Consider the following 288,358-nt stretch of genomic DNA (forward strand, 5'->3'; position numbering starts at 1 on the left):
AGGCAGATTCACCCCCCTTTTGTATGGGACTGAAACAAACATTTTAACAAACAAATGAACCAGAACCCAAATAACATTTCTGTGGTCTTCTCTAGTTAGCATCTATGAAAAATAATTGTGACATTTTAAAATTTTACAGTTTTATTTTATGAGATTTCATAGGCTTTATTAGCAAGGTGGGAAAACTCCAGAACTCCAGTAGTGTGATGAGGAAATTTCTAGCATGCCAGAATATAAACTGCTTTGCGATGCCATCTATTATTTCAGTTGGGGATTTGTGTGTGCGTGTGTGCATTTGTTGGTTGTATTTAGAGTGTGACTGCTGAAGTTTTCTCTTCCTTTTCTCTAGTCTTAACTGGCTTCAGCTTGATCATTGCTGGCTGCCATGTTTTCTATTTGAGCAATACAGTATAAATGAATACAGATATTCATCTTGGTATTTTATGTTTCTAAAGGAGTTGTTTGTACTTTCATTCACTTTTCCCAGTGTATACTGCTCCAACTTTCACTCAGTGATGCCACTTCTAACTATCAGAAACATCTGTTATTTGAACATTTTGCTCTGAAAATTCTCTATTCTTTTTCCTCCCTATTTGTGTCAGAGTTTTTGTATGAGAGAGACACATACCAACAAGTAGAATGCCATTGCTTCACTCAAAATCCATGGCACAGTGGTCTCGCAAGACGTTTGCCAAGAGTTCTTGAGTCGTGGTAAAAGACAGATTGTTCCAGTCAGCTCCGCTAAAACAGAGGCAATCCTGTGGAACATGTGACTTCTTAAAAAACTCCAAACCATCCCTTACTGTATATTTGTTATATACAAAACCTATGCATATGTCTGCAGTTTGAAAATGATGTTTAAAATAAATGAAAATGGTTTTTTTTAATAGAATAGAATGAAAACTCAGAATGAAAACATTCAAAGTCTATGGTCTACATTTTAACAAAGTGGATGTGTTCCTACCTTTTCATACACAACCACTCCCTTTTCTAATCTTTAACTTCATGTCTGAAGCAGTTGCATAGCTTCCACGGGTTGGGGGGTGCTGCACCCTGGGCGTGTGCCGTTGGGGTCACGTGGGGGGTTGAAAATCATCTCCACACCCCTTCCCCCTCACCCTGCCTTGCCAGGCCCTGCAGAAGCCGCTGCTGGGCTGGCCTTGCCAGGCCAGGCCTGGCAGAGGCAGCAGCTGGGCTCTCCTGCCCGGCTCTGCCCCACCAGCCAGGCCCTCCGCCTAAAAATATTCACCTTTTTTTTAAGTGAAAAAGCACACTAATACTTCATTTGCTTTTTAGTGATAGACTCAAACACAGATACGAAGCATGAAAATTATGACTCCACATTTATTGAGGATATGTACATAAAAAGTACAACACTTAGTGAAATATTGTCTTTGCTGATTATTTCCAGTATAGAAAGAATATCCAGTTTTATTTTATACATAAGTTACAGAAATCAATTCACACAGTAAGAAAGAATTAAAAGAATACACTAAAGATACAGAGAAATAGATTGGAAGGAGAATTACAACTACCAAGTAAGCTTAATAAATCAGGCATTTCTAGTATAGAGCACAAGAAGATAACCAGAGTGAATAGAAAGTTTTATCACCTGCATTCATTAGTCTTAGTGGTACAGTACTGTACAATACAACATTTCAAGTCCCAGATGAGTATTTTCAGTTAAAGTTGAAGACCAAGCTTCCTTCATTTCCGTAAAATATCTTATAAGAATCCATCTAATGAATGGATCTGTCTTGACAGAAACCATTTGATGCCTAAGGCTGGGCAATAATTGCAAGGATGACGGTACAGCGATGCAGGCTAAGGGGACATATTTACTTTGGCCACCAGCATAAGATTTTCCTGTGGTGAGATACAGAAACAGACATATATGCATTCCTTGGAATTATGTGGATCTTCCCCTTCCTGTTTCCAGAGTTGTGACTGCAGTCATCAAGATCACTGAGATCTGCAAAACTTCTGCTTTGCAACAGTTAGAGGAAATTCATAAAAGAAAAGCCAGAACTGACCATAGGAAAAATTGTAGCCTAGGATAGAGTATAGTTATCCAAGAGAAAAAGAACAGTGACCCATAAGAATAGTTACCCAAGAGAAAAAAACTATTATATTGCTCGAGCAAAAGCAATAAATAATTTCTCAGGCAACTGTATGTTCCTGCAATGTTAATGCCAATAATGGTAGAGGGTTGTACATTGAATGTAAAATGAATAAACTTTATTAATCCAGGTGACTTGCAAGTTTGTACAAAATCTCCACAAACTAATTTGAGAATTTCTTCTCTGTGTAACCTGATGTTCATAGGGTTGTTCACTTTAGCTATTTTTCAACTAGTAGCCTAAGGGGAATTAAAAAAAACACATATTTCTTAATACATGGTAAATGAGTAATAGAAAATGAAAATTATTTGACAAATCAGTGTATTTTAAAAAAGAAAGGTATAAAGTACACCTCAAAAACACTATACTTTTTGTTTTTTCTACAGGTATGAATGGATTTATAGTTATACTTTCAATATTTTATAATATACAAAAAGGACACCATACTAGTTTGTGTGCTTCTGGTTAGCTGACTCTGTAACATAAATAATTCCACTTAAGATGCCTGTGTAGACTTTGATTTAAACATGAAGAGCATGCTCAGTCTTTGCAGTGCTGCAGCCAGTGAACAACGGAGAATGACTGAACATCACAGGAATCTTGAAATTCTGCTGGGTGACTGTGGATTCCATGTTGCAAAGCAAAAATTCAAATTGCAATTGCAAAAGATAAATATGGCATCCAAGGCAGAGTACAGTAAGGCTGGTTTTTCCTTATGACCAATGTGCTAATCAATGCAGTGACTTACTGATGTTATGTCACTACCAGTCCCATCCTGTCCAGAGCTACACTCTTCTAAGTCCATTGGAGGGACTTAGAAGGGTATGATTCTGCTTAAGGATGACACTGTACATTTCCAATCATTCAAATGTACAGAAGAAGCTACACTGATAGTATAAACTCAAAATAATAGTAATCTATATTAATTCATTAACATAGTAGTGATATTGCATCCACAGTGCAACAAATCAACCAGTCACATTCACAAAATGCCAGGGATTTACACACACTTGCACACACTCTCACATATGCTACTGTTTATATATATGAAAACAAAGACTACAATATTTACAGTGAATTGGCTGCATTGTCAAACTCTGATAATTATTCAAACATAACATGCATCAACCTGTTCATATTACCAACATATAAAAATGGTTATCCAACTATGGAGATTATTCCATTAATATTTGGGTATGGAGACAACAAAGCAACTAACCAACCCAACAAAAAATCATTTCAAAACACGAATGATAAAGAATCCACTCCAACTCAATTGATGTTAAATTATATTAAAATCAACCAACCATTAATACTATATTCACAAATTCACTGAAATTACACAAAGATAAGCTACATTATCTACACAAAGTGCAGAGAGGCACTGTTCTTCACATAGAAAACAACGCATTAAACTGGGTATAAGAGGGTCATGATTTCACAGCTATTATTAGAATCTTGGCTTGAAACTTGAGTACGTTTGTTCTAATTACAAAACTCTGCTTTAAAATATAGGATGATTACAAAATAAGGATACACCAATACACTTCCTATATCTGCTGTACATTTCGTTAACCCAAGTACAAAGCATGTACAACAGGTTTCACTATTAAATCCACCTGTTTTGTAGAACAGTAATGGTTTTGGTACATATTCTCTGTTGTGTGCAATACAGCTGATGACTGAAAGGGACAACATCTGTAGCGTACCTCACTTGTTACTTGTGCTATAAAACTTTTATTTGCTTCTTCAGTGTAGGACTACATTATGCTGTAGGACTACATTATTTTGTTACAGTTATTAAAAAGAGGTCATACTCATTCTAATTAAAAGTGCAGTTAGTTTTCTTAAACATGTCTTAAAAATCAGAAGGTATTTCTCAGTGTATTATTCAATTTGCATTGGATACACAGTTTGGTCCTTTTGTACAGGAGAGCAAATTCTGTAGCTCTTTGTAATGTCTGAACATGAATAACTTTCATTCATTTTGCTTGATTAACTTAAATTGTGTGCTTGACTGAGTATCCTATGTTCCAGTCAAAGTGAACTGGTGTAACAATTATGCAAGATCAGACTGTGAAGACACTGCAGACCGCACCCCAGAAGCCTTCTGCCCTGATTCATAAATATATATCCAAACGTGTAAGCAGCTTTTATGTGTGTTGCTGATGTGGATACATATCTGGATATCTCTACTATCATGATACTTACCAGAGTCTTTTTGAACTAGCTAGATGTGTTCTTAGATAAGAATTCAGGGTCATGAGTCGTTATATTTGACTAGCTGCCCTTGACTACAAATAAGTGCTATTTTTGTTAAGAAAGGTGCCAATACTCATATTCAATGTTGAACTGATTTACATCAATTCTCTCCTCACCCTTCAAATCCCCACTAAAGTGTTACTGAGTGTCTACTCTCTCTTTCTCTGACTGAGCATGGCAGGTTAGCACATAAGGATCAGGAATAAAAGTATTCAGTACTGGTGAGAATTGTCACAAACAGGGAAGCTCTGCTATAGATGAATTGTGATTATTTTCAGAAACTGTAAGCCTAAATTACATTGAATGTTATTCTATTCAGCACAATGGGATGCCACAGTTAGGACTAAGATACTGGGAACAAGAGAAATAGTCGAATCAATTATTCTGAATCAGACCCTGTTGATTTTGCAGGCTGGATCCTTCAACATTCTCCTGGTGAACCAGGTCATATATAAAAAATAATGGATCAGTTGTCCATTCATTTGATCAGTCTAAAAGATTGCTGTAACAATATGGTGTTCCATAATGAACTGCAGCATTTCGAGACAGCTTTAATTCCTATTTGTGCTTTACTTATAAGTTATTTTTCCAGGATTAAGTTAATTAAGCATAACAAATTATTATTATTTATTTATCTATATAAATAAGAAAATCTATTGCTTTTTCTTTAATATGGATTTCCTGTAAGGATGTTTAACCCCTTCTTCTCTGTCTTATATGTTTACATAGAAAATAGTATAAGAAAATATCTGTATTTCTGTAAATTACAGATACTAAATATGTTAATTCAGTCTACATTGTAGTTTGTGGTACAGGTATTAATGCACAAAGCTGTGACAAAATGGATGCATGAGTACAGAACTTAAGAAGCAGATGTATGTTATTTTTCTCAAGAATTCTATAAATTACAGTTCACACAAAAAGGGGGCAAATGTTGCAGTACTCATCAGAAAGCTTTAAGAAGAAAGTTGGAAGAAGTCAAAAATGAAATGTTCAAATCTGCAGTACAGATTGAAAAAATTCTTCCATTATCAAGCTTTGGAAAAGTGCTTGAAAAACCACAGAGAGCAAAGTCCTTGTGGATTATTCTAAATTGTGTGCAAAATACTATTGGCTAATTGATGTAAAAGATTGACAACATTAAATTGTGCTGGTTTTCTTGACTTAAATATGTATTTTTGTAAAATCATCATATGACAGTGAATATGTTCGTTTTCATAATACCGGTACTGTTCCTAAAGACATTACTTGAGCATGTAGAGCATGGAACTTAATTCCAAATCATCTTGATCTAGCAGTTAGGAAGTTACCAGTCTATCTGTGTGTTCCTCTAAACATATAGATCACTCCCTCTGCTCAAAGGAACAGGGATCTCTGCAATGTACAGAAGGACAATTGTGAGCTAAAGAGCACACAAGAAGCTCCAGATAGCAGTGAACATATTCACAATTGCAATATTTGTCTTTTCTCTTTTATATCACAATATAAGCATTACTTAAACAGCCATAGGGAGGGAAGAATTCTAGTATAAATCTATATCAGGTTGCAAATTATATGCGAGAAACAACTTTCAAAAAGCGGTGTTTTAAATAATGAAGTATCTCCCCACTTTATTGTGGCACTCTAAAAAAAATGTGTGTGTGTGTAGCTTCCTAGCAAGGATTCATGTGCTCAGCTGGAATGTGAATAAAATAATGATAGCACAGAATAAAATAATGATAGCACATTCTTGGTGTGACAGTAAAACTTGCAGCACCACAGAAATGGGTCTAGTTATGGATTCAGCTTAGACAAACACACAGTCAAAATTGAACCAATAATGTGCCATATGAAACTGGATCACCCCACATTTGATTCCAGGCTGGGGCACAATCAGACAGGTAACACCACTCAAATTGGTAATAATAGCAACAAGCTATGCATTCCCCAGTGGAATCAAAGGCCTCCAAAAGACAGCAATTTCCAATGACTTTATTGCATCTGATGGTCAGGAACACAAGCAGCAACTAAATTTGAAAAAGAACAAGCAGCCTGTGGAAAATTAGGTGATGCTATATATTATTTGATTTTTAAAAATGTATTTAATTCATGTATAGCCTTGGCTTTCTTCCCAATGGTGACCCAAGGTAGCATATTTTGAACTTGTTGCCTTTTCTGGGACGCAAAGGATATGTAGTGTTTTCCTTTAAAACCATTCCCAAAACTATTTACAGTACATTAGTACAATGCAGGAATAGTAGGATAAGAAATAAATGCAATTTATAGTTCCAAAAGTTGATCCACAACTGTGAAAGATGTCAAATGTTCCACTACAATTACTGCCATGCTATGTTGCATCCATCATATATTGAGTAGAGTGGGACAATTGCTTGTGCTCCCTGCCTTTGAGCTGCCTTTATTGCTGGAACTTCTTCCCACCTTCCCTCAAATTTGCTGTACAATTGTGATCATAGTCATTATCTAGATCTGAGGCAATAGATAAGCTAAGAGCAGGCAAGGAGGATGAGAGAGGCATGTGGAACAGTTAAAAAATAACTAGGAAAACAGTGGTCAGAAAGTTAACAAGGACAGGAAGATGGGGATAGCAGAAGTAGAATAGCTGGCGATAACGGCCAATTCAGCCCCGCTCTCATGAGACTTTAACTAGCTCTAAGAGTTACCGTATATATATTTTGTATATAACCAGCTTACAAAATTCTTCGAGATTAAGGTACTGTGTCCTCAATTTCCATTGCCTTCAGTGCAAGATAGATAGCCTACATTTTGAAAATTTAGATTGTTTTTGAATAAATAGTTTTAAAAGGAATAACAAGGTCCTTTCCATTGTACAAAAACTCTCATAGCTGTATCAAGCAAACATCTCTTTCACCCAAAATGCTGGTGCAAAGTTTCCTTTTCAAGAGTAGGATCTGCATTGGTAAATTTATTACATTGACTAGCTACAGCATTTGACTTCAAGGAAAGGAATGAAACAGAAATTGGCTTATGAGCATAATAGGAAAAGCAACAGAATAAGGACATCTTCTAACTGGAAAACAGGCTAAACCAGCACTAAAATGTCACAGTCTTCAATTTAACATGCTCCAAGTAATAATCCTAATTGTTTCCTGTTGCTCATTCTCCATATAGTTATTACAAGTATAAACAGGATGGATAGAAAAAAGGACACATTCAGTTATATATATTATTGTTGACTTATCTGTGCAGCTTGGTAAATGAAGTTTCGTGATGATGGAGATATTTAATATGGGAGGCATAATTCAAGCAAATACAAAAAGGGTAATATTTATATGAAGGTAAGAAAGTATTTTCCAGTAAGCTCTGTCCACTCACATTTGAAATTAAGAAAAAAGGCCACTTTTTTGATGCCCAAAATAACCAGCTAAGACTGCAAAACTGTATGGCAGAACTGATCTGGCAGATTTGAGCAAGCACCAAATGAAATTGTTGGTCCCCCCCTGTTTTTAAATTTTAAGAAAAGGAATGTCTTAAGTTTAAACTTCCCTGAGTTTCTAAAAATACAAAACTGTTTCCACTAAGTCTTTTAATTCTTTTTACCTCTATCAGTTCCAAGACTCTAATTCTTTACTACCACATGCGAAATGTCTCCCCATTTCAGCTGAGGTCAAGACCTTTGACCTATACCTTCCTTCTAAGTTTGAACACTGATTCAAAACAGACAGTAATGGTTTGTCTAAAAATGTCAGCATGAAACATGGTTTGGGGATCATGTTCTCTTATTATTTTGTCTCAATTCTGTATTTAATACCATTCAAAAATGGGGTGGAATATGTTTGTGTAAGCAATCTCAAACACATGTAAACAATCTCTATTATGTTTGCTTACATTTATTTATTTGTGGGTAAATATAGAGGATAGGTAAATAATTCAACTAAGATTTATGGAAAACATTATCAAGGCAATCTGAAATAGACATACCCTTTTAAGACCGTTGAAATCAATGGGTTTAGAAAGGAGTAAGTCTGTTTAAGATTACACCATATGTCAGAGTACAAAATCTCTGACAATGCTTGCTTGCAGAGAGAATTCCTTAGAGCTCAATGTAACTCTGTCTTATTCCTGGTCCTAGGTAGACAAGCATGCAATGTGGCCAATTAGACAGGAAAAGGAAGCCAGTCAGCACCTCCTATTACCCAGCCTTCCTCCTATAGCCAGTCAAATTATAGAAATTCCACAGCTTATTAAACTTGACCAAGCAAAAGAGAATGGTGGTTGTGGGTTTTCCAGGCTATGTGGTCCTGGTCTGGTAATGTTTCACCCGTATGCACATCTGGCATCTTCAATCACATTCAAAACTACATGTCCAAAGATGTGATTGCAAATGAACTCCATTCAGACACATGCAAATATGCCTCACTTCCCTGTGTGGTGTACAAAATATATACCCCACCATACAATCGCTTCTCACTGTGTCACGGAGAGAAACACACCTCATCTTGACATATCTCTGAAGATGCTAGCCATAGATGTAGATGAAAAGTTAGGAACAAAAACTACCGGATGACGGCCACACAGCCCAGAAAACCCACAACAGCCAGTTGATTCCATCCTGGAAAATATTCAACAATACATCAAAAGAGAATGGTTAGACTGAGATGTAGGAGGCATGAGTGAACTTCAGTCTTTGTGGTGGTCTGTCACAGTGTCTGCATAGAATCACACAGTTGAAAAGAGCTATCGACTTCAGCCCCCTGCTCAATGCTGGAACAGCTTACAGCATCCCTAACAAGCGTTTCTTCAACTGCTGCTTAAAGACTGCTTGCTTATGATAACAAATGGAGGAAGACATAAAGGGGCGTAAGAAGATCCTTTCTCATGGAGAATGTTAGTACATATAAGATTTTGCAGGAAAACACACCAGCAAAAGATTCATAGGTCCCATTCCTGTTTCTAGATTTTTCCTAATGGCTTACATTTGTGGCACACTGTTTGGTGTTACTGCAAATTAAACTTGGTATTCTACAACTTTCCGTTCTCGTGATGACTGGGCCCCCAAATCATTTGGCATAATGTGGCCTTTTGTGCTTGTGCTGCAGGACAATTTACAGGATGATCAGTTTATAGAACCAGATGTGAAAGAAGAAAATGACTAGTATACCAAATAAAGCATCTTAACCAGTAAATAAATAACTGCTAGATATTAAATGACATAGTTGAAATTAAATATAATAACCTGTTCTTGACAAAATAATGTCAACTAAGTATCTGTAGACAGAGTTTTTCCAGAAAAACCTTACCCCCTTCCAAATCTCAGCACATGAGTAATAAGATAGTCACAGAGGGTTGTCCTGCTCAGCTAGGTTGACTAGGATGTTAACAGTATTGCTGTCACCTTGGATGCCACTAAATTCAAACACAGGCAAAGTTTCCAGTTCTATATGACATTGTGCCAACTGGTGTGAATGGCATATTTCTTGGAATCAGTTATTGCTCTGAAAGCTGAATGGTCAGATACCATTCATCTAGCTTCACAATCATAAATATCATGAGATGAATTAATTTCCGTAATTTCCATGAATGAAACCAGTTACACACAGAGTCTCAGGAAGTTAATTCATTTCTGGGAACAGTGCATACATGCACCATGAAACTAGAAGCAGCTTTCTTCCCTCTTTCAAGAAGAGGTTTATGGGCCACAGAACTGGGATGGGGTCTGCTGTGCCCAAACTAATAATCCCTGATTGTATGCATATATCAGACATGCATGACGGTCTATGTTATGATGACTACACTTAGAAATGCAGTATAAAACAATCCATTGGAAGTTGGCTTAGATAACATAGAATCCAAAATGCCACATGCTATTAACAAAGCACATGTAAAACATTTACAGTGCTATATACCATACTGCCACAATGATAACTGTATTCAGTATGCACTGAAGTGCTCATTCATATATGTACAGCAGGTTAAGAGGAATGCAAACACTGAATAGGTTACACAGTACTTAATGCTTGTTAGCCCAAGTCCCTGGAGCAAGACAGCCATTTTGGCTTTATGATTTTTCCATATTGCAGAATCTACATTCTCTGTGTCTTGAATGAGAAAGGGGTAGCCCAGCAAAAATGCATTTCTAAAACCAAGATAGTATCTTTCAGCTGCATTCGTTCAAGTTCTAACACAAGTGAGACAGATGGCAATACAGCATTATTTGGCAAAGACACTAAAGGAACAATGATTTTATAAGACCTTTTCTAAGTTAACAGTACTAAATAAAAGCAAATATTTGTTGATGCAAAAAGAAAAAAGAAAAAATCATGAATCTTAATGTCAGCTTTTATCATCAGAGAACTTTCAGCAATTATTAAAGATGAACACTGACTGTTCCTCTCTTATTTCTCATGTTTCCTGGGTTCTTCTTCAACAGCATTGAAGTCAGCAGATTTGCCATTGGTTGCCAAGGTTACCTGCAAGGAATTACCATCAAGATCTAACTTAAAGGTCAAGGCACTTTGGTAGAAACCCCCCACCCCCATGAATTAAACAGCAAATCAGAATATTTACAAGATTTACATTAAATTGATATGAGAATCTAACTATACACATAAACCTGTTTTTATTTTGCACTGAACCAATTCTGCCTTTTCAATTTTTTTGTGATTCTTAGAAAGAACACAGTAGTACAAAGCAGCAAAGCATACAGAAATTAGGCTTGTAGTTACATTGAGCATATGTATATGTGCAGTGGTGGGATTCAAATAATTTAACTATCAGTTACGGTGGTGGGATTCAAATAATTTAACAACTGGTTGTTTACAAGCACCATTTTAACAACCGGTTCTGCTGAAATAGAGCGAACCTACTGAATCCCACCACTGCATGTGTGTGTGTGTTTCACATTTTGAAGTTAATAATAGTGAAAGACCAAGAATGGTCAATCATTCCATGAGAAATACTGGTTAGTAAGCAATATCTCAGCAGTCGATATTTTAAAAAACCAGGTACATATAACAGCTATCCATTGAAGATGCACTATACATGACTGGGTAAGCCAAATGGCTATGGTATTTGTCTGATTGGGCAGGAATGAACTGGACCTTTACATAGTAAGGAGGCCTTTCTTCTAATCCTAAATGAATTCCCATAATCACCTAGCTTACCTTCCATGTTCTGGCCTCACTTCACATGAAAACTTAAAGACAGGACTGATATTCCACATGATGTATGCATGGAAGCATTGGGACATGAAGACATGACAAAATGCATCTAAATCTGAAAACAAAGCCAGCCTTTTTTCTTAATTAAAAAGGGAAACACATGCATTATAAAGAACAATTCACACATCTGGACTGAAATTATAGGTTAATTTACAAAAGAAATAATGTGCAGTAAGATTTTTTAAAATACAGAAAAAAACATGCAATAACAAGTCAACATTGTTTCTTATACATTATGTATTAGTGAAGTGCAAACTAGGAAGCCATGCAGAATATATTACAGGAAATGAAATGTTACCATATTAGTAACTGGATAAAAAAACCCAAGCCTATCCTGAGTTGCAGCAAACGACTCCTCCCCCATGGACATTTTTGCATTCATACATACTTTTAAATGCTACTTTGCATGTCCAAAATAAATGAGAACTATTTAAAATGTTATACATTCTATTTATTTCGCTGGAAAAGATGGAACAGTTCTAAACCTCACTCTGGCAAGCACGTAATTTGGACTGGATCCTGGCAATTATTTTTAAATTATGGAACTACTTCCATATGGCCATACTTCAGTAAAGAAACACCTACTCACAGGACCGCAATAGTGATGTATCTTGATAAATGTATACAATGACCTGTATAAGAGAGCACTCCTGCAACTCAGAAACCTAATATGGGACAGAGCTATTAAGATTAATCTCCTCTGGTTACCAACTGGTATTTAGAAATATCAATTTTAGGAAGGAGCTCAATGGCCACCCAGCTGAAATGTGAATCAAATTGCAAATGGTCATCTCAAGCCTCTGGCAGGCAGCTCATTATGTTAACTTGTGTCTGTATTTTAGTTTTATAAAAGCTCCGATTCTCAAAAGACAATACATTCTGCTAATTTCTCCAGTCAGGCCCAGGCAAGTCATTATTAACAGGACAGGTCTGGATTTCATTCAGCTGCAACGGTTTCCTGAAGCTTACTCCACTCTTGGTCAGGAAAATTCTGACCAAGTTATTTGCACAGAGGATTATATAGAAACAATAGCATTGGCATAGAAATGATCCAATATGAAAATGAAAACAAAGCAGATACACGCTAGGTGAGCCTCCAGGTTGGGAGGTGGTAGACAACACTTGTGTGTCTGTACAGTGTGCCATAGAAAGTCATAATCTATGAAAATATTGGATTGACATTTACTCAGAAACAGAGATGGTAGTGAAGCAAAGGAAAGTACTTCCTTTGTTTCCCCTAACTTTATATAAATTGGAAATGTCTCCTAGTGCCCTTTATGCTTTCTGACATCCCAATCATAACTACTGTTTGCTTTTAAATAAATGCGGCTGGGTTGGATCCTACCATTTTTTTACTGGTAAAAGAGAGAGGTACCCTTTTTAAACACACACAAAAAATAGGCTATGGTAAGTGGATGAACAAATATCATGGGGGCTGGGTTGGGGGCTGCAGTGAGGAGGAAACTCAGGCAATATTGAGCAGAAGAGCTTGGCAGGATCCAACCCAAAGATTCCATTGTGTCTGGATACCTAATAAGCCTGCACAGGATTTCAGCCTTTCTCTGACATTTGCACAAATGAGCAGAACACAATGCACTGGGAAGTTCTGCTGAGCAAGCCACATTGAAATGCATAAATCCTATGAAGCCCCCTGCTTATTTTAGTTAGAACTGCACATGAAAACTGGATGGTGGATTGTGCATTTTGTGTTTCAAAATCCTTTTCTGAATTGATTGCTATACCCAGTCCTTTTCCTAAGCAGAAAGCTGACTGAGAAGGAACAGCACTAGTTCGCTACAGGGAAAGAATGTCTAGCGATTGTGGGTTCCATACCATTTGAAATCATATCTATGGGGAAGAAAATTCAACCTTTACAGAGACCACTCCCCTCTATGTTGGCTGAATAACTGCAGGTTATTAAGGTGGAGCTTAGCACTCCAGGACTTTAACATTGTTCATCTGAAAGGACATGAACAGTGGTTGCAGATGCTTGATTATTTATTTATTTATTTATTTATTTATTATTTTATTAGATTTAATACCCCCCTTTCCCCTAACCTAATAGCCAAGGAAGGCTTAGGAACCCTCATAGGCTTAGGAAGGTTTCCAACATATAAAACAATACAAATCTTTGTCTTGATAATGCTGAAGCAAGGTCCAAAAACAAAAGGAACTGTGGCATTTTCAAAAGTGGAAATAGTAATGGTGCTATAGAAGAAAATCATCTTCTCTATATCTTGCTCTGGTGAGATCTGTCTAAACAACCCCCAAGGAATATCTTCTACACATCTGGCAATGTCCTCTAGACATCTATAGGTACATACCTATAGAGGTTTGGAGGTACATGAAAAAAATTATGTAATGGGCTTGCTAATGGGGGGGGGGTTTCAGTTTTTGGGAAATGGGTTGCCAAGGGGTACACAAGTGAAAAAGGTTGACAAATGCTGCTCTAGAGGATGGACTTGTTCTTCACTTCAGGCATCACAGCAAATCCTGGCATACAAGGTCACAATGCAAAATACTCAGTGGCGTTAACTAATGGGAAGCTGTGGAACCTCCAATGTGGGAAAAACAAGTAGGTTATTATCTCAGAAAGGGCTTGAGGAAGCCTCAGAGAAAATACCAGGAGATGATTTAGGTAGTGAGGCTCTTCCTGGTGAAGAAAAAGAACTCAGATATCTAAAGTGTAGGTACACAATTTTCAGGGACTGATAAAAAGGCAGGAAGGATAGAGCAAGTATCCTGTTGTCTTAGGGTAATAGCTAGTTAGTGATCTGTGAGGGGACTGAGACCAGCAAAACTTGTTTCAATATACAGACATGTCAGATTTAAAAGACACCTGCTTTACATCTGCTATTTTTTACCATTAAGGAGCTTCAAAGCAGCTTACAATCAATTGACTTCCCTTCCTCCCCCACAACAGGCACCTTGTGAGGTAGGTGGAATGGAGAGAGTTCAGATATCTGTGACGAACTCAAGGCCATACTGCAGGATTCATGTGGAAGAATCAAACCTAGTTGTCCAGATTAGAGTCTGCCACTTTTAACAACTACACCATGCTGGTTTTAGGGAGAAGTTCCAACTGAAATAACTCTCTTTCTCTTTTTACAGTTAAACTGTGAGTCAGTTAAACTGTGAGTGTGTGAAATTGTAACTGTCCTAAAGCAAAGCTTCTGCTATCCTTCACTATAAATACCCAATAACTTGTTCAATTCCTCGCCTAATCCACCAAACTACTAAGCAATGAGCCTTCTAAGAAAGAGACAGTAAATTTATTGCTTTGGTTGTAAAACAAAAATGTTGGTGTGAATTACTCTGGGAGAAGGGAGGTGGAGGAAGGGAAGTAATACAAATTACTTGTAATTCTGTTCTGTTCTGCCTTTCCAGGTCTCCTTTGTAAATAGCTGTGTGTAATCCAGCACAATAATTTGTTGACATTGCCTCACTACCCACATCATAACTAAAATCAACTCAATGACTTCTACTGGGAACATTTGGAGCCGGGAGGAGGGAGCCTTCTCATTGAGATTTTTTTCAGGAGACAAGTATACCGAGGCCTGTCGACATAGGATCTGTTTTACATCCTTGCTGATAACTCTACCTTTCCTCAGGAACTACTTGTTTGCTTTTAGGAAGTCAATGAATGCCCAAACAGATGATGACACTATATTTTCTCTTTTCACCTGCTCTAATGTACGATGCAACAGTATGTTATTTGTAAACATCATGCACAAATGCAGTTTAAACAATGTTGAAAAAAACTTTAAATTAAGTCAATGTGCACAGCATCTAGTGTCCAGTGAAGTCACATTATTAGTGATAAATTAAAAAATAATTACATGCAGGTAAAAAAAAAGGAATATGAAGTGTTACTGGCTAGATGCAAGTCTCAATATCCATAAATGTGAAAGGTACCTTGCATTCATCTATTATGACAGAGTTGTGAGCTGTATAAACACATTGATTTGAACTGTTTCCCTTGTGATTTTTCAGGTCATCATAAATTGACTGAGTCTTCGTCATTTCAATATCTTCATGAACTCTGTGATGGGAATCTATATTATCCAACTCTGCCTTAGAAAGATGGTAGACAATGCCAGCTCCAAATGAGTCTCCTACAACATTGACTGATGTTCTCATTCGGTCCCTGCAAGAAATGGGGGGACACACAACATATGAAAGCTCTGAAGCAAAGAAAAGTCAGATTATACTATGGGTGAAAAACTGTGGGAAAAATGGAAGGATAAGAATTTAATAGTAATTTCATGTCAGTGATTTTTGCTGTTATTTATATTTTGTTCAAAATGTTAATAGTCACAAGATCTAGCAATCTGCATGGCTGTGATTCTAATAAATTGAAATCCAACTGATCCAGCTACTCTTTACAATCCTTGATAAAGTTTACCATTCTCTTTTTATGAAGAAATTCCAATACAATGCAATTTTAAAAATCTGCAATGCTCAATGTTATTCTATTCAGGCAACAAAGCTTGTGAAAAAAGTAGCAGGTTTGATCCTAAAAAAAAATCCAGAAACAAAGAGTAACACTTTTTATTAAGATCAACTAGCCATCATAATATTGATGATTGAAGGTGCAATTCTATAAACATTTCCTGTGGAGTAAACCCCATTGAATAAAATGGCACTTGCTTCCAAGTAGATCTTTTTAGGATGGTTTCCTGAAAATATCATCCATGTGACTCTGAACAGTATTCTCAATGGAGCTCTTTGTCTATTATGCAGGATCATCTGTTAGTCAGAAGGGCATCAAAGATGAGTCCACATGATTCCACCCCCCCCCCCAAGCCCTCCTAGAGTTGGCTGGTTATGTCATGCATGATTTTTGAATCCTTTCCTTTTTTGTGTGCATAGATCACTTTTATCAAAGCAGCACATCATGTCCAAACAGCTTATTTAATAAAGTTAACAAAGAAAGGAAACAATTACAAACTGGTCCACAGAATCCCACTCAAATCTTTCCTGTGAACTTTACTACCAAGAAAGTGTTCTTTTGGTTGCACTTTTAGGCTACCATTTCATGCACAGTATGGTAAGATATAACTGGGATTTACTTTCAAGTAAATATGTGCAGTGTAGAGTTGCATAATCCTGAATGGCATAATCAATCTGGTCAACTAATTCATCAAACCAGGCTCATAATCTGATTATGTGTCTGGATAGAAAAAAATAACAGGTTGAACCCCCACACAAGCAATGTGTTTCATTTAACCAAGCTGTTTAAGAAACAGGGTCTTGGAGTCAGTGACTATTGCTGCCCCAGCTAATTCATGAGACCCACCATCAGAGCAGCATTTTAAATACAGATAAGATTAGAATGCCTTCCTGAGATAAAGGAATGGGAAACTGAAGGTCAATAATAGATGACCCTTAAAAACACTAATGTAAATGCCTTTTTAAAATCTTTAATTTCTTTTCTGAATCTATTGGGCTCAAAAATCGATACCTAGGTTGCCTGTTATTCATAATGATGTACAATTGTTTTAAATCTTTCTTCTTTATGTCTCTGCTTGTTGTATCTCTGCGACGGAGGATAAACACACAGAACTGACAGTATGATAGTTTGTATTATGTTTGTACAGAAATTTCTAAATGCCAGTAGATTTCCTTCGTCCTAACATGTATATCCTGTATTGTATATGCTTTTTAATCTGTTTTTTATTATTGTTGTACTGCTGTCTATGCCAAAAAAGGCTTGCTTCTGCTTCTGTATTATGTTTGTATTCTGTGAATGTATACCTGATGGAAATAAGTAGTGGGGCAGTTAAGCTGCATATATTTAGATTTCTGAGGGAAAACGAGCTGGGGGAAAATGATTTTTCATGCAGACTTCTAAAAGTCAGGTTTTCCAGTTCTCCTGAAGGAAATGACGGTTTCAGAAGGCAAATTCTATGGTACACCACAGATTCTAGGAGAAATCCCTCCACAAACTCCCCCCCCCGGTACCACCCCGAAATCTCCAGGAGTTTCTTAAGTTGGCAACCCTACTTTTCACTATTGCCTATACCTCATCAGAGTGGGCAACCCTACTTTTCACCATAAAAAGGCTATCATCTGGGATCGTGGGACTTATACGTTATAAAAAGCCGTGAGAGCTATAATAAGGAATAGAACTGGATAAGACCGAGGCCCATAACACATGTTCCACTTCCGCCATGGCTGCTCACTTCGCCATGAGGTTACCCCATAGCTTTTTGTCCTTTCCTGATCACCTGCTGCAAAACGAGCTAAGCTGAGTTGAACCACTATTTCACCTGTCTGCTACTGATTTCCTTGTCCCCTTCAAAACCACTTTTGGCTCCATCCCGCCTTTCCCGCTCTGCTTCTGCCTTTGCAGATGATTGGGAGGTTTTTAATAAAACTTTAAGCACATGGACCATATTAGATCTATTGAACTAATTGTTTCCCTTATCATATCTAGGATTATTTCAATAGATCTAATACAGTCAAAGGGTCTTAAAGTTTTTTTTTAAAGTCCTCCCAGTCATCAGCAAAGGTGGAAGCAGAACAGGGGAGGCAGGGTGGAGCCAAAAAGCCTGAGGACAGACTAACACAGGACCATCTGTTTCTTTTTTCTCTGTGAAGGCAGAGAAAAGGTTGCTCTTTGCCTATTCTCACAAACCGCAGAAATTATTGGAACTGCAGCATTGTGAGTGTGAGAAGAGGGATAAGGCATCCATAACAAATTCTGCCCACAGAGAATCTACCTTCACAACAAGACAGAGCATCAGTGTATAATTGGCCTGAGTAATCAGGCTGGATCCAAGGCTTCATTTCTCCAGTGTTACTGAACTTGCAAGAATGACTGTATTTCAGCAAGTACTTTAGGAGATGACTCTGAACCAGTTACACAAGTCTGTTAATTGTAATGCATGTTTCTCAAGGCATAAAATCTCTGTATTGGAGACCTTTCTGTGACATTTGCTAAGCTTGTCAGTTTTATCCTTTGAAAGTCTACAATTCTTGGCTACCTCTAATGACACTGGATTAATTCCAGCTGTTGGCAAATAGCACAGTTCTTTAAAATGCCACTTCACATTTTGTTCACTTTGGAAGAACCACAAGACATTAAAAAACTTCCAAAGACTTCCTAGTAAAAAACCTTTCTATATTTTTCCTCTAAAGAGATCATAAGATAAAATATATTTAACATGTTCTCTCGTATGGACTTTAAGTTAAATATTTGTAACCCAGGGCTCCAGCAAGTTTGAACCAAGATCTAAGAACTGTATAAAATGGAAGAAAATAACTCATAATAATCTTTTGTTAAGCACCATGATGCTATTCATTCTTTCTAAATTGCTTGTAGCTTAAGCTACTTAGTCTATCCATAGCACAAAATCTAAGGGTTTGTAAACTGGATCTTTAAACTGAGTTTCATCTTAGTTACAAAATAAAATAACTTTCTGTGTACTAACAACATTATCAGGGTGACAATCTACGTTTATATCATTGTAAAATGCGGTTCACATGGCTATTGGGAGAAGCTCCCCCCCCCTCAATAAAGCAAGCTGAGTTTCCTTAAATCTATTTTGAATCAACAAAGAAACTGTGTGTTCTTTTAATGCTGTATCATTATCCCCAAACTAATCTAAGAAAATAACAAAGTTATTCACATGACAAGTCAGTGTGTGTGTGATTCAAATTAGTTAGACAGATTATGAGACTAGAATATGGGCTTCTTGTCATACATCATCTATTCATTTGGGAACATAGTATAATCCTAAAACCTTCAAGGACTGCAGCAGACTTAGGATAATTCTATTTAGGATCCCACTGTAATTATTACTTTCAGGGGTTTTAGTTGATTTTTTTGCCTATAAAATGGGTGTTGATGAGAAAGTCCAGTAGCACCTAAAAAACTAAAAGCATTTATTCCAGCATGATATAAATTGTTAAAGTGTCCCTGGACTTCTGTTTTATTTTGCTACAGAATGCAGCCCTGGACTTACCCAGGGCTGCTGTTGCGGGAGGAGATGGGGCAAAGTGGATCACGTGATGGGGACCACATCATGTGTTCATAAGGGGTGGGCACACCTATATAAGGTGGCGTGTGGATTGCCTCAGCCTCTTTCTAAGCAGCCAAGCGAGCAGAGAGGTGCTCGCTCATCACTACCGGAGGCCACATCCTTCGTCTTAGCCGTTGGGCCCGAGTTGCAGCCATTCACGGAGAAAGCTTGGGCAGTAAAAGGTGCTCTGTAGTGAGCTGGAGCACCGTAGAAAGCATTCAGGAGTGGGAGGGGTGCAGCACCTGGGGGCTTTGGGAGGGTGCCCCCCCCAAAATTAAGAGCTAAGGGTTAAAGAGGCCCAGGCTGGGCTGGTGTGGCACTACCTGCCCAGCTAGTCAGGAGGGGAGTCCTCTCCCCACCCCTCCCTCTTTGCTTTAGTTTTTTGCCTGTCCTGCCCAGCAACAGGGCATGGGCAGGCTTAGAAGAACAGATAGCAGGCCTGGCCAGGGGTATTAGTGGGTATAGCAAAGGAGAATACCAATTCCTTGCCTCCTCTTGTTCCCTTGCCCCACCAAAAAGGAAAAAAGTTAAAATAATAGTTAGGTTGTTAGGGTTAAGTTAGTAGTAGAATAGGATAATTAGTATTAAGTTTAGGTGTTGCTAAAGTTAGTGTTAAGGTTATAAGACTGCTTTGTTTATTAGTGGAGCATAGGGAATTGCGTTAATAACTGGGCACTGCAGGATAGCTCCTAAGAAAAGTAACTGCTCTGAGCAGGAGCGCAGGGTGGCCCAGGCTAGGACTCAGTCACCAGCAGTAGCTGTGGTAGTGCAGAGGGGCAGCACAGTGCGGCTTCAAACCTGACAGTCAACATCGGATTGAGTAGGTTAGTCCTCCCATGCACAATCATCAGATTTGCCAGCTGCCATGGGCCAGCTAGTGCTGGGCCAATCCTTGGGACCAGGGGACGTGGACGACCAGCCACTGGTGGTTTATTCAACTATGGCACATTAATTACCCACATACGGGGTGCACCGGTGGCAGTGGGTTGGCCAGGGTTTAGGACACCCACCCCAACTGATGCACAGTTCTTTGTGGGGCCGGGTTTAGGCTACACAGGTTAGTCAGGGCTGGAAGGGAGCCCGCTATCATATTTTGCCCTTGTGACCAGCCCAGACTCGTTGTGGGGGGGGGGGGTCAGCCTCAGCTGGCTCAGCTCCAGCAAGTACCTCATCTGGGGTCCCCGGGAATGAAACCTTTTTGCAGGGGCTGTTTAATACGCTGATGCAGTTCTCGCACTGCATTGTGGGCAGGGCCACTCCAGGGCTGATTTCCTTGCTGGTTGCCCCCTCTCCTGTTGGAGTTGTGGGAACCCCAGCAGCTGGGTGCCTGGTGACGCCAGAAGCGCCAACACGTCCGGACCTATGGGTCACTCAGTTGAAGTGACCAGAGGGTGAGGCCAGGGGGAGACGGAGGTCCTCCCGGCACTCTAGATCATTCAGGCAGTCACCCAGCATGTCCTCCTTCAGTGGAATGTTTGCACTCCCTCGCACCTGGGGCCAACCAGCAGCCAGATGCCTTTCCAGAGCAGTTGTGGAGCTTTGGCAGCAAATGATCGCAGACGGTGTCCTTCAGTCTTTAGCACCAGCCACTCGCCACTCCTATGAGGGGGCAGTGGGCGCTTTCCTGGACGTTGCCATACCCAAAGGCCTGGCAGTGGATCAAGGGATCCCTGAAGGTTTTCTTCTTCAGTACTTGGACTATTTGAGGGTTCAGGACTCTGCACTAAGGACCATGCACGTTCACTTGGCAGCCCTTGCCTTTTATTGTAGAACCCTGGGGATACTTGATCCCACTACATTGTTTCTGGCATGCAGGGCTGTAGCAGGTTGGCACTGCTTGGCTCCGCAGCCTCATGACAGCCGTCGACCCATTCCCAGGGAGCTACTGCAATCCTTATTGGCTGTGTCTCATACGATCTGCTCGTCCCCGTTTGAAGGGATGGTTTTCTGAGCAGCATTTGCCCTGGCCTTTTTTGGCGCTGTCTGGTGCAGTGAACTGGTAGTGCCTTCCATGATGTCCACGGGGTCAAGGGCCATACAATTTGCTGACATATCGGTAGGGGATGGTGGCTTGTATATTTGGCTGGCCTCTTCAAAAACAGCGAGGAACCCAAATTTATTTGGCAGCAACTCCTGCATGGTCCCCATGCCTGGTTGCCACAACCCTGGCATATATGGCCCTTCAGCTGGCTATCCCTGGTCCCCTCCTTCTTCATCAAGACAGAGGCCAATTGTCCCGGTTCCAATTTGCCCCTGTGCTGTGGCAGCGCGTGGGGGCATTGAGTTTGCCCACTGGGGAAATTGGACCTCATTCCTTATGGATAGGAGCAGCCATGTCAGCAGCACAGGAGAGTTTCTCCCTGGACTAGATTTGGTGCCATTTGTCAATGGCGTTCACTAGCATACAGGGCATACACCTTATGCTTAGATCTGTTCCTTTTAGTTTCACTGGGCCGTCAGACCTGTGTTTGGATTGCTGGACACAGCATTGTACACTGGGCCACTTGGTATGCTGCAAGGTCAGTTGGGGCTTGGACCTTGGTCTGGAGGACATTGTTGAAATTTGCTGGCTTGGCCATCGGGGTATGAGATGGGACGCCTTGCTGCCCATGATCCAGATGGCTTTGCTTCAGTTTGGCTGTCCAGGGCATTGTCATCCAGCTGGGAGAGAACGATATCGTGGTGCAAAAGAGTGCGGAGCTGTCTCACTAGATGGCTGCAGACTTGCGGAAGCTTCATCAGCGGCTGTTGAGGCCAAAATGTTTTTGGTCCTGCCTGCTGAGGAGGCAGATGTGGAGGGATGTGAGGGACCCAGGGAAGGTTGACCGGGCAAGGAGGAAGGTTTGCAAGGCTGTAGCCCAGGTTGTTTGGGAGTTATGCAATGAGGTGATCCCGCAAAAGGAAATCTCCCATTGCCAACTGGCTTATTATTGATGTTGGGGGCCTCAATAAGAGGTCTGGGGGTGGGGCGGGCTTGAGACCGCAAGCTGTGGAGGCTCTGCTAGGGAGCACCCTGCCCCTGGCAGGAAGAGGTGTCACATAATGGGCATACGTTCAAGTGGCACCTAGTAACTTTCTGTACTAATTCTCCAATGTGGATTGGGGACGATGCCGGGTTCAGCAAGGGTGCTGCCCAGCTGCTAGGATGTGCCCCTTATGCTAGCCCAGCTTTCTGTGTTAGGTTAATAAAATGGGCTCCGGCCCAATTTTATTCCTGGGGCAAGCGAGACTCCACATATCTGCAGGCAACAGACTACCACAGCTACCCCTCTGGATTTATCACAGGAAGCTCTGCTGATAAAATCCTTTCATTAAAAAAATCACACACAAAGTCTAAAGAGTATAGTAACTTTCACAAGTAAAAAAGATAAGAAACTCATAGTATGTCTACCTTAAATACACCACGTAACTTATTTTGTTATCTGCTTAAATGCAGTAAGGGTCAAACTAGTTTGAAATCAGCTTCGAGAAAAGTTGTGTGACTCAACTTGAAATAACTTCTTAATTAATGTTTAAGATATGGATTTATTATTTTTCCACAGTGCCTAATTAGGTCCTCCTCAGGCTTAAACTGCTCCCCCCCCGCCCCCCGCAGTGCTGCCTTGAGATCCTGGTGCTCTATTCATGAATTTTTAATAGAGGCAAATGTCATCACCTAAATTCGCCACAGGAACTGTTTTAGAGGACATATTTTGTACCATAACGTTACCAAGTGTTACACTGAGCAGGACTGGATAACATAACGGTAAACCCTTTGACTTGTCCTCTTTGCTTCATCTGGAAAATTATGATACAGGCAGGGCTTCTCTGTCAAGCAATATTTTTAAAGATGCCATTTCCTTGAAACAACAAACAACCACATACAATAATTTAACATGCTCCAAGATAAACATGTATTCAAAATAGAAATATGGGCCCATGCTTTGGGTTCCTATGTTTTCCGCCAATTTTGAGTCATCATCATTTTATAAATATTGTTGCAACATGGAATATGGTTTTTTTTCCCTTGCTAGCTGGTGAGTCACATTCTGGTTTCCATATACAGTTGTGGTCTCTACATGCCTAACAAAGAAGAAGAGGAGGAGGAGGAGGAGTTTGGATTTATATCCTGCCTTTCTCTCCTGTAAGGAGTCTCAAAGCAGCTTACAAACTCCTTCCCTTCCTCTCTCCACAACAAACATCTTTGAGGTAAAGTTTCCTTTTCAGTCGTGTCCAACCCTGGGGTACCACTGCAAGCAGTGATTTCATAGGCAAGCTGTTTTTGTGGGGTAGTTTGCCATTGCTTTCCCCGGCTATTCTTTACTCCCTAGCTATGTGTTAGGTACTCATTTACCGACCAAGGAATGGATGGATGGCTGAGTTGACCGTGAGTCAGCTGCCAGGATATCTGACCCACAGGGGGCTCGAACTCCTGACTGTGCGAGTGGCAGTGCAAGCACTTAACCACTACACCACGCGGCTCCTATCTTTGAGGTAGGTGGGACTGAGAGAGTTCTCAGAGAACTGTAACAAGCACAAGGTCACTCAGCAGGCTTCATGTGTAGGAGTGAGGAAACAAATCCAGTTCATCAAATTAGAATTCACCACTCAAATGGAGGACCAGGGACTTAAACCTAGTTCTCCAGAATAGAGTCTACTGCTCTTAACCACTACACCATGTGAGCAATGACCTACAGAATTGTAGGCTAGCTATAACAACTGATAATCCATCACATTGGAATTATTTAATATGCTAGTTTATTTAATAAACTAGCTCTTTTAAGTATACAGCTGTTTAGAAACTTGACAAAGAAGTGCAGACCAAAGAATGAAGTGCCAGGTCAAATATGTAGCTGTTCTGCAGAATCTGCATTAGATCCCACTCCATGGGACAAAAAAGAAGAAGACATATACAGACATCTGTAACAGCTAAAAAGACCAGATTATATAGATAAGGCAACCTACAGACTAGACTGTATGTGCAAGCACATGATTACAGCCAGACCTGTGAAATGCATCCTTGGCACTCCTGTAGTCAGGATTATAGTATACTTTCTTATTCCAGTGGGGTAAAGATGTAGTTCTACAAATGATGTTCTCATCTGGCTGTCTTGGAGATAACTGATATCTATATCTACAAACACGAAATACCACTCACTGACTCACTGACTGACTATTATTATTATTATTATTATTATTATTATTATTATTATTATTAGTAGTAGTAGTAGTAGTAGTAGTAGTAGTAGCAGCAGCAGCAGCAGCAGCAGCAGCAGCAGCAGCAGTAGTAATTTTGTATACCGCCCTCTCCCAAAGGGCTCTGGGCGGTTAACATCAAGTAAGAAGACATGTATAACATGTATAAACATACGGCTCTATTGGTATTAAAACAACTAAAAACCCCTATAAAACACAGCATTCCTTGCTTCCAGTCACTAAACCCTCCCCACACAGAGAGGGACGGTAGGTCCCTCAGATGTTATGGGGACCACCAAAAAGGGGACTACCGAAGGGCGCCACATCAGCAGCTGGTTTCACTAAAAGCCTGGTAAAACTCGGTTTTACAGAGCCTGCGGAACTCACCAAGGTCCCGCAGGGCCCGGACAGCTGGAGGAAGAGAGTTCCACTAGGCCGGGGCCAGAGCCATAAAGGCTCTGGCCCTAGTGGAGGCCAGCCACATCATTGAGGGGCCGGGGACCACCAGCAAATTGGCCTCTGCTGAGCGCAGAGGGCGAACTGGGACATGTGGGGTAAGACGGTCCCGAAGATACGAGGGCTGCGTAAAGCCTTAAAGGTTAACACCAACACCTTGAAAGTGATTCAGAACTCAACCGGAAGCCAATGCAGGCAGTGCAACACAGGCCATATGTGATCTCTAAAGGCATCCCCTGTGAGCAAATGGGCCGCAGCATGTTGGACCAGCTTCAATTTCCGGATCAGGTGCAAGGGAAGGCCTGCACAGAGCGAGTTACAACAGTCTAACCTGGAGGTGACTGTTGCATGGATCACAGTGGCTAGATCCATCTGAGAGAGGAAGGGGGCCAGCCGCTGGGCCCGCTGAAGATGGAAAAATGCAGACCAAAGGCTAATTTACATGTTACAAAGTCTTCGTGGCCGCCACAAGGACTTTGAATTGCACATTCACTGAGAGTTCTGTACTTTCCAGGAATAAGTAAGCCTAATTTGGATGACCATGGTGCAAGAGGAGCTGGCAGCCCAATCCATGGAAATGGGGGTGGGGTCAGTGGAGACAGCAAAATTTGGCAAATGCTCTGGTGAGGTGGGCAAATTGGTAGGTGGGCAGGCACTGCAGACCACAGTGGCACCTAATCTGGAAGGCTGATGTTCTGAGCTGTGTAGCATCTGCTTGGATGCCAATTCAGGAACAGGGCAAGTCAGGGCATTTCCAAAGGTGGAGCCAAATAGTTGGCTCCCACCTGGGGTTTTCGCACTGCAGGCACCGTGGTCAGCATCCTGAACTTACACCACCTATGGAGGGCTTTCCAGCAGCTGGGGAAGTTCTTTGTTTTTTTTCCCCTCCCTGCAGCACCTGAAAGCCTTCTGGAGGAGGCACAGTGGCAAAGCAGCACAGGAGCGGTGCCATCCATGGCTGCCTGGGGCTACTTTATTGGGTTATTAGTGTCCTCTCCCATTCTTTTTTTCCTGATATAAAATGGCCTCAGAGAATGTTATTTGCCCTGTGGGGAAAATTTCCATGTAGCTCTCATTACCCGTACATTTCCCAGTAGGGCAAATAGTAACTTCCTGAGGCTTTTTCAGGTGAGGACAATGGTATGGTGGGAAAGGTTGAATGCACATGACCCAAACGGGCCCACACAGATCTAGGAAGCACTTGCAATATGTGAATTGGCCTTAAAGCGGGATATAAGAATTGTCAGCAGAATTCGTTTGCATCCTTTCACTCTAGTCTTGCAAACTTAAACCAGAAACAGATCACCTGCATTTCCCAGAATGCAGTGCTGTATAGATATTGGTCAGTAGTAAAAATCATGGTGCTGGCTTAAGTGTGCTTGTCAAGGGGCTTCATTGTGAGGAAACTGCAACATGAACAGGTAGGCATGCCACATGATTGAAGAAACAATATTGTCAATAATACTTACAAGAGCCAATCTACAGCAACAAGTAAGCTGATGTCCTGAGTGGGAAGACCCACTGCAGTGAGGATGAGAAGCATGGTAACCAGTCCTGCACTTGGTATACTGGCAGCACCGACACTTGCAAGGGTGGCCGTCAGACTGAAATAGTAAGGACATTTGTTTATTAACACAAATATTTCTGTTAGTATTTCTTGTATCAGTACTGGAACTGCACACCCATGGCTTCTTGGCTGTGACTCATTTTGAAATCTATAGAAATACTGTATTTAATATAGTATGTTACACAGCCTTCTGGCAGAGTACTAGATATGGTTCTTGATTAACACACAGGTTATTTAAATAGCAAAATAATATTAATTATTGCAAATATCTGTGCTCCCAGTAGGTTTTTAAAGATTTTATTTCTATTTTTGATCAATACAAGAGCAAAGTGTGATTCATTTTAATTAAAACTAGCTTAATGAAAGTGCTTTCCATTTGCCTGCATTATAACAAATGATAACTCACTAATATTTACTATTTCCCATCATAGGGCAAGAAACTCACCTGACAGTGACTATCTGTCCACTATCCAAGACAACTCCATTCATTTGTGCAATGAAGATGGCAGCCACTGCTTCATAAAGGGCAGTCCCATCCATGTTAATAGTGGCTCCCACAGGTAAGACAAATCTTGTCACACGCTTATCAATGCCCAAGTTTTCTTCTAGGCAGCGGAAGGTAACTGGTAATGTACCAGCACTGATGATTCAAGAAAAAGGAAAGGGGAGGGGATGGAGGGAAGTTACCTATTAGATTCTTAATTTGTGACAAGATATTACATAGGGTGCTTCCACATGGGTGACTGGCACTGAGTCTGAGTATATACATGTACAGAGGAGTTGTCAGGCTACGATCATCATATAACATTAAGTATTCACAGAACTTACCTATGGAATATGTAAGTCTTCTTCATTTCCAGAACAAAATATTTATTATATATTTTAATATTATTAACTTTAATTATTCCTAATGCTTTTTGCCTCCTTTTTTTTGGCTACTGGCTCATTATATAGGTTGGGTTTCAATTTCCCTTCTGTTTTTTGTGTGCTAGCTGTAATGACTATACAGGTGCACAGAAGATGGGAGTTCCTTAATGCCCTTATTGCACAACTCTGGAAACACAAGAAAATTTCATGTATACAATAGGATAGACTTCTACAAAAATAGGTTTGCTCTGTTTCTGCTAAACAGAGCCTTGCCACACAGTCACTGACTTATCAGCATTTAACAATAATAAAATAAATCATGATATTTTCCCCCAAGATCCTTGGAGCACATGGAGAGGAGCAGAAGGAAATGGTGGATGAATTTTACTTAGGTCTTTATGTGGAACAGGTTATAACACCAAATTCCTACAAGAATTGTGATTTATGTGGATACACAGATCATCAGCCAAATACAAACTCTTTCTAGTACCATTTATTTCAGTGGAGGAAGTATTTATATGCTTTACACTTTACTTCTGAAATCAATTGATTTTTAAAATTTTACATTTTGATAGATCACATCAAAAATTATTGAAAAAATATCAAAATTTCCCTCGTCCATAGACTCAACTTTTCATTTGCAATTATCCTAATTTTTAAAAGAAGAAAGTAGAATTTGAAATTGGCTTGTATTCTTCAGAGGGTGGAAGAACCAGTCCCTAAACCCCCGAAGAGAGGACCCTGCCAGGTTCCTCAAATATAGAAAATGAAGATCACTCAAAAAAGTGTCTGAAATTTAAACTTTAATGTGTATCCTGTGGCAGAAGGAAAGGCAGCATAGTTTAGCCCAGTTTCACCAGATCTTGGAAGCTATGCAGGTTTGGTACTTGAAAGGGAGACCATCAAGGAAGACTCTGAAGAGGAAGGCAGTGACATAACACCTCTATTTCCCATTTGCCTTGAAAACTCCATGCTGGGGTCACTGAGCATTGGCTATGACTTGATGGCACTTTTCACCTACTCATGTATCCTATCTACCATTATGTATTCCCACTCCCAGATAGGGTTGACTGCAGCTAGAGATTTCCTGCTATTACAACTGATCTCCAGGTTTTGGACATCAGTTCACCTGGAGAAAATGGCCACTTTTGTGAACTGTATGGCATTATACCCAACGGACGTTCCTCCTCTCTTCAAACTATGCCTTACTCAGTCTCCAAATCTCCAGGTATTTTCCAACCTGGAACTGGTAAGCCTAATTCCAGCTCATACAAGTTGCTAGGAGGAGTTCTGATGTCACCACTCTGGCAGGCAAAAAAGAACTGGGAAGTGTGGACCCACCCTGAGCAAGTACATGGCTACATTATGCTCTCAATGGTTTGATCCAGAGCTGAACAAATATTTTTATGTTTGGTTCTAGATGTTTCTCTGATTTGAATCTGCACGTGCTGAATTACCCCTCAGTATGATCCATAGAGAGTAAGAAGAAGAATGCATAATTTATTAAACTTGTTGCCACAACATGCAGTCATGACAACATTAGATGACTTTAAAAGGGAATTAGAAAAAAAAACCTATGGTGGACCAGTCTGTACAGAGCTGATCAGCATGGAGCCTCCATGATCAAAAGCAGTATGCCAGTGAATTCCAATTGTTGGGACAACAATAGGGGAGAACAACTTGTTCTCTTGCCCTGCTTAAGGTTTCCCAGGGACCATTGGTTAGCCCACAGTAGGAAAACTGCTGCTAGATTTACATAGACCTTTAGTCCAAAAATATAGTTTCTTAAGCCAATGGAAATGGGCAGGTTATGCTCAGCCTTTTTGTTTTTTGAAACAGCATTCCTGAACTGAGAAGCTTCTCACTCAGATGTGCTGTTGTTCTTTGACTTAAAGCAAACTTGAACCCCATAAAGCTGTAGAAAACAGGCTGGCTAGATATTAGATAGTAACATGCCAAACAAAACAACAGCTATTCAGAGGTGTTGTGAAACTTGTGCGAGAAAAACTCAAGGAAAAACAGACTGCTAACTAGTTCCAGTTGCCATAGGAACCAGCTAACTCAAAGGAGAGGTCAATTAGGACAGACCCCAGTTAAAAGAGAAGTAAAAACTGGATGCTGGGGAAGAAATCTGAAACATAATAGGGCTCTATGCTGCTACTAGATTCTGTTGGAAAAGCTGAAAGAAATCTTGCCTAAAAGTTAGGATACTGGCCTTCCTTGCAAGTCTTTAGGAAATGGAGGCCAGGAAAAGCCAGAAGCTGCAGTAGCACTGAAGAGAAAGCTTAAGGAGATTGGCAAGGCTACCAGCTCAGTGCACAAGAAGTTATTTGCTTCACAGAGGAAGGCTGCCAGATGAGATCAAACATTGCAATGGCAATGATCAAAAAGAACCAGGTATATTCATACATGCATGCACACTGCGCAAACGAAGTTGGGAAGCAATGGGACAATAGACTCTATTGTTTGATTTTTACCCTATTTACCTGAAAGCAAGATGACACTCACGGTAAGCAACCTTCCATAAAAAAAGTTATACACAAAAAGGTTTTGATGGCTCATCTGGAAAAAAATCATCTTTTAAGTAAATACAGTACATTGGTAGATACACTGATTAGCTAATAACAACTATTAAAATATTATATAATGAGATATTTGCTGAGGAAGCAATCCTAAGCCATGCTATGTACTCAGGATCTATGTAGTTTTATTCAATGGGGGTCCTAGAGAAGTGTTCTTAGAAATGTACTGTGAAGCTGTATATTAGTGCTTGCTCATCCAAACTGATTTGTTAAAAACCCCAAATAAAATAATTGATATTTCTGAAAATATCCAGTAACTTAATGCTTTCTGGTTAAAATCCATGCAGTGAGATTTTGAACAGCCACCTGGGGTACATATTGTAAACAAAGCATTACTGTGAAACTGAATCCCTTGTTAACTACACTAATATATGGCATTTTATATTGAATACCTTGAAGCAGTGCCCAGAGCAGTAATCCATGCTTGGAAGATGCCAGCAAAGAATGAGAAGGGATTTTTCCTTGTTACAACAAAGTACAATAAAGGTAAGAATATCCCTCCATGGATGACAAGGCCTATGATCACAGTTACCATGTACATGCCTAGTTGCCTAGCAACTACTTCCAAGTCCTTGATTGCAATGATTTTCCCGCAGATGAGACAGGCAATGCCCAATGGAGAATACCTAAAAGACAAAAATAGAAAAGGTAACCAATTTCAAAGATGCAGGAATGCCACCGCAGAGTTATATCTGGCTCAAAACAAAACATGACCCCAATTATCTACTCGAATGTTACAACAAACATGAATACACTAAAAATTTAGTTGAGCTTCTGGATTATCTGATTTAAGGTTATTACCTTCAACTACCCCTACATTTCTCTATCATTTATAAGTTTGTAAGCACAGAAGGAAAAAGAGTGAAAGAAAGGAAGAAACAGCAAGTGATAGAAAGTGAGAGCAATAAAGAAAATATAAGAGAAAGGGAAAAGGATTTTGGATTCATAAAGGAAAGATAAACTTTTCTTTCCCTCCATTATTTTTTCCTTATAATGGAGAGCTGGCAACCATAAAAAGCTGCTGACCAAAGAAATCATGCAGGCCTTAAACCTTTACTAATAATGCTAATTCAGCTAAATAACTCCAAAGGTGCCTCTTTGTTCACAGTTATACAAAATGTGCATACGAAACTGTTTCTGAGACCCTGTTGTACCCAGAAGATACTTTAAAAGTTGCCCCCTTCCTAAAACAATAGAAAGGCCTATGGGAATGTTCAAACTCCTTGTTTAAGGAACAGGGCAACAAGAAACATTAGTGATAAGAGGAAACAAAGGTTCTTGGTTCACTATACGTCAAAAGATGAAATGCTGACATCTTCCAATAGAAACTTTGGTCAACCCCAAAATATTGTGGGAACAGGGAAAATCTCCACCTTTTGTATGATTGATTGATGATGTAGGTACTGTGGGAACGGATCAGAATGTGTATAAAAATTGTATTTAATCAAGTGCCTGAACCAAGGATTGATGAATCAAAATGGGAGCTTCTGTGTAAGTGACCCAAAAGCCTGCATGTTACCAGCAGCTTGTCAATGACTATGCTGGCAAGCAAGATAACATCTTTAGGATCTTGTAACTACAGGCTACTACGTGACAGAAGACAAGATGCATTTTATTACTCTGTTTTTGGGTTAGAAATGAATGTGATTAGTTAAATAAGGAAAAAGTGGTTTTTCTATATAGTTAAATGAGCACAGAGAAATGATAATGAGAGTAATTCACATGTATTAGTATTTTACTATAATTCTATTGTCTTAGAATCATTGTATAATTGTTAGAATCATGTTTTAACATTTCAAGCTGGGAAGAGAAGTTTTATGATCTAAAAGTATGTAGAGTCAGAACTAGGGACATATCTCTCTGGGAGAAACTTAGCAAAACGGGTTTTTCTTGGAGACAGCAAGCAAACTTTATTACTGTCCTTTGCATATGCGTAGAGGGCATAAGCTAACAGCAAGCAGCGTTTGAATTACAGAAGGAATGTGAATACGTAGAAATATAGGCTGTCTTACTGTGACCAGGAGACAGATTCTGACCAATTAGATTTTTAAGGTACATGCTTGTAGCACGTGAGAGGTATGGATTATAATATGTGGAACGTAAGGGTTGAACTATGTGACGTCTGTATTCTGTAACTTTAAAGACTGGGGGGTCTTTTCGTAGATAGAGGGCGTGTCATTCTGCTTTCTGAGAGCAATTCAGGGCCTCCTCCCTCCGAGGAGAGGAGTCCAAACCTCCTCTGTAATCCTTATCTGTATTCTGGTGAATAAGTTCCTTAAATTCCGATTACGCCTTCTTTTGAGAGCCACCCGGGAGAGTCAACCTCCTGTAACTGATCTAAATTCTGCTAAGTAAAACTGTTTGTTTGTTTTCTAATGTCAGATGTCTTTTGCTCTTATTTCTAACTTAGTTTTTCTTAAAACTAACTCAGCTGTGTAGGACCAGAGAGCAGCCCTGGCCCCACAGTACTTTGGGGTGTATTCCTTGCTGCCATTTTGTTGTAACTTGTCATTAATACTATAAAAGTGAAAACCCACTGCCATTTTGCATGGCTCCCCTGACCCTGTCTCTGCCCGAAGTTGGCTAAATAAAGTTGTTCAGAACTTTATTTCTTTTCGACTTGAGCTTTGAGCTTTTATTATTTAAACCGTTACCCCTAGTAACAAGTTCATAATTGTTGCTTAAAAGACTATGCAATCATGGTGATGTTGTTGCCAAAAACGCTGCCCAAATATTCATATAATGGGATGCTTTTGAGTCCCTGTATGAGTTTTCACAAATTCTATTAGCATTTAAATGGTTTCTGACCAGCTACAATCTTCACTGTCAAAATGAGAGTTTTATCAAATTAGGCCTGATAACTACCTGGTTGTAGGAATTTTCCATGATTTTCTCCATTAATAAGAAGAACTGGTTCTGAATGCAAGTAACAATCTCAAGACAATGGCAAAATACCCTGATCATATAGTGCAGAATATAGTTTGAATTAACAGAGCCCGATATATAATATTAAGTAGAATTTAAATACAATCCATGATTCTAAAGATAATCGGAGCAGAAGAGAAAAAAGTGACTTCCTGAGGATACACTTAAAAAAAACAACAAAAAACACTATAAATGTCGTATATATGAAGTAAAATATCTGAGTAGTTCTATAGAGAAGCAAACATTGTATAAAGTAGATTACTCTTTCTTCCCATTCCTAGCCTATTATTTTTACAAAGGATTTGTTAAGTAGGAGGATAACATGGAAAAGAGACAAATCATGTTGTGGACTGCTTTGGATCCCCATTAGGGAGAAAACAGAGGCCTAAATAAAAAGGAAGAAATAAATATGCTTAAAATACAAAATGAGACTCAGTACAACAGGATTTAGTGTGTCTCTAAAGATGAGAACTGAGACTTACCACATGATCATGGTCACCAATTTCATTACAATCTCATTCAAGATATTGAAGAAATCCACCATCATCTTGGCTTGTTCTCCCATTTTGCCCATTGCAATGCCAAAAGCAATGAAGAACCCAATGAGACCTATTGAAAGAATGCTAGAATTGAAAGAGACTATCAAAGTGTAGAATCCTATTAACCTCATGAACTCACTCCTGTATTGTTAGTATCTAATCTTAACAGCAATATCATTGTATTCTGTAACTGAAATGCAATGTATATTATTACTACCTTGCTGGAACCCCAGAGACATCATCCCTTCCTATACAAAAATAATAATTTAAATAAATAATAAATCAATATTTTGTAGGATTTTTCATATAAGATACATAGATTGGTGTTAAATTATATCAGAAATGCATGGGAATTCATTAATGGTTTTTGTGTATAACTTGGAGCTGAGCTTCCACTGAATGATTAGATGAACACAGTTTTGACAAACTGGCATGCTTTTCCACAAACAGGAATGTATTTGCCTCACATTCACAGATGTATGAATGCACATAAAAAGGATGTATTTTGCTGCTGTTGAAAAAACATCTCTCCTCCATACTTGCCCGCTGTTGAGGGAGGCAGTGGCTGCCCTCCAATAGATTTACCCCTCACTGGGGTAAGTATTCCAATCTGTCAGCGCAGCCCCATGCTGCCTCCATCGGTAGTTTCAGCTCCCCCTCTAGATTGGGCTAGTAAGTGTAATTAATTGATCTTGAAAATGAGTAGCCAGTTACCATCCCCATGTCAAGTGAAAATGTGGGAGAACTGTGCATTAAATATATGTTTCCAAGGATTTGTAACTCCATATATCTTCCATAAAGAAAAAAACAAATATCTTTGATTTATCATCCAGTAAATCTCCAAGAAAAGTAAAAGGGAGTTAGAACAGTTGATAATGTTAATATTTAATTCTCAAAATGAGAACAACGAAGAAGTAAAACACAGAAATATATGCTTGCACACTTTGGAGCACAAAAATGTTTTCTGTCACATGAAATTAGTTACATTTTCCATGTAACATTTTCCATGTAACAAAATTCACAGAAACACACCTCCCCCTTTCTGATTTATTTTAAGGAGATGAAACCAAAGGTTAAGCTAAAAAATTGGGGGATCGTGTTCATTATATACTGGTAAAATACTATTTTCTTACCTAAAACATTCATTCCATCCTTAAACTCAAGGCCCTTCTTAATAACCATTTCGGGTTCTGGAGTTACTTCTGTCTCATTCATCATAGCAAATATGGATTCTGTAACATTGGCTGGTTCTTCAGTGTCTTGAGGGACAAGTACTTTCTTGGTGACCGTTTGAATCTGACAAAGTGAAAAGACAATACAAAATGTCTTTGTTATGTAATAAAGAAATTTACCCTTTTTTCACATGAAGCCTACTGCTTTGTGCAAAGGTTATGGACTGGGCCACTAGTATACTAGCATTAGAAATAGGGTATAATGTGGACGAAATGGGGACACAGAGTGGGACAAAGACAAAGAGTTGGCTTTTATATGCTGTATTTCTCTACCAAAAGGACTCATAAAGAAGTTTACAATTGCCTTTTTAGTTTACTTCCACTAAAAAGGGGAATTTTGACTTGATAAGACAAAAACTTCTGAATATACTAATATAGAATCTACCTGCAAGGGGTTAGATAAACATACAAAGTTCATTGTGTCAATACAGGGTGTATCTGGTGATAGAACTAAGACACAGTTCTAAACACAGTGGGTATTCTGAAACATTAGTTCACCAGTCCTAAGAAACACATTGTGCCCTGCTGATAACAGTGAACAATGCAAGAGGGTTCAATTATTCAACCGGTAAAACCTGAGTTACGTAATTTGGAAAAAGATTTCTTTAAGCTCTGTACAAAGTGGATTTAGCTTTCATCATAGGCTTATATTCAATAAAAATGAGAGAGAAATTAGTTTCTATACACAGTTCTGCTAAACTGGCACTGCTAGTGGAATCATGACAGAGCAAATCATACAATTACACCAGCTGTTTTGTTCGATGCTGTTTTACAGTGTTTGCCACTTTAATTATTATTATTTTAATTATTTGTTAAATTTGTTATACCGAAGGGCTCTGTGCGGTGTACAGGTACACATAAAATAGCATTAAAACATAATTTACAGATTAAAAATTTAAAACCATAAACCAGAACAGCAGACACAACAAACAAATCAAGATGGCAACTTGATATATAGCCTACCCCTCTACCCTAGGGGAATTGGACAAAAGAGTATTTCACAGCCCACTATAACAATATATAGGGGGTGGCATCTAAACAACCGGCCTCCACAAAGGCCTGGCAGAACAATTCTGTTTAGTAGGCTCTGCGGAACTACTCTAGGTCCCGCAGGGCCCTGATGGTAGGAGGCAGAGTGTTCCACAGGGCAGAGGCCACGGCAGAGAAAACCCTGGCTTGGGTAGAGGCCAGTTGTATTATCAAGGGGCCAGGAGCCTCCAACAAGTTGGCCTCTGCAAAGCGCAGAGGCCGAGTGGGGACATAAGAGGAGAGACGGTCCCTAAGGTATGGGGGTCTCAGGCCATGGATAGTTCGCATGGATGGTCCCAGTAGGGGTGGGGAAGTCTGCGCCAAGGCTGCGCTGTCCCCCAAATGCCTTACCGTTCCTCTGACCTTCCGGCGTGTTGCCCAGGACAGGGGACACCCCGCCCTGCCCTGCGCGACAGCTCTGGAGTTGTAGGGCGGGGGGTGTCCCCTGGCCTGGGCGACACGCTGGAAGGTCGCAGGGACGGTAAGGCATTCGGGAAAGGGGGGAATGGCGCCTTCCAGCCGCTGCCAAGGGAGCCGCTGTTTCTGAAAAACCTCGCTTGGGATGCAGCGGCAGTGGCCGTGCGAACCCCTCCCCAGGGACGCTGTTTTTAGCGTTCCTGGTACGCTGTATTCCGCCCGTGCAGGAACAGCCTAAGTTTCTATTCCAGTTCCCGTTTCAGTTTTGTTTTCCCCTGATTCCCGCCACTCCAAAGGACCACCCACACACCCTATATATACTGGAACTGAGGGCAAGAACCCTCAGTTCCAGCACCCTGTAACTAGGGTGATATGAATCAATAAAGTTTGTTCCTTTCCATAAAGTCGGCTTTACTTGAGTATGTCCAGCCTTACACAGAATGAGCTTTAAAAGTTCCATTTGTACTCCTTTTCATTAAAAATGTTCAGTTTTACAATACAGTGATCATGAGAATCATGTCAGAAGCTCTGATCCAACATTCCAGCTTATTTTTAAAACTCAGATTTGGTTATTACCTAAGGGTTTTTTCCCCATTTCATTTTGCGAGTCCCTGACAAAATCAGCATTGAATCTAATTGGGCAAAGGACAACCTTGACAGTCTTGATGAAGGCAAAAAGATATGGTATACATTTTGTAAATAAGCAATAGATTAAAAAAATTGTTGTGGTCCTTGTCAAAAACTAAGCAAAATTATGAGGCTTGTAAATATTACTGATGATAAGCATTTTCTCAAAGCCAGTTCAAGATATGGCAGCTATATGAAAAACTCAGAACATGCTGACTTCCATTCATGGCAGGATATGTTGATCCTACCATGTATCATCAGCATTATATACTGAATATTTCTTAATATACTATCATACTTTACAGTAAAACTGTATTCCTGTGGTCATCTATGCTGGCCCAGCATGTACAGGACTGACTGGAAAGGAACACTAAAAAAAATAAGAAAATACATACCGGTATCTGTGTACAACTTTAAAAGCTTAATGAAACTATGATGAGAGAAAAATGTGACCTTGCAATTCTAAAGGACTTTTTCTCAAAAGTCATCCAAGCTAAGGTATTCTCCGACAAGATTCTACAAAAAATTTTTTTGGCAAAAATTCCTTTGAGAGGCCAGAGTACCAATCCAACTACACCCTTTGGATGTAGAGTTCAGTGTGTTTTCTTTTTAAAAGCTGACTCTGGTTAGGCTTCAAAACTAATAATAATATAGGCGCTGTAAAAATAATTAGAACATGGGGGTTACTTTAAAAAATTAAGCTTACTTGGGCTTCAAAACAATTGAAACTAGGTGGTTAGGCTAACATGGTAGTTTTATTTTTTAAAAACTGCAGTCGGGTTTTCAGAAAAACTAGGGATTAGTTTGATTTTTAGATAAAAAGAGGCTGTCCTTATAGGCTTGAAAAACTTAGATGAAGTAAAATGAAATAAAATAAGCTATTTTTTAAAAAAAGAAGCAGGCTTTAAAAAACAATTTTAACTGAACCAAGCTTAGGTATAGTTTTACCAAAAAAAGTTAGGTTGTATAAAAAACAGTTTTAACTGAACCAAGCTTAGGTATAGTTTTACCAAAAAAAAGTTAGGTTGTATAGGTTTTGGGGGAAGGTAAATTGCAGGTTAGTGCTAAGGCAGGGGTCCCCAAACTACGGCCCGGGGGCCAAATGTGGCCCCCTGAAGGCATTTATCCGGCCCGCCAGGCATGGCAGCGATGGCTCCATTCATGTGCAGTGGGGGCTCGAGGGAGAGGAGGAACTGGCCCCAACGGCTGTTGATTGCAGTTACATGATGGCACCCCCAAATCTCCATGCATTTTCTGACCCAGAGTTGGAAACCTTACATGTGGCAATGCCTGCTCCGCCCTTCCCTCTCGGCTACTCCATGTGTTGCTCTCAGGCTTTCTGTTCCGTCTCACTCCCATTGGCACTCCCACTGGTGAATCGCTCGCTGGCTGCTAGGGAGGAAAGAACCCAGGAAGATACCTGATCCTGGGTTAGATGGAATGCTTCATTGGGAAAGTTCTGCTTTTTTTTTTTTTTACAGGGGAAGGTATTCCACAGCCTCCCCCACAATATTTGGAGCCCACCCTGTACTTGACATACTTTGGTCACTGTTCTAAAAATAGACCATGACAGAAAGGCTGAAAGGTGAAATCAAACATTTTACAATCATTTGTGCATAGGAATTTGTTCATAGTTTTTTTTAGTCCGGCCCTCCAACAGTCTGAGGGACAGTGAACTGGCCCCCTGTTTAAAAAGTTTGGGGACCCCTGTGCTAAGGCAACAGAAAAAAGTAAATGACAGCAAGTGAGTCAAGTTCAAGAGGAGGTTAGTTAGTGCTCAGGCTTACAGTGCAATATAGCCTAGTCCAGCAGCTAATATATTTTGGTGAAGTAGTCCAGGGTGACAGAATGAATTATAAAAGGTGACTACAGTGGTGTGTTCAACTGCTAGTCAGCGTAGATGCCCTATTCCTCCATGGTCTGGTAGCACTTTGAGAGAATGGAGGATCCCCATTTTGCACAGTGCCAGTTGTGAAAGGTTAGGATCAGTTGAGAAAAAGACATGGGTCGTCTTTTTGACTACTGGACTCAGGAACCATTGAAAGAAGCACTACCAGACAGTGCTTCTTCAAGCAGACAGGCTGGTAGGGTGGCCATGAAAAGCGATCAGTCAACTAAGAGGACAGTTATTTCACAACCCCTTCTGGCCTTCAAGGTCTCCTGTAGAGGTTTGCTCCAAAACTGATAGAATTTCACAAGTTGCTTCTCATGTAGTGTGAAGGATACCATCTATGTAATCTGCCTTGAGTCCCAGTGAGAATGGTTGACTATAAATAGATAGCATACATAAAATAAAAAAAAACCTTATTAGAGGTTGTGCAAGGCTAACAGCAGAAGTGTATGGACTTTTTTCTGAATATACTGAGATCTTTTCTTCACCGGATATTAATTCCACACTGTTGTTGCACAACTCAAGAACACTTGGTTGTAACATTTCAGAAGCATATAAGACCTTACAAAATAAGATCAGCAACAAATACATAAAATTAACAGTAAAAGTCTACAGCAGAAGATACTATAAAACCCCTTTTAACCATAAAAGCAGAAAGAGTGATAAGTACTGCAACATATAACCTGGGCGAGGAAAGAATACAAAGCTTGTCATCACTTTATATGGTATTTTTTATCTAATTTTTAAAGAGAGATCCCATAGAATGTTATGCATTGTGACAGATTTTTAAAAACATTTTCAATCAGTAAAATGGTAGGGTTTAGAAGAGATCAGGAGGCAGCTTTTAGTTGCCAGAAATGTCAGCTACTTCAGTGTTGCCAGAAGTTTGAATTCACTTACATGAAAACAAAGGGTCTTTTTTCAGATGTTGACAGTATAAAAAACTGTGGTACTAGTATATCGGTTCTAAAACAGGCACTCAAAATACACAATCATACATGATCAGAAACAAGGTAGTGGGGAAACATTCTCATCATCATCATACGGCACCCTTGGATGAAACTCAGAGCTACAATAAAAGCTTATAATGGGAAACAGAAAGCTAAAAAAAATGCTGAGGCTACTGAAGCAAACTGAATTTTGCCAAGAGACATCAACATTATAGCCACCAGGAGAACTGTAAGAGGAATGAGAACATTAGTATAAGATAATAGCTGAACTCCCATTCAGCCCATTTTCCCCATCTTCAGCTTTGTGCCAGTAAAGGGGCCATGATTCCCATATCCTGTTAAGAACAAATAACTGGAATTCAAGTAAACAGTTCAATGTTTAACACACACTGTTCTAATTTTTGGAAATTACTGACTCCCTCTTTTGATGGCAGTATGAACAAGTGTGGTCTTCTAAAACCACTGAGATTTTGCTACAGTTGTAGGCATGCTCACTTGGGATAAACCCCCACACAAATCAACTTGTTGCAGAGAAAGCCTAATTAAGATCAGGATGAAAATATGTGTTTGGCTGAAATATGAAAGAAGGAAAGATACAGCAAACTTAGGCGGATTCCACATATGCCAAAAACAACGGTGTGAAAACGTTGTAAAATAGGTTAAAACTATGTAAAAGGATTTACACCTTTTCCACACCATTTTCACACTGCTGTTTTTGGCCCATGTGGAATCCGCCCCAGTTTGGTGGGTGCTGGCATTTTCCTATCTATGAGGTCCCACCCTACCTTGACTTCCCTCTGGGTGGGAATAAATTAAACAATCTGAGGCAACAACACTAGCTAAGGTGACTTTCAGTTCACATTAATCCAGTGGTGGGATCCAAAACTTTTAATAACAGTTTCCGATGGTGGTGGGATTCAAACAGTGGCGCCGCCGCACACACGCACCTCCAGACCCTATTGGGCAGGGAGGTTGCTTTAGTAACCCCTTCTCGGCACTCAGGAAAAATGAGTAACCACTTCTAGAGAAGTGGTGAGAACTGGTTCGATCCCACCTCTGCATTAATCCATTTTCTTACTCCTTTACATCTCTGAGACCATAGTAGGATTTGATTCCATTTCCAGACCCTGTCTCATTGAAAGATGACTACGTGGTTGTGCGTTATGCAGTGGGAATGAAAGGTTCCTGTTTACGCCAGGGGAAATAGTGCAGATTCTCTTTTAAACAAAGGCCGTTTCCTCACGGAGGCGGAAGGGGTCGGGTCGGTGCAATCCACGCCAACCCGACCCCTCTGGGACCGTTCATCAGAGCGACTTACCGGTTCTGTGGCCCTCCGGCACGTCGCCGAGGCCAGGGGACACGCCCCCCTGCCCTGTGCGACCGCTCCAGGGTTGCAGGGCAAAGGGGGCGTGTCCCCAGGCCTCGGCAACGTGCTGGAGGGCCGCAGGACAGGTGAGTCGCCCGGTCGGGGGGGGGAGGGAAGGCGCCTGGAAGCCGTTTCCCAACAAGCCGCCGTTTCCCAACAACCTCGCTTGCCAAGGGGACTGCGTTTTTGCTGTCCCCAGGCTGCCATAAACCACCCGTGCGGAAAGGGCCTAAGAGAATCTTATTTAAGTGGCACTTTCGTCAAAACCATTATTGTCTGTGTTGTTAAACATCAGACTTTGAAAAAAGAGCATTTATATTGCTCAGGACAGCTATTAGCAAGATTTGCTTTTATGTAGAGTTATGTCTGCCATTTTCTTTCCTTTCCTGGGGTGGGGTGGGGTGGGAAAGAGGCAGTCACTTGGATCCTGCAGAGCACTTAAACAAAACGAAGGTCCAGGAAGAAGTGGTGGTTTAATTCACACATCTCCTGAATCTTTCCTTGAGACAGAGTATAGTCTTTCAATGTTTCTACCTATTTCGTTCAGCAGTTCTACATTTCATTATACCACTAGGCTGTTAACATCATCAAGCCCTCTTCTCACTATATCTTTAGCACAGGCAGCCTCTCTCTCTCTCTCTCTCTCTCTCTCTCTCTCTCTCTCTCTCAGTTCAGCACAGTCTCTTCATAGTTACTCTCCAGTGACAACCAATCACCTACTCTCTCATCCCGCTTTCACGCCCCCCTCTGTCTACAACTTACTTCTCATTCTAAAGAAATACATACAATAACATTTTAAATCGCTACACATTTTTTAAAAGTTCCCTTCCATAATGTCTTTGATCCTCTGCACATTTTCTCAGTAAAAATGATTGTCATCTTAGATTTTGTACTTTGGTATAGACACTGAACTGTTACTGATGAGGAGCCAGGAAGCAGTCAAATATCTCTCAGTCATAGCTGGTTTCAGTTCCATTCAAGAATCCCCTCCAAAAACCATTGGTAATATTATTTGCATTTTTCCCCACTGGAGTGAGCCATTTTAGGAATCACTTCTGTCTTAAAAAGTAGAATAAAAATGTAATTTTGAAACAACAAAATAGTCATCCATTCAATAAATATGAAGGACATACAACTTTATACCCAGTTACCATTTATAAAATAAGTGTCAGCCAAATTTGTTTCCAAATTTCTGAATATGATTGTGATTATGGAGCTTGCCACCCAGAGAATACTTACTTACTTACTTACTTACTTACTTGCTTGTTTGTTTGTTCGTTTATTAATTATCGTATTTATATACTGCCCCATCCCCTGAGGGCTCTGTTAGTTTATGATACTATATTTAGTAGTAGTGCTGCTGCTGCTGCTGCTGCTGCTGGTGGTAAAATGTACTACATTTAGCCAAAAGCCATTAAACATGAAATGGAAACTATAGAAAAAGCATTTACAAATGTTAACATATTTCAAAAATGCATCTTTACTATTCCCAGAGAAGCTGGATCTCGCAGCATTGTAGAAAAGTCAGACACAGCAGTAGCAAAGCTATTTAGTACTATGACAGATTATTCAGATTCAAGATGATCAAAAGGTAGTACTTCTTTACTCACAAACAATTCGACTCTAAAATTCAACGCAAGTGGATGCAGTGACAGGACTAGCTTAGGTGGTTTTAGAAGGAGTTTAGGCAGTCTCATGGAGAATAGGTCTATCAACTCGTACTAGTCAAGGGACCTTCCTTATCAAGAGGCCGTAAACTTCTAAATACCAGTGATAGGTAACAGGTGAGAACTTGGCCTTTATGCCCTGTTTGTTAGCTTTCCAAGGCAACTACTTGGCTTCTGTATGAAGCAGGCTGCTAATTTAGATGGACCACTGGTCTGATCCAGCAGAGTCTTATGTTTTTATTTTCTTTAAACATCAACAACACATAAACTATAGCATCACATACTAATACAGTCTAAAGTTTTCTTTTACTTCTATTGTCAAAGTCAAGTTGCAGTAGAAGATCAAACATCCTTATAAATTACTAGCGGGGCCCGGCCACGCGTTGCTGTGGCTTATTGTGGTGAAATGGGAAAGGAACAGTAGCACCAAATCAATTGCAGAGGCCAGCAGTACGTGCTCATGCAAACACACAGCCTGATACTGTGCGATGTCATTGATGTGTGTGCCCGCATTCCTGGGGGGGGGGGGAGATGGAAAGGCACCCCTCCCACACATCTAGGCTGGCTGGTCATGATCCTTTACCTGGAAGTAAGTTTGGTTGGTGGCAATGGGTGGCGCTTCTGAGGAAACCCTCTGAGGGGCGCGATGCAGCCATTCAAAGTATGTCACGGTTGCTGTACCGAGCTTACTCCTGAGTAATGCGTGCCTGGTTTTCTTAACTGTAACCGCAGTATTCAGGGAATCTCCTGAGTAATGCATGCCTGGCCCCTCCCTCCCGTCCCTTGCATGTCACCCCTCACTCTCTTCCCTCCCTCACTTCTCTTCCCTTTCATGCCACCCCTCCTCCTCCTTCCCTTCCCTTTTCCTCCATTAGGGTGGTGGGTCATATCAAGATACTGGGCCCTCTGCCTCCCCTCCCTTGCATGCCACCTCTCACTGTCTCTCCACTCTCACTTCTCTTCCCTTGCATGCCACCCCTCCCCCTCCCTCTCCCTCCCTTCCCTCTCCCTCGTGTGTATGTGTGTGTATGTGTTTCACTTCCACTCGAGTTACTGCCTATGTACTGTTTTCACTGCTCATATCTGGCCATCTGAGTGAACATTCTAAGCAGCATGAACATTCTAAGGGTGACAGTTACACACAGGCAGCTGCATGTCCTTCACCATGGAGCGCCAGGAAAAAGGTGTTTTACCTGGGCCAGGTGTGAAATTTCATGTATGTGAACATCTAAAAACACTCTCACCTGACTGACTATAGTGGCTGGGAATTTTCAGAGGAATTGGCCCAGCAGTTACATGGCACAGTTACTGGGGTATACTATCATCAACCAATACACAGTTAGCTTTTTATATATATAGAAGAACATTGTTATGTACCTGCTGGAAGCATGCTTGGACGAGGTTTTCAGGAAACAGATTTCGGATGAGATCCAAGAAAGCATCCAGACTGGAGACTTCATCGTTCTTCTTTCCTTCTCCCAGCTGTTTCTTGAGTTTGGGGTTTCCTGGATGAATGGCTAAGACCAGAATGACCCCCAATACAGCAGCAATGATAGTAGTAGACATATAGTAAACCATGGCTCTTGTACCTAGTCGTCCACTAGCTTTAGCATCCAAACCAGAGAGACCTGCATTATTAAAAATACATTGAGAGTCATTACTATGCAAATGATTACCTCAAGGGACTTGCAGAATCTTCAAAAAGTAGTTATGATTATTTTATTCTATTTCTATTCTATTTACATTTATTACCTTCATCACAGTCTCAGGATGGGCTACAATTAAAAACATACAACACTAAAACCATGACAGTAAAAACTCAATAAAACCTTATTCTAAAAACTCAAACTGAATCTAAAATCTTCCTCACCAACTCCATCCACCCAGAAAAAAGGAAGGGGTGTACGGATATCTCGGGGGGCCCTCCCAGCAGGGGGAGACAGCCAAATGCCCAGATGAAAAAGACGGCCTTCATCAGGCACCAAAGCTCCGAAAGAGTAAGTGCCTGGCAATCCTCTGATGGAGGGGATACCACAGTGGAAAAGCCCTTCAGGCTGCCCCCACTTCCCCTTACCTCTGAATGGGATGGGACAACCTGGCATGCCTCTACCTCTTCTCAATGCACAGGCAGGAATATATGGGTGGATGCACTCTCTCAGGTACCCACAACAAAAGCCATCTAGGGCTCTTTATAGGCTAGCACTGGTACTTTAAATTGAGCCTTGTAAGGCATCAAGAGCCGGTGCAGACTCCTCAGAATAGGGGAGCTGTGATCCCAGTATGAAGCTCTGGTCAGCAGATGAGCTGCCATATTCTTCACCAGCTCGAGCTTCCAGACAGTCCTCAAAAGCAGCCATGCATATAGCACATTACAATAATCCAGTCTGGCAGTTACCAGAGCATGGGTAACTGTGACCAAGTCATCCCAGTCCAGAAACAAACAAAAATCCTTTCCTTCCCAGTGCTGCTGGACTTGATGTTCTTGTTATCAGATCTAGGCTGTTGAACTTTGTAGTTCATTTTGTCTTTTCTGTGCAGCACTATAAGTTCCACATAGAAATATGATTAGTAACCTTTTTAAAAATACATATTTTTGTTTCTTTTCCATGATATAGTTGTACAAGAATCTTTAAAATAGAATTCTTGGAATCTTCACTGAATGTCTATCCCCAAGATTCCTCATGGGAAGCAATGACAGTCAAGCACATTGAACTGTACATTTCCCCAAAGATTTTATTGAGCCAAGCACTGATTCTGAGCTGAGAGAAATGGAATTTTCATGAATGCAGTGAAAGTTTCATTATAGAAGTAAGTAATGTACCACATTACTTTATTGGCCACATGCAAGGACCCTTTTCTTTACATTGCTGTGGTGGTTGGCTAGATTTGTCCTTGGGTCTTACTCTGCTGCATGTAACCAAGCTGCAAAATGCCTTGGCAAATCTTTAAAATGTAGAACCAGAGATACTGAACTGCAGTCGAGTTCCACAAAGCTTTCACAAGGATCATAATGGATCAGATATATCTTTTTCAAAAGTGGAAAATGTTGCAGAAACATTGCAGGCTGAAGAGAAAAATATGCAATACTTGTGGGGTGCAATATGCAATATTTGCAAGCCAGTGGGGTGAAGCAGTTAAAAATTAGGAGCTAGGATACCCAGATTCAAACGATGCCCTGGAAACTTGCTGGGTGAACTTGGGTCAGTCACTCACTCTCAGCCCTGACCCAAACTTGTATTTGGATGGGAAACCTTCAAGGAATACCAGAGGCAGGCAATGGCAAATGATCTGCAAACATCACTTGCCTTGAAAACTCTACAGAACTGCCATAAGTCAGCTGCAACTTGATGGCAACCCCCACTCCCCCCCCCCATTTACAATACCATCTCAACTCAATGGAAATTTATACAAAAATAAAGTGTGTGGATTCCAACCAGAAAGAGTTTGTAATTCAACATATTTCTTAAAGGAAGGAAGCATAAACAGCCATCTTCTGAATTGCTCTACCCTTAGTAATAGGCATGAGGTCCATGCCCTGACACATTCAGTTTTTGTGGGGACTGTTAAATGACATCTCCATTTAGCTCCACCAGTGCCACCCCAGCTAAACTACAAAAGGGTAGCAAAGTCTGTCTCTTGCAGCAACGCAAAGGTTTTTTGTTCCCATAATGACCTTTGTTATAGTGAAGAATGTTAACATGCAAGTTTGTTATCAGATATATTACACAGCTAGGACTCTCATAATTTAAGAGACAAAGGAGCCTTAGGAAAGGGTAAACTCCAAAGCAATGATTGAAATTTTTAACATCTGAAAGTAAAATATTGGTTATCACTATCAGTCTATGGAAGTGAATAATGAGAGTATGTCTCAATGCTTAAAGGGATGTGTTAGGCCTTGGAAGATCATTTTAGGAATGCCCGGTTCTCCCTGATCACTGTGGAGGAAGAGATGGAGGGTTGCCTGATTCAGGTTGGGAAACTCTTGGAGAATTAGTGATAGAGCCTGAGGAGGACAGGGACCTCAGTGCATGCAATGCCAAGGGATCTGATCTCTGCAGTCTGGAGATGAACTGTAATTCTAGGGAATCCTCAAATCTGGAGGCTGACATCTTTACCTTGGGCCAGTCTTCTCTCTCAGCATAATGCATGCAACCCGTATACATGGTAATGAATCAGGCCATCACAAGAATAATGCTGATTTATGAGACTGAAAAAACCCAGATAACTACATTTTGAAGAGATACCAACTCCAAGATTTTTCTTTCTTATAAATGACTAGCCTTCTAATCTTTATGATAGATCTCACCTGTGATTAAACTTGAAATAATTAATGGGAGAATCAACATTTTTAGCATTCGCATGAGGATGTCTCCCGGGAAGGCTATCAACATGACAATATCAGGATTAATAGGTGTTGCCATTCGAAGGAGAGCACCACATACAGCACCCATGATGACACCTGAAGGGACAAAAAACAAAGGTGAAATGAAAAAGAAGAGACAGGAAGGAATATTAAGTCACTGCTCAAACATTTATTCACTGTAAAGAAGAACCCCAAGGACACACAGATTTGGCAAACCACATGGACCTGTGATAAACTAGAGCAGTGATGGCGGACCTTTTCGAGACCGAGTGCCCAAATTGCAACCCAAAACCAATTTATCACAAAGTGCCAACACGGCAATTTAACCTGAATACTGAGGTTTTAGTTTAGAAAAACGGTTGGCTCCGAGGCATGCGTTACTTGGGAGTAAGCTTGGTGGTAGTCGGCGGCTTTGCTTTGAAGCAACCGTGCAACTCTTCCAACTGGTGAATTATGACCCTAGGAGGGTTTACTCAGAAGCAAGCCCCATTGCCAGCAACCGAGCTTACTACCAGGTAAAGGATTGCGCTTTAGTTCTTCGCATGAAAATCAGTGGGGTTTAACAGCGCTTAACAGGGTTACCTACACTGTCTCCCCAAAACTAGGTCTTAGGTTTAATGCTAATAATCGAGCCCAGCTGCCCAGGCCAGCCTAGATGTGTGTGTGTGTGGGGGGTGGACTCTGTTTGCGCGTGCCCATAGAGAGGGCTCTGAATGCCACCTCTGGCACCCGTGCCATAGGTTCGCCACCACTGAACTAGAGGCAAGTAGTGTTCTCAACCATTGTGAGCTGTAGTTTGGTTAAGTTCGAGTTTTTTTTTTTACCAACTTTCATGTCTTCCCCTTGTTTAACATTCAAAGAATAATAAAAACTCTAAAATGGCATTTATCCTTTGCCACAAATCAAATGGCTTTCCATCTAGCTTTCTATGCAATCTGGAATACCTCCTTTTTTTTTAACAACCAAAATCTTTTTACCAGTATGGCATAATATAACAATGTGTAGAGGACAGAGAAGGTTAAATTCACAAAGACATTATACAGTATATATTTGTTTCAAAATTACAAAATAATTGTTACACATTGAAACACAGAAGAATGTATATCTGTCTAAAAAAGCTGCTCTTCTTGTCCAGAAACACAATTCAATTCAACCTTGTCCAGAAACACAAGGCCTCAAATTGCTTCAATCTTACTTTCCAGTGTTAGGGATAGATTTTAGAATTAGGAAAAAAGGAAATAAATTTGTTACCGTGTCTATTTTTCTTTTACTTAGCTGTTATTAATAGACAATTTTGTCTTCAATTATTTCCTTTTCTTTACAGTAACTTCTAATTACAAGTAAATCTAATTTTTTAATGAAACATTTGTCAAATTGAGGTAATTCAGGGTCACTATCCACTCACCATAAGCCGCGGGGTCACCTCTGTAAAAGACACGGGGATCCCGGACGCTCCCCACATCACCGGCGCTCACTGCGCAGATGCCCGGGATTTGCCGCTCTCCCACCTCCTTGCCGCGCGGCAAATTAGGTCCTCTACGAAGAGGAACATTTTCAAAAACCCCGCGGCAAGGAGGTGGAAGAGCGGCAAAGACTCCTCCAGTGAACTGACAGGAGCGCTCGGAGGGGCTGAATGGCGAAACAGTCTAAAATCCCCAAACTCGGCCCGGGAGTTGGCAACGGAGGGGATTTTCACGGAAAGCGAAAGCAAGCAGCCACGAAGACGGAGAAGGGAGGGGGAAGAGCGAGAAGGAGGGGGGAGGAGTAGAGCGAGAGGCCGAAAGCGAAACCGGCCAGCAACAGCAGAAACCACAAGAGCAACAGCAACAGCAGGGAGAGATCCCCGTTGCTGTAGCACCCGCCGAGAGACAAATGACAGAGACGCCACCAGTGTCCAGGGAGCGAGTGGGAAACAAATGTCTCCGTGGTCAAAAGCCACGGAGGCTTTTCCAGGCGGGGGCGCTGCGGGGTTGCACAATAAGAGGTGAGTGGATAGTGACCCTCAGTTTCCATGTAAGAGCTGGAACTGGGTGCTTGGCATTAGGTAAACATGGACAGGGAGAGATGGCTGAAGCAGCCATTTCACCACATCAACTGTTATGTGGGAAAATGTAAAGAGACTAAAGGGATCTAATCATTTCAAACACATGTCCATTTGGCCTTTAGAAATCATAGCAAATGTTGAACACACTCACTTATTTTTAAGTTTATCATCGGTATATATAGAAATCTATAGAAAACTGTAATGTGTGTTTCATCCATCTGCCTTCTTCTCTAAAGGACTTTTCTGCTGTGTGGAGAAATGGTTCCATTTGAAGAAGAGCGGGTATTCCAAAGCAGAGATATTCTAAAGTAGAAGGAAGTGGCTGGGATATACATTCCCTGCATGCTAAAAATGTTTTTAAGGCGGGAAATGTGATTACAATATTTTATTATAATGTTTTATTCATTTATTAAAATCTTTTTATTCTGCCCTTCCGTGAATGGAGCCCAAGACTGCCTTTTGTGGGGTAATATTTTCAAATTATTTTCACAGAAGAGTGTTTCTGCTGACTCGCACAGATAGTGTACAGCAATAGGCTGGATATGAGCATTTTGTGATTTACCACTTCAAATAAATGACAGTGACAGTTCCCCCTGGAAATAGATATAAAAGCATCAGTAAATCTGGCTGTGTATTCATGCTTCAGTATCTTTACAGCATCTTCTATGCAGCAAAAGAAATTTTCATAGGTATGCTGAACTACTGCTGGGATGCTCAACTAAATGATTGCAGAGACACTGGGGAAGCAGGAATACATTCTCAGTGAGGATTTCACAAAGCATCAAGAAAACATTGTCTCAACAAAATAGAATTCTGGTCACTATGCAATAACTCATCCATAGTTGGTTTTGTTCTCTACTTCCAGGTGGAGCCCAGGTGTTGTTGTCAACTTCCAGGTGGAGCCTGGATATCACCTGGAATCACAAAAATCCTCACAACTACAAATCTCACAACTACAAGGATCAGTTCCTGATAGGTTTGCCAGCTCCAGGTTGTGAAATTTCTGGAGATTTGGGAATGGAGCCTTGGGAGGCTGAGATTAGCAGGTGGAGCCTTGGGAGGCTGAGGGGGCATATGACCTCAGCATGGTGTAATGCTATATAGCCTACCCTCCAAACCAGCCATTTTTCCCAGGTAACTAAATCTCCGTCAGCTGAAGATCAGTTGTAATGCTAGGTGATCTCCAGCCACCACCTGGAGGTTGGCAATACTAGTTTCACTGGAAGCACTAGCTGCTTTAGAGGATGGTGTCTGTGGCACTGTCCTCTTCTGAGATTTCTCCCCTTTTCAAACACCATCCTCCCAGGCTAAACCCCCCACCCAAATATCCAGGAATTTCTAACCTGGAGTTGGCAACCTTATCTCCTTCCCACTCAACAGCCAGCCTACCTTTGTCTGCCCCTTTGTCTTACATTCTACCTCCCCCTTCCAAGTAGCCTCTCTATCTACGAAAACCATGGCCCAGTTATATGGTGCCAGCCACTGGGTTAGGCACACTTGCATGGTAAGGAACCCTCAAGGACTTGTGGGGGGCACCTCACTTTTCCCTGTATCCTCTTCCCCACACTATTTCTTCTTTCCTTACTGTACAAGTCCTGGGAAGGAGGCTGCCTTCCCTGGCCTCGGAGCACTGAGGCCGGGGTGGAGCTTGGGGAGGTGTGGCCACGCCCCCAGGGGTGGCTGAGGAGGTGGCCATGCCCACAAACCCACCCCATAAAAAATCTATAGCTATGTCAGTTACCAACCATCAGGTGGTAGCTGGAGATCACCCACTATTACAGCTGATCTCCAGGCGACAGAGATGAGTTCACCAGGAGAAAAAGGCTGGTTTGGAAGGTGGACTTTATGGCATTATACCCCACTAAATATCCCCTGTTCCTCAAATCCCCCTCAAGTGCCACCCCTAAATCTTCAGGTATGTTCCAACCCAGAGCTGGCAATAATAGCCATTGACCATCCTCCCATATTTAGCTATATTAATTATTTATTTACTTCATTTATACTAAGGATGTGCGCCATATTTTTTGGGCCCAGCATTCAGCTCTGCTCTTGTCCCACCATCTCTGAAGTCTAAGCAGTCTTTGGAGACAGCGGGGGAGAGCTGAATATCATGGACTTTAGAGGCAGCATTTACTAAGTGAAAGGGACTGGGGTTACCAACAAGGTTGTGGGGCTAAAGCCAGAAAAATGCCAGAAAACATTCACATTTTTCGGGATCTTCTTTTTAACTCCCTTAAAATACCACCTCTTCCAGCCTAAAATAACCCGCCCCAAAAGCTGGAACGTTTTTTCTTTATTTTTGGTTAGGCTTTATCTGAATATAGAGACCTAGGCCCATTATACATGGAATGCTTATCTCAGGGCTTTTCACTGCACAGTGGGCTTGTATACCCTTTTCAACTGCCACAAGCTGGACCATCTTTGTTTTAGAATGCTCCACTTGGATCCTAGTGCCTACCTAAATTGTTATACTTAAGTCATAAATATTTTGTAACAAGTGTAACGTAATAGAAAGAAAACACCAGGACTGGCAACAGCTTCCTTTAAAACATACACAGTCAAGGCCCTTGTTTGGGGTCATAATCTGAAATGAGGGGCTCAGTCTTTCCTCCCCAACGCAGTTTTACTCATGCAAAATAACCTCCTCCCTTACTATTACTGGTCTTAGGTGAGAAAAAGACAGGCACCATGTTCCGGGACTCTTTTGTGTCTGTGTCCTCAAGTTACAGTTGATTTTTCAAGGAAATAGACATTCAGAGGAGGTTCACCATTGCCTGCCTCTGCATGGGCTAAGAGAGTTCTGAGAGAATTCTTACTGGCTCAAGGTACCAGAAGGCTTCAGGTGGAGGCCTGGGGAATTGAACCAGGTTCTCCAGGTTAGAGTCTGCTGCTCTCAGGTCCTTTCTGCATGGGTCAAGAAAAGCGAGGGAAGGACTGGTTGCATGAACCTGCCCTGGCCCTGGCCCCTTCGCACAGCTGGGTGTCCTGTAGTCAGCCAGTGTGTTGGCTGGGGCCTGTGCCTTCGCACGGAGGCGCATTTTTTTATTTTTCTTTGTTGTTTTCTTGTTTCTCTGAATGCCTGTGAAGAACAGCTTGGCAGGCAGGCAGGCAGGCAGGCAGGCAGGCAGGCAGGCAGGCAGGCAGGCAGGCAGCCCCCCCCCCCCCCGGCCATGATTCAGCCCGTTTCCCCTGTGTGGCTCTGCAAATGAGAGCCGGGGAAGGGTTTTTTTGAGAATTGCATTATGTGCAACTCTTGTGTTTTTACGCAGCTCACAGCCATGAGTGTTCACTTGGGCACGGCTGTCAAGCGTGTTAAAACAAAAGAATCGCACATAACGCAATTCTCATTTAACCCGCCCTGCAGCCAATAGCGCAGGTGAGGGGCAGGTTAGACCTGTGTTGGGGGTGGGAACCTTGCGAAGTTGCCATCCAGCACTGGTTTTTTCCCGTGGTTATCCCAAGTTTATTAACCCATGCGGAAAGGGCCTTAGCCATTACACCACACTGGCTCTTAGGGGCTATTACAGTAGGGGATAGATTTCAAGGTTTTGTTGTCAAGTCTGTGCCAAGAAAAAATTTAAATCCCATTTCCCCTGCATATCTGTCCCAGTCTGAACAGGGATCTTTTGTAAAGATTTAGCCATGTAATGCATTGAAAAAAACTGAAAAGTTATGTTGGAAAAAAGAATGAGCCTGTTCTGAAAGCTCACCAGTCAAAAAATGGATTTATGTATTTGTTGCTGCTGTTTCTCCTCCACAAGTTTAAAATGCAATATCTTTGCCAAAGAGGCACAACTCAAGCACATGATACTACCATTAAGACAATGTGCTGATCTTCAGAGTACTATCAAATTGAAATAAATAACCTTAAAAAATTTCATTCTCCTGGGTAAGGTTCTAAGACATCTTCTACCAGAGCCAAAACCGAAAATATCTCCACACTTTCAAAAATCTCTGTTGGGATTGAATTATTACTGAATTAGGGCAATCTGTATGAATGGTCCAGCTGTCCATTCAAGCTCTGTCAAATGCAGACAGGTCCATGAAAACCAAGCATTCGGCTGTTAAGATCAAAGTACTGCTTGTAAGTTTGAATATGAAGCCAATGAACCACACTAAAATGTCAAACTGCTCCATATTTGGAAGCTGTTATAACCAGAAGGCAACTCAGAAATCTAGATCATTGGCCTAGTCTTCTATGACAGCAAAAGAAAGAGCTAAGTAGCTGCAGGTTGTAAGGAAACTCTGAGGTACAAATCTTTCTCTCTGCTCCTCACAAGAGACACAAGAAAAAGAACCAGTACAAATTTCTTGATTCAAAGGGAGGATACATGGCACAGACTGTTGTATTGTAGGATTCCTTTGATCTAGAAACAGCAAATACTACAGCTTTACAACTGCTCATCTATTTCAGATGTTACAGAATTTGTCCATGAGCAGGGGAAAGTAGTGAAGTACCAGTCTCCACTCCTGTCATGACTTCATACATTTCTCATTATGTGATTGTTAAGCGTTATCATTTAGAAAGGATATCCTATATTTCAGACCATTTGTGATTATTTCTATACCCGTAGTTATTGTGTGAGGTATTAAAAATACACTTGGGAGAACACCACTGTGCTCAGTCCTAAACTATTTCTGCATACATCTCTTTTCATCATCAAGAACTCATTTGTGAAAGGTTCAGTCTGCTTCAGAACTGTCCCTACCTGCAGTACTGGTAAATATAATTACAGAAATGGTGACTTATGTTAAACAGCTGGTCATAAGACTCACAGATGAAGCTTCTTTTGAAGAATAGATCCCAGAAAAGAATCATCAGGAAACCTAGTTGATCCCAAAAATCAACTATCTAGAAGATAGCAGGAAAACTTATCCGGGGCTGCCATTACGACCAGAGAGGAGAGAGCGGATAAGAACATAAGAACATATAAGAACAAGCCAGCTGGATCAGACCAGAGTCCATCTAGTCCAGCTCTCTGCTACTCGCAGTGGCCCACCAGGTGCCTTTGGGAGCTCACATGCAGGAGGGGAAAGCAATGGCCTTCTGCGGCTGTTGCTCCCGAGCACCTGGACTGTTAAGGCATTTGCAATCTCAGATCAAAGAGGATCAAGATTGGTAGCCATAAATCGACTTCTCCTCCATAAATCTGTCCAAGCCCCTTTTAAAGCTATCCAGGTTAGTGGCCATCACCACCTCCTGTGGTAGCATATTCCAAACACCAATCACACGTGGCGTGAAGAAGTGTTTCCTTTTATTAGTCCTAATTCTTCCCCCCAGCATTTTCAATGTATGCCCCTGGTTCTAGTATTGTGAGAAAGAGAGAAAAATTTCTCTCTGTCAACATTTTCTACCCCATGCATAATTTTATAGACTTCAATCATATCTCCCCTCAGACGTCTCCTCTCCAAGCTAAAGAGTCCCAAACTCTGCAGCCTCGCCTCATAAGGAAGGTGCTCCAGTCCCTCAATCATCCTCGTTGCCCTTCTCTGCACTTTTTCTATCTCTTCAATATCCTTTTTGAGATGTGGCGACCAGAACTGAACACAGTACTCCAAGTGCGGTCGCACCACGGCTTTATATAAGGGCATGACAATCCTTGCAGTTTTATTATCAATTCCTTTTCTAATGATCCCCAGCATAGAGTTTGCCTTTTTCACAGCTGCCATGCATTGAGTTGACATTCCCATGGAACTATCCACTAAGACCCCCAAATCCCTTTCCTGGTCTGTGACTGATAGCACTGACCCCTGTAGCGTGTATGTGAAGTTTGGATTTTTTGCCCCTATGTGCATCACTTTACATTTTGCTACATTGAACTGCATTTGCCATTTATGAGCCCACTCACCTAATTTATCAAGGTCCGCTTAGAGCTCTTCGCAATCCTTTGCGGTTCTCACCACCCTACATAATTAGGTATCATCTGCAAACTTGGCCACCACGCTACCCACCCCTACTTCCAGGTCATTTATGAATAGGTTAAAGAGCACTGGTCCCAAAACGGATCCTTGGGGGACACCACTCCTTACATCTCTCCATTGTGAGAATTTCCCATTTACACCCACTCTTTGCTTCCTGTTTCTCAACCAGTTTTTAATCCATAGGAGGACTTCCTCTCTTATTCCTTTGATTGCTGGAAGGTTTTCTCCAATCGGCGAGTCTCCTGGTGAGGAACTCTTTGGTCAAAAGCGCTTTAAGGAAATCCAAGTAGACAATGTCCACTGGTTCCCCCCCCCTTATCCACATGCCTGTTTACACCCTCGAAAGGAATTCTAGTAAGTTTGTAAGACAGGATTTGCCTCCTGCCAAAAGCCATGCTGACTTTTCTCAGCAGGAATCTTGCTTTTCTACATGTTTTATAATTTTATCTTTTGAAATGAATAGAATTCTACTAATTTGCCAGGAACAGATGTCAAACTGAGCTGGCCTGTAATTTCCGGGTCCCCCCCTAGATCCCGCTTTCTTAAAGATTGTAGTTGCTGACATTGGCCATCTTCCAGTCTTCAAGGGATGGAGCCTGATTTCAGGGATAAGTTGCATATTAAAAAGTGAAGAAGATGAGCAAATTTCATGGCTTTGAGCTCTTTTAAGAACTCTTGGAGTGGCGAATGCAATCTGGGCCAGGGGATTTGGTAGCATTTAGTTTATCAATGGAAAACTGCCAGAACTTCTTCCTTGTCTACCACTATCAATACAAGCTAGTTCCTCAGAATTAAGCCCTCCTAAAGCTTGGTTTCAGGGTGCAAGGAATGTTTCTCCCTCACACTCCTCTTGGAGTGAAGACAGATGCCAAAAAGAATTCATTCAGCTTCTCTGCAAATCTCCTCTGTCATCTTTTAGCACACCCTTTGTTCCTTTTGTCATCCTAATGGCTGCAGCTACCCTTGCTGGCTTCCTAAGCTTTGAGTGTACTTGAAGAACTTTGTTTGCCCATTGCTGGTTTTGATGTTCGCGGCCCCATGCGTTCCTCATAATCTCTTTTTTGCCCTCCCTTACAAGCTAACTTAGCTTCTCCTGTATGCCACCATTTTGTGGTTCCCTCTCATACATTCTTCATCAGTCCAAAAACTGGACTTCCATTTTTCTAAAAGACGACAGCGCGATTTTCTTTTTTTTCTGATAATTTCCTCAACCTCTTTCTTGTTAACCATGAGTGGCTTTCTTTTTTGGACTGGGTGCTGCCTTTCTAACCTCGCGGAACACATTCCAGCTGAGCTTTGATGACACAATGTGTTTTTAAATAACCTCCGAAAGCACATCCCTGGACAGTTTTGACTCTCCTGATTTTCCACTTTCAAGCTTCCTCGCACCTATCCCCTCATCTTTGAGAAATTTCCCTTTCTGAGAGGCGGAATGTAACTACATTAGTGAGTTGTCACTTGATTTAGCATGCAAAGATACTGAAACTGACAGCATTGTGGTTTTGCTTTGTTCCCTATCGGCTCAAGCAACACTGACTTCCCTGCACCAGGTCCTGGGTCCCCACATAGAATTTAGATCTAGGATCACCTCTCTCCCTGGTTGGTTCCACAACCATCTGCTCTAAGCCACAGTCATTTTACTTGCATATCCAAGAGATATGCTCTGCTCTCCTTACTATGACCTGAACATGCATTTTTCCAGTTTATATGGGGATAGTTAAAATCACCCATTACCACTACATACCGCGTTTTGTTTTTGTTGGCCTCTCTGAATTTCTTTTTTTCCATCTCAGAATCCTCTTGTTGCACTTTGGTCCAGGGGGGCGATAAATATATTCCTAATCATTAAGAAACTGTCCTTCACCCCTGGTATTGATATCCACAGTGATTCTGTAGAGGAAACCAGCTCCCCTTGCATTGTCTATTTTATGTGACACTATGTCTCGCTCTTTATGTAAGGGCAACTCCACCCCCAATGCTCCCTGTCCACTATCCTTCCCTATAGAGCCTAGTAGCGCAATGGTATACAGCAGCATCCCACTGAGTTCTCCTCATTTCCACCATGTCTCTGTAATGCCCACTTTATATCAAAGTCCTCCTTCAAAAGCTCATACTCCAGCTCCCCGATTTTAGGTCAGGAAGGCTTCTACTATTAGCATAGAGACACCTGTATACCCTGTGCTTTGTCCTGTAACCTATAGGATTGTATAGTATGCTTTACCCTCAAGTGATCTTTTGTATGGAACCCACTATCCCTTGTCCACATGCATTGCTATGTTCCTTGCTTGCATGTGGTTGATTTAGAAAAACTTCTCCCTCTCTGTCTGCATCCCCATAGATACTGTATTCCGAACCGAAGTCTACCTCAGCTCACTATCGGCTTTCCCCCAGTGGGCTCCAGTTTAAAAGCTTTGTTCTGCCACCTTTTTTTAATGTTTGGCGCCAACAACCTATGGTTTCCTCTTTGGTTCAAGATGAAGCCCATCCCGTTTGTACAGGCCTGAACACCTTGTCCCAAAGGTTCCCCAGTTCCTGACGAATCAGATCACCAGGAAACCCTCCTGCCTTACACCACTTTCTCATCCACACATTGTTGGAGACCACTGTATCTATCCGGCTTGCGCTAGCTCGCCCTGCGCAATGGTGGAGCGGGTAGCATTTCACCGAGAATGCCACCTTGGAGAGTCCTGGACTTCCAACCTGTTACCCTGGCAGCCTAAATTTAGCTTCCAGAACCTCCCGGCTACATTTCCAATGTCAGGTGTGGTGCCCGTATGTGGACTACAACTGCTTGACTCCACCCCAGCACTGTCTAAAGAAAGCCTATCTAGGCGAAGCATGACATCCGCAACCTTCGCACCAGGCGAGGCAGAATCACCATCGCCGGTCATCCGCCTCTACGGATAAACCCAACTCTCTGTATTTCTAATGATCCGAGATCACCCACTACAAGGAGACCCCACCTCCCGAGGGGGTATCACTCAGTCTTGAAGGATATCTGATCACCCAGCTAAGGAAGGGGTCCATCTAAGGGAGCATCTTCACCTCTCCAGACCTGGCACCCTCCGTCCCCAAGACCTTCATTCTCCATGACATCCTGAATGGAGGCGTCCACCTTGCCGGAGGTTGGGATCCGGCTGTTGGGTCCCTGAAAGCCCCTCGTCTGTCACCCTCTCTACCTCTTTCAGCTTCTCCAGGTCCTGCCACCTTGGCTTCAAAGAGAGCGCTACCGTTCCTTGGGGAGTGCCAAGGAGCTTCATTGCAGCGAGGAGCACACCCGCGACTTCTGTCACACAAAGTGGCGAATGAGTCATACATGTGAGTGATACACTCAGTGCAAAACACTGGAAGAAGCCCCATCCTTCCCCTGCTGGCTTCCTGCTTGCTTCATATCTGTTTTGTTTAAGATATTTAAATATTAAACTTTTTTAGTCAGGTGCCCCCCAGAGCTATCTGTACTTGCGTTACTATATCCTCAAAGAAATGCCCTTATTAATTAAAACAAAAAGAAAAACAAGCAAAAAAATGAAATTGCGTGCGCCGCTAGGTGCGTGCCGCTGGTTTCAGAGACTGAACTAAAGAGTGACTCACCTCAGGAGCCCCACCTCTGAGCAGCCCAGGACAAAGAGGAACCTCTGTTAACCCCTGTTAAGCCCCACCTCCCGCAGTTTCAGCTCCTAGTAGCCTTAAGGAGAAACAGAGATAACCCCTGCAAACCCCTGTTAAAATACACTGTTTTAAAAGATGTGGCTATGAGAAAAGCCCTCCAAAATGAACACCAGAGCTGACTCTGCTCTTCTGGCCCAGTCCTCTTCTTCACTGCTTCTCCTCTCTGCTGGTTCCAGAGACTGAACTCTGGACTCTGGTTTCAGAGACTGAACTGATAAGGATAAGGCCTGGCTGCGAAGGGACGTGTTTGCGCTGGGCTTGAGTCACATGACGGGGGCCCATCACGTGACAGGGGAGCTGGGGTGCGCCTATATAAGGCAGCACCCGGCTGGCCCCGGCCTCTTGAGATCACCAGAACAAGCAGAGCACTCGCTCTCTTGGCTTTGTGCAGAGGCCTGTTGGGCCTTGCAGCCAAGGCCAATCAAATGAGCAGGGGGGCTAGTTTCCCTTCTGTGGCTTGTTTGCTGGGAGCCACTGGGTTCTGACTTCATGACATTTAGGGAGTGGTTGTCCTCCCCCCAAGGGCTAGCTGGTGTGGCACCGATTGCATGGCTCTCTTGCATCTCCCCCCCCCCCCATGGTTACTGCAGTTGTGGGGGCCCTTGGGCCACATTAAAGCATGGTGGGGGAATGGTGGAGGGACATTGGCAGTGCTACACAGCTGCAGGCCTACTTGGCCTAGGAGAGGGTCCTTTTCCCATTAGTGAGTGCAAGGGAGGTTCGGGGTCAGCGTAGTGCAGACTGCCCGGCCTATTCATCATCAGGAAAACTAGCTGATTGCCTCCCCTCCCCTACTTCCCTTGCTTCTCTTTGCAGGAGTGGGATGTATGGTATTTCGGTGGCAGGGCCTGGAGGCCCAGGCTGCCTGAGCAGGGGTATTTGACTCAGGGTTATAAGAACATGTGGACTCTGACCTTGAGTACCAGATTTGATCCCCCACTCTGCCATATAAGCAGCAAACTCTAATCTCGTAAAGTGGGTTTGTTCCTTACTCCTCCACAAACAAAGGGTACACCCGTATCACCCATATCCATTTACCAATAGGGGCAGCCGTCCTTTTTGACTCCTGCAAAGTTAATTTCCAGGAGGCAGGACTCATACGGGCAAAGCAATGCAGTTTGGATGGGGAAAGTGAAGAAAGGGGTGTCAAATACCAGAAAGTTGGATTTAATATCCGATATGCAGGTAGGCAAGGGACACACCACCTCTGAATATCCCTGCCTTGCAAATCTTGTATGGTTTCCATGAGTTGGTTGCAATGCTGCAAGTTTAGTAGAACATCATATTTCGTCAAAATGAGAGCAGTGATTAGGCGTTGAATAATAGCCCCTCAGAATATTCTTTGATAGCTACACATGATAGGCATTTGCTGAGGGTGCCACAATGTGCTAATGGGTAGTGCATATAGTTCATATTATAAGATCACTCAGTTGACTTCATAACTTAACCTCTGGAATAATACTAGAACCAAGGTTAGTCAGTACATTTAGAGTAAAGCCTGAATCTCTGCAGGTTTCAGCACAACCCATTTGTCAGGTATGCACTTGAAGAACGGACATACCTTGAGAAATATTTCCAGAGGGGAATTACATGGGAAATCACAAGGTGTCTAACATTTGTTAACTGTCATTGGAGGTCACTGAAGCAAGTTCAGATATGATAAATGCTGGCACCTTGACATGTTCTGTATGAAAAAAGCCTATTCTTGCTACAGAGGTAAGAGGTTTGGAAACTATATGAATGACAAAGATATGGTTCAGTTTTTTCTGTAGATCCAGTTACTTAGAAGATTCCAGGCTGAGATAATGCCCAGAAAGGGCTCTGAGCATAGCAAAGGGCTTTGCTGTTACTATTCTCAGCAGGGCTTGAAAAGTTATTGGGAGTTTTACACAAATGCTGATTGTACTGGCACATTTCAAAAAAGGAAAATCCAGTGAGCATGTGGTTTCCTTGGTAAGTACAGGTTTCAAATCAGCATTATGGAAAAATAGGATATTTAATCATTAGCATAATAAGTGGAAGAATTTTATTTTGTTAATCTATGATTAAATGCTGTGATTAAAGCCACTGTCTGCCCCCTGAGACTAATGTACCTGAACACCTTATTATATACTTCGATAGCTTTAGAAGGGAATAGGGTGGGTTATTCTGATACTACTTTGATGAGATTGGGGGTAGACTTTTTGTTCTTAGCAATCAATGTAACAGAACTACAGCTGCATCCCCTGACTACTGAATGCCCAGGTGTAGCACCAAGGGAGCGGTGGGGTAGGGGGCATGATGCATGCTGGTGCGGGGGTGTTCCAGGGCATGGCAGGGGTGTGGCCGGGATGCAAGGCGCAGTGTGCCCTGGGAGCAGTCCCCCCTTGCTTCAGCCCTGGTAGGAGGTCTTATTTTTCCTGCCTGACCATTTTGCTTTCTGGTCAGTTTCACTCTCAGCTTGCACCCAACATTTGTTGTGCAGCTCAAAGATTGCTCCCTCCTGCCATTTGCTGAAGGTTTCCCCAGGATGGTTGCTCTCCAGACTCCAATTCAGCCACAAAAGTAAATAGTTATACTCAGTTGGTCCTGCTGGTTTTGGCAATATATAGTTTCCTTAAAAAAGAGAGCTATCTTTGAAAATATGCAGACATGCATAAGAGAGTCATAGCTGCTCGGAGGACTTCCATTGAAAAGCACTGGGACAGCAATGTTCATGCCCATCAACAGACCCAACATCTGACAGACAGGAGGAAAGACGACGACCTGCCCCCACACCCCAACAGGGGAAGGGAAGGAACAAACTTGCTACAGGCTGCCACCTGGGACCAGGGGTGCCACTTGCCACCAGAAACCCAGCACTGACAGCAGGCAGGAGGGTGATAGCATTGGTTTCAGTGCCCCTCTATCTCCAACACCCAGGTAACTGCCCAGATGAACCTACTGGACTGGTCAGCTCTGACACTTCCTCTCAGTTTCACCAGAATATGATCCCACAACTGCTAACTGTGTGTTTGAAAAGGGAACTTTGACTTTATTATTCTTTTAGACTTCTTTAAGCATTCAGGATAAAAAGCAACTTTGTAAAAAAACCTGCATCACTGAGGGCTGGTTGATTTAATAATTAGTTATACAGTAGTTTATAGAATTTGGCATCAGTTAGAAATATCCTACTGCCAAAAATGGCAGGCATAAAAGAAGTATAAAACAACAGACTAGAGCACTCAGACTTGAATTTCAAAAGAAACAACTAAGGGGAGGAATGAAGCAGGTTTATTGAACATTAAATGGTCACAAAAGGACTGAAAATTGACAGGTTCATGTATCTTTACTTACCAAATATAGTAAGTGAAAGGAGCAGATTTTTTCGAAATGAATAGCATAGTTGTGCACACAGATGTCTTGGACGAGGTTCCACTGGGCTCAGGTGGCCTTCATGCATCCGCACTTCTACCTGCTTTGGCATGTTGTTGGCACTAGAAAAGAAACCAACTGTTGTAAATTGAGAGAGTGCATGAACAGAGAAAGAAAAAAAGACATGTCTTTTCAAAAATATTGATTTATTTTTAACGCAGGTTGCTTCCATATGGAAATTTTGCACTGATTTGGCAATCAAACCTGGGGGTGGGAGTTGGAGCATATTCACAGTGCTTCCCTCAATTGTCCACTTTCCAGGTTTTTCTCTACTTCGATACAATTTTTCCTAAACCTGATTGCATACAATCTTTTTGGAATGTCCCATGGACTGGAAGATGTGCATTTTGGAAGCCTTTGTGAAAGGCTGGATCTACAGCTGGATCACTACAGTGCAGTAGAATTACAACAGGCTATTGTTATTATCTACTAACTTCTCAAATTCTCAGCTTTCATTTTTTAAAAAACATCATTAGCCATTTTTATTGTGGAGATGTAACTGCCTATTGACATTGTGCTGTTGCTGTGAAAACCCCTGCATTTGCAGCAGTAATTACAGCTACTTGAAATATTATCATTGTGTGGAAGCAGCCACTGACAAAAAAGCAAGGAGCCATGCAAAGCCTGAGGCTAACAAAAACTGTATGTGTTTTCAGTTGACATTTTACAGCAGGAGACTCGTGTCTGTCTCTCCTTTGCTCAAGCCCTCATGAGCCCAAATATGAATATGAACTTTAGTCAAGAACAATTCCGAACTGAACCTGAAACGGAAGATGTAAGAAATGAAAAGGAACTAGTGTGCTCCCATTTTACGTAGAACAGAAACAAAAACAGAGGAATAAAAAACTGGGGGGGGGGGGACTTCAAATAAGAGAATATTGATAAGCAAATAATTGATTCATTTCTCAGAAGAAAACCTATAAAATAGGTGGTGTCAACAGCAAGACAAGAATGAATCCAATAAATGTTCTGAAGATGAATCCAAATAAATGTTGGTGCAAACTTGAATAGTAATTGCTAGAAATATGCAGATACTGCTTTTTTTCCTGCTTCTCCATCTTATTCATTTTAATGTAACTAGCACTTTGAAGCCCAGTGTTTTCTGCATGAATGATGTGGAGACAGCCTGGCTCACTTCAAAGCATTTCTTTTACCACTTTCTTAACAGACTGAGGCACAATCTCTTCTTTCTACTGCAAGGGCCATCTGTCTCATCACAGCTGCTACCCCAATGTTAACTTTTTAATGAAACCAAAATATGTGCTTTAATTAGACAAAAAACTTTTTAATGAGTTTCAAAATAGAGACAGTAAGAGGCATGCCAAATCCAAACATGCCACTTCACGTGATAGCCTTAGTATTAATTTCTGAGGCTATTTGCTGCTCAAGCTTACATTATTATTAGTAATAAAAATAGATGTGCTGCATGGGGGTGGCTGAATTGGAACACACACACATTCACACACACAAGCATGGTTCCTCTGGGTGGTCAGCTGGAGGAAGAAGAAGAAGAAGAAGAAGAAGAAGAAGAAGAAGAAGAAGAAGAAGAAGAAGAAGAAGAAGAAGAAGAAGAAGAAGAAGAAGAAGAAGAAGAAGAAGAAGAAGAAGAAGAAGAAGAAGAAGAAGAAGAAGACCCTTTCTGCACAGCAAATGTAAAGTGGGTTGCAGCTGCAATAAATGAATCTGGCATGGCCTCAGGCTAGTCACATGGCTGGCCGTTCCAGGGCCCTGCGGGACTTATTGAGCTTACGCAGGGCCTGCAAAACGGACCTGTTCCACCAGGTATTTAGCCAGCCGGGCTGAGTGTGGGCTTGGGGGTGGGATTTTGTCGCCACCAAACTGCTTTGGTTTTTACTCTGGCTTTTTAGATTGTATATTGTGCTGATTTTAAATAATTTATATTTTATGTAATGTATGGATTGTTGTGTTTTATTGTGTTGTAAGCCACTCTGAGCCCTTTGGGGGAGGGCGGCCAATAAATCGAAAGTATAAATAAATACATAAACAAACAAATAAATAAATACTCGTGTATAAGTCGACTTTTTCTGCACGTTTTGTGCCGAAAAAACCCTCCTTGACTTATACACGAGCCACCCACTGCAGCCACTGCCGCCCGCCATTCCCTCACTCACTCATCTTTTCCTTTCCCCGCAGGCTCTGAGGCTCGGCTTCAGGGAAGCTGCCGCTCGGGCAGGGTGACTGTATGATTCAGGGATGTAGGTATAGATTTTTTAATGGGGGGTTCGGGGTGAGGCCACACCCCCACCTGCCCCTAGGGCATGACCACACCTCCCCAAGCCCCGCCCCCAGCCTAGTGCTTATAAAAACAGCTCTCCAAGGCCAGGGACAGCAGACTCCCCCACCCTGCCCCCCACCAGCTGGTCTCCCAGCCGGCAGCTGGCAGTTCCTTCTGCCCTCCCTTCTGGGCAGAGGCATAGAGGGAAAATGGAGCCCGGTGCAAAATCTGAGTTTTGCCCCCCACCCCCCCCGGCAGTTGCTGTGATGCTGGAATCCACCCCCAAACAGCATCACTTTCAATGGTATTTAAACTAGAGAGCACAAATTCTCCTTTTAAATCCACCTTAAAGGGAGAATCTGGGGTCCTCAGTTAAACAACATTGAAAGTGATGCTGTTTTGGGGTGGATTATCCCCCACCCTGAAACAGCATCACTTTCAATGTGGCGTAGTGGTTAAGAGCAAGTGCATTCTAATCTGGAGGAACCGGGTTTGATTTCCTGCTCTGCTGCTTGATCTGTGGAGGTTTATCTGGGGAATTCAGATTAGCCTGTGCACTCCCACACATGCCAGCTGGGTGACCTTGAGCTAGTCACAACTTTTCGGAGCTCTCTCAGCCCCACCCACCTCACAGGGTGTTTGTTGTGAGGGGGGAAGGTCAAGGAGATTGTAAGATCCTTTGAGTCTCCTGCAGGAGAGAAAGGGAGGATATAAATCCAAACTCTTCTTCTTCTTCTAAACTGAGGACCTCAGATTCTCCCTTTAAATCCATGCCAAAGGGGGTGGATTTAAAAGGAGAATCTGGGAAAATTTGGGGGGTGCCTGCTGTCAGGCGTCCAATTGTTAATCTAGCATCACCAAACTTTTAGGGTATCTTTAGGAGACTCTCCTGATGATACCACCCAGGTTTGGTGAAGTTTGGTTCAAAGTGTCCAAAGTTATGGACCCTCAAAGGTGTAGCCCCATCTCCTATTACCTTCCATTGGAAACAATGGGGGATGGGGCACCCCCTTTGGAAGTCCATAGCTTTGGACCCCCTAGACCAAACTTCACAAAACCTGGGTGGTATCAGTAAGAGACTCTCCTCAAAGGTGTAGTCCCCATCTTCTATTAACTCCTATTGGAAACAATGGAGGATGGGGGCACACCATTTGGGAGTTCATAACTTTGGACCCCCTGAACCAAACCTCACCAAACCTGGGTAATATCATCAGGAGATTCCCCCAAACAATCCCTGGAAGTTTGGTGCTGCTAGCCTAAACAATGCGGCCCCTGCAGGCCAAAAACCAAAAAACACAAAAAATGTTTTTAAAACCCACAAACGGGTGGGCGGAGCTTCGGACATGAATGGAGGGGTTTGAACCTGAGAACCCCCCCTTACCTACATCCTTGGTATGATTTTCTTAAAAGTGCAATGCTCCAAAGATTGTTTAAGCAATCAAATCTATTATGTCTCCCAACAAATCCCTGCAATTTTGGTGCTGCTAGCCTAAAAACTGCACCCCTTGCAGGTCAAAACCCGAAAAAACTAAAAATGCCCCCAAAAAATCACAAATGGAGGACAGAGCTTTGGACATGTAATGGGGGGTTTTGAACCCGGGAACCTCCCCCTTACCTTGGAGAGTGGGTAGATGTGGTTTCCTCCTTCTGCACCAACAACAACAGTAGGTGAAGGCTGTGTTTCAGCCCAAGATTGCTGGGGCACTGACTGAATATGCACCCCATAAACACTGGCTATCCTTGAGTTGCAGGCAGCAGGCATCACATATGCATTTGCACACACTCAGGTGGTTGAGTAGACTGAAGAAATAAAGAGCTGGCAACACAAGGCAAGTGTGTGTGGTGTGGGGCGGGAGTCCATGCTAGCAACTGTGCAAAACTACTAAACCAGCTTCTCTTCCTGCGGAACTTCAAGAAACATGTGAGTGTCAGCTTTTTAGCTAGATGAAGCAGGTGATGCTCTATGATTTTCCCTCTTCATCTCTATCATTCCCATAAAGACTAATCGTAGAACATTGCTATCTTCCCCCCTACCCCACTCTTGATACATTACTTTTCAGGTAGAGGGGACTTTTGGCAGGAGACCTCACACCACAAGCAGGCAACTTGGCAACTCTAATCATAGTATAAGCATAACATTTTCCAAATGCACTAATAGTCTAATTCACCTTAGTAATGAGCCATACAAAATGATTCCTTACAGTTTAAGAACATGGAATGTTTCTATCTTCTATCAAAGGTTTATTGCAGGTTTTTCCCCTATTTCTGCATACACACACACACACACACACACACCCCATATATATATATATATATATATATATATACACACACACACACACACACACACACACACACACACACACACACACACACACACACACACCATATATATATTTATATATATATACACACATACATACCAAATATATATATATTTCACCCAAGCACTTTGAAAGAATATTCTTTCATCTTGGAACAGCAACATCAAAATGCATTTGTGCAAAATATTACATTATTTGCCACTGCACTCCAATGACCTACTTTTCATTAAGGTTTCAGTTTCCAGCTATCCACTGAGAATCTATATTAAGACCATGACCTGCAGGGTATCTGATTCAAAAAGACCCTGGTTGATTTTTTGGAATACTTAAGCTGAAATAATATGGCCCATGGGATTAAAAAGTCTTCTTCCAACCAAAATAACTTAAAAAAAAGATTGGACAGCAGTACTAAAATAGTCTTAATTAGGTTGTTTCAATGCAAATCTTCATACTTTCTGATGTTACTTTTTTCAGAGCTGTTTTTTTTTAAAGCAGATTGTTTCTCTTTAGAAGGTGGCTTCCAGAGGTGGGATTCAGCCAGTTCGGACTGGTTCGGCAGAACTGATTCCTAATTTTTCGTTGAGTTCACCAAACCGGTTGTTAAATGGTGAATTCCACCACTGCAAGTCCCCCATAAACTAAGACGTCCCCGCCAATCCCCTGGGTTGCCATGCCTCCCTTGGCTCTGCTCCTACGCTTTTGCAATATGTTATCCTTTTTTTTTTTTGATGATGATAGCCTTTATTGGCATTCCAAAATACAATAAATACAATAAAACAATAAATACAATAAAACAATAAAACCATAAAACAATTGTCCATGAAAGACAGATAGTTACAGCAGCCATTCAGAGTCTCATCAAAAGTTTAGTCCAAATGGACTCATCAAAAGTGCCATTCCTATACACCTCTCCACAGACCTGACTAAAAACCCACCAACAGAGCCCAGGCATCACAACAGCATACAGTGTCAACACTTGCTCCGCACTATAAAACTTACAGAGTTTGTTAGAGTGGCACCTAAATCCTAACACAGAACAAAGGGATAGGGGAAATGGGCAAACCAATTGATTTGGCTCCCATAGGTTGCCACAGCCTTCAGTTGTCACTCACTCCATCCTAGCAATCAATAACCAAAACTCTGACATCCCTCAATGAATCCTTACGTTTTGACTTTGGGTGACCATGACTGTAGAACCCAAAGGTTGCTGGCAAGAGGTAGGCACAATGTGTGCCAATAGCAGAAGTAGTTAATGTGAGAATCAGCATTGTTGTTGTTATGATGATAGCAATCCCTAAGGTGCTTAGTGTCGCATCTAGCGTTGCGTCTATAATCTTTAAAAGATATTTTTGCTCACGGCTTTTCGCCAGAAATGAGGATCAAGATTATCTAAAGTGATTAGCGGAATCCTAAGAGCATCAGTTAAATGATTGTATAGAAGTGAAGCAATGATGGGCTGGGTCTCATTCTGATGCTTAAGCAAATCTTGCACAATGTGAAACAGAGTGTGCTCCAGTGTCTCTACTTGGCCTGAGTTGCATGGGCATAGCCTCTTTTGTTTATCTATGCGTTGGTATCTGCCTTTTAAAGGAGCATAGAGGGCATTAAATTGAAACGGGCCAAGGATATTGCTCTTCACCTGTGCCTTGGATTGAAGTAAAGCCAGAAAAGGTAGTTGGCTGTATGTCCTTGTTCAAAAGGGAAAAGCAAATTTAGAGGAGAGCATGTTTCCCTCCGCTTCAGCTATCATGTTGCAGTACTCATGTTCCCAGCAGCCTGATTTTCCAGGCAGTGCATCAGGCCTCTGGTAGAAGCGAAAGAGGCCAGAAGTGACTCCCTGAGTGGGAGCCCGATAGAGCTAATTTTTTCTTCCACCAACATCGTCCATCTGGGAACTACCGAGTCGGAGAGCATCGAGTGGATTAAGCTAGCATGATCTTGTGAAAAATGGATGTGCGAAGCCAATATTTGATGGTCCTCAGCCATAGCCATTTGTGACATGGGATATTTGCCCAAGTTCTAAGCTTATAGGGCTGCGTATGGAGCACAGTTGGGTAGTCCCATGATTTTATAAAAAAGCGGGATTAGAGGATATATTTAAGATTTTTTTTTGTTCGCCGCTTCAATCCAGATAAGTGCTCCATAACGGAGCTTGGTTCCACATTTGGCATTGAAAACTTTCAATGCTGATGGTATATATTGATGGCCCGATTTGTGGAAAAAGCGCAGGATTGCTGAAGCGCTGTTATTGGCTGCATCAAGTGCTAGTGTCCTGTGTACTGCCCAATTAAGATTGCTCGTAAGAGTAATGCCCAGATATTTAAACTGTTTGACTTGCTCTATAGGTTTCTTGTTGATAGTCCATACCTGTCTAGAGAATCGTCTGGCGAATACCAATATTTTGGATTTCTCATAGTTGATTTCCAGTTCATTTGACTTACAGTATTCCGCACAGCGATTCAGAAGGCGGGTGAGGCCAACCTTTGTGCATGTTATCCTTTTGCTCTACTGCCCGCCCCCCGTCACCCAGCTCCTCCCCCCACTCTCTGCTTAGCTAGGATGCTTTATGGGCAAAGAGACTGGAACCCTCATGAAACTCAGGGCAAAAGGCAAAGGCTAGGTGAGGACAAGGGCTTCACACAAGCTTCACTTTCTTGCAGGGCATGCACGTAGGTTTGGCACCTGCTCATCTGGGCTGCACAAGAGTCTCTGTGCATGGGAAGCTGACAGGCTGTCTCATAGCAGGGTAACCTTTTGGGGCAGGGAAGCCTCCCAACAGACCGGCAGCCCAGCAAAGCAGCTCCCAGGCGCAAGAAGAGGAAGATCCAGGAACCTCACCACGCCGCGCATCCAGCTCACTCTGGAGGTCTGGAAACAGCTGCAGAGCCTGCTGACAGTCATCTTCGGCAGACGGACCCTCACTTGCTTTCTCCAACAGACAAGAATCTATTCGACCCGCGTTGGGAGGGAGCGGGGAAAACTGTTGCATGTCTTCCCAGCCTCCCTTACTTGCAAGTAATCTCGCTACCTCCCAAAGTGTCTCCTCTGCCGATCTTGTAGAGCTGTTGAGGAAGGCGTTGAGGGAGGAGATTCATAACTACCATTTGGGCATGGAGTGTTCAGCTGTCCCCCCATCCCCCCAGATCCCGACCCTCCCAGGCTTTCTAGAGATCATTACAGGGATCATGTCTCTCTGAGGAGGAGGAATGCAGTCCGGGGGGAAAGGGAGTTCCAAGACCTCACCCAGCAACCCACAGAGCTTTTCTGGAGGTAGCAGTTCATTCATTCCTTCATTCATCTGGTCCCACATCTCCCTCCCCCCTTTATTCTTTTACTCCATTTACCCGACAAAAAGTTTTGCCAAGGATGCTGGTCTCCATTGTGGATTGCTTTCTTCTGCAAAGAGTGTGTAATTGGGGGGACAGTGGTGGGATTCAGCAAGCTCGCACCACTTCAGCAGAACCGATTGTTAAAATGGTGCTTGTAAACAACCAGTTGTTAAATCGTTTGAATCCCACCACAGGCGGCGGGGGGGGGGGGGGGGTCTGCATCAGCCCACCAGAATATTACATAGTGAGCGTGGGGCAGAAACAACACTGTAATTGCTGTGCATGTTTTGAGTGTCTAGTGTGTGGTGTGTGTGTGCACGCCTCCTTTCTCTTCTCCCCACCACATGCAGCAATAGTGTCCTGCCTTCCTCCTCCTCCTCGCATACACAGCCAGAACCAGCAGAATGGCCTTTGAAAGCTTGTTCTTCAAGTCCCCCAAGCCAATAATAGATTTGAATTAGCCTTGGGTTTCAAGTAATAGCCAGGAACATTTTTGTGCAGGATTTACCAGTAGAACTACATCCTATATAATTTGTCTGCACATCAATAATTGTGTTATTGGCACATAGTGCAGTGTGACATGGTAGTTACTTTAAGAAACTCAAGATTCAATAGTGAATGGACTATAAATCAGGGGTCCCCAAACTTTTTGAATTCATGGTAATGTTGTTGGGACCCAGCCCAGCATGTCAGAAGATGCCTTGGATGGGGAACTGGATGGGAAAGAGCTGTGCACAAGTACAGAGAGGAAGCCTAAGTGCTTTGTACAAGAGAAGTAAATTTTAAAAATATATTGGGAAAGAGGAATGAGAGAGTAAAACCATCACTGATGGCAGCTGCTGCTTAATCAACATTATTTTAATCTGCACAGCCCATTAGATCTCCAATAGCCAATCAGAAGATCTGCTCGTTCACTAAAAACACTTGGGACTCAGGAAGGGTGTTAATGGGTGTAATGGGCATCACATTGGGACTCCTGGTCTAGATCCATTAGGCAGAATTTTTACAGATCCCTTGAGTACAAAATGTAATACTCAGCATTCTTTGTTCAGTAACATGGCCAAGGAACCATTATGGAAATGCAAAAATTAGGAAGGCAATTATATTTCCTCTCAGATGAGGATTTCCTCTGTACTTGTCTCAGAAACTTTTACTTCTCACTCTACAACATACAGGCTAGACTGGTCACCGTGAAAGGAAAGGCTTCACTGGAGGTTGGCAACCCCACCCATTAATTACATTATTTTAATCTTACCACCAGAACCGGTTGTTAAATTATTTGAATCCCACCACTGGCAGCTTCTCACATATTGTTCAGAGAACATCAAATTATCACTTACTGTATATACTCAAATATAAGTCAACTTTTCCAGCACATTTTTGTGCTGAAAAAGACCTCCTCAACTTATACTCGAGTCAAGGCTTTGACAGTCCTGACAGCCCCCTCTCTTTCCACCATGGCAGCAAGAGAGGGAAGGCTTTGAAGGACCCTAACATGGCCACAAACCCCTGCCAGGCTAAGGATGAGTGAAAGTGCTTCAGAAGCCCTGGCTACACAGAGGCATACTGGCTCTATATGTTAATAAAGGTGGGTTTTTCACACCTTTCACCTTTTTCACACCTTTCACACGGGACAAAGGTCCTGCCTTTGGGCTATCTTTAAAGTTATGGTGAGTATTTTTAAAATTATAATTTTTACCTGTAATGTAGGTTTAACATGTTGTTGCCCTGAGCCCTTTTGGGATGGGCAAGGTATAAAACTAAAATTAAAAAATGAATTTTTAAATTTTTTACAGCATACCCATGAGCCTTTGCTGAATATGCAAATTATTAATTTGCATAGTTATTGAACAATGTCCCCAGCCAAGGGTGTCGCTTTATAAAATGGTGCCTGGGGCTTACCCTGGATGCCATGCCCGCCCCTCACAGCTGTACCACAGCCTGGAGTTAGAAGAGGGGTGAAGTTGATCAAGCTACTGAATAGGCCTCGTCCTACACACATGGAGGTTGGGCATGAGGCCAGCTGTCTGTCCTCTCACTCTTGTTCTTTAAGAGGCAGCTGAAGACATGTATTTATGGTGGCATTTGGTTAGTTATACTGTCTACGAACAGTTTCAAACTGTTGATTTTAACTACTGTTTTTGTATATTTTATATGTTTTATTGTACTTTATTATTATTTATACTGTAAGCCTTCCTATATTCCTGTAAGGGAGAAAGGTAACTAATAAATGTTTAAAATAAATACTATATAATCCCAAATACAGCTAACAATGTAAGCAAAATGTCACTGGGAAGAGAACCTAAAATAGAAAACTACTAATCAAGTCAAGTTTTACATCATCTCCTTTGTAACCAGCATAAACCAAGTACTCAGTCCAAGTATGCCACGGAAAAGGAACATGAACTGACAAGATGCACCAGTCAGCTGCTACATTAGATGACACCAGTAGGCTCAAACAAAAAAGGTCTGCCTCATCCTTCCAAAGGTCCTGAGAGACAAATATAAGAATGGATAGGGGCAGGGCCCAATGCAACCCCATCAATACAAGACCTCTCAAAAGACTGTTGAAGCTTGGATGCCCAGTGAATTTTACATTTTGTCTACAACAAAGACAGAAACAAATAAAGAATGAGTGTGTGTGTTTTACATGATTGGCTAATATCAATGCACTCCCAGTAGAAATCTTGGAATCAGCATGATGCTGAGACTGCTTCAGCATTTTTCTAGCACATCTGCATTTTATTACTCAAGACCTAAATATGTTCCCACTGGTTTTTACTTTTTTGACTGAGCGTATTAGAAATGTTGCCAGGGTATTGTTAGCTGCTTGTTGGAAACCCATCCAAATGCACCCTTCTAATAAGCTCAACTGAAGCCAATGCGATTACTGTGCTGATGTCTTTGGCCTACTGCCTTACTCTCTGTGTTACAGATGACATATGCAGATAATAAGTACATTGGTCCAAGGGCTGGACTTTGTAGAACTGCACCCAGTGAGCGTGTATAGGTACAAGCTTTAACAGGCTGTTGGGCACCAAGACAAATTGCTTTTCTTCTTTCTTGATTTTCTTGCAGACCTACAGAGGTCTAGCAACACACTGGTAGCTCAGTATAACCTTTTTAAAGCCCAGATGGAATCTGGATGCTGGGGCGGGTGTGTGTGTGTTGGTTTGATGATTGTATGAACTAGGTTAGGTTAATTGATTTGGATGCTGTATACACTTTTAAATGTTTATATTAATGAAGATTTCACACACATTTTTGTTCTTTCAAACTTTTAAACCAAACAAATAATGTGAGAAATATCTTGGAAATCATCCCTGTCTTATATTTTAAAAAGTTTATTACTTGTGTCTTAGATTTATTCAGCCAGTTTTGCTGGTTGATGCACAATGGAAGGCAGACGTTCCCTCTTCCAGATACTTTTGAATAGTGGAAAAGCAACAGACTGTAGTTTGCAAAGTAAACCTAAGACACCACAGTACTGGTATCTACGTTATGATTACCTTCAAAGTCAGAATGTTATATTCAGCATATGGCTGCTGATTTTTCTTCATAGTATAACAGCAGCATGTAAATAAGGTAAAGGGTAAAGATTTGATTATTTGATATTCTAGTGTCCACTAGCTGGAGACTGACTTCAAAATATAAACTAAGGGGAGAAAGGTAGAATCGATTTCACAAAATGGCAGCTCAGGCAAGAAGTAGAGCCAGTAAAATTACTTGATGCATCCCTTATTCTAAATACTAACATACACAACAATAAAAAAAGGAATGTAATACAGCTGACTTACATCAAATGCCTCTGACATAGTTGTATTATGTGTGAATGAGGTGTTAATAGTTCTCAGAGTTATGGAAATGGGTGTTAAAGGGAACTTGATAGCAGCTGCTTGGGCACTGCAGTGTGGAACTTCATGGAAGATGTGAAAAAGTCACCACCATCTCCCTCAACCTTCATGTATAATAGCCCAATTAGATCCTAAAACTGTGATAATGAAAGACTGTTACTATTGGTGAACATGGCCAATGAAAATCTGAAAGAATATGGTGCACAGATGAGTGCCTTCCCTTTGCCACCTCAGAAAACCAGAGTCTTTTTCTCTTGTACACATTTTTAAATCATAACCAATTACAACCAACGTTCATTAAAATAAGGAAGTTAAGTTCTATCATCAATAAATTTAACTCTCAACTCGACCCCATCCAGATAATGGAACCATGGTAGACAGGACAGATCTTTCCACAAACTGGAGAAAAAAACCAGGTTTGCGAAAAACGTATGAAATAAAAACAAAATTTCAACATTAAAAATTCAGCTTCCTTTTAGGGTTTTCTAAAAGCAATACAAGTCATCAGTGAATGCCCTTAATTTATAAGATTCTTCCTTAATTTTTATACCCATAATCCTCTCATTGAGTTTTACATCTCTATTCAGTACTTCAACAAATAGTGTAAATTAGTGGGCAACCTTGTCTTATCCCTTTGTGTATCTCACAGGTGTTTTGCAAATCTCCACTAACAATTATTTAAGCTGACTGCAAGGTATAAATCAATTTCACCCACTTTAAAAAATTCTATCCAAAATTCCATATTTTCTAAGATTTTGAACAAAACCAGTTCAAACTATTAAACACTTTCTCTGCGTCTAGAAAGATCAAAGTTTGTTTTTCATTATGTTCCTCCAAATATTCCAAAATATCCAATACCATTCTAACATAGTTATTTAATGACCCAAGCCAAATGGGAGGGGGGCGCTAAATCATCCTGTGGAGGCACCATCACCAGTGGATTTGCCCTCCCTGAGTCACTTACCCCAGTGGAGGAACAAATGCCTGCTGGTGTGGTCATTGATACCTGAAGTGGGTAGATGCATCTTAGTCTTGTGTTTCAGATGTAATCATTCCACCTTGAATAACCGTTCTGAATGTTTAGCTTCTTAACAGAGTGTAAACTCCTTACAGTGTTGCTGTCAGCTTAGTTGACACCCACAGACCCTCCCATTAAGTTAAGGTATGCATCCAAGAGTGAGATATCTCCCAATACTCAAACTAATATCCAAGCTATTAGAGAGCCAACATGAATGACAAAGGAGAACAGCAATAATTACTAATCACTAAAGATAGTTCATGAGGGTTTTTAAAACCTTGAGCATGCATCTGTGTGTTGTGACAAATTTTGTGCCAATATACAAACAATATATCACTGTACTTCAATATTTGCTTAATCTGTATTTCTTTGAAAAAACAAATATGTTTTTTCCCCACGGTATGTTACATCGCTGGGCCATAAAAGCACCGCAACAGCAAGATCAGTTTATTTTTATGTGATTGTTATATTTCTTTTTAGTGGATTTTTCCTCTGCGCAAAGGAAAGTAGAAGGGGTAAGTGACTGGACTTTGAGGACATGTGCTGGTCACAATGTCCTCAAAGTACAGTAATAGGACATAGTTGTTGTGTCATCTCTATATGTATTCTGCTAAGTGCATGCAATCAGGATTACTTTTGTCCTAGTGCCAAATAATGTTTCCAGAAAATCTGAAACAATGAGAATAAATGGAAATTTTGGGAAAATTGAAATATATACAATACTTACTTTCCTAACAAACCTGCTTTTACTGATTTAACAGCATAAAATGCATAATTTATAACTTAATTAGAATATAAATTTGTATTGTAGTGTCAAATAATACAATAATACAATAATTGTAATAAATTTGTATTATTTGGAATATTTGTGGAATTTAAAAGTATAAATGTCTTTTTTTTGTAAGAAAAACTGAAGTATATTTAAATTAAACCTTTCAGTCATTTCTCAGATCCAACTTTTTCATTTTACAATACCTGCTTTTTCCAATCTTCTTTTATCTAGGTATTGTTTCTCCCCTCCAAATGTATGGAATATAATTTTCACAATGATTTCTCCCAATGGTAATGGCTTCATCATAGACTCATTATGGCCATCCTGTTTGTATTATTTACAAGAAGCAATCCCATTCACCAGCTATTTGAATACAAGTATATGAAAGGGAACATACTCTCCTCATTTTCAGGATGTGCCACATTTTGTGAGACATTAAAAAGGATTACAGAAGTAAATTGTAATGTAATAGAATCTCTTAACGACAAATTATTTTAGGTCCTAAAGCTTAGCACATGTGGTTTTATCCTTTTTGACAGCTGTTTCCTGGAGCTGTATATATGATCATAGTATAGCCTGATTTGATGAGTACATGCCATCTGGTGGAAGTAAATAGGCTTTGTACAGAGGGAAGCTTTAAAAAAATTCAAAGATGTGTTCCCCTCTCCATGAATCATTCTATATTGGCAACCTTCTTTAGAAAGGGCTCCTGCCTTTTACCACTCATTGACTCAGCTGTTATAAGGGAGGAGAAAGGAAACATCAAAGTCCCACAGCATGTACATGAAAGGAATTGAGCAACAAACAGAAAACAGTAATGCAGTTGAGTTATGTTTATACTTACATTAACTGGATGACTGTACACTAAAATACCATATTTTGGAAGGAGTTTACACAAGAATAGTATAACTTGTGTAGCTATTTGTATACAAGGAGTCCATACCAAATTATAATGTGTTTATAGAGGGATGTTATGTAATATAGAATGCATAGTATACAATGAATGTCCTAATAGATCTCTCAAGTGTCTTAGGTCTTTTACATTACCAGATCCTTTTAACTGGATATGCTGGGGGTTGAACCTGTGACCTTCTGCACACAAAGGAGATGCCCTACCACTGAAACATAGCCCCTCACCAAAACATGGACCATGAAATTGGGGTTTATGTAGAAAAGATTAGCAATTTCCTCTGATAACATCATCTCCTTTGAGACATTTCAATGTTTTCCAGTGTAGCTAAATGTAAATAATGCCATAGACTTGTCATCTGTTCCACTGGATGAAGTGGTAGAGCACATGCTCTGAATGCAGTTGGTCTAGGACAGTGATGGCGAACCTTTTTGAGACCAAGTGCCCGAATTGCAACCCAAAACCCACTTATTTATCACAGAGTGCCAACACGGCAATTTAACCTGAATACTGAGGTTTTAGTTTAGAAAAAACAGTTGGCTCCAAGGTGACGTTACTTGGAGTAAGCTTGGTGAAGCAACTGTGCAACACTTCGAATGAGTGAATCACAACCCTAGGAGGGTTTACTCAAAAGCAAGCCCCATTGCCAGCAACCAAGCTTACTCCTAGGTAAAGGATCTGCTTTAGTTCTTCCCATGAAAATCAGTGGGGTTTAACAGTGCTTAACAGGGTTACCTACACTGTCTCCCCAAAACTAGGTCTTAGGCTTAATTCTAATAATCTTCCAGAAATAATTACACTATTATCACACTGGGGGCCTGGCGGAGGAAGGGGGATGGATGTGGGGGGAGAGGGAAGTAAAGCTTTCGCTCTCCAAAACCCAATAACACCCCCCCACACACACACACACAAAATAGAAGTAAAAAGGCAGTCAAGGAAGGCAATCCTAAGCAAGAATGCTGTGCAAGAGGTGGGATAACTTCAGGAAAGCTAAATTGATGGAGCAGCCATCTGATCTGCGGTTTTTCCTTCACATGTCTTCACAGCACTTGACTTCCCACAAAAATGCAACAGGAACAGAAAAATAAAAACAGTTAAGAGCATAAGAAAGAGCCTGCTAGATCAGACCAGAGTCCAGCTAGTCCAGCACTCTGCTACTTGCAGTGGCCCACCAGATACCTTTGGGAGCTCACATGAAGGATGTGAAAGCAATGGCCTTCTGCTGCAGCTGCTCCTGAGCACCTGGTCTGCTAAGGCATTTGCAATCTCAGATCAAGGAGGATCAAGATTGGGAGCCATACATAGACTTTTCTTCCATAAATCTGTCCAAGCCCCTTTTAAAGCTATCCAGGTTAGTGACCATCACCACCTCCTGTGGCAGCATATTCCAAACACCAATCACGCGTTTTTGCGTGAAGAAATGTTTCCTTTTATTAGTCCTAATTCTTCCCCCCAGCATTTTCAATGTATGCCCCCTGGTTTTAGTATTGTGGGAAAGAGAGAAAATTTTCTCTTTGTCGACATTTTCTATCCCATGCATAATTGTATAGACTTCAATCATATCTGCCCTCAGATGTCTTCTCTCCAAACTAAAGAGTCCCAAACGCTGCAGCCTCTCTTCATAAGGAAGGTGCTGCAATCCCTCAATCATCCTCATTGCCCTTCTCTGCACTTTTTATATCTCTTCGATATCCTTTTTGAGATGTGGTGACCAGAACTGAACACAATGCTCCAAGTGCGGTTGTACCACTGCTTTATATAAGAGCATGACAATCTTTGCAGTTTTATTATCAATTCCTTTCCTAATTATCCCCAGCTTAGAGTTTGCCTTTTTCACAGCTGCCATACACTGAGTTGACATTCCCACTATCAACTAAGACGCCCAAATCCCTTTTCTGGGCTGTGACTGATAGCACTGACCCCTGTAATGTGTATGTGAAGTTTGGATTTTTTGCCCCTATGTGCATCACTTTACATTTTGCTACATTGAACTGCATTTGCCATTTGTATGTATGTGTTTTTACCCCCAGTAATTGAGTGATTGTGAGTGAGATTTTATTTTATTCTATTTTCTTATTTTCTCAATAAAACCATTAAAAATAATTTATTTTCTGTGCTGGTTTCTTATGATGAGCTGAAACCCATATACACAGGCAATATATCGATCAACACTCCTTAAGCCACTTTAAGCGACCTTTTGCTCTACAGTCAACTTCTGCAACCAAAGAGAGCCCTTGCGTCCCACTATTTTGGGTGGCAGCACCTCCTAAGTCTCTTCTTCCTTCACCTCAAGCTAGAATTCAGAGGTCACTTCAGTGATGGGATGCAGTAGTGGGGACAGTTCCCAAGCTTCCTGCTCCTCCTCCCCTTGCCTTGGCCTTGGCTACAGGACAGTGGCAATGTCTCTCACTTGTCCCTTGAACTGCTCATTCCCTGATGCTGTAGTCATTTGTTATCTGTTAAGCATAGGTGGGTAGTCATTTGTTGTCTGTTAAGGACGTGTGAGTTGTAACCACCACAGTTTTTGAAAGGCTAGGCATTTTGTTGGTTCCCTAGATTTGCAGAAAAATAGCCCCAATCTGTAGATTTAAGTATCCACAGATGTGGTTAAGAATTACATATATTTAATCTAGGAAGAAGTAGAGAGATAGAATTCAGAGGTCACTCTTTAAAACTTATCAGTGAATTATTAATAACTTTGTTGGGAAAAGATGGCTTGATTTTTAAAAAGGCCTGGAAGAAAGGTAGGGATTTCCCCCTCAAACAATGAACCCAGTATTTTTTTGGTACTACAGGCTATATTCAAATAATTTTAAATTACAGTTAGCTGGAATGAATATTCAGAATGTTATAATGAAAACCTTGAATGTCATCTGCACTATTAAATTCAATAACAATTTGCTTTTAAAAACCTAATGTTTTTTATTTTGCTTACAAAAAAAGCTATTAGATGAAAGACATTTTTAGAGTTTCAAAGTATTTTGTTAAACAAGGAGTAGATCATTTCTTAATGTGATCCAAAGCACCTGATTATTTTAAAATGTGTAGCAAAAGAGACCATTTAAAACACCAGGCCAGGGACTTTAGTGTCTACTAAAAGGTTAAAAATCATCATTACTGGAACTGTTGCATTTATCCAGCACCTCCGTGACAAAACCTGCATTCTTTTCAAGGACATTCAGAAGTCAGATACATATCAGTCAAAGTCAGAAGATATTTCACTCTTAGTTATTCATGTCAGCAATTTCAGGAGCAAAATGTGTCTTGTCAAAAATTGTGGTTCATGGGTAAGGCAATGATAGACAGAACAGAAATGTGATAGATTAGATCACTGTAATAACAATACTCAAAGACAAAATTTTATTCAAATCAGAATATGATGAACTGTTGTTCCTAATGGCAATGATAATAGAATGGGAGATATTATAGAGATACTAGCAGGGCCCGGCCACGCGTTGCTGTGGCTTATTGTGGTTAAATGGAAAAGGAACAGTAGCAGCAAATCAATTGTAGAGGCCAGCAGTACGTGCTCATGCAAACACGCAGCCTGATACTGTGCGATGTCATTGATGTGTGTGCCCGCATTCCTTGGGGGGGGGGGGGAGATGGAAAGGCACCCCTCCCACACATCTAGGCTGGCTGGTCATGATCCTTTACCTGGGAGTAAGTTTGGTTGGTGACAATGGGTGTCGCTTCTGAGGGGCGCGACGCAGCCATTCAAAGTATATCATGGTTGCTGTACCGAGCTTACTCCTGAGTAATACATGCCTGGTTTTCTTAACTGTAACCACAGTATTCAGGGAATCTAGGGTGCCTGGCCCCTCCCTCCCGTCCCTCGCATGTCGCCCCTCACTCTCTTCCCTCCCTCACTTCTCTTCCCTTGCATGCCAGCCCTTCCCCTCCTTCCCTTCCCTTTTCCTCCGCTAGGGTGGGTGGTTCATATCAAGATGCTGGACCCCCTGCCTCCCCTCCCTTGCATGCCACCCCTCACTCTCTTCCCTCCCTCACTTCTCTTCCCTTGCATGCCTCCCCCTCCGTCCCTTTCCTCTCCTGCCCTCTCTTCCCTTGCATGTCACCCCTCCCCCTCCCTCCCTTCCCTCTCCCTCATGTGTATGTGTTTATGTGTTTCACTTCCACTCGAGTTACTGCCTATGTGCTGTTTTCACTGCTCCTATCTGGCCATCTGAGTGAACATTCTAAGCAGCACGAACATTCTAAGGGTGACAGTTACACACAGGCAGCTACATGTCCTTCACCAGGGAGCGCCAGGAAAAAGGCGTTTTACCTGGGCCAGGTGTGAAATTTCAGGTATGTGAACATCTAAAAACACTCTCGCCTGGGAATTTTCAGAGGAATTGGCCCAGCAGTTATTGAGGTATACTGTCATCAACAAAAACACTGTTAGCTTTTTATATATATAGATTGGTAATAATTCTGTTGGCGTGTTGTGTGGTTTCGCCTGCATCATGGCTGGCATTGTGATGTTTCGCCTGCATCATGGCTGGCATCTTCAGAGGATGCCAGCCACAGACGCAGGGAAAATGTCAGGAGAAAATGCTACTAGAACACGGCATACATCCCGGAAACCACACAACATCCCAGTGATTCCGGCCATGAAAACCTTCGACAATAATTCTGTTGTTTTGTAATGCAATTTAAGTATTTTTTCCCCAAACATTTTAAACTAATGTCTCATTTATTCTTGCCCAAATATATCCTCTGGTCATTACTGATGAGAAGAAGTTATGGTGGCCAATCATCTATTATTGCATGGCTTAATCGGATGAACCTTTGTTATCACGAGTAACCAGTACTTGAGTCAGTCTGAAAAGTCAGGATATGTCATATTTACCCTATCAATGATTTATCCCATGGACCATCACTTGTCCAGGCTCTGTACAGGAGTGTGAGCCAAGCCTAATCTGTTGAACCTAGGGTTGCCAGACCGCTGCCAGAGGTGGGTAATTACTTGCTTTAGGACCCCTCCCCTGTTTTGGGTTTAAAATGCTGTGGTCTTGATATTGCCAGCATGATGATGTCACTTCCAGAAGTTACATCACCACATCAACAGGCCTAGGCCTCATTTTAAGCCTGGTAAGATTCACTTGGGTACTTGGCAGCCCTAGTTGAACCCCAGTCAAAATAAGTCAAAGCAGCAGAGTAGTGCACATATGTATGAACAGCATCATTAATTCACAAACTAAGTCAGATGAATGAGTAAATGGGAAAAATACTGAGCTTTTGAAAATAATTCATTTGTAATTACAGAGTTTGTATTTTGCTGGCTATAATATTTGGGGCACTTGCTTCCAACTTTCCCACACATTTTGGGTTCAAGTATAAATCTGCTTTGAAAACAGTTTTGCCTCAGTTAAAAGAGTCAGATCATAAACCAACCAGATGAATCTCTTATTCTGATTAAGCTCTTGCATCTTGGCAAGCTTCGCTGGCAGAATCATGGTTACTGCAATGCCCAAACACTGCATCTCCCTGAGGACAACTGAATAAGTCAAACAACTGTCTCCTAAAGCAGCTTGCAATGATACAGAAACTAGACTGAAATATGAAATTTAGCAACTCCACAGCAAAGCAGTGAAATGTACACTAGTCATTGCCGGTCATGCCAGCATAGGTTTGGCAGAGAGTTCACATACTGGGAATGCAACCCTTTCTGGCCCCCATCTTATTAGATAGCTGCCAGCACAGAGTCCAAACAGCTAGCCCAGTTGCCTGAAATGTCACATAGAATCGCAATACAGCTCAGGAAGGGGAGAGGAAGGGTCTTGCCAGGTGTGGGGGATGTCACCATAGCATATCCAAGAGGTTTTAGCCACTATGGTTTTCCTCTGGATAGTGACAGAGTATAACAACAAGCTTGAGCATTAGGCAAATCTCATTGTTGAACCCCTTTGCCCATGAATGCTAGATAACAAAGCTTGCACTGTACTAGAGATTTTTAAAAAATTATCCAAGCAAAAACAATCAATAAAAAATGTTGAAGAGAATGACATTTTATACGAAGTTTTTAACATTTCTTGCCGAGTTACTTGGCCTAAGAAAGAACAGTTTGTTTCAATTTGAAAGAGTATGACGGTCACAGTGATTACTGCTCTCGAGACATTTTTAAAATTCTGATAATTTTGTTTAGTAATTAAGAAATGGATGTAAATCTGGTTTGAAAACAGTTTTGCCTCTGTTAAAAGATTCAGACCATAAAACAACCAACATCTTTTTTTGTTTGAGGAATGCAGTCCACCTTGAAGAGTTATTTTGTTCTGAAAACAAATGGGCAGTCAAATCCAGAAGATCATACCAAAGGTGGTTTCTGGAACACATGGAAGGGAGAGTGAGCATTTCTGTGCCTCCCTGCCAAATCTTGAGCCACATCTATGATTCCCCTCCTATCTGTCCTCTTAACCACTGGCAGTCTTTTTTTTAAAAATCGCTATGGTAATATCCTGATTACCAATAATTAAACATTCCAAATTATGTGCACACATACACATAAGAGGACAAGAATGGCATTCACAGCAAAAATCAGAGCCGAACAAGGAAATGTATTTATTGGACATACTGGCACCCAATGTGGCTGTTTTAAAATGTGCAACATATGAACACTGCAGTTAACCCCTGTAAATGGCTGGGCTGCTGCATTCTGGACAAGTTGTATCCAAGTTGAGTTCAAGGGCAGTACCACCCAGAGCATATTGCGGTAATCTACCATGAAGTTACAGAAGCATGGATCAGCATTAGGATTGCCAGACCCTGCCAGGGGCAGGGGATTCCCTGCTTCGGGGCCCCTCCCACTGGCATCCTCTAACTGGCTTGTGGCAGTCTTGCCAGGTTTAAAATGAGGTCTAAGCAGTGGTGGGATTCAAATAATTTAACAACCGGTTCTGGTGGTGGGATTCAAATAATTTAACAATCGGTTGTTTACAAGCACCATTTTAAGAACCGGTTCTGCCAAAGTAGTGCGAATCTGCTGAATCCCACCACTGGGCCTAAGCCTTAATGTTGCTGGCACAATGACACAACTACCAGAAGTGACAACATCACATCAGCAATGTCAAGGGAGATGCTGTGGTATTTGGGCAAAACTTTGTGGTAAAAACAGTTTCTACCATCTTCCTTGATGTAACCAACATGATGTGATCACTTCTAGGACAACACTTTAATCCCCCTACCCACTCCTCTGCAGGCTGCAGGGGTACGTGGAAATCTGAATGAGCGTACCCAGGTTGGCTAAGTCTAGGACTAGAGCTAGATTCTTTTTCTCCTTACATTAGTGTTAGAAGTAAGCTCCAACTTTATTTTCCCAACAAAATGGAGGTGCTACTGGTGTGGGAGTGGGTGGAAGGTCTCACCCAGGGAATGAATTATCCCCTGCTCTGGATGATGTTGCACACCCTGAAAGAAACAGGTTTGTAGCTTAGGGTGCTCCTGGACCCAGACCTCCTGTTGGATAAATAGGTAGCAACATTAGTCAGGGGTGCCTTTCACTAGCTTCAGCTTCCTGGATAGAAAAAAATCTTGCCACTGTGGCACATAACCTGGTAACATCTAGATTAGATTACTGCAATATACTGAGTGTGGGGCTGCCCTTGACACTACACTTGGTACAGAATGTTGTAGCTAGAGAAATGACTCCACTCTTGTTCCATCTCTATTCGCTTCTAATTTGCTTCCAGGCTTTATTGAAGGGGTTGCTGTTGACCTTGGAAGCTTTATATGGCCAGGGAACAACACACTTTAAGGACCACCAGTGGTAATTCTGGAGGCCTGTTTGGTTGCCCCACATCATATGAGGCTAGACAGGTAGCATCCCAAGAAAGGGCTTTCTCAGTTGTGGCACTAAAAGTTTGGAACTCCCTCCAACAGAATATTTTCTGTTTCCCTCTATCGGTGTCTTCCACCAGCTTTTTCTTTTGTTTGGCACACCCCCAATAATGGTTACAAACCCTCCTCCCTGATTTGGTGGTTTGTTTATGCATTTTATTGGTTGTTTTATAATTTTAATGTTTTTAATTGTTTAAATGTTTTTAATGTTTTTGCGTTTGTCACCTTGGGGACCCTGATCAAGCAAAAGGCAGCATAACATCTTATAAACAAATACATAATAATTAATGTAGGTAATTCTGGCTAACAAAAATTAATCCTTTGTGCTGCATAGGATAAAAAGTCTTCTCTTTCAATATACAGAAGATAAGTTATCACAATATGTGTAAAAGATAAGTTATCACAAACAGTACCACAGAGCTATCATCATGGTAAACACAGTTATTTTTGGTCCAATCATGATCTTGGGTTCAGATCAGATCTTCAAGTTTTGTAGTGCTTGAAGTCAAAAAAGGAAAAGAACCCAAGTGGTGCATGTACGTGCCTTCTTGCTGTCTCAGGGGTCTATGAGATAACGTCCATAACAAACAATACATTTCTTGTCATCCACATGAAGCACTTTTAGAAATAGTTTTAAATTGAATTTAATATTTATCAAAACAAATATGGTGCACATATTCTTGTTGCTTTTAAAGAGAAAAACAATGTTGGGATGGTATTTCCATTCAGGATTGAAGCTAAGCAGATCAGTAATAGTTTGCAATGATATCTAGTTAATTGCACAAGTTCATTTGAAAACCAACCCTGCATTACTTGAACCATCTTCCTGCATTTTTGAGCTATTGCTCTACTTTAACTAGGCCTACAATGTGTAGCCATTTTTAAATCCTCTGGGTCTCTCTCTTTCTAAGAAGCACAAAGCCTGCTTATTTTTACTTTCTTGCACAATGATAGTCAGAAGACTGGTTTATTGCCCCTGAAGGTAACTTCTTTGTTTCAGAGATCGAAGACCCCCTCTCCACAAAGGCATGCTATATGCGAACATAAAAGTACTAACGACCAGATAAGCCTTGAAGGAGGGTCAGTTCTGTCCTATCCATCAGGGACTCCTGCAATGTGTACAGAGCATGTAGCTATGCATGTTCATGGTGACATGTGATAACACCACAGGATCACTGATGTGGACATAGTATAAGAAAGAGATTCACAAGCACAGCAAATAGTCTCATCCTGAGGTGATTCTGCTGGCCAGAATATCTGACCTCAGACTACACTGTGAGGAACATAAGGTATACTTTGTCTGTGTCTGGGAGTCTGTTGCTTTGTTCTCTTTTCTTTGGGAGGCTAGGTGTTTTGCTGTTGCTTGGTATCTGTCTGATGCTGAAAAAATGTGCTTCAGTCGTGTTACTACTACATTTAGTTATCTAAAATCTTTGTGCAGTTCAGAAATCAGTGTAACTATATACAATTTTAAAAGATAGATTTAAGTTAAATACAAATCCATAAAGCATAGTGATTTCAGTTCACACACTGCAGTACACATATATGAATGTAGCATTCACCTGTCCTGACCATTTTAAATATTATCTTCCTGAGTGCCAGCATGCACAAGCAAATGTTTCTGTTTTTCTACCCAAGTGGTAACAAAGCTTAGTAAAGAAGTAAAGCATTTACTGTATTCTTTACAATATGCAGTTTTATGCCAGTTTATGCAAGGCAAATATTTGTCCTTGAACCTAGTAAGTACAGTACCACACAGAACAGAACAGAATAACAAGCAAGCTTTGCTTATATTGAATCAAGTCCTGCCCACTGAGCCACCTATGACAGAGTGCCCAGGAAAATGTGTTTTAAAACTGCAGGTCTGTAAGTAGCCATTATTGTTTATGTTCAGAATGAGGAAAAAGCCTTTAGGAACAAGGAAGCCACCTGATTGGACACCTAACTCTGCACTCTGATTAGTTAAACTTGATAACATAGAGAGGGAGGAGGATAACTTTCTGACAAGAACAGTTTGAGAGGCTTTTTTCATTTTGTTGTCTTGGAGTGAATAGGTAACTGCCTTAACTGCGCAAAACATAATCTCTGAGAGGGAGTAGTTCAGTGAGTATGCAGCCTAGGCTGGGCTGTGTGAAAGCAAATTACTATCCAGACTGAAAGAACTGGTGGTGGGTTTACTGAGGGCCAAGCTGAGGGTAGACGAGTATCTTTCCACAGGGGTTATATATATAAACCGGAGATGGAATAGATCTTTCAGAATGAGGGGAAATAATTATTTATTCTTTCAATTTATTAGCAGCTCTCCCCCGAAAGGCTTAGGGCAGCGTACAACATCAATATAAAATAGAATAATGACAATATTAAAACCTATACTATAATAATGTTAACCATAAAACCAATACAAACCAACAGGATACAGATAGCAATAAAAAGCCCACCCCACCCCCTGAGCCCACTGGATGCTAGGATGATGGAACATACTTTAGTTCAGCTGGTCAAATGGCTGGCGGAACAGATCTGTTTTGCAGGTCCTGTGGAAACTCGACAAATCCCGCAGGGCCCTGGTCTCTCTAGGGAGCCTGTTCCACCAGAGGGGGGCCAGGACCATAAAGGCTCTGGCCCTAGTAGAGGCCAACTGGACATGTTTTGGGCCAGGGACCTCCAATAGGTACTCCTCTGATGATCGGACGGTCCTAACGGGGCAATATGGGGAGATGTTGTTCGTCAAGTATGCAGGTCCAAGGCCACTAATAGCCTTAAAAGTTAGAACCAGCACCTTGAACATGACATGGAACTCAATAGGCAGCCAATGAATGTGGTACAGGACCGGAGTGATCCGGTCCAGGCTAGATGTCCCTGTAAGGAGTCTGGTTGCCGCATGTTGGATGAGTTTTAGCTTCTGGATCACTGTCAAAGGCAGGCCAATGTACAGCGAGTTACAGTAGTCAAGACTCAAGGTGACCGTTGCATGGATGACTGTGGCTAAGTCTGTATGGGAAAGATACATGGCCAGTTGCTGTGCCTGCCACAGATGGTGAAACGCTACCCAGGTTGTTTGCACCACCTGGGCCTCGAGCGATAATGGCAGGATGACACCCGGGCTTTTGATGGCCGAGGCCAAGTGCAATGTCTTGCCATCCAGTGTAGACAAGCAAAAGTCCACTGGTCGCTCCCCGCTGCCCAGCCATAGCACCTCCGTCTTTGTAGGGTTTAACTTCAACTGACTTGCTCTCAACCAACCAGCAACGGCCTCCAAACAACGCTGGAGAGTTCCAGGGGTCAAAGACAGGCTGCCCTCCATCGTGAAGATGAGCTGGGTGTCATCCGCATATTGGTGGCACCGCAATCCAAAACTTTTGACCAAACATGCCAGGGGGTGCATTGAAAAACATCGGGGACAGGATCGCCTTCTGCAGCACCCCACATTCCATGGGGCGATGCCGGGAGTTGTCTCCTCTCAATGTCACCTGCTACCCCTGGTTTCGGAGGAGTGAGGTCAGCCAACATAAGACTGACCCCTGAACCTCGAAATCAGCGAGGCGGTGGACCAAAAGATTGTGATCTACTGCAACTACATCGAATGCTTCAGTGAGTTCTAACAACACCAGCAGCGCCAAACAGCCTCTATCCAAGTGGAGCCGGAGCTTGTCCATGACAGCGACCAGTACTGTCTCAGTCCCATGGCCAGTGTGGAAACCGGACTGGAAGGGATCCAATGAAATATTTACAAGGCACTAAAGATTTATTTGTTAACAAGTTTATTCAGCAGTTCTGATACATGATAACATTATTCTCACAAAGGAACATTCTGATCTTAATGGCTATAAATAAGCACAGACCCTTATAAATATATGAAGCATGCAGTTTTGTGAACTGCTGAGGTTAACAAAATTAGCTTTAACAGTTACACATAGCAATTTGGGGTTGAAACACTTCCTATTACACATTTAGCAGCTACTCTGTGACAGCTGCCCAGGATAAATCTTGGCAGACAGCAAGTTGCTTGCGATAATTGCTGTAACCTCTTCTAATTTGCCTTCTGCATAGGCATTTTGTTTCAATTGGTATATTGCAGGATTATTCTAAACTCTAAGATGTGGAACTGGGTATGTGTGGCATTATATTTGATTCGGCATTTCTACTCTGCCTCTAACTTCATTCAGCACTTTTCAAGTTGGCTTGGTCCTGCTGCTGTTAGAAAATAAGATGGAGGAACCCCTCCCCCCTACCTGCTGACCACTATAGTCTACATAGGTTCGAAGGCTGCAGGTGGCAGAGAGCTGAATGCTGAATGCTGGGCTTGGTGTGGCCAGGCTAGATTTAAACTTTGCACTGCTGTCTCTAAAGTCCACATAGACTTCAGAGGCGACTTAGAATTTTTGGAGATCAGCTTTAACAGACCTGATTCTGTGTTTTTTAAACCTGAACCCAAAAAATACTGGAAAAAATGGTGTTGACCCTTAGGGTGTAATTGCACAGAATGGAACTACTAGTCTGGCTAGTATCTCTGATTTTTTTCCAGTTACTCCACCCCCGTTCAGAATCTACATAATCTCCCCCACCATTTCTGACTCCAGCTATTAGCAGCAGCTGGGGAGAAGGTTTTTCTTCCTCTACCAGCTGTTGTGGGCTCAAAACTGGAATCCTACTACCAATACAGGCAAAATCTGGGTCTCATCTACATAATTAGTTGGAAAATTGTTATTTATTCTTAAAACTTGTTTACATGTTTTAAGATCTCTATATTGGATTAGACTAGATCGTACCAATCTACTGCTTTTAGAACAGTCTTGGCGAACCTATGGCACGGGCGCCAGAGGTGGCACTCAGAGCCCTCTCTGTGGGCACATGCAAACAGAGTTCGTCATGTGGGGGGGAATCCCCCCCTACACACACACATCTAGGCTGGCCTGGGACGCTGGGCTTGATTGTTAGCATTAAACCTAAGACCTAGTTTTTGGGAAGCAGTGTAGGTAACCCTGTTAAGCCCCACTGATTTTCATGTGAAGAACTGAAGCGCGATCCTGTACCTGGGCGTAAGCTTGGTTGCTCGCAATGCGGCTTGCTTCTGCGTAAACCCTCCTAGGGTCATGATTCACCTGTTCTAAGAGTTGCACGGTTGCTTCGAAGCAAAGCCACCAAGCTTACTCTCGAGTAACACACATCTCTGAGCCAACCATTTTTTCTAAACTAAAACCTCAGTATTCAGGTTAAATTGCCATGTGGCACTTTGCGATAAATAAGTGGGGTTTGGGTTGCAATTTGGGCACTTGGTCTCGAAAAGGTTTGCTATCACTGCTTTAGAATCTAACTTTGGAGGAGGGTTGCCAACTCCAGGTTGTGGAAGATGTGGGGTTGAAGTCTGGAGAGGGGAGGGTTTGGGGAGGGGAGGGGAGGGACCTCAGCAGGGTACAATGCCATAGACTCCACCCTCCGAAGCAGCCATTTTCTCCAGGGGAACTAATCTCTTTATTTTGGAGATCAATGTAATTTTGAAAGCTCTCAAAGCCCCATTTAGCAGTTTCTGCTACCAACATGAAAATCAGGTGCTGATGAAAATGCAAAATAGAACATACTTTAGAGAAGAACAAAGTTAAATTCTGTCCTCATTTCCTTCGAGGTTTTTCAAAGGACCAAAGATATATACCTCTTAATCCATTTCTGACTTCTGCAGCAGAACATAAATCAAACTGCATATCTACTATTTTGGTATCAGCACTGAGAATACTTATAGCTGAATCTGTGACCATGCACTAACAATAGTTACAAGAAAGAAACGCATGATACATTTCTGTGAATGCATCGTTATCCTATGAATATGCAGTATTATCATGATTATGTCAACATAACAATAAAAATATAGCTTTTAGTACATTAGATTTCATTATTCAATAATAGTCTTGGCTAGAGTGCTCTGTTTTGAAGATCTGCAGGTTGGGTGACCTTGTGAATGTCCTTGCTTCTACCAAGACACACCCAGAAATGCTTTACCATAAATTACACAGTTATTTCAGCCATAATATGATTATAGCTAAAGCCTACATGGCTATATAACCTACTTTACAGCTACTGCCAATGCTAGTTTTTGTATCACAGTTCAAGCAGACTCCAATGATGGCAAGACCTAGAAACACAATCCATCCAATATTAAGTTAAGCAAAGTTTATATCAATGGGAGAGTTTTAATCTATCTCATTGCATTCAAAGGAACTTGAAAGTTCTCAACTTCAGTCAGATTGTGTCTTAGGTATTTTATTTCTTAAAAGGAAAGGGTTGATAATGCTAATGACAGCAATTCTGAAGGGAAAATTAAAAAACATTCAGTCACAACTGCTGGTGGATTTAAATAGCTGTGACTGTTGTTCTTGCTTAGCAATAGTGAATGAATATTAAGGTCTATGAAAGAAGATATAATTGACACTGCAGTCCTAAGCACAGTTACACTCTTCATAGTCTCAGAAAGGTGTTTCTCTGCTTAGAATTGCACTGAGAATTTGAAATAATTACAGTAAGAGTAAGTTATTTGGAATCAAAGGATGGAAAGAATGAATGCTTACTAAATGTAACACCAACCAGTGCTAGTGTAGTGGTTAAGAGTGGCAGACTCTAATTTAGAGAATTGGGTTTGATTTCCAACTCCTCAGCATGAAGCCTGCTGGGTGACTTTGGGGTAGTCACAGTTCTCTCAGCTCCACCTACCTCACAAGGTGCCTGTTGTGGGGAGCAGAAGGTGATTGTAAGGTGCTTTGAGACTCCTTATGCATGGAACACTCCTTATGCATGGAACACTTACCTCGGGGCTCTCAGAGGGATTGTAGTGGTGTCTCCTAGTATTTCTCTGTTTACATGTGAGGAGGCACCCCACTGCCCACTACAGGTCCGCTTTTCCTGGTTCCCCTGGTCTGTTTTTCTTGGTTCTCTTAACTCTACCATCAACTCACTTTCAAAGGCACACAGTTGCAAGATTGTTGATTCTGTTAAAGCCCTTTAAATTACTGTTATATTGATATTGCTGTTATTATATTATCATTGTAGCCTCTTTCCAAAGTTAAAATCCCTCCCCCTCCCCCATGAAAGTGGCAAAGCAATTCCCTGGATCACACTCTGTTGATGACAGGGACCATGTCCTACACACACATCTCTTCTTCTGTTGGGGAATAAGGCTGAATGTATGGTAAAGTCAGTCGTTAAAAGTGCAACAGATTTCAAGATGGACAGCTGAACTCTTCTGACCTGAATCTGACCAACCACAATCTGACCAGGACTACAACTGCCACCCAAATTTTACTCACTGTAAATTTCAACTGCAAATGGAAAATCAACATTGAGTAGACATTTCTTTAACTCCATACTTGCAGCTTATTCTTTTTCCTTGGGCAAATCAGTAGATCTTTGTGTTCTCATTGCCTCTTTTTAAATCAGAGCAGCCTCTCCTATAGTTTATATGTAGGATTTATTTTTAACTGTAGCAGGTTGTTAGGAAAGTATTGTTTTATTAGATTTCAACACTGTAAAAATAACGAGGAGCTGGAAATATAAGTACAATACACTTTACTGAACTCCAGGGTAACCCATAAATACAATTATCAAGGCTGTCTTGCAAATTACATATATCCACAACAGATCTCTGACTGCTGAGCCTACAGGCTCAGGCTATTCCTGGAATGCCTCTTGAGTACAGAAATCATACAAATAATGGTTGCATTGCAGAATGAAAAGCCATGAAGGGGAAACGTTACGACTCCCATGGCATCTTTTTCATTCTTTATCACGCCATTTCTCCTTATTTGTGACTAGCCCTAAAGCTTTGTTACTATTTTAAAATACAGGCCAGATTAGAGAGTATTGCATTGAATGTGACGTGAATAGGACTCTGCATTTATGCTCTCAAATTTCTTCCCATCATCCTGACAGCTGTTCAAGACAACCTCATTCATTTGACATATTGCTAAAATAGGCATAATTTTACTTAGTGCAGTTTCAGTGCCTTTCAGTGATGCAACAGGACTGGATACTTTAATGCTGGTATTTTACTTCTCCTGTCTCCCAGAAATCTCTGGGTAAGCATGCTGTATTTCATGTTCCTTGTTACAAGCTCAGCTCCAGACACAGGAAACAATAACAATGTCAGCTTAATTCATCTTTTGCCTTGACAATGGGTTTTGGATGTAAGGGAGATAGTAGAAAACAGTCAGCCCCGTAACTGTGCCTTGTACTACAGAATTGCTCCTTTCATTTATATATCGAATTGGAATGTTATTTGTGTGGACCCATTACAATTTAACACAGACCATTATTTCCTATTCATATTTTTTTACTATTTTTTCAAATAAAAGCACAATTTTGACTTGCTTACATTCCAATGCAACTTGAAGTAAATTCACATATCTAATTTATAGCAAAGACACAGATTAATGGATCAAAAGTTATAGGGGATTATGTGGTAGAGAATTCAGCTACTGTTTTTACAACAGTATTCCATAATGGGATTTGCCATTGTAATTTTTTTCTCATTTCAAGTCCAGGGAGCAACAAAACAACAAACAATATGTCTTAGAACATGTTTGAAAAGTGCATTGAAACAAGATGTGGTGAGTCATTTATCTTGGTGGATTTAGTACATGCAGATCCATGGACAAATCCACTTTGGTTCATGTACATAATTATTAGATTTATGCTCTCTTGCCATACTAATTTATTCAGACATACAACAAGGAGCAGGATTCCTATCTCTGGTTTGGTGGGCGGGGGCAGGGGTGGGGGTGGGTGGGAGAGATGTTCACCTAAGGCAGCAGAAGTGTTAAAAGGTTAACTCTTCCTTTGTTCTGAGCTCAAAAAGTTCATCAGGATGCAGTGACTGGGGATGTGTTTACTCCATCTGAATCTAATTATGTAACTCATTAAGCAAATCAGTTAGGTATATATTTTCCTTTAATTTCTGTAGATTTGTATTCATTTACTATGATGACTATTTTCCATATATTGTTCTAGTTTTATCTTCAGTAATAAAGCTTTTTTCCCTTTTAAGAAGGCAGACAGTGTCTGAAATCCACCCACATGCTAAGATTGCTTTTACATGCTAAGGACATGTTCCTCAGGGGAAGCTAAAGTGATTGGAAACGCTGCCCTTTGTACTTGCTCAGAGGTAGCCTTACCAGTGTGCCCTGAGGCACTGATTGTGGAGATAATGATCGTTTTATTTTATTTTATTGAGTTTTTTATACCGCCCTACCCCCGATGGGCTCTGGTGGCAAGAAGAGAAAAATACCATTTTATAAACAATCAAATCCACAGCACACATATGAGAAATGCCTCACTAAGCATATGCCTCAAATCTCACAACTAAAAATAAAAGCATTGTAACTTGAATATGTTAGAAGCAAGTTGAACAATCTAGAAACGTTCTGTACTATTATCAGGCAATTATACTACAGTTGTGCCCAGCGGTGGATTCTAATTTTTTAACAACAGGTTCAGGGGGGCCCCTTGCCACACCCCTCCCCCACCACCACACACTTACCTAGCTGCTGCACCGCCTTTTCCATGTTGGGCTGGGGGGAGGTGAGGGAAGGCGGTGGCTGCGGCTTGGTGTGAAGGGGCCGCATGCCTGGGGCCGCATGCCTGCTGGAGGTTGCCCAGGCCTCCCGGCTGCTGCCCTAGTCCAAGAAGGCCACAGTGGCACATGGTCTGATTCAGATGAGGCAGCCACCAGCAGGGCTCCAGCCTCCAGCCAGCAGGCAGCCTTTGAGAGCAGGAAAGAAGCTCCAGACACCTGCCCTTGGCTGGGGGCTGGCAGGGGCTTGCTCCCCATGCAGAGGCCACATGGCTGGCTGGGGAACGAGACAAGGATCCTTGCCTCCCAGCCAGTCAGGCAACCTCCATGGAAAGGACTGGCTGGGGCCCCAGCCAGCTTCAGCCAATTCAGCAAACTAGCTATAAATTTAGCTAGCAGGTCTAGAGAACCGGTCCAAACTGGCTGAATCTCACCTTTGGTAGTGCCCTAGCTGGGTTGACAATTTATTCTACAGTATGTTTAGCCACATAGTTAACCTGTACTAGAATTATTCCTACAGTGCAATAATAAAAGTCAATGCAGACTCATTTCTCATTCCCATGTCCTGCTGTTTCTAGTTTCAAAATTACTTTTAATTCTAGCTCTGTTAACTTAAATGGAGTTGCACCAAATGTCAGTCAAAAGATTACTAAGTTTATTTAGAAATCAGAAGGGAATTCCCTAATAATTTCCTGTCAGCTTTTATGGCACAGCCTCGCACAAATGTTTGTGCTATTATTACCAAAGCTCTGGTAAATTAATTTTTAAAACTGTGCAGTTTGCACTTAGATGATGTATTAAACAGTACCTGGGTCTCGTTATGCTTCTCAACTGAGCACTTTAGAAAGAAAAAAAATGTGACAATGTTTCCTAGCAAATTCATTCCATGTTGAAATGAAACAGCAGGGAGGCCTATTTTGTCAACCCTGCTGCCACCACCCAGTTTCATCATTTTCAAGCAGATGGGGAAGTGTTTAACTACAGTTATTTGGAAGCTATAGCTCTACCTCCTAAATAGTTTTCTAAATAAAAAGTTAGATCCCAAATGAGCACATTGGTGATTTCTATATAGCAGAAATAAAATGTCTTGGGGACATTTTAAAAAGTGTTTTGAGAAAACATTTCACACAGCTTTCTTCTTCAAAACGTCTTCAAAACATTTTATTTCTCTCAACCAATTTTTTTAAAAAAATATCTAAAACTAGTTATTTCACCCCCTAACCCAGGTTGAAGATGTTTCCTGCCTGATGAGCAAACAAAAACAGGCAGGAAATGCTTTATTTCTTTTGCCTTTATTTATTTTCGCTGCGTGTGCCTGCCATTTTGTATCCTGCAGCAGAGATTCTCTGAAGGTTCCCCATAGAGGCTTCTTCTGCTTGCAGCTCACCCCTGTGTGATTTCTATGTAAAAAGTAATTGAATAGTTTGTTTTCCCTAGCAATCCCATTCACATGTTGTTTTTAATTTTTTTGTTTTGAAAGGGATGTCTGCAAAGCTATGGCCCCTTCTGCACATGCAGAATAATGCACTTTCAACACACTTTGTAGCTGTGCAGAATAGCAAAATCCACTTGCAAACAATTGTGAAAACCTATTGAAAGTGTAATATTCTGCATGTATGGAAGGGCCCTATAACACAATTAGAAAAGCTGCAATATGTGTGTATTTGTGTCACTGTTGCAGTTAATTGTTGCCCCCTGAATGCATGTATCTGCATATACATTCTTTTCCTTCATTCACACTTTGCATTTTTAGGTATGTTCACAAAACCTTTAAAAGTAATATAACAGTATATAAAATATACATAAAACTAAAATAATATTAAGAAGCTCTTGTAAATCTGAACAAGTAATAAGAAGGGTGCAGGGGGAACAACATACTGCATTCCTTCTTAGAGATGATGTGATGGACTGCTGATTAAGGGTTAATTTTAAAATGCAGTTCTGTCAGAGCAAAAGACATTTAAGGAGTTAACTTGGAGCTCCACCTGATTGGCAGGCTGATATTGCAGCTGTTTAAAAAAACAGAGGGTGGGTGTTCGTGAGGAGGAAATAAAAAAAGAGAGGGAAAAAGCTTTGGTTCTCAAGAGGATGAATAGCCAGGTTTTGGTACAAAACCAGGAAGGCCAGGCTTAATGTGAAACCTGTGCCGTCTTAAGGAAACATCATCACAAGGGCAACACTTAAATCACATGGGGGTTCGTTTGTAGGTCTCTGAGGAGAAAGCACCTAGATATGGCACAGTGAAGTCTCTGAGGGTGTGGATTATTTAGTTAACAAAGTAAGGAGTGGATCTAGGTGGAATACCCCAGAACCTGCTCTGGCAAGCCCAGTGTGCCACTCTTTTGGTGAAAGGAATTGGATATTTAAGTATCTGTCAAGTTCTGTGAAGGAAATGTTTCCCTGTGTAGGAAGTTTAGTAGGATTGTTAAAACTGACCCAGAGAACTAGTTGGAAACTATAATATAATATCTGAAACAACTAAAGTGTTTAGTAAAATATTCCTGCCAGAGAAAAAGAAAAGTTTAATTATTTTTGTAACTTATTTTCTTGAAATTCTATAAATAAATTTTTCATCTTTGTTTGCCTGTTAATAAGTCTCAAGAGTAATTTAAGTGATGGTCAGTTTTGAAGGGAAAAGAAAAAAAATCCCCTCACAGAGCTATGAGTATACCCAACTGGTGGCAGTAGAAGTAAGGCTGATAGGAATTCCTGAGGATCCTTAGGTGTGTGCTTGCTCGGTCTGCTCTAGCCACCGTTACAGTGGCGATCACAAATATTCTGCTCATGAGACAGTTATTTGTGCTTAACCTGATAGAGCTTTCTTTTAAAGCTCAGCTAATCTTTGCTCCTCCATGAACACGGTTGATCTCTTGATAAATCATAGCCCTGCTCTGTGGCAAGCTGCAAGAAGTCAACAAATGCCTTTTCAAATAATCCTCTTTCATAGCTGCTGGTAGGCAGAAAAAAACTTGCCATAAATCCATTACTAAAAGGGCAGAGAAACTGATATGACACATCTATTATTTGAGATTTCCTGGAGTGTCCCCAAGAGCATACAAGTCAAACATGCACCTTTACTTTGCTGAGCTGTTTTCATTTTCTGTTAAATATAGTTTTAGAATCATGATAGACAAACCAATTCCCACTAAATACTTTTCAAGGAAGCACATTTCCCCCCCTAAAGTGGTTGAATTTGAAAATAGAACTGGATGTTTTTCTTTGACTGCACGTGGGATTTTTTCCTTACAGTAGAAGGTTTTTTTTTTCTTACATCATATTGTAACCGACCTGAACAGACATGTTTCTTGATCCCAAACAATCAGTGAAGTCTTTCTTTGACTTGTACAAATAGACTTAAGCTATAATGCTAAGAACACGTTCCTGGATAATAAGCCCCATTAAATAAAACATACTTCTAAGGAGAACTGCTTAGGATTGCTTTTATACTGTTCAACTCCTAAGACATATAGGTCCTATGTATTACCAGTATGCAGTCATATTGGAGTGTAGTGGATACAGTGGATTGAACATCAGAGCCTCCCAGAGACTCAGTCTTTCAATGAGCTGAACTCTAGGGGGCTGAATTTGCAATCTTCCTTAGCAGTTTCCCCAGAGATTTAGGGTATGGGAGCTGTCATTATGCTAATGACATCAGTTCTCTTCATTTTTCCTCAATGGTTTGTTAAATATCCCCATAAAATGAATGGGAATACACTAAAATGAATGACAGAAATGGCCTTTGGAAACAATGAGAGAGGCCTAAGAGCCCATTGGATGCAATGAGAGCCAGGAATGCCAATTGACTTGCATGGACTCCACTGAAATGCATCACAGCACACAAAAGTTGCAACAAAAACATGGAAACCTGCATTATGCCTGGAATATCATCCACCAGAGTATCAGTTTCTGAGCCTAGATAGGCAACTCTGGGCTAAAAATGAACGTTCTAAGAGTACAGTGATGATCCCTTGGGGTAGCATAAGTGTTGTAGGTCTGAAATAACACCCCCTACCAAGCAGAATGACAGTTCCTGGAAATGGCAGAAGGGTTTGGTGACAGCCCCCATTGTAGAATGATGATCCCTGGAAACAGATAAACTGCTCTGAGACTGGAATGACAACACCCAAAATAGACTAACAGAGAATTTTGGGAATGGATTCATAGAACACTTCTTCTATGCCCAGCAACCATCTGGGGGCTGTCATTCCACTTGAGGGAATGTCATCCTTGGATCAGAGCAGTTTATCTGGATCCAGAGACTATCATTCCACTCTAGGGGCTGTCATTCTAAGCCTAAGGCAGGCCTCTCTCAATCCATTTCATATTTGTTGCAACGTTTGTTTGCTGAAAGATATTTCAGTGGTTCCCACAAAAGTCCACTGGCATTCCTACCTCTCATTATTTCCAATAGTCCTTTAGACATCTCCCGCTGTTCCTAATAGGAATTTGGGACATTTGTTTTGCTATATCCCAGCAGTTTGGACCCACTTCCCCATCTGAGTAGGCCGGTTTCGCTAATGCTATAAAGCCCCTCCCTGATCTTCCCATGGGAGACTGCTTTTCCATGCCCTTCTGAATAGCTTTGGAGATGATACTAATACCCCATTTCATTTTTAAAAGATAATTAAGAGAATCTGCTTGTAGGAGGAGTGTGTGGCAGCACCAGCAGATTCGCCCCCAGGGCACTTGCCCCAGTGCAGGGATGATTTTGTTGGTGTGCAGCCACTGCCCCCCCCCCAAAGAAGGGATGCAGCACTGAATCTGCACCAGTGTCCAGGGTCCCTGCTGCCACCTGTAGTAATGCACCGCTGACCCAGCAGCACCGTGGTCGAGCGCTGGAACACCTACGCTCCTACGGCCTTCTGGTCGCACCGCACCCCCACTCCTCATCCCCCTATGAGTCACGGGTCATGAACTGTCTGGCTCAGTCACCGGGCGCAGGGACAATGGTCTTGCCCCCAGGTGAGGATTAGGCTCAGACGCTTACGCTCCTCTCCGCACGTAGCCAGGTGAGATCATGCATCACATGATGATCTCCCGACCTCCCGCTCTCCCGGAACTCCCTCCGTTCCTCCCTTCTACACGCCCCCGATAGAATCACAATAAAGGGTGCCAGGAACCAGCACGCGGGAGACTCGCTAGGAACACGGACCTCCGCGCTCCCGCTGCTGGCGATCTCCACCAGATGTTATCTCCGCGTCTCGTCTCGTTCTTGCGCTGACCACGTGGGTCGACTACAGCCACCAGCGTAGTGGGGGTGGCCTGAAGGCATGGCCAGGGGAGGATCCAACATTAGTCAGCTTCCTCCTGGCCTTTGCTGGCATTATGCTGGCTGGCCACACTTCAGACTTAAGGCACCAAAAAGACCGTGTAAGTTTATTGTGGCCCACAGAGATTTCTCAGCGGTGGCTTTTTTGCTTTGTGAGCCTCCCCACACTGCCAGAAAGTGGTGGGAGTGGCAAAGTAGAGCCTCATGGTCTGATTCAGATGAGGCAGTAAGTCTGCTCTGTTGATTCCTGACTTACTGATTAGCAATAATACAGGGACTTGGCTAGGGAAAATGGAGCCTGGAGCAACATTTCAGTTTTCCGCCCCCCCCCCCCTTTATGGGCGGCCGCCCCGCTCTCACAACTAAAGAATGATTTTTTTGCTCCAGGTCATCTCATCGTCACAATCACATTATAGAACATGTCCCAGCTCACAAATCTGAACAAACCCAGGGCTCCCTAGTTTAAACAACATTGAAAGTGATGCTGTTTCAGGGTGGGGTGGGGGAATCCACTCTGAAAAAGTTCCTTTCATATGAGTCCAGATTCTCCTTTTAAATCCACCTTAAAGGGACTATCTGGGCTTCCTATTTTAAACCACATTGAAAATGATACTGTTTCAGTGTGGACCCCCCCCCCCTTCCAACAGCATAACTTTCAATGTTGTTTAAACTAGGGAGCCCAGATTCTCCTTTTAAATCCACCTTAAAGGGAGATTCTGGGCTCCCTAGTTTAAACAACATTGAAAATTATGCTGTTTCAGGGTGGATTCCCCCTCCTTTTAAATCCATCTTAAAGGGAAATTCTGGGCTCCCTAGTGGATTCCCCCCCCCAAAAAAAAACAGCATCACTTTTAATGTCGGTTAGACTAAGGAGCCAGATTCTCCTTTTAAATCCACCTTAAAGGGAGATTCTGGGCGCCCTAATGGATCCCCTACCCCCCAAACAGCATCACTTTCAATGTTGTTTAGACTAAGGAGCCAGATTCTCCTTTTAACTCTACCTTAAAGGGATACCACTCTGTGATATCAGAAAGAGTGTACTTTGAAGATAGCCTAAAGATAGCCTGAAATTTTGGTGCCACTAGCCTACGAATTGCACCCCCTGCTGGCCAAAAACTTTAAAAAACACTTAAAATGTTTTAAAAATTTCCGGGAGGGCCCCACATGCTCAAATGGTGAGCACCCGGAACATATGCTACACCCCTGCAATAATAGTTGTTAAGGGACCATTAAACTGGTGCCATTAAAGGTGCTATTAAACTGGTCTGAGATAATGACCAGAAGAAATAAAAGGTGTTTGATATTTACAAACAGATGTGTTTCCAAAAAGGAGAAATGTGCCACTGAAGCTAAATAGAATATTAGGGGAAAGTAGGTGGAGATACCTTAGTTTTAAAATCTATACCTATAAATGTGAAATACCACTGACTGACTGACTGACTGACTCACTGACTCACCAAAAGAACTCAAAAACCACTGAAGCCACACACATGAAATTTGGCACACCTGTTCCTTACGTACCCCAGGTGCTCACTAAGAAAGGATTTTTCAAAATATTCAGTTTTACTCAAGTTATTAGACATTTACTGTTTTCACTGCTCATCTCTGGCCATCTGAGTGAACATTCTAAGGGCAAACCAACCGCTCAGTCCACAGACATGCTGCACGAACATTCTAAGGGTGGTCATTATCTCAGACCAGTACATCCTGTCCATATTCCCAGACATATTCTTTTTCTGTCAATGGCTGGTATGAGGGAGTGAATGAAACTAGCATTTTAACCTTGTGAGATTTAAGCTTAGTGAACGCATCAGGTAGATCCTTCTTGGACTGAAAATAATATATACTCATATGAAAGGAACATATGAGAAGATCATTCTGTTCCTTTATCAGTGCTACCACACTCATCCAGTTTACACTACCAGCTTCATGTCTTTCACTAAGGTGCGCCAAATGCACTCTAACACTGCCTCCACAACGCATGCGAACCTATCCCTTCTGCTGAAACCGCTACAGGGAGAAGAGGAATTAAACACAGAAAGCGCTTTACACACTGCATTATAAAAAGACAACTACAGGAAGCTGCTGCAAAATATGCAAAAACAAACCCATCAGTCCACAGACAGGCTGTGAGGAAATATGCTGCATGTCACCCCAACGTTCACAAACAGGCTGCAAAAAGTATGCCGAATGTTACCCCAATGTTAACAGACAGGCTGTGAAAAAGTTCTCCTCCACCCACCCTCACGTTAACAACACCGATACAGCCAAATATTAACAACATACATTACAAACCACACTATCACCTTGGACTACTAAACATTTGTTGGGTTTTGCATATGGACATCAGATTTATTACTGTGGAGACAAGTTTACTGCTCTCGGCCTTTGATCACCCGGTGCTTGGTTTCGTGCTCTGAAGTGGCGGGATGAGTCCCTGGGAATGTGATGCAGTGGGCAGTGGCGGTACAGTCCAGCTCCCTGCCCTGAACCTCTTCACAGCCTTCTCACTCATCAGCATCCAATGACAGAACACTTCCTTTCTGCATCCCGAAAATACAATGGCTGCTTCTACATGACGTCTTTTGGAGCCCACCAGGTGAAAGAGAGCTATAACACATTGCATTAGAAAAAGACAACTACAGGAAACTGCTGCAAAATATGTAAAAACAAACCCATCTGTCCACAGACAGGCTGTGAGGAAATATGCTGCATGTCACCCCAAAGTTCACAAACAGGCTGTAAAGAAGTATATTGAATGTCACCCCAACATTCATAGAGAGCCTGTGGTGAAGTATGCGTAACGAAGCACGGGTGCCCTGCAAGTAGTATTATAAGAGAAAAGAGCCCTGGATTTGGAATCTGACGTTTTCATCTAGTTAGGGAACAACTTGAGTAAATGCTAATCTTTTTTCCATGTTTTGTTTCTTAGCCTCCACTTTAGGAAAGTGGCAGTGGCTGAGATATGGCTTCGTATGCCCAGGTGAGAAACCTCTCTCCCCGCCCCATTTCTATTTGCATCCTCTGAAGCATATCCTATTTGATTCAATTGGGCTTACATACAAGGCAATACTATGCCCACTTACCCAGGAGTAAGTCTTGTTGAATATAGTGACTTACTTCAGAGTAGATATTCTAGGATTGTGAATTCTGACAGGTGTGGAAAAGATCAATTAATTCTTACTGCTTTTTAGAAATTTTAAAAGGCCAACGAATAAATAGATCTGGTAGCCTTCAAGGTTCAACAAGATCCTTTTCCTGTTTCTATGTTTTTGTAGTTCATGTAGTTATAATCTGCAATCAGATAGATGTGCTCTTGCATTGATGTAAAAAAAAATCTGAGAAGAACTTAAGTGCAATAAATATTTCAACAAATTTTGTTTGGATAAATTAAGCAACAGTTATAAGATATGTAAACTTGCAGTTCAAATGCAGAAAATAGTGGCTATCAAAAACCTATTGTCCAACATTCATGTAACATTAAAATAGAGGGTCACTGCACCAAGTAAACACCATACCAAAGAGAAGATCCAATGGGCTAGTCAATCTCTTTCATTTCATGAAATTATAGTGATGACAAAAATGAGAAGGTATGAACATATCCTGAACTCCTTGGAGGAAAGAATGTATAAAAATTAAACTGATAACCTCTTTCCATATTGTTAATCCTATTTTTCTTCCTGTCTGGACAGTGGATTTCATAATGAGGGAGCTACATTGTATAAGACAGCAATGAAGCAATTATTTTTTTAACATGACATAAATCTGCCACACTTAGTACAAGCTTCACTGGATTCCAGAGCAACAAAACATCTTGTAAATGTATGCAAACACTATAAATGAGATCATAGTCACACTCTTTTCACCTATTATGGGCACACAGTCCAAACGTACATCTCTTGCAGTTCTTTGTACTGTCTCTTCAGGAGAAATTAAATATTGAATTTATACTTTCTTGCGAACTTGTACAAAGAATATCATGGGCAATGGCAGATGGTTAGCTGGCAGATAAATGGAAACATAGCAACAGCAGAGAAAAGGGAAATACTCGCTGACTTCGGTCTTGGAAAGTGACATGATGCTTGTAATAACAAACTATTTTTATCTCATTCATAAAGCACTGGATACATGTGAGGGGAACATTAATAGCGTTAGCTGAAATACTTGATTATTTCCAATTCAGCAACTATAAATTACAAATACTTTTCCAGAGAACACATTCTTGCTGAGACTTGAATAGAGTAAAACCAGAACACAGTACGCCTAAAAGAGAAGCTAACTGAAAAAGTTTTTCCACCTCACCCTAACACCATAAATCCTATGAGTGGGAAGCACCAGTCGGGGATATGGCAATGAACCATCGTTCCTGTTGCCATGGGAAAAGCAGTCTTGTCTTTATTCTGTTGCTGAAATTTCCAAACTTTCTTGCAATTCCAAGTTAATTCCTAGTAGAGAGAAGATGGTTTTCTGTAGTAAGACTTCAGGAACATAAACTGCTCTCTCTTAGGATGTCCTGCTGGGAACAATTTTATTTAGGTGGAATTATATGAATCACACCAACTGATTATGTCAGGAAACAGCCATAATTTAGTTCATGATTTCAATGCAATATTGAAATACAAGTTCTTGGACTTAACAGGAACTTGGTCTTGAATCCTGCTTAAAGTTACTAAGTCAAACACAACTTGCAGAAAAGTTTCATGGACATTATGCTGAAATTTTACTACTGGGGCAGCAAGGACAAGGGCTCTTCCTCTTGTAGCTGACAAGAGAATAGCATAATTGCTTCCATTTTAAAGTCACTAAACATGGCAAAAAGATAGTGTGGTGCTCTTGTTCACCCCACACATATCTTTTTGAGTACCCAAACAGTTAAAGGTTTGTGTGTGCAGCTGCTTTAGCACATGATAAGGTGCAGGGACAACAACAAGAGCCCATCAGCCTGCCGTGCCAAGTCATAATTGGGCCCTCACAGCATTTTAAAATGACTTTTAAATGGCATGCTCCTGCTGGCCACAAGGATGTCATCATGTCCAGTTTGGTCCTAATCTGGAAAAATGATTCATTCCCTTGCCAGGAACATAAATTTCTCACTGTTAAAGCTGCAATGATGCGTGGTCTGATTTGAAGAGCTAGGAGCAAGCTAGGTGTCTTTCAGCTGTATTGTTGTTGTTTTTTCCCTTGGATGAGTGATGTTCTGGCATGAGGCCCTACAAAACAAGACATGCTGCCACTCTGCTGCCCACATTTCATTTTTTGTATTCTGTGTTTGTGAGAGCATTCATTCATTAAAACCTAGTGAAAGACAGCTTTGGCTGATGTGGATAAAACAGTAGTTGACGGTGGGAGGATCTGGAACAGGCACTACAAATAGGGGGAGAAATTCCCACCATACTTACTGGATGAAACAATGCCTTTTTTTCAGTGGATTTTAACTCCAGTAAATTGAAAATAAAAACACATCATTTCTGATATAACTCAATTTACCTTTAGACCAAGCATTTTCAATAATGATATAAACATACACAAAATTAAAGGCCAGAAACTTTAAAACAGTTGATACTTCTAAAAGATACAGCAACAACAGCTTTATTTCATTTTTTAAAATTGTGGCTAAGATTCAGGAGAATGAATGCCTGCCTTAAAGCTGCCTTGGCTCATTGCCATTGCAATTATGTCTGCAAATCTGTCTCCTGAGATGTAAATGAATTTAGAATATAAACTTGAAAAACAATGGAGGGAAATTATGTTTATCAATTGAAGAAAGGACGAGTAAAGGGAAATTATAAGTGCATGATAACAGAAATGACTAGGCTAGGGGAAAAGAAAGTGAGTTTTCCATATCTGAGTCCTGTTTTTTTAAAAAAACTGAATTTAAAAAATCTAATTTCACATCTGACCTTAGCGAGATAAAGCAAATGACTGTTTATCTGTATATATCAGTGATTAATGTACCTGTAGAAAAGAACACATAAGGGGGAAGAAACATTACTGATGAACAAAAGGACTTGTAAATGAATGCATGTGTCAGTGGGGAAAATAAAGTAGAATAGAGAAGGGAGAAGGGGGAAGAGAGGAAAGAGTTAAAACAATAGAGAAGCTCCCTGAATGGACTTTTGGGTCAATGTACTTCCTCTTCCATTGGTTAATATGAAGAAAAGATGAGAGCATAGAGAAACAACGTTGCAGAGTGGTCATTTGGTAAAGGAAATAGAAAGAGAATAGACAGAAGAAAGATAATTGGGACTTTTACAGTATAAGAGAAAATAAAGAAATATGGCTACAAGGGCAAAGAACACCTGAAAAAAATAATGCGGAGTTAAATCTCAAAATAGAACAACTTATTGATATGACAGTTTCCTTTCAAGAAGATACCAAAGAAAGACGGGGAAAATTAGATGAGAGGTTTGGTATTTTTGAAAAGGAGTTACAGGAAGTGAAAAGAGATCTGATACAACTGAAGAAGACATTGTTGAACAAAAAATAAACAGTGCATGCAGTGAGTACTGGATATGCTAGTAGCAAAAGTACACCAAGAGATATATTAATAACATTTGGAAGAAAGATGATTTGAGATGAGATGTTGATAAAACACTCAAAGGAAACATTTAAAATTAGAGATCAAGAAGTAGTGGTGTTAAAAGAAATTCCGATTCATATATTATGAAAAAAGGAAAGATTACAACCCTTTGATAATGTGGCAGAGAAAGCAAAGTGACTTTTAGATGTGGGCAGCTAGAAGGTGTCAGTTTTGTGTAAACACAAAAAGGATAGTGATTGACTCTGTTATAAAAGCTCAAGAATTTCTGTCTGAAAAATCAAGATCAAAGAAGAAGGAAAAGACAATGGTTGTAAGTGCTTAAATTTAGCTCCATAAATTTTCTTTTTAACTTTTTTATTATTTTTGTCTTTCTTTTTTAGTATGCATATCTACCGTATGAATAAATTTAATAGACCACTTTGTAAATATAATGATAAAAGACATGGTTTACAAGGCATTAACAATCAATGTGAATGGATTAAGTAGTCACAACAAAAGGAGGAACGTTTATAATTATCTGAATCAATTTAATAATGATTTTACATGTATACAGAAAACCCACATAAGGAAGAAAGACCATAAATATTTGGAATGTAAAAAATTAGGATCGCTTTTCCACGCTGGTATTGGTAAAAAGAAAAGGGGGGTGGCAATATGTGTCAAAGAGAGTTTAAGACCAAAATAGAAAGGGCTATTAATTCTAGGGAGATAAACAAAGCATCAGATCCAGATGGGATTATTTATGTATTTATTTGTTCCACTTTTATACCGTCCTCCCCGAAGGGCTCAGGGCGGTTTACAACATAAATACAGACAAGTGGATAAACAGAATAAAATGCTAAATATTGGTACCAGTTAAAATGCAGCGCTCAATTTTCATAACCATTTAAAATGCAGATGGCGTTCAACCATTAAAACTCCTCTAAACTCCTCTAAGAGGGGAACAGCGGGTCTCAGCTGTTAGCGGGCACGTATCAGCAGCCGGCCTCCCCAAAAGCCAGGCGGAATAACTCGGTCTTACTGGCCCTGCGGAACTCATTTAGGTCCCGCAGGGCCCGGACAGCTAGAGGGAGAGCATTCCACCAGGCAGGGGCCAGGGCCATAAAAGCCCTGGCTCTCGTGGAGGCCAGCCACATCATGGAGGGGGCGGGGATCTCCAGCAAATTGGCCTATGCTGAGCGCAGAGACCGATGTGGGACATATGGGGCCAGACGGTCCCTGAGGTACGAGGGTCTCAGACCGCATAAGGCCTACAGTTAAATATTATAAAGTTAAATATTATAAAGTAATGAAAACAACACTGATACCTAAATTGGAAAGACTGTTCAACTTGGTCATAGAAGGGAAAGGGATACTGAGGTCAAGGGAAGGAGCATATATATATCTCATTCCAAAAAATCAACAAGAATATACATATCTCATACCAAAAAATCAACAAGAATTATAGGCCAATTTCACTCCTGAACGTAGATTATAAGATTTTCACTAAGATACTACCAGAAAGATTAAAAGGATTCTTGAAATACTGTATAGGGGAAGACTGAACAGGATTCCTACCAGACAGAAACATTAAAGAAAATATCAGAACATCATTTGATATGATAGAATATCTAGAAATAAACCAGGGAAAAAAGTCTGTGATAATATTCTTAGATGCAGAAAAGGTATTTGACAATGTTAATTGGCAATTTATAGATTATGTTTTTAAGAAAATAGGTTTGGAAGGAAACTTTGAGAGGGCTGTGAATATATAAGAATCAAAATGCCATGATACGTATAAATAATAACCAAATAACTTTAAAATCAGTAAAGGTACCAGACAAGGGTGTACTTTGTCTCTCTTATTGTTTATATTGCAATTGGAAATGCTATGTAAAAGAATAGAGCAAGATAAGAATTGGCCACAGGTTAAAATTAAAAATTACAATATGAAGTTTAAAGCCTATGCGGATGATATAGTTCTATTTATAGAAAACCCAATAGAAAACCTAAAGGAAGTACCAAAAAAATTAGAAGAATATGGTAGTGTGGCAGGAATGAAATAAACAATAGAAAAACCAAGATACTAGTAAAAAAAACTTGACACAGAGAGAAACGAGTGCATTACAAGAAATTTCTGGGTATAAAGTAGAAAAAAGGTAAAGTATTTAGGAACAACAATGAGAATAATAACAACTCACCATATGAAAATAATTATAAGAAAGTTTGGAAAGATATTAGGAATGATATAGATAGATGGGAAAAGATACAACTTCCATATATAGAAAGAGTAACAATAATTAAAAACACTATAATGCCGAAATTAATGTATCTCCTTCAAAATGTTCCAATTCCAATGAAAATCTTAAACCAATGGAAAAAAATTACAAAATTTTATATGGAAAACAAAAAAAATCTAGTTTTGGCTCAACCCAAAGATATATAAATAAGATATATAAATATGATAGATGACAAGAATAGAGGCGGACTAAACATTCCAGATATTCCATTATTTCATGAGGGCAACAAATTGGTCTGGCTAAAGGAATGGATAATGTTAAGGAATTGACAACTGCTTGCGTTAGAGGGATATGATATACCAAAGGGTTGGCATGGGTGTCTATGGCCTACAGGACAAGAAAAAAGCTGTAAATTTTTTTAAAAAAACATACCGTCCAGGGCGGATGGCAAAATCCCCCCCCAGGAGACCCTTGGCCAGGGACTCCCCTCGCAACACCAGAGGCCTACGGACGAGCCATCTCGACCCCCTCCCAGGGAAAATGGGGACAGAACGGCCGAGGAGGCCACCACCCCCAGACTTACCAGCTGGCAGGCTCATCTGGGAACAGCAGGACAAGCCTCAGTCGGCTGGCCCAGTCCATACCAAAGAGGAAGGGGCTGAGAATGGTCCACCCAGTGTTGGGTTGGCTTAAATATTGGGGGATGGGAACTCTGGTCTATGTGAATCTGCTGTGTGAAAGTATTGTTCTGTTGCTTCTTGGCTCCTTTTCTTTATGCTAATGAAGGCCACATACTTCAGTCTGTAGTGCAGTTGTGGAATTGTACTGTGGGTGGGGGGATGGGTTTGCTGGTTGCTTTAAAACATCAAAGTCTCTGCTGGGTCAGCAGAGACATCTTGGCACTGTATGGGACTTATCTTATCTGCAATTAAGAAATCTTTGTTCATCAACAAGCGTTTCAGTTGTTTGGTTAAAGGAGGTTCTGACACCCAGCTCCACCATGGCGGCGGCTCTGCCCCTTGCTTAAAGAGGGTGAGGAAGGCCAGTTGAGATTGGCTGGCTGGGCTCAGCACGATGCTGGGGATGGTGCCTGATTGAGGCAGAGCCAGGGAGGGGGTGGGAGAGTGAGGAAAGGGGGGGATAAAAGGAGGGAAAGGGAGGGGAACAGGGGAGAAAGAGGGAGAGAGAGAGAGAGAGAGAGACATGTGGTGAGAGATGAGTGAGGAGTGGGACAGAAAAAGACAAGAGGGAGAGAAGGAGAAGGAAAAACAAAAGTGGGAAGGGAAAACACCCCCCCCCCCAGCTGAGTAGGGTCAGGTTAGGGACAGCTGACTGAGTGGAAGAGGAGGCGAGGAGATCCCAGGGATAGGGACAGCCCCTCTTTAGGACAGCCCTGTGGCTCCAGAGGCTCCAGAACTTAACCTGCCCTGCTAACACCTAGGGCGAGGACAGGCATAAGACCTCCCATGATCTAGCCCTAGCCGCAAACCCCAGTGAGGCTGAGGCTCACACAAACGATTAGGAAAAGTTTACTGAAAGTATGGTGTGGTTGTTTTCAATAGTTGTAAATTTATGTAAAATGAATGTAATTGTATGTTTTATGTCATCTTTTTTGTTTTGAATAAACTAATTTTTAAAAAGAAAAAAAGAATACATAAGCACATCAGCCATATGCAGCATAAATTGTTTCAGAAAAGAAATATGTTTAAATTCAGGACCAATCAGGGTTTTTGTGTGAAAAAAAATCCAGTATTACCTAATCATTTCTTACTGCTTTTGGAATACTTGGGTTCCTTTATCAGATTTTTTTTTTGCATCAGTGTACAAACAAAATGTCTACTTGCCATCTGTTAGATATCTCCTCACAGCTTTACACAGCCAAGGTCTCTTTGGTGGACTTTTAGTTACCTAGTTCATCTTTTTAAGTGTCAGTGATTCCCCTCACAGACAGTTTCCATATGCTGCAAACCTGGTGTATTTTCAGAAGGTCAACTTATGGCAGATTGGAGGGGCACCTATCCCAGCCAGATGATATTCATGACACACTCAAAATGTTCACCAAAAACTCAAATTCTGGTATTAATGAGAGGGCAGTAGTAGATGTAATGGTTAATTATAAAAGTGAACCATGCTATCCATGCTATTTAAAATGGCACACAAACTAATTAGGTACCAAGTATAGTAATTTCTCCCATATACATTTTACTCTTGCTTTATGGAACTGAGTGGTGGGGGGAACATATATGGGGCTTATCTCACTTTATGCTTAAAACAGCCGCTTAAGGTAAATGGGACTCCCACAGACTGGCAGCTAAGAATATGGCAAATATTATAAATGAAAACAAGAATTACACTTAACATATATTGTCTTTTAGTAATCTTATAAAATCAGGAAAGCATGGGTTACATAAATTGGGTCACTGTTCAGGTTTAGAAGACTGAACATTTTTCTGTTCGTTGCACCTGCATCTTTCTCCATTTAATTCATGTTTTTCAAGCCAACTTCCATCACACTTTTAAAGGTCAATCTAAAAGGAAGCTGTGGCAATCCTGGACAAATAATGAACCCATGCTGATTTTCAGCACATCAGACTCTAGTCAGGCAGTTTTGAGACACTATTGGCACATGAAGGATTCAAACTGGAATTCAGTTTTTGACATTCATGTTCTAACCCCATTCCCTGCTTTTTTTGCACATTACAAAAGGCTGCTGTGGAGAAGAGAAAATGAGGAAAGATGTCCTTCCATGAGTTCCCAGTGCTTATGGTTTGTAGGATGAAACAATCGTTAATATTAACCAAACTTGTTTGCAACTTTACATGTCAAATAGATACAAGACTAAAATCCCCTCCTCCATCTTATTTATAGCCCTAAAAACAAGCAAAAGTTCTCAAAGGAACTCCAACATGTAGAGGGCATGCAACAGAACACAAAACTTTCCCTTCACAACTTTTGCACCCAAGTACTTTTCTCTTCAACTAAGGTGGTATATCAGAAGTTACTTTGGCTGGCAGAGAAGATTTGATGAGAAGACTTATTTTATCTATCTATCTATCTATCTATCTATCTATCTATCTATCTATCTATCTATCTATCTATCTATCTATCTATCTATCTATCTATCTATCTATTTTTCATTCTTATATACCGCCCCTCCCCCAAAGGACTCTGGGAGGTGAAACATGAACTACTGCCATGTTATAGGAAACATGAGCTACTGCCACCATGGCCTTCAAGAGTTTTCAGGAGAAAATACCTTGATACTAAAGTTCACCTACCTCTCTGTGCTTCATTGTTGTTTAGATGACACACAGATAATTTGGTCAGAGAACTTTCAATGGTGATTTTCACTCATTATGTTTATTACACATATAGGGAAGAGTCATTGTACGTAATCATCCCAATATGTGCAATTGACATTTTGCTCAATAGGGCAATGCTTGTATTTTCAACCTGGTTCATATGCATGGATACTAAAAAATATATGGGGATTGTTTAAGAGAACGGTGTCTACTGAACTGTGCTGTTGGTTAGCTTTTAAATGCTGCAACATCTTTTAAGGAATAATGGGACCAATACTAGAGGTTATGTGGACACAAATCATAGGAAATGTTTGTTTTGATTACGTAGGGCTCAGAAATATGGTACAACATTTCCAATTGTGATAACAGTTCAATAAAAACATCTATTATTCTATGGAGCCTTCCTTATGAGATATTTTAAAATAAATGGAAATCTCATGTTTGATATCCCATTCTCTGGGGCTACAATAAAAATATGTATGCTTACACTAATATTTAAAATGTTTCAAACTAAATATAGAGAAAAAGCTATTTCAGGAGCAGTGATTTGACAAAGAAAATGTAAAACTGAAGTTTGGCTATGTCAGACAGTGGGAAAAGTCTTGACATGTACTGCCACCTGTTGGAAGTCATTTAAAATTTCTTTCAACTGTGAAAGAGGTATTCTTAACATATGTCTTTGCCAACTGTATAAATCTTAGTAATGTTCTGACTATAGCACTCCTTTTGGTGAAATAGATAGTTCATATTATTACCAGAGAAACATATTTTTAACCAACAGAGATAATTTTGATAATATTTGTATAATAAGATAATAGTATTATTTTTGCTAAAATATATACATGAATAAGCAATAACTTGTAAATAAAACTTAGGAAAGTTTTTATACATAATTTACATCAAATACATAGCATGAAGTTCATTATTAAAGAAAAATTCAGTCTCAATAGACAATGTTAAACTACATGAAACCACATAGATGATTTAGTAAAAGGCAATTTCATATTTCATATAACTGATGACAAATTTGTAAACCAGAATACCTACTATTAAACAAATAGTCTTTGAACAATGATGAAATTGAAAATTACATTTCCTTATGCAATGTCAGTTATATGTAATATCATCTAAATTTCAACATCAATAACCATTTTGTGTTGTTGTTGATGAATTATGAGAAGTCTACTAATGGAAATGGATTTTCCTTCTTCTTCCTTTTCATTGAAGCCAACAGTATCTCACAACAGTCAAAGGAATACAGCTGGAAGAGGGAATTGGTATAAATTATACCCTTATTCATGGATGGAAATCTCCTCACATAGGTGCAATATGGCTATTGGATGTAACCCTGTGAGATATTTGCCAGCGAGAGTTATCCTGCTGAAAACAGTACAAAATATTTCCTATTATTTATTTATTGCCAAAATCAGTATCATCAAATAAAGCCGGGGGAGGTATCTGCATATGCCACTTATGCCATTTCTAATGCCCATACCACACGGGTCAGATAGACCAGCGTGGGGCCAGTAAAAATGCTGTTGTGGGGGAGGACTTCGCACCACTGCCGCTGCTGGAGCACAGCAGCAGAGGTGCATTCCTCCCACAACAGTGTTTTTCATTGAGCGAGTCTTTTGGAAAACAGCAGCATCCATCTGGTGCCGAGTGAATGGCACCAGGTGGATGATGGTGTTTTCCTCATTCTGGTGCAGATCCCTCTTACCTTGTCCCCCAGCCATCGTCGCTCTGGAGAGGCCAGGGGACATGCCTTCTGGCCTCTGGCCCTGAAGGCGTGACCATGGCCATGGGGACATGTCCCCTGGCCTCTCCTGTGCAACAGCGGCCAGGAGACAAGGTAAGAGGGATCTGTGCTGGTGCGCCCATGAGAACGCACCCCCGTGCAATGGTGGGACACTGGGGTCGTTTGCAGAGCACCATGCAAATGGCCCCAGGGGTGCTCCAGCGGCAAGTATGCCTGTGCACCCCCACTTGCGAGGCCTGTGCAAAACAGGCCTGTGACATTTTCAATCCCAATGTTTACAGCAAACTTTGTCTGCAGTCACCTTCTCAAAATGTTGTTTCCTTGATACCAGTTTTTTCTCCATGCACGTGATGTAGCGATGTTTCATAGCATTACTTGTTAGTTGATATTAAAAACCAAGGTGGGAAGAAAAAATGCCAGAAATAAATTTTAAGAGACAAAGCTATGAGCTAGGGGACCAAAAATATATATATTGCAGACTAAGTGCCAAAATTGAGGTTCGGTGACTGCACAGGGGGCAGAGAAAATGGCCTAAGGTTTTGGTGGGAAAAATAAAACATTTCAGTATGATTCCACTGTGAGGGAAGCCAGCTTTAAAACATTTCAGCAAACAGAAACACTGTAAAAGTGTTTTCAGATACAATGGCAAAAAAAAATGTTTTGGGAACATTTTATAACCAAAGAGGTCAAAATCAATGTGGAACTCCACAGAGAAAACATTTTATTTCCAGTCTGAAAGCACTGTAAATGGCTCATACCAGGATTGGAACCCCAGTTGGAACCCTCAGTTGGAACCCCCAGAGTTTGAAGATCGCCCCCCCAAAATCCCTGACCTATCAAAAAAATGACATCGTAAGCAGAATTATATCCATCTAAATTTGTTGAAGTCAGTGGACTTAGACACTGCAACTCTGTTGCAGTTCCACTGCAAACTTCCCAAAATTGGCAAGGACTGAGAGCTGTTCATTACACCAATATGATGCTGCTAAAGAATGTCGGCATCACAAAACAGTGTGCAGATATGAGTCAAAGTGGGTAAGGACAGGAGGGAAATAGCTTCCAATAGCTTTAAGCATAAAAACTAAGTAGCCTAGCATCAAAGGATCACAGCCCAATCCAGAGGGGAGCAGAATGACCATAGGAAGTGGCATAGTGTTGCACCAACGTATTTGCCCTCCTGGCCAGCCATGTGCCACTTATGCCAGCCAAGAGGGCTAATAGGGAAGAGGGCAGACTCTCCTCCAGCTGCCACTTCCAGAGTTGTGTTGGCCTAACTTGTAGGGGAATCTCAGGGGCACAGCCAACATTAGTCAGCTCCCACCAGGCTTTCACCACAGAAACACTGGTGGTGCAGAGGATGGACTCTGTTTTCCCCTATGGAGGGCTTTCTGGTGGCCAGGGAGTCTTTTTGTTTCTTCTGTCTTCCTGTGCCACCTGAAAGCCCTCTGGAGGCGATGGGGCAGTGTGGGAGTGGTGTCATCCCTGAATGCCTCTGGGATCTGAATTGGGCTGTTAGACTTCACAGAAGGCTCCCTTCTCACAGAAGAAGGCATTATGTGAGGGAAGAAAAACTGGATGTGAATGACAATTCAGAATCTCTCCCTTCATTGGTGAATTTTGTTCATGGTATTTCATATCTTTCTTTGGGTATAAAATTCAGTCATTTTTACTAATTCAAATATACGTTAAGCCAGAGAAAAAAGGAAAAAAGTAGAAGTATAATATGCTATTATATTATTGTTGTTGCCAGAATAAGTATTAGGTTAGCAAGAAAGGAAATAATGGAAAGCTAGAATAACAAAATACCCAAATACATCAGTACCTCTCACATTCAAACAAGTATTAAGACATAACAGATAAAAGATAACAGCTTGGTAATTTATTAAGGAAAAACATGTTGGATACAGGTTGATAATATGTCTTCTTGAACAAGTTGGTATACAGCAATCTAACCAGAATAATTGGTCTGGATCAAAGCCATTTAAAAATAAATTAAAAGGAGTTTTTATTGAAACATATTTGGGCGTACCATACCACTTCCAGTAATCTACATTATCTTCTGATGGATAACAGGAAATGAAGCTTCTTCCCTCACAAAATAATTTCTTGCTCCTATTTATCCCTTCTGCTGTTTTCACTGCAGGCTCATGCTGCCCAAATAACTAATACTGTTAGGTTTTTCTCTTCCTGGGAACACAAGTCCCTTCTCTGTGTCTTATGGTAAAAGTGTAGCAAACCATTATTGACAGGGAATTTTAAAGAAACCTTTTAATGGCAATGTTTCTCATAGGAAACTCCAAACGACTGAATCACTGAGGCTTCGTTTGGTTGGGGTACTGCTCTGTGACATAGCATAGTAAACAATACAATTGAGAACTGCAGGCTAACTCTTTATCTTAAAACAAAGATTACTTCACCCATGCAATGCTTTCCAGTTTTCTGCATGCATATGATGTCAGAGATAACATAACTCCAGACAATCACAACTTTCAGCATATGTATATACTTCTGATTCATATACTACTTCCTTTCTGGTGAATGAGGGCAAGCGCATGTGCAAAAAGAGTCATAGGCTAGAAATAAAGATGTGCCATTGGCTGTGTGAATGAAACAGCAAAATTGCTATAGTTAAGATTGTGCATGGTTTTGTTCTGGTTGCTACTGAAATGCGCTAAAACTCTCCTCAATTCAGCAAATCCTGGTAAATGTCAACCTTGTACGAGACAGCATAGACTATTCCAGTAATTTTAGATCCAATGCAAAGAGCTGTTGACATCTGTTCTCTCATGCACCCCAGAAAAGCCATTTTTCTTGCATGAGGGTTGTAAGTAATGGAGAAGAGTCTGAGGAAATTAAAGTGGTATACAGAAATCATACTCCAGTTGGTTTTTCTGTTGCAACAGCCCTGGCTCTAGCCTGGTGGAACTCTCTGTCTGCTGACACCAGGACCCTGCAGTACCTCAAACAGTTCCACAGGGCCTGCAAGATGGAAATGTTCCACCAGGCCTTTATTTGAGGCCTCCTGCTGTCCCTATTTCATCTGCTGGCCTCCTAACTCACAACCATATTTATTATTTATATATTCTTATCGATTGTAATGCTAACTCATTTGATTTTGATTTTATTATAGCAATTTAGAATTTTTCCTGTCGTCATCTTGGGATCATGGTTTTAGTTACAGTATTTATATTTGTATTACTATGTTTTAAACTCTGTAAACCACCCTGAGACCAACCTTGGTTGGGGCAGTGGTGTCGCGCCAACAGGGCGGGGGGGGGCACGACACCCCTGGCGGAGCCACGGCGAAGGCATGGCCGGGCTATGGCAGGGGCGTGGAGGGGCATTCCAGGATGGGGTGGGTGGCGCTGCAGCCAGGGTGCAGGGCATGCACCCCAGGCAAAGTTTCCCCTCGCTCTGCCTCTGTGTTGGGGAGGGTAGAATACAAATTCAATCAATCAACCAACCAACCAACCAATCAATAGGCAGGCTGCTTCCCAGAAAGAAGCAAGTTGGCTTCCAACACCCCTCCAAGTGGAAAACAAAGCACACACCAAGAAGCAAGGAGAGATGAACAGAATCAGATCTCTCTTCTCATGGAAAAGCAACCCCCAGTGATGCATGAATCTGAACTTAGCACAGAGTCCATGTGCATGTACAGAATTTAGCATCCAGTGCTGTTTATGTTTAGAAATCCAGCTCCCCGTCTCTAAAAAAACGAATTTTCTTCTCTATTTTGCAGTTTAGTACAGAGAATTCCTCGTGTATGAATGCTCAGAGTTTCTGTCCACTATGGGAAGGAGTTACAGATGGGAATGTGTTTTCTATAACCCCAAAAATGTGACAAAGAATCAGAACAAAAATTGAAAGAATAAATAAGATGAACCTCAATCTGCGTAACAACTCTTCATGAATCCCTAAATCTCAGGATCAAAACACTCAGTGCTGTTTTATACAATTGTCTCCATAAATGCATTTGTTCACTGAGAGATATCATCTTTTAACCACTCTGATTTATCTCATACACTTGAACAGCCTCCATGTAGTCTATGACAGCTGTCCTTGGGTGGAAAGATCTTGAGTTAGAATGGTGCTTTTGAGAATCTCAATCTTCCCAAACATAGTATTGTCAGGAGAGTTGATCCATGGAACAGCAATGCACACAAAGGAGTGGAGGAATGAACTTTAGTAAGCACAACATTATTCTTAATGCATTTTGACCATTTAGCTTTTCATTAAAAGAATATACAAAAAAGGAACCAAGCAGACTTATGTACCACGTTAAAGTCGTGCCCACAATCAGTGGCGATAGCGCTATGAAGGCGGGTGTGTGTAATTTTACGATGGTAGATGTAGCAGAAGCACAGGCTGAAGATATGCCCCTGTAGCTCCCCTTTGCTACAGTTCTGCCCACAATAAAACACCATCTAATCTACAACAGTAGTATACAAAGTTACACATATAAACAAATTCTAAGTAGCTACATATCATATGTGGATGAACTACTACAACATAATGTTACATTCAGCTTTTAAAATTCTATAAACAAATATCAAACTCTAATTGTAATTTTTTTAACATGGTAAAGGTTAGTACGTATCAGAGAAGAAAAATCTATCTTACACAATTTTAGGAATTAACTGGACATGGATCCCACACTTTATTATCACAATACCCTGGTAAGGTAGGCTGCCAGATAGTGAATGAACAGTGCGATCCAGTGGGGGAGGGCAATTTCACAGTAGCCAGGAATGGTGTAGCCATACCAAAGAGGAATGGGGAAGCATGGAGAAGATAGGAAAAAACAAAAAAAAATCACCAAAAACCCAAAACTCACCATTATTTTCCAAAGGGCTATGCATGGTCTTTTGGCGGCATAAATTGCTTGCAGCTGTGTTCCTGGGCCAAAAGCCCTCAAAAGAATGGCTTAAGTCAGCTCCACTCCCAGGAACTCCCCTGAATGATTCCATCAATGCTGGCATGGGGTCCCACAGCAGAGGAGCATTGGCACAGTGGCAACTTCCACATTTAGGCATTGCAGAATTGTGTGGGGCATTCCCCCGGTATTAGTTCAGGTATCACTTACACCATCTGGACTGGCAATGATGCCAGCAGTGGGGGAGGGGGTCACACCAGCTCCATGTCCCTTTTATCCCCACCCCAAGGTATCATAAAAGATAATTATAATCAGCTGAAACTTTGTGACACATTTGCTTGCTTCATCCTAGCTGCAGTGAACTTGTCACCCAGCCAATTGAACTTGGCTCTATTATGATGTTGCTGCAGGAAAGCAAAGCTAATTCAGAATGACCAGATTACTACATAACATTTAGCAGACTATATGTTAATATAATTTTTAGTATGAAGGAGTAGGGCTACTTTCAACAAACAAAACATCAAAGTTGTAACCTATTAGGGTTGTAAATGCCAATTGAATTTGGTGGGGGCCAGCTGGAAATCAGCCCCCCCCACAAAGTTCTCTGTTCACTCCAAAATGTTTATTGTGTAATACTTAATGCTTGTAATGGTGTACCACCTGGGTCAATTCTTTGCAACTACAGAAACATACAAAGCTGGGTCGAAATATATTTTTTCTACACACAATGATGTGAAAGTGTAACCATTATTTAAGAATGCTTACTTGTGCTTCCACTGAACTCTGATATTAAACCTGTGCTTATTGTCTTAAAAGATGTAAGAAACTATGCCAGAGATTTTGCTTAAGCCACCTGTTCTTTTGCAGAAAATAAATGGGCTATTTTAGAAGTGGCACAGAAGTTTTTAAATTAACACTATTTGCATATACACCTGCTAGTAAAAATAGATGTGCCCATATTCATGACACATACATGCAGAAAGTGAGGAGAGAAAGTGCTATTTTAAACTGCATTCTCACCAGGCTGTTCTTTAAATGAATGTCTCTAAATTGAAAGGTTTAATGAACTGGACTAATAGTTATATAAACTGAATCTATTGATTATGTACGTAACTTGCTACCAGAGGTGGCCTGTAGGGCTGCGCTTTCGCTAGACAGCTTTTTGAGGGAGAAGGTCTGTATTTTTCATAAGTGCTGAGGCTCCTTAGAAATGGTCCCGTGCAGGAGTAATGTAAAACAGTAATTTAAAAGCAGTGTTATAAAACATGCACTCAAGCATATTATATATTGGCATACAATCCAGCATCCATAGCATTAAAATTATTCATATCTCTGCTTCTTAGATCCAGAAATCTTTATTATTTTCTTTAAAAGCATGAAATTGTGACCAAATTATTTCCTATATTTCAATGAAAAATTTGGTAGAGCCGTTTGGGGATAGATAAACTTTTATAGGGATGCAATCCAGTCTGATAATTGGCTACCCCTGACCCATAGCAAAGATGGAAGTTGTGTTGGTACAGTCCTTTAGAACTGAATTTCTAAGCAGTGATATCACATTCATCCAATACAAGATGATGCTGTACCCTGGACCTTAAACAAGACTTGTGTGGCCTCCCAGATCATCACTGTATAGACTTTTTTTCTTTTTGATTTAAAAACAGCAGCTGCTTGAAAGCTGATCAGAGATTTGTGTCCTCAGAAGCAGCCCTTGCATATGGATTAGAGAGCAAACAGGATGTAAAGAGGTCAGGCAGGTTAAAAAGATGCTGCTGATTCTCCTATGATGTAGCTTATTTCTTGCTTGAGAAACTAATATGACTCCTTAGAAACACAGGCTGGTTATTTTTCAAAACATTTGTCAATCAATAAATAAGTGGATATATGTGTAAAATAGAACACATATACTCCGCATGTATTTCCACTATGTATTTATAAATTATCAGCCCACTGCTGATAACCTATACATGTGTGATCTGATACATACCTCTAGTTTACAATAAAAGGGGCAAGTTTGGCCATAGGATAACATTCATGAGTCAAATGAATGGGAACTTGGCTGCAGCAAAGAGAGCTCCATGCATGTATCATATCTTCACAACATTCCTGGAACAGATGGCTGGATTGGAATGTGTAGTTACAGTCTGGAGCATTTCCTTTTGACTATTATTATGCAAGGCAACAAAATATAAATGTCAATATATATTACTTCAAATATCTTGCACTGGATTAGAATTCTAATCAGTATAAATTTCAATGTGTAAATAAAATATTTTTTCTAGTAATCAATGTAAAATCATGTCTTGTAAAATCATGTCTTAAAAATTGCATTACTTCACTTAATTTAGACAACTTTTTTCCCACTTTGACACAGAAGGGATAGCATACTCCACATATAAATGATCACAGAATTATTCCTCAGGACCACCGATATATTTGGCCAGTTCACTGGTTCTGTATTATCAGTAGCTATTGTTATGACCAATTGAAAAGCCATGTACTAATGATGTACATTGAATGCATAAATCCCCTTGTTTCTAAAATGGGTGACTTACCCTTGCTGAAAGTATTGGTACAATTTTAATGAGGTATTAAAAAACATAACCACAACAAATGCTCTTAAAATACATTGCTTCTTTGTAATTTAATCTTGCATTTATCTGAAAGCAGGCCTTTAAAGCTTGCCATAAATTTAAACCTGACTGGAATGAACATCAGTTTGACAACAGCAAGAGCACACATAACTGTTTTTAGTTGCAATGATGAAAAATGGGATGTATTAAACTGGGCGGCGTCCTCACAATCCCACCAGCCTTCTGTTGGGATTGTGTTCTGTTTCCCAATATTCCACTCCCATTCCCAGAATGAGCACGAGATGAGGCTGATAGCCCAGCACCAGTCCAAGCGGCCTCAAAGGATCATGGAATATGAAGGTGAAGGAAACCATGCTCCCTTCCCATTCTGATCTGAACCTGCCAGTGCCAGGGAATTATTCTGCTACATTAGGATTAGGAGGCAATTGACCAGCAATCTGTACTGGTGCCAGATCCATCCTTGTGCCAGAGTCAGTTGTCTCTTCTATTCAGCCCTGTGTGCTCCAGCTGCAGAACAATGAACACAGGATCAGTATCTCGACTGTTTCAAGTACAATCCATGTTCTATTAAAATCAGTGACATAAATCCCATTGATACCTTTCTTGCCCTGGGGACTCAAGCAAGTGGAAGCATGGTAGCACTTCTTTTCTCTTCAAGTGGCTCCACAACCAGCATTAGGTAAGGGCGTGTGGTTGTAGGAGATAGTGTGGCCCTTTTTCAGGGTGGTTTTTGCCTCCAAGTCCACCTTAAAATGCAGTGTGATTTTCCCCTCCTGAATAGAATTCTTCCCATGCTACATTTTATTCCTGTACATTGAAATAAATGCCTTTTTGCTAAATCACTATTACGTTACGTTTGGAACTGGCAATTGATTCAAACCCAGTAACACAATTTAAGATGTCTGAAGAGTCATATTTGAGATGCCAACACTGAAAGTGATGCCTCATTTTTGATGAATTTATATTGGAATGAAAACACAGACCTTCTACATTTTTACAATAACAAATAAGTGCACAAAATAGGGATTTGATCTCATGTGACCAATGGTTCACTGGTGACCTCCTGGCTTCTGCCATGGAATACCATTATTTGGGGGAAGGGAACCTCTTTGCCATACTTCAGGACATCACAAGGTGGCAGCAAAGACTACATAAGCCCCTTCACTACCAATGCTGGACACAGATGCAAGTGATGGTGTCAAGAGTGTGTCTAGTGCACTGTCATCCACTCAGGTCTAAGTGTCTGTATGGTGCTGAAGTGGGCTCTATATCTATATTGCTGCATTGCAATGTCTTGTAGAAAGGGGACAGTCACTCTTCCTGATGTTGCATTGGAAACATGCAGTCCTCAGCGGCCATCATACTTTCATAAGAGTAGTCATAAATAATTAGTCCAATACTCCTGCTACTCCAGAATACTGATCCAATCCAGCACACTGTTAACAATGTATTGTTGAAGGCTTTCACGGCCGGAATCACTGGAGTTCTGCGTGGTTTCCGGGCTGTATGGCCGTGTTCTAACAGCATTCTCTCTTGAAGTTTCACCTGCATTTGTGGCTGGCATCTTCAGAGGATCTGATGTAGGAAAGGAAAGCAAGTGGCGTATATATACTGTGAGGTCAATAGGTGAGGCCATTTGAATAGAAGTAGCTTGGCATGTGAGTAACAATGAAGTCTGTAGCATGTGAGTTACAATGACCTTGCTATCTTCATTGCTATCACAAGGTCACAATGACCTTGCTATCTTCATTGACCTTGCTATCTTCAATGTGACTCACATGCTACAGACTTCATTGTTACTCACATGCCAAGCTACTTCTATTCAGATTGCCTCACCTATTGACCTCACAGTATATATACTCCACTTGCTTACCTTTCCTACATCAGATCCTCTGAAGATGCCAGCCACAGATGCAGGCGAAACGTCAGGAGAGAATGCTGCTAGAACACGGCCATACAGCCCGGAAACCACACAGCACTACACAACAATTTGGGGCCATTTTCAACAGGAAAGCTATGAACCAGCATAGAGGAATAGGAATGGGTTCACTCAATCTGATTCTATCAAAATTCACCGAAAATACGACAGTCCAGAGAGATATGCACCCACCTAAGCATTATGATCTTAGACTACTAATCATGGCTTCTTGGTAATTAATCTAGGTGTATCTTGACACAAAGGCTTTTATTGCATTAGCAGATGAAAGATGTATACATTCTGAAGAGAAATCCTTAAGGGATGATTCCTGGATTCAACACATGGCACTAGATCTTTAAAGTCAATGCTGTCCTGGACAGACACACAATCTCTTGCTCTGGGTTTTCTCTTTGGTTCTTGTGCCCTTAAAAGGTATAAATTCTTCTGCTGCAGTGGACAAACTAATGTTCCTTCTTTCTAATTTCTATCAGTGCAACTCTTACAGAGTAGTACGGTTTGTCTTGGCAGTCAAGGAAATATGGGCTAGAGATGTATTTGAAGACTGAAGGTGATGGTTTGGAGAGGGCAGTGTATAAATAAATAGTACTAGTAGTAGTACATATTTATGTTATGTTTTAATATCAAAAAGGTGGCAGAGCCACTTTTAAACTAATCCCAGGAGCAAAGGCAACAGGAGCAGGAGATCCTCTGGTTCCAGACAAGCCAATCTGAAAGGATGAAGTCTAATACCAGAAGTCTTCAAGTGAGTGCTTGGTGATCAACAGCAATTGAGATTTTGTTATCTCAGAAACATGGTGGAACTGAAAAAATCAATAAGCTATAGTTATTGTCATGTATAAACTCTATAGAGAGGATAGGGAGGGACAGGCTGGGAGAGGTGTTGCATGGTACATAAAAGAGAGCATAGAATCAAATATGTTTTTAAAAATTAGCAGAATGAACTCCTTGGCAGCACTGATTTGAGTAGAAATACTGGGCTCTAATGGCTACTTAAAAGTGGAGATGTACTATGGCTCACCTAATCAAATCCTTTAGCCTGATATTGAGATGCAGAAGGAAATTAGGGAGGTGACTAAGGCAGATAATGTGATATTGGAAGACGTCAACTACCCTCACAATGACTAGGTAAATGTGTGCTCAAGTCATGCTGTAGAAATGAGATTCCTAAACATAATCAATCAATCAATTAATCAATCAATCAATGAATCAAGATGGCAACCAGAGCTGCCGCTGACTGCGGAGCTCCAGCAAAGTAATTTGTTAACCTTTTAATCTAGGAACTGAAGTTTTTATTACTTTTTCAAAAAAAATTATGAGCTTTTGAAACTGGCAGAAGTTGGAGCCGGGACTGAGAGGTCTGCAGCGACTTGTAGCAGTTGGGCTTGTTTTACTTCTAGCCCTATTTTTAACCCCCGGGATCTGCAACCACTGTATTTACGACCTGGCAGTCGATGAACCTTCCCACTATGGTCAGCTTACAAGACATCATCGAATAAGAGGTTGGCAGAGAGGGCTGGTGGCAGGGGCCCTTGGCAATTAGGGGCCATGCAGGACATCCAGGACATTAAGGTTTCTATATGGTGGCAATGGAGGAGACAGAGGCTACTCCCGAGTGGTGAGAGAACTCAGGAGAGAAGAACCCGGCTGCAGATTAAGACCTGTTTACAGAAGCAGCAGCAGCCTCCTTCGGACCCCCTAGGGTGGCAACGCGGGTCAGTGGCAGATTCCCTTTACTGGCACCCTATAGAATACCTCTAAGCAGAAGCCCTTGGGCGGCCTCCAGGAGTCGCCACCCTGGTGGCGATAGAGGAGGTGGGGGCTACTCACGAGTGGTGAGAGTACTCAGACAGAGAGAGCCTGGCTGCAAGTTAAGACCTGGTAACTGCAGCAGCAGCCTCCTTCGGGCCCACTAGGGTGGCAGCGGAGATCAGTGGCAGAGTCCCTTGACTGGCACCCTATAGGAAACCTACTGGAGTCTACTGCTGAACAAGAACTATGTGGCAGCTGCAGAACTCTTGGCTACTTGTTGTCAAGGAAGGAGTTAACCCATAACCCATATAAGTGTCCAACAGCTATGGACACTGGTTAGAATTAAGATCTTTATATTCCGCTGCTCTGTTCCTGTCTCTGTATGCTGAAACTCTGTTAAGATCAAATTCTAAGTGGGGGGATAGGGCTGATTGGCTAGTATAGGGTAGGTAGACTATTCCCTTCAGTTGTTATATTGTCTTATGTAGTAGTAGGGTAATAAGTTGTTTAGTTTAGTGCTAGCTTAAAGATGGAATTATCTTAGTATACAGTATTTAATATTAGTTGCTGAGATAGGTTTACATTGTGTTATATTGTTTTAGGTTACTGGGTAGTTAGTGGAGTTTGGAGGGTCAGGGATCCCAGTTATTCTGGTGTATGGGAGACATAGCGGTAGGCCCAGGCCGAATGCGAGACATAGCGTGTGATATGAATATGCTAGCTCTCTGTCTGACCTGTGGCCTCCTATGGGTGCATTGTGTGTGTGTGTGGGGGGGGGGGGTGTCACACCATCTATGGTTGGTTTTTACTGTTTTAATATTGTTCTGTTGATTGTTTTATTTTGTATTGGTTTTTATGTTGTTGCCGTCCTGAGCCCTTTGGGAAGGGGGGAATATAAATAAAAGTTTAAATAAATAAATGACTGCACACTGGAACAGTTGATCACAGAGCCAATGAGAGTGGTAGTGATCTTGGACTTGGTTCTGAGTGGTACTCAAGACTTGGTGAGAGATGAACAGATTGCTTCAACAATTGGGAACAGTGAGCACAATGCTATTAAGCTCAGCATTCATGTTAATGGAAAGTTACCCCTAAAGTCCAAAAGTGTAACATTTGATTAGAAAGAGGGAATTTTACAGAAATTAGATGAATATTTAAAAGGTGGTTGAAACGGAAACATGGAAGTCAAATCCCTAGAGAATACTAGGCAACTATTTAAGCCCACACTAATTGAACTATAGATAAACTATAGATAAAATGCATTTATCTATATTATTTATCTATAAACTATAGATTTATCTATATTATTTATCTATAAACTATAGATAAAATGCATTCCCATGGTTAGAAAAGGAACTGACAAGTTTAAAAGAATGCCTGCATGGTTCACAACCCAAATCAAAAAGCTATAAAAAGCAAATAGGTGTCATTTAAAAAGTGGAAGGACTGACCCAATGAATTGAATAGAAGGGAGCAAAGGCTCTCGCAAAAAAAAATGTAAGTCAATAACAGGGGTCCAGAGGAGAATCTGGAAAATTACAAGCCAGTTAGCTTAACATCTGTCCCAGGAAGAACAGTAGAAACTGAAATCAAAGATAGAATTATTAAACGCATAAAGGAACGCATAAAGGAAAGGGAAATCCTACTGAGGGGAAATCTCAGGCCCACATGTTTTCTTTATCAGTGTAATTCCCCCATAGTACCACTGGCTTGCCTTACTTCTAGTTAGTTCCCCTTTTTAAGTTTTTTTCCCCCAGTAGACAACAGCTCATAGTCAGGTAGGCTTATGAAAAGGTTTTGCATTTGTACCTTGTTCTGCTATTCTTCCATTTGTTTTCTGTATTTTGTCAAGGTAATAAGGATTTTTTAATTTAACAGCTATGGTTTATTTTACTTATGTTGTGGGCAACGTTCCCTGCAAGCTGTACGACCGTGCAGGCACCATACTGGTGTTGTATAGATTGGGTGCCCACCTGGAAGGGGTAGCTCTCGCTGGTGGCTCAGTTCTGCTCAGAGAGAATGAGCTTCCACACAGTAGCAAGTAAGCCTTAGAAGGACTATTGATTGTGGGGACTGCATGGATAATACACTAATATTTTCTCTTCCTTTGATATACTATATATAGTGCATATGTTTTCAAAACATGCTGGTGATCTCTGGCCCAAAAGCTATCTAGCTGTCCACAACCAAATCTAGGGCATTTTTGGTCTTGGCCTCAGGCTGGTAGAATGCTCTCTCAGATGAGACCTGAGCCCTGCGAGATTTGAAGCAATTTTGCAGAACCTGTAGGACACAGCTGTTCTACCAAGGCTATGATTAAAACAGCATCTTTCTTCTTTCCCTTCTCCTCCTTTAATTTGTTTGATAAAGCATGTGGAATGTGTTCTGTTTTAACCAGATGTTTTAATACCATCTGGATGAGTTGTTATAGATAATTATAGACTATAGTGATTTAGTATTGTTGATTTTATTGTTATTATTCTGTGTTGGAGGTCTCCCTGTGCCTATAAGTAGTATAGGATGGCCTATAAGTAGTATAAAATGAACAAATGAATGAAAATGTTGTTTGGCCAGTATAAGAGCTTCTGTCTGATATAAACAATTGTCTCAGTGTGTATGTGTATGTTAAGTACCAGGTCACTTCCAACTTCTGGCAAACCTATGAATTAATGACTTTCAAATGTCCCATCAGTTATACCATTGCTCAGGTCTTGAAAATTGAAGAAGAAGAAGAAGAGTTTGGATTTATATCCCCCCTTTCTCTCCTGCAGGAGACTCAAAGGGGCTTACAATCTCCTTGCCCTTCCCCCCTCACAACAAACACCCTGTGAGGTAGGTGGGGCTGAGAGAGCTCCGAGAAGCTGTGACTAGCCCAAGGTCACCCAGCTGGTGTGTGTGGGAGTGTACAGGCTAATCTGAATTCCCCAGATAAGCCTCCACAGCTCAGGCGGCAGAGCTGGGAATCAAACCCGGTTCCTCCAGATTAGATACACGAGCTCTTAACCTCCTTAACCTCCTACGCCACTGCTGCTCCCTTTTGCAGAAGACTGCAGCATCCTTTATTAACTCAGTCCATCTCATGTTGGGTCTCCATTTTTCCTACTGCCTTCAAATTTTCCAAGCATTATAGTCTTTTTGAGAGTCTTGCCTTGTCATAATGTGACCAAAGTATGATAGCCTTCATTTGCTAATTTTTGGTTTTAGGGAGAGTTCAGACTTGATTTATCCAGAACCCTCTGATTTGTCTTTTTAGTTGTCCATAGTATCCATAAAAATCTCCTCCAACTCCATATTTCAAATTAATCGTTTTTTCCTATCAGCTTTCTTTACTGCCAATTTTCACACCTATGCATAGTAATAGGGAATATTATGGCATGAATTAACTTGATCTTGGTTGCCAATGAAACATCCTTGAACTTAAGAATCTTTTCTAGATTCTTCATGGCTACCCTTCTCAGTCTCCTTCTGACTTCTTGATTGCAGTCTCCCTTTTGGTTGATCATGAAGCCAAGGAACAGGAAATATTGATCAATTTCAATTTCTTCATTGTCAAGTTTAAACTTGTATAATTCCTCAGTTATCACTATTTTTTTTCTTCTTGCTGTTCAGCTATAATAATGCTTTGCCACTTCCTGCTCTAACTTTCATCAGGAGTAATTTCAAGTCGTCTCTATTTTCTGCCAATAATATAGTTAGTATCATCTGGATGTCTCAAATTGTTAAGGTTCTTTTTACCAATTTTCACTCCACCATCGAAATCTTATCCAGTTTTCCTTACGATATGTTCTGCAAACAGACTGAATACACAGGAAGATAAAATACACCCTTGTCAGATACCTTTGCCAACTGAAAACCATTCTGTTTCTCCATATTCCGTTCTAATAGCAGCCTCCTGACCAGAGTATATGTCGAGCAACAGAACAATCAAGTGTTGTGGCACACTCATTTCTTTTAAAACAACCATATCTTTTCATGATCCACACAGTCAAAAGCTTTGATGTAATCAATGAAACACAGCTGATTTTCTTCTGAAATTCTATTGTATGCTCCAGGAACCAATGTACATTTACTGTAGGATCTGTAGTTCTCTTCTATTTCTGAATCCAGCTTGAACATCTGCCATTTCTTGTTCCATACATGATACCAATCACTCTGTGTGAGAAATTAATGTGATGCTCCAATAGGTCCACAGTCTTTGACATCTCCTTTTTTTTTCTAAACTGGAATAAAGACTGAGCGTTTTCAGTCTACGGGCCATTGTTTTGTTTCCCATATTTGTTGGCATATTCCTGTTAAGATTTTGATGAACTCTGTTTCTGTGGCTTCAAATAGCTCTATTGATTTCCAGTCTATTGCTGGAGATTTATTTCTCCCAGTTGCTTTGAGTGAAGCTTTCACTTCACTTAAAATTGCAAGTTCTCCTTCAAAAGATTTTGCCTACTGCCTTTGTGTGGAATATACACATATTTTCAGAATTTTAGATGTTAACACTTCCAGTAGGTAGAAAACATTTATTGATCATGATCACCATTCCATAACAGTGATTGCTGTTATTTTCATGACATGCCCAGAGTGTGATATAAGTGAATGGCATAATAGACTATCAGTGGTGGCGAACCTTTGGCACTCCAGATGTCATGGACTACAATTCCCATCAGCCCCTGCCAGCATAGCCAATTGGCCATGCTGGCAGGGGCTTATGGGAATTGTAGTCCATAACATCTGGAGTGCCAAAGGTTCGCCATCACGGGACTAGGTTCTGAGAGTCCCAGGTTTGAATCCTGAAACTGCCACGGAAACTTGCTAAATAACCTTGGGCCAGTCAAACATTGGCCGAATTCCCACTGAAAATTTAATCTAGATACAACCAAGTTTCAAAATAATCAGCACCTTTTCATCCAGGTTCCAACATCCTCACTGCAGCATGTTTCTAGTGAAGACACCTAGGTCTGCCCCTGGGTGTGTGTGTGTGTGCCTGCTGTCAGGAGTGCAATTATTAAGCTAGCAGCACCAAAATTTCTGAGTATCTTTAGGAGACCCTCCTGATGATACCACCCGTGTTTGGTGAAGTTTGATTCATTGGGGGCCAAAGTTATAGACCCTCAAATGTGTAGCCCCCATCTCCTATTAGCTCCCATTGGAAACAATGGAGCTTTGGACCCCCTGGACCAAACTTCACAAAACCTGGGTGGTATCAGTAGGAGGTGCATATACAAGCAGGTCCAGGAAAATCCCGTGATAAGGGCGGGGGGGGGGGGGAAGGAGCACCAGAAATGGGACTGATCTGTGTTCCACTGTTCGGCTGTGAGGAGATCTTGAGGGAACCTGGATATTTCGGGTGACTATCCCAGGATTAATCACCAGCGACGATATCACCATTATCAGCCTAACCTACGTCAAAGGATTGCTTTGTTGATAAACAGAGGAAAAGAGAACAATGTAAGCCACTTTTGGTCCTTACTGTGCTTGTGTTAAGTATCTACTGTTGGGAATTTTTGTTGTTTACAATCGCAAATTCTGGATTTTTTATTAATTGAGTCTTTTTTTGTGGCTTTCTTTTTTTATTTCTGGAGAGAAAATTTAGAAGATCTGAATATTCTAGGACGGTTATTCATTGAGCCTAGGTATGAATGCATCCAAACACTAGACAACAGCAAAGGACAAGTCAAGACTCACTGGCTGTAAAGAGAAACCAGTGACAACTAGCCATTTCCCTGTTATAACAACGGACCTCCTAGATAGAAATACCCTGAATCAAGTATCATGCCTGCCAACACCTTTCTTGGAGCTCACTACAGAGGGTGGTCAGGCCACACCCAACAACCACTGGGAAGAAATGGGGATGAGACCCAGTTCACCAGCATCACGCCACTGAAATTATGTCACTCCCAGGGAAACCAAAAGTGACATGACAGATGCTTTAACACATTGCAATAACGACGGTTTTGAATTTTAGCAAAATGATAGAGCATCCACCACATCACTTACATTGGGTCTTCTGATTTGCTTGCAGATTTTTTAAAAAGTTGCTTTGGCAGCAGCTGCCACCACAACATAATAATCTTCACTGTGTGACTGGAGATTATCTGTGTGTATGTTGAAGTATTATTATTAATCCTATAATAATCTCACCCCCTGATCTCATCCCTTGACATTTTGTGGTTGGCCTTACCTTATCTGGCAGTCATTTTGTGGTTGACTCCACTATATGAAGCAGCCGTTTTATGGTTGCACCCATTATTCTGTAACAGAATGCTAAAAAGGGTCTCCAGGCTCAAAAAGGATGGGGATCTCTACCCATAAAATAAACTGATTTAGTCAGATTATGGAATCCAGTAGGCAAAGGTAGAAATGCACAAGATTAACAATGTTACAGGATGCCCCTTGCTAGAATAGCAAAATAAATAAAAAATAAAACATATGGCTCAAGTTAAGTGAACCCACAGTGTCATCCTAAACACAGTTATATCTTTCTAAGCCCATGGACTTCAATAGACTTTGAAAGGTTTGATCTGTTTAGAATCTATTCTTCCTACTCCCAGATATAGCACTCAGACTCCCAGAACAAAGCAGATCACTTCAACAGAGCCTCCCAAATGGGAAATGTTCCTATTCCTGTCATTCAAGCTTTCACTCAACATCTTTGGAATCTATTTATATGCTTCAGGGAAAGCTCATTCATATATCTTTTCTGATAGTAAATAATAGTAACAGTCCTAGCAGAAACACTGACAAAATATAAGGAAATACCAAATATTATTGCTTAAGGCTAGAGATTGTCAATTTCACTGATCTTTGCTCTCTTGCTTTTTCAGTTTCCTAAAAGGAGCCAACATCTAGGATGGGCTCTTGAAGATCTGTCTGTATCACAACACTTTGAAAACAAGAGACATAAGATGCTGTGTCCACATTAAGAATCCTAAAAGGGGTTGATATTAAAAGGACAGTTAGGGTGCGTTTACATCAAACTGCTTGGACAAGAAGTTCCTTAGAGGTATAATTTTGTATGACAGGCTATATATCTGCAACACAGAATTCCTAGAAAACTGTAGTTCTTAAAAATGCTAGCAGAAACTATGATAAAAGTCATACACAGTCATGAGGTAAATCCAACGTAACAGTTCAGAGATTTCTAGGATACCTAGTATGGCAGTAAACAAAAATCACAGCATCACTTTCTGCTGCCAGTCTATCCAATAGATCTCTTTTGTATAGTTAGCAGATGTTTACAGCTTGGCCTCTAAGGTGGGGACGACAGAGGATCCATCCATAGTTTTCTGTGAGCTGTAGAGGGCTTTACTGGAATATGCAGAAACCTTCACTTGGGAAAATTAGTTTATAGTATAGGTGGCTTGCAACTTCTGCTGTCGTAGAATCATACAATCACAGGGTTGGAAGGGGTCATATAGGATCAGGTTAAAGCATTTGTCCAGTTGCTGCTTGAAGACTGTTATGGAGGAGGAGCTTACCACCTGCCTAAGCAGCCAATTCCACTGTTGAACTACTCTTACTGGACAAAAAAAGTTTCCCTAGTAGCCAGGTGGTACCGTTCCACCCATAATTTATACTCATTATTGTGAGTCTATCCCCTGTTGACAACAGGAACAACTCCCCCCCCCCCAAGAGACAGCCCTTCTCAACTTCAACTTTTCCAGACTAAACACTCCCAAGTCTCTCAGCCTTTCCTCACAGAACTTGGTCTCCAGACCCCTGATCATCCTTGTCACTCTCCTCTGCACCCATTTCATTTTGTCCCTATCATTTTTTAAAAATGAGGCCTCCAAAACTGCACACAGTACTCCAGATGCAGCCTAACCAATGCAGTGTAAGTTATGACATCTTGGAATTTGAATGTTAGGCCTCTGTTGATACACTCCAAGCCTTTTTTGACACTTTTTAAATATCAAGCCTTTTTTTGCCACTGCATCCCACTGACTGGTAATATTTAGCATACAGTCCACCCGTACTTCAAGATCTTCTATACACAATCACTGCTACCCAGAAGTGTTTCCCCCCATTCAGTGTTCATGCTTCTCATTTCTGTTACCCAGATGTAGAAATTTGTACTTATTCTTGTTGAACTGCATCTTGTTCACATCTACCCACTTTTCCAGTGTGTTTAGATTTTGCTGAATTCTATCTCTGTCTTCTGAGGTGTCCACTACTCCTTCCAATTTGGTGTCAACTGCAAATTTAATTAGTCCCACTACCACTTTATAGGGATTTTTTATTAAAAAATTTTTTAAGGACCAGAACCAAAATCTATGGCCCCCACCGAACACCTCCCTCCAATCAGATGAAATGCTACTGACAACTACTCTTTGAGTGCAGTTCTCCAATCAGTTCCCTATTTTTCTAACTATCCTGTAGTGTAGTCTGCAGTGCTACAGTTTATGCATCATACCATCATGGGGAACTCTGTCAAAAGCTTTACTGAAATCCAGGTAAACAACATCATTGACATTCCGATGATCCAGTAACTTGCTCAAAGGAGGAAACACGGTTGGTTTGGCAAGACCTGTTGGGGACCGTGATGGTAAAATGGCTTTTCAGTTCAGATTACTCCTCTTAGAGTTACACACACACTCACAGGTGTCTCTACTTAGGGTAAACCCTTACAGGGACAATTCCTATCTAGATAATTTCCTTCCCTTTGTAGGGTCAGTTTAAATCACTCCTAGTGACCCTCCCTAGGCTTCTGCCAGATACATTCTTCCCCCATCTTTATAGGTAAAGTCCATCAAGGTCTAGTAGGCCAACTTTTTAGACTGCAGTCTCAAAATCAAAACAGCTCTTGTTGCCAGCCTTCCCCTTGAAAAAGGACCGAAGAGAATACCACCTGTGGCCTCATTCCCTTCAGCTGCCTCCCAAAAATTCCGGTCAGCCTTAGTGCTTGTGATAGTGTTTAAGACCATGTTGTTTATTGCCAGGTGAACTATCACAAATGGGTAACTATCTGCAGGTTTGATCAGTTTTAGCATCCAGTCTGAAATAGCTTTAAACTTTGTCTTACTCCAACATAAGGGGGCTTCTCTCAGGATTATGTGCTAGACCAGGATTGTTTATTGGTTTAGCAGCAATTCTAGGAATGTGATAGGCACTGCTGCCACAAATGATGTTAGATAAAACTATTAGATAACCCAGAATGGGGTGGAGTAGTAGTAAGGTGAAATTAAAACCCATGATTTTTGAGTACCAGAGAGTCAGTTCTGCTGAAACAACCATGTGCAATTAATATTTGATAACAACCTTTTCATAGTGAGACTGTTATTCATAGACAGCATTATCAGTTAAACCTTCATATTTACCAAGCACAGCCAGCCTTGACAGCTATTTCAGAACAAGACATTCACACTGCACTATTATAACTAGTCATAAAATATTACTTCCATAGATGAGTGATGAATCCTGGGTAGCCAATGCTGGGGACAATCCACAAAGAAATGCTTTCACCTTTGTGTCCTGCATCTGAGTGCAAAGAGGCAACATGGGCTTTTGATTCAGAGCTACCTGTATTTATTTATATGCTACATTTTCTTTTGCCCTTCTTCCCAGGAACTCAAGATGGCATACATTGGTCTCTTCCATTTTACAACATCTCTTCCATTTTACAACAACCCTTTGAAGCTACCTAACAGAATGTGACTGGTTCAAAGTCACCAGCAAGTTTCCATGGCTCAGTAAGAATACGAATCTGGATCTCCAACCCAGATCCCAATCTGACACTCTAACTACTATGCAATACAGCACACAAATAGAATGACTTAATTGACTAAAATAACAACCCTTGAATTAAGTACACCATCTAAAACCAAACCACCGATAACTGTCATCTTAACTGCTACCATTGATCATCAGAAACAGGGATGGATTGAAATCCCGGAGTATCAGCAGATGACTTTATGTTAAAAGCAGCATCTTTTCTCAAAGACAAGTTCTGCAATAGGGTGTAGGAAGGAGGCAGTTCCATAGGAATGGACAGCCTGTGTTGTGTAGTGGTTGGAGCATCTGGAATATAATTGCAAAGACCCAGTTACAAATCCTCACTTTGCCAGAAAGCTCAGTGGCCTCATGCCTTTCTCTCTCTCTAAATCAAAGGGTTATTTTGAAGATAAAACTGAGGAGTGTTCAATAGGCAGTTCAGGATTTTCTTCACGCAAATCTGTAAACAGATAATAATGTTAATTGAAAATGTGGATTTTACCCAGTTGTAAGCCATGTACCTGTTTCCTTCTATATCCAATATCCCATTTCTAGCTTCCTTTCCATTAGTAACCTAATACATCTTTCTCATTCAAATTCATTCTCACAAGTGTTTTTTTCTGTAATGTTCAGGACTTCGTATTTTGCCAGTTTGTAGTCTTCTCATTTCTGATGAGTGTAGCTAAGAACGAAATTTCTTTGGTCATACCAGAAAGGAAATCCCAGAAATGTAAACTGCAATTTATAACACATAAATATGTCTTAAAAATCACACATTGGATTTTCTTTACAATTAATGTTGATTGATTTGATTACGGGCAATGAGATGATTTATATTTTCTCATTCAGCCACTTTATAGTTGTAGTTCTGAGAGGTGACTTGCATATTACCTAAGAACCTTGCTGGATCCATGAGTAGTCCACATAGTCCAGCATTCTGTTTCACACAGTGGCCACACAGTGTGGCCTGAAACTACTGCCTTAATTGTGTGCCCCCATGTACTAGTACTATGGGAAAAATTAATAAGCAGTCTTTCTATCTACTTTCTTCATCCCATGCATAATTTTAGAAACCTTCATTATGTCTCACCCAAGTCACTTTTCTCTAAATTGAAAAGCCTCAAGTATGTAATCTTCCCTCATAGAAAACATGTTCATCTTGATTGTCCTTTTCTGCCCTTTTTCAAGCTCTGCAATATCCTTTTTGAGATATGGTGTCCAGAACTGTGTACAATAGTCCAAATGAGGCCACACCATACAGGGCTTTACAATATTATTTATTATTTTATTTTTAACTCCTTTCATAACAATTCCCAGCAAGAACTTGGTGCTTTTTCAATGCTTCCGCATGTTGCTTGGGTGAATGAGTTTTGACAGATCAAACTCCCCTGGAAGAACTATTATGTCATTTCCTAGCACCTTCAGCACAGTGATATTCAAAGGAATTTGCATTCATGCATACATCTGTAGGTCATCAGAAATGTAAATAAAGTCCAATGTTTGCAACATTATTTTATGCTTTTGTGCAGTTTCATGAAGTATGCATGGTCAGTCTTCAGAATAAGTGAGGGCATGTATGCCTGTGTATGGGAATAAAAGCATAAATTAGGATTTCCTATTTGTACACATTTATATAAAGTATATAAATGTATATAAAGATGAAATATAAAGATGACCCTGACTTGGATAGCCCATGCTAACCTGATCTTGTCAGATCTCAGAAATTAAGCAGGGTCAACTCTGCCTAGTATTTGGATGGGTGATCTCCAACAAATACCACAGTTGCTACGTAGAGGCAGGCAATGGCAAACCAGCTCGGAACATTTCTCACCTTGAAAACCCCACGTCAAAAATCAGCTGTGACTTAATGGCCAAAAAAATAATATTTAAAATAACATTTCTTCAGGAAAAAACCCCAAGAACTAAATAACATTTCTGTTTCTCAACTTCCAGTAGTTTTGTAATTTTTAAAGCTAAAGCATATGTGTTTCTATTTCTACAAGCTGGTACAGCAAAATACCCAATGGTTACATGCTGGAAATCGTCATTTCAAATCTTAGCACCAAGCACCCTTACGCAAGATTTTAGTCTCCGTTCTCCATCCGTCATGAGTGTCCTATCTTGCTATGGTGCTGTAAGAATTACCAAGACAAATATACAGGTCACTTTGAGAAAGTAGGGAAACTGTTATTACATTACACAATCAAGTATCCATCTCTACAGGGAATTCAAAGAAGTATTTCACAGTGGATATAATCCTGCCAACCTTAAACACTTTTAAGTCTCATCGGTTTCAAGGGAAGAGAGTTAAGCAGGTCCTTAAGTATCTAATTGAAATCAGTGGGACTTATAAGTGCTTATCCTTGATTGGACCATATCCAATGTTTTTAAAGCAACAAGTATCTATGCTGATAGGATGCACAAATAAATTGGGAAGATTACAGTCTGGAAGGATCTCCCCAAATAGTAAGCTGCGGTCCACATTGACTGAAGACTTCCTCTGCTTCTATGGCTTCATCTGTTGATAATACATAATCAGATTCACGTGAAACATGAAAGAGCTTTATAGTTCCCCACATCGATTTTGGCAAATACGACTTTGTAGTCACAATATACCACTACACGAGGCAGGGGAGAAAAAATACACTGTAGCGACTTTATAGAGCCTTGGCGATTCTCTAATATCCTCTAGAAACCTTGGAGTAACACAGCCTGCAATTTTTAAGCAACTTCCTCTCGGGTCACCTGTATGCCAAGGATCCTACATTCCATTTTTCTTCGTCCCACTTGGGTGCATGCACTTTCCACCAACATGCCTCGTAGCTATAAATCGCCTTTTAGCCTTGGAAACGCGCGCGCACATCACCAGCAGATATAAACAGAGTCTCCTTTTCCACTCTGTCCTCACAAAGTCCCGTCCCGAGCAGATCACACTGATCCAACCTGACAACCCCTCCCCCCCGCCCGGATCAAGAGGAGGTCGCCCAGACGCTTGGATAATGCGAGACGAAACCACGGCAGCCCCAGACATTACTTTCAAACACCAGCAAACCGACTGAGCAACACCAAAACCTCGAGTCTCGACGGAGGACTTGACCTTTGCGAATGTTTCGCAAGAAGCGAGCTTACAAAAGATTTCGCACATGGGCCATTATCAACAAAAAAAATGTGTTCGCTGATCCCGAACGAACTCTTGTGAAACCCACCCCAAACTCCGTCCCAGTTACTTTCTTCGTCGCCTCTCCATTTTCGCGGCGGTTCGCAGAAATCAAGGCAGTTGCAGAAGTCTTGGGTGCGAGTTTCTTTCACTTTCTCTCCCGTGCTCTGTGCAGCCCGATCCTATGGCGCGTGTACTCAGGAGTCAGCCCCCACTGGACTCTATGCACTGTACCTCACTTCCCGAAATACAGTGCACACATCTACAGACAGATGCCACATGATTTGATAGGATTTAGCCTTGCAAGAGTTAAAGAAGCAACGGTGAAGCCTCCCTGCCCTCTGCCCTCGAGAGACTGATATTTGAAATTCCAGGATCTAATGTGCAGCTGCAATTGGAAGCCCCTTGCGGTCCCTGTGGATTGTTTGGGCTGGGGGAAGGGGAGCACACGGAAGATCTTGCCGCCAGATGAGCAGATACAAAACGGCGGTTTCCCCAAAGCACAGTCCAGCCTTTCCCCCCTCCCCATCTTCCCATGCAACCCCCTTTCCCCCTCCCCATCTTCCCATGCAACCCGACCTCCCCCACCCCCTGGAAGCCCAGTCCCGCTCACCCTTCCGGAGATGCCATGGTCCTGTCCAAGCCCCTGGTCTGTCTTCTGAAGAAATCCAAGGGTTTAGAGGGGCGGGTAGGGGGACCTCGTCCTTTTATTGTTGGCTTCCGGGATCTCCTTGTAGTTCCTGCCTGGTACAATCCTCCCGATTGGGAAAGACGAACATCCAGAAGCCTGGCTCTCGAAAGCTGCTCCCCCGTCACCTCCCCCGCCTTGGAGGGAGATTCCTCAACGTCTTCGGGCGGCTTGAATGTCTTCGAGAGAGAGACAGAGAGAAGCCGGGAGGGGGACGTCGGGGCGGCGGGTGGGGAGAGATGCAAAGAGAGGCGGACGAAAAACCCGGGGGCAGATGCGTGGTGGGCGAGGGCAAGGCTTAGGCAGCGTGGCCACCTGTGCGCGACTCCTTGGCTGGCTTCATTCCCCGGCTGGAGAGGGCGAGGACGGAGTGTGCGTGTGTGTGTGAATGTGTTTGTGAAGGAGGGGGAGAGAGAGAAGGCGGGGAGGGGGGGATGTGTGTGTGTGTGTGTGTGTGTGTATAAGAGGTGCTGGGTGACTTCACATTGCCATGGTGTTGGCTGAGGCTGGATTGGAAGGTTTAGCTGTGGATTTGCACTCTATCCCTCTCTATTTTCGGCCAAGCCTGACATCACTCGCGGTTGCGACTCCTCCAAATCTCCCAGCCTCTTATTTGCACGGGGAGGGCGAGAGAAGTCCTCCCGGGGGAAGGCGCGGATCCCTCGGCCCGAAAGTGCTGGCGGCGAGCGGGAGTGCCGGGCACTCTCCAGCGGAGAAAAGCAGCCGCCTCCTGGGTAGCTTCTTCGCAGTGCCTGCCCTGCTGTTCCTCGAGTGCCGGGAAGCTGCAGCGGAGGCGATTAGGTGATGGGCTGGAAACGAGGCGCAAACGCGTTTCCCTTTGTGCTTGGGCCGCTTTCTGATGCCGAGCAGCAGGGAACGCCTGGCTGTCCTCTCAGGAAGGAATATTTACAAGCCCCCTTAGCCATGCAGTCGGCTATGCTATAGGATTTTGATATGCTGCCCCATCCCTTCCCATTCTTTCAGTTTAAGCTGTTGTACCACAGCTGCAGCCTTCGGTTGCCTAACTGGGAGTCTGGCGAATAACTGCCTTTAAACAAAGGGAAAGCTTGGCTGCAAATATTACTTGTAGTAGCCATAGAGAAAAAGGAAATCATTTGGACGGCACCGAAAGAGTTAACCCCCCCCCCCTCCGCCGTCACGTTCTTGGCCTTTAAAACCTGCCGGCATATCCGATTGGGACTCCGTTACAGGGGCGGAGTCACGCTAATAAATTAAGACTCACGAGAGAAAGGAGGGGTCATCACGATCCATACACACACACACACACACAAATATGTACACACACTTCTTAAGGGAGCAAGGAAATCTTTCAATCATGCAGGGATCCTCTCTTGTTCTTTGTCTGATGTGGAAATAAATTGCTTTATGCTGCAGATAGGAAATTATATTTTTGGGATACCAAAACAAGTAGGGAGGTTTCTAGAAGCCTTAAAGAAGAGCACCTGGCCTCCTGTTTTCATTGCCCCTTTGTTGTCCATATGCTTCTTGAGATGTGGGCACAAGCTTAATGTAAACTTTTGCTTCAGTATCATCATCATCAACAGTATCATCACCATCCCTCCTTTCTTGCTGAGACTCAAGGGATATAATAGTGGCCTATTATGAATGGAGTGCTTCCCGCAAAGCTCCTTGCCCTGCAGTGCCTTCACAGTGTTTCGTTGTTTAAACAGAAGGAGGTGCCCCACTGCCTGCTGTGTAGCTTGCCTGCCCCTGCTTCTGGGTCACTCCGCATTCAATGCAAGATTTTTTTTCCTGAACCCTTTTAATTTTATGTTGATATTCCTTATTTCAATATTGTGCATGCTTGCTATCACTGTTTTTTTTTGGGGGGGGGGGGGGGGGGAAGGCACACCGGAAGGCCAGAAGGAGCAAAACCCCCAAACAAGGAGAAACTTCAGAATTTTCCCACACTCAGCAGGCTTCCAGGATCTTCAATGCCACAAGTGGGGGTTCATCTGTACAGAAATCTTCTCAGGAGGACACTTACCCTTACTGTGGGGCAGAGAACCAGTGAATAATTAGCCATAGTGTAAGCCAAGGATGGGTTATCTAGAGAATAGTACAATAGGGTTTGGACCACAGAAATCTGAAATAGAAATCTCAAACTGAGCGTGAACAAAGCACAAAGCTTAAAAAATGGTACATTAAATGGTGTAGCACTGCCTAGTCTGAAGCATACTTACAGTGATAGGTACTATTACAGTACTATAAGCCACTGAGCAGTCCTTTTTAACCTGTACAAAAAGCCCTTTGCTGACAGGAAAAGGAAAAATTGGGCTTTGTTTGTACTAAAGAATTAAAGAATATAAAAACAGAAACATGATTTGATGGAGGAGGGTAAGTCTCTGAATATATAAACAAGCTCTCAAATGACACAGAATTCTTCATCAAGCCAAATGACCCCCAAAAGTCAACTCAGTAAATAGTGTCTGACGAATGGAGTGTATGTTTAAGGGAGCTTTGACTCTCAAAAGCTTCCCATGGAAATTCTTGTCGCTCTTTAAGGTGATATTGGACTCAGTCATTTTGACTGTGGTATTCTATGATACACACTGTTAGTAGTTTGGTTCAATTTCTTGATGAATAGTTCTTTCCCTAAACCAGTAACTAGAATATATTGCGTTTTTCTATGCAGTCTCAGCTGAGATTATAAATAGCTTCTTTGCAGTAACAGGCTGTAGAGTTCTTTGACTGTAGTAAGTAGGTAATAAGTATGTCCTCTAAGACTCTGCTGACCTCTGTTGGGCAAGTGGCAAATCAGTGTTTATTTAAAGAAGCATGGAAAGGAGCGGGCACAGAACTTTTCCTGGAAATTAGAAACATTTTTGGTGAGGTTTATTTTCCTCAAACAATTTATTCTTAACTATTCTGGGAAGCTGACAATAGATTAACTTTCTTAGAATAAGGTAAAAGAAAGAATAAAAGATAATCTTCTCAAGTGGAGCACTGGTGTCAAAAGTCATGAGAATAAATTGGCTGGTGAATGTAAAGTTGGAGTAACACACCAGCCTTATTTGCTGCATTGAAAAGAAGACATATTGCTCAAGTGTTTCCTCTGCAAAGATAGGGGAAGTGGGGTAAGCCTAGGGCAGTGGTGGCAAACCTTTTCAAGACTGAGTGCCCAAATTGCAATTCAAAACCCACTTATTTATTGCAAAGTGCCAACACGGCAATTTATCCTGAATACTGAGGTTTTAGTTTAAAAAAAATTGTTGGCTCCGAGGTGCGCATTACTCGGGAGTAAGCTTGGTGGTAGTCAGTTGCTTTGCTTTGAAGCAACCATGCAATGCTTCGAATGGGTGAATCACGACCCTAGGAGGGTTTACTCAGAAGCAAGCCCCATTGCCAGCAACCAAGTTTACTCCCAGGTAAAAGATCGAACTTTAGTTCTTCCCATAAAAATCAGTGCGGTTTAACAGTGCTTAACAGGGTTACCTACACTGCTGGAGGCAAGTGTCCGCCCTCAGGTGTTTTGTTTGTGAGGGAAACCTCTAAAGTCTGTAGGTCTGTCCTCAAAGTGAACATCAGTTTTTGGGAGGCCCAAATCCTGTGGCAGCAAAGCCAAGTTTTGGGATTGTGGGAGAGGGAGGCTGTATGCCTGAATCCCACAGGGCGAAAACTGAGTGTTTTATTTTTGTGAGGAGGAACAGCGGACTGAGATTTTTATTTTTAAAAGGGAGTGTGAAACCTCCTCAGTAACATCTTTTGAGAAACATCTTTGTGAAAAGTAAAACCTTAAGTGAAGTGCCTGAAACCGTTCAGTTTAAAAACAATATTTCTCTGCAACCGCTAAGCTTAAGACAAACTGACTCTGTAACCGTTAAGCTTAAGCGAACTATCTCTGAAACCAGCACGCTTGTTTCCTCTCCAGTTTACCTGAGAAGCCTCTGTTTAAGCCAGCAAATAAACGTTTTAAGTTTTTGTTCTATAAAAACCTCTCCAGTCTTTTATTTGTCTGTGTTCCCCAGTCAGGGAGGTGACCGTGTGGAAAATCAGTATTGAGTGGGCTTTATAAGAAAAAATATTATTGGTGGCAGCGCAGAAAGCAGAACTTATATAAGTGCCCTTACGTTACAGAAGGCAATACTAAGCAAGAATGCTGTGCGAGGGGTGGAATAACTTCTGGAAAGCTAAATTGGTGGAGCAGCCATCTGATCTGCAGTTTTTCCTTCACATGTCATCACAGCACTTGATTTTCCACAAAAATAAAACAGGAACAGAAAAATAAAAGCAGTTCTAGCAAAGCCCTTGGTGTGCTTTTAAAAAAATCCTAAATGCATCTCGGTTCCTCCTCCCTAGGCTTTACCTGCCCCGGCGATCAGCAAAAAACTTGGGTCTGAGCATTTCCTTGATGTTTGGAAAGGCACACGTTTTGTTTGTTCAACCACTCCAGCAGCAGCAGCCAGCCTGTTCCAGCCTCCAGCAGGTCCTGCATGCACCCGCAGCTCTGCCCTGTGCTGCTCCAGCACCTCTGTCCCAGCTCTCTGCCTCCATCGAGCAGGGGCCAGCCTGCTCTAGCCTCCAGCAAGTCCCGTGCATGCCGCTCTGCGCCTCTCTAGCATCTCTGCCTCCTCTGCCTCTGCCCCCCACCCCCCGGGCAGCAGCCATCCAGAGCACAGGCACCAGGCCCACCAGCCGAGTTCTTGCTGTGGTGCATGCACGTCGTGCCCAGCGGCCCAGGCCAGCCTAGGCGTGTGTGTGTGTGGGGGGATTTTCCTCCTCTCACATGATGAACTCTGTGCGTACGTGACCACAGAGAGGGTTCTGAGTGCCACCTCTATTAGAGAGCTAGGAGAGACCTGGAAGAGAGAATGGAATGGGTGTTTATTTGGGTAAGAGAGCAAAGCAAAGGTCCTGTTCTATAATATTGCTCTTGTTAATTATATTCCAATGAAATGTCTGCTTCCATGGAGTTTAAATTATTAAAATGAGTTAGGTTATGTGACAAACAATACAGTTGGGGTTTTGCACTGCCATGTACTAGGCAAACCTTGGCCATGGCTTGTCTATATTACTATATTATGAGAATATTTCTACCAAAATAATGTGTATTCCTCCATTTAAAATCTTTACATGTTCAGGCCCATATGCTTACTTCGCAAACTTCCACCATTCTCAAGCATACTGCATTCTAACTTAACTGCCAAGATGGCAGAAGAGTGGAACCTTTCCTGAACATACTTAAGATTGCCCTTCACAGAGGCTGAAGCAATAAACCTCTTTTCTTTCATCTTACTTTTTTCTCCCTTTCCTTCTACTCTTCAACAATCTTTCTTCTGCCTCATTTGAAACATCATCTCTATCCTTCCTCACTTCTAATGTTTTTGTACCACTGTCAACCATCTCTGTTTATTTATCCTGTAGACATTACTTTTAGGAAACGGTGCTGGAGTTAAAAGCCCTAGCTTTTTTTCAGTTTTATTTTCAGGTGACGAAACCTGATCAATGGATTCTTAACATCCCCTACACTTTGGCTCTGAGTCACATTAAGGACAAGACAGCCAAACTAATCACTGAGGAGATTCCATAAATACAAATAGATTTGTAGCAAGGATAAACTTGGCACATGTTTTTGAATACTTCAAACATGTCATCTGTAGGATACCAGTTTCTACTTCACAAACTGCTCTTACAGTGGTAGTCTAACATCAGAAGATTTCTCAAAGCCTTTGTTCTGTGCATCTACAAAAAGCCCCAAGTAGTTCCATTTAGTTACTAAAAGATAAGAAGGAATGGGAGAAAGGGTATTTTTATACCCTCTTCAAATGGTAGAGTGTCATGTTCATCTTGTCTAGCTACATTATTCATCTCACAGTTTCTCTTGAGTAGATCCACTCTTTACTGGAGTCTTTATAAAATGTAAAAGGTAAAGGTAGTTCCCTGTGCAAGCGCTGGGTCATTACTGATTAATGGGGTGACATATCACGGCATTTACTAGGCAGACTGCTTACAAGGTGGCTTGCCATTGCCTTCCCCAGTCATCTACACTTTACCCCCAGCAAACTGGGTATTCATTTTACCAGCTGGAAGGATGGAAGGCTGAGTCAACCTCAGGCCAGCTCCCTAAGCCCGATTTCTGTTGGGATTGAACTCACGTCATGAGCCGAGCACTGGCTGCAGTTTATCACACTGAACCATGGGGCTGTTTATAGTAGCCTGCCTTTTTGTAGGTTTGGATCTATGATCCTGTGCTAGGTTAACTACATGCACTTGACAGGAGTCCTGTACTGTAGTGAAGTAATACAGGAAAGACGGGGGGGGGGGGGGACGACGACATACATTAAAAATATATTAGGGCAGGAAATCTCCAGATATACAAAGATAAATAATTTCTAGTTTCAAGTTTCTTTCACCTCTCTTAATAGTTTCTGTGTTGTTGTCCCCCTCCCCCAAATAAGAAAGGAGGGGAAAATACACAAGTACACCAGCATTTTATGATGTACTTTGAGTGGATCATCTTTTTAAAATCCTTTTAATAAATTAATGTGACAACACATCTAAAAAGAAAAATAGCACCTCTCCCATTCGCTAACAGTTTGCTTCTTTTCTGTTAGGAAAAAAATAAAATGCATAATTCTCACTTACAACCACCTTGATGTAAAGACACCATCTAGAATAGTTTAAAAATATGTAATACACTGTAATCAAACATGTGCTTATGAATTTTGCAAAAAAAAAAAGGTTGTATGGGATTCTAGATAAGTAGCAGTTCTCCCTTCCTGTCAAAAACACTACCAGAAGTGGGAGCTGCTCCTGGGAGTTGGTGAGCGCCTAAGAATAGCTTGGGGGAGAATCAGAGGTCTTTCATAAGAGGAGGGAATAGCAAAAATTGTCCACTGTCTAATTGCAGAAATTCTAGGCAAGAAGATCCAAACCAATGTCCTTGTAGGAAATTTCCAAATAAAATCAAAGAATCAGTGCACTTGAATATATGCTTTACAAGTACAGGGACTTCTAATACTATTATCCTTTCACTAGCAATAAAGCACGTTGAGTGAGAAAATACAGCTGGCTCTTGAGAACTGTTGTTTGCAAAGCAGATCCTGACTTTGCAAAGGGCAGGGGAGCCAGCAGGGTGCCTGTGAAGATGGGAAGAGTTCTCCCTATCTCCATAGGCACCCCCCCCCCCCGCCATTTGTAAAGCCAATATCCTAGTTTAGCAAAGAAGGGAGGCAGGGTTTGTAAAACTGGATCTTGTCTTGAAAGTTGGATCCCAGCTTTGCAAAAGGCTGGGGGGGGGGGGGCGGGGGGCGAGCCAGCAGGTCCTTTTAAGATGGGGAGAGTTTCTCCATCTCATAGGCAACCCCTCTCCCAGCCAACAACAATGGCAAGGTGGCTGGCAGAGAGGCAACCTCCTGTTGCTGTCATTGCTGCAACTGTCCTACCTTGGCCCTTTCTGAGTTCACCAATATCACTGCTTCAGTGGCTTCATCGTGCTTGTGGAAGAGGGTGAGCAACCACCTCAGTGGCTCAGGCAGGCGAGAGGACTCAGCCTGTGAGAGAATGAGTAACTGTGTTTGTGTTGTTTTTTACATGTTCTACGCTCCGCCTCTAAGCCATGTGTGCACGGTGATTGCCTGCAATGTGTCATGCATGACTATTGGAAGTAGGGTGGAAGTGAATTTTGCATGTTGATTGGCTGGAAGTGAATTGTCACCACCATGGCTAGTGTTTTATATATGCTGATATTTGTACAGTTCATTCTCTAACAGATGGATTTTAAACAATAGTCTTTTCATCCATGATTACTGCATTTCAAAAATCTAGACTGAGTTTGCTTGTGTAAGATAACTGCCTTTTTGGTGCCTTGGCTGATTTTGCTTTGATGTTATGGTCATTGTTAAATAAAAATTATAATTTTGTTTTTCCAATTGTTTTTCCAATTGTTTTTATTAACCCAAAATAAAGATGAAGCTAAGACACAATATTCTATCTTTAAGAACTCTATCTTTGGATAGATGAGAGGAATTGTCTTCACCAAGGCAAACTTGGTGGTATCTGCCGATGAGAATAATGCAGCCTGGGCCTCTTTGAAAAGGTGTGAGTGGCAGAGTAGGAGAAGTGCTTTTCCTGCTGACCATTTTTTCACCTCAAAATGACTCTGAATATGCTCACTGTATTTTTTCAATGATTTCCAAAGGATGATAAAACATGTTGATTGCTTAATTTTGGCTACAGATGTTCTGCTGCCAACCCATGGATGAAACACAATTGAAAACAGTACATATGCAGTCCAATGTTATGGACTAAATCATTCATGAACATTCATTAAACAGGAATCTTTGCTCCTAAAGCAATTGAAGACACATTCTCATTGATATATGGTATATGTGACCTTAAAGAAACTCTCTAGCAGGCATTGACACAAAATTGGTTCTTCAAGAATATGCAACTTTTGTAAACAGGTCTCTCGAAGTCCTCATCATCCTCTCCTTCAGAATCTGTGAACACTTTCAATGAACTATATAAAAGTCAGAAAACAACATTTCTTAAATTGAATGTAAGTTCTGCTCAATATTTGATTTGCACTAATGAAAAATGTCCATATGGATCTTTAGTATTATTTGTGAAAATCCCCTTTTTCATACAACTGGGAAGACAGTGTGATTGTTCTGACTAATGACATTATATATATAAAATTGGAAACGAAACAGGTGAAGTGGAAGGTGCAATTTACAAAAAATCTGTTCAGTTCTTCTGGATTAGGAATCAGGCTCAATAGCAATGGTTGTGTCTATCCTATGATTATATACAAATAATACAGAATTAGGTATAAAGTATTTGCCTCAGAATTCAACATTCAGGAAGTCGCATGTTGCAGTCCTTACAGTGGGTGGGGGAGGGCTCTGGAAGCAGCACGACCCTGAGTAGATTCCACCTCATGGCAACTAAGATGAATGAAATACAAAAAGATGTTTCATATCAATGCTGCATAAGCATCATTAATGTCTTAAATAATAACTTAAACCAATATTATAAACATAAACACCCCATATGTGACAGTGCACAAATAACTTATAGCAATCTTGTATCTATAGACAATTTAGGATATATCAAACAATTTCACATGTAGAATTTTGTACAACATACAACAGAGTTATTCATAAATCATGTCATAATTGTCTCTTTCTATTGTTTCATAGGTGAAATCCCATATGAAATCCAAATCTTGATGTTCTATATAAAAAATACAGTATTACTTTCAGTTTCAAGTTTCTGGTCATAAAACAATTTGCAGCGCAACTATCCAGCCTATGCGGCTGATTGAAAACTTCTGGACAATTGTAACCACCACCGCAATTGATAGCACCTGTTTCTTCATTCTTCTAAAGGAATCTCCAAAGCCATCGGTTATGGACTGTGACAGACCATTCTCAGTTGTGAGAATTTCCAAAATGCAACATGCATTTGTTTGTGCTTTTGATCGCCCTTCCTCAGTGAAGAATTCCTCCGTCAATAAATATATTTACCCATATCGGAACTTTAATAAATAAATTTCCAGTATATGAATATGATAATACATCTATTTGCAAAAGTATGATAAAATATATAAAATTATAAATATATATTGTATCTAATTTTCATTATATAAGTGTACAAAAATATTTTATAGAAAATAATTTATTAAAATATGCCAATTATAAAATGTATCAAATATAAATTTTGTTCTATCCAAATTTTTGTATCAATAAATTATTATAAAAATATTTCTATGTGTTTTAATCTGATATCTAATATATAATCATTTCCAATTTTATAAAAATATTTAATACCTAATTTATAACAATATCTAAAATCAACAAATTGCTTAAATATTTTTTTTATCATAGTCACATGTTCCAATTGAATGGTATTAAGTTCCCCTATTGGCTATCTCAGTTGTATGTTTGGAGAAGTATGCAGTGCTATACTTATATGCAATTAGTGTCATTGAAAATACCTGTCGGATCCATTTTAACATGTTATAAAGGTATACGTTTAACAATATAATTGACTGGCCATTTGTTTATAGGCAGCATGCCAAATCCAAATCCTTGTTTAATCCCTCAATATGACTGTTTAGTCTATAGGTCCATCTGGCTTCTTGCTGTAACAAATGTTTCTTGATATCAATATTTTTTATCAGAGAAATGATTACATTGATAAAGTACCACAAATTTAAAATCCTTTTTAGCATGTTAGGTATTGATAAAATGCTGTACCAATGGAGCTTCTTCTTTTATTCTTATATTACTATTGTGCTCCAATGATTCAATCCTCAAGGATCTCAAGGTCATCCCAACATATACAAGGTTACATTTGCATATGATCATATAAATGCATTTCATTGTATTACAGTTGGAAAAATGCTAAATAGACCATACACATTTGGAATTGGGATCCTAATTTCTTTAGTATTTAAAGACAGATCATACATAGAACAGTGCCCACATTTACAATGGCCCCTGATTATTGGTTTAGGTCTCATAATAGCGCTAATGTCTGATCTTATGAGCTGTTGTCAGAAATTCCTACTATGCCTATATCCAATTTGTGGCGGGGGGGGCTAGAACAACCTGGAATATCCGCTATTACATGCCAATGCTTATAAACTGTCTCTTTGATATTTTGAGCCTTAGTTGTATAGTCTACTGCCCACGTTATTCTCCTAGAGGGCACTCTTTTTTTATTGCAGTAATTCCCTTGGATATTCTGTCATTTGCCCTATGTAAATTGGGTTTGGGATATCCCCTTGTATAATAGTTTTGTAAAACTTTTTTAACCTTCATTTGAGATGTGTCATTTTCACTTGAATTTCTCTTTGCCCTTACCAATTGACTATATGGTAAATTATTACTTGGGTGATTAGGATGGTAAGAGGAATAATGTAAAGCTTTATTCTTGTAGGTAGCCTTGTGAAAAGGTGTAAAGAATATTCTGTTATCTTTATCAAAATATATTTCTGTGTCCAGAAAATTAATCCTGGATGAATTGCTCTGTTCAGTAAATTTAATGGAATCGTGAAGACTGTTAGCCATGTCAAAAGATCTTGGAATTTGAGATCTGGTTTGATAATTAGAAACAGGTCATCTATGTATCTTTTATAGTATGTTATATATTCATAGAAAGGATTGGATTCTACATTGTTAATAAACCTAGTTTCAAAATCATACATAAACAAATTTGTCGCACTTGGGGCCAACGGGGACTCTATACGAAGTCCCTTACGTTGTACAAAAAAGGTTTCATTAAATCTAAAATAGCTATGTTCTAGATTAGAATAATTTCAGTCAATCCAATCAGGAAGTGTGTGTGGGGTTTAAGGATTTTCTATTGTTAAGGATATCTAATAATACTAACCTGACCTCCTCGTGAGGGATGTTAGTATAAAGAGATGTCATAACAACAATTACTAAGTATGAACCATCTGGACATGATTTTCCCTCTAGTTCATTTATCAGATATGAGGTGTCTTTAAGAATGATGGCATGGTTCTCACAAAAGGGTGTAAGAAATTGTCCACATAAATAGCTAGTGGTTCTAGAATGGAAGCCGTTGCAGACAGTATAGGTCTTCCTGGTTTGTGTATCTTGGGTAGGGTGTAAAAAACAGGTACTCTATAATGGTTTTTTAAATCAGAAAATTAGCTGTCCTCTCTGTCATCCAACCCATGGACTGAGCTTCTTGTATGGCCATTTTGATTACAGAGGCTATATGTCCTGTTGGGTCATTTTGTATTTTTTAATAATAGATTATATCTGGTAGTTGTTTCTCTATTTCAGCAGTATAGTTCGTACGATCCTGTAGGACTATTGCCCCTCCCTTGTTAGCTTCCGTAATGATGATGGAATGATCATTAGACAATTTGGAAAGAGTCCATCTATTCCTGTATGAAAGGTTGTTTTGATTATACTGATGACTATATTTTGCTTTTTCAATTTTGCTAATATCCCTGAGAACTAATTGTCCAAGTATTTTTCTTCCAAGTGTGTCCAAAGATCATGGGTAGATTTGTAGCTCATAATAAGGATACTCCTTTAATCCCCTATTGTTGAAATCAGGAGATAGCATGCTTTGAAATCAGCCATTTTAAGCAGTTCCAATTCGTGAGGATTTTTGGACATTTCTTGTTCAGTCACAATGGAGAGTTTGTGAATAGCAAGAGCATGCTTCATATGAAAATGTCAGATAAAAATTTTTTCCTCATCCAATTGAGGGAGAGCAGGTAGAGAGAATATATTGCTTGCCAGGGCATATTGGATTAGGGTTTGTACTGCACTCATGTTTGCTGAAACAGTTGTCGCTGGGTTAGAAGTGTTGATTGAAGCTTCTTCATCTGACATCTTGCTTCTTTAGGAGCTTCCTATCTAAGCAACCTTGCATCAGAGAGAAAAGTGGAAGCTTCTGTGCCCTTAACCTTTTGTCATATTGCAATGAATTAGCAGATTAATAGAGCAGAGGTGCATGTAAATTGTTTTGTAGAACTTTGCTAGATAACAAATGAATTTACAATAAATGTAGGAACAGCAAACTCTATCTGTGCAAGTGCTCAGTCTGGGTGTCTGTGCAAGTGTGGCAGTCTATCTGAGCCTGTGTATCTGCCTCTCTTCTTTTGTTAAAAGAAAAAAGGAGAGATATTTCCAGAAGCTCATGTGATTCTAGGCATGTGACTTTAGCAGTTAATTCTTGCTTGAATGATGCAGGCACTTGTAAAATCCTAACAGGCAGTAAATCCCTGCTTTTCGAATTGAGTTCTAAGACACCATGTACATTTTGGGGGGCCTATTGAAGGTTCATCCATGAGAAGGTCAGTGGTGGCAAGTACGTTTCACTGAGAGATGGCCTGCCTGACACCATTTGTTGTGCTGCACCTTAAAGATTCTAGGGCTTGTCAACTTGTGAAGGATAATAATGAAGCTCTAGTGGTTGCAAAGCAGTCCACGAACTGATTGTATACCCTTGAATTAGGGATGCTGTGATCTTTGCCAAAAATAATTTTACCAGGCTATAACAGAAGGTAGTTAATCTGATCTCAGGAATAGTTCATTAGTGCAGCAAACAGCCCAATCCTGTGAATCTGCTGCAGGCAAGAGTACTTGCCTGAAGGTAGTTGACCTCCATTGCAAAGGTGCAAATAAAACGAAGAAGGGATCACCAAAATCAAAGGAATGGATCAAAGACAGTGCCTGAAAGTAGAAGGAGCTGTAATTATCTTCCCTAGAATACACCTGATTTAATAAAATAAGGATTATTTCTGAGTAAACCAGTTTAGGTTTGTATCACCAATCCCAAAGACCTGGAATTACAGCCCCCAAATAAGAATGATGCCCCCCCGAGATTGGAATGAGTGCTTTTCTAGGATGATTTTGGCCTGTTGCAAATTCCCTTTTATTCAGTGATCCCATACCCAGGAAGAATTTCATCCTCATTCTACTTGCAGAGACAACATTAAATTTATTCCCATGTTTTTTTCTTGGGAATTGTTCTCAGGTAAGCATGTTTAAGTAGAAAACAAAGAATGAAATTGAGTGTTAAGACTAACTGGGTGGTATTACCTAGTGGCTGGAGGATTGTTGTCCTGTTCTCTTTTTACCAACCAAAAAAGATGACATTGTGGCTGGCTGGGGTGGGGATATTTCTTTGGTTTTCCAGTTCATCTTTAAGCAGGTCTACTCAGTTAAATAATCTAGTCTTATTCTACTTAATGAGCAGATAGTAATTCCACTACTTTGGTCTTCAAAATCCAGTAAAATTATGCTAGCCCTTATGCTCAAAATTCATTAATCATAACAGGTAGAATCTACTTTAAACCTAATTTGTTGTGGAAGGTAGATTTAAACATGGTTGCAAATAACATAATTGTGCTGTTGCAATGTAAGAGGCAACAAGCATGTCTGAATGGCCAAGTGTGCATTGAGTGGTTTTGTGGCTGGATCAGAGCCGTAGTGAGGGGAAACTGCACCCGAGACACGCATGCACCTTGTACCTGTCATGCCCTCACCATGTCCCCACACTGGTGTGTGCCTGGTGCTTCATGCACCCATGCTCCCTTGGCATTACACCACTGGGCTGGATGATCTATCAATCTGATCATTTATAGTGGTGACATATTTGCATCTGGGGATCACATGGGGTACTACCTCTTGGTTGGAAAATTCCTGGAGATTTTGGAGTGGAGCTTGAGGAGGGAGGGGTTTGGGAAGGGGAAGTACATCAATGGATATAATCCCATAGACTCCACCAAAGCAGTCATTTTCTCCAGGGGAACCTAGCTCTGATGGCTGGATCAGTTGTCATTTTGGGAGATCTCTAGGCCCCACTCTTGTTGTACCCCCCTGTGTTGTTACTATGATGTACCCACCTGGAGGTTGGCAACCCTATAATCACAAAACAATCCAAACTCACTGAGTCCTCCCAGGAGCTTAAGTATCCGTACCTAGAATATGCACCAAAATTTCTGCAATAAAATTCAATGTCAGACCAAGGGTTGGGTTGGGTAACACCTAAAGGTTTACAGGATGGAGCCTGAGGGCAGGGTTTATAGAAGAAAGGGACCTCAATGTGTTATAATGCCATAGAGTCCACCTTCTAAACAGCCATTTGCTCCAGGTGATCAGTTGTAATTCCAAGACATCTCCACCCACCTCCTGGAGGGTGGAAACCCTATGTCAGACACAGAAGTTCTTTGAGCAGACAAGTCAATATATAATTTTTCCCCCAGAGACCAAAAATTTAAAACCATAAAATTACACAGTTTGCAAGTAAAACAACACTTCTGGTTCTTTGTATTCAAGGGCAGGCAACAGGTTTGTGATGATTTTCTAATAAGAAAAAATACACAGCAAGGAAGCAATTATCAAATATTGGTTTTCAGGTTAAAAATAAACCTTTGTTTATTTGCATGTGTAAAGTATGCAGGAGGGAAAAGAATACAATAATGTGGCAGGACAGACAGTGTAGAACACAGCAAAGTCATCAACCTCTTAATTATCTCTTACCAGCCTCCTAATCACCTCAGTGTGTTCCAATCGTTTTATCCAGGTGATAGTTACATGCAAATTGATTACAGCTTCTTCTGACCATTGTGTTTTTGGAATTACAGCCCACAATCCAAGCACCCTATTCCCACCAGGAGAATTGGACAGCTGAGACATGTCAACCCATCTGCCACACTCAGAGTCCCTGGCACAGATGAGCTGTTCTTATTGAACAGGACTCTAGCATCTGCTTTAGTCCCATCTCAGACACGGGCTTTTTCCGCACAATTCATTTGAAATGTTTTGAGGCAGGAAAGTTTCCTCCATGGAGTTCCACATTGTTTTTACTCCCAAATGTTTTATTTCCAACCTCAAAATGTTTTAAATGAACCCCCTTTTAAAGTGATTCTCTGGCTGAAACATTTTAAAAGCATCTTCAGTTGCTGTGTGATCTATTGACATTTCCCATGTTTCTCTGCTTCCCTGAACATCCTCCTCAGTGCCATCTTCTGAGCTCACTCAATTCCTCTTCACCTGTTTATATGCAGCATTTAGTTATTTTATTTTTGGCAGGCAAATTTTCGAAGCATCAAGTATACAAGGAGTAAAGAATGCAGCACGAGGTTGTGAAGCATTAAAGCATTAATTGAACACTGAACTTTAAAAACAAAGGAAAAATTAAAAAAATGGCACCCAGAAATCATTTAAAGGGAATGAATGTGAGCAAAAAAAGGGGGGGATTCAAAATGTTATCAAATATTTTTGGAGATTTGTGCGGAAAAACCATGTTCAGTCAATGGGATAAGAAACCTGAAACATCAGATACTGTAAGAAAAAATAATATAGCTTTTTATTTCATGTTCTTTTCAATCCAGTCTTTGAAAGGTATTACTCGAGTGTAGCCAGTGTAGAGTTCCAAACTACATGTTTTATCATAGCCCCAGCTCACCAAACCCATGAGATGCCAAGTCAACTCAGGAGATGACTTTCCTGGCAAAGGTATTGCTGCAATCCCTCCCGTCTCAGAAGGACAGATATTAGAAAAGGCAGCTGGGTGTTGTTTGGCACAAAACATACTCTCGGTGACGCTGACCTGGATTCCATTTTCCTCATACTGCTGCTCACAAACTAGTGAGTCCACAGTCTGAACAGTCCCCATGCGAATTGTGTCATTCTTGTAAGTGGGATCTGCAAAATCTGTCAGGATCTTCCAACCAGTCACCACTATTTGGAAGTCATCTGCAAGTAGATCAATATCACGCATTGATGCCAGGCATATTGGTTGAACTCGGCTGCTTATTTTGGCTTTGTCCAGAAGTTTTATGACAGCAATGTCAGAATCAAGTAATATAGGGTCATAGTTAGGATGCACTATAATGGCTGAAATCTAAGGGGGAAAAATCAAGAAAAATGTTAAATAACAAAGAGCATAGATGTACGAATTCACTATCAAGCAATTTACTACTTACTCTCTGTTTCTTAACATTTACATGGAATACAAAACTAATGAATAGCCAAGGTACCTGTAGCTACCGTGATAAACTGACCTTGTTTTTCCTATTGATTTACCACAACCATTAGAAAGATCGAGATGAAAGATATTACTGATTAGGAAACCAAATGACTGTTATCTTAATATTTTATTTATCCAGAAAAGTTAATGAGACAGAGGAGCTCAACTTTGCACTTAAACTCAAATTTATGTAGCTAAAATCCAATATTTTGCAATCAGAATATCACTAACATCATATATTTAATTTGTACACATATGCATACATTATATGGTTAAATGACAAAACTGTACATAATTTGGATTTCTTTGCAAAGACTGGCAGGGAAGAAAGAAAATTGTATTTTAGAGTTGCAAAAAAATGAAGTGGAACAGAAACTGAGATAGGGTAAAAATACTGTACAGTGCAGAACCCCTTGATTTGGGGGCTTGTAGCAGGTACTATGTGATCACTCAGCAGAATAGTTCATTGACAAAATGAACGTGAAGATTTGGGATGTCAACCTAAGGAATCAGTAATGACAGGAATGAAAAGATTTAGACCTGCTTATAAATGGAGATTCTGGCAACAAACATTTGGTATTAAATAGCTTAAACTATTATACAGTGATATTTCTACAAGGGATGAGATCCATTATAATAATTCAGAAACCCACTCACATTTTGACAGTGAGAGAAACCCTTCCAACAAAAATAGACAGAAACAATTATGTTTGATCAAGAGTTCAATTCTAAACTTTCTGATTTTCACTGTTGCTTCAAAAATTATATCCAGAGCCAGACAGCTATCGGCTGCCTGCCTGACAAAGTATCATCACTAATTAACATTGGCATTAGCTAGTAGTCTTTAGCAATGTTATCTGACACTAAGGCTGTTTTAGCACAGCCCAACAACAACGCCCTAGGGATGGTAAAAACACCATCCCCGGGGTGCTGTTCGCACACGCCATGCTCATGCTGGCCAAGTGGCGCGAAAATGCCACTTTTGAACCTCGCTCAACTAGTGAGGTTTTCTAAAAGTGCCGTCTTCCACCCGCTGCTATGTGAACGGCAGCGGGTGGAAGGCAGTGTTTTCCCCCTGCTGACCCCAAACGGCCCTTACCTCCTGTCACTTTCCATTGTGCTGTGGAGGCCAGGGGACATACCTCCTGGCCTTCAACCCCAGAGCTGTCGCCTTCGCACAGGCTCCACAACGCGACGGAAGGCAATAGGAGGTAAGAGCTGTTTGGAAGCGGTGCAGCCTGTGCGAAGGCTGCACTGTCAGCTGTGCTCTCTGCAGGACCATCCATGCGAACGGTCCCGGGGGGTGCATCAGCATGAACTATGCCGATGCACCCCCGCTAGCTGGCTGTGCAGAAATGGCCTAAATGTTTGAGAGCAAACAGTCATTAGAGGGAATGGAATGTGCTGGTGTAGGAGATCTATACTGCCATTTTATGTTTATCAATTATTACAAACAGTTATCAAGTATCTTGCTGTGTTAGATTTCATTAAAAAGCTATTTTATAAGCCAGAAACATACCGGGGGGGGGGGGATAGTGCTTGAGGCAACTCCTGTTCCGGGTGACCTCCCCATTTACCTTTGCAAGCCTGCAAAGAGGCCGAGTGCAGGGCTTGGTGGTGGGCTCCCTGCAGGCCTCCCTGGGGAGGGCAGGAGCTGGCCTGCAGGGAGGCTGGGAGGCAGAGCTCGGCGGCGGGCAGCTCAGACGGGCTCCATGGCGGTGGGCTGGCGCATGGCGGTGAGTTGGCCACGATTAACAACTCAAACAACGAGTGGTGCCTGGCACAGGAGGAGCCGCTGGGTGCTGGCCGGGTCACAGCATCGTGGGAGAGGCCAGATGTGGGGACCCCGTCAGTGCCTGGTGTCCCCCCACATGACGAAATAGTGTGTGCCCGGGGACATGAGATACCCCATGTCCCCATGGGTGGTACATCCCTGTTAAAAAGCAAATAATTCTCATCCCAAATCTCTGCTTTGCTATACTTGCAATGCAGAATCACTCTCTTTTCCAACAGCCCTGACATTTGTTGGCAATCATGCCTGAACACCTTACTCACCCGTAAGTTCTGTATTGTCTTTTCATCTCTATCATACTCTCTGTAAAACTTGCCGAGGACCACTTTGAGATCTGCTGTTTTGAGAACGGTGACCTTCCCCAAATTGGTAACGCAGTGAGATGCCACCACTACTGTGCGTTCATTCAGCAAGGCGCCACTGCAAATCAGTATCCACACACCCTTTTGGTGACTGGGAGTCTTTACCCCATTGGTTTTCCTATAGATGGCTGCTTGCCATGGCCACCGGAGAGTGGATGGCTTCTGAAGAGTGGTGTTTTCTAACTTTCCACAGACTGTCAAAAGAGGGGAAATGATCTTTATATTTCTGTTAATCTTTTTACAAAACCCAGTTCCATGTTCAAAATGCCACCCAAGAGCCAAGCTGTAGGGTGCAACGGAGAAAAAAATTACACAAAACAAAATCCAACAGATTTTTAAAATTCTCTCCTCTCCCAATACCTCAAAATTTTAAATTCTATGAAATATTTGCTTTTGTATACCTCTTATCCCCCCCTCCAATGGATAACAGACTGAGTGAGCAGCCCTTCTCATTCTTCTAGTGTTTTAAATAATGTACACATATAATGCAAAGGAATGTTTAAAGTGAAGAGTATCGTCCTCATTTTTATGGTTTGCCAAAAGATAAAACAGTCATAACACAGAAATACATGTCCCTATGCCCACTTCTCATAAAAAAAATAGGATGGGGGGATGTTTGCCTTTTTAAAATTAAACAGTGTGCAAGTAAAGAAAAGTAAACTCTTTCACACATTCTGATTAAAGCATTTTAACCCACTTTCAATGGACTTTAGCAATCCCTTGCAAGTGGATTTTGCCATTTCACACACTGAAGTCTAGTTGCAAAGTGCATTAAAAACAGATTGAAAGTACTTTATTCAACGTGTGTGAAGCATCTTGCCAGGTTTTTTTTGCAAAGGATTGAATCCAAATTTATAAAATGGGAACAATCCATTTTCTGATCAAATTTTCATTTCGATTGGGGCATGAAGAACTCAGAAAAGTAATATCAGCATTAATGCTTAGCAGTTCCATTGTGTTCTTTCAGTGTTTCAAAGTACTTTAAATATATTTAAGCAGTAATCCCTACAGCAGCCCTGTAATGTAGGTCACTATGATTGTTCCCATATTGCAAATGGATGTTTGAGGCAGATAGAGAGAAAGAGAAAAAGTAGCTCACTTAAAGTTAACTAATCAGTCTGTGGATGAGATGAAATTTGAACGGGCAACCTCTTGAATAATAGCTTGGTCTCTTAGCCGCTCTGCTCCATAAGGAAAAGTGACTTTCTGGAGATACTGCAAAGTATGCAGTTAGTATAGCATACTATACTATGGCTTTTTCTGCACAGCACAAATAAAACTGTGAATGTGAAAAGAAGCGTTTTGGGGAGGAAGTTTGCACAGCTCCCCCCACCCCCTGAGAAGTCCTCAGGACATTTTATTTCTGCTCAACCCAACTTATTTTGAAAAAGTTAAACTAGTGATCTTTTTTCCAATGTTGGATTGAAGACGCTTCCTGATTGCTTGTGCAGAAAGCAGGCAATGTCTTATTTTTCTCACCCAAGTTCAAAGCTCCCACTTTCGGTTTCTCCGCAGCTCGTGCCTGCCATTTTCTGCTGCTCCAGGGATTTACCATGCTGCTTGCCATTAGCTAAGTTGTTCCCATGGCTGTTTCCTCTGTCTGCTTCCATTACAGGCAGATGCTATTTCAGCTTGTAAAATACACTAATAAACTTAGTTTTCCCTGCCGATGACTTGCATGTGTTGTTTTTCCCATTTTTGTTTGTTTTCAATGAAGTGTCTTGGCTAAAACTGTACTTCAGCCAGAAAGTCACTGTGTGGTGTTAGCCCAGCCTCTATTTTTGTAGCATCAGTCCTGCACTCCTCTATCTGCAATACAGAAATAATAGTGACCTATCTTATAGGGCTGTTCTAAGGAATATCAAGATAATGTATAAGAAGCACTTCAAATGCTGTATATTGTTGTTGACAATTAAGCATGCTTTAGGCATTTTAATGGCAGAAACACAATTATATATTTTGTCTCAGGCTTTTTAAATAACCCTCTTACTTGGAATGCATGAAGGGGCCCGCCCACTCCATTTTCCTGTTTTAAGACAGGTTCTCCGGCTACTTCCCAATCGACGGTAGAATGGAGAAATGCAGTCATACTGAAGCTGTGTATGAAGATGCTGGAAGCCTGGTGGAAGCTCGCCAAATGGAAGTGATGGCTTTTTGGTTGGATATACATCCAGTTTATGCTTGCTAAATGTGGATGAATAGAGCTGATGCAAAGGAGTCTCTCTGTTTCAGTGCATAAAGAATATGAGAATGTAAAACAACATGGCCCAAGAATTTCATTATTGTATTTTTATCAGCATGAGTATCACTTATTAGCAAAATTTCACTACAAATAAGATCTCTAGTCTATACATACAATCCAGAGAATATTCAACTGAAAATCATCCTGAAAAGCTTAACTGTGTTCTTACATTCAATTGATATAATTGCCCCAAATTAAACACAGCATTGGCTGTGTTTAAATGCATGTGGTTAACTGTGCCTAACAATGGTAGACTGAGATCAATGAGTCTCCAGCACACATAATTTTTCTTGAATGAGGCCTAAATTCTACAAATTTAAAATGTTTCAAGAATACTGCACTGCTGGCTTGGAAATGTGTTAGCCAAAAGAATAATTGTAAAAGGGTTTTCAAATATGATGGATTAAAAGGAAAATGAAACATTTCCAAAATGAATGGGGGGAAATGAAGTATGGAACGCCACAAACAATTTATTAAAGTCCCATAAATGTTTTAAATGACTTGTGCAGAAAAGGCCTTTATGATATAAACAGGGACACCACCAGGACACTGATGCCATTTTACTGCTAGAATGCCTTCTCTTTACTAATACTGCCAAAGCCTATTCCTACTCACGACTATAGAGTGAGGGATAGGGGCTCCGATTTTGCCTATGTGTCATGAGTCAAAAAACCTGGCAATGAGTGTCCCGAGGAACACCATGTTGTCCACTTTGACCCTAAGAATACAAAATTCCATGGGACTGGGGAACCTGGTGGGCAAGGTTCCACTGGGAACAGTAGCAGTATGTGTGTTCTAATTAAACAAGTATGGTATGTTCTAAATGCGTGGAGGAGGGCAAGAAAGAATCTTTGTCTGGATGCCTGTAGTGGTTGTCAGCATCTCTGTGGTCATGTGAGGATCTGTAACCATATGTTGTCTCTTAGCTGATTCAATAATCTTGAATGCTTGCATCTAATGAGTCACTACCCCAACAAGCCGCTGACACTTTAGTAACAAGAGAGTAGTGTATACAATACGTTTAATAGCATGAGTGTCCAACTGAGCTAATATGTACACTAAGAAATAACAATATTTCATTTTAACATTTAAGTTAAGGTATTGCAATCTTACCTTGACTGAACCTGCACTGGGAGTACTTTCTGCCTTACTAGGTCAGAGATTTTTGGCTCTCGGCAAGCTAAAAAAAATAAATAATTTTTCAAAAAGCACAACAATGCATAATCTTATCCCAGGTTCAGAGCTCAAAAGTTATAGATCTACCCCTTACTGTCACTAACAATGGATTAAGATGAAAGGCAAGAAGTATGCATACAGCATCTACATACTGAAGGGGAGAATTAGATGATCCAATATAGCTTTGCTTCTAGTCTAGTACTTACTTTTTGGAATCCCATTTGTAACGGGGACGCTTACGTTCAAGGCAAGGGAGAGATATTATCCCACCACTAGCCACCAACTGTAACAGGACAGGTGGCCTACAATCAAGGTTCCCACTAAACTGACCAGTGGGGTTTCCTTTGCCACCCAAAATATCCCAGGCTAGTGTTCAGGGATCTTCTTTTTACTCTGCTGCCACCATAAAAGAGAAGGAACTAGGAATCCCAAAACTGGCTTCTGGCTGCCAAATATCCCACCTTACATTCACACTTGGTCTGAGGGGAATGTCCTTCAGAGTCCCATATACAAAAATGGAGGGAACTCAAAATTGGCTGGGATTCTAGCCACACAAACAGGCACTCTTCAATCTCTCACACACACACGCAGGTTGGCACGAGGGTAACTTGAACACAACGAATTAAATTTATTTTAAAAAACAAGAGAAAGGCTTCTTAAACTGGCTCAGAGAGGTACTAACGCTTGATGGTTTCAGAGAGGTTCTTTTCAATTAAAAGTTACAGAGCTTCAGTTGTTATTTAGGTTTCACACACATACACAGACACACTTCAGAAATGACTTGGTTTTTATACACTTTGCTTTTCCTCACAGACAGACACTAGTCCTTTCTGATCCACAACCCACTGAATACACACACACCCAGTCTATGCCCTGTGAGATTCTGGCATACAAAGCCTCCCTCTCTCACACTACTCCCAAACTGGCCTCACTGCCACTAGATCGGGCTTTTCCAAGACTGGTGTTACACAGGGGCTGGACAGACTCCTAGGTCTGGTCAGTGTCTACTGACAAGCTTCTGGCCGGCGCTTCACTCTGCACCAAAAAGCCAGTGTCTTCCTTCCTCTCACAAGCTTCCTTCGCTTGAGGAGAGTCACTAGAATCCTGCCAGCTGTCTGAGCTGGACCAGAATTCCTTTTCACCAGAGACAGAGCTGAGAGACTTCACTCCACAGACTCTGCTCTCAACTGAACACGAGCTGTTCTCTTCAGAACTCCAAACAAAGAACTGTCTGACAGGCTCTCTCTGTCTTTCTGTTTATCTAGCAGCATTTTAGTGCCCCCTTACATTGGCCAGGGGCAACCGTGCCTTCCATTGACCAATCACCTTGCTTTTATTTAAATTAGGGCCTGCTGCCTTACTTTTACTGTCACCCAGGCCTCTTTAAGCAGGCCTGCTTCACACCAGCCCTTCAGGTGGGGCAAGTCCATTACACCATTTCTTCTCAGGTTATGTTTTTGCACAGAGCTATGCATGAATTAAGTCTCATTGAAATTCATCTGTAACTGGATGTAGGCATGAAGCCTACATCCCCATTTCCTATAGAACAGTTAAATATCACAACATTTTGCCATTAGTATGTGAGCCCAGATTTGTATGACAGACAAAGGGTCATAAACCCAAACCATTTAAGCCAAACCCTGACATCTGTTAAATTGGATCATATAATTGCTCAGGAGAGACTCAGCATTTGATTGCTCAGAACTGGTACAAATGCCTGGGTTTAACCATCCTCGGGTTTTGCTTTGCCTCTTCCTGCCTTAACAGTTACTGCTCCACCAGATAATAAATATCCGCTTCTGCTGTGGCACCAACTACAGTGGCAGCTACCAAAGCTAACCTTACCTTAATCTAAACTCATTCTTATGGGGTGAAATTGATTACAGGTATTTAGGTAGAGTATGTAAAATATACAAGATGCAAGCTCTTGGATGCTATTGCAAAGGGAATTTGATTAATCAGAACATAGTGGCTTGAAATTGCTTTGGTGGGAAATGGAAGATCTACAAATATGGTACATTTTTATTCACAGGAAATTTTAGGGGATTTGTAAATGTATACTTTCAGTGAATTATACATATTCAAATCCTATTTTTTAAAAGCCTGAACTTTGTATGTTACATATACATAATGTAACTTCTTTCCCTGAGATTTGCAGGGACATGTTTGTCTTGAAAACACTACTCCACATTATAGAAGCTGCATAAGGGCAGGAAGTTTCTTGTAGCTCATCTGTTCCATGAATTTAACTAAAGATCTCAACACAGGTTGAGAAAGTGTGGGGGTGGGGCAGGGGGTGGTACTAACTAGTATGCATACACTAGGCCATGCAATCCCAAAATTGCAGAATTTGTGGGCTACACAGTGACCAGAAAACTCCTCTTAAGGCAGTGGTTCTCAACCTTCCTAATGCTGCGACCCTTTAATACAGTTCCTCATGTTGTGGTGATCCCCAACCCTAATGTTTATCCATTATACTTTTTTTCCTTATTCCTTTCAGTTTCTGTATCATTATTATGTCTAGTTGTAAAGCTTCTGGTATGTTGGCCTAAAATAAGAAGGGTTAGTACGGTTTATTTGCTCTTGAACCCACGAGTCCTATACAAGAAAAAGAAAAAGCTTCCTCCTACCCTTGCCAATGTCCACTTTTGTCCTCAGTCTATCTCACGAAGCCTAATTATGTTCAGAGAGAACATTTTATAACCATCATTGAAAAGTGAGAGAGTGAAATTAGTTTTGAATGAAAGCCACTATAGGGCTGTAAAAGTTAAAATCTGTATAAATGTTTCAGTGATTATATAGATCTCGCTTATTAACTGGGCAGTAATTGTGTCAAAAAGTTATATAAAGGTGTAAAGAGAATATTGAAAATTGATCTTAAAACAAGATTTTAGAAAAAAATAACTCTCTTTTAAACCATATAAAATAATAGCTGGCAGTTCTGTACAAAAACTGTTTTCCAGTTCCTTGATATATCTTTTAAGCTAGAGAGCACATCTAGCAGAAAGTCAGAGAAAGCAAAGTGCTGTAATGCTGGACTTTAGAGAACTAGCAGAAAAGAAATCAGGAAACATGAGCTCCCAAAACTGATACTTAAGGGAAAATTTGGCAAACCTGACTGAGAAACCTTTATAGTTCTATAAATAAATGAAATCAAGGTTTTCCTTTTGGATTTGATAGACATATAGTTTGAAAAAAGATACAGATTTTTGTTTTTTTCTATAAGTCAACAGGAGCAAGAATATTATGTGTGCAAAAGTGGGAAACTTCATCTCTTTTTTGGTAATCACTTTTTTGATTATTAAAGAAAAGAATTCACCTAAGTTTATCAATAATTGAAAATCTGTGATAGAGTCTTTGCTCAAAACAGAAAAAAACAAACTGACGATTTGGGAATTTGAGAACTAGGAGAATAAGAAATGGGTATAATAGAGAAAAGTGTGACTCCTACTGAATTAGTAATAATAAATAATAATTAATTGAATGAAATTTTATAATTGTAACTAGCAAGAAGGTGGTAATTTGTGGTTGATGCAGATGAAATTGTGAGCCCTTTCTTTTCCTTTTATAGTAGAGTTTTCTTTTTGTGTATATTCTTAGTTGTCTGTTTCCTAAAAAATCTTAATACAACCATTTCGAGGAAAAAGAGAAACCTTTTAGTCCTTCCACTTGATGAGCTGTTAAGGAACTAAAGTTTCTCATTTTTAGTACAATTATTAAACCATACTTCTAGGATTCTCTTTCTACAACTTTCTTTGAGCTAGGAAGGATCCAACAGAATGAGAAGGTTTGAGCTCAAGCTAAATAAATGCTTATGCATGGCACGGTACCAACTGAAGGGCATTTTATTTCTTACTATCAATGTTAAAGAGGAAACAACATGTGAATATCCCTAAAGAAATCAGCTTCAAGAAACTAAAATCAGATATTTTTTAAAAAGATATTCATTTTTATATGTTGGAGAAAATAAACTGTTACCTACCTTTTATGCAGATTGGTTGTTTCCCAGACCATTCTCCATTCTCTTGACAGGTTCTTTTCTCATTACCACTAAGAATGTAGGAATTATTACAAAAGAATGCAATGACTGTTCCAATTTTTGCATAATGGCTGTTCACCAGTGAAGCATCTTCCATCAGTTTTGTGTACCCATTGAGCGGACCACCAGGATGGGAGCAGTTTCTGTCTTCTATAACTAACAGCGGGGGAAAATTGTTTTTGCTTTGTTGTTGTTGTTTTGTCACACAAGTATTACTTCTGAACACCACATCATTCAGTAGTTTGTGCTTACACTGAGACACAGGCATGCACATTGCTAGCTTTTGTCAGAATTCTTTTAAGACATTAAAGAAGCACATATGCCAACTTTGAAATTGGCATGCATTGCTGTAGGTATTAATAATTTCATCCATATGTTGACCAAAAAAAGAAATCATTTGGAGATCCCATCGTTACATCATGGAAGTGGTAAAATCTGTCCATGTGTTCTAATACTTTGTTTGATCTCCTTGCAAAAGAAGCTACTGGTCCAAAAGCATAAACATTACAGAGTTTGTGATAATCAAATGACTTTTCAATTGCCACAGCGGTCAACAATGCTCAAGGCTATATACAAAAGTCAAAACACCCTGTTACAATGTCGGAGAACTTCAAAGGGCAGGATCAAACCCAGCACAGCAGCCAACAGGCCAAGACCTGCGTAGGGGGGGTGGGGAGGGACCAAATGGTGATCATCTCCCTAAAACTCGCCAGTCCTCCAGGAGCTACCATTCCCAGGATGACCCCAGAGATGCTCCCAGTTCTGTTTTGTAGGCTTGCACAGAATAAGCCCAGGACCGCATGCACAAAATGTCAAAGCCATAAATAAAATAACTATTTTAGAGAACTACATGATGGAACCTAAGGCTCATTCCATGCACCATGCAAGAATAATGCACCTTTCAAAACTGTTTTTCAAAGTGCTCGCTTTGAAGCTGTGTGTGGAGATGGCAAAATCCACCTTCGAAAAAAAACCGAGTTCTTGTGAAAGTAGGTTCTGAAAAACCCTTGATTATTTTCTAGCGATGCTCGGAAGGGGCCTAATATTCAGGGTTTTTGTGTTTTTATGTTTTCTTCAGGACCAAAGGAAAGGAAATGCTGGCTGGGAAGGAAAATGAAAAATCATTTTAATCATTTCAATACAATTTAATAGTTTGTGTTGTTTCTTTGGGCTGGCTGCAACAAACCCACAGTCACTCAAATCCAGTCACAAAGAAACAAGTCAAACATTAGGCACCGCATATACTAACTGTCTCTGCACACAGAAATACTGAGGGGTAAAGTTGGAGATTTGGGGAGAGGAAAGATCAAAGTGAACTATTTGATCCATTCTCCAAAAGAGAGCCTAAATGAATCACCTAATTGGTGGTGGAGAACTGTGATCTAAATGCAATTGGACAGTGACTAGATTCTGAAAAGGCAGCAGCTACTGAGAGAGGAGGATAATGAGATATGCTGTTAAGCATGGGGAAGTAAGGATGCAGTCCAAATGTTGCAAATGGTCAAGTTGTAAAAAGGTGCATTTTACATCATGAAATCTTAAAGGGGTTTTTAGGCTTGGATTTTAATACTGAAACTGGTCCAACAGATGTGTGGCTCAGACTACCACTCACATGTTCCCAAATCAGTAAACCTTCAGTCATTACAAAAGCCACATGTAAGACAGATAAAATGACAAACAGGTCATTAAATACAGATTGAAATATTAGCCTCTTAAAAAACCAGCACATATCCAGCTAGCACAGGTGCCTCATTAGAGATCATACCTTGAGATCCCCACTGAAAATCATTCGTTACCCTATGCTTATGGCAAGTGGAGATTCTCCTTTTCCCAAACTGGCAACCATATCACTATAAACACCTTAGCTTTCCTTGTCAGGGAGAACCAGTAAATTGTTACACAGGCTGTTTCTTTCTTCTCTGTGGCAGAGGTTGCTACAGAGAGACCAGTAAAATTAATGTCAAGCTGCTAAATTTGTCAGCCTTGCTCTTTATTAATCCCACTTAATTCTGTAAATGAATAGATGCACAATAAGAAACATAAAGAAGGCTTACCACATCCAGGATGTTGTGTTGACCAGCTTCCATCTAGCTGACAGTAGGCAACGGCTGCCTTTTAAGGTGTAGCCCATGTTGCAGTTGAAGTAAACCTGGGCCCCATATTTAAAGTCATCTCCTTCCACAAAACCATGAGCAGGAGCACCTGGAGTCCTACACATCACCACTGACAGTTCAGATATTTCAAAAAAATCTACTTTATTACAAAAACAGGACTGTGTTATGTTGATTTGCTACTTAGACTATAATGAAAATATTAAGGAGGAAGGGCTACAGGAGACAAAGGATAACATCGGAACAATAATGTGTATTTTAAAAAACAATAATTATGAGTACATGCATTTTTAAAAAAGAAACAAATCAAGACAGATAACCTAAGATCTGACAAATGTTTGTGAGTACTTCCATTCTACTCACTGGATTAGACGCTAAGTTGAAGGAAAGAGTACACAAGCTGTGACTTTGCTGTATTCATTAATATGTGCTAATGTATGAACTGTAATGGTTAGTCAAAGATATCATTAATCAGAATCAGACATCTATAAAATTGGGGCTACTTGATATTCATTTTGGGCTAATAAAAAGAATGACCCCAGGTCAGAAACTCTGAAGTTATAAATAAATTCATAGAGCTTAATTCAGCCAAAGTTAGCAAAGTCCCATTGATTTCAGCTGGAGAAAATTAAGCACTGAATGGTGCCTGTAATTCAGGCATTTAATGAGTTTCAAATTATTCAGCACTGCCCCCTCCACCTCACATTGGTAGGCTACTACTGCCATCCTAAATTGATTTACACCCTTATAAGAGCATTAAATTCAGTGGGCTTAAAAGTGTGCATCTGTGCTATGGATGCCATTATAAAAGGATCACAGCAGTGTAGTATGAACACTGCTTGGAACAGAAAGCCTCTCATGGCCTAATTAAAGTCATTTTAGCCCTACCTTTTCAATGATATTCAATGTGGCTTACCAACATATGGGTATGCCAATTTAAATATATTCTTATTTTATATAGTCTTAAATATATTCTTATTATATATAATTGTTGTTTATTTGACGTAATAAACCGCTCTCCCCAAATATATGTATTTATATATGTATTTATATATTCTTTATATATGTATATGAATACAAAAGAGTAAATATGATGTAAAATTATGCCACAATCACTCATAATAGTAGCTCAGTGTCTTTTAACAAGTGGAACCCATCCCAAAACTGACCATGGTACTCACCCACAACCCAGATATGAGCAAATGTTTTGATGCATTTTTTCCTGTTCTCTTTTAAGCTTTTAAAAATAATTCCTAATCTTAAAACTACTGTAATTCACTTTATGAGTAAAAATAAACAAAACATCTGTTATTCATGTATCTCATAGAGACTTGTGAAATAAATAATTACTTTGTATCTGATTTAAGGAGGTAAATTTAAATGCATATTTGTGAAGAAGAAACAAGGATCCTTTGTTTACATTGATAAAAACCACATTCTTCTCTGATATTACAAAACTTCCTTCCAGTACTTCCTGTGACATTAGTATGTACCTGCTGCATGTCTTATTGCATGTATGCTCTTCATTTCCCTTACTTTTGAGCATTATTTAATTTTGACATAGTCCAGTTTTCTTCCAAAAATAGTTTGTGTCAACTGCATTAAAATATATTCTAGATCAGGGGTTGGCAACCTTTAACACCCAAAGAGCCATTTGGACCCCTTTTCTATGGAAAAGAAAACACTTAGAACCGCAAATACTTTTTAACATTTAAAATGAAGATAACACCGTATATATATTTTTTACCTTTACGATTTGTATAAACAATTACATCTATATATAATATATAATTATATCTACCCCCAAATGTCCTGGGATTTGCCCGCCAGGAGTTGGCAACCCGCGACAACCATGGCTGAGGATTATCCCGGCATTCCTCGCTTCCACGATCTACAAGCTTACCCTCCACTGGCTAACTCTGAAATAAACCTTCCAAGATCCACATGCAAGGCTTTCCCCATGTGCTCCTGCCCTCCTTGGCAATGCAGAAGCAAACAACTCCCACCCACCCCCGCCTCCCCATCAAACAGTCCCGACGAGTGCAACCTTGCAGGGCTGCAGGTAATAACTCATTTAAAACCTGACATCATCTTTCTCACCTGGACTCACCCAGGCTGCCATCCGCCAAGAAAGCCCCTGGAGCTCAGTGGAGCTGCTGGGGGGCGGGGGGGCTGCAACTCAAGGTGGTGCTGCTGGGGTCCCCCATGTGGTCCTGCCCCCCAAGAAGGACTCGGGGAGGGGGAAATGAGGCCACCCAACACAGGGTCGACCCCTGGACTGAGGTTAGGATTGCACTGAAAATCTGCGCTCCTGCAACTCCCTCCCATTTTCTGCCCTTTGTCGCTCACCTGTTCAAGAAGATCCACCAGCAGTGCTCTGCTCCCACCCCATGCCGTCACCACCGGCATCAGCCAACCAGGCAGCTGGGACAGGGAAGCCGGAAGTGGCTTGGGATAGCCGTCTCAGCCTGTGCCTCTCTAGGAATGGGGACTCTTTCCCATTAACCCTTAGGGCGACTCTCCAAAGGAGGCTGAGGACCCAAGCCATATGGAGCCGCAGTACAAGGACGAAAGAGCCGCATGCGGCTCTGGAGCCGCAGGTTGCAGACCTCTGCTCCAGATGATGAATTTCCCATAGCCCTGATGTACAGCAAGTTTAGTTCCCATTTTCTAAACAGTGATTTTTGATAAATAGTATCCTATTTTAGCGTGATTTTAATCTTTAAATCTTATTTGGATCTGTTCTGAACAATTTCTATTATTAGTGTTCAATTACAGTTGTGTACAATTGGATCTGTTCTGAACAATTTCTATTATTAGTGTACAATTACAGCTGTGAATTGAAAAGCACATGTTTGTTATGAGCCCACAAGCTAATCTTAAAGAAACGACCTTATCAGCTTCAGTAACCCTCCCCTCCCCCCACTCACCCATGACACACATACATATCTTTGTAATATGGGGATAATTATACCATACTTATTGGTTTGTTGCAAACATTAAAAAACAACAGCATATTTGAAATGCTTAGAAAACTTGAAAGTTCTATATAGGTGCCAAGTATTGTTAAATCTGATTTCCTTGGGTTTTCTAATTGAAAGTTGTGACATTACCACTATGGTAAGATTTCAGTTCATGAAAAAGGCATGGTCCCAATAACATTATCAGACTAAGTGAGTATGTGAGTGATTTTGGTGTCAAGTCACAGCTGACTTATGGTGGACTGACCCCGTAGGGTTCTCAAAGAGGTTTGGTGGTGGTTTACCATTACCTGCCTTTGTGTATGCTGAGGCACTTAATGGGATTGGGGAACCGAACCCAGTTCTTTAGATTAGAGTCCACCATTTTTAACCACTACATGAAGCTGGCTCTCCCTAGATTGTGCTGAATATTAATTCCTTAAATTCACCACTGGTTTTTGTGGTCTGTAGTCTTACTCACTTCATTAAAACAGACATAACACTAATCAAAACCACAAATAAATTACTCAAATAGACATAAAAACTTATCAAGACCTCTATATAAATTACTAATGTCTTTGACTTCTTGCTCTAATAATTATTTCCATTTTGGCATCTAGGTTACTTGTTTACATAACACTTTGGGCCTGATACAACCACACAAACAGAATCATGGGGTCATGGTTGTTGTTCTTAAGCCATAGCACAGGAAATAGACTGCATTATGCACACCAAGACAAAGCTAATGCCGAAGGCAGCAGCAACAGAAGGTCATCATACCTGCAATTTTTCTTGAGATATCAAATTAAGAAAAGGAAGGGAAATCTTGTCTCCCATAGTCCTGATCTAGAGCAAGCTAGCTGGACTTAAATTAAACTGATGTGAATGAAATTTAAGTAATGCCAAAATGGAAAGAATTAATAGAACAAGAAGTCAAGACATTAGTAATTTATATAGAGGTCTTGATGAGTTTTTATGTCTATTTGAGTATTTTATTTGTGGTTTTGATGAGTGTTATGTCTATTTTAATGACGTGATTAGTTTGCTTTGCTGATTTCAATGAAACCTACGCACAACTGGATTGGGGCTCATGTTGATGCTGGTAGTAATGCACATGAGTCTATTTCACTATGTGAACATGTGCTGACAGTGTCTGGCCTGACAGGACTGGAAATACAAGAGTGGAAAAGAGGGACAAACCAGCAGAAAGGACCAGTCTTCCTTCTTGCTTGAAAGTCTCATGGAAACATACACACTATTGTCTCTGACATGAGATGAGGAAGGTTCAAACTAGATAGAACAATATGAAAGCTGTGCATTCTGAACTACAGATAACAACCATGGTGGATTGGAACTGCTTTGGAGCACAGCTGTGTTGCAGAGGGGAAGGGGCAGCTTTCTCCATCATTTTTTGTGATTTAAGATTTCCTTCTTGAACTACTAGTTATTCATGGGGGTGGGGTGTGTGTGTGTGTGTGTGCTGATGTCACAAAAATGGTGCAGAAAACAAACATTCTATACAATGGTCAAAATCCACGCTGGAAACCTTGTGGGGGCTGATGTTTGCTATCTTTAAAAAAAGCAAGACATCTGTTCAGAGATCTCCCATCACTATGGCTGATTTTGCATGTTAAAAGTGCCCCGTTGTTGGCACGGGGAATGTCCCGAGGCAATGGGGAGTTCCCCACAGCACCAAGCACTGCAGTGTGTCTGGCATGCTGTTCTTCCAGAGCTGCCCTGCAGCAGCAGCTTTGCTACAGGACTTTCCAGAACCGCAAAGGTTGGGGACCTTTTGGAATGCCCCTCCATTGCTCCAGTGGCTTTTGCTGCCAAGAAACCTCCTTGGCAGCAGATCGAGGCCATTTTTCCTTCCTCACCACTCTGGCCTGCCCCTCCAATGAACAGGCACCTCCCCCCCCTGCAGTGGAATTAAAAACATGGAGGGAGAAACCTTGCAAAACCTTGCAGAGAAGCAGTGTGTGAAAGCTCCACGAGCTGGAGGGCGGAGATTCCCTTGCACACACAAGGTGTTCAGATGGGGGGGGGGGGCTGGAGTACTACAATTCCCTCACACATGCAAGGATTTTAGACTGGGGGGGAGGGCACCGATTCCCAGCGCCTGTTTTGTCCAGAGTCAACTAAATTGGTGATAGTGAGTGGGAGGAATTGGGGGGGGGGGGGATTCATAGAAGATATTGCCAAAGACCTTGCGGTGCAAGTGGAGGAAAGCTGGGGAGCAGTGCAAAGTCAACAGCAGGGTAAAGAGCGCAGCAGAAGCTGCGCTCCCAGATATAGTACAGGGCGTTTTTACTGTGCAAAATCAGCCCAAATCTAGTTGAAAGACAGCAAAATGTCAGTAACTTAATTATTAAAAATTTACACTGTGGGGAACATTTGGATTTTCTACATCAAGTTGGGTCATCCCTTAGGATGCACACTTTCTGATTTTACCTCTATCTATTTGAAATTACCAGAAACATTTCCAGCTGAACTTGCTGTCTTGTTCTATCTGATGAATGAGCAAATGCCTGTAATACCTTTTTACCCAGCAAAGTGAAGCCAATAAAAGCTGTCTTGTAACCTATTTTATACTTGATCCCTAGAGCATTTCATGCAGTTTCTCACCCACTATATCCTTTCTGCCTTAATGCAGTAGCTTTATGTGAGAACATCTCTGAACATGGTTTGAAATGAATGTCAGTACCTTGTGTGCTTTTTAAGGCCTTTTTCTTTCATTATATGAATGGATATCTGCCAGATGCATGAACCTGCTCTTTTCTTTTCTCCCTCAGATTCCATAGTACAGTCAAAAGACATCTAGCCTATGACAAGCTCCTTTGTGGGATATATTTTTAAAATGCCTTTCAAACTCAACACTGTCTTCAAGGCACATATAATCTTTGCAGTAGCCTCTTATGGTTATACCCCAAAAAGCGCTTTTGGAGACAGAAGGAAAGAACATTCTGTAAAGGTCTCAGAAGGCACATGTGCATTGCACTAAATAGCTCATATCCAAAGAAAGCTGCGTCTGGTTCACACAGGGTTGCCAGCTCTAGGTTGGAGAATTCCTGGAAATTTGGAGGTGGAACCTGGGAAGGGTGGTGATTGAGAAGGGAGGGACCTTCAAAATAGCCATTTTCTCCCAGAGAACAGATCTCTATTGCTTGGAGATCAGTCAGAATTCCAGGAGATCTCAAGCCACCACATGGAGGTTGCCAACCCTAGGTTCATACATACTGCAGAATGAAATGGAAACAAAATAGGAGAATAGAGAGCAGAAGGAGACCCTGGGAGGAGGTCACATTTGAAAGGCTCCTCATGTTAAAGACTCCCTGCATTTAAAAAACAAACAAACCCATGTACAGCAAGCAAAAGGAAATGACAGAACTCTTCTTTGCTGAGGTAGTTTTTTCTTTACATGCAGCTTTTTATGTGAATGAATGTTTGGAGCTGGAGTCAAATCCTCCCATCTGAAGTGGTATAGTCATTCCACCACCTCAGAGCTCTGCCACCTCCTCATTCAACAGAAATCAGTATTGTATAGTGGTGTGAACTTTCCAAGCAATGGAAATGTAACTTGGGGGTGTGGGGAGACATCTTTATTCTCCTACATTAAAGGTTCAGGGATTGATCTCAAAAAGCAAATATGAGATGAAACGGCATAATCCAGTCAACAGAAAAAGTTGAATGTATTGTTGAAGGGTTTCATGGCCGGATTCAACTGGTTGTGGTGGGTTTTCCGGGCTGTGTGGCCGTGGTCTGGTGGATCTTGTTCCTAACGTTTCACCTGCATCAGTGGCTTGCATCTTCAGAGGTGTATCACAGAGGGAAGTCTGTAACAGTGGACACAGTGTGTAACAGACTTCCCTCTGTGATACACCTCTGAAGATGCCAGCCACAGATGCAGGTGAAACATTAGGAACAAGATCCACCAGACCACGGCCACATAGCCCAGAAAACCCACCACAAATGGAAGAAGTTGACTTAATTCTGACATTGAACTCATTGCTTAGACATTTCTCGGTGCTGAACTGAAGTGTACATTTCATGAATATGTTCACTTGTTCCATAAAATAACCCTTTGTATTCAGTAATATTTTGGGCACTTTAACAAAGATTACATTAGAAGAAGAATGAGACAGCTGGACAAATGTTTCCTTGATGCAGTTCAAGTGGAATAATTGGGCCACACCGAATGCCATGAGAATTGGCCTGGGGCAAAAGACTTAGGTGTTTTCCACACAAAAACAGACCTATGTAGCTTTGGGCAAATAACTTGAGTGGAAGTGGCCCTGCTGAGCAGCACTAGCACTCAATGAAAATGCCAGTGCAGGATGCCAAAGGAGGGACCCTCAGTCCACTTGAATTGCACCCCGACCCCCTTGCCAAAGTAGCAGCAGAATGGAAAAAATTATGGATGTAAATAGAAGTAGTGGTGTGAACAGGTGCAAAAATGCATTAACTAGTGAAAGAGAATGTTGTCACCCTCACGCCAATGGCACCTTTAGTGTAGTGATAATTAAACTTCACAAAAATTTAAAAGCCTTAATTCTCTTTAGATGTTCACTTCTAAGGAGGCATTTGAATTGATGTATGCTTTCAGCCGCTCAGATTGGCAACTCAGACTGGCTGCTTTCAACAGCTCAGGCTGAGCAGCAGTTCAGGCTGTTTCAATTATATTCTCAGCCTCACATCATTTCTTTCTGAGGGAACTTTCTGCTCCCTTGCACTCTCATCAACTGAACATCATAGAACCATAGACAATAAGAGAAACCCTGGATCCGCTTTGTCAGCTGAACCTTTTCTGCCCATTAGTCAATCAGCAATGGCTAAAACAAGCATTGACATACACTGACTTATGTGTCCAAAGAACCAAGTCAAGTGGCAACATTTCAGAATCCTTGGCACAGCCAAATACATTTTGTGGAGCTGACAAACCCTGAACCATTCAGTCCCTTTCCTCACAGAGCCTTCATTAGTTCTTGACATGTAACTCCAGTAGGGTGATTCCTGGGCAACATGGTTAAAGGTAAGATTCACTGTGACAGGAAAGAAGAAAAGCAACAGAAGAAAATCTGACAGGGAAAAGTTCATGCAGTACCTTCACACAGAAGCACTGTTGTACAGACAATTCAACTGACTTGTCCCAACATAATTTGTAGAACATCTAATTCCTAAAAAATGCATTACAATGCCCTAGTTAAACAGAAAACAACAGTTAAAATTACAGCAATGCATATGTATAATACTCAAAGGACTGAAACTTCCATCAGGAAATTAGTGAGACTCTTTGAGTATTTTTACACATGATGTTTAATTTCTCTATTATATCTAGGCGAATAGCTGTTCATATGGAAGATAAAATGGAAGTGAGGCTACTAGTCCAAGATAGCATTCTGCCAAATCAGCTTGTATTATAAAGCAATTGAAATTTTGCTTATGATCAATATGTAATAAAATCCTGATAGTCACTTCTTCTAAGCAGCTTTGGAAGCAGGTGATTTGGAATAATGAAGCTCCAAGGTGGCAATTCATGACAGCAACTCCACCACCCCATCAGTCACTTGTTTCTAAATGGCAGTTATGTTACATGTTTGGAAGGTAAACATGTGTACTGTGATAGGGAAAACAGCAGGGAGAGAAGATAAAGAAAGAAAACAATGAGAAGAATTAAACACTACTCCACTCCCTCCCAATCATCATTGCAGTCATTGGGATTCTATTAAAAGTATTTGCATATAATGTCACACATGATCTCTTCCTCTGAATGCCTATTTCACACTTGTATCTACAAGAACTCCAAGCACTGCAGATTCGTCATCTAATTGCTAAGGGTGCAGCAGTCCAAAGCAACCCCTGAATGACTCTGGTTCTTCCCAGAGAGAGAGACAGAGACAGAGACAGAGACAGAGACAGAAAGAGGGCTTATGTATTCTTCTGAATTTATATGGTGAGCATTCATCAGCCTGGGTAGCCAAGGCCAGAAGATGCTATGGGCTGCTTGGGCACAAACTCAGAATCTACTTTGTTGACTTGCTCTTGAAAAATCTGTCTTGAGTGCTGAAACTGTGCAGAACTTCCATGTTCAGAGGCAGTAAACCTCTGAATATCAATGCCAACATCAGATTTTGGCCTCTATGCATTTTTGTTGAACCTCAGGGAGTTTACTGTGGGAAGTTTACTCCAAGCATTCCAACACATCACTCTCTACAATCCCAAATGCAGAGAAATTACGAACAGCTATGTGTTTGTATCCCCTGCTCTTTCTTCTAGGCTCCTTTGTTTACAATTTAGACATTACAAACATTGAAGATATAGCTATTATTAAAACATCCTACATTGTGCAGATCTAGGATTATCTGCTCCAGACTGGGAAAAACCTGAGAAAGGGGGGTTCAGAGAGAGGACAGACTTCAGTGGAGTGCAATGCAGAATCTACTATACAAAGGTGCCATAACTTGCACTCCTTAGCTATTATGTATCTGAAATTCATTCCTCTATAGTGAAAAACCACATTATGCACTCACTTTGAGAGACACGGTATTATAAAATTATATGCCAAAAGCTATACCAAAAACAAAATAGCCACAGGCAACTAAAATAGCAAGGGGGGAGACTGGAAGGTTTAAAGATAAATATTTTTCAAGTGGAATCAAGTATGCAACATTTACATCACATACATATACATGCATAATTTTTTTTAACTATATGGCTTATGTAAAACAGAAAGTAGGAGCCAATGAGAAGAAGGCTCATTTGCATGCAGGCTCTGGGGGACAGTTTGGAGGAAATATCCTTTCGGAGGGGCAGAAAGGGATGAGGGCAAATTACAAGATAGTGATTTTCAGATGCCATGAGAATGCTGGGAAACTGTGTAAAATGAAATTGGGACTCACCATAACTTGAAAGGTTTGCTGATAGTGGAGACATAAGTACCAAGCTTCGGGACCGCATCACCCCATATGTCCCTACTCGGCCTCTGCGATCTGCAGAGGCCAACTTGCTGGTGATCCCTGGCCCCTCGATGATGCGGCTGGCCTCCACGCGGGCCAGGACTTTTACAGCACTGGCCCCGGCCTGGTGGAACACCCTTCCTCCAGCTGTCCGGGCCCTGCGGGACCTGGGTGAGTTCCGCAGGGCCTGTAAGACTGTGTTGTTCCACCGGGCCTTTGGAGTGTCCGGCCGCTAATGTGGTGCCCCCTACTGCTCCCTATTGCCCCTTGTTTTTCGGGGCTGTTACATCAGGGTCCCCTCATATTGAGGGGCCTACCGATCCCTCTTCTGGGGGTAGGTTTTTAAATCTGAGGTTGGACGCCTGCTTTTTTTATGTATTAATCTGTTTTCGCTGGTTTTAGTTTATTTTAGGTTATTTTATTGTTGACATGAGATGGAGCCTATGTATTTATATTGTATGTGTAATTTGCTCCTGTTGTCTCTGATTTTGCTGTTCACCGCCCGGAGCCCTCCGATCGGGATGTGACCATAATGCAGCCTCATGAAGCATAATAAATAAATAAATAAAAATAAATAAAGCTGAATGAGTTTTTTATAGAGAGAGAAACAGCGAGAACAGACAAGGAAGAGGAGGATGACGGAGGAGGACAAGGGGGCAGGGGATGAGCAGGTGATTTTGCACCTCCCATTTGACTCCCACGGGAAGCGCCCAGGGCATTTGTCCCCGAATGTATCCGTGGGAGCTTCGCCGCTGCACATAGTTAATCTCTGTGAAATATCCTTGCAGCAAATCCCCTAAAATGCAATATACAAAGGACATGAACCATCAGATACTGTTCATGTGCTGCAATGCAGCCTGCAAAAAGCTTCAGAGTAGATCATGCTCAAAGTTCTTTTTAGGCCAGAAACCAGAACAGGCAACCTCTTTAGTCCGAATTATTTCACTAGATGATGGAAGGCAGGAAACAGCTTGGCAGAGCGTAAAAATGACTTTGCTATATATTAAAGAAAGATCTCCTGACATTCCCCTCTGAAGCAGATCTCTATGCTCAGATTTATCTGTCCTCTGATAATCTTTGTTTTCCTTGAAAGTTTCACAACCACTCCTATGAACGTAATTTTCTAAACAACTATTCCTGCTTTGACAGCTGCACAAAGTCTTGATCCATCCTGCCTCTTCAAAACTTGACAATATAGATTTTATCAAGGTATAAACTGAAATCTTGAAGCATATCTAGCTGAAATGTTGACCAGGTGACACCATGTTTGTAATTCTACAAGTCACATGTGCATCAAGGTTACCCAGTAAATCCATGATTGGTATAATGATCCAATGCCATTCTTGATTTTTCCTACCAATATGCCTTGTATGAAGCATATTAAAAGTCTCCAGTATTTTTAGAACACTAGGAAAGTCTAGACTGAAGACAGAGTGTCTGAATTTCTAAGTTGAATGTTCCACTATTAATAACACACTGTAGATTTTTGTTCTCCTTTTCCTCCAATTACTTCTAGACAATATTCCTCATTTCTGAATTATCTACCACTTAGAAATACTTTCCATACTCATTCTGCTGTGGGAAGATTGGATTACCTGCTTCAAACCACATTTTTCCTCCACTGAATATTTTCCTATTCACCCTACTTGAGTCCCATTCTTTGCACCTGTCCCATCACTTTCCTTCATACATAAAATAGACTTATCTTTTGCTTCTCTCTTTCCGTACCATTATTCACTGTTGCATAATATATAGCTGAATCTCATTCACCAAAACACCATCAATAATATTTCCCATGATATATCTTATCTTTTAATGTGGCTTCAGAGACAACACTTATGTTTATTAAATCTGGTAGAAAAGAACTTCTAAAAAGTTGATTTATTGTGAGTTTATTTGCTAACATCAATTTTTGGATACACTATTGATGTAAATAAAAATGGGCTTCATTGTGATTGTGCATGGTGCTTCTGAAGCTGCCAATTGTTATAACTAATGGCAATTTCAGATGTGAAAGAAAATATGATGTTAATGAGAAGAGGAAGAAGAGGAAGAAGAGGAAGAGTTTGAATTTATATCCCCCTTTCTGTCCTGTAGGAGACTCAAAGGGGCTTACAATCTCCTTGCCCTTCCCCCCTCACAACAAACACCCTGTGAGGTGGGTGGGGCTGAGAGAGCTCCAAGAAGCTGTGACTAGCCCAAGGTCACCCAGCTGGCATGTGTGGGAGTGCACAGGCTAATCTGAATTCCCCAGATAAGCCTCCACATCTCAGGTGGCAGAGCAGGGAATCAAACCCGGTTTCTCCTGATTAGAATGCACCTGCTCTTAACCACTACGCCACTGCTGCTCCTTGTTACTGCTTTTGACCTAGGTAGACATTTGGTCAGGTCTGTAAGTTTCAGGTTAGGTATTTCTAGGGCAGTGATGGCGAACCTTTGGCACTCCAGATGTTATGGACTACAATTCCCATCAGCTCCTTCCAGCATGGCCAATTGGTCATGCTGGCAGAGGCTGATGGGAATTGTAGTCCACAACATCTGGAGTGCCAAAGGTTCGCCACCATGGTTCTAGGGGAAAGGAATCCACTCAGAAGAGCATAATGAATGTTCATGGTCCATTTCCAGTCACCTGCAGACAGTATGCCATACCCCCCCCCTTCCTGAGGACAAGATGAACTTCACTTGTCAGAAATGAGTTGATATGGCTATTAGAGGAGAAGATTCAGAACCTGAAAGGGTTACTAGTCTCCATGAGATTAAGGAATAGGAGGAATTCATTAACATAAGCACCGATGCCATGCCTCGGAATAGGGGACAGATCAAAGGGAGAACAGCAAGGTTGACTGCCCTAATGAGAGTCCTCAGAGTTCTATACCATGATCCCAAAGGCATCAAATGAGAATGCAGGAATCAGTTCCTGGCTCTTACAGTGGCAGCAGTCAGAAACACTGTCAGTGGAAAAATCACAAACACAAGAAAGACAAAGTGAGAAGGACATATGGATATGAAGATATAGTGCTGGGAGGAAAAGACAAATGTTGGTCACAGGTGACTCCCCACTGAGGAGGATGGAGCATCATGTGACCAGGTCTGACCAAAGAGGTGTTGCTTGCCAGGGGAGAAAGTGAAAGATATTGTAGACTAGATTCCCCAAACTGATCAAACCTACAGATCATTACCCATTTGTGATGGTCCATGTGGAAACCAACAACCTGGTCCTGAACATCATCAAAAGCATTAAGTTTGACTATGAAGCTCTCAGGAGGAAGCTGAAGAGAATGGGGATGCAGGTATTCTCTTTGATCATTTTTGTAAGAGGAAGGGGAACATGATGGGAACATTTTGGTTCTGTTTGTAGTGGCAGCAGAAACAATTTGGATTCAGCAACCATGGAGTAGGCTTTCTGGATGACAGTCTACTAGCATGCAAGCACTGAAATTGAGCCCCCACCAATAGGTATTCCCCCTCTTGGAAGACTAACTCTTTGGCTGCCAGGTCTACCTACTCCTTTCAACTGTGGGTAGACCAGCTCATGTCATGTACAAGAACTTGTAGACCTGGCCTCCATGGTGGTTAGGTCTACTCACTGCTTCTTAACGGTGGGTAGACCAACTCTCTGAGAAGTGGTGCGTGGAAGAAGCTGGTGGGGCACAGGAGCGCCACAGCTTCCTGCTTTGCAAAAGGGTGCCCTGGGTGCCCTTAGGCAAGTAGTGCCCAAGGCTCACGCCCTGGCTTGCCCCACCCTAAATATCCCAGTGGTTGCATCTGGGAGGGCTGGATCAAATACAGCTGACAGGGCAGGGATTCAGGTATCTATGTACAAATGCCCAAAGCTTGGGCAATAAGAATGAAGAACTTGAGCTTCTAATGCAGACAGAGGGATATGATTTTGTAGGCAGTATACAGACTCAGTGGGACGATTCCCATGACTGGAATGAAGGAAATATGGTAGGGGATCCAAGAAGCCAATGTAGATAGACAGAAAACTCCATTATGAGCAAAGGGGGGGGGGGATGTCCAAAAATGGAGGCAAGAATATACCTCTAAAGACGAGTATCCACGGGTTGCTAACAGTGCCGGATTTAATTTTAGACTTTACAGGCTGAAGCCTAGAGCCTCAAAATCTAGGAGGCCTCCAACCAAGGTATATAATATTTTTGACACTGTCATAGGCCTTTCTCATAACACACTGCAGTCTCTAAACAACCCTTCAGTAATGTTAAATCATTATTGTACTTAACAATAATATTTTGCAACCTTTAGAGGAGGAATTATGAACTGCATAATTAAAAACCCTTGTCATCATGCTTGATTTTACTCAGTTTTGTTTAAAACACACTTCCATCTTCCTCTAGTCATAAGGGTGGGGGATTGGGAGGGAGCTCACAAGTGGAATAGCCTAGAGTCTCTCTTCATATAAATCTGGCACTGCTTGCTAGGTCAGCAGTCAGAGAGGGCAAAGCTCCTAGTAAGCTGATCCTCCTTCTGTTGGGTAAAAATGGAGAAAGAGAGAAAGCTGAAAAGATTCAAGAAAAGACAGAGGCCGTATCTGCACGGCCCGTTTACGACGGCCTGGGGGCGCCAAAAAAGGCGCCTCCCCAGGTCACCAAGAGGGCGCCGCTGCTGCAACGCAGAGAAGCGGGTGACCTGATGCCTTCTTCCCTCCTCGCGAGAGGCCATTAAGTCGCTCTGCAACAACAACCCTTTAAAGGGTTGTTGTTAGAGGAAGATCGTCTTTCCTGCGGAAGATGCTGCGCTTAACCGCGCCGGAAGATTTTCTTCCTCGCTCAGGCCAGCGAGGCCCGCCTTCACACTGTCCTCCGACCTCCAGGCTGGAGGGCAGCGTGGCGGCCACGCTCGGCTGGCTTAATAATGCAGGAGCGACACCGGCGGGCGGGAGCCCTTCGCGGACCTCTGCCTTACTGTCGCTCCTCGCTGCCTCGTGACGCCATGGCAGCAGCTCGAATCTCCACGCACAGAACTCCTGCCGCGGTTGAAAATGTGCAGAAACGCCAGAGAAACCAGAAAGATTCAATGCCTATTTTGCTTCAGGTTTTTTTCCCTGAAGAAGAGAATGGGCTAATCTAGAGATGGTAGTAGGCAAGACATGGGGTCCAGTCTGCTGACTGACATGGACAGAGAGGTAGTTTAAAGCACCTGCCTCCACTGAATGGGTACAAATCCCTAGAGCCAGATGGTATGAACCAGAGAATGCCCAAAGAATTTTATAGAAAGTTGCAGAGCCTTTTCCCATCATCTTCCAGACTGGAGGGAGGAGGGATGATTGAGGAAACCACAGGCCAGTCGGTCTGTTCCAGGGAAGATCCATGAGCAGATTTTAAAGGGATCAATCTGTGAACCCCTGAAGGACAACTTGGTCATTGGGGAAAGTCAACATAGATTTGTCCCTAACCTCATTTCCTTCTTTAATCAAGTGACAAGCTTACTGGATTGAAGAAATGTGACAATGTTGTTTACCTGGATTTCAGTAAAGCTTTTGACAGAGTTCCCCATGATGTTCTGAAGGTTAAACTAGAAGACTACGGACTTGACTCTAGAATAGATAGGTGGATAGGGAATTGGTTGGGGAACTGAACTCAAACATTAGTTGTCAATGGCATTTCATCTGAATGGAGGGAGATCTCCAGTGGAGTACCACAGGGCTTGGTTGTAGGCCAAGTACTTTTCAGTATTTTCATAAATAATCTGGATGAGGGGTAAAGGGACCACTCATTAAATTTGCACGTGACAGCAAAGTGAAAGTAGAGAACACAGCAGAAAATACAAAATTCAACAAAATCCAAACACACTGGAAAAGTAGACAAATTTGAACAAGATGCAATTCAACAACAAAAAAATTGAGTTGTACATGTGGGTAACAAAAATGAGGATCATACATTGGGTGGGGGATACAATTCTGGGAAGCAGTGTATGTACGGGAGGACTGTAAGTTAAATATGAGCAGCCAGCATGATGCAATGACAAAAAAAGGCTAATGTGATCTTGGGATGTATCAATGGAGCATAACATCCAAACTGCAAGATGCCATAGTCCCACTTACACTGCACTGATCAGGTTGCACCTGGAGTACTGTGTGTAGTTTTGAAGATTTCACTTTGAAAATAATGTGGACATAACAGAGCAGGTGCAGAGGAGAATGACAAGGATAATGGGGAGTGGAGATCAAGCCCTGTGAAGAAACGTTGAGGAACTTGGGAAGGTTCAGTCTGGAGATGAGAACGTTGAGGGGGACATGATTGTTCTCTTTAAGTATTTGAATGGCTGTCACTTTGAGGAGGGCAGGGGGTTGTTCTTTTTGGCAACAGAGGCTACCACTTGAAATAGTGTGTTTAAATTACAGCAGAATGGTACCAGCTAGATATTAGGGAAATTTCCTTATTTACAGTAAGAGTAGTTCAACAGGGGAATCAGCTACCTAAGGAGTTGGTGAGCTCCTGTTCTCTGGCAGTCTTCAAGCAGTGGCTGCACAAACACTTGTCGGGGATGCTCTAGAACAGGGGTAGGGAACCTGTGGTTCTCCAGATGTTCAGGAACTACAATTCCCACCAGCCCCTACCAGCATGGCCAATTGGCCATGCTGACAGAGGCTGATGGGAATTGTAGTTCCTGAACATCTGGAGAGCCGCAGGTTCCCTACCCCTACTCTAGAATGATCTTGCATTAACCAGAGGGACTAGATGACCTTTATGCCCTTCCAACTCTATACTTCTAGAGATCCAAAGGTATGGATGAATAAATCCCAGTTAATTTTTTAACCTAGAAGTTGCCATTGTAAACTGTTTCAGTTTGCCCATTTTATCTGCTGCTATTATTAGTTTCCTTTGTACATGTTTTCAGATGTCCCCCAACTTGTAATACCACCTACTGTGCATACGCTCAACAACCCCCTCTCTTTCACCAGTGGCTAGCAGTATCTCCCATGTTGGGGGGGGGGGCACAGGAAACGTATGCACAGTGCCAAAATGGGGGACCATGAGGGGATAATTTACAAAATATGCAGTAAGTGAAGGCTTCTCCCATTTACATCTTCAAGCCTCAAGTCAAAGACCAACAAACCTAAATATATTCCAAGTGTAGCAGAAATGTTTTCAACACACAGTCCCTGTCTTGGAATGCAGCTACTTCCACACACTTTACAAGGTCTGTCTTTGCCTGTGTGTATAAGATTTTTATTCCTACCATCAACATCAAGGGGACTCCCAGTCCTTCTGTTATGATTTTATCAGTAGAGTTAAACCCCTGTTTATGTACCCCGGCATGAACAAAGCATCTTTTCTTCTATTATTCCCCTCAGCCAGGAATCATTAGAATAAAGCAATGATCTAATCCCAGCTGCAATGAAAATCTTTTCATGCCTTTTCAACCAAGTGGAACCCACCCTGATGTTTTCCAGCTCCATGCGTCTGCAAATGAGACAGTATCCATGCGAAAGTATGCTTGGATCAGCAGCTCTGATGTATTCATCTGGAGGCAACTTGGAGGCTTTTGCTTACAACTAACCATTTGATCTTTATCAGCATTGTTCCAGTCCTTAGAAATCTTTCTCTTTGGATACAATCTTTCTAGTTATTTGAATAACTCATTTTACTGTAGTATTGATCTGATTTGTACATAAAATCAGGCTGAATTAAAATGATCATTCTTCATTTCTCAAACATTAATATGCCCTGACTTGGATGGCCCATGTTAGATCAATGTCATCAAATTTCAGAAGTTAAGCAGGGTCACTCTAAGAAGCTAAGCAGGGTCATCCACTAAGAAAGGTTCCAACCACCAAGGAAGTCAAGAATAGGAAGCAGATTTGAACCTCCAAATCTGCTACCTGGTCTACCACACATTGAAAATAATCTGAAGCACAGGTCTCACACAGTGGATTTTAAAGGTTAAAGGGAGTAGCCTAGCTGCAGAAAAATACTTTCTCCCCCTTTCCTGCTTCCTTAGGTGCTCCTGCTGCTTTCTGAATGCATTCCTGATTTTAACATTTGTCAAGAGTGAAATACTAGAATCAGCAATAACCAGGAATGCCTTTTACACTATCAGATTTTGCCCATCCAATCCTGTAAATATTTAGCATTGGGACTCACAACATGCTATTGCCAATCAGTATCAACTCCAACTTATGACCTTCATTAGGCATAAAAAAATAAAAGGGTAAATATACAAATATATGAGTATTAAAACAGGATCAGCTTCTCCTCTGTTATTCTTAAGTATGTGTTCCAATCACTTGCAGAAGAAATTTTGCAATCTTTTTCAGTATCTCTGGCTTTTTACTGTTTAGAAGTAGAGCAATTCTTGAATTGGCTGAACAAATTAGTGTTTTATTTATTGTGGTAGCAAATATCTGATGCTCTCATATTTAGGACAGAAGAAGATCATATGAGTAAGAGTTTCCACTTGATTCAAACAATATGAACAGAATCTTTCATTGAATGGTATAGAAAGTTGTCATCCCTCCTCTACTGCTGACGGAAACACATTACCATATATACTCGTGTATAAGCCAACTCGTGTATAAGCCAAGGCACCTAATTTTACTACCAAAACCTGGGAGGAGAACGATTGATTCTGTGTAACTTGGTACTCTGCTCCCATCCCTGGAAGGGCTGGCGTACATGGGCAGCCAAGGAGAAGGTCTTAGCAAATGTTGAAAGAGAAAAAAAAGGCTTCAAGTAGAGAAACCCACCTGATTGGGTTGGAAAGGTCCATAACGCTGGGCAAAAGCTAGGGGAGCTAGTATGATTACAGCACTGAGAGTGAAGGCAGTGCTAATCGGAGGCTGTCAGAGAGCAGAGAGCAGAGTTGGGTGCAGCCTGCCGCCTTGACAGAGAGAAGGGATTTCACCTGACTGAGGCTTGAGGGAGGGTGAATGGAAGAGCTCTTGAGTCTTGGCAGGAGTGTGAACTGCCGCCAGGTGCCTGGCAGCTAGCCTGCCCAGAGAATAGTCTGTCCTGCCTCTGTTCTAAACCCAGTCCTGCCAGAAGTCCAGTCCTAAGAAGGGGGCATTTTAGGCCTGAGTAGGGGACTGATAGGCAGGGTGAAGGTAGCTGAGTATTATGCCAGTCCTACCAGACTTAGACTTGGGGTATATGAACGCAGAAAGGGTGTGTGTGGGAACGAGAGAGCCATCGAGGTGCCGGTAGGGCACCTCCAGCACTCCAGATGTTATGGAGTCATTCTATCAGGCCCTTGCTGCATTAATGGCCAATTGGCTATGCTGGCAGGGGCTGATGGGAATTGTAGTCCATAACATCTGGAGTGCCAAAGGTTCACCACCACGGATCTAGTGTCTGTGAGGTAACATCTCAAGAAATAAGTTTTGGCTCTTCTGTAAATCTGCTTTAAGCAGAAACAGTCTTATGTCAGCAAACCGCTAGCTTAAGCAAACTCTCTCTGAAACCAATACGCTTATTTCCTCTCCAGTTTATCTGAGAAGCCTCTGTTAGCCAGCAATTAAAGTCTTCAGTTTTTGTTCATCTTATAAACCGCTCCAGTTTATTATTTCTGTCTGTGTCTGTGTTCCCCAGTCAGGGTGGTGCCCCTTTTAAGTTACAACTTGCGTATAAGCAGAAGGTGAGAAGCTGGGAGGCAGAGGGAGCTCCGCGCTATTTGGTAGTGTGACTTCCTGGATAGTCATTGCTCAAATAAGTAGGTCCCTCCACCTCCGGCTGGCTTTGAGGAAGCCCAGGCAACCAGGAGAGTGGAGGAGCTCCTTATTTGCCCCAGGCAATGACATCAGGAGTCACTGCCAGTAGGGGCCCCTCTCCACCTCGGCCGCCTGGGCTTCCCTCAAACCCAGTGGGGAGGTGTGAGGGAGCCCACTTATTTGGGCAACAATGACATCAGGGGAGTCACTGCCCAAATAAGGAGCACCCTCTGCCTCCAGGGTTAGAGGAAGCCCAGCCAGCCAGGGTTCCCCTTCACCCTAGGGTAGAGGCAGGCAACAAGCCGTTTGTACAGCCAGGGAGGTCGTCCGCCATGCCCCCCCTTGGTAGAGGCCTGAAGAGCCAGTTGGTAAGCAGTGACGCTCGCCTATAAGCTTCCAGGGAGGCATTTTCAGCCTTAAAACAGGGCTGAAAAACTCAGCTTATACGCGAGTATATACAGTACATGTAGCTTGAGTTCAATCAATATCATGAAGTAGATGACATGATAGTTAAGCCATTTTCCACATAGTGGAATACAGCAGCTTTGCTCAAGCTAAATGGGCTGGAATTGGTTAGCACCTACATACGCATTTCAATTGATGATGGAAGAAGTCAAGATAATAAAGCAATGTTGGCATCTTGGCATCATTCCCCTAGTGTGGTAGCAAATGAGGAAGGTCAAATGGCTCTGGAAAAGAACCCTGACCCAAAACCATCTAGGCCCCATTCCCACCAAGTTGGGAAGGAAAAAGAGTAAAATTGAGAAGGAATAAAGTTGTCAACCTCCAGGTGGTGGCTGGAGATCTCCCATTATTACAACTGATCCCCAGGCAACAGAGATCAGTTCATCTGGAGAAAATGACCATTTTGGAAGGTAGAATGTATGGAATGGTACCCCATTGAATCTCTCTTCCCCAAGCCCTGCCCTCCTCAGGTTCCACCCCCAAAATCTCCAGGTATTTCCCAATCTGAAACTGGCAACCCTAATAAGGAACCAGCAAGCCTTGCAGGTCTACTGGGTCCTGCACCTGGATCGTCTAGATTGAGGAACCACCTTCCTCGGTCAGGATCCAGCTTGCCCAGGCCAGGCACAGCTCAGCAAACCCAGGAGCCACCTTCTCCAGACAAGCAGAGGCTTGTCCAACTGGGAGCAGTTTTCCCTGAATCAGGCATGGCTCTCCTGGGGCTCTCCTGGATCTCCAGGAGCCACTTTGTTGGGCTGACATCGCTCTACTTCCCAGGACATCAGCCCAAGAGGGAAGAAAAGCCCATCAGAACATTTCCTGGGGTTACAATGGCCAGTATGTCCCTGCCCTACTGCCCTAGTGTCTGTAATCTGTGCTCTGGCTCTGAATCTGAATCAGTTTGGAATTATATATGAGCTCCTAGTTAAAAATGTAGTAATTTGTACGGTAGGGTTTTTTTTCCTGAATTGCTTAACTGTGCTCAGAACAAGATTGAATATTCTAATTAAAGCATCAATGAGCACAGATCTAAAATAAGTGGTGCTTCCTTCAGATTTGCTGCAAACACATCACTTTTCCTGGCAACAATATTTAAGGCTCTGGATAAAACCCATAATTATCTCAGCCACTATATAAATCATGCACATTTCTATTATTCTCTCCTCCTCCCATATGGAGGAGAAAAAGCCATCACATGACTTAATTCAAGGTCACATTATGATTTTGTGGCAAAGACAGGAATGGAATTTCTATTCTTTCCTCTGTATCATTCTGCCTGTCTTAACTCCAAACCAATGCTTCAACTTAACCATCTTTGCTGCCAATAAAAGCAAGGTTTGCCTAATGACATTTCAAGTTGCACATATTACTTTCCATGGTATCAGTAATTCTGTCTGCTTTTTAAACAAAGTTACCTTCTAGTTAGTAATGTGATAATTTAGCAATTTACCTCATGGTGTAAAAAGTAATGCCAAGACACCATTAGAGACATTATCTAGCTGTGATTGTATTCAGGTTGGAAAATTTCTGTTGCCGACAAGATTTAAGCATCACCCTTGTTCTCTCAGCTGAAAACGGGCGAAACTCTCCAAGGAAGGAAAAGGGCAATAAGGAGGGTGACGAGCTCACTGTAGCGTGAACTGTTCCAGACACAGACCTGAGATACAGATGTGATAATTTAGGGTTTTATGAATCCAAATTCAATAGGCACAATATAATGCCACTGGTAATATCTATGGCCGTTCCTTGCGACGCCAAAAGCAGCTGACAGCGATGGCGATCGCCGCAAATTGGCGGTACGATAATGAAAAAAGCCGCTCATATTGACAGAGGCTGAGCTATGTATGCCCGCGTCCATAGCCCGCGAGAAATGTGACCAGTTCGCGACTGAAGGAAAGCTGCTCATGAAGCGGGCGCTCGCGTGACGCTATGCTTCTGCGACTTCGGCCGCGGCAGGCCCGACGTCATGCCCACGCAGCAGTCGCGATGGACAAGCGTGACTGCCCTGATGTCCCGTCTGCCCCCCCCATCTGCTCAAAGTGCCTCCTCCTGTGCCACTGTCATCCGCGCGAACGGGTCTGGAAGGTGCTTTGGCCATGCAGGAAAGCACCAGGGACAAACGCGGTGCCGTATTATGTGGGGGAAAAGTGTGACCCAGCTTGGTTTTCGCCTGGCGTTCTTCATTCTTTTGAAGAGCGTGCCTCTATGCGGCTGTTCGCGACGCAGAAAAGGCGTCAGAGCGCGCCGCCATGTAAAAAAGAGTGGTTTAAAGCGTTTGCTGACCGATACAGCGCCTTGGCGCACGTTTACGCGTTTCTGGCGAAGCGTAAGGCCATAAAGACTGCGCCCTGCGCGTAAAAGCACGCTCTCGCTATGGCGGTTCTTTTACCGTTTCCACGACGTCATATTTCGCCCGTGCGGAAACGGCCTATCATAAGAAAAGATTCACAATGTAAAGTTTCTAGATGGTACTGTTGGTACATAATGGGGCACAAAGATGTTTTGGGGAAAAAGCACTTCTGTAAACCATATTGTTTAACATTTTGAAAAACTCTTCCAACCTTGACTTTTTCTGTTTGTTCCTCCATTTTTTTTTAAAAAATCTGATTTTCATTGTTTTATAGAGAACATATATTTGTATTTGTCATGCTGAAAGAGATTGCAAGGAAAGCCCTTGCAAAGATCAATCGGTTAAAAAAGACAAAGCAATCCTAAAGAACTGCCTTACTGGATGCTGACAGTAGGCAGGGGTCTAATAGTGTTGCCCAGGAGAAAAAGAGAGAGCACTTTCACAGGCTTTTCCAAGAAAACTAGGACTGGCATAAGAATAATCTTAAACTGATAGTGATGGCAACACATACTGCATCTCAACTCGGTGGACCAGCCTTCATTAGGAAGCAGAATAAATATCATGCAGCTGGCACCAGAGAGTGAGAAACTAAAAAGAAATAGAAGTTGGATCCAAGCAATGAATTCCCTATTCAGTACAAGATCTCCACATTTACTCAAGAGCTTGAGTTTGGTGGGCTTTGTTTTAAACAAAGATAGCAGGAAGTTTCAGAGCAAAAAGAGGTCAGAGTCCCTCACTTCGAAAGCCAGCAAGTCCATGGGAGGCCAACTGAGCCAGAATGCTCAGTCCCATGAGAAGCAACAGTACACATTTAAAAGGATAGGAGTGAGGGCAAGTTACTTCTACATAGTCAAAACAGCACAGATAAGGAGATACGTGTACTTGGTATATGTGTAAGAACGTTTAAGAAACAAGAGAGGATAGAAATGTATTAGATTACAATTTTTGTTATTGAACTCCTGTTCTTAAAGTATCAAACTAGATTCTTTGTAAAGAGGATTTATGTTAAAGTGCAAACAAAATATTCTGTTTGGAAACATAACATTGTGTTTATATTCAGGGTCTGATTGACATATCCAGGGATGGAGAGGAATTTTTCCCCCCTGCAATTCAGATCAGCTAACATAATAGTTCTATATGCCATGCCCACCCTTCCCCCAGCTCCAGAAACAACTTCAGGTATAAAGCCCAGGAGGAAAGGGAGCTCAGAATAACAGGGTCAGGAAAACGTCTAGGCAAACCATTCTGCTTTGTCTTGTTAAAGAGTCTGTTTTCCCTTATTCTGTAACCCATGATTCAGATGGGAGCATTTCAATTGTAAAACTGAATTGTTCCTTCAGTCATGCAGGGAGCTCGAATTTGGCATGGTTACACAGCAATACTAAGTTGCTCATAAACCCTACTGAGCAAGAGAACTTATTTTTAAATAGAGCTGCTTAAAATCACTCCCACAGTTTTTGAACTCTCTTGCCTGTGGAATGTTATACAATGGATGGTGTGACTTGCTCTGCACAGCAGTAAAGGAATGTTGTGAGTGTAGCACACATCTTTCCTTTAAAAGGATTGCCACCTTTGCACGGAGGATGGGGCTGCTTTGTTTTTTTCATCTGCATGAGAGGCAGTTTTTTGGGACACTGAGGTAGTATTTCTGAGAACAGGTATTGTTGAACCTGCTGAATTTTCACATGATGTAATGCTGTTAATTTGCTCAGCCACGTTATAGTTAATCTATTATCTGGGTGATCAAATTAATCTCTCTTCCTTTCCTCATTGTTCCTCCCTTCATAATTCTTAGTCCTATCTAGGTAGAGTGGGCAAACAATTAAATCAAAGTCTCTTATCCCTTTTGAAGGATTCAAGCTAGATGACTCATAGGCCGTTTCTGCACGGCGGCAGAAGTGGCTGTCCACCGGCATAATTAGTGCTGGTGGAGCCATGGGACTGTTTGCACGGTCTTGTGGGTGGGTCTCAAAGCTGTTGTGGAACCACAGAGGCAGCTTCACCATGGAGTTTCTGAGCCCAGGTGAAGGTTTTGTCTTCCCCTCCGGAGGCTCCAGAGGGAGGAACTGACACACCCACATTGCCCTCTGACCCACGGGAGCCAGAGGGCAGTGTGGGCATGTCCCTTGGAGCCTTGGAGGGAAGACAAGGTAAACAACACATGCAAACAGGCAGCACCTGAAAGCGGCACTCTCATGCCAATGCCCTTCACACCGTGCTGGCGGGGAAAAGCCACTTTTCAAAAAAACACGCTCATGGAGTGTGTTTTGAAAGCAGCGTTTTCGCGCTGTTTGAGGGGGTGAGCACGGCACTGCTGTGCTGCAGCAGAGGCAGCTGTGCAAACAGCACCCTAGGGATGGTGTTTTTACTGTCCCTAGAGCACTGTTTTGGGGCCATGCAGAAGTGGCCTTACTGTACTGTTTCCCTCAACAGTAAACTGCATCCAACTTAGCCTGAAGATATTAGTCCAACTTTCCCACCTCTATTGAGACTGCTGTTTTCCAGGGTAAATAAAAACTGACTTGAAGAGGTTGTCCATCAATTCATGAAACAAAGGGGTAGTGATATAGTTTGTAGTAGCTATAGTGTAGCACCAAGACTAGAGACTTGAGTTCGAATATCTACTTTCCGTGAAATGTACATGCAACCATGGACCAGTAATTTCTATTTGTCGGGGCTCATAAAACCATATATTGAAAAGGGAAGTAATGATATCACAGCTGGGGAAATGGCCTTTGAGAAACCTGATTAATAAGATCTAGCCCCTGAGCTACAGAAGATGATGATCCTGGCTTTAGTTATCTCTTCTACATTTTTAAGTGCCCTACCATTTCCACAGTCATAGTAGGTAAAGGAGGATCATTTAATTTTATTTATTAATCTGGCATATTTTTATACCACCCTTTCCCCAAGTGTACATCATTCTTCCTTCCTTCCTTAAGTTTATCCTTTCAACCAATCAAAGAGGTGGGTTAGGCATGGAGGAAGTGCATGCCAGCTAGCTTCAAGGAAGAATAGGCATTTGAACCTGAGTGTCCTAGATATTCGTCCAACACTCTAATCACAACAACACAGAAACATTATAAGAGTGAAATATAACCACCCTGAGCAAGCTGGATGGGAGAGATGACTGGTCAGGTTAATGAAGTTTTGAGCAGTACAAGTGCATTTTAACCAGAAAGATTCCTGTTCCAAACTCAAATTTTCAGTCATTTAAGTCACTTAAAATGCAAGCTGAAAAGCTGTTTTAAGAAAAATTGTCCATTGGGGCAAACCAGTGCTCCAGTGTGGGAAATGAAGCACAGATTAGAAAACCATGATGTCTGTCAGACATTTTTAGTTTTCCCTTCTGGGTATTGTTGAGTTTACTTTTAGACAAAAGAGCCAGCATGATGTAGTGGTTCAGAGCAGGTGCACTCTAATCTGGAGAACTCGGTTTGATTCCCCGCTCTGTCACTTGAGCTGTGGAGGCTTATCTGGTGAACCAGTTTAGCTTCTGCACTCCAACACATGCCAGCTAGGTGACCCTGGGCTAGTCACAGTTCTTCAGAGCTCTCTAAGCCCTACCCACCTCACAGGGTGTTTGTTGGGGGGGGGGGAAGGAGATTGAAAGCCCCTTTGAGTCTCCTTACAGGAGAGAAAGGGGGGTATAAATCCAAACTCTTCTTTTTTCTCTCTCTATCATACCTACTTTTTATTTGATATTTTTATTTTGCTATTCACCTAAGAACTTGCATTTCAGAACCAAAATAGATCCAGATGTATTCTGAATAAACAACTATCTAATTCACATCTAGTTGTATTAATTAACTGTATCAGCAAATCACCATCCGGTTGAAGCCCTTTAAACACCTGTTTAGCGTTCCTGAATTATAAATGACAAAGTAATTGCCTGGCTGCTGTTGTAATGGAGACGGGAGAGAACCATCTGTAGCTTCTAATAGTTTCCTTAACCCTAGAATTGGTACTGGTGAGATAATTAGGTTGAAAATTATCCCAGCAAATCTGCTTTAACAACAAAGGCCAGCCCATTAAGGTAATAGAATTCTCTTTAATAAGGGAGAAAATAGATTCCCTGAGATTTGTCCCATTAAAGTTGGGTATCCAAATGCCAACTGTTCATACAATCTAAAAGAGCTCCAGAAGGCACAGGAAAGCAGCAGATGATTAAAAGTCACATAGATATTGCAAGACCTACAGAGATGTCTTCTAACCTCCCACTTTCTAGAAATACTCAAGAATTGTATTGTCGAAGACTTTCACCTCTGGAAGCACTGGGGTGCTGTGTGCACCTGGAATCACTGGGGTGCTGTGTGCACCCGGAATCACTGTGGTGCTGTGTGCACCCCACTACTCAAGAATTGTTCAACCCTCCAGGAAGAGTAACAGCCAGTATGGAAGAGACACAGGTTTGAATCCCCACTTTGCCATAGACGTTTATTCGGTGACCTGGAACCAATCACATAGCTTAACTTACTTCCCAGGTTGTTGTGAGGATAAAATTAAACCAAGGAGAATGATGTAAGTCATTCTGAAGTCCCCACTGGAGAAAAAAACGGGGAATAAATAAGATTTGCAAATAAAATTAATTAGGGGATGACTCATGCTTGCAGATTCCTGCTACTTTCTTCAAATCTGACTAAAAAATTAACTGTTTCTTCTTTTGCAGTAAATATGAATAATATATTTTGTATTGTCGAAGGCTTTCACGGCCGGATTCAACTGGTTCTGGTGGGTTTTCTGGGCTGTGTGGCCGTGATCTGGTGGATTTTGTTCCTAACGTTTCGCCGTCATCTGTGGCTGGCATCTTCAAAGGTGTATCACAGAGAAAAGTCTGTTTCACACTGTGTCTAAGGCCATTTCCGCACGGGCGGATATGCGCATGCCTGGGACGGCAAAAAACGCTGTCCCCAGGCCATTCAAGACAGGGGCATAGCCAGACAGCGCTGCATACGCCTCCGACCGCCAAGTCGGCATTTCTGGAGGCGCGACTTTCCCTTGAACACCGGCTTCGGCGCTCGCTGCATGAACGCGGCTTCTGCCATGCCCTCCACCTTCTTATCTTTCTATCTCTTCGGTTTCGGGCGTATGTCGCCGAGGCCTGGGACTCCCCTGCTCCTGACGACGCTGAGCAGGTGCACAGGGGTCAAGTGTGTCCTCAGGCTTCGGCGACGCGCCGAGGCCTGGGGACAGGTTGTCGCCACGGCAGCTCTGTATTATCCTCCGTTTGGGACCGTCCCACGCGACGGTCCCAGAATCCCGAGTCGGCGCGAAATGCGCCGACCCAGCCGCTTCCGCATTCGTGCGGAAACGGCCTAAGTGAGAAGGGAAAGTTTAGTGTGGTATATTGTCCATGTCCCAGGGTGGGGAACCAATCATTAAGTGTTTGGGTGGAACTTGCTATGCAAAGGTGTGGTTGAGTGCATTGTATTGCGGGTGGGATTATCAGTCCATTTTTTAAGTACTGGGAGCCAGGCTTTGCTAATTTTTAACATCTCGTCTTTCTTATTGAAGTTGTCCTGGTGTTTGTGAATTTCAATGGCCTCCCTGTGCAGTCTGACATAGTAAGCTTCTGAATTGTCCAGAACTTCAGTGTTCTCAAATAAAATATTATGTCTAGTTTTGTTTAACACATGTTCTGCAACTGCAGATTTTTCAGGATGGTTAAGCCGACAGTGTCTTTTGTGTTCCTTAATACGGGTCTGAATGCTGCGTTTTGTGGTTCCTACCCTGTTTCCCAAAAAATAAGACATCCTCTGAAAATAAGACGTAGTAGAGGTTTTGCTTAAGTGCTAAATATAAAGCATCCCCTGAAAGTAAGACGTTGCAAAGTTTTTGTTTGGAAACATGCCTGTTGAACAGAACACCAGAGCATGTAGCTGTGGAGCGGAAAAATAAGACATCCCCTGAAAATAAGACATAGCGCATCTTGGGAGCAAAAAATAATATAAGACACTGTCTTATTTTTGGGGAAACATGGTTTGTAGACCTTTCCACAGCTACACGGTATGCAATATACTCCTGCAGAAGTGAGAGGGTCTCTCTTGTCCTTTGCTGAGCGTAGCATTTGCTGTATTTTCCTGGTGGGTTTGAATATATTTTGCTTTGTTCTCTGTCTGCAAACTAGGCTATTGTTTCATGGGTCATCTGCCCTTTTGCTTAATGCAATTGGGAAGCAGGGGTTTCCCCTGCTTCTTTACAGCATCATGGTACATTCCTGCATCTCCTATGGTTTTTCTTACTTTAATCTTTTTCAAACATTCATTGTTTAGATGTTTTGGAAAAGATCGCTGTAAAGCCTAGATGGCAACCACATGAATGGGGAAATTTGGATTTTCCTGACTACAAGGCAGCCATTTCTTCTGATACTATCCTTGAGGTAGTCAATTCTTCCCTCTGCCACTGGTGGCTGTTTATTTATTTTTTAAAAAGACATTAGACTATTATTTTGTCAGTATATCATTGTAACAATAGGTATAATAGTTTCTCTGAAATCTCAGCTTCTTTTTTTTAAGTATCTTGCCCTTTCCTTGTGGCGATATAAGGGAAATTGTGTGGTGGGGCGGGGAGGGACTAGCATCAGAACCCAGAAGTAGCCAAAATGGAAGACCATTTTGGAATCTCCTAAATATTAGAAATAAAGAGCATAAAGATTAAATGGTTCCTAGAGCACTGCCTGGGTGTGGGGTCACATATGAGTTCTGGTAGCATTCCCCACACTTTTCCCCACCACACTGGTTGGCAAGTGAGTCCCAAGCTCGCCAGCTAGCTGGGGCACAATCTGAGCTGCTAGGCAGACAGCTGGGCAGGGCAGTAGTGTCAGGACTGGAGGAACCTCTGGTGACCCCTTGCCTCTGGCACCCTAGGCAATAACCTTGGGTGCCAAATAGGTGCGTCACCCTACTGAGAATCTTTGCCGGTTGGAGTGTCACTAATCCTTGCCTACACTCATCCCTGCCTACACATTTCCACCTGCCTATTTCGTCCTGCCTGCCTATATATGTCTTTCCTGCATATGTTGCTGGTTCTTTTCAGAGATTCTCCTGCTCCTCCATTATCCTTGTAATTAAAAACTTTGTTGGACCAGATTTTTCAACTGTAAGAGGCCCATAGTGGCGTATCTACAGAAAATGGACCCCAAGGCAAGAACTGATTTTGCGCTCCCCCACAAGCATCCAGCACCCATCTTGCTGGGGGTGAGGGGATAAACTGTGGGAGCTTGCTCTGATCCTCTGATCTTGTTTGGAATGGGGGGAGGCTGGGAGAGCTAGATCTGCCCATGGATACTCTGATCCAGAGGTAGGGGGCTTGCTGGGGGTAGGGGGAGGCTGGGAGAGCTTGCCCTGCCTATGGATCCTCTTATCCATGGGCAGGGGGGGCCTGCTGGGGGTGGAGGGTGGCCAGGTGGGCTTGCTGGAGGTGGGAAGTGAGGGACCACTGGGATGGCTGCCGCTCACCTCCAGCAGTGCCATGTATGGCACCAGGGTGTGACTCCTCTTTAGTGGCGGCTGGGCCATGGCAGCCCCCTGCCTGCCTGCCTTCCCTGGGCTAGTGCCTGGCATCCCCTGCAGAGGGAGAAAGGAAGGGAAGGAGGAGGCTGGGGGTGTCCGGGGTGCAGCAGGAGAGCTGGCTTCAATGGCCCCATGGAAGTAGGCACTCTACCCTGCTTTCCTCCTCACCCTGAGTCACGGTGCTCGGCTGGCTCCCCTTGCAGGGAGGAGCCTTCATCTGGCCTTTGCCCCCCCCCCCCGACCCAGGTGGCTAGCTGCCCCTTTGGCAATGGGCCTGGAGGAGTGGGCGGTTTCCTGATGGGGTCGATGGGCGTCATTTGGCCAGCCTTCCCTTCCCTGTGCAGTCAGGTCTGAGTGGGGTTGGCGGCTTAGAGGTCGGTGGTGGCTGCAGTCCCACATTTGGTTCCCCCACTGGTCTCGGTGCTGGGCAGGTTCTGAGTGGGCTGCCTTGGGCAGGGGTGGAGAGATGTATTCTTACATTTTATTAGCAAAATCGCATTTAGTTCTATGGCTTTTAATAAATGAAAGGTTTGGAATCATGCGCAAATCCTTTCTTTCCTTCTTTCAAGCTCCTTTGATCCAATGACCTTGAGCAGGAAAATATGGTGGAGAAATACTTGGCCACTGCCATTGTAACCCTTAGGTTCTGTCCATCAACAAATAGAGGACCATGTTATCTTTTATTTTGGCAAAAAGAAATTTCATTAAAATAGGGGCAACCCATAAATTGTGATAAGAATGATAGTAAAGGCATTCCAAAATCATGTGGAATAGAGAGCCAACCTTTTTCAATTCACATTTGCGGAGCCTATCTGAATAAGGTAGGGTACCAGATCCCCCAAATAAGACTGCCGAATGGTGCCTATCTATATCCTATTGCAATCTGCTACTGTGTGAATTTGAGTTTAGGATATCCACTGCCACATGCAGTCGAACTTCCAGGAAACATGGTGCTTTGAACAGGTGAGCTTGGGAAGGCTCCCTGCTACAATTCACCAAGAGATTATTAATGTCAGCAGGAAGTGGTATTTATGGCTTCCCTTCACCTCCATCGCAAGAGGACCTAATTCGATAGATGCAGTCATGTAGCCTCTATTATAAGGAGGCTACAGACCCTGGAAAACATCTGGATGAGTGAGCAAAAAGCAAGCTGTATAGCTTATAAGAGCAGCACCTCATAGACTTTTTTCTATCCTTCTTTGTGAAACGTACAAGGAAAAGCCCAACCCACAGGACAGAAAAAAATGGCCTATAAATGAATATGGCAAGTTACACAATTCAATCTGTGTTTCAGTAAAATTCATGTAAGCCCCAGCATCTCTCAAAGCACTGTGATTAAAAAATAATAATTATGGTGATCCAATTATTCTCCTTTATCAACCAGTATTATACCCAAAAGGAACAGTAGCTGAATCAATGGAAACAGAAGTTCTTATCACACTTATGTACTTTCACAGACATAGAATGTACTCACAGCTTTCACAGCGGTTCCCAGTATAGCCAGCTAGACAAGCACACCTGTAGCCACCAACTTTATCTAGAACACAGGTTCCATCATGAAAACATGGAGATGAAGAACAAGCTGGAAAAATAAATATATGGAGGACTTCTCAGTTTCTTCCACATATCTCCATCCCTTTATCTCTATACATCCACCTTCCCAAATGAAATGTACACATGAAATATGAATTTACTCCTCGGTATTGGGAGGGGGTATGAGATAGTAAGAATATACATTGTGAAAATATTCTCCTTTCCCAGTCTTCTGCCCAATCAAGTCTTTCTGATTACTGAAGGGAATATTTGTTCAGAGACAAGACAATGATGGATTATTAGGAACTGAATTACTGAACTTTCTTAAATATATAATTCTTCATCAGATACCCCTCCATGTATGTCATATGAGTCATATATGGTCCCTAAGGTCTTAGCTGCCCAAGTAAATTGAGATTGTGTGATACAGCTGTGAATTGTCCATTATGATTTTAGGAGAACTGATATAGAACAGCAGAGAAGGAGCACTTTCGCATGGGCAGAATAATGCACTTTCAATCCACTTTGCAGCTGGATTTTACTGTGCAAAATAGCAAAATCCACTTGAAAACAATTGTGAAAGTGGATTGAATGTGCACTATTCTGCATGTGCGAAAGTGTCCAAGGAGAACATGAATTATACCATCACAGAGCTGTAATTCAGTAGAGACTAGAGCAGAGAGAAGCAAGTGGTGGCTCAGGGTCTACATCTGATTCAATGGAACTTTTCATCTGGCACTCAAGCTACTCAAGACTTGGCCACTCACCTAACTACTTCAAGCACTGAGTGCCATTTAAGAGCCACTAAGACCAGCAGATAAGCAGAGTATTTCCACCCACTTTTGAGGACAAAGTTGGATGCTGTCTAATAATGAGGGAAACAGTACAGTAAGGGCCATCATCTAACTTGGATCCCTCAAAAGAGATCAGAAATTGATTTTGCACAGTAAAAATGCCCCATGCTATATCCGGGAGCGCAGCTGCCATGGGGCTTTTTACCCTGCTGTTGACTTTGCTCTGCTCCCTGCCTCTCCTCCACTTGCACTGCAAGGTCTTTGGCAATGTCTTCTACACAGATAACCTCCTTTCCTGCACAGATAACCCCCGCCCCGGTTCCCCCCACTCACTTTCACCAATTTAGTTTTAAATGACTCTGCACAAAACAGGTGCTGGGAATTGGCACCCTCCCCCATCTAAAATCCCTGCATGTGCGAGGGAATCACAGTACTCCAATCCCCCTGTCTAAACTCCTTGCGTGTGCAAGGCAATCGCCACCCTCCCATTCACAGCACCTTCACATGCTGCTTTTTTGCAAGGTTTCTCAAGGGTTTTGCAAGGTTTATCCCTCTGTGTTTTTTATTCCACTGCAAAGGGGGGGGGGAGGTGCCCATTCATTGGAGGAGCAGGCCAGAGCGGCAGGAAAAATGATCTCATTCTGCTGCTGAGGAGTTTTCACCGCAGCAGAAGCCACCTGAGCAACAGAGGAGCATTCAAAAAGGTCCTCAACTTTTGCAGTTCTGGAAAGTCCCGTAGCAAAGCCACTACTGTTGGGTGGCTCTGGGGTGACAGTGTGGCAGACATGCTGCAGTTCCAGGAGCTGTGCAAAACTCCCCATTGCGCCGGGGCATTCCTCGTGCCAACAACGGAGCATTTTTACTGTGCAAAATCAGCCAGAGACTCTGATGTGGTCCTCAGATTGAACTGTTTGCTCTGACCTAGATAGGACTAAGAATTATGAAATGCCAGTGAAGATACAAGTTCACCGTGAGTGATCTGAAAAGACTCTTACTGAAGTCCAGCAACAGAAGCCTCAAAATGAAAAAAACAAAACAAAACTGTTCACTAGTACAGTTGTTCATAACATTCCCTCTCCTTTCTTTTTGCCTATTAAACTTCAAAAACTCCTATACCCTGTACTAGAATAAAGGCACTGAGAATGTAAGTCCTGGGGACTTCAGTGGGGCTTACTAATATCAATGCTTAGGACTAAAGTTACTCTAAAGTACAGTCCATAAGCACTGAAACCTTCTTAACAAATAAACAGAGTTTCAGCCAACTTAGCTCTGTTCAACTTGTTCCACTGCTCTCATCTACCCTTCCAGGCTTTTGAATGGAGAAAGATTTCACACTGCCACCCCTTGTTAAATTGGTGCTGCCAGAGCTCTCCATCCCACAGTTGGTCAAGCCCCCACCCTCTTCATTTTCCATGCGAATCACATTCTTCCAGATAAACAGTGTCAGTGGCCAGATTAACGTTTTGCAAAAGGGAAAGTTTTAAAAGCTTTTCATTCAGCTTCACAGGACAGACTCACAATAAGGCACACAAAAAAGCTTCCTTATAAAACCGTAAGTCCTCTGCATCCTACTCTGCATAGATTACCAGAGCAGCAACCACCCAATCTTTAAATAATTACAGCTAAAAATGGGGCGGAAAGAAAAGTAGATGGCAGTGCTGGAATACTAAATGGTTCCTGTGGAGCAGAGGAAACAAGACCCATTCATCATGCCCAGAACAGAATACGTTAGTCCCATGAGTGTGGGAGACTTGCTGCAACGTGCCCCACACCAAGTTCAATTTCAAGAAGCTGACTTTTGCTTTTTGTTTTTATAAGAGTGTTTAATTGAACATAGTGCTGCTTCTCGGCATTCTTGTGATAGTGTGGTTTGCATATGGTTCAATGACAAGAAAGGATGTACCAGATCAGCTAGTTAAGTTAGACGTGCTTCATCGCATGCAGGACAGTGAGATGGGAATGAGGCAATAGAATGTTGAGGTGACAGAATGCAGAGGAGGATCACAAAAGACGACACTTTGGAATGTTGCCATGGGTTAAAAATTCCTTGCACTTTGAAAAATAGAGAAGGGGTAAAACTTTTCTCCCTGTGTGCTAGGTTTCTATTTGTGTGGAGATTTTTTTTCTAGGTTAGAACACACCACCTGCAGTCTGATGTGGCTCAGCCCATTCTACTGCCTCGAAACTCTGCCATTCCATTTTAGAGGGTTCTTTCTTGCATGCATTAGACACTAAACTATCTCTCAGCCGGAGTTTCCCTCCAATCCACGCTGAAGCTGTGTGTCATAGTGCAAAAAAAAAGAAGTCAAGATACACAATAAGAAAAAGCAGCATGCAAGTCTGTGCTTCTGGTCATGTCATTTAGGGCAGGGTTGATAACCCACACACACTTAGAATTTTCCTCCAATACTATTTCTGAAATTGTAATGTGTGGGTATGCCTCTATGTGCCATACTACACCTTAAGTGGAAAATAGACTATTGGGTCAGCCTCATGTAGATACATTCTTCATTTACAGGCAAATAAAACTCCCAGCTATCTAAAACAAATTCACTTTCTTTGTTAGCCCTAGAGCTCAAGCTTCCAAGAAAAGTCCAGTCCCTGATCTTATATGTAAACAAGCACTGGTGTTTGAAAGGACACTGTGAATGCATACATTTGAGATCTTGTAACTCAGTAAATTATCTGCATAAGCATTCCAGTAAAAATTTTATGAGGGGAATGTAAAAGGAATGCTTACTTGACAAACAGAAATATTTCCTCCTTTGAATTATATAGAGGAAATCAGCATTCTGTTTCTTTTTAATATATTTATAATAACACATCTTTTCTTGTTATTTTGAAAAATTGCGGGCAGACAATACACCAAACAACTCAGAAGAAATCTTTGGCAAAAATTCATGTTCCTAACCACTAGAAGCCCATCTTGATACCTTCTGATATCCAGAACATCAGACAATGTTTAGATGTTATTTTTGTTGAACCACAAGGGTCAGATACCTGCTGTTTGATGCACACACACACACACAATTTAATTTTCAGGAGTCAATCAGTTTTTTACTATTGTTGTACTGTTGTCTATGCCAATAAAGGCTTGCTGAGCTAAAATTTTCAGGAGTCCATCTGCATCAGACTCCAGTATGGATATACAAGAGACAGCCCTGTGCATCATTTTAGAATAAGGAAGAAATGTATAAGTGAGATTAGTGTATCTCCCAGACAGGGACAGGATTTTGTAGTTTCTCTGTGGCTGGTACAGCTGCAGTTGAAGTGTGGCAGCAACAGGGCTCCCACGTGGTAAGTCTCTCCACAGTGTCTTTGCCTCAGTCCACCCCCCTCCCCTGGTCATCAGGGATTTTGCAATTTTAAAAAATAATTATCACTAAAATATTGTTATATTTATATTGAACTGATAGGTGTAATAGTGTCTCTGAATTTCTGTTGTCATTTGTTAAAAAGTAAGTAGCTAGCGTTTCCCTTGTGGAAATATAACAAAGGATGTCTCCATAAGGGAGAGGCTACAGATTTACTTTTTAAAAATGAAAGCAGGAAATTCAGAGAAATTGCTACATCTATCAGGTACAATATTCATGATACAATGATATTTTATTGCTGATTTATTGCTGCTGCTGCTAGATAGAAAGAAAGAAAGAAAGAGAGAGAGAGAGAAAGAAAGAAAGAGAGAGAGAGAGAGAGAGAGAGAGAGAGAGAGAGAAAGAAAGAAAGAAAGAAAGAAAGAAAGAAAGAAAGAAAGAAAGAAAGAAAGAAAGAAAGAAAGAAAGAAAGAAAGAAAGAAAGAAAGAAAGAAAGAAAGAAAGAAAGAAAGCTGGCTGGTGAGATGACAAAATGAAACACGGGTCCAAGAGCAACAAACAAATTGCGGTGTTCTAATAGATAAGCAGTGGGGTCAGCTGACTTGTAGTGCAAGCCTACACAGAGTTACTCCTGTCTTAAGTCTGTTGACATGAACTCTGAATAGCCGGTACTACAAGTTTCCTGCATTTTCATTAAGATAGTAAGAGAGCAATGATGGCTTTGAAGCTTCTCAGTGCCTACCTTTATTTATAATGCATACTGTATTGGGGGGGGGGGGAGCTGAGCTGTGTCCAGAAACAGCACAGTAAAGGTGGCTCCATGCTGCCTCCAAAGGAACTCTGGCTGATGCAAGCAGGAGGGAAATTCAGAATCCTTCCTGCCACCCAAAAAGCCCCACAGAAGACAGACCTATGCCATTGTTTTTGTGGCATAAGTCTGAGATCTATACCAGGGATGTTTCTGGTGCAAAAGCCCAGTAGAAGCCAACGAAAGTCAACTCCACCTCTGGGAACAAATCTGGAAAATACCCTCCTGGATGCTGATGCAGTTCTGGTGGACAGGCTATCGTCTGCAGCACCCACCTGCCATCCCATGTGCCCTCCCCTGTGGTATAAGTGCCCCTTATGCAGTCAGGATGGGCACCTTTGCTGGTGCTGGTGCAGCCCCATGCTGGCTCCAGAAGTGGTTTAGCCCAACCACTTCTGGATCAGGCTATTAAAAATATGGTTGACAAGACAGAACGAAAACTTTTAATGGCACAAAAAAAAAGAGGGAATGAACCAAAAGGCAGCACTATTTCAGCTGGGGAAAAATATTATATTCTTTTTTCATTCCTTTTACCTGTAATTTCCTCAAAGATGGCATGAAATCCATCAAAATTCTTTGAACCATCTGAATGGAAAAGAACGTGCAATGAGGGCCCTGTGCTTCGGATTGGAGGAGGCCTGTCATTGCCACAGAAACGCTTAATTATCCTGTTATCGACACTGTCCCCATCTCGGATCTCCACGTAATCATACTGGCACATGTAGTCAAACTCCAGACTCAGCATCGCAAACCTTGCAGGAAAAAAAGTCAGAATTAAGTGAAAAAAATATTTCTTTAATTAGTATTGAATTTATAAATCCATCCTCCTTTAACTAGTTAATCTCTCTCTCCCTTTTTGTCTTCCTCTCCCTTCATTTTCTTAAGAGAAAAGCCTCCATTCATAAAATAGCAGCAATTGATACAGTTAGTTGAAGGTTTGCCAATTTCCAGGTGGAGCTTAGGGATCTCCCAGGATTTCAACTAATCTCCAGATCACAGATATAAGTTCCTCTGGAGATAATGGCTGCTTTAAACCTTAGGCTACATTAAACCCTAGACCAGTGGTGGCGAACCTATGGCACGGGTGCCAGAGGTGGCACTCAGAGCCCTCTCTGTGGGCATGCGCAAACAGAGTGCCCCTCCAAATCTATAGGCTGGCCTGGTCCGCTGGGCTCAATTATTAGCATTAAACCTAAGACCTAGTTTTGGGAAAGCAGTGTAGGTAACCCTGTTAAGCACTGTTAAACCCCACTGATTTTCATGTGAAGAACTAAGGCACGATCCTTTACCTGGGAGTAAGCTCGGTTGCTGGCAATGGGGCTTGCTTGACTTACCCGTTGGAAGAGTTGCACGGTTGCTTCAAAGCAAAGCCACTGACTACCACCAAGCTTACTCCTGAGTAACGCAGGCCTTGGAGCCAACCATTTTTTATAAACGAAAGCCTCAGTATTCAGGTTAAATTGCAATGTTGGCACTTTGCGATAAATAAATGGGTTTTGGGTTGCAATTTGGGCACTCGGTCTCAAAAAGGTTCGCCATCACTGCCCTAGGCCTTAGACAAGTGATTTCTAACATTTCTGGAGTTGTAACACACCCTGTTCTTCTGAAGAAGTACGCATGCGCACAAAAGCTTGTACCAAGAATAAAACTTTGTTGGTCTTATGGGTGCTGCTGGATTCAAACTTCTTTCTGCTGCTTTAAATAACACAGCTACCCACTTGAATCTGTTTTTGTTTGACATTGCAACATCCCCCCCCTTTTTAAAGTTACATACCTCTCCCCTAAACAGAATAAATGAAATTTGAAATTATGGTTTGGATCCAGAGTAGCGTTACAACAGACTAAAGGTCTTCTGCATTATTGCTGTGCAATTCCCTTGTTTCCCCCCTCCCCAGGCAGTCTGAACCCCCCCCCCAAATTCTTTTCCAGCTGTTGCAGAAGTAAAATGGAAAAATCATGGACTACAGGAAGAAGTCCTTGTACCCATAAAAATGCTAATCTGGACCCAACCCTATCAGTGCAATCCATGGGGGTGGGGGGTGAGATGGGGGCAGTGGTGAAAGAGCATGCTGACATGAGGGCCCTGTTTGCTGGTGCAAAGGGCACATATGTTAGCAGGAAGGGCACTAATGCTGGTGGTTGGGTGCCACTCAGCTCCATGACATCCAAATAGAGAAGTAGTCACTGAGCTTGTGCGGTGTTTGTGGAGGCATTCCAGGGGCATTCCCAGGGGTGGAGCTGATTCTAGTCAGCTTCCTGTAGCTTTTCAGCCCAGGGATGCCCCTTTTGACTGGCATAGATTTAGACCACCAAAAAGTATGGCAAAGCCTACTGGGCTGCATAGAGGTTTTCAGGAATTTCTGCAGTTTTTCATGCTTCCTGTGCCATCTGAAACCTCTTAGGAGACAGCACAGTTGCGCCACAGTGACGCCATCCCTGGCCGTACTGCAACTGCCCTCCCATGGATTGTTCTGCGCATGTAGTATAAAACCAAACCAAACATTTACTTTAATTAGGAACAATAATTTCCACATTATATCGCATTTGAAATTGCACATACCAGTGTAATAACTGCTGTTCTTTGTATGAAACTTCCCAGTCTCCCCCTTCCCACTGCAACGTGCCTGGAATTAAGCTCTTTGCATTCCAGCCAATCCATTTATGAATTTTAAAACTGCTCAGAAATGTAGTGCTGTCTGCCTGTTTGTCTCTATCAGCTATCTATGAGATACCTAGCAACACCAGGCTTAGGAATCACTTATCTGGCTAGTTCTGTCAGAACTTCCACAAGGACTGATCATTCAAAATGAAAAAAAATTAGAAAGGTCAGATAATTATTTTTTCAAAATCCCTCAACTAATTTGGTTGAAATAGATACAATGAATTATCCCAGTTCTGCATTTATTTCTCCATACTGGTTTCAATATATACATTGAGAAATAGCTGATTATTTTAAATCTATGGCAATCTGAAAACTAGAAGAGCTCTCCCTGAATTCACACAGACCAGACCCTCATAGATTATCCCAATTATACATATGATTTCTCAGAATGAAAACAGGATTGTTTGAATTATGCTACAGTACCCATGCGTAGTTGAACACTGGGCGATGCTGTATTTTGTACAATCTAGACTCTAGTTTGGACAACTGGGAAATTCTGCAGTTATATCAAAATTCAGTTTAATTTTATCTTCAAATTCTCTGGCAAATAACTGATAGCTACGTTATTGTTAAAGAATGAAGAAAATACAACTCTGCCCATTTGAGAAGAGTTCCCATATCTAAGAAAACAATATTCCAATGCAAATCTGGTTTAATGTATTGTCAAAGGCTTTCACGGCTGGAATCACTGGGGTGCTGTGTGGTTTCCGGGCTGTATGGCCGTATTTTAGCAGCATTCTCTCCTCACGTTTTGCCTGAATCTGTGGCTGGCATCTATCAGATCCTCTGAAGATGCCAGCCACAGATGCAGGCGAAACGTCAGGAGAGAATGCTGCTAGAAAACAGCCATACAGCCCGGAAACCACACAGCACCCAAAATCTGTTTTAGTCTTAAAGGAAATGAATGTGGATTATGCAATACCGAGGCTTACAGAGACAATATGGGCCAACAGGACTTGATCCACAACTATATGAAAGTCAGTGAAAAATATGCAAACAAACTAAAAACAAACAAACGAAACCCCTGACAAGGAATTCTGAATTTTGCATGTCGAAAAATGACTATTAAGCTGAAAACATAGGAAGTTCAATCCAAAGGGGGGGGGGTGTGTGTCCAAAAACACAAAGGAGGCAGCATGACCCCAATGCTGGTGTAAATGCTACTTATGCTGGCAAAAGGACCACTTACACTGGCACCAGGGCACTTCAGCTGGTGCTGGAGAGCTGTGTGGCAGTGCAATGATTGGCTGCCAGCAGCACAGTGACAGTACTCCTCTGGGAGCCAAATGGTTGGGGCAGACTTTTAGTTGGCTTCCTGAGCCTTTTTGGCCCAGGAACACCCCCATATTCCAGCATGAATTTACACTGGTAAAAATGGTGGGGAGCCAATTGTGCTGCAGAGGCCACTTTGACAAGGATGTTGGATTGCTGGTTGTGGTGCAGCAAGCCATTCAGGAGGCAACCCGGCTGCAACATGGCTGCACTCAGCAACCCTTGAAAGTTTATAGAGGAGAGAATTCATTCTATTTGGCTATCCCTGAACAAGGTAGCAACATCCATTGTGCAATTTCTGAACACAAGGACCTGGCCACTACTACACCTCTTTAGGTTGCACTTTTAGATCAGAATAACAACACAGGAGAAAGCTGTACCACAACATTCTCTTTTTATGCCATATGCCATTTTGAGTAATTAAAAGAGAACATGTTTAATTTCACATGCTATTGCTAGCAGTCACAGAATCTGGATTCAGCAATTACATATAACTCAGCAGGAAGAAACAGTAAAGGCAAGTCTGTAAACAGCTAGGTTGGGTTTTAAAAAATATTTCCCCCTTTACCTTTAGAAGATGCTACTAAGAGGCTAGAAGCAGCTCTACATTTGCTGGAAGAATGGAGGCTGATGGAGCTAATCAGCGATGGGATTCAAATAATTTAACAACCGGTTCTAGTGGTGGGATTCAAATAATTTAACAGCTGGTTATTATTTACAAGCACCATTTTAACAACTGGTTCTGCCAAAGTGGTGCGAACCTGCTGAATCCCACCACTGGAGCTAATCCTCCACCCCACCCCACCCCACCCCCCACACACACACACACACATGCACAAGTTACTTTATATGTCAAAGGCATACTGGCAAGACTTCTATTTTGCATAGTTTTTCACAACTTTTCGGGAAGCCTCCCTCTTACATTGGTGCAGCCCTCTATACAAGCCCCAAGAGGCTGCTTTACACATGATGCCAGGTCCTTGGGTTCAGAAATTGCACAATGGATGTTGCTACCTTGTTCAGTGATAACCAAATAGAATGAGTTCTCTATAAACTTTCAAGGGTTGCTGAGACTAAAAGCTGTCATCATGGTCATGATTTGCAGCCACAAAAGGAATGGAGAGTTCAGATAAGAAGGCAGGAACTCCATGGGAACCTCCAAGTTTCTTTTCTCCTGTAGATTCCCACCCCCTTCTCTTATGAAATATTAAAGGTGTCATTAAATGTATGGAAAGAAATATGACAGTGCTCACAGCATAAGTCTCCAAAGCTGATGAAATATTGATGAAAACCTATTAACTTTGAATTTGTCACCGTGCTAGGCTTCCTCCTATAGTTCTGAGCATCCTGTAAATGTATTTATTAAAGAAATATATACCCCACCTTCAAGGCTACTTACAAATTGAAACAAAGTAAAACAGGTGAACTAAAATTAAACATAGCAGCAGAACCTGATGAATTGCTAAAAAACACTGTCTGTGATAAAAAGTAAAAACGAGTTGCCCTAAAAGCTAAAGAAAATAAAATTACCTTTACTTTACACCTGAAAGATAATAAAGTAGACATTAGGGGAATATGTCTCAAGTGAATATTCCATAGTTGGGGTGCCATGTCCAAAATGTCTTTGATGCCTCCCACCTAACTTCAGCTGGTGGCAGAACCCAAAGAAGAATTCAGTTGATGATCTTGGTATATGGGAAATTCATGAAGGTGAATGTGGCCTTTCACACAAATGGAGTAATCCACTGACTATGCACGACGCTAGCAGCTTCTATTACTGAGCATTGGCTATTAGGTAAGAGGCCAGCAGGGTGTCTCTGAGGCTTGTATAGCAACACACTGTCAATTTGAGCCTCATCAATTAACTGCAGACACATTTTGTCTTCAGGTGAGTGACCTGTCATTTACATCAGCAAAAGCTTGCGACCCTACTGAAGTAGCATGTGTAATGCAGCAATATCATGCAAACATTTTATAAATGTATGGAGAGGAAAACATGGAGCTAGGAAGGAATTGGTAAGGCAAGTGCAAATGGTCATCTCATCTGAAAAAAAAACTATGGCAAAGAAAATAAAGGGCATAATCATGTAAAGAGAAATTTGCACACAAACTGGTGTAAACAGCTTCGTTTAAAAAGACCAGTTCCTGCTGTCTGCAGCAGAATAGTGAGGAAAGGGAAGTGGCTTGAATCCAAATCCCGGCTTTTCCTCTTAAACAGCTGATCAGTAGGAATGTAGCATATGATACAACAATGCAAGTGCATTTCTTTTTGACTTTTTCCAAGGCATCACATGCAAATGTTTTTAGTATGCTATAAAAAGAGAGCAACTTTTAGATTAATGATGAGGATAACAAGAAAGGTTTTGGTACCCAGGATGGAACTTATTTACTATGCCACGTGACATGCAAGGAAATAAACAATTTAATCTTTTCCACCAACCTTAACTCAACAACAAAGCCAGGCTTGGCATGTATAATCCATTCACAGTGAGCATTCAGGGGATAACTCTCCAACAAAATTTGCCCCTTTGATGCCTGAAGAACCTGCCCACATCCTAAAAGAGGGGGTCGGGAGGGAGAAGTCCATTAAGTTCCATAAAGAAATTGTCTCAGCTTTAGCATTTACAGGGTAAAGTATAAAAGATAAGTTAAAACCTGAGTCTTGAAATGTTGTTGACAAAAGATTCCCATGTGATGTCAACCTCTCAGTCTCTAGGATTTGAATTCAAATCACCAGCTATGTATGGCACTGTACTAGGTGCCTGGTACATCTCTTGCATTGCTGCCCGCTTGAGACTGGAAAAAAAATGTGGCAGCCATGGGGGAGGGAGCTTGAGAGGTATCAAGCACCTGGCTGGCTTCAAGGCTAATGGGCCTTGTAGTGAGTCAGAAGTTATGTTTCCTGTACCACCCATTACTCAGGTCACTATTTTGGCACTTGTTGGCAAAATTATCACACACACTTTCACAACTTCCATTTATTTCAATGAGGTCTGAGTATGAGAACTTCCTGGGGCATGGTAAGGGTTGCCAACCTCAAGGCTGTGCCTGGAGATCAGCTACTTTTACATCTGATCACCAGGCTACAGAGATTAGTTCACCTGAAGTAAATGGCTGCTTTGGAAGGTGGACTCTATGGCATTATATCCCATTGAAGTCCCTCCTCTCTCCAAACCCTGCCCTCCTCAGGTTCCACACCCAAAATATCCAGGTATTTCCCAACCTGTAGCTGGCATAAAGCAATATATTACTGTCCCTGACTTAAAGAAACCATTTTGACTGAAATATTTTAGGATGCTGCCATTAACAGGAATTTGGCATGATTGGCACATTGCATTATACCTCTTTAAATGGATACTGTCTTTATGTTGAAGACCTGGGTGCCAATTTTATACACTTCTCTAATATTTTATCTCAGTCATCTAAATATTTTATTTGTGTTTACAGTTGGGTAGCAAATACATTGTATTATCACTTTTGACAACTGAGGATGGCCAGTGGGCTGAAATAAGTCTGATGTTAGGTCATAAAGTGTGACATCGGAATTCTTTGTGTTATGTCATTGTGATTTTATGCGCATAAAATCTACTGGCCCTAGTCAATTCTTGATCAGGTGGTGAAGCAATCGGGGCATCATAAAGGAAAGACCCATGTTAAAGCCACCCTCTGCCTTGGAATTCACTGGATGATCTTAGGGCAGATACTACCTTTCTGAGCCTAACCCACCTCACAGGACTATTGTACAGAGAAAATGGAGAAAGGGAGAATCAGGTACACTGCTAAGCACTCAGCAACACTGGCTCAGTCCTAGCTCCAAACTCCTCAAGGCATTGACCACCTAGTTTTCAAGGTTGTAGGGCAAGCTCACCAGTACTGGCTCATTTGTTCCTTTATACAGGGGTGGTTTTCAGTTTCAGCTTATGCCCCACAAAACTGATAACTGTGTGTGACATTCAGGAACAAGCAAAACTCAGTATCCTCTGTTTATCGCAAGATACTATAGTGTTAAGATTTCTCCATTCGAATACCATTCCTTTTGTTAGTTTACCCTCAATTACCCTCAGTTAAGTGCACTCTCATGAAACAGAAAACAAGCTCCCAAGAGTCCATCATAAGGGTTTCATTCCACAGAGCTTGTTGGTTTCCCCTGATGTGAAAGGCTAGAGAATTAATTACTTTGCCCCCATAGCTGCCAGGATCCGTTGCAATGTACATGATAATGTGGCTTCCCACACTGAAGAGAGGAACCTAGGACTTTTTCTGGCTTCTACCTCAAAACAACCTGAGACAAAGCTGCAGGAAACCTTCAGAAAGCTTGACAAGGTCCTTGAATCACCTCAGAGAACATTCTCCTTTTGTTACAAGGGGTTTTTTTTAGTCTCCTTTATTGCTATTGCTTTTGAAGGGAAAGAACTGGTGCAAAGAGATGGCGGCGTGCAGGGAATACTGAATACACCTTTCTTTGGAGAATAGTACAGTCTGAACTTTTGTAACATTCTTGACAAGGAAATAGGACTGGCCAACAAGGCAGGTGGTCCAAAGGCTAAAGAGAGAGCTATTCAAAGGGAGCCTCCAAAAACAGGCTCATATTTTCCTCAAATGTTATTTGCATGAAATATGTTGACGATCAGATGTGATCTTCATTTCTTCTATCTTTAGTTTAATCATGAGAGGTTTACTTAATGCTCTGAAATGCTTCTAAGGAAGTTAACAGATAACCAACTTCACCATCTTCCAATTAAAAGGATCTTTTCTCTCTTATGCATAGAGAAAAACAGAGAGCTGGAAAGTTCTCAAGAATAATTTACACTCCAAATGCTAATCCTGGCAAATCCTGCATTGTTTGGGGGCGGGGGGGGGGGGGGGGAAAAAAGAATCCGTTTGGAAGATTGTCAGCATTACTGTTCCTTTTGTTTCTGAAAAGGAGGCAAAACTTTTCTGGGACACATAAAAATTCTTATTTGAGGCCAAAAATTTAGAGAAAGAAGAATAACTGAATCCTTTCAAGGGCTGTAATCCACACTAAGTGTTTACAGTGGTACCACTATTTCTTTAGAATTACTTCAAGTCCTGAGATGTCCTCTAAGCACAGTTCCATATGTATCTGTGTGGAGTTCCTCTAGCAAACTGATAGAACAGAAAAGTATGTTGAGCAAGCAATATCACTAGGCACTTGGGAATACACTGAAGACTGGATGTCAAGTCTCTGCAGGTATGTATTTTCCAACTGGAGAAAAACCTGACAGGATAATATTTAATACTGAAATTTCAAATTTCTTCCCTCACCATCCTGACCTATTTATTTGTTTACATTATTCACAGTCCATTTTTCTCATGAATCTCAAGGTGGATTACATGGCGTGCCAGTGCAATCAATAGAACGGGATGTCCAATAAGCAATGTAATAAGATTAGGTTTGCAGAAATTAAAACCAAGTAAAAATCTGGAGCAAAGCTGAAACAAAGCATAAGCATTAATATGCCATATTAAATGATGAAAAAAATAACATGATAGGATAATTCATACAGCAACAGATAGTGTACTAGACACAGTAATATATTCCATAGTCTCTTTCCTCATGATAACAGCCTCTGTTCAGGTTTCCTTGCAGGCAATTGTGGCTAAGGTCTTTCCATTAAACACCCACTCTCCTAATCCATTTGTCATTTTATTAACACCCAAAACAAAGTTGATTTTCCACTACTTTTCAAGCCTTCCTAATGTTTGTGTCCAGCTGCTATTAATAACAGTCCCACAGGCAAGATGGTAGTTGAAGAAGACACATTAGGGCCTTACTTAGCCACTTTAGCAACTCTGTTTTTCTAACAGAGGTTGTTAAATCCTGGAAATGTAGGAGGACATGTAAAAAGGGGATAATAGCAAAAGGGGAAACAAATGTTCTCATTGTAAAAGGGTTTAATTTCAGTTATCCTGTGTGCCAACTTGTGTGCCATTTGTAATACACGAAGCTGGGATTTAAACAAGCCATATAAATAATGAAATATAATAAAATGTACAGTTCTTCACACTCTTTCTCAGCATCTAAAATTATAAGATGCAAAATACTGTAAGCAAAAGCATATTTAAAAGAGATTGATACACAGATTGGTTTCCAGCCAAATTGGGATAGAAAGCTGGGGTTTTGGCTGTCGTTTTTTTTTCAATTGAAACCAAGGGGGTAAAACTGGCTTTTGGCCAGGTCATTTGGCTTAATTGGATTGAGAAATAAACTGATTTTCTTCCTGGTGCTCCTTTTTATCAATAGAAATATCTTTTCTAGATGAAGTAGAGGCAGAACTGAAAAGAAAAACAGCACAGAAATAGTGATGGAGAAATTTTCATTTTACATGGCTCTTATCTACACTACTATTTATGTCACTACATAAGCAGGCCCACCCCATACACATATACACTTTGACCCCAGTTGACCCCATTTTCTGAAGGTTGACCCAGGATGTTTGCTCTGCAGGCTCCGATCCTGGGTGCTTTTCAGTCCAAAAAGTACATAGTTGTGTTCAGCTGGTCCTGCTGGTTCTGGCAATATATAGTTTTCTGATTTTTAAAATTTTTTGGAGGAGCTATCTTTGAAGATATGCAGACATGCACAAGAGAATCTTAGCCACTCAGAGACCTCCCATTGAAAAGCATTGGGACAGCGGAGGACAGGTCTGCTGCCCATTGAGAAGCATCATGTATAGCTCCTCCTCCAAAAAAGGGGGGGACTATATATTGCCAGAATCAGCAGGATCAGCTGAGTATAACTATGTACTTTTTGAGCTAAAAAGGCACCCAGGATTGAAGCCTGGAGAGCAAACATTCTGGGGCAACCTTCAGAAAATGGCAGCAAGGAGAATCCCTTCAAATGCACACACAATGTGCAAGCTGATGATGAAATTGACCAGAGAGCAAAATGGTCAAGTGGGAAACAGCCTCTTTTCCCCTCTGATGCCTTTGCTGTCTGCAAAGCACACCAGAAGTCACCTCTTTTTAAGACAACCCCCGGACATATTATTTTGGGTGTGTGGAGTGAAAAGAGGCAGTCGCACAGACATCTCATAGACATCTTTTGGCATGGACCGCTGTTAGCCCTTATGGTAGCAAATCAATGATGGAATCATAGAACCAGTGGCAGAATCACTGGTGTTTTCCGGATAGACATAATATCCCGGGGGGAAACTGGGATCATACATAGCAGGATGTTTGTATCTTGGTTTCTCCCTCCGCACAGCTGCCCGTTATCACATTCAGACTGGGAGGAAGAACTCCAGGTGATTATGCAGGGCCCCCGGTTTAATTTCATTTTCCATGGCAACATTGCCACGCATGCGCAAACAGTCCTGTTTTTCCTGGATGACCTGACGGTCGTGAACTGTGGGGGGTATAGGGAGAGTAGGCAGTGAGGCACAAAAATGTCTGCCCAATCCCCCGGGGAGCAGGATCGGCGTGGGCTTTTTCAAAAGAACTGCCAATTATCGATTTTTGAAAGCCATGGAATAAGGGAAATCTTGCGGGGCGGGCCCAAGGTAGGCCCAGAAGCCATGTGGAAGTCATGCCCAAACCGGGATGTTTCACCTCCTTATCCCAGGATATACGGTCCATGCGGAAAATGCCATAGAACCAATGCCAAATACAGGGTTGATTATCTAAGACCACCTGCTAAATGCATTTTGGCCCTCAGGTCTTCTTCAGTAATCTAATTGCAGCATATTATGCACACATAAGCATAAATTAAACAAATAGAACAATTAGAATTTTGTAACGGCTCAGCTGTGTACTTTGTGCTTATGAAATTAGTTTGTTACTGAAGTATGTTGTATAAGCACACATCCAAGGAATACAGTCTTAATATTTTCTTTTTAAATAGGTTTCTTCTAAAATGTGCGTATCATTTTTGAGGATAGGAATCAAACTTTTTGAAAAATCAGGTTGTCTTTTTCCTGTCTTCCCTTGGAAATGTTTCTGAGCATGACCTTCTGGAGGGACTGGCACACTACAATTAATTGTAAAATATGAGTTATGAGGAATGTGGGCTCTTTTGTGTACTTTATAACTATCCTTGCTGGCTTGCTTCTTTAGTTTTTCAATTGGCTCACCACTGTTCAAACTTGGACTCTGCTGTCTATTCCTGAGGGACACCAAGATATTGTAAGATGCAAAAAAAATTGTGCAAGAAGTTCAGGGACAGAAAAAGAGCGGCATACATTTTGCTCCAGGAAAACTTAAGAATATTATAGGACAGCAACAGCCAAGATTACATGCAGCCATAATCTGTCAAGTACCTAGTATAACTGTAAAAATATTAGTGCTGTTACACTAAGCCTGTTGTTTCATGACTCACATTTGGGAAAAAACTAGAGCCAGTTGAGCTTGGTTGCAGCCAGTTAAGTTGTTTATTTATTGTACTCTTAATAAAATACAGTAATGTTACTGTTACTGTACCCAGAATTGATTCTGGACCTAAATGTAGGGTTGCCAGGCCAAATGGATGGATTGGGTGGGTGGTGACATGGAGGGGAATGTGATGTCGCTACATCACTAGCTCTAAGAATTGCTAGAAACCTTATAATAAAACGATAGAGGTATAATCATAGCAGAAGGCCTTGCAATTCTACCTACTGGAAAATATTTTGTAATAGCAATGTGGACACTTTAGAATTGCAATGTGATACGGAGAAATCCAGGCTTTTCAGCCTTAGTCTTTTTCCCATGGTTGTATGACCCTACTTTCTCTTAGTGCTTGACAAACATCAATATTACCCTAAAGAAGTTTTTCATATGACAGTTTTTCATATGATAGAGAAAATGCACTCAAGTGTTAGGGAGAGTACAAAGTCTCTGAAGAAAGTGGTAGGGATGCAAAAATGGTAAAAGCAGGCAGAAATGGTGAGAAACTGACATTGGTACAATTTTACAGTGATTTTTATTATGTACTAAACAGGGTAGTCATGGGAATCATCCACTTTTGCTGCTAGCCCTCAGACACATGTTGGAACAAGAATCTGTGGGTGGCTTCAGATACTCTGGTAAGACTGCAAAGAACCTTTTTTCTGAATCTCACGGAAAGTAGGAGAAATGCATACATTCCTTAGTAGTAAGAGGTGAGTTCTTCAGTGTTAGGAAGGCCCTTGCTGCAGGAAATAAATGCCTCTCCTTTCTCAGAAATGATAGAAGCATTATTCACTCATGCTTTCTCCCTTGTCACTTCAGAAGAATGTCACAGTTTCACAGCAAAAAAGCTGCAATTTGGCAACTATGAAACTACAGTTCTCACAAAAGAAATGCTTGTTTGGGTGATGATATCTGAATCATACAGCAATAGTTCAAATACCTTGGGCTTAGCATCTGGTAAGGCTCCATAGAATCTGGTAAGGCTTCAAGACTCTGGAATGAGCATTCAGAAGTAACTACATACTGATGTCAGAGATTGTAATAGATATGAGTCCTTCCCATGTGCCCCTTTTGGACACTGGGAAAGCACTCTTATATCATAAAATTTACAAGTTAGATTACATAAAGATTACACTTCAGCAGATATGAAATTCTGTGTCTGATTCAATTAAATGTTTGAAAATGAGAGATACTATTGAGTTAAACAAAGGCATTTTATAACCAACACTATCTCTGTGCCTCATCAACTCAACCTGTTCTGCCCTCAAATCAGTATTTAGCAAGCACTTGCCAGTGCACACAAGGAGTTCCCATGCAGCATGATTTCCTTATAAAATTGTTAACTCCTGCTTGAAAAACAGTGCTGGCAGCAGAGCGGGGGAGGGGGAATTCTGAGGAATGAAGGGAGCCCAACAGGCATGTGGTAAGAGACAAACCATCTATTATGTGCATCCAGGGAATTTCTTAAAGTACCAGAGATGGAAGTGTGCCAAACTCAGCCCTGTTACCATCCATCCACAGCATCAAGATCAGCCATGGAAAGCAGCAGCCCCAGCAGTGCTCTGCCATTAGTTGGCAGCCTGCAGCAAGTCAGCTCCTTCCTTCCTTCCTTCCTTCCTTCCTTCCTTCCTTCCTTCCTTCCTTCCTTCCTTCCTTCCTTCCTTCCTTCCTTCCTTCCTTCCTTCCTTCCTTCCTTCCTTCCTTCCTTCCTTCCTTCCTTCCTTCCTTCCTTCCTTCCTTCCTTCCTTCCTTCCTTCCCCAACAAGGGTGCCAATATTATAGTCTAAAGATCAGTTGCAATTTTGCCTTTCTCCCCATTGAGGATCCAAATCAATTTAACATCATTCTTCTTCCTTCCCTTTTATCCTTGCAATAACACTGGGAGGCAGGTTACGCTGAGAAAGTGTAACTCAGTGAGCTTCCAGGGCACAAGTGGGGATTCAAATCCAGTTCTCCCACATACCAGTCCGACACTCTTAACCACTATACCACACTGGCTCTCCAAGATGGTAACCCTGTTTCATTAGGAAATTCATATTAATAAAATATGTACAAGGAGATCAGAAATAGACAGGATCAGAAATAGACTCTTCTGACGCTGAAGAATTCAAAATTATAACTGTATTCTAATCATTTATGGATGTGTGCAATTCAGGTCTATAAATATACATCCTATTTTCTGCTAAGAATTTAAGAGAGCATTTTGTTGACACATGTTATGTATGAAATATCATAGAATAGGAACAAGCTATTGGTTACATTTTTATAACCAAGAACTAGGTCCTTAAAAACTCACAAAAATTAAAATGCAAATGTAAATAAAATATAATACATACAAACAGCTCCCTGACTTGGATAGCCTCAGGCTAGGAAGATTGTGTCAAATCTCAGAAGCTAAGCAGGGTAGCTCCTTGATAGTATTTAGATGGGAGACCTCCAAAGCAATCCAGGGTCGTGTTGCAGAGGCAGGCAATGGAAAACCACCTCTGAATGTCACTTGCCTTGAAAACCCCATCAGATGTCACCATAAGTCCAGCGGTGTACCGTCAATAGGGACATGGGGATTCCCATGTTCCTGGGTGCATGCCATTTTGTCACGTGGGGGGCGGAGGCACTTGCGGCTTCCCCCGTGCCAGGGTGCCTCTCGCCAGCTGAGTTGTATGCCGCATCCACAGGCCAGCTCCTGCCCACCTGAGGGAGGCTGGGGAGGGCAAGAGCTGGCCCGTTGCCAAGCCCCACTCTCCCTGGCCTCCCTACAGGCTGGCTCCAAGGAGGTTGGTGAGGGCAGGGCCTGGTGGTTGGTGGCCCAGGCCGGCCCATAGAGGGCAGGAGTTGGCTGGCTGCCACAGCACTCACCCAAATCGCCCAGCCAGGTTGCCCACTACTGGATCCTGCCCTCCCAGGTCTCCAAGGAAGGCAGGAGCCAGCCTGCAGGGAGGCTGCCCACCCCCCTCCATCAGAGGCTGTGCCTGCCTCACAGGCCTGTGGCAAGCTCCCAGTCTGCAAAGGTAAGTGGGGTGCAGGGAGGGGGTGTGGGGAGGCGCCCCGAGCAGGTGTTGCCACGGGCGCCATTTCCCCCAGTATGCCTCTGCATAGGTCAGCTGTGACTTGATGGCAATAAATAAATAAAAACAGCTCTCCATCTTAATATTCTAATTAATTAATTAATGCTTGCTACCCACTGTCCATAGTCTGGGTCTTGTTCTGGGAGGGCAGTTCTTCGGAACTTGCTCAATATTTCCCCTGCCTCTTTTCATGCCATTTGCCACCCTCTCCCAACAATGAAGCTGTCACTGGTAATACTCACTCATGCAGTCCCCACCATACCAGCCTGCTCTGCATTCTGCACAGTAGATACCCTTGATGTAGAAGTTGTCCAGTGTTCCCCCCCAGGAGCCATTGCGGCAAGTCTTGCAGTTCTCAAAAATCATGCAGCCTGAAAGAAGAAAGCCCAGCTGGTTAATGGAAGCCCAATTCTTTAGTTTTACAGAGTAGGGAATGCAACCCAAAAAGTCCATAGCAATTCATAAACATTTATTCTGGAATAAAAACTTGTTGATCTTTAAGATGCCACAAGACTCCCATTTATCTTTGAGTGGGAAATGATGCTCATCATCCATGATCTTCTCAAACAAATATTTGAGAAATTGCAGTGTACGTGTGTCATTCAACACCAGCATGCCACCAACCTCTTACCTCCCCTGCCCAGAGCAGCCCACATTTCTCCTCTCTTTGTTCTTCAGTCATCATTAAATAGAATCACGATAATTTAGGAAGTCTTATTGGACATGTCCTGCTTGCTACACCGTGTTTGAAGATACCTGGGGTAGCAAGGGAGAAAGGAGAATTAGCTGATCTAGCATGGGTGCACAGGAGAGGAGATGTATGGTGGTAGAGGCTCCTCAATCCATGGCCTGAGGACACTGCCATATCTCATCTCATCTTATCAAAGAGCTGGTTGTGATTCCTGTGTAAATAAAGCCACATTAATAGCATATCAGACTATTGGCCCCTGTAGTCCAACATTAGCTGCTCTGACTAGCAATGGATCTCCAAGTTATCAGAACAGATTCTTCTGAATCCTGAGATCCATTGTTACTAGAGGTTCTGTAGACTGAACCTAGGACCTTTTGCATGCAGCTGTACACACTCTACTACTATGTTCTGGCCCATCGATATTAGACTGGCTGTTGTGTTTGCATTGAGGTAGTCATTGTGTATTTCCCCCTGCCAGCAACCTGGAGGACAAAAATGTCCCAGCCATAATATTTATTTATTTAAAACATTTTGTGCTACTTTTTCTTCTGATCAGGATCTGCAAATCAGCATACATAAAAACAATGTAAACATGTAAGCAACTACAGTATAGTTGAAAATATAAAATAATTCATACATAAAAGCCACTGTAGGCAAAAACTACACATTGAAGAAGGACTGAACCAACATTTTAAAGCCTAGTCTATTTGTAGTGACAGAATGTTCTTCATCTGGATCTCAGGCCCCTTCCGCACACGCAAAATAATGCGTTTCCAAACCACTTTCACAACTGTTTGCAAGTGGACTTTGCCATTCCGCACAGCTTCAAAGAGCACTGAAAGCAGTTTGAAAGTGCATTATTCTGCATGTGCGGAATGAGCCTCAGTCTCAGAGAAAGGCCTGCAGTTTACATAAATACCTCAGTATTATGTGAAAAAAATGCAATGCTATTGTTACAGAACCTAAGCTTTTGGGGTCAACAATTTGCAGCAACTGACAGTGGGTTGCCTTACTCATGGATAAGTAAGATGGAGATACTGTGGTGGTTCCAATTCTCTAAGCCTTCCTCTAGCCTGACTTGAAGTGGCTCTTCTGTTGTAGGAAAACTCACTCAATTTGGATGAAGGCTTCTTGGTGAATTCTTAACAGCCACTCAGTTTGGAGGAAGGTTCTGTAGCCTGAAGACAGCTTCAAACTTTGGCCAGTGGAGTGGTATGACTGGGTTAGAAACCATCCCACTATGCTAAAGCTGGCAGGGACACCATTTTAACCAAACAGCAAGAATAAAAAAAATAAAAAGTTGACTTTGTGGATCAATTGTGGCTGAGTAAGGACATCCCTAATCTAGACAGATCAATCTGGTATGAGGATTTAAATATTCTTTAGGGTAATATAGAACAGTAGAATAGAAATCCAAGATGAATAGCTTCAGAGAAGTGTTGGTCTGCAGTAGAATAGCTAGACTGGAGTCCAGTAGCATCTTAGAAACCAACAAGATTTGGGGGGTATAAGCTTTCAAGAGTAAAAAAAAAAACTTTGACCCTCAAAAGTGTATGCCAAAAAATCTTGTTGGTTTCTAAGTGCTATTGGAGTCCAATCTAGCAGAGTGATGAGAACCTCCCCCCCCCCCCGTGTGTGTGTGTACATCCTTCTGAGTTTATGAATGAACTCCAGAAATCTTGTAATAAATGAACGCAGCAATCTTGTAATTCCTTGAAGCTTCTCTGTTTGATGACTGCCACCCATAGGTCTGCAATGGAATAACCTGGAAGATTAAAATATTCCTCCACTAATTTTTTTTAGTGCTGTGGTATTTTATGTTGGATTGCTGTCCATTTATTCTTTTGTGTAGGTACTGACCCATTTGTGCAATGTAGAGAATGGAAGGGCATTGCTAGCATTTGATAGCATATATAGCATTGGAAGATGAACCAGTGAATTAACAAGGCTGGTGCAGTTAGGTTTGGAGATTATGCTGCCTAAGTGAATATGCACAGGGCTGCACTGATATTCATCCAGTTGTTTATCCTTTCCTATCCCTGTGTTGTCACTTTTAATATCCTTTTACTGAGAGTGAACTCAGCAGCTCCTTTCCAAACTTGTTTAATAAAGCAGTGCACAAACCAGCCCTTGGAGACCAAGGAATTAAAATCTCCATCTAGCACTGAAGCCAAGAATGGCTTTACCCTCTGGAGATCTTCCAGCCACGCATGGTGAAATCCTGGAAACATTCAGCTCCTAGTGTGAGGTTATATTTCTAGAAACAGGAACACGCTAAAGGCAATATGTTAAATGCATTAACTCTCATCAGTACAGTGAACCGTTTGCATTGGCATCCATTCCTCTCCAAGGAGAGAAAAGGCTATTCATCATCAAAGTCTGGCAGGCAAAATAAGCTGCATGCTCCACTAAGCTAGCTACAAGAATTGCTGTCATAGGCATGCACAACAATTCATGTCTTGCATGAACTGGGATGGGACAGGGCAATACAGCAACACACCTGGGTGGATGAGGCAGGAGTCACACTCGTTGTCCTCGTTCCTGCAGCAGGGAATGGTGTAACCCACAATTTCTTTCCGCCCAGGACAGATACACTTGATCTGATCATACTCACAACATTCCCGACACATGATATTCCATTCAGCTCCGGGACAGTTTTCATTGATCACTGTATATTCTGCAAAAAAATCAAGACAGTGGGTCAGAGGAGAATTCTATTCTATTTTTGTTTTAAGTACATCAGAAGCTAAGAACACTTTGTCACTTTTAGCCAATGCAAGGTATCCAACAGAAGAAAATGAGACAATGAAATATAAAGAGACAGAAATATAAAGACACAAAAAAAATAACAATATTAAAACAGTAGAATCTGAACTATACTTAAGAACAGATAAATCTTCAAGATATTCTTCTATTACAGACAGGCACCTGAAGCTGGAAGAATGCTTCAAACTTTCCTCAATAGAATGATAGGATACTGGTAGGATTTACACCATAGATTTAAAAAGTTGGAGCAAATTCAGAATTTAAATCTAATGTGGGAATGGGGCAGCAGTCTTGTGACTCACAATTCCTTGTTTGAGAGAACATTTTATATTTATGTGTGGCCCACTGAGCTATTACTAGATTTCTTCCAGGGAACGCTGGTTTCCATTTTGCCTTAAAAAAAAATCTTCCTAAACCTTACTCTTCTAGTTATATTTGCATATGTCGTGCCAAAGATATATAAAGCCATTTTCTATGCTTTACATATGTTTTCCCCTGCCCTGCACTTTTCAGATCAGTGGCTTTTTCCATGCTAATCCATCACTCAGTTCCATAACTTTCCTTGTAAGATTTCCTTGAGGAGAAAAGGAATGGAGGGTCAATCTACTGAAATATGCAATATTCAAACATATTTGGAAATTTCAAAAGTAATTCATTATCTCACTAAAACCGCTTTGTAGACTTTAAATGTAGAAGCATATCCCTCTGTACAGGGTTTAGAAGGGGGAACATCACAAGCAGGAGCCATATTCTGCCACTGAAGCCCTCATTAGTTTTTTACATGACACAAAGGCGTAACCAACCACAACCTGCTTGCCTATAGGAAAAAGTTAGTTCTTGACATGGAATTATCTTATACTGCACCTCCCTATTTTGGGGGGCCATTTTACCAAATATTTTCAATATGATTGTACCACCAGATACTGAGCAAGAAAGATTTCTATGCAAATGTATTTCAGCCTTAAGAACGATGAGCATCTTACTGAACTAGATCCATATTTGCCTTCTAATTGGCAACATTTAGCCAGAAAACATTTTTAAAGTAGTTGTTTCTTTACATTCTGCAGGTCTTGACCAAAGTTCTTGATGCAGTTTACAGTAAAATGCAAAATGCAAAGTTAGAATTGTGCCTTGGTTGCACCACCAGAGGATGTTCCTAACCTACAGTGCTTTGGGCTTCATATAATTCAGCTGCTACAGTACATTTGTTTTATATAATGCAAATTATTACTCCCAGATGGCACTTCCAATTATAACAACTGTGAATTATGATTCTATTGTTACAACCTTTGTACCTCCCTTTAAAATATTTTATTCATTTAATATTACAGCTGAGACAAAATTATTGCAATCTTTGATGGAAGCAATTAGCACTTCTGGAGGAACAAAGATTTCCACTTGCAGAATATTATCGCCCCACTTTTTGCCTTCTGCAGCAGCCAAAAAGGCTCACCAAACCTGTTGCAGGTGCATTTGGGGGTTCTATGGGAGGCAAGATGGGAAAACTGTCTCCAAGCACAGTTCCTTGTGCCTGTAAAAATGCTAGTTTGGACAAAAGCCCATATTATTAATCCACTTTTCATTTTAAAATATCTGTACTGTTGTTATTTGAAAAGTTATTCTATTTAGCACATCATGCCAATTCTTTTTAAAGAAATTCCAGACAGAAACAGCCAAAACTGTAACTGTTAGCTAAGAGAACCATTCAACAGATTCCATCTTTCTTCAACATAATATCTGCATTGAGTAACCTGAAATCTAATGGGTTGGCAGTGCTGTCAGTATGCCCCTCAATGAACAGATGGACCGGAGGACCATTTCTATGGAGTCTGGAGACAAGAAACAAAAGAAGAGGTTGCAGAGATGAAATAAGAAAGAAATGTGATAAGGTTCTGCTTTGTTCCTGGCAAAAACAACTTCCTGTTATGTATTTTCTCAAACAAAACCCTTTTAACCTTCACATTTTTGCTGGGTTTCTGGCTCTGAACTAGTTATTAGCAAAGGCCATATTCTAAAAGGCCGTATCCTGAAAAAGGCAGGCAGGTTGAAATCACACTGAAATTAGATGTGTGTTTTTATGGTTATATTTTATTTATTAAAATTTTACATCCCATTTTTCCTTGTAGTTCAAGGTAGTTTACATTAATAGTTTAAAATAGTTCCAATTAAACCAGAATAAAACGACGAACCTGAAATGTTTCCTTCTCTCCACTTCCCTTTAAAGATACCTCCCTGAAAAGCCCCGTCAAAAAAAAGCAAGCATTGCTGCACCTCCAGAAGATCTCTGAGGCCCCCTGCACCTCTTGAGCTCTCCCAAGCTCTAATCGTTCACTCAAAAAGCCACCTTCTCTCTTTCTGGGACAAGTGGGTTCAGGCCCTCTAGAATATCAGCCTTCCCAATCAGCATGATTGATTCTAAGGGAACTAACTGCAGCTTCGTTGTCCAACTTTGGGTCTTCATTCTCTACACCACTCCCCGCCACAATATTTATGGTTCACTTCTAAGCTGTAATTCTGTATCTTCTACCTGGTATGTACTGGTTCACAAATGTACATAGAAGGAGGCTCTAAAATTAGGTTTCTGGAGTGCCCTTCCACTCAGTAAGAAAAAAAAGTGGATGAGGAAGTATTGTATTAATAGTCAAATAAGGCAGTTGTAACCTCTAACTGTGGGTTCTGTGGGGCAGTACTTGGAATGAGTTGCAACAACAATTTTTAAACAACAAAATGGTTTACTTTTCTTTACAATTAACACTTTTAAAACATCAACATTTAACGTTACAATTCAAGGTCCTGTTCAGGTTGCATTTCAAGTCCTTCTATTTACAGTCTACTGATATTGCCAAGTCCAAATTCTTCTTTGCAAGTTGGCTGGCTCCTGAAGACTCCAAGGGCTTGATGAACAGGTTGCAACATGATGAAGGTCTCCAGGAGAACTCTCACCCATTACAACCACAAAAGAAAACCCTGAAACAATAAACTCCAACATTTACAACATAGCAAAAACAACTACCTTCCCAGTAGCTCCAACTAATATTGCAATTACCTTAACAAGGTGTTAAGGGCTTATAGAAATCAAGGTCCGAGTCTGGTACCCTTGTCTTCTGCAAAGAGCTCTTGCAGCCTTTCTGCTGCTCTGAGTCTCCACCCCCTTACTGGGTCAACCCATTCTGGGCATGGGGGTTACACAGTGACTATAACAAATATTTTGCTCTTTGTTATCACTCTTACAAGACTTCACCAGTAGCAGCTGGTGAATTTGGGAGGTGGGGGGGGGGGGCTGTAGTGGGTGTGCATGTTGTTATTCACAACCATGGCATGTACGACTTCTGTGCACCTGTGCATTTTTCTCTGCCAGTGCTTATTTTTGGACACTTGCTACTTCCTGAAACCAGTTGATCATCACAGCTATCTTGCCTCTATTCAGTGATCATACCTACTAAATGGAATCAAGTAGAAAACAAATATCTAGAAAGGCTTAGGTCTAGTTTAAATGATACATGTACCTTGCTGGTGATACAAAGTCTTCCATGAGTATTGTCCAATGTGTTGTTCATGGCAAAGGATAATATGGATTTTATGATCTAAGATACTTTTAAAACATTTTTCCATGTGATATGTACTCTGCCTTTGGAACTCCAGGTTCCATATATCAAAAGTCATTGTTTCTAAGGGAAACTGTAGGAGCTTTATCTGAATCTAGTGATTTGAAAGAGAACCGTAGGCATACAGAAGGCTATGATAGTCTCCCTTCTTTTAGATGTTTTGGAATCAAAACACATTGACAAGGCAGATCCTTGATGCTCAAATGCCAGAGGCTTAAAAAGGTTACATCAAATGGAATTCTTGAGGTGAATGCTTGATGCAGCAAGCCAACAACTCATCATGCCAAAAGCATGTGGTAATTTTTACAAATACACGACAGAGTTCAGTTTATTAAATACAGTCATAGACCAGCACAGTAAAAAATACACTACATAAAAAGTAGATAACTTTATGTAGTAGGCATACTATTTAGACCAAGATCCTATATCTTGGCTCTTTTTGACTTGCATGGTATAGAGAGTTGGGATAATAAAAATGCGATTAAATCCATGCTTACCGTATTTTACTTAATTGATACCTCACCTTTCTCCCCTGGGAACACCAAGTGGCTTATAACAGCCTCATCTCTGCTTCTGCTTTATTGTGAGTGGTAGGTTAGGCTGGGAATATGGGACTTCCCCAAATCACCCTGTAAGCTTCTGTAGCAGTGGGGCAGAGGCGTAGTTCCAAGGGGGGATGCGCGACACACCGGGTGAGCCCCTATGGGGGTGTGGAGAGGGTGTTCTGGGGGCATGGCGGGGGTGTTCCGGGCCGGGGGGCGGAGGAGTCACCAGTGAACTGGGTGCTTTCCCCCCTTGCTATGCCTCTGCAATGGGGATTCAAATCTTAGCAGATCGGATCCTGTTCCAGCACTCTAACCACTGCATCACATGTGCTTACTGGTATAGTGAGATGCACCGTCACCGTGCACACAAGACAGCTAGAAGCCACTTTCAGTGTAGACATGGAGGTACTGCATTCCTGCATGCAATGGAAGGTGCATAAAAGGAATGTGTCACAAAGGAATCATTGCCTCTTTTAAAATGAATGAGAACACACCAATTATATTAAAATTACTCTATACCTAATTAAATGATCCTGAATGTGTCAGTGATTGTTGAACTGATTATGAATTTTACATTTTATTAAAGAATATACCGGTACACCCAGAGACTTTTGATAATTCAGTCAATTTGTTTTTTTAATGTAGTAGTAGAAGAAGTAATAATTAATTAGAATGAACTCAAACACAGATATAAAGAAGTGATCCCATAGGTACATGTTTATTTTGCACTCAGTTCTGTTTCAAGTCACTGTCTCTAAGGATATCCAAATTAACCCCCAAGCACCAAATCCTAATGCACTTATCCTTATCCAGAAGTCTTCATATCAATAAATTTGCGTATACTTTTAGGTGGATTCTGCATGGGCCAAAAACAGCGGTGTGAAAATGGTGTAATGGTGTTAAATGGTTTAGAACGGTGTAAAAGGGTTTACACCGTTTTCACACCATTTTCACACTGCCGTTTTTGGCTCATGCGGAATCCGCCCTGTTACATAATTCAGGGCAAATGGACACTGTTCATGGATATTCCTGCCTTCAACCACCTCCCACCCACCGGCCCACTCTGCAGTGCTGATCTGAGCTAGCAAGCCTGCCATGGAACCTTTTTCACCTTGGAAAAATCTAATGATACTTAGGGAAGAGAAGCAGCTCCATTGTCATTTTCTTGCAGGTTTTCTTTTGAAAGAAAGATGCACAGTTTAGACAGCACTAGGAACCATGGTAGCTGCTCTGTATTTTAAGCACTGAGGTGTCATACAGTGCTCTTTTTTGTATAATGTTACTACTCTTCTTCTACACACTGCTCTTCAATTAGTATTGCATGATCCTATCATGAAATACTCTTATTTACTCCAGTAAAAAGGAGGTGCCCTGTGCACTTTGACCTTTGTAATTTGCCAAAACAGTATTTCTTTGTTTTATTTTTTTAATCCTGTAGTCTGCAAGCAAAGCAGTTTTATGTGGGCTTTTAAGAACTTGCTGTAGGGTTCATTTAGACATTATTAATAGTCTGATTTTAAAATTTGATGAGGTCAGCTAAATGTGGAGAGCCTTTGCAATGGAGAATTGGTTTGGAAGCAAACTGTACTGATTTGGAATGAACGCTAGAGGGCCACTCTGCAAAGGCAAAATTCTGTAGCACGCAAAAAAACAAAGCATTCAGGGATTGGAGCTTTTGGTTAAATCATGCACTGAAGAATATCCCGTGTCAGCTCAAAGTCATACAGTCCCATTGATAAAAAGTATCAAAGCACACATAAGAACATAAGAACATAAGAACAAGCCAGCTGGATCAGACCAAAGTCCATCTAGTCCAGCTCTCTGCTACTTGCAGTGGCCCACCAGGTGCCTTTGGGAGCTCACATGTAGGATGTGAACGCAATGGCCTTCTGAGGCTGTTGCTCGCGATCACCTGGTCTGTTAAGGCATTTGCAATCTCAGATCAAGGAGGATCAAGATTGGTAGCCATAAATCGACTTCTCCTCCATAAATCTGTCCAAGCCCCTTTTAAAGCTATCCAGGTTAGTGGCCATCACCACCTCCTGTGGCAGCATATTCCAAACACCAATCACACGTTGCGTGAAGAAGTGTTTCCTTTTATTAGTTCTAATTCTTCCCCCCAGCATTTTCAATGAATGCCCCCTGGTTCTAGTTCATTGTGAGAAAGAGAGAAAAATTTCTCTCTGTCAACATTTTCTACCCCATGCATAATTTTATAGACTTCAATCATATCCCCCCTCAGCCGCCTCCTCTCCAAACTAAAGAGTCCCAAACGCTGCAGCCTCTCCTCATAGGGAAGGTGCTCCAGTCCCTCAATAATCATCCTTGTTGCCCTTCTCTGCACTTCTTTTTTCTATCTCCTATCATTAATATCCTTTTTGAGATCGCGGCTGACTCAGGGAACTGGACACAAGTACTCCAAAGTGCTTGGTCAGCTAATCCACTGCTTTATATAAGGGCATGACAATCTTTGCAGTTTTATTCTCAATTCCTTTCCTAATGATCCCCAGCATAGAGTTTGCCTTTTTTACAGCTGCCATGCATTGAGTCGACATTCCCATGGAACTATCAACTAAGACGCCTAAATCCCTTTCCTGGTCTGTGACTGATAGCACTGACCCCTGTAGCGTGTATGTGAAGTTTGGATTTTTTGCCCCTATGTGCATCACTTTACAGAGTGCATCACACCTATTATTTGCTTGACTCTTCAGGGAAACTGGCTGTCCATTGTGTGAAACAGGATGCTGGATTAGTTGGACCACTTGTCCGATCCAGCAGGCTTTACGCAGATTTTAATAAAATCAGTTGTGTCAAGTATTTCAGGGTAACATAAACATGATGGCTCAACTGGCCTACCATTTTTTCATTCTCACTCACACAGGTCATTGTTGCTCTGTTGTCAATGTTGCATTGTTGTCAAATATACATGTACTAGAGAACAGGTGTTTACTGGGTGATTTTAATGTATTCAATGACTGGGGTATTTCTAGAAGCACATGTGTAGGAATTTACATGGTTGTTGCAGGGATTTACAAAGCTGTTACATGGGTGTCCAGTTGTAAAGCAGCCTCTTCCATGTTAATCCCTTTCCTACATCTAAAGACAGAAGCAACTGGCTAATTTACTGGGATGTAAGAATGGTAGAAATGCAGTTAAGTAGTGACAGAGATTTTCAGTGAGCCAAGAAATAGGTAAACCATTGCCAGGTTTCTGTATTCTAAACACAGACTCCCTTATTCTCTGAATTTCCAGTCTGTATCAGACTCAAAGAAGATTTGTTGTTGTTTAGAAAAACATGTATACTAGAAGGGTTTTTAAATGCTATTATGAACTGTATGGTAAGAGGAGGTACAGTTTGTCTTTCTTTTCTTCCCCCCCCCCCCTTCCTCTACTGAAAGGTTAGGACACAAGGTCACCCAATTAAATTTACACACAGGACGGACAAAAAAAATGGCCTCTGATTTAGATAGCATTAACAAGATTGGACAAATTCACAGAAGTCGATCTGTCAATGATGGCTGTCTACCATGATAACTACCTGGAATTTCTACACTCAGATTAATATCATTTGCTGGAGGAACAGTACACAATAGCAAAGTGCTTTAGGACTAGGGCCTGGGAAATACAGGTTCAAATCCTCCCTCACACTATGGAAGCTTGCTGGGTAACCTGTCACACACTCAAGCTAGTATCTGGATGGGAGACCTCCAAGGAATTCCAGACTCGTGATGCAGGCAATGGCAAGCCATGTCCCAATATCTCTTGCCTTGAAAACTCTATGTGGTCACCATAAGTCAACTGTGACTTGATGGCAAAAAATAAAAATAAAACAAAAAAGGATTCCTACCTTGCTTTGGGGCTCCCGCGTGCATCTGGGTGCCCACCGTTGGAGTCAGAATGCTGGACCAGATGAATCTTTGAGCTGATCCAGTGGGACTTATCATGCCCTATGAATCTTGACATTAAAAAACCCTACTGGTTTGTTTTCCCAACAAAAACTAGTCCAGAGGGTGGACTTCTTCACCTGGTTTGCTGATCTTCTTTCTCTTTCCCTGGGGTAGAGCAGAAGGAAGAAGCAGGGGAAAGAAAAAGAAGAGCAGGCAAGCCGGGTGAAGAAGTGACCCAGCAACGACTCTCCAAATGTTAAAGATACCTACCAAAAAGAGTTTTTTGGTGGGGGTGGCATGGGGGCTGGGGGGAGATGGGTGGGCTTGGCACCCATTCTGAGGGCCAGTGGAAGGGGCATGGCACCCATTCTGAGCTGTGTGAGAAGCTGGGCACTGGCAGCCACTATGAGCTGGACTTCACCTTCAATGGCATCCTCAACATTGAGGGCGCTTTTCATGGGCTCTTCTGCAGTGCCTGAGAAGCAGGGCGAGAAAAGGTAAGGGTGAGTCCAGCACTGGGTGGATGTCACTTCCCAGCAGGATATGCACTTCATTCTCCTCTGGGGAAAGCAAGTGAGGTCAAGGCAGAGAAAGCTACCAAGGTGCCTGGCTGGTCCTGTGGCTGCCTAACAAGCAGAACTGAAATACCTCCAACCCCTTGCTGTGGGCCTTTTTGTGCCTTTGGGAGGAGATGAACTGAGATGCCTATGAGATTTGCCTCCACATGTTTATTTGAGGCATGCTAGGAGATGCCACCCTCAGAAGATTAGACACACTGGTGGTTTGCTGTATCCCTAGTAATGCACGAAGAATGTTTATTAGTTAAATACAGATTGTGCTGTTTTGTAGTACAGAGATAATTCCTGAGGTTTGGCTTTGTTAGTTAGTTGAAATCAGAATAAAAACTACAGAGTAGGTTTTCTCATAAAGCTAGTTTGCATCAAGAGTTGCTTGGTTAAACTGAAACTATTTATATATATAGTGGGATATGTTTACTGCATCCCTAAATGGTAGTCTGTGTATCAACCAACAAGTGTCTTATTTAAACTCAAAAGTATTTTAGAAAGTAGCTTGCAATTTATCAGGAGGTAGAGTATGAAAAATAAGTCTGCTGTTTGGAACTGAAAACATGCATCTCTTTATTACAACCACTGTTATTAGAGCTGGATAGTGAGTGTGTGTGTGTGTGAAGTGCCATCAAGTCACAGTCAACTCATGTCATTTTTAAGCTTTGTTGCACTGTTTTGTTTTAACCATGTGTACATGTGTGTAATATTATAGCCTATGGCTTCAACATAATAAATCTACAAACATACACACTAGGACTGAGGTGTGATTGGGGCCAACAGCCCAAAGGGAACAGCCCCAACAGTACAACAAAGCTTGGGTTGGGTACTTAAGGACGTTTTGAAGTAGAGAGAGAGAGCTTAGAGGGCGACAGTGCTGAAATGATGAGGGTTACTGCCGGCTGTCCTATGTCAGGAGTGCTGCTAATGGCCTGGAAGGATTGGACAGGTGTCCAGTTGGCTTAACTGAACCTGCATTAAAGAAGATGGAAACAAACTAGACGTGACTGGTTTTATTTAAGCAATGGAAGCAAGACAAACACCCAGTTTGCCTCCTTGCTGCTGGTTTCCCCCCTCACCTTCCCTTTGCAGGCCCAAGACAGTCTACATTGACTCTCCCCAGGCAAAGCTTCTTTAGTATAGCTCAGGGGTAGGGAACCTGCGGCTCTCCAGATGTTCAGGAACTACAATTCCCATCAGCCCCTGCCAGCATGGCCAACAGGGGCTGATGGGAATTGTAGTTCCTGAACATCTGGAGAGCCGCAGGTTCCCTACCCCTGGTATAGCTGGACACTGAACACCCTTTTTGTAGCAGTCAGGCAAACATATCTGACTCTCCCATAGCTTCATTTTAAAATGGAAAGATAAAGGACAATAAAAATACATGTTATTTTAATATTTTCTTGTTTTTTGTTGGTAATAAGATCCAGCTCTCTTATAGCCATCAGGGCAGATGAGTGGATAGAGGGCCTGAGAGGGGTGACTGTGTGGCCTGCATTTGATGCACACCCCTTCCCCAAGTGGCAGGCTGGCTGAGCAAATGCTCCAGGGGCACCAAATGCAAGCTGTGCAGGTTCGGCTTTGGCCTTGGCTGAGCCTTGGAATGGCAGCTATAGGGATGGCAGGCCAAAGAGCAGTGGTTGCTAAGACCCACCCACCCACCCTCCTGATATTTAAAATTAACAATGGTTAGTGCTGTTATTATTATTATAATTTAGGTGGCACACAAGGCAGTCTTTCTTTCTTTCTTTACCTCCCTCCCTCCCTTTCTTTTCCTCCCTCCCTCTTCCTTCCTTCACAAATAGAGTGGCTCAGCACTCACCCCTCACTCACTCCAGTGCCCCCCTATGGAGGCTGTGCTGAGGCAGCAGAATCCAGGGAGGTGACCCTGTAGTAACAGTGGCAAAACTGCAACGAGGAAGGGGGTGCCACGCCCACGCCATTGATATCACATGGGGGCAAAAAAATCATCCCTCAGACCTCACTCCCAGGGGTGGGGCATGGGGCCTGGTGTGGGCAGATTGGGGTGGGGAATGTTTCCTCCCCCTCTGTCCCTGTGTAGCAATGCCCCTGTTTCCACACAAATCACCTAGAATGGTTGTAAAACTTTTTCAATACCCCCCTTACAATGATGTATGTCCACACTGACCCCCTCGGAATGATTCATGGCCACCATTACATGACCATCCCTTTTTTTAGTTCTGGGTTGAATCAATGCTTCAGTGCTTCAAAGTCTCAATCTGCTATTCTCTATTCCTCGTATATTTGATGCTTTGAAGATTTGCCCCCCAAAATAAAAAACAAATCAAAACAAAAATGTTGTAGATAAACAGGTGAGGAGAAATGGAGTGAGTTCAGAAAATGGTGCTGAGGAGGAAGTTCAGAGAAGCATGGGAAATGTAGCCAATAGTAGCCACAGCAACTGGAGACATTTTCAGAACACTTCAACTCAAGAATCATTTTAAAAGGAAATTCATTAAAATGTTTTGAAGCTGCAAATGAAATGTTGGGGACAAAAGCAATACAGAACTCTATTGCAGAAACTTTTTTTACTTCCAGCTTCAAAACGTTTGAAAAGGTTTGTGTGGAAATGGCCATTGTCTTGAAATCTAAGATTCTGAAAAAGAAAACATTGTAACCAATGAGTATAACACACCTTCCAGCACTGGTCATTGTGTCTGCCCAACATTCTAGAGTAGGAAAGCACTGTAGATCACACTCATAAACTAAATAAATGTTTGAGTTTCATTGTAGTCAACCCTTTCATTATCTTCAACTCATATAAATGACTAAACACTATGTAGGATCCAGAGAAAAAGGAACCTGATTTGTAGCTGATGTGCTGTTGGGCACAGAATTAAGGTATCCTGTGTGTAAAAGCAGTCACATTAATTTAAAAATCCACTTTTCCTTATACACCTACAATTAACAGTGGACTTGGCATAATAACAGGAAAGTATGGGTGGTGGTGAGGTACTTGTTATCAGCAAAGTGACATACAATAACGAGAGGAAGTTCTGAATTGGGTCTGGGACACTGATAGACACCAACTTTGTGATACCCAATGAAAATACTCTGATAATAATCTAAATTGATCCGTTAGCTCACCAAAGAAAGCTCCATCAAAAAGAATGAACTCAAGTATTAACCTGTTTTACAGGATAGCTCTTCTTAATGACCAAGGCTTTGGAGACCACAAATCCATGTTTCATTTTCCATTTACTAGATGGTGAAACCAATGTATTACAACAAGAAAAAAAGTATTCAACAGACACAGGTCAAAAAGGAGTACATCCATCCAATAAAGATGTAAATGTGGCATGATCTTGAGGAATGATTTAGCTCCTGACTAGATTTGTTGCTATAGTTACTGCAAGTTCACTTAGCTGTTTTCTTTTTCATCTTTTTAAAAAGTATGTTTGTCTTCCACAGGAGCAAAACATTTGGGCTGGTGGCCAGAGCAAGCCATGAACTGGTATGAAACTATTGGTAGTATTTTAATTGCTCTTTTTTCACCAAGTGTCTGTTTTTCTCATCATAGAGACAGTCTGGGCACATACATGACTCACCTTCAGTACCTATGCCAAACCTCCAACGCAACTCTATCCCAGCTTGTAGGTCCGTGGCTCATGAGGTGATAGCAGGCTCACAAAAAATCCTTTTATTGCTACCTAGGAAAGTCAAGTAGCAGAGGGCTGCCTGGCAGAAATACTGCTTCACATTAATACATACACAGACATCCAGAAGTCTAGATTAGACTCCAAATGCTTCTCAATAACTCAGAGCCTCTCTGAGGAAACAGTGCTGATCTTTTTTACACTAGTGTTACTCTCTGGTTAGGTTTCAGAAGTCAGTGGATAAGACTAGAGGCACAAATCCTTTTCATCCCCCTTTTCCCTTCCTATATCTCCACAAAGGAGTTATTCTGTTTAGGGAACATTTCTGTGACCAAGAAAAAATGTAACATATAATTGTACGCATGGTCCCACTGTCTGGCCTTTGAGGAAGCCAGTATACCTTTCTCTGCTTTCAGAAACACTGTGAATTGTTCATAAGTTTGGCAGATAGTCAGGATGTGGAATCTGAGAGTTAGTCATAGAACCCCTTAGCTATCAGAATGTTCTTTCATTCTATGTAAAAAAGAATATCAGTTTTGATATCAGTAAGTACCTAGGCACTGTATAAGTATGTATGTAATTCATTTGTTACATTTGAAGAACATATTATTGTGTTCTGCTATGACACTGTGACTCAATGTATGTGTATGGAGGAGATGATTGAAAGGGTATACTGTGCAAAGACTGTCTATTTGCTGACACTTATTTGTTGGGAATGCATCCTTATGAATCATTTTTCCAAACCTCACACAAACTTCCAAGCACACTGAGTACATTACTGTGTGAGGATTATACTAAGAGAGTGTTAACTTTTTCTAGCCCTTTCTTCATAGGAAATGGTCAGGAATGTGTGAGGCAGCAGAAACACACATACATGCCACGGAGACCATAACAAGATCTGAAAGGCAAAACTGCTTGTCCTCAATGCTATTCACTAGTCATTACTATACCGATGGTAGGCTATAATTCTCATCCACCCACAGCAGGCCTGAACACCTCATGCATTCCAACAGACTGGCTGACTTTTTGGAAAGGATGATATATATGGAAAAGAAGTTGATAGTGCAAAAAGAGTTAGTCACACTTATTTAAAACACAGGAATTGCCTCTGGGTCGAATCCTTTGCAGAGCATCTGGGAAATTCTAAAGCAAGTCCTGAACAGTTGTGTATATTTAAAGGTAACTGCTATTAAAATGCTAATCTCATTGTTCAGATAGGCTGTAGTAGTGGCTTTATAGGGAGAAACTTCAGCAGCTGTACTCCAAAGTAGTAGCTGCTGCTGTACATTCCTGGGCCCAAGCATTGTGGGAAGTGTTACAAGTTTGTATGGGTCCAGACAAGTTATGCGTGGGCCCTGGTCTAAAGCAAGCCATAACTGAACCAGAGTCCACCGTTTCAGATCCACTGGGAGTATCCAATTGCTGACTGTTCCTTCTGTGACAGTTTACAGCTGCGGAGCTTATGACAAGATGCCATTTGACAAGTCTGCTGAGCTTCAGCCCACTAATATTTCTCTTTTTAGCTGCACCCTTGAAAATATATCTAATAATCCACACTGGAAGAAAAGCCTGATATAATTTTAAACTATTTAACTCTAAATGCACGATACAACAATATTGAAAGCCCAATTTGATCACTTCTGCAGGTTTTACATGGAGTAGGCATTCTCTTATCTTTTCACTTTATTCTATTGCCCTTATAGTTTAAGAAAAATATAGCACAGATCTTGACAGTTTCCTTATTTGCATTGAAACACACCCGAATGAAGAGGGAAGGCCAGTCTTCTAATTTCCTGCACGGAAGGCTCAGGGCAGCAAAGACCCTGCTAATTGCTACCTGTTTTATGACTCTATAATGAGATAGTGCCATCACTTTTTTCCTGTTCTGGGAAATGATCAGATGCTATATTCTTCCCACCAGTAGTAAAAGCGGAGTATAATCTATTTATCCATTTATCATCATTCAAGCACAATTGCTAAGTCTAGAAGATGTTTTTCATGAGTGGTTTTTTTCAGAGGGGTTTCCTTCACCCCTTTTATATTTTGGCTGGAAACCTTTATCTTCTTTGGGTGCAGGATGGGAAAAGACAGGCCAAAAATACTTGTGAGGGATTGGTTGTCTTTTCCTGTTTGAGTGTATAGTATATGGGGGGGGGGAGCAGTAGTTTATTGGTTTGTTGCAGAAGGTTTTTTTAAAATTTGTCCTTATGTGAGAGGCTGTGGCTTTTTAACAGATATTTCCTTTGGTTTTATGTCTCTCTGTGTGTGTTTTCTCAACCCTGTCCCAGAGTTCTGTCTTGGTGTTTCTTTCTCTGGTTTTCAGTGTGCTGCGGGGGATTCCTTTTTCTGTTGATTCTTCTTCCCTCCTCCTTACCTTCATTTTCTGGGGCTTGACCCTCTGTTGCATTAAAGGGTTGTGGTGGGCCAGGTCCTTGTTCCCTGTTTTTCTTTCATTTGTTTAAAGGGTTTTTTGGGGGTGGGCAGAAGCATAGAGGGGGAATGGCACCTAGGGCAAAATGGTGTCCGGAACTTGCCCCTGACCCACCCACTTACCTTAGTTCAGCTGGCTGCAAAGAGCAACCAGCTGAAAAGCTTCTGCTGGGCCTGGTGGGGCAAGGGGGAGGGGTGTGTGGAGTGCCTTGCCCCCCTGTGGCGCCCCTCCCCCACCCACTTACCTTAGTTCAGCTGGCTGCAAAAAGCAGTCGGCTGAAAAGCTTCTGCCGGGCCTGGCGGGGTGGGGTGGAGTGAGGGGGAAGGGTGAGTGGGGGCAATTTTCTACCTCCCACGTGACTCACTGGCGGGTGCCCGGGATGTTTGTCCCTGGATATCTCTATTATAGCTACGCCACTGATGGGGTGGGGTGGGGGGAGGTTCTATTTATTGTTGCTCTGTTGTGTTGATGGAGTTATAGTGTTGCTTCTTGCAGGTTTCATTTGAATCATTTTGATACAGTAGTTGAGAGATTTAAATAGAGACTAATTTTAATAAGGGTATGTTAGGAATTGATTTAAAAAAACCTGAAATTTAACTTAGGTGTCGGGCATTACTTTCGAATTAGGCTTGAGGTAGGAGTTAAGAAGGACATTTTTTGTCAAATAGTTAATTAGCACTCACTAACCCTTCTCAGTATAGGTTTTATGCTTCATAACAATTGAAGCCAGGTGGCCTTAGAAAAATATTCAGTGTAGGATGTAGCTTTCCAGAGCAGCACTTCTCAATTCCTTTATCTGGAACTGGAGAGCTTGCAGAAGAGAAGTCAGGACTAATTTTAGAGCAGTTACTTTTCCCTATTTAAAAGTGTTAACATTTCATCTCCAAAAACATCTCCATCTCCAAAAACCTACAAAACAAAACCTTAGTTTGCTGGGGAAAAGTTTTTTAAAAGCTTTCAGTATATTAGATTGCAGGGCTGGGCAGGGAGCTAGGCACCTAACTCCCCTGAATTAGTTAGCCAGAGTTTGGTCCAGGTGAACAATGAGCTACAGCAAGGGAATACAGTGGTGTTCTGGGGAAAAATAAAGGAGAAGACTTGAGGGAGAGAGCTCTGCATCTTCCCCCACACATCTGTGTGGAGACCTGCTCCTCAGCTGCCTTTCATCACCCTGACTTCTGGCTGGGGTGGAGCAACGAGGAAGCCCCACAAGCAGGGACGTAGGTATAGAATTTTTTATGGGGAGGTTTGGGGGACCACATCCCCACCTGCCCCTAGGGCCTGGCCACACCTCCCCAAGTCCCGCCCCTGGCCTAGCGCTTATAAAAGCAGCTCTCCGAGGTCGGGGATGACAGACTCCCCTGCCCTGCCCTGCCCCTCCCTCTGGGCAGAGGCATAGAGGGAAAATGGAGCCTGGTGCAAAATCTGCCCCCCCCCCCCGGGCAGCCACTGTGATGCTGGAATCCACCCCCAAACAGCATCACTTTCAATGGTATTTAAACTAGAGAGCCCAAATTCTCCTTTTAAATCCACCTTAAAGGGAGAATCTGGGGTCCTCAGTTAAATAACATTGAAAGTGATGCTGTTTTGGGGTGGATTATCCCCCACCCTGAAACAGCATCACTTTCAATGTGTGGTGTAGTATAAGAGCACATAGGCATTCTAATCTGGACGAACCGGCTTTGACTCCTTGCTCTGCCACTTGAGCTGTGGAGGTTTTATCTGGGAATTCAGATTAGCCTGTGCAATCTCCCACACACAGCCAGCTGGGTGACCTTGGGCTAGCTACACAGCTTTTCGGAGCTCTCTCAGCCCCACCCACCTCACAGGGTGTTTGTTGTGAGGAAGCAAGGGCAAGGAGATTGTAAGCTCCTTTGAGTCTCCTACAGGAGAGAAAGGAGGGATATAAATCCAAACTCTTCTTCTTCTTCTAAACTGAGGACCCCAGATTCTCCTTTTAAATCCATGCCGGCATGGATTTAAAAAGAGAATCTGGGGAAATTTGGGGGGTGCCTGCTGTCAGGGTGCAATTGTTAAGCTAGAAGCACCAAACTTCTCTCAGGTTATCTCTTTCAGGAGTCTTCCTATCGATACTCACCTGGGTTTGGTGAAGTTTGATTCAGGGGGTCCAAAGTTATGGACCCTCAAAGGTGTAGCCCCATCTCCTATTAGCTTCCATTGGAAACAATGGGGGATGGGGGCACCCCCTTTGGGAGTCCATAGATTTGGACCCCCTGGACCAAACTTCACAAAACCTGGGTGGTATCAATAAGAGACTCTTCTGATAATACATCTTAGGAAGCTGAGCCAGGGGCCCCAGGAGTTGACTGGACCCCTCAAAAGTGTAGCCCCCATCTTCTATTATCTCCCATTGGAAACAATGGAGGATGGCGGCACCCCCTTTGGGAGTCCATAACTTTGGACCCTCTGAACCAAACCTCACCAAACCCGGGTAGTATCATCAGGAGAGTCCCCCAAACAATCCCTGCTGCTAGCCCAAACAATGCGCCCCCTGCAGGCCAAAAACCGAAAAAGCACTAACATGTTTTAAAAACCCAGAAATGGAGGGGCGGAGCTTCAGACATGAATGGGGGGGTTCAAACCCGAGAACCCCCCCCCCCCATTACCTACGTCCATGCCCACAAGGTGATCACAGTTGAGGCAGCTACTGGAGTAGTGCTGCCTTCACAGGTGACTGCAGGTGCTGGCACTATGCGGGGGTCTACGGCTCAGGCTGCTCCTCCAGCTGTTGAACTTTCCCAACAGCAATAGGAGTGTAAAGATGTTGCTTTTTCCTTTCCCAGCTCTTGCGACCTTGGCAACTCGAGCATTCCTCGAGTTGGGCTGTGTGCCCGGTGAGGCAAGCTAACCTTGCTACTCCTTATCTATGTGTGTGAAGCTAGTTTTGAGTCTTCATGGGAAACTGTCTGGGGCTCGAAGGAGGGGGGATTCGGACTCGTAAAAGCAGTCTGTTTGTTTGGGGAAAGTCAGATTCAGCATCTCGTGTGTGTGTATCATGGAAGCTTAAGAAATAAAAGATCCTTCAATGGTTACTCTATTCTGGTCCTTTCTGATTCTCTACATTATGCTGAAATCTCATACAATCCTTTCCTCCACGTTGTGAACCCCTGATGGCGCCCAGCATGCAGAGGTTGAAATTTCATGAATGTGCGAGGGAGGGCCCCGTAACCCCTAAAGAGGGTTTCTCGTCCCCCTCTCCTCTCGTCTCCCACTGAACATGAGGAACTCCGCGCGAGTCTATCTCCCTGGTCATCCCTCTCCAAGCCTCGCTTAGCCGTAGTATGGCCTTCTTACAGGCCCCTCAAGAGCAGGTGACTGGAGAGTTGCCCGTTCGATGGCTAGACGCATCGTGTCCGCCGAACGCCTTCTGTAGGTCCGCCTTGGGGAGTATTTACTGCATCCAGGCGAGGGGTGTCGTATGGATCGAGCCCCTCGTGGAACAGCATGTCACCACGCCAACATATGGATTACAAACCGATCATGAAAGCCGCTTCCAGGAGATGGGATTGTCCACCATTCGATGGAGATACCCAAGAGTCCTTGGAGAAGTTCCTGGAACGCTTATCTGGAGTGACCCGCCGAGAATCAACACTGGCAAAGTACCGGCGCGCAGTCCGAAAGTGCCGCTGCCCCTGGCAATCCTCGGAGACTACGGAGTCGGCTCTACCGCCGGGCGGAGGGTGTTTCTCGAGAGGTAACCCGATGCCCCGCGGCTCCCGAAGTCCAACTGACCTTCCCAGATGACAGCCGAATCCAGGAACTAGAACTGAAGAGGATGAGGAACTCCTCGGAGCTACTGCCTTACCGCACTCAGCCGTACCCTGTGCCAACCGGCTGCCCAGAAGGCGCAAATAAAATGGGAAGCTTCCAGATGGAAGGACTGAAGAGAACCCAACGTGATTGGGAATTGGAGCGCGAGGAATTGGAAAAGGAACGGGAAGCCTTCCAGGAAGAGTGTGACCAACAACGCAGGTTGTTCCAGGCGGAGATGGACAAGGAACGAGAGACGCTTCGTCGGCAGTACTTACAAGATCTCACAGTCCATGATAAAGTTATGGAACAATCCCGGATCGACCTTCAACATCAATCGAATGTGGTGAAGGCGCTACAAACACAGAGCTGGCGCAACAGCAGCGCAATAACGGGTCGCAGCTGGAGCGCCTCCAAAGGGGAACGAGATGCCCCAGAGCTGAGAAGGGTTACTATGGCGCTGTCAGGAGCAAGAGCTCCTTGAACGAGAACGAGCCCTCCAACTACAACGTGAAGCGGATAGGGCCGCTGTTGCCCAGCCCTCCCCAGCCGCATTCAGTGCCAGTAGTTCCTGCGGCTAGGGATCGTATTCCGGTCGCTCAACCACCACTCAAGGAGGTTCACTAGTTGCCGCCACCGCTGCCCGCGACAGGCCCCGATGCAAAGCTCCTCAGCAACCCGTACCGATAATTCTAAGCTCCTCTGCCAGCACCGAGAGCGCGCGCAGGCTCCAGCCAGAGGTTACCTTCGCTTCATCTATTCCCGCCCGCTTCTCGACGGAATAAAGGCCAAACCGTTCTTTACTTCATTTTGCAACTTGATGCCTATATGCTGGAATTTGATGACATAAGTAGATCCGAAAATAAAAGTACGTGAGATCGGATCAGTCCTAGATGGTGAAGCTGCCCAATGGTTCGTAGGAGCTATAGCGAAATTGGGGCAGATGAAACCCACTCTGCAGCTGAGCTGCTGCAGGGTCTCCGCCTTCGCCTATGGGATCCGGATGCGGAAAATAAAGCAATTCATAATGTCAAGACCATCAAACAGGGCAACCGGTCCTTTGCTGAATTTGCCCGCGACTTCCGAGCAGCAGCCAGTAAACTCCCTGATTGGCCGGAACGCATGAAATGCGAAAGTATTTCTTTGGAGCTGTAAACGATGATATTCGCCGAGAGAAGGCGGTGTTATATCGCGGAGCCTCAAATCCATCGCAGAATGGGATTACAGTCGGAACATTGATTTCCACCCGTCTCACCCATGCCAGATCCGGAAAACAACCCCTCCAAAAACCACTAGCTTAAACAACCGGCCTCTGGCGCTTTGCCAAAAAGTCCGGCGGCACGACTCCTGCTGAGACTACATCGGAACGCCAGCCGCCGGTTGGTTCTGTGTCTTTATTGCGTGAGGTCCGGGTCACCTGGCCAGCAACTGCCCAAAGAAACAAAAAACTCCTACTTCCAGCTCCTCGCGACCCAAACTGCAAAAGGCTCCACGCCGGTCCGGACCGGTAATACAGCAGGGCACTGCAAAAACAGCTTTGAAGACGCAGGAAGATGATGATTTCGCTGATCCCGATGGGGGGGGTGAGCCTATCGCCGGCCCCGACGGATGGAGACCTTTGGCGCTTCAGATGCGGCGAGTGACGGTGGTGCCCCCCATCACGCACGACTTCTCTCGCCAACCCCGCAAAAAATACGCGTATTTTGGCTCGCTCCCTAGTTGACTCTGGTTGCTCTCATTGCTTGATGAGACCTCAGGTGGCAGAGCAACTTGGTCTGGAGCGCATAGCATTGGTCAAGCCCATTACCTTCACCTCAAATGGATGGCAGTCCATTAGGGACTGAAGGGCCCGCTCGCTTTGTGTAGAACCCAACCGGTGCTTCTAATGAGCGTGCAGAACATTGGGATGACGAAGTTTCATTTTAGCGCCAGTGGCCAAACACCCCATAGTTTTGGGGATGCCTTGGTTGTTATCTCATGAACCCACGATACTATGGAAGCAGCGCATTGTCCGGTTTACCGAACCCCCGTGCGGGGATCACATGCATGAAGGGGAACCACCTGAGAACCCCTCAGAAAATCCTACCGATTCTGAATCCTTCATAAACGAAGTGTCACCCGGTTCCGATTTAGCTGGAGTTCCCCAGGTTTATTGGGATCTTTCCAAAGTCTTTGAGGAACAGGAGTGTGGCCAGCTAGGAGGACTGACTTACGAAGAGAAGGCGGGACGTACCAACACTCGCCTGAGCTGCCTGAGCTCTTTTAGGATGAACTTTGGGATATCTTTCAGGGTATCTTTAGGAGACTCTCCTAATGATACCACCCAGGTTTGGTAAAGTTTGGTTCAGAGGGTCCAAAATTATGGACTCTCAAATGTGTAGCCCCCATCTTCTATTAGCTCTATTACCCTCAAATGTGTAGCCCCCATGGACTCTCAAATGTGTAGCCCCCATCTTCTATTAGCTCTATTAGCTCCCATTGAAAACAAGAGGGGATGGGGCACTCCTTTTGGGAGTCCATAACTTTGGACCCTCTGAACCAAACCTCACCAAACCTGGGTAGTATCATCAGGAGAATCTCCCAAAAAAATCCTGAAATGTTAGTGCTGCTAGCCTAAAAACTGCACCCCCTTCAGGCCAAAAACTGAAAAAACACTAAAAAATACCAAAAAAACCACAAACCGGGGGGGGGGGGGCAGAGCTTCGGACATGTAATGGGGGGTTGAACCCGAGAACCCTCCCTTACCTACGTCCTTGGACAGCAATCATCTCTGATATAGATGCTTGGTGTGAGTGACATTGGGATGTCAATAGGTCAGAAGCAAGTGGCCGAGAGAAGGGCCATTTATAAGTGAGATTATAACTATTGACAGGTGACTCTTCAGAACAGTAGAAAAGGTCAGCTTCTACAGGCTGCTCATAGATGCCTATCCCTGGCACATACCTCCTCTCACACCAAGATGAGTAGGAGCATGATGTCCTCTTTGTACCCGGCTACCAGGGACCATGTGAGGGCACAATTCTCCTGCATTTACACTACAGGATCTTCCCTCAGGTGCATAATGTATATCTTATGTCCAACATCTGAACCTGCCCTCAGATGCATGATGTGTATTTCTCACTGATGGCAACTCAATTACATTCTGGAGAAGAAGGGAGAGACCAGAGGTAGTCAAGGTGATGGCTAACAGGCCAGGTATCACAAGGCTCTACTCTACACAAAGGTCGAAGAAGAAGGAGGAGGAGGAGGAGGAGGAGTTTGGATTTATATCCTCCCTTTCTCTCCTGTAGGAGACTCAAAGGGGCTTACAATCTCCTTGCCCCTCCCCCCTCACAACAAACACCCTGTGAGGTGGGTGAGGCTGAGAGAGCTCCGAAAAGCTGTGACTTGCCCAAGGTCACCCAGCTGGCATGTGTGGGAGTGCACAGGCTAATCTGAATTCCCCAGATAAGCTTCCACAGCTCAAGTGGCAGAGCAGGGAATCAAACCCGGTTCCTCTAGATTAGAATGCACCTGCTCTTAACCACTATGCCACTGCTGCTCCATCAGAGATGATTTCTGTCCCCTGCCTACTGAAGACCATGGGATCTGGCTGGCAGACGAAGAAAGAGACCTTTGGGTGGTAGTGGATAGCTTGATGAAAATTTTGACCCAGTACGTGGCTGCTGTGAAAAAGGGCAAATTCCATGCTGGCCATAACTAGAACAAGATTAGAGAATAAAGTTACTACTATCATACTATCTATATACAAATCTATGTTGAGATCACAAGCTGATCTTTTGGCTAGTATATTACTACATAGAGAAATGAAATATAGTGATATTGTATTATCTTATCTGGGGGCATCATGGAAGTGGAGACTGTTTATCAATACTCCCTGTTCATTTATACCATAGGGAGACTTGAACTATAAACAGTTAAAAGTACTCATGAAAGTTGTGCTAGCACACACTGCTATGGGGAGGGGAATTAAAATAATTGGTTAATTAATTTTAAAATTGTTGGAGATAGAGATCCTGAATTAGACTTTTACCTAGCTATCAACACTACTATGTTTGCACAAGCTTCCCTCTTTTTCTCTGCTCTTTGAGGACCTGACACTAGGAGAGATTGTGTCTTCTCAGATAAGTTCATTTCCCTTCTGGTTGATTGGGCAAGAGACTGTGTCATTCAGAATGTTTCTTGAACAACTTTATAAGTCCAGTGTTTCATGCTTGAGCATGAAGGCACAAGGCAGAGCTGCAAAAATGAATTGTAAATAAGTCCTTAAGAGGGAGCTGCTTATCTACTTTCTGGAGATAAATGATTCATGCAGAGAGCACCTGGACAAGTCTGCATGTCTACCGCAAATGCCTCATGCATTTGATTCAGCCAAGCCCAGGGAATTGCTCAGGAAATCCATTTCATTTTCATTTAATCCTTTCAAATGTAGCAGCATATCTGACATGTGGAGATATTTATATGTATTATGAGCTTCAGTGTTTGGAATGTCACACTGTTTACTTGTTACATGTGATTTTACCATTATAATCTTTGATCAGGCAGCTGTAGACAGGACAACTTGTTGCCTGTGGTTGAGGGCTATCCCCTAATTGTAAGAGATGACTCATATTTTAAAAGGTCACTGCTTATTCTACATACAATGACTTCTATTGCTTGATCTAGAATCTGATTATTTACATTACGAATAATATTTTTACTGCATACACACAAGCCTTCACGTTGTCCTCCATGAACTCTGAATTTTTGATTTGGTATGACCACATCACTCGGAACTGAAGCCTGTGAGAGGCTGCAAAGGAGTGGGCAAGAGGATTCTAATGTTTGATCTCCTTTGCATAGCTTGCTCAGTGGTGTTGGCACAAATGAGGAGGGAACCCTAGCCAATATACATTGAAAGAGGCACAGTTTTGCCAGAATATGAGGAAAGAAAGCCAACCATGATGGTTGAGCATGGCATCATGCAAACATCTACTATAACACAGACCCATTCAGCTTTAGGAATATTAAAGTTACATTCTATTGGCAGGAATGAAGCTGAGATCTGAAACTGTGTGGCTTTTGTTTTGCTTGTCTCCCCCTCTGCTTCTTTCTTTAGTCAGACTGGAAAGGAAAATGTGACTTGTGCCGAGCTAAACAGCTTACATTTAAGAAAGTTAGGTCTTAATGGCCCTTTCCTTGTCATCATATTTTAGGCACCAAGTGCTAGGAAATTAAAGCAACAAGTATGTCAGTGAGCAACAAGCACGCATATTAGTCACACATTTAGCCTGTTGTTTCCATCCAAGTCTGTTAACGTTGTTCTTTACAAAAGAAAAAGGGGGAAAGCTGTCCTAGAAGAACTTTCCGATGCCAGCAAGAAATAAATAACCCAGAACCTCTTTCTATTATTCATGCATCCTGAGTCGTCTCTTTTCGCCCCGACGCAGCGTGTGAAATTTGGAGAGTGCTGAGCTGAGCTCTCCAAGAGGAAAGAGGGTTCGCTCTTCAGCATGCATAGAAAGCGACTCGCTTACTTACACTACCTCTGGGCAAGCAGGAAAGGAACAGGAACTGCAGGAGGACGGCGAGTCCTAGGTGGGTCCAGGGAGCCGCTTTCATGCTGCTCAGGCAGCCCAGTGGCAAAGAGGGACTGCTCAAGGAAGGCGGCCAGGCAGCCTTTTGCTGGGGCTTCGAGCAGCGGTGATTCTGCGGAGCAGCTCAGATTGCAGACCTCAGCTCATCTGAAGAGGAAACCACCTTCCAGGCTTCTCCCAGGGCCAGCAGCCCGGCGACGACGTCACCCCAAACCTCTCAGCTGCTCTCTTAACTCTTCGTAAACTCAGACAAAGGACCCAGGTTGGAGGGAGGAGCTGCAGGGCCTTTTGCATTTCAAAACAAGACTCACAACGACTTTTTAATCTGGTATGGGGCAGAAGTCGTCTGGGGAGGGGTGTGGAGAAGATTCAGCGCCTGAGCAGATTCTGCAAACCTAGGGAAAGATGTCCATGCAGAGGTCATTTGCCACTTTGGCCAGTAGGTCCAAAACCTGTATTCTATTTTTATTTTATTTATACCCTGACTTTCTCTTGTAGTTTATGGTGGCTTACAATCCAAATGTAAAACATGTAAAGCACAATGTTTGTTTATTTTTAAAATTTATTTAATTACTTTTATACCCCACCCAACTCCTGGCCAAAGCCAGGCTCAGGGTGGCTTGGAATACAGCCAATACATTATACAATCACAAGTAACCACTACAATGCGGTGCAAAACTTAAACAATGAAACTCAAATGAACCCCTCCCCAGTTATTGCAGTGTGTGTGTGTGTGCGCGCGTGCACATGCATGCACACACACCATCAAGTCACAGCTGAGTTTTGGCAACTTGTAGGTAGGGTTTTCAAGGTAAGCATAGATTCTAGTAAATTTCAGTTTTAACTTGGAGCATATGTAATAATAAGCATGTGCCCTGGTGTATGTGTATAGTTCCTACCTTCCTCTAGGTTTGTCACTTAGGGTCATACGTACAAGACCTTAAAATGTGCATGGGAGGCTGGGATGCACAGATCTCAGCTTCATCGTCAAATTTTGGCCTGTTGCTTCATATTTAATGAATTTTGTATTCAGTAGGTGTTTAAAGTTGACGACAAAAGTTCTTTCTTTGAATTGCCCCAGTGTGTAAAGTACAGGTATGGTTTACAAGTACATAACCTTCTAGAGAAGGTACATCATAATTAATTGTGTCAACCCCTCAGCTCCATCCTGCACATGACAATGGGTGCGCACCAGGATCTGATCCAGCAAGTACAAGATTAGGTGGCGCTTTTCCTATTGCTGCCATTTGTGAATAAGCCCACAGACATGTTTTCAGATAACAGTTTTTAAATCTAAGTTAGAAAAAGAAAGGGTCAAAGCCTATTCCTTGAGGAAGGCTATTCAGCAATTTCAGAGGGTGGCCATGTTGGTTTGCAATAGAACAACTGTAACATCTTAGTAAGTAACATCTTAGAGACCCACAAAGTTTCCAGAATTATTTGACAGGTTCTGTTTCCATAACTAAAGAATTCTCCTTTCCTGAACCACAGTTTAGTAGTAGAGTACATACTTTGCCTGTGAAAGACTCCTTCTCAGGGTCTTCTCAGGGTCTTTATCCCCAAGGAGTAGCATTTTGTGGAGACCAATGGGTTGTGGTGAGTGAAGAATCAGGATGCCCACCTCCAGGTGGGAGCTGGAAACCCCCCAAAATTATATCTCATCTCCAGGCTAGAAGGATCAGTTTCCCTAAAGAAAAATGATGGTTTGGTGGGTGGACTCTGTGGCATTGTGTGACACTAAGGTCCCTGTCCTCCCCAGGTTCCATCCCCAAATCTGGCAACACTCTTTCCCTCCTCCCAATCCCCTGTTGATGGTCAGGGGGACCTGAAAATGCTAGTGGAGAAAGGCAAGAAAGTTACATTGGAGCTGCCACTGGAAAATCCAGTCTGGATCCAACCACCCCTGTGTGGCATGTCAAGTTAGAAGGATTTCAGACTGGGGATAGACCTGTGGCTGAGATTGTGAAGAGTCACTTCCAGCTACACTAGAGGTTAGATTAGATAGGCCGTTTCCGCACGGCCCATTTATGACGGCCTGGGGGCGCCAAAAAAGGCGCCCCCAGGCTTTCAAGCCGTTGGCACAGGCGCTCGCTGCTGCTTAACAGCAGCAGTGGGCGACTCTGACTCTTCTTCCCTCCCCCCAGTGGGAAGGTGTCCAGCCGCCTCTAAACAACAACCCTTTAAAGTGGTTGTTGTTGGGGACGGAGCGTCTTCCCTGCGGTAGCGCGGTGCGAACGCAGCGCTCACTGGGAGCAGACGCTGTTTCCTGTCTCCGTAGCCCATCTCACGGTGTCACTCACCAAATTGGCCTGCCCGGGGCGCCGCAGCCCCGCCACACTGCGGCCCTCCGACCTCCAGGGGTCGGAGGGCAGCGTGGGCGGGGCTGCGCACGCCGCGCAGGCCAATGCAGGGAGGACACCGGGGGAGTGGGGCGGGAGAGGGCGCAGAGGCGGACTCCGTCGGCGAAGCCGCCTGCCAGCCTGCCGGCCTCTCCTGCTTCTCCCGCTACTGCATGCTTGCATGCTTGAAGCGTGGCTTGTATGCCCCCTAATGCGGGCTCGCAAAGACTCTTGGCGGGCGTAGCGCAAGGAGCGCCGTATCTTGGAAACGGCCATAGACTAATAGTCGGTTTGTGTCTAACTGCATTTCTCAGTAGAGTTCTTTGTGGGAACTTTAAAGAAAATGTGCAGCACCATGAGATAGCAAGAGAAAGGCAAGTTTCATTTGTAGTGAGCTTGCTGTTGGTTGGTTGGTTGGTTGGTTGGTTGGTTGATTGGTTTCTTATGAAAAACCTGAAAGCAATGTCACATCTCTAAGAACTGCCCAAACACTATGGTAGAACCATAGCATTTCCAGTGATTCTTAGAGAAGACTGAAGTCACTTGCAGTGTTGCCCAGAAGTGTTATGCTGTTGGTCTGACAGCCCTTGGGGGAAGGAAAAGCCTTAGGAGGAACAGGGCTTCCCAAAAAGACAAGCTGGAAATATATACATGATTTTTGTAATTTTTCAACTTTTCTTCTAGATCTTCCAGCTGTTCTCCTAACACAGTATTTTGACTGGCTATTATGGGTTTTCCAGACTGTGTGGCTGTGATCTGGTAGGTTTTACTCCTAATGATTCATTCACATATAAGGCTGGCGTCTTCAGAGGCCATCTTCAGAAGTTGTTGACAATATCTTGATTCCATAAGTAGCTTCATATATTGATAAATATAATCAGACAGTAGTTGCCTCTTCAGCTGAGGAAGATAAGTCGCAGGAACAGGTTTGCCCATCACATTCACACAGACCATATGCTGTAATGGAGATTTGGCCAGAGTTTAACTGTAGGCTGCTTACATAGGATGTAGGTTGCTTACAAAGCATTTCAGAATGTATTTTTCATGTTCCCGCTGAGAGACTGTGGACAAATGAAGCTGCTTGTGCAGCCAAATATTTCAGTGTCTGTGTTATTCTCTCAGCAAGGAGACAAGAAATATCCAAGAGGTCTTACCAGTCAAGAATCCACTCAAGCTCAAGAATCCCACTGTAGTTTTTGGCCATTTAATATTTATTCTTTTTAGTGCTGAACAAACTTACGTACAATTTCAGAAATTAAAAAAACTTAGTTTACAAGTTTTTTGTCCTTAATTTGCTAGGTAAGCAAATTATTATGATCCTTATAATTATCCAAGAACTATAGAGTTTCAGAGGCTTTCAAAAAGCAATTTTATTCAGCTGACACCAAGGCCATTTATGCATGCTGTACTTATCCCACGACTGCTTGCTTCACAGTAGGATTTCCCTGCATTTTTCGGTTTTTCTCTGCAAAATGTCAAGGACTACCTGCCTTTTTTCCAGCAGGGTTTTACATGGGTTTTACAGCGTTAAAATAAAAAAAAGAGAAGCCACTCTGATCCTCTTGAAATCTGACCCAAAGAATGGGTATGAGCAGGGAAAGGCAGGGAGGAATGGGAAAACCTGAATAAACCTGAAAGCACACTCATCTCCTTCATTTTCCCTAAGAAGGGAATCACTTTAATTCACTTTAATCAGTCTTGGAAACTGTGCAGAGAGTCTGATGAGAGAGTGCAGTGAGTTTTGAAGAGGGGGAAATATGTGCATAACTGAGCATCCACCCCAAAGGGAATGTAAGCTAACAGTGAAGGAAACCACAAGTGCATAAATGGCCTGAGGCAGATTTTATTACCGGTAATACATATAATTGTCCCTAGCAATTGTTGGGATGTCTCTTCATTCAAAGGTGATCCCTCTTCCAGGTGCTCTCTGTAAGGGAAGGAAATTTTTTTGAAACAGACTCTTGTCAGCAATGTTGACACAATGATGGGACAGTCTCTCCAGGAAAACAAACCAGGTGTCCTTTTTGTATTGATTTTGTTTTCAGGATGAGGAATTTCTGATCTCCCTCATATTTAATTTTAATTTATTGTTTTCTTTGGTATGTTGATAAAGTGAGTCATATTTAGTTGTAATTGTTGTTATGCATTTGGATGCCAAATCCAGGTTGGCAAATTCCTGGAAATTTGGGAGGTGGAGCCCAGGGAGGGCAGGAGTTGAAGAGAAGGGTGACCTCAGCAGGGCATAATGCCATTGACTCTCCCTTCTCAAAACAGCCATTTCCTCTAGGGGGGATTTATTTGTGTCATCCAGAGATCAATTGTAATTCTGGGAGATTTTCAGACCCCACCTAGAGGTTAGCAATCCTACTTATACTATGTTTTGATTAACATATTTAGCTGTTTTAAAATCTTAATATATACACCACTTTGAATTTTTGAGTGTAAGAGATTGAGAAGGGGGGTGGGACTAATATTGGACAATACAGATCTCAGTGATTCTCCTAGACATGGTAGCATTATACTGAGAGTAAAAGTATTCCTGACATCTGACATTTCTGCATACCCAGTGTATCTGCCCTGTCTCCAATGCCACCAGCTATCCACAGTCTTTAGTGTTCTGATAGGGCCTGTGCCCCCTCCCAAACATGGGCCCATTTTTCCTATTTGCAATGGCCTGGTCTATATGAATGACTGATGAGAGGGTAACATTGAACTACAATACTTCAGATTGCAGGTAGGAGAACTCATGCCCAAACATGCTTTCATATATAGAGATGACAGAACCTGCTGTTGGTGTGTAGTGCTTTTTACTAACCTTGGGAAGAGATCTAAACATGTAAGCACCACTATTAGTACTGGCATTCTGAGATGATACAGTGCAGGAACAGGAGTTTTTAAAATTTTCTTTTAATAAAATCTAAATGGTAAATTATAGCCAGAATTAATGGATTATAACACTGAAAAAACATACAATGCAATGTCTGTATTGCACTTTGGGTTAATCAAGTCAATAATGGACTACTGTTAAGTCTCAATCCTTGAATCAATGAACGGATCTGGACTGTTGATCAGCAACATTTATTAGACAAGTAATAAAGCCTCCAGCTTGCAAGAAGCCAGTTCTGGCCAACCTGGCTTTTGCTAGCCACTTTATTCAGAAACAGTCCCCTCTCCCATTTTCCCAAAGAATGTGAGGAGTTACATCGGATCCTAAGCGCCCCAAGGTCAGCAACAAACAGAGATAAAAACACCTGGTCTCCTACCCCCCCACCCCCGAGCAATGGAAACATTCCATTTCCCATGGGAGTAGAGAGTGTCAGGGATAAGCCTAGTTATTTACCAAGCGTGTGAAACCATAAAAGCAAGATAAAGGAAAAAATATTTCATTACAGCAGTGGTAACATATAGCAGGCTAAGTACATATATCTAAAAGCAGTTACATTGACAGGAACATATCTAAATCACCCAGATACAATCACCATCAATATATTATGTAGGCATTACATGGGGTTAGGAAGGCATCTCAATCAACTAGGTGCCATCCCTGACAACTACAGAGTATCCAAAGAGACTGAATCCTTTCCTTCTCTCACACTAATGTATTCTGCTGGCTTTACCATTTCTACTTGCTTGTACATTTTGCACAGCCAAGGATGAACATTTAGTTAAACCATTTTTTAAATGGCTCTGCTGAATATGAAAGAAATTGATTCTGGCCTGATTATACTTCAAACACTTACCATTGTCATTCTTTTATTTCCCATTTAATCTACATGGAGTAAGATAACGAACAGAAAAGAATTTTAGTTTCTTTTATATTAATAAAAAGTGTTCTTTTAACAAGCTGTGTCTTCCATTTCCATGCCTTAACATTTCCCCCCATCAACTTCTAATGTATTTTCCATTATGGCCTTTAAGGTGCAGCTTTTCATGATCTATTTGAGCAAACTTACCTTTCCAGCCTTCCTTGTTGCCTATTAAGTTCTCAAACAGAGTCATTACTTGCTGTAAAATTCCACTTTATACATTGGATAAAATATATAATTGCTCAGCTGCAAGTATTGGTACCACTGGGATTGTTCATTTTCCATATTATTCACTACTTCTGAGACTCACACAGTTTTGTTCATCATGTTTTTTATTCTTATAGTGCTGTGTTTAACCAATTTGAAAGGGAAGAAAGACGTGTAAGACTGCTTGTGCTCTTTGTGTTGGCCAGGGAGGCTTTCTTTGCCCTGTAGCCAAAGCAATCATTATGTATTTACTGTCTTCTCCTTCATGATTCCTTACATTCCTTTTCCCTTCGTGTTCCTGTAGACATGACTGTAAATGGGACCGCAGGAAATTCATGGTGAGATCATCCCATCCTTTGAAAAACATTAATGCTTATATTAAAAACAAAACATTAATAGAAATTGTACTGTAAATGGTGCATTGTAAATTCAGAGTGGGCATGTAGGTGGGAAATAAAAGTAAAGGCAACCTCTGTGCAAGCACTGTATCATTACTGACCCATGGGGTGATGTCACATCACAATGTTTACTAGGCAGACTTTGTTTATGGGGTGGCTTGTCATTGCCTTCCCCAGTTGTCTACATACTGGCATAGTGGGGCGGGCGGGGGGGGGGGGTGGACAGAAAGTGCTTGAGCTCCAAGCGCTTCCTTGGCAAGGGAGGGAGGGCACATTCCACCAGGTGCTGCCGGATTGGCTGGAGGAGGCATGTGAGGTGAAGCCTGGTTCAGGAGGCAGGACTCCACAGCAAGGCAAGTTGGCTGGGCTGTGCCTTCTGCTGTTCCGCAGGGAAGTCAGCCTTTTGGATGGGGTCAGCGCTGGTGGTGAGTGGGGGCTGGGAGGGGAATCCCTTTGGCACTGGGAGGGCAGCACTCCTGGCTTCCCTCCAGGCTAGGTTCTTTCTCTTTGTCTTTCTCTCCTTCCTTCTTTCATTTCGCTCATTCCTTCTCTCTCTGATTTCTTCCCTCTCTGACTCCTCTTCTCTCTCCTCTTTCTTTTCATCTTTCTCAATTTCTTTTATCTTTCTCTCTTCATTGTACTCTTTTTCTTTCATTTAATCTTTTTCTCTCTTTCTTTTCATTTCTCTCTTTCATTTATCTCTCTCCATTTTTTCTTTCTTTCTCCCTTCCCCTTATCTTTCCCAGAACATCATAACATTATTACCAATATTATTAAACCTCTAGAGTGCAAAAGGAAGTTCCTCTCCCACACACTATCTTAGCTTTCACAGGTTTTTCTTTTGTAATAATGAGGAATAATGCTTAGGACTGGTTTATTTTGGGGGGAGATGATCAATAATGGAAAAAGATTCCTTGAAGTAGAGATGTGTACTGTAGATATCGTCTTTATTTTATGCCTATGCTGCATATGAATGGAGGCATGTGTGTGTGAAGGTATTTCAGGGAACATGGAGCATTGCTTTGATAAAGTTACCTTAAAAATGGGAGTTTGATGTTTGAAGGGGAGGGGTGTAATTTTGGTTCTTGCCCTGGACACCGTTTCTGTAGCTACACTCCTGTGTCTATACCTTAACCCAAGCAACCTGGGTACTCATTTTACCAACAGAAGGGTGGAGGTCTGAGTCACAATCACAATAACCTTTATTGGCATAAAGTATAAGAATGTGGTTAAGGAGGTCTGAGTCAACCTTGAGTCGGCTACCAGAAATCAAATTCAGGTCGCAAACAGAGCTTTGACTGCAGTACTGCAGCTCATTGCTCTGTGCATGCAGAGGGGGGTAAATTTCCCCAAAGCAGTTTTGCAGATCAACCTGCCATCATGCTATTACTACTCAAATAAAAAAAAAATATGGACATCATTTGTCCATTTTCTTCCTTTTTGAGGGCTAATAATAGCAATGTGTGATGAAACCTCCCACCACATGGCTTTAATCTGAATTAGCCCCCATGGTTTCAGTTAGCATTTAAAAAACTTTGGAAAGCATCCTATCACTCTAAACATGGAACAGAGATCTTCCCATGTTCTTCTTTGTTCCTGAAACCTCTTCTTACCCTTGAAAAGTTGATTCCCAAGGTATTGGAGGGACTTACATGGAAGAATACCCAGAAGGGTTGGAGGCTGAAATGTGGAAGGCAAGCAAAGAAACCTCCTTCCTCTTTCACAACTGCAGCTCTACTGAAGAAAGGGATCATTTTCATCCTCTTATCTCAGCTCACTGACCCAGCCCATAGGGATGTTTCTCTGTATGGATTCTGCAGTCCCATGAATGATCTTGCAAGTGATTAGTAGGGCCAGCAGAAGAGGAACATGGAAAACGTTTGTGAACAGATGGTTGGATACACTCCAGAAGGAGAATCCAATTGTGGATCTTCCAGCATCTCCTCTGTTGTAACCTTCAGTTCTTCCCTCTCCCCACTTTTCCTTCTTCGTTTAATGGAACAAACTTGACCTAGCCTTGCAGGTAATATGATTCTGTTCTCTCCTTTACCATACTCTGTTGCATATAACTCTGACCTCACTATAACCATATCATAACAAAAATCACTCATGGGGAGGGAAAAATAGATTTAACTTATCAAAATAAAACTTCTAGAGCAGTTCTGCCCTTCCCCGCCATACACACGACACATTTAGTGGTACATGTGAATAGAAGGTTTTAGGAAAGGATAGCTGTGCTCTTAGAATGATCTTCGAACAAGATTAACAGTGGGAATGGGGGCAATTACATAAAGTTGCATCCTAGGAAGGGGAGAGACTGGTATATGGTGATCTATAAGATAATCAAAGAAAAGAATCCTGGGCACAGCAGCTCACCATTTGAGCAAGCCATCAGGGAAGCTGTGATTATCACTTCTATCCCCCACTCCCAGTGGTGGGATTCAGCTGGTTCATAGCTAATTTTTTGTGTAGTTTGGTGAACCGGCTGAATTAATCCCATCACCCGAGAGGAGGGGGAGTGAAGGGGCTTTCAGAGCCCCGGAGCAGCCAGGCACCTTGCTGCCAGACTGCTTTAAGGTGCTAAAAGCCCCTTGCTTCCTCTGTCAGGGGAAGGGGACCAAGGGGGCTTTTAGAGCCCCGGAGCAGCAAGGCACTAGCAGGCCTCCCCCGAAGGCTGCACCACTGGCCCAGAGGTGTGCAGCCTGATTGGTGGCCGGCTGCCCTCTGTGGCCACTATCCTAGCTCAGGAAGGCCACCCCAACAGCCCAGGCATACAGCCCAATCTATGGCTGGGCAGCCCCCTGTAGGGGCCCCTGACAGCAGCCACCCACCCGGGCCTCCCAGTCAATGCCAGATAAAGGCCCCCCCGGGCCATGCAGCTGGTGCCTAGGCACACAGCCTGCTCCAAGGTCAGCCACTTCCCGCAGCCAGCCGCTGAAAGAAGCAGCCTTCCTGCAGCAGCCACTTTCCCTCACCTCACCCCGTCCCAACATCGAAAGGGGGGCACAGCAGCCAGCAAAGTGGGCGGGGGGAAAGAACCGGTGGTTAAATCATTAGAATCCAACCACTGTTCCTTCCCCTTCTTCTTAATCTCTACTGACCACATTTTTTTAAGTGGTTGGTCAAGAGCAGACTTAGAAGGGAATGTTTAGCCCTCCTCCCTGAAAATCTGATTGGGTCCATTAAGAAACTCATAGGCTGCAGAAGAATTCATGAAAACATTACCCTGGACTGGAGTTTGGTGTCAAGACTCTGAAATCCAAGCAAGCTGCCTCATGCTGTGCAAGGATGTCTTGTTTTGAACCCATTCCTAGCACAGTAGTTACAATGTTGTATTGCAGGTATAGGATTAGCTAGCAAGATGTCTTTTCGTGGCTTCTTTCTAGATTCTGTCCGACTGGTTTGTACTGCCTGCTGATTGTTCGAGCTGAGTGTTAATCTTACCCATGTTTGCCGCAAACTGTTTTGCCTTGCTCTCATAGGGAGTGAGTGCTGATGGCAGCATATGACAGACTGACAGATGCAGACATAAAAGGAAGGAGACTCAGTTCTAAGACTCCTGATTCTTTCTCACCCCTCCCCCCCCCCCCCCAGTTTCTGTGTATGAGATTTGGGGGAAAGGTACAAAGTGGGAGGGGATTCTCTTTGAGCAGTAGCTCAGTAATGTACAGAAAATCCCTCACAGAAGTGATGTTTCCTATTGTGTTGATTCAATGCTAGAATCCCTTTCTATTTTATAAGGCTGTAGCTGTACAACCTAGGCTGATCCTTCTATGTCCACATTTATTAGCAGGGATCAACTTCCTGATCACTGGACTGCACAGCACAGATCTTCTGTAGGCTGCCTTGCGAAGCTCTCAAAATGTAATCATAGTGGTAGTGCCAAGGTGGAATCATTTCTGTGCGAGCTTGTGGAGCCTCTTTGTAGACTTCGAATAAAAAGCAAAATCTGTTGGTGTATCTTCATAGTAAAATGTTTAGAGCTCATTTCTTCAGGCAGTGTGAGTGTTGCTCAGTTGTTCCTTATGTACAGTTGTAATAAATGGGAATTGCATCCTGAGTGCCAGAGGCAGCACAGCTCCTGTTTCAAAGTCTGAAGAAACTATTCAGAGGAAGAAAATCAAAGATCAAAAATCAAATTCACCTTGCTGGGAGCCTAGAGCTTGGCTGTATCTCAGAGCAGAAATGAAATTTGAAAGAAATCCCCACTGGAGCAGACCAGCAGGCAAATGAAAGATTGGCACTAATTGTTATTTTTCTTCAATGTATTATTGCTGCGTTTAGAGTTCCTTTTGATAGGAATGGAACCTAATGTATATCCATAAAATATGGTGTTTAAAGGAAATGCTAGGCGGCACTGTAATATCAGATGAACATTTTTATAGCTTTCTTGATGGACTCAAAAAACTCTGCTTCTCCAGGCATAGCCACATGGGTATGCAATGCAATAGCCAACATTTATGAAGTTTTCTAGAGTTTAATTTACATTCTTCAAAGAGTACTTGAAACCAAAATCTCTGAGACAAGGTGTTCATGTATAAAGTCTTGGAATTAAGATTTTCTTCACATCACTTTTAAAAAGTTCCCCTGAATCATGGGACAAGCTATTGCATATGAGTGGCTTGCTATATAGAGGCAGCTTACATGCAGCTGCCATTTTATGCTCCACACGGTATTGATAGTGCTCTACAAAAACAACAATGTTCCTTTTCCTTATTCAGGATAGGTCAGACACCCCAATTAAAAATGCTTTTAAAAAGTACACATTTGTAGCATCAGTTATGGATTCTATAATGATGAGAAACAGCTACATTAATGACGAAACTGGTGCTTTATTTGAATTTCTTCAGGAAATATGGAAACAACACAATGTTTATTATTCTAGTTATACATCTGAACAGGTAACCATTGAAATACAGCCAGACTAATGTAATTATTTCATGGAATTGAATAAACCACATGTTTTGTCCAATATTATTTGAAGTCTTGAATTGATTTTAATCTATAGGATTGTTTCTATATGCTTCCTTCTGCATACAATAGCCAAAATCAGATGTAGAAATCAAGAGCTGTCCCAAACAATTCCAAGGATAATTGAGGGCAAAACAACAGTATGGTCAAATAGCCAAAAAAAGGTCAATGCTTTACCAAAAGACAGGACCAGGGAGCCATAAACCCCACACAGACAGACACAAACAATATGGCAATGTGCTACAAGCAAAGAGAAGGGGAAGCACTCTTATTTGTTTGTTTAATTTATTTATACCCCACATTTTTCCCCAACAGGGACCCAAACTGCCTTTTATCACTCTCCTCCATTTTATTCTCACATTAAACCTGGGAGGTAGGTTAGACTGAGAGTGTGTGACTGTCCCATGGCAGAGTGGGGATTGGAACCTGGGTCACCCAGATATTAGTTCGACACTCTTAACCACTACACTACACTGGGTCTCATTTGTTTGCGGAGCAGAAATTCCAAATGACTTCGGCAAGCGAGCAACATGCACCAAGAAAATTGGTAGGGAATCTTTCCAATAACCAGGGAAAAATTCCTTCCTGATCTTAAATACAACCGGCAGTAAAACTCTGAACATGAGAAGAACTGCCCTCCTAACACTCCAGGTTTGGGGGACGAAGAACTCGATGCAATTTTATCAAACAACAACAAACGTGTTGAGTGCAATTGATTGAAGTCACTAGAGAGGGGCACTGAAGTCTTCCTTGAGGTACATTTTCAACAGTATACTTTTCATGAATTTTCTGCTTAGCTGCGCACCTCAAACTTTCTGAAACTACAGGCATCTGGCTCTGCCCTCAGATTACCACCTTGGACATATGAGGTCAAAAAAAGTGCCAGAGCAGTGTGGTGTCTTCTTCCTACCACTCCCATCTTTCTATTCCCATTACTTTTTAAAAGAGGCTTATTTTATGCAGCTTCTTCCCTCCCCTGTTTTCTGACAACCCTGTTAGGTAGGCCAGGCTGAGAATTTGTGATGGACCCAAGGTTACCCAGCAAGCTTCCATGACAGAAGTGGAGATTCAAACTCAAATCACCAGGGTCCCAGTTAACCACTCTGTCTACTACTACTACTACTACTACTACTACTACTACTACTACTACTTGTGGACACCAGCTTTTATTCATTTTTTGCATTGCATACTGTTTTTTATATTGCATATTGGTTTATTGGGGGAGATGGAAACAGATATGTATGTCTGCAGTACCAGTTTGCATGAATGGACTCTAAATGGCTGCTGCTTTCATGACTGTCTCCAGGGCTTCTCCCAATGCAACTGGTTGGTGTGAGACTTTGTGATAGTGATGAATGGGGGCACCTCAGAGAGAAAGACAAGGGAATAAGCCTGAAGGAGGAGAGACCTGCTTCTCATTCATATTTACCATTGTCAGATCATTAACACTTTTGTTCATAACGAAACCCACACAATCTCTTGTATATCATAAAGGAAAAATGTAATTTTTGCTTTGACTGCAACCGTAATGAAAGCACCCCTTCCCAGGCAACAGAAACTAGAAACGTGGTTTCCACTATGATGCAGTAGGCATTTGAAGGTGAGAAACAATAATCGACTGGGAAATGACGAATGTAACTTGCATGTTTGATTTATTTATAAATTTGCAGATCTTGTTTTATGTTCTGATGAGGAACCTAAAATTTGGTTTATTTTAATTTTTATTTATTTTCAATTTTTTCTTACATTTCGGCAACTATATGTTTGATTCCTCCATGAGCACCAAGTAAGCAGAAACTGGCCTGGCTGTACAGGCAGAGATGAGATGTACCAGGGGAGCAACTATTTTTTCTATGATTCCAGTGGCTTCTGCTTTACCTGCCCAGGCCTGTTCACTCTCTCCCTCAGCAAGCCCCCAAAAGCCATCTCATCAACACAATGAGCTGGTGGTGATAAATAACAGTTCAGCCTTAGGCCTTGGGAAGCTTGGAGGGTCTACAGCTGGTTCCTTCATGACTGCAAGAGGCTCTTGCTAAGAGCTCAAGTGGTACCAGTTCTTTTACAGCCTTCTCTTGGATGTTCTGTCCTCTAAGACCAGAAAGGAAAAGGCATGTGTGGGAAACAGCTCAGCAATGGATAACAGGGAGTACTTTGCAGTCAGCTAATCTTGACTACACATGTCCCACCCATCCCTTTCCCCTACTATAAGGTTGAGAATTGTATTTGGTGGGATCACAGGTAAGTGTGCCCTAAGCTGATAGAACAGTGGTGGTAAACCTATGGCACACGTGCCAGAGGTGGCACTCAGAGCCCTCTCTGTGGGCATGCGCACACAGAGTTCGTCACGTAGGGGGAGAGGAAAATCACCCCCCACACACACACACACATCTAAACTGGCCTTGCTTCTGAGTAAACCCTCCTAGGGTTCATCCATTCAAAACATTGCACGGTTGCTTCAGCAAGCTTACTCCAGAGTAACGTGCACCTTGGAGCAAACCATTTTTTCTAAACTAAAATCTCAGTATTCAGGTTAAATTGCCATGTTCGCACTTTGCGTTAAATAAGTGGGTTTTGGGTTGCAATTTGGGCACTCAATCTCGAAAAGGTTCGCCATCACTGTGATAGAATATCTGTTGAGAAATGTCTCCTCATTGTTGGGCCTGACTTCTGACTCAAAGAGGAACTTTTTGCTTTGCATGGCTGTAATACAAACAAGGTTGTCAGTTGAAGAGTCTTTCAGTAAGGTCACGCAACTCAGCATGATTTAAGTCATGAAAATTGGCAGGCGATAATCTTAAGAGCATGACCTAATCATGTTTGGTATTTCAAGGATAGGGTGCAAGAATGAAAGGAGTAAACTAACAGAGAAATATTGGTTTCAAATTTGGAAAGCTGGATAATGTTACAACAATCACAGTGGACTTTTCATCTGGACTTTTGGAAGATAGCCTCCCAGATTTTTTTTTTTTTGCTTCTCAAATATTTGGTAGACAACATTATTTAATTGGAAATGCTGGCTCAGTCTACTCTAAGCAGTATTTATTATTAATGGCCAGCAATTGCCTTTGGGATTCCAGTGCTGCATTCCAAAACCACAACACTCCAAGTACTGTTGCAGCACAACCTGTGTTCCCTTCCATGAGGTTTGGTTGGATGTTTTGATGGTCATACAAAGCCAATCCAAGGTATTTTGATGTTAGAGAAAGAAAACAGTCAGCATATATATGTGGAAAGATACAGACAGACATGTGCAAATTACTAATCAACATGCAGTGCCATTTACTAGGAAGTTCTGCGGAGAGATATACTCATTTTAATGGAGCATGTGCAGGTAAAACTAATTCCCACTAGATTATACTCTGTGCACCAAGGCCGATTACTCACAAGGGGTTTGCTGCGTGGTGAAGGCAAATGTCAGCTGAGGCAAGATTTCTTGTACGGACATATTTTCTCTAGCTCTGCTTTCACTTTCCACTCTCTCTGCTGCAAGCAAATGCACTTATAGCATGATTTTATTTTTCTTCGCTACCAGAGCAGGACAGATTTGCCAGTGGGCACAGCTTTGCCCCAAACCTCTTCCCTCCACCCACAGCCAGCCCGCCTAGTCTCACTCCCCACTGTTTTGCATGCTTCCCCCTTGCCCTCCTCCCTGTTACTGACTACTTCCAAATTCCTGTCCTGCCATATCATTTCTGTTACCCATGGCCTCCCCAATCCTGCATATCTTTAGATTTTTTAAAAAAATATATCAATAGAACAACAAATCAATACCAACACTAAAAAGATGTAAAAATAATACTAGTCAATCAATTTAAACACCCAATTTGCCCCTGCATTTGATCAACAAACTGGGACATTTCCACCTCATAATTTTATACACAGGAAATCAGTGCTTACAGACCACATCAGAAAAGGCCTGTCAGTCTTGACATTTGGGTTTATAGCACATTGGAAGATGGATGATCGTGACCCCGGGAAGCTTAGCAAACAGCGGTTCACATTGTCCTTTTGTGGTTTTGCAGGTTGCACGCCGCCATTACTCCCCAATCACTTCCCACCATAAAAGATAACCAGTGTTCAAGCGAAGTGTACAGATGCAGTATTCAAGACTTTTATTTAATAGTTCACTTTTTTATGTCAATATATCGATCTATTGATAAGAGTAAAGATAAAAATTAAAGATTAAATTAAAAATTAAAACACACATGTGTGATAAAGAACATGCAAATCATCCCCCTCAACTCAAGCAAAAAACCAGTTGATGGGTATTGCCTGCCTCACTGCAAACAGGGTGGTGAGTAATAATGCTAAATATGCCCTAAAACAAAGACTCCCCAGCCAATTTTCTTTTAAGTCACAAGAACCTCACCATGTGTAATCAATGACGTATCTGCCTAGGGACAGGGTTACCCTCTGTCCCTGGGCATCACTAATCTGGTCACATGGGGTGCAAAATCGCCCCCCATGTGACCAGGAAGATGGCAGTTGTTGGGCACCCTCAGCCCTGCCCATGTCATCATCGACATGGGCAGGGCCAAAGACACCACCACCCCAAGCCTCGCCCCCTGCTCCCAGCTCCCAGCTGGCAGCCAGCAGTCCCTTCTGCCCTCCCCTCTGGGGAGAGCAGAAGGAACTGAAAAGCTCCGTCCTTGGCTCCTTTGCTTTTATAAGCATGAAAATGGGGCTTGGGGTGGGGCTCTGCCCCTTGGGGATACCTCAACCCTGTTACTGATAACCTGTGTTACAGGCAGCCACAGTGTCCAGAATGTTCATACAGCTGCTTCTGTCTCACCCTGTCTGGTTTTCCCCAAATATTTCTAAACAGAAGAATAACCACAGCATATAGATGTGCGTGCAAGCATTGTACATAATGATTTACATGTGGATTCCATTATATTTGCTCCATGAAAGGACTGTCTATGTAGAAAATTGGAAATGGGTTGACTTCAAGGGTTTTCTTAGTGTTTCCAAAACAGATGCAGGACACAAGTCTCTTGTGGGGAGAAAGAATTCAACAAATTAAACAGACTATTTAAAATCTGCCTTTATTGTATAGACTTGTCCTGTAGATGATATGACTGAGAACACGTGTTCAGCAACTTGAGGGATGCTTTAATGCGGTAGAAAAGAATGTGAATCAGGGTTGCCAACCTCCAGGTGATATCTGGAATCTCCTGCTGTTACAACTGATCTCCAGGATACAGAGATCAGTTCTCTCAAGCCCTTCAAAAGCCTTTGACTCAGTTCCCACCTACCAAAATAGGTGAGTAATACTTTCCTAGCTTCAGAAATTCTTAAAGGTTTAGGGATTATGCATGAGAGGTGGTGTTTCAGGATGGAAGGGAGCTCTGTGGGGATTAGAAATGATAGAGTCCACCCTTCATATCTGCCATTTCCTGCAGATAATCAGATATCTGTAATCTGGTGAGCAGTTGTAATTCCAGGAGGACTCCAGGCCCTTCCTGGAGGTTGACAATCCTATTCCTTATCTCTATAATAAGAAATATTGAGATAGTGGGTCCCTTTAGATATCACACATACTGCCCAATCTGGGAGGGGGGGTGAAACAGCTTCGGGGAGTGGCTTGGCCTCATGCCAATGCATTTGCCCCCTCCACTGGCATAAAGGGCACCCCTACTGGCACAGACAGCAAACGAACCAGCGTCTGACGACCTGTCAGCTCAACAATGGAGGACACAAATTGGGGTCACTGCGGAGCAACACTAAAATCCTATCAAATGCCAGTGTGAGCGTGGAGCCAACATTAGTTGGCTTACACCTGGCCTTTAGGTTTCGGAACATGTTGCCCAGGGCTGTGAACTTGTGCCACCCAAAAGCTTAGCATAATTCCATTTAATGATATGGAGGGCTTTCAGGTAGGTGGGTTTTTTTTAATTTAAGTGTTTCCCTGTGCCACTTGAAAGATTTCTGGAGGCAGCATGGCAGCGGCAGCATACTTGGTTTCTTTGGGTTTTGGACAGGCCTGCCCATCTTTAAGGTGCCAGAAGTCTCTCTCTCTCTCTCTCTCTCTCTCTCTCTCTCTCTCTCTCTCTCTCTCTCGCATAGTTACTCTTATGGAAAAGCTCAGTTTATCTTTCCTCCATCTTACTACCTCCATTACCCTTATTTTCCTTACTCCATTACCCCTCTTAGAAAATGGAAACTTCCCAAATATATCTAAGCACAGTTTGTTAGGACATCCCAGTCTTGTTGGGCATGGCTTCCAAGCTCTGGAATTCTCTCCTCAAGCAGATTTGCTTGTCCCCTTCTGTTGCCATCTTCTGCCAGGAAAGACTTTTTTGTTTCATTTGACATTTCATCAATGCTCCCTCCTTCCTGAACAATGCTTTAATTCCTGTTTTTATGTTTTTCTCCATATTTTAACTCTGTTCTCAGTTGCTTTAATGATGTGTATTCTGTGGGGGAGGGTGGTAATTTTAATAGTTTTTAAATGATTTACATTGTTAGCTGCCTTCGTGGCCCTGATGAGGTCAGAAAGGCAAGACATAAATTTTGCAAAATGAAATAAAATAATACTGTCTTCTTGATTCCTAAGCACATGCTCTGCCTTTCCAATCTATCTTTACTAAAATTGCCTAACACTCCTGTTAACCCACAGACTTGATCCTGATCTTTTTAGCATGCCTCAAAGCTAAGTTAACCCACAGTTTATCAACCAGGTTACTTACTGCTGATCTCTCTGTGACTCACTGGACTTTCAGTCTTCAAACTATTCCAGTCCAGTCTACTTTGGTTTGTCCCCTTGTCTACAAACCAGGATTACAAACCACAATTTAATCCTGATTTAGAAAACTGGCATATAGGCATTATAACAGACTCCAATTTGTCATTTTACCCTATTTGAATGTTTCAACAAACTGCAGTTGAATAAAACCATAAAGTCTTCACATTTCTGCTGCATAATAGAGAAATCAGGAGAGGGAATATGAGAAAAAGAAAACTTCCTGAGTCATTCTTATCACAAGGAGATGGAGATTTATTCATCACACATGAATGCAGTTACTAAATGCTAAACACTGCATTCTCCGAAACCACTTTATAAATGCTAAGATTTGTATTTGTTATTACTTATGGCCAGAATCAAGAGAATTCTTGACCCTGTGCCCAAAGTTTGTGTAAAAACTAATTTCTAAAAATAAATGGTGAAGATCTTAACTGAATTGTGAACACTTGTATTGTATGATTCTCATGAGAAGGTAGATTTTTTGTCTAATGTGGATTGCCAAAAATAGCAGAAGAGGCTCCTTGAACTAGACAAAGGTGGAAGGATGATAGAGCAGATGGTAAAGATGTTTGTGTCCTACTATGTACATGTACACCCAAGAAGCTACATTCTCTGTTCAGCCACCAAAGGCTAAACCATTGAGAACCTTACAGTATCATCCAGAATTCCTGAATGACAGATACAAAATCAGCACAGGAAAAGAGGGGTCAGAGTTTTCTCATCAGATGAAGTTAGTACAGCTGGTCATTGCCTTGACCTGGAACATTAGAACTTGGCTCCCACAGAGCTATGCAAGAAACTAAGAATCAAGTTGGAAAGAAATGTCTTTCTGGCAATAATTCATCTCACCCCCAAACACTAACATCTTGACAAGAGTCAGCTTGTCGGAAAGGGAAATATTTTTTTCCAGTAAATGACAGGCGACCTCTTTAGAAGCTATTGGCCATGGATGTCTAATTTGTATTTGAAGAGAAAGCATTACTCTTCTTTTAAGGCTTTTAGAGGAAATAAAAATTCATCCATATCAGCTACACCTCAGTGTATTTCAGCATACATCATTTGATTTTTTTTAAACAAACTGATCAAATGGTGAAGGGTTCAAAGCCTACTTCTGGCAAGGGCCAGAAATGCTCCATCCTTGGTTGCTGTTTCCTGCCACTACTATTGAATCCAGCGGGAGAAAATAACCTAAAAAATTGCCCTTGAATAAGGCTATGACATAATTTCTGGGGAAAACTCTGAAATGACACCAGCATTTTTAGAAATGGCTGGACACTCAATGTGGCTTACCATAGTGTTTCTGGCAATTTCTAAAGAGACATGAGATCACTTCTTGGTTTTCCCAGGAAGTGTCAGACTATACAGGGAGGCTATTGAAATCCACAAACACCAAGACAACTTCAACAAGAAGGAAGAGACTCTGAGAATTAACAAAACTTGGCTACCAGTACTTAAAGACACCAGAATCAAAGGTCAAGGGCATGCTAGGTTAATGGACAATGAACTCCACCCAGACACAGGATTTGCATTCACTAGTACTGTTGCTACTGCAGAGAATGCAAATGCGAAATCAAATGTAAATGGACTGAAACCCCCACCCGCAATACAATGCAGTCAACCACATCTTTGCATAGCAAGTTTCACCCAAACACTTACTGATTGGTTCCGCACCCTGGGACATGGACAATATATACCCCACTAAACATTCCTTTCTCACTGGACACAGTGTGTAACACACTTCTCTCTGTGATACACCTCTGAAGATGCCAGCCACAGATGGAGGCGAAACGTTAGGAACAAGATCTATCAGACCATGGCCACACAGCCTGGAAAACCCACCACAACCAGTTGAGTCCGACTGTGAAAGCCTTTGACAATAGATACTACTATCAGAATTGAGCAAAGGTGTCTTCTAGGCTAGCATTTGTTCCTTGACCAAAACCACACAGAAATGGGTAAAATCAGGGATGCCATTTCGGGTTTTTAAAAAATGGGGCATAGGAGTGAAGACATTTCAATTGCACAAGAGCAATGAATTAATGTGGGGCTCGCAGAACAGTTTTTTGCATATATTTAACGTTAAAATGCAACTACCCCCCCCCCTAAAGAGTATGTCGCGAGATTTATAATTACCTCGGTGCCTCATAGTAACTAAAACAATGTTTCTGATGCAAGAGTCTGTCTTGAACACACATGCACACATACACCCACACTTTAAAAAGCAAAATGTGTGTACATAAGTACACCACCCTACATAAGTTGGCCAGAAATATGGATATCCCTGATAAGTAATCATATGTGATAAGAACATAAGAACATAAGAAAGAGCCTGCTGGATCAGACCAGAGTCCATCAAGTCCAGCACCCTGCTATTCGCAGTGGCCCACCAGATGCCTTTGGGAGCTCACATGCAGGATGTGAAAGCAATGGCCTGCTGCTGCTGCTCCTCCTGAGCACCTGGTCTGCTAAGGCATTTGCAATCTCAAATCAAGGAAGATCAAGATTGGTAGCCATAGATTAACTTCTCTTCCATAAATCTGTCCAAGCCCTTTTTAAAGCTATCCAGGTTAATGGCCATCACCACCTCCTGTGGCAGCATATTCCAAATATATATCACGGTTGCGTGAAGAATTAGTCCAAATTCTTCCCCTCGCATTTTCAATGTATGCCCCCAGTTTTAGTATTGTGAGAAAGAGAGAAACATTTTCCACCCCATGCATAATTTTATAGACTTCAATCATATCCCCCCTCAGACATCTCCTCTCCAAACTAAAGTCCCAAACGCTGCAGCCTCTCCTCATAAGGAAGATGCTCCAGTCCCTCAGTCATCCTCGTTGCCCTTCTCTGCACTTTTTCTATCTCTTCGATATCCTTTTTGAGATGTGGCAACCAGAACTGAACACAGTACTCCAAGTGTGGTTCCACCATTGGTTTATATAAGGACATGACAATCGTTGCAGTTTTATTATTAATTCCTTTCCTAATTATCCCCAGCATAGAGTTTGCCTTTTTCACAGCTGCATAGAATGTGACCAACCCAAATCCCTTTCCTGGACTGTGACTGATAGCACTGACCCCTGTAGCGTGTATGTGAAGTTTGGATTTTTTGCCCCTATGTGCATCACTTTACATTTTGCTACATTGAACTGCATTTGCCATTTTTAGCCCACTCACCTAATTTATAAAGGTCCGCTTGGAACTCTTTGCAATCCTTTGAGGTTCTCACCACCCTACATAATTTGTTATCATCTGCAAACTTGGCCACCACGCTACCCACCCCTACTTCCAGATAAAGAGACTGTGTCCACATATCCACCTGAATAAGGTGGGAATGAAGTGACAGTGTACAGAATGGATTATTCTGTTCTTTACGGATTATTCCACTTTAGCTTGCAGGTATAGAATAATATGTTTGAATGATCCCATATGTTGAGTGGGGGCAACTTCCTGCAAACAGGGAAGTAACACATCATGAAAAGTACTCTAGTCCAGACTTTTGCCTGATGGTTTTCTATTTAAAGGAGACTGTAACACAGAAGAGTGTTTAAAAAATGAGATCACATAGCTGCAGCCTAAAGTGGTACAGTCCATACTTTCACCTTAGAATTCTATAGCATATTCCAAGGGAACATCATGTTCCATTTCTTTCATTTCCAAGCAGTAAATTGGAGTGCCATTAGATGTTTGAAGTATGAGAGCTCAGCTCCACAGAGTCTTCATCCCCACCTCTACACCCACAATTTCTGTCCCAGTACTTTGACCATGTTTCAGAGAAGCAAATGAACATAGGAACAGCATAGGTAGGGTTACCACAGGTTGGGAATTTCCTGGAGATTTGACAGTGGAACCTGAGGAAGGGAGGGTTCAGAGAAGGGGAGAGGACTTCAGTGGGGTATAATGCCATACAGTCCACTGCCCAAAGAGGCCATTTTCTCCAGGGGAAGTGGTTTCTGTCTTCTGGAGATAAGTTGAAAGAGAGGAAGACTTCCAGTCACCGCCTGGAAGTTGACAACCCCAACTATAGGAAAATATTCAGCTTGTGCTTAAATTGTCCCTGGAAATCAGCAAAGATTAAAAGTAACTAGAACGTGACCATAGTTTGGAAATAATTTCATTTCATTACCATTGTTTACAACTTGCCTTTCATTTATGTGCAAATGTACCTTTTAAACAATGAAAAGAACAGTTGAGAAGATTTATAGTGTGCACAATGAAACTTCAGGCTGTGGACGGGCATTCCAGTAGCCTATGAAATCCCTGAGCAAGAGATTTTCCAGCGCACATATCTCACGTATGCTCCACTTTCTAACTCTTAGCAGTCTCAAGGAAAAAAAATGAGGAAAACACAATTAAAATATGACCCATAAAAATAGCTGCTGGAAATACCCCTGGAGGTATGTGGTGAAGTACAAAATCATAACTGGGAACAAATCCTTAATATAAATGAACTATATTAATTCCTTGTAGGTTTCAAATAAGAGTTAAAGAAACCTCTAAAATTATTGTTATTGTTATTTCTCATCACATCCTCATTTCATTAGGAATGTGGATTCCAGATTGGGTCAGGCCACCTGGTTTTAATGTTTATCATCTTAATGATGAGACTTTTAAAAATCAGATGATGGCTGAGTTATCAGAATATTGTAATTTGAGTCAAGGAACAGCTAGTAATGCTTCTAAATGGGACGCTTATAATGCTTTTATTAGAAGGAAGACTATTGCATATTCTTCTGATAAGAAGAAGCTTAGTGAAATGAAAGAAATAACTTTTAAGCTAGTTTGTCGTATCTCCACACCATATCGTAATTAGGAATGGCAAAAGGGGAAACATGAACCAAATAATATATTCTCAATGAAAGCAAAACATGCTAGTTTGCTTTCAACTTGTTTGTGCCAATCATATTGTGAAAGTTGTGAGAGACCAGGTAAAACTTTAGCCTATTGTTTAAGACAGCAAAAGAATAAGAACTATATTCCCTTGATCAAAGATGAGAAGAATATTAATACATATTGTCTCTAGTGAAATAAATTTACAATTGTGTATTATTCTGAATTGTACAATTAAAATTTATAGAAAAAGATTTACAAACATTTTTCTTTCACATTGATCTTTCATGTTTAGATACTATTTAGCAACAGATTCTTGCTGAATCTTCATGAATGGATGAAGGCAGTGATAATGAGTATAAATAGTGGTAGGCATTCAGAATCAGAGGGGTTGCCTGTTGAATAGTATAAAAACTTTGCAGATGTCTCCAAGACTTTATCAGATGTATAATGAGGTTTTTGTATCTGGCTCATTGCCATTGTTTTGATTTGATGCCTATTATCACTGTGATCCCTAAACTTGGCAAAAACCATATTCAGTGTGCACATTTCCAATGTATTTCTTTAATGGATGTGGGATGCTAAGATATTAACTTCTGTTCTTGCTAACAGACTTCCAAAGGTTATTATAATTTTGGTACACATAGGCCAGGTGAAATTCATATACAGTAGGTAAAGCTCTGATGAGCTCAGGCTGGCTACTGATCTGATTGCTTTAAATAGGAGATTTGATCAAGCTGCTATTCTCTCACTAGATGCTGGAAACATTTTCGGCAAAATATACTGAAAATTTCTCTTTGCTAAATTTGTTTTCCCTCCACAATTTTTTGAAGTGAATTTGAATTCTTTATTCGTCTCCCAGATCCAGGGGTCTGACTAATGGCATATTTTACATGCTGTTTCCTCTTGAGAGAGATGTTAAAAAGGGTTGTCCTGTTCCTCCTCTTATTTTTTATTTATTTCTGGAATCTCTGACTTGTGCCATTATGCAAAATAATAATATTCATGGCTTTGTACATAACACTTTGGAATTTAAAATTATTATTTCTGCAAATGATCTTTTATTATTTATTTCATTCCTGCATTAATGAGCATGATTAATATCTTCAGAGATTTGTCTGGATATTTGATTAACTGGGTAAAAAGGTGCATTTAATTTTCCTAAGGGTAATAGGTGGAATTCAGTACCATTGTAAACATTCAGAAAGTGACATCTAGGTGTGCCAAAGATAGCAGTCAAACTGAACACAATGTAAATGAGTCAACATGCTTTTAATCCAGATTAACTAATCCATAACTCCTCTTTTTTTGTTCACCCATAATCACAAACTCTGTTTATAGTTATCATGTGACAGAATCATCCATTGAAAGAATGGATTCTTTGGTGTTGGTCTGGCGAATTGATTCTTTGCATGAGAATTCCAGGTAAACAAGCCTGATCTCTTTAAAGTAAGAGAAGGATATAACTTAAATATATTAGTGATATCACTTCTGACACAATTGTGAGTAGGTCAGGAATGGAATCAATTTGGAACTACATTCCCAGCTATCTATAATGTGTGTATTAAGTGCTGTCAAGTCCCTTTCTATTTTTTAAAAAATCTGAATAATAACTGCTCCCATACCTTGAAATGATGACACTTGACAAAATGCTTTGGTTACAGTAACATATCTGTCATGGGGACTTAGGGAGTCAAATGTCCCTGGGCGCCTCTCATTTGGTCATGTGGGGGGACTGCAAAAATTCAGGTTCATCTGTGGTTTTTGTATTTTGTATTTTTTCAGTTTTTGGCCTACAGGGAGCTCAGTTTTTAGACTAGCAGCACCACAATTTCAGGATTTTTTTTTGAGAGACTCTCCTGATGATACCAGCCAGGTTTGGTGAGATTTGGTCCTGGGGGTCCAAAGTTATGGACTCCCAAAGGGGGTGCCCCATCCCCCATTGTTTCCAATGGGAGCTAATAGGCGATGGGGACTACACCTTTGAAGGTCCATAACTTTGGACCCCCTAAACCAAACTTCACCACACCTGGGTGGTATCATCAGGAGAGCCTCTTAACGGTATCTTGAAATTTTGGTGCTGCTAGCTTAACAATTGCACCCCTGACAACCTGAACCCTCCAAATTTCCCCAGATTCTCCTTTTAAATCCACCCCCCCCCCTTGGCATGGATTTAAAGGGAGAATCTGGGGGCCCCAGTTTAAACATTGAAAGTGATGCTGTTTCAGAGTGGGGGTGAATCTACCCCAAAACAGCATCACTTTCAATCTTGTTTAAATTGGGGATCCCAGATTCTCCCTTTAAGGTGGATTTAAAAGGAGAATCTGGGCTCCCTAGTTTAAACATCATTGAAAGTGATACTGTTTGGGGGTGGATCATCAGGAGAGCCTCCTAACGATATCTTGAAATTTTGGTGCTGCTAGCTTAACAATTGCATCCCTGACAGCCTGAACCCTCCAAATTTCCCCAGATTCTCCTTTTAAATCCACCCCCCCCCCCTTGGCATGGATTTAAAGGGAGAATCTGGGGTCCCCAGTTTAAACATTGAAAGTGATGCTGTTTCAGAGTGGGGGTGAATCTACCCCAAAACAGCATCACTTTCAATGGAGTTTAAACTAGGGAGCCCAGATTCTCCTTTTAAATCCACCTTAATGGGTGAATCTGGGATCCCCAATTTAAACAAGATTGAAAGTGATGCAAGATTAAAGGGAGAAGCTGGTATTCCCAGTTCAAGCAACATTGAAAGTAATGCTGTTTTTTTGGGAGGGGGAGAATCCACTTTCAATGGCATTTAAACTAGGAACCCCAGATTCACCCTTTAAGGTGGGTGCCACAGGTCGAGGGAGGGTGGTGACCCTCTGGATCCCATGCCAGCATGCCGACTCAACCCCTTCTGGCCTTTCCAATCAATAGACCTGGGTGCCTTGCTGCCTGCCCAAGTGGTAGACCTGGGCCCCCTCCTGCCTGCCCAGTGGTAGACCTGGACACTCCTCTGTGAGATCGGCAGATGGTTTGATTTCTCTCCCCACTCCACGATGTCTAGGGAAAATGGAGCAGAGGGACAGAAAACTCGGATTATGCCTCTGCTCCACCCTCCCGGGGTTTGTGCAGGCAGGGTTCTGCCCTCTGCAGGTGCTGAGGAGAGTAGGAGCCTGCAGCAGGGATGCGCAGGGGAACAATGTGTGGGGGCGGGGCTACATGACCAGTGGGGGAGGGTGTCTGGAGGACATTTTGTCCCCGAGCGCCACTCCCTCCCCATATGCCTCTGTATCTTACTGATCTAAATTGAACATTTTTGTTGACAGAACAAATAAAAGAAGAGAACTGCCATACCCTGGCCACAAGAAAAAATGGCAAAGCATTTCCATACCGGTTGTTGTGGGTTTTTGAGCTGCATGGCTGCAGCCTGGTGATTGTTGCTCCTATCATTTTACCCACATCTGTGGCTGGCATCTTCAGAGGCATGTAATGGAGAGAAATACATCTTACCATGGCAAGCCTCTGAAGATACCAGCCACCAGGCAAAATATTAAAACTAAAACTATCAGACCACAGCCACACAACCCAGAAAATGCATGCCAGATGATTCCAACCATTTTTTGTTTCTATTTACATTTATTACCTGCCCTTTACCACAGCCATGAAAGCATTTGAGAATACATTTCCATGCTTTTCACTTTGGTTCAAACCCCAGAAAGCAGTTCATTCTTCATCAAAATATGAATCCAGGAAATAAAATATGAATCCCAGTGGGTTCAAACTATCAGGAGACAGGGTAATGTCTACTTAGTGATTTGCCAGGGTTTGCTGGGGGTTTTGTGGGAATGTCCTTCAAAATAGCACTGGTGAAGGTTTTTTGTTTTTGTTTTTTGGAAGCATGATTTCACTAGTCAGACTGGTACAATAATAGATTGATTTTTCCTGTACTTAAATTATTGTGTTTGCTTTTTACTGTTAATGTCTGGAGATGGGATGCTACTGTTTCTTACTCATTCTGCTGTTCTGAGTATTAACAGTCATAGCAATAGGAGATTTGTGGTGTTTCTATCTTGCCAAAGCCCAATTATTTGAAACTGACAGATCTGATCATCTTTAATCCCTACCATTTTTAGGGAATAGTCCTGCACTGCATCTTTATTGACTTGCGTATTAGTAAGTGGAGATGACATGAGTGAAGTGTACATTAGATAAATGGAAGGCCTGCAACTAATGGGAGGATTTGAAAAGCCCATCTCACCCTTCAAAATCTCTCCCATAATTCCCCAAGCATTCTGAGGTTTCAACAAGCTGATTTATTCTCTCACTTTTTTCTTTAAGCGTACTCATCTACTCTCAACGTGAGATCTCCCATTACCGCACTGACCCAACCCAAATTCCTTAATTTCCACAGGATTGCTGCATCACATGCTTTAGTTTAGACCATTTCTGGGATGGGGATATATGTTCTCCCAATGTAATGGGAGAAAGAATGAAAATGACCAAGAAGATAAAATTGCTGGGCCCTGGTCAGCCCAATTTAATCAGATCTCAGAAGCTAAGCAGGGTTGGCCCAGGTCAGCATTTGGATGGGACCCTACCAGGGAATACCAGGGTTGCGATACAGAGGCAGGTGATGGCAAAACACCACTTGTATTGAAAACCACACAGGGTCTCCATAAGTCAGCAGTGATTTGATTGCCAGAAACAAAAATGCTGGCCCCCAGTGAAATTATTGTATTCCCCATAGTTCAGTTCACTTGTATGCACCTTTTGAGTATCTGTGTGTATAAAATTGGGAATATGTATACTACTGGGAATGAGAAGCTAGTGACATCACTTCTGATTCAGGCATTTGCAAAATGCTCTCCCTGGGCGATTCCCCACTGGAAATTAAATATAGTTAAAACCAAGTTTAAAAATAAGCTGCACCTTTTCATTGGGGTTTCAATCTCCCCATTGCAGCATTTATTCAGCGAAGACATGTAGGACAATATCGGGTTCCAGAAAGGCAGCAATCCCCATAACAAATTGATCTCCATTTTTTGTCTCTTCTGATTGGCTGGCGTGCTGTGTTGGGGCAGGTCCTTCCCCCCCGCAAAAAACGTGATCACGTCATGACACAATCATGTCATGATGTTAGAATGATAACATGTCCACCCCTGCTTTCTGATTGGTTATCGTTTTCTCGTTTTTACATGTTTTCATGTTCTCGTGAGACCTAGCATTTTCTCATGTTCTCATGATTTCGTCAGCTACTTTTAAAAAGATTTCCTTTGCGGCTGAATAAACGGGTTTTTGCTCGTTTGGAAGGGTGAATGGCTGATCTTTTAAGCAGCTGCTCGATTTATGGAAACGGTTTACTGGTTCACGTGTCCTCGTCTCCTCGCACATGTACTCTCTGACCCCAAAGACGAAAACAAAACCAGGAAATGTTGAACGCGCATCGCTCAGTGCCCGCCGATCACTGATTGGTTGTTGGCATTTTCGTCACACGCCACTGAAGGAATTTTAATTAAAGATTAGTCCCCTGTTCCTCCCCTCGAGACTGGGAAAAAGTGCGGTAAAGGAAAAAGTTGTACTTTCAAGCAGGTTCAGCCAGGACCCGGAATAAGGGGGGGGGGGGACCAAGTGCCAGAAATGGTAAGAAACCCTCTTTGTCGCTCAAGGAGTGGGGAGGCATTCCTGAAACCTGGTTTTGTTTGCGTAAGTACCACATGATTAATTGCCAGTGGGGAATCAACTCCTGTCCTTTTCAAAATAATGAATAGTGTCATTTCCAGTGATGGGATGATCTTTTCCCTACATACAGTATGAAATGTAACAGAATTATGTTGACACTGTACTCTAAAATCAGGTTTGCAAAGGAAGTCTGACCTTTCTTTTAACTATTAAGGACCATGGTTAAAGTAGCTTTTAATCCATTGGTTTCTATACAAAATATTTTACGACTGGTTACAAAAAGTTATTTCCCTTCTGGAAATATCCCTGCCAGTCTTTACATATTCTGGATTCATACTAAACCACTGAGGAGTCTGAGCTTTTTTTAAAAAAAAAATCCCTTTAAACTCTGTTTGCAAATACTTTGTTATGATCTGTTGCTATTTGTGTTGCATGTTTAGCTATGTGTTGCTGAAAACTGCTGCCAAATTGGATGGCTGGAATTCTTATGAAGGGAGAAAACCCTTTAGCACTCTTACTGGAATTAGCTTGCAAAAGAACAAACATCCACAGGAAATCCATGGCACATACTAAATAGAGTCCTGCCCTGTGGCAAAAGGCACACACAAAGGGGAAGATATATTTTCTGGATTAGTAATTTTTCAAAGAATATCTACTGTGTGAAGCAGTGAACAGTGCTGTGGCAAAAGGCACATGTATTTTTAAATCACATTTGTGTCCATTTCTTTCTTCAGCCGCTATTGTCAAAGCAATCCTGTAAGGAAAGTTAGGAAGATGGATAATGAATGACTTGCCCAAATCAGTCAAATGAAATCAATAGCAGTGCAGACACTTGAACTGAAATCTCCCAGTCTAAGCTTAACACTCCAGTCCCAGCACTACCATTATGTCCTAAAAGAGGCCAAAAGTCATCCGATTGTTCACAACTTGTTCATAAGAATTCAGGCCCCAATTACACAATACATTTTACACATGCTCACCACCAGGACCTTCAGTTGTATGCTATAAGGGTAAATGTTTTTAAAAATGGGGGAAATCTGGGTATATTGGAGCTGAAAAATTTTGGGATTCCCAAATATTCCCAAATTTTCATACTGGAATGGAGGGGGCTTTTTTTTGGAGCGAGGGCGATCTTTTTGACAATCCAAAAATATTTGGCTTCATTATAGCCTATGATGAATCTATCAGATGAGGGGCTGTTTTTTAAAGGTTTTTTTGGCAATGTAGCTTCTGGTGACGCTCCTTAAAAGGATCTCCAAGTTTAGTAAAGGATGGATCAGGAAGTCCAATTTTATAGGTCCCTCAAGAAGATGCCCTTGTCCATCCTACGTTGTTTCCACAGGAGAGAAAAAACAACCCTTTTTTCTTCCAGTGGAAAAGCTAGGAGCCATGCCTGTGAGCATCCACAGGTCAATGCCCTCAAGAACCAGTACAAGCCCAACAAAACCAACCCAAAGAAACCTATGTCCACAGGGACCTATGCAAAGCAAAAATCCAATTGCCCACCCCCCTTACCACTGGCCAGCCCCAGGCAAATGACCTGGCAGAGCATAAGATGCCAACTACAGCCAAACCCAATCACCTCTCTCTCTTCACCTCTCTTAAATGTACCTGTGGTTTTGGCCCTCAGAATGAACAGTTTGGATTGCAATCAAGTATAACAAACAGGTTTGAATTGAGATTGAGTAAGAATTATAATCTTGGGGCTCGCTTGACTGTTCATGTCAGTCCTAACTTAGTGCAAGTAAGGAAGTTCAGTTACATGAAAAAAGCAGTAAGTATCTTCGTGATGGTATGTTTAAATAAAATCCATATAAATTCACTTGCAATCTGCAGTCTTTCTATCTAGTAGAATATATTTTCTCTTGAGCCCAGTGGCATCATTGAATAGGCAAACAAGCAACATGTCCAGGAGCTAATGAAGACTGAACACCCTGTGGCAAGAAATCTGCCTCAGTGCCTTTCACAGCATCACAAACTGTTAGCAAACCTGTGATATTTGGGGGGAAAGCTGAATAACATCCTGCTGTAAAAGTAGAAAGCAAGAGTTCAAGAAAACATTGTATGTTCTGTACAACTGAAGTGAAGGTGAAAGAATGGAACCACCGCTCTGAGAAGAAAATGACTTTGCTTAACTTGACTTCTGTAGTCACCACATAGATTGGTAGAAACTAACACTATTTTATGTCACTGAAATCTTCAAAGGCTTTATTCTTGAGTGGCATGTGCAGCTCCAAAATGGGGCAAATAACCCCCCTAGGGGACATTTCAGTTTAGGAAAACAGCATTGGGGAAGGGGGGAAGCAAGAGACACTTCTCTTACTGTGGTTCCAAACCAAATTGGGCATCTTGGACCCAGTGTTCCATAGAGTCCAATTAAGTTCCCGACAACAGCTGTGTGCCTCCAGAAAAAGCAACTGGGGTCCAGGGAACACTTACAAAACGTAACATTTAATTTTGCCCTCAGGCTTTGTATAGGTATTGTGATTAAACAGCAGCCTGATTCAGAGCAAGGGTTTTTCTGCACTCTTGACTTACTCCTAATTTTGTTGGCCCTCCCTGTGCATTTTTACAGTTGTGGAGTCTGTTTATTTTATTCAACATATGTTTTCAGTTAGGAGTATTTTCAAGAGAAAGTGTTGTTGGCATTGGAGGCACCAATTGGAGGAGCAGTAGTGGCATAGTGGTTAAGGGCAGGTGTACTCTAATCTGGAGGAACCGGGTTTGATTCCTTGCTCTACTGCTTGAGCTGTGGGGAATTCAGATTCGCCTGTGCACTCCCACACATGCCAGCTGGGTGACCTTGGGCTAGTCACAGTTCTACGGAGTTCTCTCAGCCCCATCTACCTCACAGGGTGTTTGTTGTGAGGGGGGAAGGGAAAGGAGTTTGTAAGCCCCTTTGAGTCTCCTATAGGAGAGAAAGAGGGGATATTAATCCACCTCTTCTTCTTCTTCTTCTTCTTCTTCTTCTTCTTCTTCTTCTTCTTCTTCTTCTTCTTCTTCTTCTTCTTCTTCTTCTTCTTCTTCTTCTTCTTCTTCTTCTTCTTCTTCATTGATGATGTCACAGCACCCCCGGCCTTTTTAATAAAAAACGGCACAGCATATTGATGCATTGCTAGAGCCTTGTAACAATAGGCTTAGCAGTTTCTCCAAATTCCCAGCTTTCTGTTTTTTAGTAAGTTTTAAGTAAATCTCTAGCCTTTTCCTTGATGAAGATACAAGAGAAAAAACATTTCTCCATGAGGTGAAAGGGATAGAGACTTTGAAAAAAATGGAATTCAGAGAACTAGCTGTCAAGAACCCCTGAATGCTTACCCAGGGTTCAATAGTGTGTGGGTCCTTGTTCTGAATCAAACACTCCATACAAAAAGTTGTACAATATTTCTTAGGTTTATTTAAAAGGAAAAACTAAATGATTCATGCACATTGGTATTTACAACTGCAGACAGAGCAAAATAACAATTGAAAAATCACAATCAGAAATAAAATAATAACCAGTTCTAATAGAGTCCAGTCTGGAACATTCACCTCTGCTCTTGCCTTGATTTCATAGAGCAAGCAGTCTCTCTAAAAACAAGTTACAGTTCAAAATGAAAAGTTCAAAGCAAGCAGTAATGCAGCATGGCGTGCCAAAAAAAGTAGCAAAGTAGATAGATTTTTCCAATAACATGTTAAACTGTTATAGGTAAGCTGTAGCCCATGTGCTGCAAAACTACCAATGGGATCACTCCCACTAATTAAGTGAAAGGCGCTAAGCGTTATCTCACTAATTAAGCGAAAGGCGCTAAGCAGGTGGATTCACTTTCAAACACCAGAAAGAATGTTTTTTTTTCCAATTAGCCTTGCCCAGAGGTCCTGTTGACCTTGGCTGATGGAACAGGCTGCTACAGCTGCATCTGGTACAAAGGAACAGACAAAGAAATTTTTCAGACAAAAAAAAAGTTCAACATGGCCACAGTTAAGTCAAGTTATAACAAGAATAGCAAAGTTTTTTAAAAATATACTTTCTTCGCACCAGCTATTGTTACAATGCTCTAGTTATATATCTGTATTTTAGTGCTGTTTAAATAAAAGAAAACAAGATGACTCATCTTCGGGGGGGGGGGAGAGAAAAGGGAATAGTTTGATTATCAAAATGTCGTCTGGGGGTGGGTGGGAGTGAGCAGGACAGAAAAAAACCCTGAAACATTGTGCTCAAGGAAAAAGGTGACTCAAAATTGGCTTCCAGAGAAAGATCTGGATACAATTGGTCTCTAAAGAACCAGGGGAAAAACTGGAGGGGAATACTGAAATGAAAATGAAAGTCACAAAAATGTGTACGGAAATCAGGAGATAAACTGAAGCAGTGTGGGGCCAGAACTGTTGAAAAACCCTATGTGGAAAAGCCCCAAGTGATAACACCACCCCAGGGCAAATTATACATTATGTATAAACACAGATAAGAAAGTTGTAATGACAGCTTTTTAAAATGAAAAGCAGCTTTGGGAGAGTATGATTTTACAAAGGAATATGATTTTACAAGTTCTTACAGGCAAGCTTATGCTTATTTATTCAGAAGTTAGACACATGTCAACTATACTTAGGATTGCACCTGTTTTGCCCTTTGAAATATTACAAGTTGCTCCCTGATGATATTCCAGACACAATTCTTAAATATGTTTTATATTATGCACCATTACCCCACAAAATCTTGAAAACCCAGTGCCAGCAAGTCTTCTTGCAGTGGCTTTATTCAATTTTGCCCATTTCAGTATGGTAAATGATAATAGTCAGCATTTAGATAGTGCTGTCAGTGCTCAAAAACTTTAAGATCTGTAAGGGAGGCCAGCACTCGCATATACATAGCAGCAATTAGCAAAGTCGCTTGCTCAGTCAAAACTGCTGCTGCAAGGCAATCAGGAAGGGAAGGGAATGCCTGTCCTAACCAGTTAGCACCAAAAGGCCACACGGGAGACATGAAGCATTTGCTCCAGACCAATGTGAAGTTACTGACTGGCTAGGTACAAATGATGAGCAAAGTCATGGAGCTGAGAATTCCCTCACAGTGCTTACTGATGAGGACAGAAGCCCTTGAGAGAGCCAGCATGGTGTAGTGGTTAAGAGTGGCAGACTGAAGAAAACCTGGCAGGCAAATAGCTGGATGGAAAAGTTGTGACTCGCAGACTGGCAGGGGGGCAGCTATTTGCATGGATAGGTGAGGAGTGGGAGATGTCCTGCCATAAAACCACAGGCCTACATTCACCTCCTGCACTGACCAGCTTTGCAAAGCAGTCTTCAGGCATGCACACCACTGGCTTGAACACAGAAGCCTCAAGAGGCATGGCATGAGAGGGACATTCTTGCCCACTTTGGCTGCCCAGTGGCTCAGCCAAAGTAGTTCTAGATTGGCAGCAACAGGCAGTTCATTCAGCATGCCAAGCACAGGAATCCATTCCCCTGCAGCTTGGAGTACTCCAGGAATCACAACAGATGTCCCAACTACAGAGATCAGTTTCCCTTTAAGGTTGCCAGCTCCAGCTTTGGAAATTCCTGGAGATTTCAGAGTGGAGCCTTGGGAGGGGAAGATTTGTGGAGGGAAGCAACTTCAACTGAGGATATTCCCCTGGTATATTTTGTTTCCAGAATCCAGTCTAAATCCTGTTTCAAAGTATGGTGATAGAGATGAAGTATTCACTCTCTTTGTCAATAACAAGCGAGGTCTAATGTTGTCCAAAGGAACTTGCAAGTTTAGCATATTCATTATTCAAAGAAGGCGTTCTTGATTGCAACTTGGATTTTCTTTTTCTGCATTTAAATATATTTAATATAAATCTACTTCTGAATTGCAAATTGAGAGGCTGGTAACTTTTCCCATCCACTCATCCCCGGCCCAGGTTGTTGTAATGAGCAGAACTCTAGGATGCCAAACAGTAGCCAGAAGACCAGATGATAAGACCTGGGGAGGGCAGGAATAGCTGCTTCATCTTCTTCAGATTCATAGCAGATGTAAAGATAAAAGGAGAGTGGCTTGATTCCACCTGGCAAGTCTACTTCAAAACCTGGAACAGCAGTTTTCACTGGGGATCTAGGCATCCTTGGGTGGTCTACAAAGATATTACAGGTAGTCTTCATGTCCTTTGTGAAGATGAGCTTTTCTCATGCCATGTTATTAATGTGAAATGAGCCTCAGCCTTCTTCAGTTTTCTAGAAATGTAATAAGAGACTCCCTGCCTCAGGGAAAGGATACAGCATCAACTCCTTTCTTTTAAAAACACAGGCACTTTTAGAGTTAGCGTTCCAAACAGAAATTGTGTTACCTTAAGCATTTAACCAGAAAACACGCTGATTCATTACTGCAATAGTTCAGCACTAGAAACTAACAGACTGTCACCAATGAGGTATAGTCCCAATACAGTCATCATACTCACCTCTGATATAGAATTGAACTGGTTTTCACTCTGTTTCCAGGGCAAACAATTTCAATTTGAGGAGAGAGATATAAATTTGCATATGTGGACAGTAGTATCCAATGGCTGTTTTCTGTGGAATATCAGATGTTCAAGATCGTCTGCTTTTGGGGGGGGGGGGTGTCTGTCTAGAAATAACTGTAAAAACAATTCCAAGATCCTTCCCCACTCCTGTTCAATTTACCTTTAGTTCAGGAGTCTTTAAACTTTTTTGAGCCTGCAGGCAACTTTGGAATTCTGACAGTGTGTAGTGGGTACAGCCACAAAATGGCTGCTACAGACGAAAGAACCAATCATAAAATGGATGTCACAGCTTACCTTCTACAACACAGTAAAGAACCATATGCTGTGGTGGCAGCCAATGCCAAAGCATTCTCTCTCTCTCTCTCTCTCTCTCTCTCTCTCTCTCTCTCTCTGTGTGTGTGTGTGTGTGTGTGTGTGTGTGTGTGTGTGTGTGTGTGTGTTTTAATCTGCATTTTCAATCAAATCTCTAATGAAAATCAGAAGCTTTGCAGGGCAAAAGTTCCATCTGCCTCCTCCCACTTTCTAAAAAAAATTGACAGGTGCCATGAAAAATGTAGGTGGGGGTTGTGATATCCACAGGCACCACCACGGGGACCCCTGCACTAGAAGTTCCTGACAGGAAAGTTTTCTGGCCTCTCTGATGCAAAGTCTCTTCCAATCAAGAGATGGGTATGATTAGAATTTTGAGTTGAGCTCCTATAAGTATAGACAATACAAGTACTTTTCTTAAACATACTTTAAAGGTACAGTTAATAAGTGTCTCACTACTGCTTTGAATTCATGAGATGACAAGGCTTCCATAAGTCATACACAGTTAGTCATATACACAGTTTGAACAATTTCTGTGATATATCTTAACAAGGGAGGAAAGGAGGGAAGGGTTTGCTCAATTTTTTTCATTAAATTGGGGGTCCACAAGTTGACAACTGCTGTTATAGAACTTTAACAGAAATTCCAGAAAGGAGTCTTGACAATCTATCTAATACATGCTCTGGACATCACAGTACAGATATGATAGACACAAATACCATCTTGAACTGAAAACCTATTGAATGCCAGTTAACTGCAAGTCTTCAGTTACTCTTCTAAACACACCAAACAATTGACTGTCTACAGCCAAGCTCTACACTACATTTATTCCATTCTGTCTAACAGAGATGGTCACCTGTGAGATGTTCAGCAGACATTGAGGTCTTATGAGGTTCTCAACAAACCTCAGACCGCAGAGGGGAAGGAGTTGACAACACCTTATGTTTACAAGTTTTCTTTCTATCTCTATTGCCCTCCCCTTCAGCCCATTAGCTGGTGAGGAAACTGTCATGTCCTCCAAGGCCTGAGTCTTCAGCCCATAGGAGGGAGTTACCCTGGGGCAGTGGCGTATCTATCTAGGGATGGGGGATACCCTCTGTCCCTGGGCACCACTAATCTGGTCACGTGGAGGGGGCAAAATTTCCTCACCACATGACCAGGAAGACATCATTGATATAGGCGGGGCCAAGGAAGCCCAAGCACACCGCCCCTGTTGCGATCACATGTAAAATATAGTTTGGTTGTAAGTCCTTGGCTGATTATGCACAGGTCTCTGCCTCACAGCAAGAGTGAATATATGTTGAGGCAAAATTTCTTGTGCAGGCATATTTCCCTGAGCCCCGCTGTCACTTTCCAGTTTCTTTTCAACAAGCAACAACACTTTAAACATGAATTTAATTTTCTTCACTGCCAGAGCAATGGAGATTTCCCAGTGAGCACAGCTTTGCCCTGGACACCTTCTCTCCATCCACCACCAACCAACCTAGCTTCACCCCTCTCACTCCCTTGCACACCTCCCCCTTCCCCTTCCCTGCGGCCACCTGCTTCATCCTTCCTCTTCATTCTGCCTTAATCACTCCCCCGCCACCAATTGTTTAGCATTTGGACACAGAAAGATTATGGTTAGTACTGTCTGCTTAGCCAGGTGGGAGACGAAGCAGTTTGTGTTAAACAGGACACATAGCCAGCATCTCAGCCTGTACGGGAAAGGGAGGACTGGGGATCAGGAGAGTGTGCCAAAAGGCAGATCAGTGGATAAACGGTGGGCAAAGAATCTTTTCAGATTTGACATTACTTCAATATTTGTTATATAGTATAGTGCGATGTTGATATAGCGATATAAACAAAGAATCATTGCAAAATTGTTGTCTTTTATTGCATTTGAAAACATGATGTTTAGTTCCAAATGGTGGATTGGCCATTCCTCTTACTTCTGCCAGTTCTGTTGCAGTTATCAGCAGGCTGGAAGGGGATGTCTGTAGAATGAATTACAAATTGAGGACTAGAGTGGGAACTTTAGATTGAGGTGGTGTCCCCCCAGTGTCATGATGGAGGTTTCTCTCTCCCTCCCAAAAACCACCAATGATAGTGCAAAGGAATTTCTCCTGCCATGGACAGATAAGCATTTCTATCGGAGCCCCCACCCCTTTGGTGAAAAGAGTGTTCCCCCCTGAAATCTTAATAGCAAAATTGCAATATAAATTGTGATATACATGAGAGACATGATTATAGCTATTGGACTACAAAGATGATGTGATTTGGGGGATAGCCAATCACATCCAATGGGACATGCATGCGGCTGGGCTGGCCTGTACAGGGCAGAGGTGTCAATCCATGACCATGATGCAGTTCAACCACATAACAAGAAACTCACCCCAGTGTAAAGGGTATTGGCTGCCCCATTGCAGACAGGACGAGAAGCATGGGCAAACAGGGCAATCAGTAATAACAGCAAACATGCCCCGAAACAAAGATTGCGTGGTAAATGCTCTTTCTGTTCATGGTACGCTCCCTGTGCATAATAGGCCCTTGTTTTCTACTCGAAACTTCTGCTTTGGCATTAACTTGCCTCACTGGAAACAGATGATGTTCCAAGAAGGAATACTTTACATTTAGGAAATTGTTTTCATTCTCTAGTGCTGTTCCATTTACACCCTATACTTGGTGTCATGGTGACATGTCACATTTGGATGATGCCTCCTTAACAGATAAAAATCACCATTTTTTTCAGTGATGCCATTGCTTGTTTTTTGCAGTGTTGTTTTATCTCCCCAGTATGTCTTCTTTTATGACTCATAGGTTAGTCAGCTTCAGTGATGGTTATCAAAAAGCTGTTCCTATCATTCATATTATTCCCAGCACTCTCATGTGGGGTGGTTTTCCCCCTCCCTTCTCATCCTTCTAAAGGATCAGTATTATGACTCTCAGTAAAGTTTTTACACAAAGGCCTTTTCTGTGTGCACAGCTTACCACAGGTTTTTCCAGTGATCTTGGAAATATTTTCTGTGAAATCATTCCACATACCTCCATTCCCTCATTTTTCTACCTTGTCTCTTCAGTTGCGTTTATTCCACATGCTACTGTTAAAAATGTATTATTATGAGATGTCATCTGTGATGCAGAAGAACAACCCAGCCCTTCAGCCCTTCCCCCCCCCCCCGCCTTCCATTTTTGAAAGGAATTTTTTTAAAAAAAATTCTCTATTGCATTAGTGATGCAAAGTAAGGGCTCAGACACAAGCCAGGTCAATTAAATCAGCTTTGTCAATTTCATCCTAAATTATCAATGTCATATTAAAATGAACATACAATGTTTCTGCAATTAGGAGTGAGTGAAATCGACAAGGGAAGTTGCTTTTACAGGGGGAAACCAACAAAAGACTGCCACAGTAACAATGGTGCTTTACTGCAGAAGTTCCTCATCAATTTCCTTGTGGAAAAGCAAATTTCCTTGTCAATTTCACTTGCTCCTGATGGTGGACACATTGTATCTTCACCTTAATGTTACATTGCTCATTCAGGATGAAATTGATAGAGCTGATTCAATCGACACAGCCTGTATCAGTGCCCTTATGTTATATCACTAATGGGATAGAAATGTTTTTTTTAATTCCTTTCAAATGTTGAGGATAAGAAAGTGAAGAAAATGGCTGAAGGGGAGATTCAGTTGGAGGCATGGATAAGGGCCAGGTATTTGGTGATGCAGATAAATAAAGACCATTTCAACCTGGTTGTATGCTCAAGAGAAACTGGCTTGGAAATGGATTTTTAACATTCATGGTAAAAGTGCTCCGGAAAGCAACAAGAAAAATGAAGAGAAAATGTTTCCAGAACCAAACAGATGGAAAATGTGCAAAATTAAAAGGAAAAAAAGAGTAGCATTTAGCAGCAAGATTTGTAAACAACTCATATGGAAAAGGCTAAAGTTTAGACGTGCAGTCAAAGTTATTTACAAAAGAAAAAAATCCAGAAAATTAAAACAAAATTGTTAATTAGTTTCCCAGAGAGGAAGGGTGGTATTTGTGTTGCCTGTGAATCTGCCTGCCTCACTCATGATCAAACACAATGAAATCATAAGAAAAACATGTCTTGCAGTCTAGGATGAAGGGGAGGGGATTGCTGTCAGTCTCACTGTAGATTGGGAAAGGAGAGACCAGAGTCATAAAGCAATGAAGAACAGCCATCCTCTCTCTAGATATTTCAAAGTATTCTTCTTAATAAGGTATCACAACACTTTACTATATTATAATTAACGATAGGCAGAATTGTGTTATTAATAATGAGCCAATATGACCCTTCTTGTTTCTTTTTTAATTCATATGCTATTCTATTTTTTTTACTTCAGTATATAACAAATACTTACGTTGCAATGGTAAGGGCCTTTTGATTTACTTTGTTCTTGCTGGTGTCACCAGTTCTTTTACACCATTTTTACCTCACAATGCCTTTGCCATAGGCAGTTTGTTGTACTCATTATTGATTGCATTGTCTTTGAATTTTGTATTCCTAGTCCTATGCAGACTTGATATATGTGCTTTGGGCACATATTGCAAAATGTAGTTCAGCTTATTAATGATAAGTTATGTAGTAATATACCACTGAATCCTAAGATATTGTTAGGATATTTAGAAGGATTTGTCATTTCTTCAGATCCATAGTCACAACATTACTTGGAGCAGATAGAATGGTTACTGCGATACATTGGAAGAAAACAGCCCTCCTCCAAAACAAACAAGCAAAAAGATTAGTTCAATCATGTTTGGAATGTCTCTTTGTTAATTAAATAAATTTCCAAAGAACACAAAGAAATAATTTCCAGAGTACAGATAAGTGTTTGGACTCTCAGGCAATCTTTGTAACGTATTAGAATGTGTCTGAACCCCACTGCTCAGCCAGACAGTGTCTTAAACTTGGGAAGGGTCACTGGTGGTTTGGAGGTTTTTCCTCCGGCTTTCCCAAAAGGTGCCTAGGTATCCACATGCAGCAGAAATCCTGATGAGAGTGCCAGCAAGACCCCATCTGCAGGCAAAGCTTGGTGAATGGGCCCATGGTAAGCATTGCTCAGCCCCCCCCCCCCCACCAAGCCAACAATCCCAGAGGAGGGAACTCAGTTGTTCCAAAATGCCTACCTCCCAGGATCCTATTTCCAGCTTCCCTGAGGAGAGACAACTAGAGGATCCACAGAAGGACAGTGGAAGTGAGGCCTAAGGCCTCTCTCTTCCCTCTAGGCAGCAGCAGACCCAGGACTCAGGAGGACGGAGCTGCAAGTAACATTCAGGCAGCTAACTCCAGCCTGGGAACCACAGGGGGAGAACAGAAGGAGGAGGTAGCAGCCTGGTGTCACCAGGAAGCAGTCAAGGAGCCACCCTTGGAGAAGGGTAGGGAGGAGGAGACGAGAAGGGTAGGGAGGATGAGAATTTCCAGCTGCCTGAGAGGCAGGGCTTGAGTAAGAAACAGGGGAATGAGAGACACAGGCCATTTCCCCACTGAGAAATTAAATCTAGATACAACCAGATTTCAGAAGAATTGGCACCTTTTCGTCGAGGTTTCACTCTCCCCACTGCAGCGTGTGTGTGACGAGGACATCCATGTCTATCACACTTTCAAACAGTGCAGCAATCCCCACAATTGTGCGATCAAATGTGCGATCTGCTCAGCAGCTCTTTCTTCCTTGTCCTGACTGGCTGTTGCACTGCGTTGGGGCAGGAATTTTTAAAAACATTTTTTTGTGCAGCTACGTCACCACATACATGCGTAGATAAGACGGTAACTGTTTTTCACGCTAAGCTACATTTATGCGCGGCTTTGGTACTCTTTACCCACGCAGCTGCGCTGGCACAAAAGTGTAATTTTAGTTAACAATTGGCACAGAAATCACGTTCCACGCAGCTACATTTCCACGTAGCCAAAAAAAAGGCCTGCGCACAAATCGTGCACAGGCCACTGTGCTCTGATTGGCTGGAAGGCTCCGCATCACTGCCAATGGCAGGAAATTAAATCTAGATTGAAATCCCGATTCTCCCCACTGATCTGGATTCGGTGCGTGTTTTTTTGAAAAGGTGCACTTTCATGCGGGTTTTGAAAAAATACTCAATCAAGGGAAGAGGGAGTGCCAGAACCGGGATGAATCTGTGTTCGGCGATCAGGCAGTGGAGAGTTCTTGCTGAAACCTGGTTATTTCGCATGAGTATCACACAATTAATTGACTGTGGGGAATTGATCACAGGAAACAGGTGTGAGGGATAGAAGGGAGGTGTGGTGATTATGGGAAGCACAGGGGAAAGAAATAAAAGGGAGAGCTCAGCATCTAGCAAAGATGGAGGATGTTCCTACTGGAATGCAGAGAAAGGGACACCAGCTGGAAAACAAAGGTCCCTGATGCTGACAAAACCAGTCTCCAGTTTTCAGGCCCTCACTGAGGTGGACCTGAGTCTGCCAACTCCAGAGAGAGTGAGGAGGAGCACAAGAGAGGAGGACCAAGGTATGTGAGCTAACAGAATGAAAAAAGAAGAGGTGGAATCAAAATGGAGTAATTTAAGTGGAACCAGATAGCTTTTAAAATTTGACTTCATCTAGCCAGAACTAGTTATGGAGACTACAGATAGAACCAAATTTCAAAAGCAATGTGGTTGGACAGTCTAATACAGCCTGCAGAGAGATTCTGCCAAGCATATAAGCAAGAAGTATCTCATGCTTGTATGCAGCTCACATGGGAATGATAACATGACACTGCCATAGGTGGGGTTTTATTCCTTCTTTGAACAAAGTCATTAAACTACTATAGATCACATTAATTTTATTATATCCCACCCTTCCTCCAAGGAGTGCAGGGTGACATAAATGGTTTTCCCACCCCGCTTTGTCCTCACAATAACCTTCTGTCAGCAGAGGTCAGTTTTGATATCCAATGGTATTATTTATCTTGCATTACTCCACTTGCTCAGCCTAAAAAGACTTTTCCAAAGCTAAAAGAATTTTAAAATACACAATTTAAATGATACCATATGTTAGCTGGGTGACAATGTAAAGATGAACACGTTGTCTAATATGTATGATTATATGTGTGAGAAAAATCAATAATGCTGTGGAAACCTGGGGGGGCTATCCCCATCCAAGCAGCTCCCCCCACTATAGGAAGCTGTGGGGGCCAGTGGTGGGGGGACCGGTGGCCAGAGCGTGAGCTGCACTTTCCCCCTCCCCTGCCCCTGGCCTCCATGGCTGGCTGGTCGGTGTCCCCCATGGCGACTGGAATGGGGGCACCACCAGGCAGCTGATGAGGCATCTGATCTCTCCTTCGTAGGTGCAATCTCGCATCATAGGGTACCTG

At 41.8% G+C, this 288,358-nt stretch overlaps 2 protein-coding genes across 3 annotated transcripts; both read right to left on the bottom strand.

The window, feature by feature from the left end:
* Nucleotides 1-1,319: 1,319 nt before the first annotated feature.
* On the bottom strand, nt 1,320-138,505 carry SLC1A2 (solute carrier family 1 member 2). Of its 2 annotated transcripts, XM_048483364.1 has the most exons (12): nt 137,818-138,505; nt 137,254-137,466; nt 62,191-62,330; nt 47,184-47,336; nt 44,255-44,505; nt 34,832-34,994; nt 33,642-33,768; nt 30,627-30,860; nt 27,231-27,425; nt 26,688-26,822; nt 15,476-15,707; nt 1,320-10,810 (listed from the first exon to the last, which is right to left on the bottom strand). In XM_048483364.1, exons 3-12 carry the CDS (start codon nt 62,318-62,320, stop codon nt 10,736-10,738), a joined length of 1,695 nt encoding a protein of 564 aa, XP_048339321.1. In that variant the 5' UTR covers nt 62,321-62,330; nt 137,254-137,466; nt 137,818-138,505; the 3' UTR covers nt 1,320-10,735. The 2 variants fall into 2 exon arrangements, with proteins under 2 accessions (XP_048339321.1, XP_048339319.1); XM_048483362.1 differs by lacking the exon at nt 137,254-137,466 and having other exon boundaries at nt 137,818-138,500.
* Nucleotides 138,506-153,268: 14,763 nt separating this feature from the next.
* PAMR1 (peptidase domain containing associated with muscle regeneration 1) lies at nt 153,269-221,215 on the bottom strand. Its single transcript, XM_048487145.1, is given in 12 exon segments — nt 153,269-154,257; nt 156,439-156,731; nt 158,528-158,760; nt 159,893-159,959; nt 163,938-164,150; nt 166,049-166,101; nt 166,103-166,217; nt 197,486-197,593; nt 202,995-203,212; nt 208,835-208,949; nt 218,090-218,218; nt 221,039-221,215. Coding segments are annotated over 12 exon segments (2,211 nt in total). The 5' UTR covers nt 221,169-221,215; the 3' UTR covers nt 153,269-153,720.
* Nucleotides 221,216-288,358: the final 67,143 nt, after the last annotated feature.

The sequence above is a fragment of the Sphaerodactylus townsendi genome, linkage group LG02, assembly GCF_021028975.2.
Source record: "Sphaerodactylus townsendi isolate TG3544 linkage group LG02, MPM_Stown_v2.3, whole genome shotgun sequence".
NCBI classification, from domain to species: domain Eukaryota; kingdom Metazoa; phylum Chordata; class Lepidosauria; order Squamata; family Sphaerodactylidae; genus Sphaerodactylus; species Sphaerodactylus townsendi.

Bases quoted from the DNA above. Each gene is read 5' to 3' on its own strand.
- SLC1A2 (XM_048483362.1), bottom strand. The intron at 33,769-34,831 runs GTAAGAAAATAG...TTCTTTCAATAG, and splicing joins GGATGGAATGAATGTTTTAG to GTCTCATTGGGTTCTTCATT. The intron at 26,823-27,230 runs GTGAGTTTCTTG...TTACTATTTCAG, and splicing joins GGACAGATAGTCACTGTCAG to TCTGACGGCCACCCTTGCAA.